This window comes from Chiloscyllium punctatum, chromosome 11 (genome assembly GCF_047496795.1).
Source record: "Chiloscyllium punctatum isolate Juve2018m chromosome 11, sChiPun1.3, whole genome shotgun sequence".
In the NCBI taxonomy this organism is placed as follows: Eukaryota; Metazoa; Chordata; class Chondrichthyes; order Orectolobiformes; family Hemiscylliidae; genus Chiloscyllium; species Chiloscyllium punctatum.
This window is the reverse complement of record NC_092749.1, coordinates 73,072,988-73,361,345: the sequence shown is the minus strand read 5'-3', so window position 1 is coordinate 73,361,345 and position 288,358 is coordinate 73,072,988. Positions and strand designations below refer to the sequence as shown.

The following is a 288,358-nucleotide window of genomic DNA, read 5'->3' as shown; positions in this document are numbered from 1 at the left end:
TTCAACAAGATCTTGGTTAACCTGACTGCTCCACATTTATGAGTATATGCTATATGTATATGTTAGTCAAAAGTATAATTACCTCAACCTTCGAAGTATTGAACAAAGCTACCTCTGCCATGCTCTGCGGAACAGTGCTCCAGACACGTACAATGTTCTCAGAGGATTCTTTTTCTGTCTTCAGTGAAGAAGCACAATTTTTCAATCATCTCCTTGCATTCTAAACTCTCCCACAAGGCAAAACATCCTTTTTGTACCCACCTTATCAAGTTCTCTCAGGATCTTGCACTGTTCATTAAGATCACCTGCTATTCTTCTAATTTCTGATGGATATAGGCCCCGACGACTTAATCTTTCATCATAAAATAACCTCAACTTTCCAGGTGTCAGCTGAGTGAACCTTCTTTGAATTGGAAAATAGAATCACCACAGAACCCCTACAGTGTGGGAAGTCCACACTGACCCTATGAAGAGTACCCCACCCGACCCATTCTCCTACCCTATTACTCTACATTTACCCCTGACTAACCCATACATCCCTGAACACAATGAGCAATTAAGCATGGCCAATTCACCTAACCTGCACATCTTTCAACTGTGGGAGGAAATTGAAGCACCCAGAGGTAACCCACGTAGACACGGGGAGAACTGGGAAACTCCACACCGATAGTCGCCAGAGGCTGGAATCAAACCTGAATCCCTGGCACTGTGAGGCAGCAGCACTAATCACTGAGCCACCATGCCATGATAGTGCATTTACATTTACTCCTAAACAAGCAAGCCAAAACTATAGATCATCCAGATATGCCCTCACAAGTACTCTATATAATTACAATTAAACTGCCTACACGTGTATTCAATTCCACTTGCAATAAGCAGTATTCCATTCGACTTCTTAATCACTTGCTGTACCTGCATGCCAACTTTTAGTGGTGCGTACATCTGGATACCCTAATCCCCCTGCACCTCAGAGCTCTGCAATTAGCCCACATTTAAATAATATTCTTTCTATTCTTCCTTTCAAAGTGATCAAACATACATTTACTTTCATTATATTCCTTTTGCCAATTTTCTGTCCACTCACTTAACCATCCCTTTGCAGATTTCGTATGACTTCTTCTCAACTTACCTTCTGACCTATTAATGCATCTTCAGCAATTTTGCAATCATATGTACAAATAATTCTTTTATCCAAATCATTAACGTAGAATGTAAATAGTTAAGACCCAGCATAGATCTCAGTGGTACTCAAATGTGTCAATCTGAAAATTATTCATTTATGCCAACTTTGTTTTCCTGTCAACTAACTAAATTTCTAGGCGAAAGTGAGGACTGCAGATGCTGGAGATCAGAGTTAAGATTAGAGTGGTGCTGGAAAAGCAGAGAGGTCAGGCAGCATCCTGCTCCTCCTTTTCCAGCACCACTCTAATCTTAAAATGTCTATCCATGTCTATCCATTTGGACGGCACGGTGGCACAGTGGTTAGCACTGCTGCCTCACAGCGCCAGAGACTCTGGTTCAATTCCCGCCTCAGGCGACTGACTGTGTGGAGTTTGCACGTTCTCCCAGTGTCTGCGTGGGTTTCCTCCGGGTGCTCCGGTTTCCTCCCACAGTCCAAAGATGTGCAGGTCAGGTGAATTGGCCATGCTAAGTTGCCCATAGTGTTAGGTAAGGGGTAGATGTAGGGGTATGGGTGGGTTGCGCTTCGGCGGGGCGGTGTGGACTTGTTGGGCCGAAGGGCCTGTTTCCACACTGTAAGTAATCTAATCTAATCTAACCTAATCAATGTAATTATGTTATCTCTTACACCATGAGCTCTAATTTTCTTTCCTGTGGTTTCTTATCAAATGCTTTCTAGAAATGCAGCTCATCCAGATTCTCTTTACCAACATTGCCTGTCAGAAGACAGAAAATTATAGGGCGGTCAGCCAGACCATGGCCATTGATAAGATTTTGACAGTCCATTATTAAGGATGAGATTGTGTAGTGCTTGGAAATGCATGGTAAAATAGGGCTGAGTCAGCAAGGATTTGTCAATGGGAGATCATGCCTGACAAACCGGTTAAAATTCTTCGAGGAGGTAATGAGCAAGTTAGACAAAGGAGAACCAGTGAACGCACTCATTTTGGATTTCCACAAGGCCTTTGACAATGCGTCACACAGGAGGCTGCTAAATAAGATCAAAGCCAAGGTAGGGGCCAAGGTAGTAGTATGGATAGAAGATTGGCTGACTGGTAGAAGGCACAAAATGTAATAAAAGGGTCTTTTTCAGGACCGCAGCCAGTGAAAAGCAGAGTTCCATTGGGTTAGTGTTGGACCACAACTATTCACATTATACATTAATGATCTGGATGAAGGAACCAAAGGCATTGTTGCTAAGTTACAGATGTCAGAAAGATAGGAGGAGAGACTGGTAGCGTTAAGGAGGTAGGAAGGGCTGCACAAAGAATTGGGGCAGGCTAAGAAAGTTGGCAAAGTGGCAGATAGAATACAACATGGGGGAGTGAGAGGTTGTGCATTTTGGTAGGGAGAATAAAAGCACAGTATATTTTCTTAATGGGAAAAGGCTTCGATAACCTGAACCACAAAGGGACTTAGCAGCCTAGTTCAAATTTCTCTTAAGGTTAACATGTAGGTTTAGTTGACAGTTATGAAGGCAAATGAAATGTTAGCATTGAGTTAAAGAGGGCTAGAATACAAGAGCAGAGATTTACTGATGAGGCTTTATAAGACTCTGGACTGTTTGCATTTGGAACATTGTAAGCAGTTTTAGGGCCCCACATCTAAGGAAGGATGTGCTGTGGTTGGAGGGGCGCCAGAGGAGGTTTGCAATGATCCTGCTAATGAAGAGTTGAGGTCTTTGGGTCTTGATGAGAGGTGGTAATCACTGAAATTTACAGAATACTGAGAGGCCTGGATAGAGTGGATGTGGAGATGATGTTTGCTAGGAAGAGAGTGTAGGATTCGAGGGCAGAGCCACAGAGTGAAGGTATGACCCTTTAGAACTGAGATGAGGAGGAAATTGTCTCGCTAGATAGTGATTAATTTGTGGAATTCATTGCCACAGGAGGCTATGGAGGCCAAGTCACTAAGTGTATTTAAGACAGTGATAGGTAAGATCTTGATTAGTCAGGGGATCAAGTGTTATGAGGAGAAGGCAGAAGAATTGGGTTGAGAAACATAACAGCCATGATCAAATGGTGGAGTAGGCACAAAGGGCTGAATGGTCTAATTCTGCTCCTCTATCTTATCATCTTATGAATATAAGCCACATGCCTAGTCATTTCCCAACTTTCTACTTTGGATGCGATCTCAAAATAAGTCCAGTTGGTGAAAAGTGCCACCCACACAGCCACAGTGTTGCTGCAGGCTGAAATGGATTGCTTAAACTATCATTCAAATTTGCGAGAATCATTTACTAACAAACGTGCTGCCTTCAGACTAAAATGGCATTCTCCCAATCAAAAAAAAATCAACATTATGCATTAATTTCACTTGCAGGGTAATACTAAGCAAAATGGACTGAATAGCCTCCAATGCACTGTAATGCTTCTGGATTCTTATACTTTATGTCCTATCAATTTATCGCACCAAACAGCATGCTCCTTCAGTACTTTGTAACAGGCAGACTACAGACATATGCAAACAGTTTACAACAAAACATCCACAATTCAATTTGATTTGGTGAGTGTGCGAATAGCCACACTAACAACCAATTTAAAATAATCAGTCAAACTCAACTTGGCTTATTCAAATGCAGGAAAATATTAAAGCCTAGCAACTTCTATGAGATACCTCGAGTTTGGGAAGACTATAGTTCCCTACTGCTTTTCTATGGCAATGCTGTGATACACAGTCGACTCACCAAACAATTGACACACTTTTCATATGTAGTGTACACTGAAATTTGGGCATTCTTGCATTTGTCCTGATAAAAGTGTGAGAAACAACTTGGAAAATATTTCTATTTTCAGCAATACTTAAGTTCTGTATTAAAGAATTATTAATTGCTACATAAAACAAGCTATAAGTTCAGAGTTTAATTTCTGAGGAAATTGCCAACCAGAAATGTGGGTCCATTTCTAGCTCCCCATCAACACTGACATCAACTGTTCTGTTATGCCATTCCTGATTTGATCACTGGCCGTAACATTTACAACAAAAATTGATGGAGTTTTTCAAGTCATATTTTTCTCAAGAACATTCAAAGTGCTCAAAAACAAAAACAATGGAAACAGTTATGTTCTTAACAATTTTACCATGAAAAAGAACTTTTCAAAAATTCTACAGTCTACCAGCATAGTCCAGCACAAATATTAATCAGAATGGTCATATGTTTAGCCTCAAGCAAAGTAACAACGGAACAGTCATTGTTGGGGCATACATTTTATCTAAGTAACAGGCAGATTGATACAAGGAAGATCATGGGACAAAGTAGATCTAATCCAAAGATTCTCAGTGTTCACTTAAAGTTGAAATATTAATACATGATTAAGGCTGTGGTTCCAGTGTTTTCACTGTGAACTATGTTTTCATAACATCTGTCCTGCATGACTACTTTATCAAACGATAAATTGTATAGGATTGATCGTCCACATAATATACATTTTATTCAATCCCAAAATTATTTCTGTACTACTTCTGAATGATATATATGTTATTTTAAGCTAAAGTTACTAGATGGCTACCTGGTGTGTTGCTGCTCACAGTTGCTGCAGTAGTACTAGCAACAGCAGGGGTGACAGATGGTGGCGGAATCCCAGTTGCTAGGTCCAGAAGTGGTTGTATGATCTCACTTTTGAACACTCCATTCTTCTGCCACAAGTTCAGTACCCGCACTACTTTACTCTGTAAAACACACATATCAACCTAATATTAGAGCTACTAATAATCACCAGATATTTAGCCAATACACAAAATTATACCAAAACTTCATAAAGAATGAACTGAAATCCCTAAAACAAAAACCTGTTTACCTCTACTCATTATAAACATCAGTGCTTACCTGTAATTAAGATGTGCTTCTCAAAGTAAACTCTCTCTTTTCCATATGAGAAAGTTAATATTTTTCAGTAGTATACAAACCATTTTTGACATATCATTTCAAAAGCTTTTGTACGGTGACTCAAGAAGCAAATCCTTTAACTCATTGAGTGAGGTTTTTCATTTGAAATGAAAACAGATAGGGCTGATAATGGTAGTGTGTTTGATTTTGTCTCTGTGGACTTCTAAAAGGCATGTTATCAAGTGCTAATTAATAGACTTGCAAGCTAAGTTGAAGCACATGCAATAACAAGGACAGTGGTAACATTGGCTGAATGACAGGAAACAGTAGGTGTGGACAGTTGTTTTTTAGAGAAAGAGACAGTGGGCTGCACCAGATTTTTACTCCCTTTTCCTGGACTTTTTTTGTTCATTCATAAGAGACAAGCATTACTGGTGAGGCCATTATTAAATGCACATCGTTAATTTCATTTGAAAAGATGGTGGTGTGCTATCTGCTTAAACTGCAGTATTCTATGCGATGTGCAGTGCTGTTATGGAGGAAGTTCCAGTATTTTGACCCAACAACGAGGAAAACACTTCAACATAGTTCCAAGTCACGGTGTGACTTGGGAGGGGAACTTTTAGATAGTGCTGTTCCTATGCATCTGCAGCCCTTGCCTGTTGCAGGTCATGGATTTAGAAGGTGCTGTTTATAAATGCTTGGTGATATGTTGCAGTGCAGCTTGCAGATAGTACACACGGCTATCACTGTGCATCAGTGGTGGAACAAGTTCCTGTCTAAATTGGTGGATAAGGTGTATATTGTAGAGATTGCTTTATCCAAAATTGCGTTGAGCCTTGTGAGTGTTGTTGCATCCGTGGCCATCCTTAAAACTAAAAAAGGATATGGATAATGAAGAACATTCCACTGCATTTTTGACATTCTTTTTGTAAATAGTTGACAGGTTTTGAGGAGTTGGGAAGCAAATTGCTCACCACAAAATTCTGTGCCTCTGACTGCTCTTGCAGCCACTGCTTTTCTTGATATAGATCAATAACCCAGACATGGTGTCAAAGACAGAATTTGCAGATGACAGAAAATTTGGAAGTATTGTAAACAACGAGGAGGAAAGCAACAGTGTTGACAACATTATGCGCAAGAGACAAAATGTAACACAAAGTATGAAATGTAGAATTGGGTTGGAAGAAAGTAATTACAGAATATAAACATATAAAATGGGGTACAGAGACTAGACAAACCATGCATAAATTGCTGAAGGTGGCAGGATAGCTTGAACAACTCGTTGAAAGGATATATGAAATTATGGGCTTTATAAAGAGATGATGAACAACATCTGAATAACACTGGATCAACCTGAACTGGAATCAAATTCCAGGCATTGCACATTAGAACTGTTATGAAGGCTTTAGAGATCACACAGAAAAGATTTGTGAGAATAGCTCCAAAGATGAGAACTTCAGTGAGGTAGAGAGATTAGAGAAACTGGAATTTCTTTTAAAAGATTGGGAGGAAAATTGATAAGAGGTCCCTTTGAGGGTCTAGGTAGGACAGAACTGCTCCCTTTGGTTGAAAACTCAAGAACTAGAGCATATCAATTTAAGTTGAGTGACAAAAAAATGGTAGCATAAATAATTTTTATTTTCTAAACAAGTGGTTCGGATCTAAAATGCATTTCTGTAGTGTGAGATGGAGCAAGATTTATGTAGCTTTCAAAGCAGAAAGAAACCAGAATAAAAATAATTATACCAAAGGGAAAGGGTAGGGAATTGAACTCGTTAATTATGCAGAGATCCAACATAGACATAATGACTTAATGGACACCTTCCACGCTGTAACAATTACATAATTCTCCACTTATGTATGGACTATATGGTCAGGACCATTCAATGCATTGCAGCCACTCTAGGTAGGTATCTCAATCTCAAACAGCACCTTTGAAAGTACTGCTGCAGAAGTATGCCCCTACGTTACTCCAGTACATGAGGCAGTGAGATCCAGGAGGGCTGTGTACAGGCTGTAGCAGCACTATGGTACTGCTTTAACCCCTCCTGTTCCACTACACTCCCAGGAGGAGGAACAGTTTGCCATTTTCCAATGTATCTTCAGTGACCTCCAGCCATCCTTTCAGGAACATCTTTACAACTGGAAAAGACCAACTGAAGTTTTGTGCTTCAACATAATGTTGAAGCACAAAAATCACAAGGTTTTCCTCGCATTTCAATTCATCATGAAATTACTTAAATGCAGATTTCACACAGTTGGCAAGAATGCATATGCACAATAAAACCTACATATTTTGACAATTAGGATTTCACAAACCATAAATATCTTCCATACACTGCATCTATCGTACAGTAAAAATGAGCCGGCACACTAAGTTTTAACCCAAAATGACCAGATAATTCCAGATTTGGTCTATGCTAAATTGATGGACTAAGTCCATCAAGTGAATGGAGTTGGACACCCATTTCTTAAGCTCCAGGTCCCTCACCACCCCAAAATTTATCAATCAAGTACTTATGCAGATTTTCCACATATCAAAGACATGTTTGTATTAAGTGGGAGGGAAGTCAAAAGGCAGAACATTGCTTTGAAGAATCTCTTCCCAATGCTTTTAGGTATCCTGTTCTTGCACATATGGTTATGACCTGCAATTGGAATCTTAAAGATGCACACACCAGCTTGATCAGGGTTAATTTATGTGGTTTGTTTACCGCATGCATGTTTGCTAGTGAAGTTCTTTGGCACAGTTGTAGTGTACCATCTATGAACGAGGAGGCCTGTGTTCTCAAGTGCTTCAAATGTGTGCAATAGCATCTCTGAACAGATTTATGGAAAAAAAATTCACATTTTTGCTAGCGTTTCTCACCTTGGGTATGGCTCAGTCTCTTATCAGATCATGAAGAGACAAGTTATTTGGAAACCTCAAGACCTTGAGGGATCATATTCAAAAAGCCATTATTGGTTGGAGATGCAAAATGCAGCTGTTAACAGAGGCAATAGACTGCAATCATAGTGACCTACAAGAAACACACTACAATCTTCCACTCAACCATCATCATTCCTCATTTACAGCTTAAAATACTAACTTGTCACAGACGTACTATCCAGGAACAGAAGGACATACTTTGCAGAAACAGAGGAGGGAACTGAAAAGCTTAAAGGAAGGGTGCAATAACAAATTCAAAAATTATGAAAAGCCTAAAAAAAAGTGAATTATTTGTTTACATTTGTTTAAAAAGCAGATATGGTTAAACTGTGCCCAATCGTCAAAGGATCCAGTATCATAGCACATAGATTTATAGTCATTTGCAAACTTGACGAGAGATAAAATGCTTTCACACAATGGGTGAGTAGTTTGGGTCTGGATGAACATTCCTGAAAAAGTGCACAGGAGGCAGTCTGTGGAGGCATTTCAGAGAACATTGAATGATTATTTGAATAAAAACAATAAGCAACAATGTGGCAAAAGAATGGCGCTGGAAAAGCAGAGCAGGTCAGGAAGCACCAGAGGAGCAGGAGAGTTGGGCATAAGCCCTTCATCAAGAATGCCCAAATTGTTGACTCTCCTGCTCCTCGGATGATGCCCGACCTGCTCTGCTTTTCCAATGTCATCCTTTTCGATTCAGACTTCTCCAGCATCTGTAGTCCTCACTTTCTCCTAATAAATTGGGAAAAATCAGGCAAATCACTAAGTCATAATGCTCATTTGAAGAATCAGAGTAAACACAATGGGCTAAATAGCCTCCTTTCTGCAGTAACAATTCTGAGAATCAGGAACAACAGGTCCGGTGGTTCCCAAACGTTTTCTTATTATGATCCCACTTTGGTATAACTGCAATGCCTCCAGATCACAGAATGTTGCAGGATTTTCCAGGAGGTGGAGAAAACTCCTAGAAACCTTACAATGTGCAAGTAGGCCATCTGACCCATCAGTCCACACTGAACCTCTGAAAAGAATCCCACCTAGATTCATCTCCTTACTCTGTCCCTGTAACCCTGCATTTCTCATGGATAATACACCAAGTCTGCACATCCCTGGACACTACGGGCAATTTAGCATGGCAAATCTACCTAACCTACACATCTTTGGACTGTGGCAGGAAACCAGAGCATCTGGGAAGAAACCCACGCAGACATGGGAACAATGTGTAAACTCCATTTACAGTTGCCTGACTGTAGAAGCAAACTCGACTCCCTGGCGCTATGAGGCTAAGTGCTAATCACTGAGTCACTGTGTCACCCTTTGCCAGAGAAAGTTGCTCCAGAGTTTGGGATAGGAAGTGACAAACCTCTCACAATATGGTTGAAATGCAGATCCCTGACAGGAGTGGCGGTAGTTCGGGAGGTAAGGAGGGGATGAGAGACCTGACAGGTAGGAGAAGCTGTTTAATCCATAGAGGTTTAAGTAAAAAGCATCCACTTTGCTACTGAGATAGAGTTCATACTTCAAGGATCAAAGAACTGCTACTTAGGCCATAGTCACAATTTAATGAGCTTTAAAGAGCTTTAAGCTGGTTGCAATTGGTCAGAGCTCCACCAACGATTGTTGCCTTTTATCGCACAACCCCAAATTGTTAGATAGCAACTCCACTAGGTGTTGCAAACATCAGTTTGGGAAATCCTGGCAAAGATTCAGAATACAACAAGAAGAATACAACGAGTTAGTAAAACCATACTCATCAAGAGGATTATCAGAACGTGGAACTTCACCTGAAGTGATTATAAGGTCATTTAAAAGAGAACAGGAATGAGAGTACATAGACAGCAAATGAACAGAAAGATGGAGAGTTAGTATTTCAGAGTAAAGTGTTTTCACCATATCTCAACAGAGGTGATGACACGTCATCAATGTTTTGCTCGGCTTGCACAGTGTTTCCAACACTTGCTAACTTCTGTATTATTTTGCTTTCCTTTTGATTAGAATAATGACAGAAGCCTGAAAGAAAATTTTGTTTCTTAGTAATTCAACTGTGTAAACTGTTTCCAGATAAAACCAAAAGTGATTTTGGGAAACTGACTGGATTTAAAATTTATCCAATGGTTAGATGGATCAAATGCAGTAATAAGTCAAAGATTAAAAGAACTCAGGTTTGATTATGAAAAAGAATAAAGGTTGTTAGATTTATCTTGCATATAAAAACACTGCTTTCATTAAATGCCAAGCATAATTCTTGCATGTTTACACATGTTAGGGAATCATCTTGGCAGTATGTGCATCCAGTTATAAAAATGTCAAGATGCAATTTGATGCTTGTACTCCCTACATTCATGAGTATTGCAGAGTGCCAGCTGTTAAAACTCTCTCAAAGAAAGACTGTTACTGCAAGCATCTGCGTCTTCTGGTTTGTTGATTCTTTTCCCCACTAAGTCTGATGGAAGGCTCATGTTCCCATTTTCACTTTTCTGATAATGTATCTTCTTTACTGCATGAAGATCCCCATGGGTGGTCACTGATTCACATTTCTCTTTCTACTTGAATTTCCTCCTTTAGTTTTTGTCCCCATCAGTCTACCATTCAAGGCCTCAGATCAGCCAGGACACCAAACCTGCTCTTAGTTTTATCACCACCAAGCTTGCTGATATCAAAATCTTTCCCACATCTGACTGACTGTTCTGTGTCCTCAGCGTGATCTATGCCATTACCAAATGGTCGTCATCGAATGTCTGTTGCACTATGTACTCTAACATTATTTAACAGTGCTTAATGGATATTTGATTGGAGTTCTGCTGGCATTCAAAGCTCATCTGGTTTTGTAGATGTTAAAGAGTAATCTTGAGATCGTGGAACAAACCGTACAAAGTGATCTCCATTATTTGTGCATCTTTCATTTCCACAGCGGCCTAGAAATTCTGAAATTCAGTCCTGTCTGCACCGATTTGTGCATTCATGTTGCCCATGAATACGATGATGTCAACTTGTGGAATCTAGTTTAACTAATTGAAACTCTTCATAATACCCTTTTCCCACAGTAACTTGCGCAAATGATTTGCAAATTTCGCTGCCATAAGTAATTTCACTCACTGGAGTCCACTTTATGTATGGCAGTTGCACTTCTATCAAGAAAAACTGCTATTCCACTTGTGGATGCTGTCAGATTATCCAGGAACTAATTCAGTATTTCCACTACAGTTAAACTTGTCTAAATCAGCCCAGTATTTTATACAGTGATTTAGGACATTAATTATATAACTGCTTATCTCTGAACACTTGTGTGAGACAGCACACAGGATTGCAACAGCTTATCAACTCAGTAATCAAGGTGAAAGAGTGGGACTAAGTATAAACATCAAGAAAACAAAAAAAATTGTAACAGAAGACCACTAATAACCAACAGATACTCATGCCAATCAAAGCGACATCAGAGGACATTGCTTATCTGGACAGTTTAATTAATGTCCAGGAAGCAACAGACAATGTGAAAGTAGGGGACCACAACTAATTTTCAACCAACTGAAAATGATTTGGACTTTACAAAGGGAACAGGCTCTTTACTTACCTATATGTTTGTCAAACTTGGAATTTGAAAATTGCCAAAAAAAAGTAAATTGGATGCCTACAATAAGAATTTCTGAGATTTTATACTCAATACTGAAATTAAGAAAATACTCAGAATAGCCTGCCATTTCATCTGTCATCTTTTCTTAAAGAAAAGCTCAACTGGCTTTGCTGCTTCACCAAACTCCTATTATTACAGCATACCCAGAGGATTTTGCAATAGACTCCTAGTAGGCTTAGGAGAGGGACCCAAAATGAACTGGCATTTGACTACTGGTAGAGATCTCCAGCTGGTCGTCAGACAGTAGAGAGATGCAAAAATGTTGGCTGTGGCCAGGAACCAACAGCTTTGCCTGACCCATTTATACCTAGACATAGGTGTGACTAAATCAAAGTAAGGTGAAAATCATGAGTTATAATGGCACTGGACGAGGGTTTACACCAAGATGGTGATTTTCTTTTAAAAGTTAAAAATCACACATCACCAGGTTATAGCCTAGCAGGTCTATTTGGAAGCGCAATCTTTCGCTGCTCCGATAACTTATTCTTCCAAATAAACCTGCTGGACTATAACCTGGTGTTGAGATTTTTAATTTTGTCCACCCCAGTCCAACACCGGCATCTCCACACCATTTTCTTTTAAAACTACAGTGGTACACAAGACAAGCAAATGAAAAAAAAAATGCCTTTATTAAAATTATAAATCACATACAAAGCTTATTCTTTGGACAGATGGGTTGGTAGGTGGGGGACTGTAATTGGCAAAAACCTCACACTCTGAAGTACAGTTGTTTTAGTGTACTACATTTCTTGAATTAACATGGGCAACCATTAGTCTCCTTCCTAATGAAATAAGTTCTATTTTATCTCAGTTACTATGTATACAATGACGCAAATTTTAGTCCACATAATCTGCTGAAAAATTTTTAATAGGCTTTTCAGATTTCTCTCATATTATTACTGCACCATTTTAAAATAATGAGAAAGGACTAAAGCATTATTCATTTAACTTTGAGTTTATTTTCTCAAAGTTGCTACTTTGTAAAATTTAAGGCATGGGTTGTGGGCTTTGCTGGCTGGCAAGCATTTATTGCCTGATCTGAGTTGCTTTCGAGAAGGTGATCGTGAGCTGGCTTCTTAAACCGTTGCAGTCCACATGCTGTAGGGTTGACTAAAATATCCTTAGGGGGAGAATTTCAGATTCAAGAATCTGATTTTTTTTTAAAAATTGAAGTAGTTTCCAGTTGTCTTCTGCCATCATTCTCACTTTTATAAATATATTGTAATCTGTCTACAGATGTAAGCACCAATGTCAGAACCATAATTTCCTCATCTGGTCAGAAATCCAGCATTTGTTACTGCTCGTTCTCCACTTCTTCGAATTCACTTCCAAAAGTTAGTGCTCCAATCAGAAATTCATCTCAAACCTAGCAAACTTCAAATTGTGCTAAACTAACTTTATGCTCAATCAAAGCTTAAGATTCAAATTCTAAATTATCCAGACTTCATCCAGACTATACTTGATAAATAAGTGAATTAGCTGGTTTGGTTCAAAATGTAGCATCAGCCAAGCTGGATTCATTAAATTAAAAAAAACACTGAAGAATTCATATCATTAGTTTAGTTTTATTGCATTAAATTTAGTGCATATACTATACAGACTATGAAAACCACATACCTTGTCATCAGCAGGACATTTGTACAAGTTTTGGAAAGTTGTATTGATGTTCTTGCAAAATCTGGGCGCAAACACATCCTTTTCTGGACCAAACTGATGACGAGACTGACGCACAATTGAGTCGATAACATACAGCCCTGGGACTTTGTATTCTGGTTTACACTGTGGATATATATTTAAATACAAATAAAGCACTTCAATAAGATAATATCCAATTTACTTTGGAATATTATAGCTATATACAAAACCAATCTATATACTGGGAAAATATCAGGAATGGCATGTTGTGGGTTTTAAGTCCAAGACTCTCCACATAGCGTGTTGTGAATTTTGTTTGTGCCATTCAAGTTAGCTGCTAACTGAATTTGAGTACGTTCCTAGATACAGTAAAAATCAAAAGCAATTTCAACACAGATTTCTATAAGCATCCTAAATGTAGAAAACTCTTCTCTTGGCTAGAGAATTTTTAAAAAGCGGGGAAAAAACTCATTAAACCTAAGAATATTAACATTTCAAAGCAAATGTATAGAAAAACTAGATTAAATTGAAGAGTTTTTTAAAAAAAAAAGTCTTTCTAGTTTTCAGCATAGAAGGCCAAACATATCCCTCAGTGCTGCTGCTGATCATTTCATTTTGTTCTCACATAGGAAATATTTCCAAATATTAAGATTATACCGTAGCAACTAGGTGTCATTTCTTTGTTACAATATTTTGTTTTCAGCATCTGCAACGTTTCTACACTATTAAGTGCTACACTCCCATCTCAAAATTTTACAGTTTCGTGATCAGAAGCTCATTGAAATGACAATATTTCAATAATAGTGATTGGCAGCACAGAGACTAATAATCCAGTAATAATAGGTTGCAGCATAACAGAAAAACTAGAAAAGGAAGACAGTGTTTATCTTAGGGAACTAAGCGTGTATTTTGGGGGGTACTCAATGAACAAAAATAATGTTAATTTTGGACAACTAAATGAAGGAAAACAATTTTGATAAACTTTATCAAGTTTAAAAAGTCTATATAAAAACATGTTTACGTTTGAAGAATAATAAAGTAATAGAACATTAGTATTTTAAAATAAATCATTCAATGAATAATTGTAGATATTTCATGGCATTCTCCAGGGTTTATCACAGAGCGTTTCTGAATATACAGCATGCATATAATTAGTTTTGATGCTCACCATTTACAAATTTATTTTCTTGTGTGTTCTTTCACCCCTTTCTTCTCTTTTTAGTGGACTTATTTCATTGTCCTAACTATTTAGGTTCATACTCATGCCTTGCACTTACATTTTATACAATAAACCATTCACCAAGCAGTGATCTTTCTGCACTGCAACAATTTTGTGATTCAGTGAATTGTAAATGGACTGAAAAAAAATCTTTTGAAAAAGAATTAACTTAAAAAGGACTTGGAGCAACAGGGAGGCCAAATTGCAACGTAATATTTATGTTGCAGTTTTAACATAAAAAATACTAAGCTGCGTCTTAGAAGCATTATATTATAAAGAATGGCATATCAAGCTACAGAAGATGATATTAGTTAAAGAAGTAAGTTTTAAGCAGCATCTCAAAGACAAGAACTAAAGTACAGTGGCAAATAGATGTAGGGAGACTAGTTCAGAGTTTATGGCTGAGGCAACCAAAAGTACAGCCACCAATGATAGAGTGACTAAAATCAGGGCTGCTCAAGAAGTTTGATAAAGAAGAGAAACAAAATCAAGATGTTGTTTGACTGGGGCCAATGTACATCAGCAGGGGGCGATGGTGAACAGGACTTGTTGCAAGTTAAGAAATGGGCAATTTTGGATTATCTCAGGTTTACAGACTTGTGGGATACCAACAAGGAGTACTTTGGAATTCAAGCTAGCAATACAAAGACATGAATGAGGATTCCAGTGGAAGATGAATTGAGACTAAGTGAAAAAACAGAAGAAATGAAATCAAAAGTTAAGACTGCTTAAGTGCCACAGCTGCACATAGATGCTGAACAAAACGTAACTAGAGGACAGGAAAATAAAGTTGCAAGCTTCACATGAATGAATTTCTCATGCCTTCAAGACCAAAAAGCTCCAGGCAGCAAATGCTTTAAAGAACTTGCAATATTATTCTTTTATTATATTATTATAACTCCATCTTTCATTAGCTGTAAAATAATGGAGAAGTCCTGAGGTAGTGACATACTTTTCAAGTATAGCCTTTATTGTAATACAGGAAATGTAGCAGCCAATTTGAGAAAAGAGAGGGATTTTGCAAAAACATATTGACTCAGGAGAATTTTTCTCTTGTTCAAAATATTAGATTACTTACTTACAGTGTGGAAAGAAGCCCTTCGGCCCAATAAGTCCACACCGACCCTCCAAAGAGCAACCCACCCAAACCTATTCCCCTACACTTACCCCCCTCACCCAACATATTACGGGCAATTTAGCATGGCCAATTCACTTAACCTGCACATTTTTGGACTGTGGGAGGAAACCGAAGCACCCAGGAGGAAACCCACGCAGACACGGGGAGAATGTGCAAACACCACACAGACAGTTGCCTGAGGCGGGAATTGAACCCGGGTGCTGTGAGGCAGCAGTGCTAACCACTGTGCCACCGTGGCGCTCAAAATATTTTGAGATTTTTTTCATAAATACAAATAAGTTATTTATGGGGGCATACTTATCAATCCAGTCAGAGATACAAGCGATGATGTTGGTCAAAACTGAACTTTCCAAACTAGTCACTTACAAGATTTTTCCTGATCATTATTTTAACAGATAGCTACAACTACTTTGTATATTTGTGCCTGAATAATGTGACGTTTAACATATTTCTGCCTGTGACAGTGAAACTAAAAGAGTGAGACCTATATTTTGAGCCATAAGTCAAACATTGAAACAGATAAAGATGCTATACTTTGCTAATTCAGATTTCTTCAACCTGATACAATGTATAGTGGTTCTGCTCAATTTGTTGCAAAATATATGGCTGCAAAGGGACAAAATGCACGTCAACATTAAAAAGGATCTGTCCAGAGAGAAAGCAAATTTCTTGATTGCTTTCTAAATGATATACATATTTGCTTTTCACCTCTAGCTGAGTATGTCTGTACCAGTATTATATAAATGCATACAGATCACTGGTAGAGAGGAACTCATTTCCTACTGAGCAAAGCACAAGAAATATGTTTTTTTTAACATTTATTTCCTTTCTTAAATAAAGTTGCAATGGTACCCAGAAGAACGTTGCAAATTCATCAATATGATTCCAAATTTCAAAGTTTACAAACCTTTCACAAGTTACCACTGGCTAAGTTCAGAATCAAAATTACTATCATTCATATAAACAGAACAAAAAGATGTAATTCTGTAACAATTTAAAGTCCATAATGGTACATTCATAATCATACGTCTGCACCAAGTGTGTCTGCAATTGTACTCTTTTCCGGAATTTTAAAATGGATTTTATGACTTTGAAATCAAGTTTAATCTGCAGTCCAATGATTCATTGGTCTCTCACCAAATAATCTCAGGTCTCCAATCTTCCCATGTGGTGCACTATGGGAGATCCATAAATAAGACCTAAACCATAAGATACCAGATCTCCATTTTTTCTGTAACTGTATTTGCCCATTGTGTGTTCACCATGTTAACGAGCTAGGACATTGTACAGGTTTCACAAACATTTCATAAGAAAAAGTTCTCTTGTACTGTTTTGATAAATAATTTCATCCTACCAACGTCAGAGAATTTCTGTTCTCTACAATATTTATTGAAACTGGGCAGGCGATGCAATAATGAGATACTCAGAACTTGTTATGAATTACTAAAATATCTAGAACTCTAAATTATGTGACAGGCAGTGCTACAGTCTAAAGACTTTGAGACTGGAGACTTCAACAAGGGCATTTTTACAACTATTTCTAACACACTCCCACAACTCAAAGATATGCAGGTTAGGTGAACTGGCCATGCTAAATTGCGCGTAGTGTTCAGGGATGTGTGCATTAGAGTTATATGGGAATGGGTCTGGGTGGGTTACTCTTCAGAGGGTCAGTGTGAACTTGTTGGGCTGTAGGAATCCTAATTCTAATACATCTTTATTCAATAGAAAAAGATAATAATTTTTTATAACCTATGATGATTATAAACTAATTCCAATTAGTTGTGACATTCCATATTGGTGCCCTAAAGACTTTTATTTTGGGAGGGGAAGGGTGATTGGATGGATTTTTTTTTGGTTATTGCTTGCTGTCAATTAAATTCAAAGTCCAAGCAATTCAATAATCACACATTTATCTTATAAAACCTTCACATTTTAAATTCTTCACAGGAGCATTGTGAAGCAAAATATTGGGAGAAGATAGTCAAAAGCTTGGCCAAAATAGTAGATTTTACTGAGCTCTCGGAGGAAGAAACATGTTTAGAAACAGTGAGATTTACAGAGCGAACTCTGCAGTTTCGGGCTTAGGCAGTTGTCAGTGTGGCCATCTTAGGCGCAGCAATAATAAGAAGGGATGGTCTAGAGATGCGAATTAGATGACAGCATATATTTTAGACAGTTGTGGGGTTCGACGAGGTTTAATAGATAGGGAGAGGGGAGACTATACAGGAGTTTGATTACAAGGACGAGAAATTTTCAATTGAGGCATTGTTATATTAGCACCATGATGATAAGTGAATAGGACTTAGTGTAAGAAAAAATTCAGAACCGCAAAGTTTTGGATGACTTCAGGTCTACGGAGGGTGGAATGTGGGACATCAACCAGGAATGCATGAAAACGTCAAGCTTAGAAGCCATAAAGGCATAAACGAAAATCTCAGCAAAGATAAACTGAAGGACAGACAGATTTGAATGACATTATGGATGCAAAAAGGCAGTCTTAGTGATGATGTGAATGTGTGTTAGAACCTCATTGTAAGATCAAATATGATGTTAGGACTGAAAACAGCCTGAGCATTGATGGGGCAATAAATTTCAAAATCAGTCAGTGTTTGACTGATGATTCAAGTTAGGAACAGGTTATTAAATAAAGAGAAGTCAAGACTATAGAGCAGATTGGTAATTTTGCGACAAAGACAAGTAGAATGAGATGAGAAGGAATAGAGAATACTTCACTGAAATCAGGGAATGTTGTTGTTTATCTGGACTTTCAGAAGGCCTTTGAAAAAATGCTGCACAGAGGCTGCTGAACAAAGATAAAGATATTACAGGCAACGTACTAGCATGGATAAAAGACTGGCTATCTGGAAGAAGGCAGAGAGTGGGGAAAAAAGGGTCCTAAACGTGGGACTGAAGCAGGTGACTAATGCTGTTCCACAAGGGTCAGTGTTGGGACTACAACTTTTCACTTTATACATTAATGACCCGGATGAAGGAACTGAGGGCATTCTGGCTAGGTTTGCAGACGATATAAAGATGGGTGGAGAGGCAGGTAGTATTGAGGCAGCAGGGAGACTGCAGGAAGATTGAGACAGGTTAGGAGAGTGGGAAAAGAAGTGGCAGATGGAGTACAACATGGAATGTGTGAGGTCATGCACTTTGGTAGGAAGAATAGAGGCAAGGACGATTTTCTAAATGGGGAGGAAATTCAGAAATCTGAAGTGCAAAGGAGTTCTCGTCCAGGTTTCTCAAGGTAAACTTGTAGGTTGAGCCAGTAATTAGGAAAGCAAATACAATGTTGTCATTCATCTCAAGGGGACTAGAATATAAAAGCATGGATGTATATCTGGAGCTTTATAAGGCTCTGGTTGGACCATATTTAGAGTACTGAGAGCAATTTTGAGCCCCACACCTCAGGAAGGATGTATTGGCCCTGGAATGGGTCCTGAGGAGGTTCACAACAATGATCCCAGGAATGAAAGACGTAACATACGAGGAATGTTTGCGGACTCTGGGACTACACTCGCTCAAGTTTAAAATGGTGGAGGGATCGGATTGAAATACTGAATGACCCGGACAGAGTCGATGTTGGGAAGATGTTTCCACTGGCAGGAGAGAAAAGGACCTGAGGGTACAGCTTAGAGTAAAGGAAAGACCTTTTAGAATGGAAATAAGGAGAAAAGTCTTTAGCCAGAGAGTGGTGAATCTATGGAACTCATTGTCACAAAAGGTTGTGGAGGTCAGGTCACTGAGTACGTTTAAAACAGAGATAGATAGTTTCTTGATTGCCAAGGGGATCAAAAGTTACAGGGAGAAAGTAGGAAAATGGGGTTGAGAAATGAATCAAGCATGATTGAATGGCAGAGCAGACTTAATGGGCCAAATAGCCTAATTTCTGCTCCTATGTCTTATGATCTAAAAGCAAAATATTAAAATAAGTCATTTCAACTGAATGAGCAAATCATTTGCAACAAAATACAGAGATTGAGTTTAAGAGCCGTGAGGTTATGCTGCAGCTCTACAGTGGCCAGGTTAGGCCACACTTATAATACTGTATTTAGTTCTGGTTGCATCATTATAGGAAAAATGTGGAAGTTTTAGAGAGGGTGCAGAGGAGATTTACCAGGATGCTGCCTGGATTGGAGGGAATGTCTTATGAAGAAAGGTTGAGGGAGCTAGGGCTTTTCTCATTGGAGTGAAGAAGGATGAGAGGTGACTTGATAGAGGTATACAAGCTGTTATACTGGATTAGTGGTGCTGGAAGAGCACAGCAGTTCAGGCAGCATCCAACGAGCAGCGAAATCAACGTTTCGGGCAAAAGCCCTTCATCAGGAATAAAGGCAGTGAGCCTGAAGCATGGAGAGATAAGCTAGAAGAGGGTGGGGGTGGGGAGAGAGTAGCATAGAGTACAATGGGTGAGTGGGGGAGGAGATAAAGGTGATAGGTCAAGGAGGAGAGGGTGGAGTGGATAGGTGGAAAAGAAGATAGGCAGGTCGGACAAGTCAAGGAGACAGTTACTGAGCTGGAAGTTTGAAACTAGGATGAGGTGGGGGAAGGGGAAATGAGGAAGCTGTTGAAGTCCACATTGATGCCCTGGGGTTGAAGTGTTCCGAGGCGGAAGATGAGGCGTTCTTCCTCCAGGCGTCTGGTGGTGAGGGAGCGGCGGTGAAGGAGGCCCAGGACCTCCATGTCCTCGGCAGAGTGGGAGGGGGAGTTGAAATGTTGGGCCACGGGGCTGTTTGGTTGATTGGTGTGGGTGTCTCGGAGATGTTCCCTAAAGCGCTCTGCTAGGAGGCGCCCAGTCTCCCCAATGTAGAGGAGACCACATCGAGAGCAACGGATACAATAAATGATATTGGTGGATGTGCAGGTGAAACTTTGATGGATGTGGAAGGCTCCTTTAGGGCCTTGGATAGAGGTGAGGGAGGAGGTGTGGGCACAGGTTTTACAGTTCCTGCGGTGGCAGGGGAAAGTGCCAGAATGGGAGGGTGGGTCGTAGGGGGGTGTGGACCTGACCAGGTAGTCACGGAGGGAACGGTCTTTGCGGAAGGCGGAAAGGGGTGGGGAGGGAAATATATCCCTGGTGGTGGGGTCTTTTTGGAGGTGACGGAAATGTCGGTGGATGATTTGGTTGATGCGAAGGTTTGTAGGGTGGAAGGTGAGCACCAGGGGCGTTCTGTCCTTATTACGGTTAGAAGGGTGGGGTCTGAGGGCGGAGGTGCGGGATGTGGACGAGATGCGTTGGAGGGCATCTTTAACCACGTGGGAAGGGAAATTGCGGTCTCTAAAGAAGGAGGCCATCTGGTGTGTCCTATGGTGGAACTGGTCCTCCTGGGAGCAGATACGGCGGAGGCGGAGAAATTGGGAATACGGGATGGCATTTTTGCAAGAGGTAGGGTGGGAAGAGGTGTAATCCAGGTAGCTGTGGGAGTCGGTGGGTTTGTAAAAAATGTCAGTGTCAAGTCGGTCGTCACTAATGGAGATGGAGAGGTCCAGGAAGGGGAGCGAGGTGTCAGAGATAGTCCAGGTAAATTTAAGGTCAGGGTGGAATGTGTTGGTGAAGTTGATGAATTGCTCAACCTCCTCGCGGGAGCATGAGATGGCGCCAATGCAGTCATCAATGTAGCGGAGGAAGAGGTGGGGAGTGGTGCCGGTGTAATTACGGAAGATCAACTGTTCTACATAGCCAACAAAGAGACAGGCATAGCTGGGGCCCATACGTGTGCCCATGGCTACGCCTTTGGTCTGGAGGAAGTGGGAGGATTCAAAGGAGAAATTGTTAAGGGTGAGGACCAGTTCGGCCAAACAAATGAGTGTGTCAGTGGAAGGGTACTGTTGGGGACGTCTGGAGAGGAAAAAACGGAGGGCCTTGATACAAGATGTTGACAGGCATAGATAGAGTGGATAGCCAGAGTCATTTTCCCAATGGTGGAAATGTCTATCATGAGGGGGCATAATTTTAAGGTAATTGAAGGAAGGTTTAGGGGAGATGTTAGAGATAGTTCTTTACACAGAGTGGTGGGTGCGTGAAATGCACTGCTGGCAGTCTTAGTAGCCAGATACATTATTAGGGACATTTAAGTGACTCTTGGATAAGCACATGGAAGATGTTAAAATAAAAGGCAGGAGGACATTAAGAGGTCGGGTGGAGGGAAGAGGTCGGGGGGAGGGAAGAAGTCAGGTGAAGGGGGGAGGGAAGAGGTCGGGTGGAGGGAAGAGGGAAGAGGTCAGAGGTTGGAAAGTGGTGGGGTGGGATGGGAATTTCTTTTGCTACAATTCTTAGTATTTTGCTTGATCCTTCCTCACAACTTTTCTTGGATTTTGTCTGCAACTCTTGTTATTGTGTTCATTTCTTGGTTCTTCATAATTCTGCAATCATTAGGCTTATTTGCATTCATGAAAGAGCCCTTTTTTTGAACTTTACACGATGCATGCCATCACCCAAAGGGTATGCTTAAAAGAACTCAACGACGTAACCACACTATTACCAGCCACTCCTCAAATCTCTCCTCTTATGGTATCTTGACCCATCACTTCTGTTTGTCCCTTCTTGTAAAACTGATTTGCATCTATCATCTGACCTCACAATCCGAAACGTTGATTTCGCTGCTCGTTGGATGCTGCCTGAACTGCTGTGCTCTTCCAGCACCACTAATCCAGTATATGACCTCACAATAGCTGGATTTCATTCTTGTTTGCTGATTTTATCCATTTCCTATTATGCTGGTGAGTTGTTGCTAATTTAGAAATAAGATTGATGTAGTGATGGGCAAACAGATTCACAAAATTTTTATTTACTGTACATTTAATGCTGCTTCACCAAGAGACAGTTATATAATCACAGGCAATCAAGTAACCATGACAAACCTTCTTAATGTATTAAATAGTATCTTATATTCATTAAAATAAAAGGAAAGCATTCTTAACTCTTACCATGCAAAGGGCTTGTGCCATCATTTTTAGATTGTTATTCTAAAATAACATAGATACTTCAAAGTACATTGAAATAATAGACACATTACAGATAAGAATGCATAGAACACTGTGCCAAGGACTTAAGATACACAAACACAAGCCACACTTGTGTGCCAGTGCAATAAGCTTGCACACATTTATATTTAATCACATGCATGTTTAAAGTTAATAAGTTATGTATAAAGTGGGGGCAAATCAAGACTGAGCTGAAAGTCTTCGGAGCCCCAGGGAGGCTGAGAGGCAGAGATGCCACGCATATTTAAGGCGAGATAGGCAGGTTTTGATCAGTAGGAGAATAAAGGGTTCAGGGAAAAATGCAAGGCGTGAAGGTCAGCCATGATCCTACGAAATGATGGAACAGGCTCAAGGGGCCGAACTGCCTACTCCTGTTCCTATTACTTATGGTGTCACACAAACACACACACACACACACACACACACACACACACACACACACACACACACACACACACACACACACAGAGCTACACCAACAGAGAAAATGATTTAATGGGCAGGTTGATTTAAGTGCAAGCCAACAATGGTGTGGCAATCTCCTTGCTACATGCCATAGGTTTTATTGAGGCATTTTGCCTTTTTTCTCCAAAGTAGCACATGTGAGAAAAGGCATGGAATTTTAAAAACTACGCCCAGAACAAGTGTCTGAAACAATATGCCTCAGAACTAAAATGGGACAGGTCATTAAGGAGGTATGGTGCAGTGTAAAACTAAAATAAATGCATACGAAAATGCAAAAATCCAAAAGCACAAGTTATACAATTGGGGCAGTTACCAACAGCATCAAAAGACGAAAGTAAAAGTTTCAATCAGGGATAAAAAAAATAAATATTTTGTGATATGATCAGGTCAGAGGCTGAGAGCATTGTGGCAAGTAACACACTTCTTCAGTTCCCAAAATCTCTTCCACCAGCTACAAAATACAAATCAGAAATGTAATGGAATATGCTCCATTTGTCAGGATAAATGCAGTTCCAGCAATACCCAAGTACCACAACATCTCGAACAACGCAGCTCACTTGACTGTACCCATCCACCATCACACATAGCTAAGTAGTGTGCACCATCTACAAGATGCATTGTAGCAACTCACCAAGTGTTTAAGGTTTTAGTGAAGATCTGTAGCTCAGGTTGTTGAAGTTGTTAGTACTCTATCATCAGTATGTTGTCACTATGATCTGCCCAGAATGTTTATGGTTCAGCCTGTTCTATCAATACAAAACTAGCAATGGAAACACTGGCAACACTTCTAAACAAACAGACAACAAAACTATCAGCAAAGATAATATTCTGAAACTACTGGACCTATGCCTGACCATACATTTTGTTTTTAACAATCAGGTACACAAACAAATCAATGGGACACCCAAGGGCTCACCCATGTCTGGGTTCATTGCTGAAGCAGTAATGCAATAACCATAGCCCTCTCCCAGATCCAGCCCAAACTATGGATCAGATACGTGGACAATAACTTTGTTATCATTAAATGGCCAAGTTGAAAAGCAGACACCAACTCCACCAATAGCAAGTTCACCAGAGAAGAAGAGAACAACAATCAACTTGCGTTCTTAGGCATACTGGTTGAATGAATGAACCATGGTGAATTCCTTACTAGGGTGTGCAGAAAGGCTACACATACAGACCAGGTCCTCAGTTACAACAGTAACCAATGCAGCATCCACAAACGGAGCTATGTCAAGACCCTGTTTAAACAAGCCATAACATACTGCAATAACACAGAACTCTGCAAAAAAGAAGAGGAACACCTATACAGAGTCTTTACCAATAATGGGTACCCTATCAGCTTAATTTGTCGATGCCTGACATACAAACAGCACAAAAAGACACTGTTCCCCCAACACACTGACCACCCTGCCCTACAATACAAATGTCTCAGAACTAACAACAAGACTTCTACGTCCTCTGGGAATACTGACAGCATACAAACCAACAGCCACACTACTATCCAGGAGAAAAGACCCCATACCCACAACATGCAAGACAAATATGATATATAAAATACCTTGCAGCAACTGCGAGAAACATTACATAGAACAAACAAGCTGGAAACATGAGCAAGAGCTTGCAAACAAAATGACATAACCAGTCCTCTCTCATATCAATACACACTGACAAAGAAGAACACTAATTCAACTGGAATAGCATTACATTACTGGGACAGGCTAAACAAAGACAAGCTCAGGAATTTCTGAAGGCTCGGTATTCATCCATGGTTCCATAAACAAACATGCTAAATAGACACTATCTACAGATCACTACAGTACAAAACAGGAATTAGAACGATCCACCACAACAGACAGATCCATATAAGTTCAGGGCAGATCACAACGACAGCACTTCATCCAGAAGTTATACAGCACTGAAGACGTCACTTAGGACAGAGATGAAACGTTTCCAATAAAATCCATCAGCACAGCAAACCGAACAACTTCAACATGTTTTTGACAATATCTTCTAAGCTTCTAACCTCCAGCATTTAAACAGATAACAGCAATGTGAACGCCACCTCCTGCAGGTTCCCTCTAAGCCATACACCATCTGAACATGAAATTACAATTGTCATTCCTGCACCAGCGCAGGATGAAAATACTGGAATCCCTAATATGACTATGGGTGAACCCACACCACATGACTGGAGCAATTCAAAAAACATAAAGCTGCAGATGTAGATTAACTGAAGGGCAAAATTGCAAGAACTGGTTTTAAGGGTAGGCATACTAAAGGCGAGAAACACTCCGGATCGAAAAAGTCTAGGAATGCATAAATCATTAAAACAACAAACAGGTTGAAACAATAGAAAGGTTAATGAAATGCTATGCCTTACAAACCACACCTAAACGACTATCAGCAATTCTGGACAACACACGTTGAGGAGGATATACTGATTTTGGTGACAGTACTGTGCAGATTCACCTAAATAACACCTGAACTTAATCTCTCTTGTAAGGAGAGATTACACAAACTAGGTGTAAACTCTGTGGTATTTAGAAATTTTTTGTTAGCAAATGATATCAAAAGATATGAGGCAAGGCAAAAGTCCACCCTCATTTGCAGCCAAAACACACTAAGTTTATATTAGTAGTCAGTCTCAGTTTTCTTAACCATGTATATGCATATTTTACTTACTAGCATACTATAACTAAGGGCAAGGGATCAAGCAGGTGATACAGGTTTCTTCTTAATGTTTTTCACATGGACGTGGCTAGATCTGTCAGTATTTGCTGCGCTGTGAAAGTGACAGTGGGCTTCAGACTTGAAATTTTTACAGTCTATGTGGTGTAGTTACATCCACAGTGCTGTTAAGGAAGGGAATTCCAGGGTTTAGATCAACAACAAAAACAATATTGTTCCAAGTCATGATGGCATTTGATTTGCACGGGACTTTATAGATGGTGGCCTATGTTTGTTGCCCATGTCCCATTAAGTGGTAGAAGTCAGCAGTTGCTGTTGAGGAATGTTGGTAAGTTGCTAGAGAATTTTATGGAAAGCACAAACTGCATTGGTATAGAGGAAGTGAATATTGAATATGCTGGACTGTTTGATGATTTAGCGCTGTTTTGACCTGTATGGCGTCAAACTTCTCAAGTGCTGTTGGAGCTGTACTCATACAGATAGTTATGTATGGAGTAGCTCAGTATACTCCTCTCATGTCTTGCAGATGGTAAACAGGCATTACAAAGTCACCAGGTGAGATATACCAAATGCTGGTGCGGCCACACTTGGAATATAGTGTACAGTTCTGGTCCCCATATTTCGGGAAGGATGTGGAAGCATTGGAAAAGGTGCAGAGGAGATTTACCAGGATGTTGCCTGGTCTGGAGGGAAGGTCTTATGAGGAAAGGTTGAGAGACTTGAACCTGTTCTCATTGGCAAGAAGGCGGCTTAGAGAGGATTTGATAGAGACATACAAGATGATCAGAGGATTAGATAGGGTAGACAGTGAAAGTCTTTTTCAGAGGATGATGATGTCAGCGTGTACGAGGGGCATAACTACAAACTGAGGGGTGGTAGATTTAAGACAGATGTCAGAGGCAGGTTCTTTACACAGAGAGTGGCAAGGATGTGGAATGCCCTACCTGCTAATGTAGTCAACTCAGCCACATTAGGGAGATTTAAACAATCCTTAGATAAGCACATGGATGATTTTGGGATAGTGTAGGGGGTCGAACTGAGAATAGTTCACAGGTCTGTGCAACATCGAGGGCCGAAGGGCCTGTTCTGCGCTGTATTGCTCTATGTTCTACACACCGCAGAATTCCCAGATTGTGACCTGCTCTTGTAGTCACACTATTTACAGCACGTGACTGGTCCAGTTCTATTTCTTGTCAATGTTAACAAATAGAATGTTGATAGTGTGGGATTTAGTAATGGTTATAGCATTGAAAGTAGACAGTAGGTAGTTTTCTGTTGTAAGAGATGGTCATTGCTTGGCACTTTTGTGAAAATTACATTTCTGTCACATATCAGCCCAACCATGGACACTGTCCAGTTTTTGCTTCAGTTTAAGTCTTTGTGAATGGTGCTAAACATTGTTCATCCTCAGCAAAGATCCATATTTCTGATCTTTTGTGGCCTGAAGTTGGTTAAGTCTATTCTGGATTAGTGGTGCTGGAAAAGCGCAGCAGTTCAGGTAGCATCCGAGGAGCAGTAAAATCGATGTTTCGGGCAAAAGCCCTTCATCAGTAATACAGGCACAGTGCCTGAAGGGTAGAGGGATAAATCATAGGAGGGTGGGGGTGGGGAGAAAGTAGCATAGAGTACAATAGGTGAGTGGGGGAGGGGATGAAGGTGATAGGTCAGGGAGGAGAAGGTGGAGTGGATAGGTGGAAAAAAAGAGAGGCGGAAAAAAAGATAGGCAGGTAGGACAAGTCATGGGGACAGTGCTGAGCTCGAAGTTTGGAACTGGGGTGAGGTGGGGGAAGGGGAAATGAGGAAGCTGGTGAAGTCCACATTGATGCCTTGGGGTTGAAGTGTTCCAAGATGGAAGATGAGGCGTTCTTCTTCCAAGCGTTGGGTGATGAGGGAGCAGTGGTGAAGAAGGCCCAGGACCTCCATGTCCTCGGCAGAGTGGGAGGGGGAGGGGGAGGGGGAGGGGGAGGTGAAATGTTGGGCCACGCGGCGGTGTGGTTGATTGGTGCGGGTGTCCCAGAGATGTTCCCTAAAGTGCTCTGCTAGGAGGCGCCCAGTCTCCCCAATGTAGAGGAGACCGCATCGGGAGCAACGGATACAATAAATGATATTGGTGGATGTGCAGGTAAAACTTTGATGGATGTGGAAGGCTCCTTTAGGGCCTTGGATGGAAGTGAGGGAGGAGGTATGGACGCAGGTTTTACAATTCCTGCGGTGGCAGGGGAAGGTGCCAGGATGGGAGGATGGGTTGTAGGGGGGCATGGACCTGACCAGGTAGTCACGGAGGGAATGGTCTTTGCGGAAGGCGGAAAGGGGTGGGGAGGGAAATATATCCGTGGTGGTGGGGTCTTTTTGGAGGTGGTGGAAATGTTGGCGGATGATTTGGTTGATGCGAAGGTTGGTAGGGTGGAAGGTGAGCACCAGAGGCATTCTGTCCTTGTTACGGTTGGAGGGGTGGGGTCTGAGGGCGGAGATGCGGGATGTGGACGAGATGCGTTGGAGGGCATCTTTAACCACGTGGGAAGGGAAATTGCGGTCTAAAGAAGGAGGCCATCTGGTGTGTTCTGTGGTGGAACTGGTCCGCCTGGGAGCAGATACGGCGGAGGCGGAGGAATTGGGAATACAGGATGGCATTTTTGCAGGAGGTAGTGTGGGAAGACGTGTAATTCAGGTAGCTGTGGGAGTCGGTGGTTTTGTAAAAAATGTCAGTGTCAAGTCGGTCATCATTAATGGAGATGGAGGGGTGCAGGAAAGGGAGGGAGGTGTCAGAGATGGTCCAGGTAAATTTAAGGTCAGGGTGGAATGTGTTGGTGAAGTTGATGAACTGCTTAACCTCCTTGTTGGTGAAGTTGTCTAGATCATTACGTGGAGAAAATACTGCAGTGATACCCTGGGACTGACATAACTGACCTTCAACAACTTATGTGCTTTATATAACACCAACCAGTTAAGAGTCAGCTCCTCTAAACTCACCTATGCCCTCCTCCCAATTCCGATTAGCTACAGTTTCATTAGGATACTTAATGCCATTATTAGGGCAAATACAACTTAAAACAGTCATTCTCACCTCACCTATGGAGTTCAGTTCTTTTATACAAGTTTAGACCAAGTTGTAACGAGGTTAGGCCCTGAGTGGTCCTAAGGGAACCTAAAGTGAACATCAGGGAGCAGGTTACTTCTGAGATGTAGTTTGGAAGCACTACTGATAACCCCTTTCATTAATTTGTTGACTATCAAGAGCAGACTGATAAGTCAATAATTGCCTGGGTTAAAGTTTTGAGGACTGAACATATCTGCGTAACTTTCCACATTGTCGGGTTGATGCCAGTGTTGTAATCGAATTAGAACAGCTAGACTAGGAGAGAAGCCTCTTCCAGAGTTCAAATTTGTATTACTATTGTCAGAACATTGTCAGACACTATAGCCTTTGCAGCATTCAATGTCTCCTGCTGTTTTGTGATATCCTAGAGAACTGAATTGGCTGAAGACTGCTATCTGAAATACTGGGGACTTCAGAAGGAGGTGAAAATGCCTCAGAGTTTAAGACATGCCTATTACTGCACTGGATGACCCCAGCTACCTGATGGAAGGAACAGTGTGCCGAAAGCTAGTGCTTCCAAATAAACCTGTTGGATTATAACCTGGTATTATGAGATTTTTAACTGGATGACTGACATTGATTCTTTAAAATAACAGACACCTGTGCCAGTACTTCACTTCGACACTCAGTATAGAATTAAACAGTTTTTGGGAGTGTTTTTCAAGGTTTCAGAAGTCAACTTATACATAGTAACATTTACAGTATCAATGGCTGAGAATTTCTGATATTTTGTCATGCTAAGTCAGTGAGGACATATGCTGGAGATCAGAGTTGAGAGTATGATGTTGGAAAAACACAGTAGGTCCTCGGATGCTGCCTGACCTGCTGTGCTTTTCTAGCACCACACTCTAGATTCTAAGTCAGCGGTCAAGATCAGGGGAGAACCTTGAATGTATGCCAAGTAGACTTTTTTTATATCAATCTTAAAAAGATGTTTTAAAACTGCATTAAAAAGATGAATCTTACTTAAGCAAACTGCTTGAGCATATAGCTACTGCAAAGTCTAATATCATTAGAATAAGTTTTATTCCAACACCTTCAGTAATTATTTGAATTTTTTGCCTAAAACTAATGTTATTGTTCAAGAGTTATTAATGATCAGATCTTCATAACATAATTTCTGTATATTTTCATAAAGATCATAGTTTCTTTGGTGTATTCCTCACTCTGAGAAAATATAATACACATGCAATGATGACATAAATATAGTATCCTTTCTGATCAAATACAGTACCGTCAAAGTAGACTACATTTTGGAAGTGGAGCATACCTCAAATTTAAAAAAAAAAGCATTTAATTGCCATTCTTCATTATATGTATCTTGAAGTTTACGCTCTCTATCAAATCATCATCAATAGCAATGACAAAACTGACAGTATATTGATATAATGCAAATCCACACAGACCAGGGCAAACCTCACCATAATAGGTGGAGAATTTGTTAGTTTAATCAATAAAACCTGGAACAAAAAGCTAGCATCAGTATTGGTGCACAAGACATTACAAAATGTCATAGAAGAAGGAAGTGAGGACTGCCGATGCTAGGGATCAGAGTCAAGAGTGTGGTGCTGGAAAAGGACAGCAGGTCAGGTAGCATCCAAGGAACTTGAGAATCGACGTTTTGGGCATAAGCCCTTCATCGACCTTTCCATATCCTTTATGGAAGGAATTCAACTGACCAAGTCTGTATGCAATCATATACCTACAGCAATAGGCTGATGCGTAAGTGCTCTCTGAAATGGCCAATAAGGCACTCATTTACATCAAATTGCTATATTTGGAGGGTTTCACTGGATCACAAAGCTTCATTTCAGCCTCAAGCAAAATACAAACAAAAAGTATCAAATCCCAGTGTTCAGGTGAGAGTGACTGCCCTTGATATCATGATTGCATTTGACCAAATGTGATATCAAAGAACCCTCATCAAATTGAAGTTAACAGGAATCTGAAAAACTCTTCACTGGTGAAAGTCATACATACTTAATACAAAAGAAGATGGTTGTCTGCATTGGAGGCCAATCATTTGAGCGTCAGGTAATGACGGCAGGGGTTTCTCACAGTAATGTTCAAGGCCCAACCATCTTCCATTGCTCCATTAATGACCCTCCTTCCAACACAATCTCAGAAATTAGGATGTCTTCTGATATGCTTGCTAACAATTCCACACTGTTCAGAAATATTTGTAACCAAAGCAATTGTGTCTGGTATGTAGAAGTAACACATCTAACACAACAATACCTGAAAAACAACTATTTCCAAAATTTCTGCACAATATTTAATGACACAGGAGTTCCAAGCATCATCTTCCAGAGCATTTCAGATCAACCACATAAATAGTGCAGCTGCAAAGGTAGGTAAAAGGCTGGTACTCTGTAGTGACTGACAGATCTCCAGACTTTCAACCACCCATACAAGGCACCAGACGGTAACATGATGGAATACATTCCACTTATTTGCACAAGTGCAATTACAAAAACACATAGGGAATTTAACATTGTTTAGGTCAAAAACAGCCATTGGACCCACATCCTACATGACATGAACTGCAGCAGTACACAGCAGAGATTCAACATCCCCCGAAGGTCAATGAATTCTACTCAATACCTACATCACATGAATGTGTGAAAGAGAACACTACGTAGTGTCTTTAAAAGCAACCAAGAGTGTCACAGAGAGATTTTTAAAATTAATTCTAACTTCCAGGTACATTCTCCATGACAATGCTTTCATCAGAGGTGACTTGCCAACCAGTCAGCACTCTTTTCTCATACAGTATAAACTGTTGCTCCCTTTGAATTCTGGCATTCTTGCGTCTGCCGTGATGACTGCTAGCCAAAAAGCCCCAACAGCAGGTCTTTGTTTAAAGAGAATGAGAGGGCTGTTAAATAATTCTGATTATTCTAATGAATTCTGATAATGGGGTAAAAATAAAAGCTTGGAAAGTTTTGTACTATATCAAGTGTGAAGGTGGTACTTGTGCAAAAGCGTCCCACAATTATTCGACAGTATACATAAACATCAAGAAATAAAAACAGAGGCGTCACTAAGTAGCTGTAGAGCATTCTAACAAGGTAGGGTATAAGTTGGAGGATATGATACACATTGGTACCACAATATAGGTAGAGTGAGGACCCAAAATTGAGAAACCAGCAGAGCAAAAGTTTCATTACAAATGGCTTGGTACTAATAGCTGGTCAACAAAATTCAATAGTAAGTCAATGAGTGAGCAGAAAAAAAATGGCAAAGTGCATTACTATAATAGAAGTAGGCTCAAATGTTCCTCATTAAAAAACTGCAGACAGGCTGTCACATCCACTTTGTGAAATCACTGCAAATTTTACACATACACACACACATACACAACACAGATATAGTGTCTCATACTATTTACTGTACCATTACTGAGAAGTGGTGTGGAGAGTTGGTTAGGGATCATAGCTCTCTTATGACTTCAGACTTAATTTTATACGATATGTTGACAATGAATATTTTGCACATATCTCTGTGTCTACATAAAGTTTTGGGATATATCAACAGAACCATTCAATACACAAAAAAGGATGATTTGTTATTAAACAGGTCGCAGATGTGATTGCACCTGAAACACTGTGTCCAATATTTAGTCACCCACAGGGCAGGTAATGTAGTAGTTTCGCAAAAGGTCCAAGGGAGAACTGCTTAAAGGATTCCTACATTAAGTAAATTCAGCTACTTAAGTGGGGTAAATGACCTTGCTCTTAATTTCACAGCAGCAAGTCTTAAAGCTTCCCTGATAAAGGATTATAACATAATTAAAGCATTGGATAATAAGTCCATTGAAATTTTATTCCAGATTAATAGGTAGGGGAAGATCAGTTTAAACACTTGTATTCTATCTAAAAGGAGGAAGAAACATTATTATTCTTTTAGCAGATAATAGCTCTAAAACACAGCGATGAATAGTGTACATGGTAGATTCAAGAACAAGTTAACCTGGTTATTCACTGCACTGGAGATTGGATTACTCACCCACGAACTGTATAAATCACCAACATATTCCACCCCGACCTTAAACTCGCCTGGACCATCTCCGACACCTCCATCCCCTTCCTGGGCCTCTCTATCTCCATCAACGATGACCGACTCAACAATGACATTTTCTACAAACCCAATGACTCCCACAGCTACCTGAACTACACCTTCTCCCACCCTACTTCCTGTAAAAACACCATCCCTCATTCCCAAATCCTCCGCCGCATCTGTTCCCAAAAGGACCAATTCCACCACAGAACACACCCGATCGCCTCCTTTTTTAAAAGGCCGCAATTTCCCCTCCCACGTGGTTGATGATGCCCTCCAGCACATCTCATCCACTTCCTGCACCTCCACCCTTGAACCCCATCCCTCCATGCGCTACAAGGGCACAACCCCCTGGTCCTCACCTTCCACCCAACCAACTTCCATATACATTGCATCATCGTCCACCATTTCCGCCACTACAAACAGACCCGAAGACCAGAGATATAGTTCCCTCTCCACGCCATCCGCTTTCTGTAAAGATCGTTCCCTCTGCGACTATCTCATCAAGTCCACATCCCCCAACAACCCACCTTCCCCTGCCACCACAGGAATTGCAAAACCTGCACCCACACCTCCCCCATCCAAGGCCTCATAGGAGCATTCCATATCCATCAAAGTTTCACTTGCCCTGTCCACACATCATTTACAGTATCCATTGCTCCTCATGCGGTCTCCTCTATATTGGGGAGACAGGACACCTACTCGCAGAACGCTCCAGAGAATATCTCCGGGACACCCTCACCAACCAACCAACCCCACCGCCCCGTGGTCAAATACTTCAACTCCCCCTCCCACTCTGCCGAGGACATGCAGGTCCTGGGCCTTGTCCATTGCCACTTCCTTACAACCCGATGCCTGGAGAAAGAACACCTCATCTTCCACCTCGGGACACTCCAACCCCATGGCATCAATGTGGATTTCACCAGTTTCCTCACTCCACCTCGTCCCACTTTATCCCCAGTTTCAACCTTCCAGCTCAGCACTGCCCTCATGACCTGTTCTAGCTGCACATCTTCCTTCCCACCTATTCGCTCCACCCTCCCCCCCGGCCTATCACCATCACCCCCACCTCCATCCACCTTTTGAACTCTCAGCTACCTTCCCCCCCCCCCCAAGCCCATTAGCCTCCTATTTGACTCTCCACCAGAGGCTCCCAGCCTTATTCCTGATGAAGGTCTTTTGCCCGAAACATCGATTTTCCTGCTTCTCGGAAGCTGCCTAACCTGCTGTGCTTTTCCAGCACTACACTCTCGACTCTAATCCCCAGCATCTGCAGCCCTCACTTGCGTCTGTACATCATCCTTAGGCATGGGATCACAAAATGTTTAAGTCTAGAGTGTGATTACTCAGTGTTCTTATCTAAGGTGCAAGAGTTCTTATCCACCTGTTGTGCAGCTGAGATCCAATCATCTGTAAAGTTTAAAAGCATAAACATTTGGACCACATATAAGGAATTAACATGAGTAGTAAAATAGAAATCTAGTGATAAGCACAATCCTGGGAATGAAGCTGAAGGACAAATGAACCATTTGATGAGAATTCAAAGTCAGAAATGAACAAGGGATGTGGTGTTGCTGGCTTGACCAGCATTTACTGCGCATCCCTAGTTGCCCTGGAGAAGTTGGTGATGAGCTGCCTTCTTAATCCAATAAAGACCTGGTAGGAAATAAACTGCACTAAAATAATAGAATAAATTCAAATGTTAAGTAATCACAGGTAACCACTTTATCATTTTGTAGCACTTATCAAAGCAGCATTTTTTAAATCAAATTTTTAACTTGTAACTAAACACCTATTGTTAAGCAAATAGTGTACCTAGTCCACCATAACTGGGCATTTTATATATAGGAAATGGCTATAACATTTTGACAACTGCCTGATTTAAATGTGAACATCTCAAGTAATGTAATACAACCACTGTGTATACACACACCCATCACAGCATACAAAGGTCAGTTTTTCTGGAGTAAGACTGCTCCAGAACAAATGGAATTTGTTTCAACCACAAAACTTTTACGCAGACTACTCCAGCTCCATCATGCTGATGCAGTTAGCATGGAAGACAGGAAGATTATAATAAACGGTATGATGTCCAAAATAAAGCATGCTCAGCAATTTGAAGTAATAAAGATCAGAAATGTGAAAATGATCCAACGCAATGAAAGACTTGTAATATCAATAGATGATGATATTAAAAAGAAACATTAGAAGACCAATCAATGGCCAAAAAAAAACACAAAAATGTTAACAGTTCAACACTCAAAGTTACCTCAAAAAATGGAAATATTATAGAACCGAAGGTGTTCCAATTGTAAAAGGAGATACTAATGCATAAATATACAAACATCCAATTCAATATTGAGTTCTATACAATCATAAACTCTTACCCTTTGAATAAACTTTTCCACGCTCTGAACCACATGTTTGTAGAACTGTTAAGTAAAAGAAAATAAAATTACACTTTTAAAGATAACAAGACAACTCAATAAAATAGTTAACAAGGGATACATGATCCTGGTACTTATGAAGACTGAGTTCAAAGATCAGCCTGGAAATGCTCTGAAGTCTGGCACCCTCTATGGTGAAAGAAAGTAAGTGTTAATACTTCAGATTAATAAATTTCACCAGACCAAGGAAAAATATTAGACATTTAACTGATTTTGGAGGGGAAAAAACAAAAAGGAAAGATCTGCAGTGGCACGAGAGGGGCTAAATGACAAAAAGAGATGAGGGGTTACTTGGAATGCCAAATTGCTAAGGAAAAAAATAGACATGCTCAGTGATGACATCTTGGCTGTGGAAATGGCAGAGGATAGTCCGTTGAATACAGGAGATTGAGGGGTTAGTGGTGAGGACAAGGGGAACCCAATTGTGGTTACAGAAGGTTGAAAAGGGGCAAGAGTGACAGTATCTGGGATTGGAGTGCCTGCAATTGACAACTTTGTTAGCCATGGTTGAAAGTCCACAGAAGAAAAGGAAAGACATATCAAAGCAATTGGTATAAAAGGTTCTGGTATTGGCAGAATAGAGATAAGGCACTGGCTAAACTGAATAGAACTCTTACAGAAACCAAGGTGGAAGGAAGTGTAACAATGGTCACCGTGCAAGTCAATAATATTAGTTATTAGAGGACATTAGTTAATAGCCTTACCAAAGAAATGAAGACAAAAGACAAGGAAGAATTGCAATAGTTGGAGATAAACAATATGCAGGTGAAGGGAGAGTGGAAATCAGGGGAAAACATTTTCAGTTTGGAGGAATAGTAGGTGAGAACATTAAAGTTAGCGTATTTATACAGGATCTAAATAGAGCTGAAACGTAGAACTCTGGAAACAGATTCAATAATAATTAAGAAAGAAGAATTTACTAAGTACTTAAATAAGAATAAAAATTGCAAAAATATATAAGAAAGACCCAGGGAGAGGGATTAATACGATTGCTTATTACAAGAGCTGGGCAGACTTGATGGGTTAAATAGTCCCTTTCTGCACCGTGGTATTCTATAAGAAGAAAGAAATAGACCAACAATGAGACAAATTTGAAGAAATAGAAAGCTGCAGCCTCTGGGGCAGCTGCTGAGGTGTTCCCATGGGAATCAGCTGCCTGAGCTGAATTTGAAACTAAAGCAACTGAATAACTGAGCCTACAACACTACAGTATTTCATCAAATCTGCATCTGCTTTAACATTAGCTAAACACTTTCATTTGGCTAAATTCATTAAAGTGAATAGTTACCATGTATTTTATTTCCATATTGCAGATTAGCAGTAATTATAAATCAGACTTGCCCCCAAATTAACTGAATTACAAGTTTTCCCCTTAAATACTGATGCAAACGATTAATCGATAATACATTCACTTCTCATTCTTAATGCCAGAAATACATTACAGATTTCTTGTTTTCGGAGGAATTTCAACAATGTATATTTGTAAACTGCCTTTTACTTATAAAACATCCCAAGATACTTGGAGAAAGTGAGGACGGCAGATGCTGGAGATCAAAGTCGACAGTATGGTGCTGGAAAAGCACAGGTCAGGCAGCATACGAGGATCAGGAGAATTGACGCTTTGGGCATAAGCTGATGAAGGTCCGATGATTCCTGGTGAAGGGCTTATGTCCAAAATGTCAATTCTCCTGCTCCTCGGATGTTGCCTGACCTGCTGTGCTTTTCCAATAAACTACTCTATACTACTCCCACTTTCCAGCACTTGATCCATAGTCTTGAGTGTTATGACATTTCAGGTGCTCATCCACTTTTTAAGGGCTTATGCCCGAAACGTCGATTCTCCTGCTCCTCGGATGCTGCCTGACCTGCTGTGCTTTTCGAGCAACACATTTTTTAACTCTGATCTCCAGCATCTGCAGTCCTCACTTTCTCCTAGAATAGTTTATTGTCAATACAGACTCATTGGGCTAAAGGACTTATACTGCACTGTGATTCTACAACAGATGGGTTAGCAAAAGAGTACATTCCAGTTCTTGGGGCTTAATTTAAATTATGATAGTGTGACTTTGCGGTGCACAAGACCCAACTTCCCACAACGTGCAAACTTTGATTAAAGCCCAGTGATTAGAATCAAATTATTGCATATCATAAAAGGTTCAGATAATGGAGCTTTTGCCAAAACAAAACTGAATATACTGTTAGGATAGTTCCTTTTATTGAACTCAGCAGAAATTATGATTGGCCTGACAATATGTTGCCTTCATTAAAGCAGCATAGGAGCAAATCGGGTGGTATTACATGTAAATCTTTAAAAAAATTAAGAAGGACAGAAGTCTCTTTTCCAGCCAAACAGGTGTCGTTTCCAAACACAAAGCAGTGTTGCATGCTGTCACACAACCAGACATTGGGCATTAAAGGCAAAGACCTGAACGTAAGTGCATGAAACCTGTCAACAGATGCGACTACAGATATTGAATTTGAAATAATACGGTACATGAATCCAAAATTTGTGAACAATATTATTATAATAGTAGAAAGAACAGGAGTTATGTTGTAACAGTGATGTAATCAACATTCTAAACAACTGTAATTTCACAAAAGCTAGTGTTAGCTAGCTCAATATATTATTTTGTTAGAACAGAAGCTTAAACAAACAGACTGTCAAATTGTTTCCTGACAGACTCCATATCTGGTCAGGCAGCATCCGAGGAGCAGGAGAATCAACGTTTCGGGCAAGAGCCCTTCATCAGGAATAGCTCTGATGAAGGGCTCTTGCCTGAAACTTATATTCTCTTGCTCCTTGGCTGCTGCCTGACCTGCTGTGCTCTTCCAGCACCACACTCTCGACTTTGATCTCCAGCATCTGCAGTCCTCACTTTCCTCGAGACCTCTTCATTTGCCAAATTTTAATCACAACTACTGTCTGAAATACATCCACTGTTAAATTAATTTACACCAGGTATCTTTATTTTCTGCATATTTAAAACCTGAGCATTCAGTATCAATTACTAGTGAAGCAGTAATACCCAACTGGGACAGCACCACGCCAGTAGAAAATGCAACCACATAGGTTAGTTGTTATGGACAGTACACATCAAGACTCCAAATCAGATGTCATGCACAATGATTGTAGCGAACAGAGGCTGAGGCTGGATTGTTTAAAACACTAGATGCAACATGGAGTAATAATAAGATTTTCAGTAGCAAGCAGCACTGAAGAATAATTGAGAATGGCATTTTTCGTAAATGAGATAAAAAGGTAACTCAAACAAATATTAACTAAATAAATATCAAATAGGTTTGCCACAGAAGTTTGAAAAATTTTGAATAAGCTTCAAAAACAGTAATGACACAAAAATTTGAAGTTATACGTTAAATGTTGTAACTATCAGAATTATGTATATTTAAATAAACCAAAAAAACTATGAAAGTGGAAAGTTTTCTTACGAATTTGCAAAACCAAGAACATTTTAAAAAGAAACATTTCCCTACTATCTAATGTTCCAATGCCTTCTTCATAGTTTTGTAGTTTTCAACATTTCTTTCATGATAGTGTGGGCATTGCTGGGAGCCAAATTTTATTACTCACCACTAACTGCCCTTCAAATGAGTGATTAATTATGCAATTTCAGAAAAAGTTTAAGAGTCAACCAAATTACTTTGGAGCTGGAGCTGCATATGGGTCAGGTAAGGCAAGGATGGTAAGGAAAGGTAAAGGACAGGAGTGAACCAAATAAACTTTTACAACCATCAATTATGGTTTCACTATCATCATTACTGAGGCTAGCTCTAAATTGCAGACTAATCAAGCTAGTGGATCTATGCCTTACCAGACACTTCACCTTCAACACAAAACCTACAGACAAACCAACAGAACACCCATGGGATCTCTGATATCAGGGTTCTTAGCAGAGGCAGTAATGCAGAGACTTGACAAACAGCTCTGCCAACCATCCAACCCAAACTTTGGGTCTGCTACGTGGATGACACCTTTGTCATCACTAAACAAAACAAGTTAGAGGAAACCTTCAAGACCATCAATAATACCCTTACTGGCATAAAATTCACCAAAGAGGAGGAAAACAACAACAAACTGCCATTCCTAGATGTCACGGTAGAGCGAACAGCCAATGGGGAACTTCAAACCAGCGTCTAAAGGAAAACAGTACATATAGACCAAATATTGAACTACAAAAGCAATCATTCCAACACCCACAAACGAAGCTGCATCAGAACATTATTTCAACGAGCCAACTCACACTGTAGCACAGAGGAACTATGCAGAGCAGAGGAAAATCACCTATACTGCGTATTAAAAAATGGGCACCCAATGAACACAGTCCGCCAATTTTTCAGCAACAAACCCAAACAAGCAGAAACCCTAGCCACTCTCCCCTACATCAAAGACATCTTGGAAATGACTGCCAGACTACTCAGATACCTTAGCATCATGGTAGCCCACAAACCCACAACACATTAAAACAGCAGCTAATGAACCTGAAAGACCGTACACAGACAACAAGCAAAACTAATGTCATTTACAAAATACTGTGCAAGGACTGTAACAAACACTACATTGGACAAACAGGCAGAAAACTAGCCACCAGGATAAATGAACACCAACTAGCCACAAAAAGACATGTCCCTCTCTCAATAGTATCCTCACATACAGATAAGGAAGGACACGACTTTGACTGGGACAACACATCCATCCTAGGACAAGCCAAACAAAGACACGCACAAGAATTCCTAGAAGCGTGGCATTCTAACCTGAACTCTATCAACAAACACATCAAGTTAGACCCCATATACCACCCCCTGAGAAAAAAGGATGATGGCTAATGAACACTTCAGGATCATGCCACTTTTAAAAATTGATGTTATGTTATATTGACTCAGTAAATTGACTCAGTTTTTAACTTTTCAAAATGATTCTTCATTTTGTTTCTTTATTGGGTCATTGTGCAATATGTTGTAAGCAAACCAATCTTGGCGTTAAATCAATTTGCCAAAGGTGGCTTGATTAACTCTCTTAAAAAAATGAACACGATTTGCTGAGGAATCTTTTTGCATGCCCTCTGTCTTATTTCATTTTTCTTTATTCATTCATGAGTGTTGGCTAGGCCAAGATTTATTGTCTATTCCTAGTTGTACTTGAGTAGGTAGTAGTGAGCTGCTTTCTCAAAGTACTACAGTCCAATATGTAATGAAAAAACTGCTAGCTTTCTGCACATATGATAAATTAATTGCATCCTCAGCAACATAAAGAATTACTGTGTGTAGAAATGCATCAGTTTTTTAAATAAAATTTTGATTTAAGCTTATTTCCCTTGTGCCAACTGAAATACAGTGATGCCAAGGAAATTAGTATTCCATACGTGGTGTGGCTTTAAGTTTAACGGACGGGTGACAATTATTGAGGACACAGATGAATTCTTCTAATTCAGTTTCTTCAAAAGTCCAAATCCCCCAAGTGTCATCTAAATATTTGAATCAGTTTTAGAAGATTGTGACTATAAGAATAGGTCAGTATCTGGGAATTCTGCAGTGAGTATAATTAAGACTGGACACTAGTGTTAGCTGTGATACACTTGCAAGGACCTGACAGAGCCACAATGGCTATAAATTCTGTCTTACAATCTTATACTCCACAACCACCTGATGAAGGAGCAACGCTCCAAATGCTATTGCTTCCAAATAAACCTGTTGGGACTATAACCGGGTCCAACACCCACACCTCCAAATAATAGCCAAATGTCTGCTTTCAGTTCTGCACTCAATCCATAATTCTACATATGGGTCATCTCCTGATTTTGCAAAGCCTGCCCACTACTTAGAAACAAGTCAGGAGTGTGATTAAATACTCCCCAATTACTTAAATAAGTACAATTTAATAATATTCAACATGCTCATTGCCAACCAGAACAAAGCAGCTCACTGGAGTGGAAGGTGGTAGTGTTTTGATAATGTCACACGACTTGTAACCCTTAATCCCAAGGTAAGGCTCTGGGGGCAAGGACTCAAATCTCACTATGGCAAATTAAAAACTCACAATTCAATAAAATGTTAGCCTACCATGTGACCACTGCTGACTGTTATAAAAACCGATCTAGTTCACTAATATACTTTAGGGAAGGAGAACCATCAATCTTATTTTTATTAACCTATTTTCCTAATCAACCTGTTCGCCAATGTTATTACACACCTCTGGATCAGGTGGGACTTGAACTCAGGTCTCCCTGGTTCAGGGCAGGGATACTACCACTGTGCCTAGAGGTAATTTTTAATTTGTTTGGTCTACATGTTACACCTGATGGTGAAAAATGTGTTGCTGGAAAAGCGCAGCAGGTCAGGCAGCATCCAAGGGGCAGGAGAATCGACATTTCGGGCATAAACCCTTCTTCACCTGATCCACAATAATGTGGTTGATTCTTAATTGAGTAATTAGGGACGGTTAATAATTGGTACCATAGCCAGTGATGCCAAGATCCCACAAATGAATCAGAAATACCAACACCTTAAACATTTGCTCCCTCCACTACCAATGCACAACTATGCAAGACGAATCACAGCAACTCACCCAGGCTCTTTCAACAGCACTTTCCAGACCTGCAATCTCTACCACCTAATGTACAAGGACTGCAGATTCATGGGAACACCAAGACGTGCAAGATCCCCTCCAGGTTAGACAAAGTCTTAGAACAATACTAGACTTCCTTTACTGTTTGTAGGTGAAAATCCTGCAACAATTCTGCACCACGTGGAATACAGCAGCACAAAACAACAGCTCACTACCAACTTTACAAAAGCAATAAAATGGGAAGTAACTGTTGTTTCAGTTAGCACACCACCCACAATACGGCCTCTCAACTCCTAGATTCAAATGCACTGACCAATGAAGGCAAGCATACAAAAAACCTTCTTCATTATCTTACCTACCTGCAATTCCACTTTCAAGGAACTATGAACTTGCAGTCCAAGGTCTCTTTGTTCAGCAACACTCCCCAGGACATTACCATTAAGTGTATAAGTCCTGCCCTGATTTGCTTTATCAAAATACAGCATCTCGCATTTATCTAAATTAAACTCCATCTGCCACTTCTCAGCCCATTGGCCCATCTGATCAAGATGCCGTTGTAATCTGAGATAACTTTCCTCACTGTTCACTACACCTCCAATTTTGGCATCATCTGCAAACTTAGTAAACAAAACTCCTATGTTCACATCCAAATCATTTATATAAATGACGAAAAGCAGTGGACCCAGCAGCAATCCTTGAAGCACACCACTGGTCACAGGCCTCCAGTCTGAAAAGCAGCCCTCCCCCACCACCACCAAGATCTTCTACCTTCGAGCCAGTTCTATATTCAAACAGCTTGTATTCTCCTTGTATTCCATCTGATCCAACCTTGCTAACCTTGCTATTTAGCCAGAGACTTTTCCCCAGGGCAGGACTGATTGGCATGAGGCTTCATAGTTTTAAGATGTTAGGAGAAAGGTATAGAATGTACATCAGAGGAAGGTTCTTTATGCAGAGAGTTGTGAATACATGGAATGCGTTGCCAGTGGTAGTGGTGGAAGCAGAGTCATTAGGGACATTTAAGCGGCTGCTGAACGTGCACATGGATAGCAGTGAATTGAGGGATGCGGAGGTTATTTATATTTTACATTAGGATTACTCCTTGGCACATCATGGGCCAAAGGGCCTGTTCTGTGCTGTACTTTTCTATGTTCTAACCAGTCTTTTTTCTACATTAATGGCGTCGGTGCCCTCTTTGTCACAGTAGCTATCTGAAAAGCATAACTTTACAATACAAAGCTATTGACATTCATTATCTGTTTCTTCAAATATTTTGAATGCATCTTCCAAGGAAGAAAATCAGCCGTAATATGTGACTATACATGTGACTGCATAGTAATGTGTTGGACATTTAATCGCCCTCAGGAAAGGCCTAGCAAGCCCCTCAGTTCAATGGCAATTAGTGACGGCAAACAAATTAGAGTCAGAGAGTTGTGCAGCACAAGTACAAACCCTTCAGTGCAACTCGTCCATGCCGACCAGATATCGTAAATTAAACTAATCCCATTTGATAGCACTTGGCCCAAATCCCTCTAAACTCTTCCTATTCATATACCCATCGAGATGCCTTTTCAACATTTTAATTCTACCAGCCTCTATCACTTCCACTGGCAGCTCACAGCTCATTCCATACATGCACCACCATTTGCATGAAGAAGTTGCCCCTAAGTCCCTTTTAAATCTTTTCCCTGTCACCCCAAACCTATGCCCTCTAGTTCTGGCCTCCCCCACTTTAGGGAAAAGACCTTGCCTATTTTCCCTATCCATGCCACTCAAGATTTTATAAATCTCTATAAGGTCACCCCTCAGCCTCTGATACTCCAGGGAAAACAGCACTAGACAATTCAGCATTTGCTTATAGCTCAAACCCTCCAACTTGGCAACATCCTTCTATAGCCTTGCCAACAATACCCACATCAAGAAAGCCTTTTTTTTAAAAAGGATAAGCGCAGAGAAATTATTCAAAGAAAAATATTCCAAACGATCAGACAATAATACTGATATGACTTGGGAAATTGGATTAGGGATTTCAAATAAAAAAACTTCAGTGAAACTGAAAGACAACTTAATAACTCAAACACAAAACATGCAATTACTTAGGCTTATTTTGCTTGATGGCATATTTTGGAATAGACAAATGAAAAAAGGCAGGAAAATATTTTTTGGTGACCTGTGAGGAACGAAAAAGCATATTCATTGCATGGCGAAGAAAGTAAATACAAGCATGAATCACTGACCCTTTATTGTTACTAGGTAATAGGCCATCAGACAGTGCCTGGGCTCCCATCAATGTCCACGGCTGTTCTCCGCAACATTTCAGTAAGCAGAGTTCATTTTTAATCATTGCAAACAAAAGGCGCGATCAGTGTTGGAAACACCTCTTTGCTGTAAAGTTTCTATCGGGACCTCGAGATTTCCTTCGGATAATCGAATCTCCTCTGTATACCTCCTATGTTTATATAAATGACATTTTTTTTAAATCTGAAGGATAAGTTGAAAAATGTGCTTAGACTGTGCTTTATTCCAACACTAAGGTCAGTAATCTAACCAACAACCCCAACACTAATTAGAACATAGAACATAGAACAATACAGCGCAGTACAGGCCCTTCGGCCCTCGATGTTGCGCCGATCAAAGCCCACCTAACCTACACTAACCCACTATCCTCCATATACCTATCCAATGCCCGCTTAAATACCCATAAAGAGGGAGAGTCCACTACTGCTACTGGCAGGGCATTCCATGATCTTACGACTCGCTGAGTGAAGAACCTACCCCTAACATCAGTCCTATATCTACCCCCCCTTAATTTAAAGCTATGCCCCCTTGTAATAGCTGACTCCATACGCGGAAAAAGGTTCTCACTGTCAACCCTATCTAACCCCCTAATCATCTTGTACACCTCTATCAAATCACCCCTAAACCTTCTTTTCTCCAAAGAAAACAACCCCAAGTGCCTCAGCCTTTCCTCATAGGATCTTCCTACCATACCAGGCAACATCCTGGTAAACTTCCTCTGCACCCGTTCCAGTGCCTCCACGTCCTTCCTATAGTATGGCGACCAAAACTGCACACAATATTCCAGAAGCGGCCGCACCAGAGTCTTATACAACTGCAGCATGACCTCAGGACTCCGGAACTCAATTCCTCTACCAATAAAAGCCAGTACGCCATATGCCTTCTTCACTGCACTATTTACCTGGGTGGCAACTTTCAGAGATCTGTGTACATGGACACCAAGATCCCTCTGCTCTTCCACACTACCAAGTAGTCTACCATTAGCCCAGTAATCCATCTTTTTATTACTCTTACCAAAGTGAATCACTTCACACTTAGCTACATTGAACTCCATTTGCCACCTTTCTGCCCAGCTCTGCAGCTTCTCTATATCCCGCTGTAACCTGCCATATCCTTCCTCACTATCTACAACTCCTCCGACTTTCGTATCATCCGCAAACTTGCTCACCCAACCTTCTAACCCTTCCTCCAGGTCATTTATAAAAATGACAAACAGCAATGGTCCCAAAACAGATCCTTGCGGAACACCACTAGTGACGGCACTCCAAGATGAATCTTTGCCATCAACTACTACCCTCTGTCTTCTTCCAGAGAGCCAATTCCTAATCCAAACCTCCAACTCACCCTCAATGCCATATCTCTGTATTTTCTGCAGTAGCCTACCATGGGGGACCTTATCAAACGCCTTACTAAAATCCATATATACTACATCTACCGCTTTCCCCTCATCTACCTCCTTCGTCACCTTCTCAAAGAATTCAATAAGGTTTGTGAGGCACGACCTGCCCTTCACAAAACCATGCTGACTATCCTTGATCACATCATTCTTATCCAGATGTGCATAAATCCTATCCCTTATAATTCTCTCTAAGACTTTGCCCACAACAGAATTACGTGCTTTGTACCAATGCACATACCTTACAGAAGGGACGCCACTACAAATTCTTTGTATCTTCATTGTGTATAACAGACAAGTTCACTTTAATTCAAACTGCTTCAAAAAATGTTGTTGATTGTGAAATTATATATAGGGTATAAGCAAGTGGTTCAGCAGAGCATGACTCAGATCAGCTAAGAACTTAGTTAACAATAGGGTGCTGATTAGATTAGTTTCCCTGTTGTGTAGAAACAAGCCCTTCAGCCCAACCAGTCCACACCAACCCTCCGAATAGCAACCCACCGAGACCCATTCCCCATATTTACCCCTGACTGATGCACCTAACGGTATGGGCAATTTAGCATGGCCAATTCATTTAATCTACACATCTTTGGACGGTAGGAGGAAACCAGAGCATTTGGAAGAAACCCACGCAGACACGGGGAGAATGTGCAAACTCTACACAGTCGCCAGAGGCTGGAATCGAACCCAGGTCCCTGGAGGCAGCAGTGCTAACCACTGAGCAACTGTGCCACCCTCTGGAGGCAAGGTTAATGGATTAACAAGGTGGAAACGCATTCATAATGTAGAGCCATTTAACAAGATGAGATGGCATTCAATATGTAACGTCCGTTAACAAGGTGATAAGTGTCCATTGTATGAATCCAGTTAACAAGGTTATAAACATTAATTGTATAACTGTAAAGGGCTGGGTCTCTGCTATTGATACTCAGATTGTAACGGTCACCCAATTAATATGTATGTTGCCTTATCTAAATACTCCTCCCTGTAAAATGACTATATAGTTCAATGACAAACTGCTGTTCCAGAGAAGACTGAGAACTCATGTATCTGTGCACATTGGCGATCATTCTCTCTCCCTCCACGGCCCGGAATACAGATGAAGGAGGTAAAGCCATGCCTCTGCCTCTGAGCGTTTTGCTTCAAATGACAGAGGAAAGAGGACAACAATTGCAATAAGATTTCTTTAGAAGATCCAGTGTATAACAACTCGGATGTGCAGAAATTAATGCAAAGATGTTTGTAGCATCAAAGAACTCAGAAGTGTGAACTTAAATGATTACTTTGCAGCAATCAAAAATCATCAACTTCCAATTGCCCTTTCATTGTAGAATTGAGACATTTAATTGTAGTTTATCAACTTGCAGCTTTTCACCATAGAGCTTTTGGTAAATAAAGCTACTTGCTAGCAGCAGAGGGATCCATCAGTTTTAGTTTTCAGTAGACAATTTAGCAAGTTGCAAATAAACAAACATAGCAGCAATTTGCATTCACTCTAGGTTGTCCTTTCTTTTAAAAAAAATCTGTTTACACATGAATATGGTTTGTATTAATATTTTCAGAGATAATGTTTAGTATTGGGAAAATTATTGCCACAATGGCAAGGTCATGAAAATGCTGGACTACAGTGATTGCCAAAGCAAGTCACCCACATTTATTAGAGTCAAAGTTAGAGATGTAAAATAGTTAACTGGAGAAAGCATAAACATAGGACAATGAGTTTAAAGATTAATTTCAGGATAAACCCAGAGAATCTATGTCAGCTTAGATATGGGTAGTGCTTTGGAAGGCTCTCAGGTTTCAATTTCTGGACATTTGCTGGGAGAGGTTTAAACTACAGTTTTGGACTCCCTATGTTTTGCAGCTCACCAAGAGGATGTTTGCTAAAACAAACAACTAGCAGACCTTCAATGTAAGCAGAATTACACACTTGCATCACCACTGACAGCATGAAAAGTGGGGAGCTTTCATCACAGATTCAGTCTTGTGAGAAACAGAGGTGGAAGATTACCTGGAATGAAGCTTGTAGGAGAACTTAGTGGACCATACATCATATTGCAAACGAAAGCAAAGTTGCTTCAAGATATTGGAAAAGGAATCAGAATTGGGGGTGGGGTGTGTGTGTGTGTGTGTGTGTGTGTGTGTGTGTGTGTGGATGGACTCAAGAAGATTGACAGCTGGAACTCAAGAAGATTGTCCTGAAGACTGTAACTGACCCATGGATGGACCTTACAGAAATACATGACTTTAAGATTAATGCACCTCATTAGAGGATTCTTGAAGGAAATATAAGCAAACTTGGTGCATAATGTCTACAATTATGAACCATACTTTAAGTTAATAGCACTCGGTTAAGACGTTTACATACAAATAAGTTTGTCTTGTCAAAGAAAAGATGAAACCATGTGGCATCACTGTATTAGCTAAAACTAGTATTCAGGCATCTTTTTCAATATTAACAGTCCTTAGTGGGATCACAACACAACAAAAGAAAATTTCAAACTGGCAGTAAAGGAGGAAAGACTCTTGTCTTCCATCAATGTTTTTGTTAAAACAATCCCAAATACCACTCTTATCTTGTCTCACGGTCTTCATGTATTTCTGCCTCATTCTCTTCTCATTGGAGCCTAGAAAGCACTGGGGACCTTGGTGTTATGTACATCAGTCCCTTAAGGTAGTGGGACAGGTGGATAAAATGGGTAAGGTTGCATATGGGATACTAGCCTTTATTAGCCAAAGGATAGAATTTAAGAGCAGGGAAATCTATTAGAACTGTATAAATTATTGGTTAGGCCACAGCAAGAATAATGTGCACTGTTCTGGAATCCACATTATAGAAGTGGTGAGATTGTATTGGACAGGAATAAGAGATTTACCGGGATGTTGTCTGGGCTGGAGAGTTTTAGTCATAGAGTCACAGAGATGTACAGTATGGAAACAGACCCTTCGGTCCAACCCGTCCGTGCCAACCAGATATCCCAACCCAATCTAGTCCCACCTGCCAACACCTGGCCCATATCCCTCCAAACCCTTCCCATTCATATACCCATCCAAATGCCTTTTAAATGTTGTAATTGTACCAGCCTCCCCATCCAGACAGATTTGGATAGAGTGGGGTTGTTTGCCTTGGAGGAGAGGAGACTGAGAAAGAACACAATTGAAATGAGGTGCAAAGACAGGGTAGATGAAAAGAAATCTTACTTCTTTAAGGATGGATTAATGACCAGCGGACACAGATATCAAATAAGGGGCAGGAGGTTGTGAGGAAAAGAATTTTCACCCAGAGAGTGATGGGAATCTGGAACTTTCTGCTTGTATGGGTGGCAGAGGTAGAAACTCTCTTGACAAGTATTTTAAATATGCTTTTATGATGCCAAGGCATACAAGATTATGGGTCAAGTGCTGGAAATGGGATTACAATAGCTAGGTAGCTGATTTTGACTGGTACAGACTTGATGGGCTGAAGGGCTTTTTTCTATGGTATAGACCTCTATACCTCTTTAACTTTGAGATATGGTCAGTTACCTGACTATACCCCAAGTGCAATACTGATCACAGAGAACTCAAACAAATACTGCGTACAAATATCTAAATGCCATGATTATTTGCTTACTCTATTCCCTCTTGCCAAAATTCTTGTTTCTTTTTAAAAATGTTTTGCTATCAACAATACTTTCGGATTACAGCCAATAGTTTCATATCATATAATAACTGAATTTATAAAAACAATAACCGTACTGGATTACAGAGCTGCTGCTTTTCCATTACTTTTTATTTTTACACATGGATTTAAATATATGTTTTTCCAGGTTTCAGAATATTAGAAACAATTAGTCAAACAGAAAAAGTATAGTTAATGTTAAATATATTGAAATTCAGTTCAGACCCAGTTCTAATGAAATTATTGTCCGAAGTTAAACCAGGGCCTCAAATAATTTTTGTTTTATAGTTTGCATTCTTCCAGCAGCTTTTTTTTTTAAAAAGTTCGAATTAACGTGAAACGCTAAACATAAAAAAAAATTTTGCCAGATGGGATAAGGTTTCATTCTAAACTCTCTCGTGTCACACATACACCAAAACCTGGTTACAGCAGTAGTTCTCTACAGTTTCTGGTCAACTGTTGTAAACCCCTTCACAGAGTTGCTGATGCAAAGCAGTTATAGCCAGAGATCCAAAATTAGGAATTCCTTACTATCAGCTGATGGGTAACCTGACATAACACTGATGTTAGTACATGTAGAAGGAAGGGATGCTGGCCTCCAGACAGAGCCCAGCCAGGAAAATTACCTAAAGCTCCTATTAATGTTGCAAGTTCAACATCTTATTGCCCACAAACTTCACTAACAAAACTTCTTTAACACCCAAGCTGTATACTCAACCTCTCCAAATTTAAATGAAAAAATTGCATTAATAAATCAATTAACAGAGAACTTGTTCTTGGAGAAAGTGATGACTGCAGATCCTGGAGATCAGAGCTGAAAAATGTGTTGCTGGAAAAACGCAGCAGGTCAGGCAGCATTCAAGGAGCAGGAGAATCGACGTGTCAGGCATAAGCCCTCCTTCAGGAATGAGGAAGGTGTGCCATGCAGGCTAAGATAAAAGGTAGGGATGAGGGACTTGGGGGAGGGGGCGTTGGGAATGCGATAGGTGGAAGGAGATTTAGGTGAGGGTGATAGGCCGGAGAGGGGGTGTGGGCGGAGAGGTCGGGAAGATGATTGCAGGTCAAGAAGGCGGTGCTGAATCTGAGGGTTGGGACTGAGATAAGGTAGGGGGAGGGGAAATGAGGAAGCTGGAGAAATCTGCATTCATCCCTTATGATTGGAGGGTTCCTAGGCGGAAGATGAGACGCACTTCCTCCAGGCGTCATGTTGCCATGGTCTGGCTATGGAGGTGGTCAAGGACCTGCATGTCCTTGGCGGAGTGGGAGGGGGAGTTAAAGTGTTCAGCCACGGGGCGGTTGGGTTGGTTGCTGCGGGTGTCCCAGAGGTGTTCTCTGAAACGTTCCGCAAGTAGGCGGCACCTCTCCCCAATGTAGAGGAGGCCACATCGGGTGTAGCGGATGCAGTAAGTGATGTGTGTTGAGGTGCAGGTGAATTTGTGACGTACATGGAAGGATCCCTTGGGGCCTTGGAGGGAATTGAGGGGGGAGGTGTGGCGCAGGTTTTGCATTTCTAGCGGTTGCAGGGGAAGGTGTCGGGAGTGGAGGTTGGGTTGGTGGGGGGCATGGACCTGACGAGGGAGTTGCGGAGGGGGTGGTCTTTCCGGAACGCGGATAGGGGAGAGGAAGGAAATATATCCTTGGTGGTGGGGTCTGTTTGGAGGTGGCAGAAATGACGAAGGATGATATAAAGTATCTGGAAGTTGGTGGGGTGGTAGGTGAGGACCAGTGGGGTTCTGTCCTGATAGTGATTGGAGGGGCAAGGTTCAAGGGCGGAGGAGCGGGAAATGGAGGAGATGCGGTGGAGAGCATCGTCAACCACGTCTGAGGGGAAATTGCAGTCTTTGAAAAAGGATAAGGGTTGTTCGGTATTGGAATTGGTCCTCCTGGAAGCAGATTCGACGGAGGCGAAGGGATTAGGAATATAGGATGGCGTTTTTACAGGTGGCAGGGTGGGAGAAGGTGTAATCTAGGTAGCTGTGGGAATCGGTCGGTTTGTAGTAAATGTCCGTGTTGAGTCGGTCGCCCGAGATAGAAATGGGAAGGTCTAGGAAGGGGAGGGAGGAGTCTGAGACGGTCCAGGAAAATTTGAGGTTGGTGTGGAAGGTGTTAGTGGATGAACTGTTCAACCTCCTCATGGGAGCACAAGTGTAGCTGCGGAAGATGGACTGTTCCACATATCCGACGAAGAGGCAGGCAATATTGGGGCCCATGCAGGTGCCAAAGGATACTCCTTTGGTTTGGAGGAAGTGGGAGGATTGGAAAGAGAAGTGAGGACCAGTTCAGTCAGTCGAAGGAGGGTGTCACTGGAAGGGTACTGGCTGGTTCGGTGGGAAAGGAAGAAGCGGAGGGCTTTGAGGCCTTCGTGATGGTGGATGGAGGTGTATAGGGACTGGATGTCCATGGTGAAGATAAGGCGTGGGGACCGGGGAAGCGAAAATCATGGAGGAGGTGGAGGGCGTGGGTGGTGTCAGCAATGCCATGCAGCCTCCGCAATCGCTGCCCAAACAACCGCCTCCACGATCGCCACGAAGACCATCGCCGAGTCCGCTGGGTCCACAGCCACTGGGATCAACACCGTGTTAGTGCCGTCGCCACAGCCACTTCCGCCCTCGGAGTTGCAGTTGCCGCATCTACTTCCGCCCCCCAGTGACGTCACTCACTTGCACAACGACCACGCCACATGCATCTTCGCCTCCACACCGATCTCCGCCCCCACACCCAACCCTGCCCTCACTCCCAGCTCCAACCCCACACTAGGTCCTAGCTCCCAGCCCTGCCGTGTTTTCACCATCCCTCCGGACCACCCCCTCTCTGAGGATGAAAGATCAGTCCTCAGCAGAGGCCTCACCTTCATTCCCCTACGCTCTCGGATTAACAAGTTCAACACGCAGCGCGACATCGAACAATTCTTCCGCCGCCTTCGCCTCCGCGACTACTTCTTCAACTAGGATTCTCGCCCACCCTCTGACGACCCCTTCTCCCGCCTCCAACACACCCCATCCAACTGGCACTCCGTGCTGGCCTCTTACCCGCCCTCGATCTATTCATAGCCAACTGCTGCCGCGACATTAACTGCCTCAACCTGTCCATCCCTATTACCCACTCCAACTTCTCACCCTCGCAATGTGCAGCCCTCCACTCCCTCCGCTCCAACTCCAACCTAACTATCAAACCAGCAGACAAGGGAGGAGCGGTGGTAGTTTGGCGCACCGATCTTTACATTACTGAGGCTAAACGCCAGCTCGCGGACACCTCCTCCTACTACCCCCTTGATCATGACCCCATCTCCCACCACCAAACTATCATCTCCCAGACCATCCATAACCTCATCACCTCAGGGGATCTCCCATCCACCGCCTCCAACCTCAGTCCCATAACCCCGCACCGCCCGTTTCTACCTCCTGTCCAAAATCCACAAACCTGACTGCCCCGGCTGACCCATTGTCTCAGCCTGCTCCTGCCCCACCAAACTCATCTCTGCATACCTCGACACGGTCCTGTCCCCCTTAGTCCAAGAACTCCCCAGCTACATTCGGGACACCACCCATGCCCTCCACCTCCTCCATGATTTTCGCTTCCCTGGCCGCCAACGCCTTATCTTCACCATGGACATCCAGTCCCTATACACCTCCATCCACCATCACGAAGGCCTCAAAGCCCTCCGCTTTTTCCTTTCCCACCGAACCAACCAGTACCCTTCCAGTGACACTGAACTGGTCCTCACTCTGAACAACTTCTCTTTCCAATCCTCCCACTTCCTCCAAACCAAAGAAGTAGCCATTGGCACTCGCATGAGCCCCAGCTATCTTCGTTGGATACGTGGAACAGTCCACCTTCCGCAGCTACACTGGCACCATCCCCCACCTTCTCCTCCGCTACATCGATGACTGTATCGGCGCCACCTCGTGCGCCCATGAGGAGACTGAACAGTTCATCCACTTTACCAACACAATCCACCCCGACCTCAAATTTATCTGGACCGTCTCAGACTCCTCCCTCCCCTTCCAAGACCTCTCCACTTCTATCTCAGGCGACCGACTCAATACGGACATTTACTATAAACTGACTGACACCCACAGCTACCTCGATTACACCTCCTCCCATCCTGCCCCCTGTAAAAACGCCATCCCATATTCCCAATTCCTTTGCCTCTGCCGCATCTGCTCCCAGGAGGACCAATTCCAATACCGAACAACCCTTCTTCAAAGACAGCAATTTCCCCTCAGACGTGGTTGACGATGCTCTTCACCGCATCTCCTCCACTTCCCGCTCCTCTGCGCTTGAACCCTGCCCTTCCAGTCGCCACCAGGACAGAACCCCACTGGTCTTCACCTACCACCCCACCAACCTCCATATACATCATACCATCCTTCGTCATTTCCGCCACCTCCAAACAGACCCCACCACCAAGGATATATTTCCCTCCCCTCCCCTATCAGCGTTCCGGAAAGACCACTCCCTCCGCAACTCCCTCGTCAGGTCCACACCCCCCACCAACCCAACCTCCACTCCCGGCACTTTCCCCTGCAACCACAAGAAATGCAAAGCTTGCGCCCACACCTCCCCCCCCTCACTTCCCTCCAAGGCCCCAAGGGATCCTTCCATACCCATCACAAATTCACTTGCACCTCCACACATCATTTACTGCATCCGCTGCACCCGATGTGGCCTCCTCTACATTGGGGAGAGGGGCCGCCTACTTGCGGAACGTTTCAGAGAACACCTCTGCGACACCCGCACCAACCAACCCAACCACCCCGTGGCTGAACACTTTAACTCCCACCCCACCAAGGACATGCAGGTCTTGACCTCCTCCATCGCCAGACCATGGCAACACGATGCCTGGAGGAAGAGCACCTCATCTTCCGCCTAGGAACCCTCCAATCACAAGGGATGAATGCAGATTTATCCAGCTTCCTCATTTCCCCCCACCTTATCTCAGTCCCAACCCTCGGACTCAGCACCGCCTTCTTGACCTGCAATCTTCTTCCTGACCTCTCCGCCCACACCCCCTCTCCGCTGTCTTACACTGAACTGGCTCAAAGGTAGTAGACAGAGGGTGGTGGCGGAGGGTTGCCTTTCAGACTAGGAACCAAAACTAATGATCATTCAAAAAGATGAAATACTCAAGCTAAATTTGTTTAATATTACATTCAATGAGTTCCTGTTAGTTTTAAAAATAGTGAGAGAAAAGGATGGACTGGATATAAAAGTGAAAGTTCCAAATTGGAGGAAGGCCAATTTGGATAGTATTAGGCAAGAACTTTCAAAAGTTGATTGGGGGCAGATATTCGCAGGTAAAAGGGATGGCTGGAAAATGGGAAGCCTCAAAGATGAGATAATGAGAGTCCGGAGACTGTGTATTCCTGTCAGGGTGAAAGGGAAGGCTGGTAGGTAGAGGGAATGCTGGATGACTAAAGAAGTTGAGGGTTTGGTTAAGAAAAAGAAGGAAGCATATGTCAGGTATAGACAGCAGAGATCGAGTGAATTCTTAGAAGAATATAAAAGCAGTATAAGTTTACTTAAGAGGGAAATTAAAGGTAAAAGGTGGACATGAGAAACCATTGGCAAACAGGGTAAAGGAGAATCTGAATGGATTCTATAAATATGTTAAGGACAAAAAGGTAGCTCGGGAGAGAATAGGACCCCTCAAAGATCAGCAAGGCAGCATGGAACCGCAGGATGTGGGGGAGATACTAAGCGAGTATTTTACAACTGTGTTTACTGTGGGAAATAGACGGTGCAATCTTGAAAAATGTCCATATTGCAGAGATGATGGTGCTGTACGTCTCTAAACACAAAGTGGATAAATCCCCAGGACCTTAAGCATGTGTAACCTAGAACTCTGAAGTTGGGAAGTGATTGTGGGGTTCCTTACAGAGATATTTATATCATCGATAGTCACAGGTGAGGTGCTGGAAGACTGCAGGTTGGCTAATGTGGTGCCACTATTTAAGAAAGGTAGTAAAGAAATGCCAGGGAAATGCAGACCTGTAAGCCTGACATCGGTAGTGGGGAAGTTGTTGGAGGGAATACCAAGTGAAGGCAAGGACTGATTAGGGATAGTCAGTACGGCTGTGTGTGTGGGAAATCATGTCTCACTAACTTGAGTGATTTTTATGAATAAGTAACAAAGTCGAGCGATGGGGATTAAGTGGTGGACGTGTTCTATGTGGTAAGGCGTTTGACAAGATTCCTCATGGTAGGCTGGTTAGCAAGGTTAGATCTCATGGAATATAGGGAGAACTAGCTATTTGGACACAGAACTGGCTCAAAGGTAGTAGACAGATGATGATGGTGGAGGGTTGTCTTTCAGGCTGGAGGCCTGTGACCAGCAGAGTGCCACAAGGATCGATGCTGGGTCCACAGCTTTTCTTCATTTATATAAATGATTTGGATGTGAACATTGGAAGTATAGTTAGTAAGTTTGCAGATGACGCCAAAATTGGAGGTGTAGTGGACAGTAAAGAAAACTACCTCGTAGCACAACAGTATCTTGATCAGATGGGGCACTGGGCTGAGAATAGCAGATGGAATTTAACTTAGATAAATGTGTGGTGCTGCATTTTGGAAAGGCAAATCAGAGCAGGAGTTATACACTTAATGGTAAGGTCCTGGGGAGTGTTGGTGAACAAAGAGACCTTGGAGTGCAGGTTCATAGTTCATTGATAATGCAGTTGCAGTTAGATAGAATAATGAAGGCGGCGTTTGGTATGCTTTCCTTTATTGTTCAGATATTGAGTATAGGAGTTGGGAGGTCATGTTGCCGCTGTACAGAACATTGGTTTGGCCACTTTTGGTATAGTGTGTGCAATTCAGGTCTCCCTCCCATAGGAAGGATGTTGTGAAACTTGAAAGGGTTCAGAAAAGGTTTACAAGGATATTGTCAGGGTTGAAGGGTTTGAACTATACGGAGAGGCTGAATAGGCTAGGGCCGTTTTCCCTGGAGTGTCGGAGGCTGATGGGTAACCTTATCGAGGTTTATAAAATCATGAGGGGCATAAATAGGGTAAATAGACAAGGTCTTTTCCCTGGGGTGGGGGAGTCCATAACTCAGTTCAAAGCCTGTGAGTTACATACAAAGTTTAAATTATGATTTCTGTTGATTTGCACAGCTCACAGCCATGAATACTAATGGATGAATCTTATAACCCAAGGGTCAAGAATGATCCTTTCCAAATAGTCAAGCCAAAGAGAACTACAGCTCTTTTCAAGCCTCAAGGTCAAAAAAAAAATAAGAAGGGCAAAACAGCAATGAAAAGTTAAAGTCTAAATATTGCTACGGAAGTGTCTCATGGTGCAGTGGTAGATTCCTTACCTCTGAGCCATGAGGCCTGGCTTCAAGGTCCACCTGCTCCAGTGGTGTGTAATACCATCTCTCAACAGGTTAATTACAAAATATCAAATTAAACTGTTTTAGACTTTAAAAGCCCAACTCATTGAACTGAGAATTCATAGATGTCACCAAAATAATGCTGAACATCACTGGTCTAAAGAAATTCAAGTCTTGATAAAACAAACTTAGATATTGGAAGTAACATATGATGGGAATGCAACTTAGTACTGGTGACTTTCTGAAGTCAGAAAATAAGCAAAATTAAAAACATAACTGCACATTTACGACAGTTAAAGTATGACTGCAGTTAATTACTAACTAAACAGAAGCTGTGAACATCAGATTATGCTGCAATCTATACCGGTATTTCAGAAACATTTCATTCAAAGTTTGCTTTAAAACTGATGCAGTGCAATGGACAAATTCATTTTAAAATGTACCTTAATAGACTTGATAGCCGCCTTTGTCACCTGGTTCATTTTGGCCCTGGAGATGGGTGGTTTGTACTCATTCAATGAGTACAACTAAAAGAAAAAGAGACAAGATATAAGAATCAAGAAACAAAAAAAACTTCAACATAAAATTTAAGTAGCTCATTATTCCTGGTGTGTGCGCATGTGCCCATGACTGCCTGTCTGTCAATTGAAGTGTAACCAGTGAATCAATGATAATAGCTTCTTTTCCTACTCTTGCATTACCTTTAGTGTCCTTTGCCGCCTCCTAGTTCGCATCTATATGCCGCTCATCAGCGAGATCATCTAAATGCCTAGCATTATTTTTCACATGTATAGTGACATCACTTAACGCTACTCATCAATACCGATCATAATACCTCTACTGTTTTGAAATTAACAGACTTCCTCCATGATAATGAGGATTAATTTCCTCCAATATAAATATCAAGACAAATTAAGTCAACATTTGCAGTTCCTAGACAACAGATTCCATCCCTCTTCCTGGCAAGTCTACAATTAAGCCAGTCCATTTGCCGCCTTAATATCACATCTGATCCCATGATGAGATTCCAAACTTCTATTCAGGATTTCATTTAGACTGCCTACTTTCACTTCTGAAACATCACTTTTCATCCTGCTGAAACCTCAAATCATACTTAAGTAATCCCTAGACTGGACCACACCAATGCACTTTTTGCTAATGTCTTCCATTTTACTTTCCATAAAATTATCGTCCAAAACTCCACCAACCATGCCCTAACTTGCAGCAAGTCCAAGTACCCTACTACACATCTATACCCTGTTCACGCAAACACATGGATTTTAAAACAAAAACAAATTGCTGAGATGTTGCTTGTTGTAATCTTGTCCAGCCCTACAGCATTCTAAGGTATCTGTGCCCCTGTAATTCTGGCCTTGTGTGCCCTCAATTTTTATTACTTTACCACTGCTGGCCATGGTTTCAGTTTCTGATCATTTCATCCAACACCTCCTGTGTAATATATTGTTTTATAATGCTCCTTGGAAGCACCTCAGCAAGTTCATTACATTAAGGGCACTTGACAAAATTTCTGGATAAGGAACAGTAAGAATAAACAAACCTAGTAATTTACAATGAATGAGGATAATTATTTTGTGGGTCAGTGCCCCATAGCAAGTTCCATGATCAGCAGGTTGGAGGTGTGGGAAGGTGGTGTAAGGGATCAAGGGAAGTGTTGTTTTGTTATGAGATAAGCTGGACAACAGTTTAATGGTTACACTAATTTAAGATAATTATTAGATAACTACTAATATTGCAGAAGTGAAACCATACAAATTCTCTGTCTATAATGGATTCTTTGAGAGTTCCAGATGGAGGGAAATTATCCACTAGAATCTTAATTTCCCAGACAATTGTCACTGAGTCAGTATCTGGAATTCCAGAGTGTCGACACAACCCCAGCCTGTGCTGCTCCAACGATTACCTGACGGGACAGAGTATCTGGGTCAATACCTTTTCCAAATGATTAACATTTTTTTTTCCAAAACTGAAGACTAACAGTCAATTTTTATAACTAAACTAAACACCTTAAAGTGTTAACTTTTCTAAAACTATTCAGAGCATTACTTAGGTGTTAGAATGTTGTGCCTCCAACTTGTAGGTACAGCACTCTTCACTCTCACTGGTGAGATAGCTTGATGCCCAGATGATTTTGCACATACTGCTTCTGATATTCCGGGATCTTACTTGACATCACCTGTTGCGTCATTTGCTGGTTATGTTGTTTTGTTGGTTAGTGGTGTTGCTGCTGTCAATAATCTTTTCTTGATCAGGTGGAGGTCACATCTGGACACTCTGACTTCTCATTTGCTTACTAGTTCTGGTCACAATGATGCACAATCTTGAATATTTAGCTGTCAACAATTTTTAGTGAGATTCCTGATTTTCTTGACTAATTGCTGCAGTGTATAAAATGACCTTTCAATAGCTTAGGCAAACATTTAGCATTCCTTTTGACCTGCACATCAGCGACCCATGGTCTTACTTTCGCTTGGTCACTTGGAGGAAGCACCTTATTTAGCAGAGTTATCTTATGCATTCCAACATTTAAGTTTGGTAGGTGATTTCATATCAACCTTGAGAGATGTGGATCAAATTGATGAAAATATGATGGTTGTGGTTCTCTAATGGTGACAGCAAGATGATACTCTATGTTAAGGTAGCAAGCTTCTATTCAGGTTTATGGTTCAAAGCTTATTTGTCACCCTGGTGGATTTACTTTTCTCTGGGAACTGCCACATCCAGACATGCCATGCATTTTTTATGGTTCCAATGCCTGTTGTGACAAACACATTTATCATCTTCTCAGGTTTTAATTGAATGCTTTCACTTTCCACTCACATTTTTACTGTTTCTGAAAACTCTGACTATCTCCTTTCCTTGTTCTGTTTTTTTTTTGGCAGTGACTCAACTTATCATAAGCTCTCCACGTGGTGCATTTTCTTCAGCCCTATAAAGCATGTGGGCACCTACACCTCTTGCACATCTTTCTCTCAGTCTTTCGTTGTTATTTCAGTATATTAACTCATTCTTTTTTCCTGATTTAAGTAAAAGGTAGTCAACTGAGTAGTCAGAATTTCATTCATTTACTCACGTCTTTATGTACTCCAGCAGATTCTACTGACTGTAATATTGAACAAATTCACAATTCCTGTACTTCACGTTATTCAAACTATCAAATGGACTGATCTAGCAATATTTCCATGTATGTCTTTAAATTTAGAGTTTACGACTACATTTTTTAGTCTGATTATGAAATTGTCAAACAGGCAAACCTAATTCCTGCCTCAGGGCCTTGAAGGTCCTATCGACAGATCTGATGATTTTACTTTGACTGGAGATATGAATCAAGCTATCAAAAATTATGCCTGGATTTCTCTTCACTCAGATTTCAGCTGTTGAGCTGATATAACCTGCTCTATCCTGCCCACAAAATAATATAAAAGATATTTTCGTCTTCACCAGTGCCTTTTAGAAAGCTATCGATTTTCAGTCTGCACTTCTATTTAATCTTCTCAAATGCTTCTATAGACACTCTTAACGGAGATTCAAATCTCCCGTATGGGAAAGGGCACAGGTGTTGGCGTGCCTTCACGCTCAAGTAGTGACCCTGTACCTTTATGTTGAATGTCTTCCAAAGTGATGCACCCTGATGACATATTTCTTCCACTTGATGAGCAGCTTCAATTATAAACATGCAGTTCCTGTTCATGAAGTAGTCCTTCCTTCAGGAATTGTCTTTTACTTGGATTTGATCAAAGTCTGAGACATGGTCAGGTCATACCAGAGTACTCTCCCTGCAGGAGTGGTGGCTATTGTAAGGGAACTGTTGCTCAGGAACAGATTCCTCCGTCAGCAATGGTTCTGCAGCCTGACAGAGGTGAGAGCTCAGGACAGTGGGCTGACCAGACCTGGATGGCCAAAGAGCAGGTTGGATGTTACCGGCACAGCTGGGCAAGAGGGCATCAGTCAACATCACATTCTTGACTCAAGCCATCAAGAGCCCGATGGACGATATACTCAAACCTGATGCGAAATATGCAAAAGTCAGTTCACCAGGTGCCGGGCATTTTATTGAAAAGGAATTCTTTTTACCTAATCAATGAGAGAAAACATTGGAAAGGTACAACTGCACAGCAGCAAATGCGAACACGATATGGAAAAAGCACAATCAAGGATACATATTTTTAAATCAACCTATTCAAAGATGCTATGACACACTTGTGGAGCACATTGAACTTGAGCCCAGGTCTTCTGGTTCTAAGGCAGAGAAACTAACGCTGTTTCACAACAGCCCTTATAAATCAAGTATACTTGTTTCAGCCAGTGCGCAATTACTAAATAGAGAAATCAAAATATACCTGAAACCAAATATTTAGCACTTGGACCATATGGATTGAGTACTGAATGCAAAACGTAGCAGCACCAGGAAGTCTCTGACTAGAAACTATTAATGTGGTCTTTGATGATGTTATTCTTTTGATTTAAATCAAAAATAGAATCTGAACCCAATAAGAGAACAATATTACAATTTGATTAGTCAATTAAAGCATATCACAAATTATGAATGATTCCAGAAGGAATATAAGAAATAGGAGCAGTAGTACATACTACATGCCAAGCCTGTTCTGCCATTTACTATGATTGTGACCGATCTTGAACTTCAATTCAAAAGATCAAAATTTTTTTTAAGGATCCTTTTGAGATTTTTTCAATGGTTACTTCTTGGCTTTCAGGGGCTCCTTTCTCATTCCCACTCTCCTTTATTAGTGACATAGTCATGTAATAACATACATAATAACATGACCATATGCACTTGTGTTGATATATCAGTAACTTGGATACAAAAAGCATTAAAAAAAGCAAAAAGAATAAATTCATCAATTTCCTTAATAATCAGTTATATTAAACTTAAAGGACAGCATTAATTTCCTAGATATCACAGTAGTCAAATTAGTACAGAACAGGCATAACTTAGTAATAAATGTGTATTTAAAAAATACTAACACATTTAAAAACAAAAAACTAATACTCTAAACATGCTTTCCCTAGATTGCTGAAGTCGCAACTAAATGGTTGCATGTTTGTTTCTAACATAGTCAATGCACCTCCAATATGAGCTGTACATGAGCTGCTTTGAGATGAAACAAATCATCATCTGTAGTAATGAATACTTTTGTTTCAAGACTGAACTGGAAGTGTTCACTAGAATCATACCCATTAAGTTTTCTTTCGCCTCTCTTAGCTTATCATTACCTCAATGAACCATGATTTGGAGATGCTGGTGTTGGACTGGGGTGTACAAAGTTAAAAATCACACAACACCAGGTTGTGACAATCATCTGATGAAGGAGCATCACTCCGAAAGCTAGTGTGCTTCCAATTAAACCTGTTGGACTATAACCTGGTGTTGTGTGATTTTTAACTCAATGATCCAAGTTTTCCTGGTTCTAAGCTAGCCGAGTATGCCATTGCTGAAAGGATTAAAAACTACTCTCTCATTTGCAGTCCCTTTCCTCCATCAATACATCCCTACCAAAGACCTGCAGCTTCATTCTCCTGACCCTCGGCACACCAGTCTCACTTCCAGCAAACACTGTAGCCTGCATGACCCAGTCCCTTGTTGTCTTGACAGCTTTACTTACTCCATTTGGTCATCTGTGTAATTGAATTTTGCTGAGCGTTTTGGAGAAAAATTGATCAACTGCCCATGTCGCTCGCTCGCCCGAAGAGAGCAATAAATGATGGGGACAGTTCATATGCAGAAAAATGTGACACAATATCAACCACCAAAAGGAAAACAAACCAAAATTGTCAAGGGTTTTGGTGCACAGTCCCAAGAAAACTTAAAGTTTTATAGAAAAAAAGTGACATCTCAGCTCAGACAATGCATTAAAGATGTGCAGTTAGAGTCTGTCCGCATTCCTCATACACGCCCACGCACATACACACTTAAGTCCATGGGTGAATTTGCATTTGCAGATATATTATATTTTGTTCAAAAAGCACACAATCTGTAGGTACTCAGTCCATGTGACATTTTATAAGTTCCTACTTTGGAAATAAAACCAGTCTGACTTATTTAAGGGCGGCACGGTGGCACAGTGGTTAGCACTGCTGCCTCACAGCGCCTGAGACCCGGGTTCAATTCCCGCCTCAGGCGACTGACTGTGTGGAGTTTGCACATTCTCCCCGTGTCTGCGTGGGTTTCCTCCGGGTGCTCCGGTTTCCTCCCATACTCCAAAGATGTGCAGGCCAGGTGAATTGGCCATGCTAAATTGCCCATAGTGTTAGGTAAGGGGTAAATGTAGATGTAGGGGTATGGGTGGGTTACGCTTCGGCGGGGCGGTGTGGACTTGTTGGGCCGAAGGGCCTGTTTCCACACTGTAAGCAATCTAATCTAATCTAATCTAATCTAATCTAATCGTTAGGATGCAAACTCTAACCTCACACCATAATGCATTGTCCGAGCTGAGATGCCACTTTTTTTCCCCAAAATAAAACCTTACGTTATCTTGGGATTGTGATTTGAAAGAAGTTCTGGGATTTACATATTTATCACTCAAAACCTGCATCCCCATTCTAAGTGATTAAAGACTTAACAGCAACCTAGGTTTGTTCAATACTTTGACCTTTTACTTTAAATTCCATGTCATATGATCCTGCCCCACAAGCTACCTGACAAAGAAGCAGCGCTCCAAAAGCTTACACTTCCAAATAAACCTGTTGGACTGTAACCTGGCATTGTGTGATTTTTAACATTGCCCACCCCAGTCCAACACTAGCACCTCCACATCATGACCCTTCATACTAACTCCCCCAATATCGACAATGGGCAAAACTCAAATTATGCTCAATGAAATAATATCATTCTAATTATAATCTATTAATATTTCAATACATAAATAAAAACTGATAAAACTCCATTCACTTAATCACTAAGAAAACAAACATTGCATTCATAATTTCATATGAAAGGCAGCTAATCCCTTAAGATCTTGGAGATGTCAGTGATTTGTGAATTTACAACCACTCAACTATGATGATAGGATTGTAGAAGCTGTCAAACAGTAATAAACAAACAAACAAACAAACAAACAAACAATGTCCCTCAGGCTTATGTCAACAAATAACCACAAAACTTTAAGGTACATCTTTCCCCCCCAACTCCCAGACATGGCCTGCAGGAGCTTTAAATAACTTCACAGTTCCACACATTTTGTCCACCTTTCATTCTCCTGTGTTTTAACTATTGATGTGAATAAGTCACTCACTGCAAGAAACAGACCTTGTTCCAACAAAAACTGTTTAAATGCAACACTGTGTTCAAACGCTCAGCTGTCCTATGCGATCATGCCCACACACAAAAAAAAGGGGTATTTCAGGAATGGGAGTAGGGCTTCCAGATCCAGGCCAATGAACTCACTACAACAAGCAGTAGATGAAGTAAATAAATTTTTAACATGTATTCAAAGATAAGCTAGATCGGTGCATGTGGGAGAAAAGAACAGAAAGGTATATTGATGGTGTTACATCAAGCTGAGCTCGGGGAGAATCTGATGGCACATAAATACCCATGTTGACCTACTGAACTAAACACCCTATTTCTGTGCAGTATATATTTTGAAATACTATGCAATATTAAAGCAGACCTGCTGGATATTTTAAGTAATCTATTTTTTACTTAAATTGCTCATTGCCTTAAATATCTACATCACTATTTTGTTGACTCAAACAGTTAACTATCATTTGATGAACAATTTGTGAAGCAAGCTTATGTGGGCAAAAGAAGCTGCTGACTATATTTCCAGAGTACAAGTTAAATAACATTTTGCAGTTTAAAATAAAAATCACAACCACAAAGCAATTTTCAGATGTCTATCCAAAGGCCACATGGGTTATTATTTCATAAAACTTTGAAACAATCAATTTTGTCTTTTAACTGGTGTATTTACATTTCAACTTACAGACAAAAAAATCTTAGCTCACTTAACGACTGAACATTTTAAAGGAAAGTAAAACAAAATCAATTCCAATTAGTTTGAAATTACATTTCAATGATTTCACACATCTTAGTTGAAACTTCGAAGCATATAGTTTGGCACCTTTGTTGTATACTCAGAATATTATAAATTAAGGGGTATTATTATTCTGCTCTGCACCACAAAGTATACAACACTGGTTGTGTTCATTGCTCAATGAATTTGTACTACATTAAGTGCCACCCACTATTCCCCCCCAAAAAATCTCAACGCCAATTCAATCTACAGCATTATTAAAAATTTGTTTTTCAAAAATTTGCTTATGCAATGCTGGCATTGCTGCCTCAGATGTATGGCCGCATGGATAGCATTTATTCCACTTTCCTAAGTGTTCTAGAGAAAATGGCGGTGAGCTGCCTTCTAGAATTGCTGCAAATCTTGGGGTTTATGGATGCCCACAATACTATTATGTAAGGAGTCTCCGACGCAATGACAGTGACAGAATAACAATATAGTACCAATTCAGGATGTTGAGACGGTGTGGGGGGAGGGGACTTGTCGGTGGTGATTTTCCTACGTTGAAGAGTTTGAAGAGGTCATTATCTTGTAAATCCTGAACACTATCATTACAGACTGTCGGCAGCATAGGAAAGAAATGTTCAAGGTGGTGGATGGGGTGCCAATCTCACAAATTGCTCCTGTCCTGAATGGTGTCAAGCTTGAGTATTGTTAAAGTTGCACTCAGCCAAACAAGTAGAGTAGGTCAAAGGTTAGGAATTCTGTGGTAAGTTGCTCACCGCATGAATCTCCAGTGCTTGTCCATCATCTAGAAGGCACAAATTAGAAGATATAATTGCATGAGATGTAAAGGATTAACATGTTGACTGGCACTTCTAACTCGTGCCTTGTAGATGACTGCCTGAATTTACAGTGCTAGGCTGTCAGCTACTTAGAACAGAATTCTTCGCCTCTGACCTACCCTTGTTGCTACAGTATTTTACAGTTGATCCAGTTCAGTTTCTTGTCCATGGTATTGATACTGATGCTTTCAGCCATGGTAATGATATTGAACATAAATGGACGACAGTCAAATACTCTTACGGTGCGAATGTTACTTGCTATTTGTTAGCCATTATATGGATGCTGACCGTGTCTTTGAGCACATTGACACGGGCTGCTTATTTGACAGTCTCAAATGATCTTGAACATTGCTCAACAAGTGAACTTCTGCACTTATAACCTTATGAAGGAGGGAAGGTCACTGCTGAAGTAATTCAAATCAGTGAGCCTAGGACATTAACCCAAGGAGTGTCTGAAATCAGTGGAGAACTTTCAATAACTGCAGGTTTGCGAGGGCACTTGGTGGCACATACCTGCTGCCTTGATGTCAAAGGCAGTTATGCTGGCCTTGTGAACTCAACTCTTTTGTTCACATTTGAACCAAGGATGTAGTGAGGTCAGAAGCTGGCAGAATTCAACTCAGTGCCAGTCAATATGTTAATCCTTTACGCGATTACATCTTTAACATTCCCTTCCATCACTGAGCTAATGATCAATTGAAGATTGATGCACTGGTAACTGGCCAGTATGGATACTTGCCTTATTTCTTGTGCGCAGGACATATTTAGATAACTTTCCAGATTGTCAGATAGACGTCAGTGTTCTGATTATATTGAAACAGCTTGATCAAGGCCATGGCTAGCCTTGTAGCATAAATCTTCGGTCCTACAATCAGAATCATGTCAGAGTTCTTAGCCTTTGCAGTCTACAGGGTCTTCAGCCATTTGTTGATAACTGGTGGAGTGAACTGAATTGGTTAAAGGCTAGAAACTCTGATGTTGGGGACCTCAGGCTGAAGACAGAAAACTATAGGCCAGTTAGCCTGACCTCTATCGTTACTAAGATTTTAGAGTCCATTATTAAGCCTGAGATTGCAGAGTACTTGGAAATGCATGGTAAAACAGGGCTGTCATCTCAGCTTCATCAAGGGGAGGTCATGCCTGACAAATCTTTTAAAATTATCTGAGGAGGTAACAAGCAAATTAGACAAAAGAGAGCCAGTGGTCATGATCTGTTTGGATTTCCAGAAGGCCTTCAACAAGTTGTCACACAGAAGTTTGCTAAATAACATAAGAGCCCATGCTATTGGGGGCAAGGTACTAACATGGATAGAGGATTAGAAGGCAGAGAGTAGGGATAAAGGTGTATTTTTCAGGATGGCAGTTGGTGACTAGTGGAGTTCCACTGGGTCGGTGTTGGGTCCATAACTATTCACGTTATACATTAATAATATGGATGAAAAAAACAGAGGGCATCGTTAGGAAGTTTGCAGATGACAAAGATATGTGGAGTAGGTTGTGTTGTTAGTTTTGCCATGAGCATCACTTGCTGTAGTCCCTATTTAAACAGGCTCTTTGCTACAAAGTCACACTTGTCTCAACTCATTGATGAGATAGTGGTGCCAGTCCTCACTTTGATTAGGTAGCAATCAAATGAAGATTGATTGGATTTTTGAGCAATGAGCAAGTAAGAAGGCTCCAGAAGGACTTGAAATGGCTTAGTGCGTGGGCAAAGTGGCAGATGGAATATAATGTGGGAAAGTTTAAGGTTATGCACTTTGGTAGGAAAAAGAGGAAGAAACAGGAAAGATTTCAGAAATCTGAACTTCAAAGGGATTTTGGAACCCTTGTTCAGGATTTTCTTAAGCTTAACATGCAGGTTTGGCTGGCAGTTAGGAAGGCAAATGCAGTGTTAGGATTCATTTCAAGAAAGCTAAGAATACAAGAGCAGGGATGCACTGCTGAGGCTGTATAAGGCTTTGGTCAGATTACATTTGGAATATTGTGAACAATTTTGGGCCCTTTATCTAAGAAAGGATCTGATGGCCTTGTACGGAATCCAGAGAAGGCTATCAAGAATGATCCCTGGGATGAGGAGCATGTCATATGAGGAACTGCTGAGGTCTTTGGATCTGATTACAGATAGTCCGCATGGCTTTGTGCCTCACTAACATGACTGGAGTTTCTTGCAGAGATGAAAAGAAAACTTGATGAAGGCAGGGCAGCAGACATTGTCTATATGTTGTGGAACTTCAGCAGAGTGTTCCACAAAATTCTGCATGGTAGACTGGTTAGTAAAGTTGGATCACAAGGGATCCGGAGGAACTGGTCAAATGGATATAAAATTGGTTTGAAGGCAAGAGACAAGGGGTGGTGGTGCAGGTTCTTGAATTCTGGCCCTCTTGAAATTAATGCTAACACTGCATTTGTCTTTCAGAATGGAGGCCTGTGATGTGGCATGCTGCAAGGATCACTGCTGTTCATCAGTTATATAAATGATTAGGAGATATGGTTAATAAGTTTGCAGATGACACTAGAATTAGCGGGTAATGGTCAGTGCAGATTATCTCAGAATACAACGGGATCTTGATCTGATGGACCAATGGGTCAAGGAGTGGCAGATGGAGTTTAATTTAGATACATAAGAAGTGTTGTATTTTGGTAAGGCAAACAAAGGCAAGATTTACATAGTTCATGACAACGCACCGGAGAGTGGTGCTGAACAGAGACCGAGGGATGCCTTGAAAGTGGAGTCGCAGGAAGACAGGGTAAATAAGGTTGGCATGCTTGCCTTCGTTGGTCAGTTAATTGAGCATAGGAGTTGGGATGTCATGTATGGCTGTACAGGACATTAGTGAGGCCACTTTTAGAATACTGAATATAATTCTGATCACCCTTCTATAGGAGGCATGTAGTTAAACTTGACAGAGTGCAGACAAGATTTAAGGATGTGGCTGGGACTGGGAGGTTTGAGCTATAGGGAGAGGTCGATTAAGATATGGTCTTTCTTTCTCTGGAGCTTCAGAGACTGAGGGGTGACCTTATAGAGGTTTATAAAATCATGAGAGGTAGGGATAGGTAGAATAGCCTAATTATTTTCTTTCTAGTTTGGGAGTCCAAAACTGAAGGTCATAGGTTTAAGGTGAGGGGGCAAAGTTTAAAAGGGACCTAAGGGGCAACCTTTTCACGCGGAGGGTGGTGCATATATGGAATAAGCTGCCAGAGGAAATGATGGAGGTGGGTACAAATACAACATTTTAAAGGATAGGTACGTAAATAGGAAGGGTTTAGAGTGATATAAGCCAAATGCCAGCAAATGGGACTAGGTCAGATTGGGATGCCTGGTTGGTGCAGATGAGTTGGAGCAAAGTGTCAGTTTCTGTGCTTTCTGACTTGTGGATGATGGGGGATCGGATTGAAACATTTAAAATACTGAGACACCATGATAGACTGCAAGTGGAGAAGATGTTTCCTTTGTAGGAAAGATTAGGACCTGAGGGTACAGCCTCAGAGTGAAGGAACAATCTTTTAGAACCGAGATGAGGAAGAATTTCTTCAGCCAGAGGGTGGTTAATCTGTGGAACTCATTGATGCAGCAGGCAGTGGAAGCTAATTCATCAAGTGTGCTTAAGACATAAACAGATAGGTTCTTGATCGGTAAAGGGATGAAGGGTTACAGGTTGAAGGCAGGAGAATGGGTTGAGAAACATATCAGCCATGATTGAATGGCAGAGCAGGCTCAATTGGCCAAATAGTCTAATCGTGCCCTTCTCAAGGACAACTAGGGACAGACAATAAAAGAAGGTCCTGCCAGAGGCGCCCTCATCTCATGAGCGAATTAAAAAATCCATTCCCTTTGTCTGACACCACATAATACCTCACTATTTCATCCTCATCTCTCCCAAACCTGTGTCAACCACACTTTTCCTTTGTAATTCTTAGAGGGTTAGAGGGAGTACAGGATAAAGATCTAGTAAAGAGATCTAAAACAACATTAAGGCTTTAAGAAAGACAACATTCTTCAAATTACAAAATCAAAAAGTTGAAAAAACGTTACATTTGTAGAAAATATTGGTTAGAGCACCATTGGAGCAGTGTGCAGTTTGGTTCTCTAAATTATAGACAGGGTATGAAGACTCTGCAGAGGATACAAAAAAAAATCATGTCAGAACTAAGAGGTTAAATCTATAGTGAGAAGACACATCATAACTAATTCAGGGAGCTCAAAGCAATAAAGCAAAAAGGTTTGAGGACAAACACAAGTGAGGCATTTAAGATTACAAAAGGATTCGATAAGGTAGGTATAACACTTGTGGGAGACCAAAATAAGAGGTTCATAAATGTCAGGAATAAATGCAATATGGAATTCAGGATAAAGTTATTTTCCAGAAACTTGTTGGAATATGTAAGTTACAACCACCCATAGTTTAAGTAGATATCATAAATGCATTTAAAGGGAAGCTAGATAATCAAATGATACAGTGCAAAAAAGGAACAGAAGATTCTGCTAATAGAGTTGGAAAAGGAGGATGAAAGGAGGTTCATGCAGAGCACAAATACCTGCGGCTATCAGTTGGGCCAAATGATCTATTGTTATGGTGTACATTCTATATACAGCTATGTAAATAAATATGAAATACTAATTTAACAATGCACAGCCAGATAAAAGCGTTTTAATTGTCATCAGTGTTAAGCAGCTGGCCTCAGAAGATGCAGCTGCTGCAATTTCAATATCACTGTTAAGGAAAGGATAAATCATCAGAATTCCTGAATACAGTATTGTCACAATTCCGTAATCCAGATTACGATCTGCACATGTGGATGCTGCGCAAAGTGAAGACAGTGATGACTTCTCAAACTAAATAGATTGCCCAACATCTACACTGTAGTCAGAAGTAAAATACAAGGTGCCTCTGGCAGAAAAAATGAAACATTCTTCAAGAATGAGAAGTTATAAAATATATGCACACCGTTCACAATTGTTGTACCATTCAGTTTATTTAGTTGCAGAAATAATGAAGCTTCAAACTGACTTAGTTCTGGACGATACTTTCTATCGCACAATGGCAAAGCACTTTTATTGAAAATACGCTGGCTGACTCCGCAAAAGTCCATGGACCAGAATATCAAAAATTCAATATTGTAGATGCGAAATTAAACAATGAACTAACCACAGTCTGAAATTCTAGACTCAATGTAACTTGACTATAGAACTGCTCAATTGTTTTCAGTGAATTAAAAAAAACACATCTGATGGAAAACTGGACTAAAATAAATTTGAATGATTGTACATCAATGCATCTGCTTATTTTAAGAACACAATAGAAAAATTGCCAAAGTTGGGTATCGTACATCATGTGGTATTTAAAACATTATCTTTCAGCTAAAAAATCTGCCCTGTAATGCATTTGCACAAGATCTTACTGAACATCAGGAACAATGCATCTTTGTAAACAATAATATTTAAGGGTTGAGAACGAATCAAGAACAAGGAAGAAAAATGAATTAAAGTGAAACCAAGTATAGAAAGAGAAAGAGACAGGGAAAACAAGAGTGGTTTTAATGAGAGAAAAAGACAGGCTTACAATGTTGTCAAGTACAACAGCAAGACTGAGGTTTGCAAAGTTTTAAAAACTATGAAATCACAAGAAAAAGTCTACAAAAAAAGTAAAAGACACAGTAAACTCACCAGAAATCATAACCAATTATATTAACTGAAGTAACATACCAAAGAAGTAAAGCAATGGGTTTAAAATCAATGAGGAACTTAAAGAAAACAAAATCAGCACATAAAAAGTATCAGAGAGAAATTAAGGGCGCGAAAGCCAACAAATTGTCAGAGTCTGACGCTTATATTCTAGAGTTCTAAATGAGGCAGCTGCAGCGATGGTGGATAGATATTTTCTAATCAACCTATTCAGAGATTTTATTACACAACTCTAGAACAGGTGGGGTCAGAACAATCAGTAGGGACACTACCACTGAACCACTAGAGACCTTCAAATCTTATAGAGATACTGGTTAATATTCTCCAAAATTCCTTAAAAGCTCAGGTGTTTCCATGTGATTGAAATTTACTGAATCTAATTCTACTATTCACAGATAAGGCAGAAAACAGGGAACTACAGACCACTTAGCCTGATAACAGCATTGGAAAAATGCTGTAATTGATGAAATCTTACAAAAGCACTTTGGAAGTTGTAGTATGATCAGATAATGCTAACATGCTTTTATGAAAGAGAGTATTGTGGTTCGAAAGTTATTGGAGCTCATTAAGGATGCATAAAGGGAAACCAGTGCATGTCCTACACTTTATCTAATTACTTAAAGTACCATGCAAAAGGTTAATATGCAAGATGAGGATTCAGAGAGGTGAGGATAACTCTTCAACATTGATAGAGGATTGACCAACAGGCAGGAAAAACAACAGGGATGAACAGGACATTTTCAAGTTGGCAGCCTAACCTGTGATCATTGCAAGAATCATTGCTAAGACTACAGCTACTTACAAAATAATGCACATTAATAACTACAAAGAAGAGACCAAGAGTAAGTTGTTCATGATGCAAAGCTAGGTAGGGAGATATGTTGTGACGAAAACCCAAAAAAGCTGAAAAGAGATTCAGTCAATTTAAGGGGCAATGAGATAGCAGATGGAGAAATGTGAAGTAAGCAGACATTTGAATTTAAAACACATAAAGCTTTAAAATGTTGCAGTTCAGACACCCTTGGATACATTCGTACAATTAACAGAAAATTAGCATGCATGTATATCAATCAATTAGGAAGGGAAACATCAGCCTTTACTGCAAAAAGACTGGAATAAAAGAATGAACAACTCTTATGGCAATTGCAAGGGCCTTTGATGAGACTACACTTGGAGTGTTTTATGTGGAGTTAATATTTGCCTTGGAGGCAGTGTAAAAGTTCAGTAGCTTGGTTTCAGGGAAGAAAGGGTTATCCCCTAATGAAAGGTCGAACAAAAGCCATACGTATTCTCTGGAGGAGAGACTATCTTAACATATTGGCTTCTGAATGCTTTGGATTGCTAGATATTGAGATTATTTAGCCCTAGCTGTATGAGGTTTCTCATCAGGCACAACCCAAACAATGCTACCCTCAACAAGTTCACAGAGGAACTCAAAAAGTTTGGTGTTATCACATTGGTTCAACTTTGTGAAGCCACCTATGACAAGGCTCCTGTTGAAAAAGACGGCATTCAGGTTTTGTTAAGTAGCTATAAACTACAACAGGTTTTGGACATATTCTGATGACATGCGGTGCCTTCATATTGTAGAATTTGGATTTTGTCCCAGAGAGTTGAATTTCCACTGGAACAATCTGAAAACGTAATTGAACATAGAAAAAAACTATGCCTGTGAAAAGGTAATTTAATCCATCCAGCTCAACTTTATGATTTCTGTATAGCTGGAGAGGATCAGCTGATCGTTACCATGAGCGCAGGAGTCCTCCATTTCTGTTTTTCAGCAGCAGCAGGATCTCGAAGGGCGGAAGCTCGCACCAGGGGCCTGCCGGGAGCAGTGAGTCACTGATTTGAGATTTTAAATTTGAAGTCAGAGAGCAGAGGTTTCTGGGAAAGGAGGGACTTCTTATTTTTATTTCCGTCCAGCTATATAAGTTAATGTTTGCAAATATCTTCCTCCCCACCCTACACAGGTAAGCCACTGCAACACCACGGACATGATGTGAACATAGGACCTGTGCCTTGTTTGCTTGGTCCTCGTTCTTCTGTCGGTCACTCATTCTCTCAGCACCTACACATTTTTAAATTAGAAGACAATCACCACCACAAAATTCCATCCACAATGTTCATTCTGTAATCTACCATATTCTCCTCACTATCAACCACAAACCTAATTTTAGTATCACCTGAAAACTTCTTAGTCATGCCCCCATGCAGTTAAATCTAATTCATTAGTATATATCACATGAACCTATTTTCTGTTCAGCCTGGGACCTTGTCAATAATTTTGATATCTCAAACAAGTTACCTTTGTCAAACCTTCCTGTTACTTGCAAAAAACTCAATCAAGTAAGACAACTGCAAATCTATAAATGTTTTCTTTAATTAATCTGTCCAAAATGCATCTCAAAATGTTTTCCTGTAAGTTGCCCACAGTTGAGCAGAATGGCATATAATTACACAGGTTATCCTTTCCATCCCTTTTTAAACAACGATACAAACATTAGCAGATTTTCAGCACCACATCTGTAAGCAAAAAGGATAGAAAACAAAAGTCACAGCTTCTGTTATTTCTTTCCTTAACAGGTGGAATAATTTACTTCTGAAGCTAACAAATTATTCATTTAAAGCACCTTAATATTTCCTATCACTATGCTTATCCACCTAATGTTTTAGTCTCAATTACAATATCTGCTCTATGTCCCTACTGTTAAAATAAGAGCAATATATTCATTTAGAACACAGCCCAGTTCCCCGTTAATTTTTCATGCCTTCATTTTGTTTTCCTTATTTCCTTGTTAATTTTCCGTCAATATTTTTGTTTAGGTTTTACTACCAGACTTAGGCTCACCTTTTTTGCCATACATCACTCTACATGTATTTTTAAGAATCTCTGCCCTGGATGTAGTTTTGCTCACTAAGCTGGAAGGTTCATGTTCAGATGTTTTGTCATCATATTAGGTAACATCTTCGGTGAGCCTCCAGACTAAGTGCTGCTAGTGTTTCCTGCTTTGTATTGTTTTTGGGTTTCCTTGGGTTGGCGATGTCTTTTCCTGCGGTGACATCATTCCCTGGTCTTTTTCTCGGGGTGGTAAATGGGATCCAAGTCAATGTGTTTGTTGATAGAGTTCCGGTTGGAATGCCATGCTTCTAGGAATTATCGTACGTGTCTCTTTTTGGCTTTACCTAGAATGGATGTGTTGCCCTTCCTTATCTGTATGTAAGGATACTAGTGAGACAGTCTAGCAGAAAGCAGGAAACACCAGCAGCGCTTTGTCCAGAGGCTCACTGAAGATGTTTCCTAGTATGATGACAAAATATCTGAACATGAGCCTTCCAGCTCAGCAAGCAAACCTACATCCAGAACCTCAATCTGAGCTACAAATCTTCTCAGAATTCGCTCATCTCTGCCCTCTATAGCCTTTAGTCTGAATTTATCCCTGTTAATACAGAGGTATTTAAAACCCCAAACTATTACAGCCCTTTTATTTCTGTACTCCTCAGTGATTTGCCTTCCAGTTTGTCCTACTAACTGTGCGCTGCTGGAAATGCACACTGATTAGGCAGCATCTGAGCAGGAGAGTCAACGTCTTGAACATAAGCTCTTCATCAAGGATGAAGAAGAGCTAATGCTTGAAATGTCGACTCTTCTGCTCCTCAGCATCACACTTTTTGACTCTGATCTCCAGTATCTACAGGCCTCACTCACCCTGTCCTATTAACTTCCTCTCACTGTTTAGAGTTTATAGTATACTTTAATCATGTGATTGCCCTATTTCTATTCAACCTATATATCTTCATTTGATGCTCTTTCAAGGATATTACCCCTCTTCACAGGTGAGACTGTTTCACGAACCAATTGCAGCTTTCACTCCTTTTTAATCCCCTTCCCAGCCCTGCAGAAAGCTCTAAGTAAGAATGCTTAACTGCTATCCCTGCTCTTCAAATTTCATTCCAGTAGTAGCCAGGATATAATACTTCCAAATATATACCTGTGCTCTCAGCTCTTTTGCACTGAAGAAACAGAAGAAGTAGGCCATTTGGTCCATCACACGCACTTCGCTATTCAACATGATCTTTGTGATCCTCTAGCTCAACATTATTTTGGACCGAAAAGGATAGATTCAGGCCTTTTCTGGATATGAAGTTCAATATACAGTGGGAGTCCATAGAGACTTGGGAATTCAGGTGTACAGATCTTTAAGGTGGCACAAACAGGTGCAGGAAATAATCAAGAAAGCTAACGGAATGCTGGCCTTTACATCAAGCAGACTGCAATATAACTAAGCAGAGGTTATGCTGCAATTATATAAAACCCCCATTACTCTTCATTTGGAATACTGAGAGCAGATTTGGGCACTACATCTTGGGAAGGATTTATGGCCTTGGAGGGAATACAGTGTAGGCTTATAAGAATGATACCTGGACTTCAGAGGTTAAGTTGTGTAGAAAAATTATCCAAATTCAGTTAGTTTTCTCTCAAATTTAGAATGTTTAAGGGGTGATCTGATCAAAGTCTTCAAAATATTAACAGGTAAATACATAGTAGATAAACGATTTTCACTGCCTGGAGATTCTAGAACTGGGGGCTATAATCTGTGAATTATGGCCAGGCTATTCAGATGATGTTAGCATGCATTTCTACACACAAAAGAGTAATAGATGTTTGGAACTCTCTTCCATATATGGATCGATTATTAATTTTAAATCTAAGGTACATGCATTTTTGTTAATTAATTAATGGCATTTAGGGATTATGGGCCAAAGTTGAGAGTGTGTTGATGGAAAAGCATAGCAGGTCAGGCAGCATCCAAGGAGGAGGAGGAAAATCGATGTTTTGGGCTGGAGCCCTTCATCAGGTATGCAAGGCAGGTATATGGAGTTAGGCCACAGATGACCAGGAGTTAGGCCACAGATGACCAATGATCTCCATGAATGGTGGAAAAGCTTCAAAGGGCTGAATAGCTGGCTCTTATTCGTACAGACCATACTCTTGCTCACTCCCATACCCCATGATGCCTTTAGTCTGTAGAAATCAATTTCTTTCTTAAACACACTCAGTGGCTTGGCCTCCACAATCTTTTGTGATAAAGAATTCTATTGATTCACCAGCCTGAGAGAAGACATTTCTCATCTTAGTCCAAAAGTGGCCTATCTCATATCCTGAGACTTGTACCCCTACCTCTGGATTCCTCCTCCATCCCCTGCACCCTTCAAAAGCAAATGAAACAGCATCTCTTCATCCAGTCTGTTCAACCTGCCACAAACTTTATAGTCTTTATGAGATTCCCTCTCATTCTTCTAAACTTCAATGAATTAGTCCTAGTTTAACCAATCTCTCCTCATAGCATTGCAGGAATCAGTCTGGTGAACCTTCCCTGCACATACTCAATGTCAAGCACATGCTTTCTAAAGCAAGGAGACTAACATACCAGGTACATAACATACCAGGTATGGTCTCAAGGCACTGTACAGTTGCAGAAAGACATGTGTGCTCCTATATTCAAATCCTCTTGTGATTGTTATGGACCAGACTAATCTCCCTCAAAGTATATCAAGGAGATAGCCTAGACTTTTGACATTTTACTTTATTTAAAGACAAGTATAAAGTGCTGTGTTCCAGAAGTGATTCAATTGGTCCAATAATAGACATGAAGCAAAATTCACTTTAGTTAAAATACAAAGACAAAAATTGGTATAGCTTATTTAGTTACTAATCATGAACTGTTCTAATATAGCGGCATCCCATAAACGCATCCTTGGCAAAGGCAAATACAATAAAACAAATTTTCCTGATAAGCTACCTCCTTTCCAGTGCAAGAGAAAGGAATACTGAAAGGAAAATCCAAGTATCAGAGACAGAAGTCAAGCTTTTTGCTGCAGCAGAGAGCGAGAGTTGTATCTATCAGCTTCAACTGCCAACTCCGAACCCCAACAGAAAACACAACTAAAACCCTTGGTCTGTATGAGTGTGACTCCATCCACTTATTCTTCTTTTGTCCAATTTAAAAGAAAAACTCTCAGTGAGCTCAAAGCTATTTACCCACCATTTCTAAAGCAGATATTCTGGATCCACTGTGGCAACATCTCTCTGCAACAGAAACTGCACAGAACAAATCTCTCTTAAAGGTACAGTACAACTGCATGACAAATGCCAACATACCATTGCCTTCCTAACCATTTGCTGCAATTACACAGTTGCTCTTAATGATTAGTATATAAAAACACCTAAATCCTTTCATACATCAACATTTCCAAATCTATCACCATTTAAACAATACACAGTCTTCGTGTTTTTCCCACTCAAGTGCATCTCTTCACATTTATCCATGATATTTGACCACTTACTGAACTTGCCAAAATTTTCCCCTGAAGTCACTCTATTCCTCACCACACACAATTCCAACTGTGTTGGAAAACAGAACTGTGGATTTTGGAAATCAGAAACAAAAACAGAAATTTCTGGAGAAACTCAGCAGATCTAGCAGCACCTGTGGAGAGAAAGCAGAATGAATGTTTCAATCTAGTGACCCTTCTTTAGTTCTGAGTTCTCACTTTTTCAGTTAGCTTGATTCTCACCACCCTCTGGGCAATAACAATGTTCCTCACGTTCCCTCTAAACTTCCTGCAACTTATCTTAAGTCTATGCCTGTTGATCGCTCCTTGTCTTCCTGTTCAGTCTATCTACGCCGCTCTCCCATTATAATTTATATATCTCAATTGTGTGCTCCCTCAGCAACCCTGCTCCAAGGAAAGCAACTCCAGCCTATTCAATCTTTCTTCATAACCAAAGCTCGCCGGCCTAGGCAATGTCCTGGAAAATCTCCTCTGGACCCTTGACAGTGCAATCACATTAATCCTGTAACGTGGATTCCAGAACTGCACAAAGTACTCTAAGATACTCCAATCTGCAAGTTTGTTACTTTATCCAACAATTTTATATTACCCTTTTGATTCAACAATTCCTCAATTTCCTTTGTTAGCCACATTTATAGGCCACTTTTTGTGCTAAGTTCTTTTGCATAACTGTTGTAATCAATTATTTGTTCCTTAAATATTAGCCACTACCTATTCACTACAAGCCAGTAACTCCGTGCTTAGCATTGCTGCCTCACATCCTTGGGTGACTCTCTGTGTGGATCTGCCCATGTCAGTGTGGTTTTCTCCCAGGTATTCTGATTTCCTCCCACAGTCTGAAGATATGCAGTTTATGTAGATTGACCATGCTAAATTGCCCCGTAGTGTCCAGGTACTGTAAGGATGTGCAGGTTAGGTGGATTAGCCATAGTGGGAATAGGGTGGGGCAGGGGGTCAGGGTAGGATGCAATTCAGACAGTTAGCGCAGAATCGATGGGTTAAATGGCCTCCTTCTGCACCAAAGGGATTCTATGGTCTATAGTTTGTTGAAGCCTATAAACAACCACACCTAGTCCTGTTTAGAGTTAGGACCCTTGTTTCAGATTGGGATACTTCACTTCAACTTTTCATCAAAATTGTACCATTTTCATGATCATTTTTTTTCCAAAAGGACTTCTCATAACAAAATTAATTAACCCCCTCTCATTGGTCACCAATCATATCATACCATTCACATCTATTTGCGCTGTTAACTCGTGTACCTTATTGTGAATTTCCATGCGTAAAGATACAGTATACAGAGGAACCTCAATTATCCAAATACCAATTATCTGAAAAATCAGATTATCCGAAGATCTCAAGGTGCCGACAGAAACATTACATCAAAGACATGTGCCCAACACCAGTTGCGTCTTTTGTTTACAGTGATTAAAAGTGCTGCCGAGAACAGTCCTGGACTGATGGGAGCACAGGCACTGTCTCTAAATGATTGATCTCCCACCTCCCCTTCTCTCTTCCCACACTTTCCCTGGAGTTCTACACAGCCATGTGCCCTAAACCTCCCATCCCCAATAATCTCTCTAATATTGTCCTGTACAGGGCAAAGGTGGAACCTGCCAAAACGTTGCAATAAAAAGTTGTGTGTGTGTGTGTGCGCGCGTGTACACGCACGCGCGTGCTATTTGGAGACTCACTCCCCAAAACGCAGCAGCAGCAGTGTTGACTCACCACCAGACGCCTGGAGGAAGAACGCCTCATCTTCCACCTCGGAACACTTCAACCCCAGGGCATCAATGTGGACTTCAACAGCTTCCTCATTTCCCCTTCCCCACCTCATCCTAGTTTCAAACTTCCAGTTCAGCCCTGTCCCCTTGACTTGTCTGGACTTGTCCGACCTACCTAGCTCCTTTTCCACCTATTCACTCCACCCTCCCGTCCCTGACCTATCACCTTCATCTCCTCCCCCAGTCACCCATTGTACTCTATGCTACTCTCTCCCCACCCTCACCCTCCTCTAGCTTATCTCTCCACGCTTCAGGCTCACTGCCTGATGAAGGGCTCTTGCCCGAAACGTCGATTTCGCTGCTCGTTGGATGCTGCCTGAACTGCTGTGCTCTTCCAGCACCACTAATCCAGAATTTGGTTTCCAGCATCTGCAGTTATTGTTTTTACCGCAGTGTTGTTGGTGTCCAGTCTGGCTGCCCCAGAGAGGGAACAGGAGTGTAAGGGGCTGGGGGTGGGGGCAGACTGGGGGTGGTGTTGGATGGGGTTTGGGGGTGCAGGGATAGACAGAGGCGCAGTGTTTGACGGGGTTTGGAAGGGGCGAGCGGAAGTGCAGTGTTGGGTGGGGTTTGGGGGGGTGGGCAATGTTGGACAAGGTTTGGGGGCGGAGTGGGGACAGTGTTGGACGGGGTTTGGGGGAGGTGTTGGGGTAGGCAAGGGCTCGCACACGCTGTGCTGAGTGGGGAGTAGACTTAATAGAAAACTCTGAACCCAAGAGAAAAGGCATTCAATTGATTAACCGAATAATCAATTATCTGAACGAAATAGTGCCCACCCACCTCGTTCGGATAATCGAAGTTCCTCTGCATTTGGACTTTTTTTAAAACAGAAGACGCTTTGTACTGTCAGTATTCCAGTTTGGTCAATTAGAGATGATCGGATCTTGATCAGATAAGCCAATGGGCAGAAGAATGGCAGATGGAGTTTAATTTATCTAAATGTGAGGTGCTGCATTTTGGGAAAACAAATCTTAGCAGGACTTATACACTTAATGGTAAGGCCCTAGGGAGTGTTGCTGAACAAAGAGACCTTAGAGTGCAGGTTCATAGCTCCTCGAAAGTAGAGTCGCAGGTAGATAAGATAATGAAGAAGGTATTTGGTATGCTTTCCTTTATTGGTCAGAGTATTGAGTACAGGGGTTGGGAGGTCATGTTGTGGCTGTACAGGACATTCGTTCGGCCACTTTTGGAATATTGTGTGCAATTTTGGTCTCCTTCCTATCAGAAAGATGTTGTGAAACTTGAAAATGATTCAGAAAAGATTTACAAGGATGTTGCCAGGGTTAGAGGATTTGAGCTTTAGGGAGAGGTTGAATAAGCTAGGGCTGTTTTCCCTGGAGCATCAGAGGCTGAGGGTTGACCTTATAGAGGTTTATAAAATCATGACAGGCATGGATACGAGAAATAGACAAGGTTTTTTTTCCTGGGGTGGGGGAGTGCAGAACAAGGGCATAAGTTTAGGGTGAGAGGGGAAAGATATAAAAGAGAGCTAAGGGGCAACTCTTCACACAGAGGGTGGTGCATGTGTGGAATGGGCTGCCAGAGGAAATGGTAGAGGCTACTACAATTGCAACATTTAAAAGGCATTTGGATAGGTATATGAATAGGAAGGGTTTGGAGGGATATGGGCTGGGTGCTGGCAGGTGAGACTAGAATGGGTTGGGATATCTGGTCGGCATGAACAAGTTGGACAGAAGGGTCTGTTTCTATTGTACATCTCTATGACTCTGAACTTTTTTTTCAAATAATTAACCAAATACAAGTGTGCTAAAACAAAACCTAATTGTCCAAACAATTTGTTATAATGCTATAACATTCTATGATTCAATATTCTCAATGAAAGTTAGAACTGAAAGTCACAGGATAGGAAATATCTAGTGAGTGGTTATCACAAACTGTTACAGCACAGGAGACTACTCAGCTTGTCATATGTGTGCCAGTTCCAAATAAGCATTATATGTCATGCCACTTCTCTATCTCCATCTGATGTATATTCCTGTTTTCCTCTACATGGCACCTGTGTCAACTTTAAACAACTTATACGTAACTTACAATAATACAAAAGTTGCAAAGTGGTACAAATCACTCTCTTGGGATTAGTTTATTTAAAATGCCATTCAGTTTCAGTTCATGTTGTAAGTGAAATTAAGCAGTGAAAAGAAGACCAACTTAACTAACAAATTTCCTTTCCTGAAGAAATAAACTCAAGTTTCATATCAACCTTTTCGACTATGTGTCAGCCTAGTTCAGTTAACGATACTCTCACCTCTAGAACGCTGTGGATTCCATGAGTTGTAATGTCAAAGGAACAGATGTGACATGTTGCTCCAAACTTTGTATCCCAAAATAAATTTCCAAAACTAGCCATGTCATTATGTTACACTATAGACTCATGGTTAAATTCACACATACACAAGTTATTGCTTCAGCACACAAAGCTCAACTGCACCTGTAAAGACTTCTATTTAAGTCAGATGCCTGACATAAGCAGAAGTCAGTGTCCACTTTTAAGACCAAACCATACTATTGAGAAATCCATATATGCAACATTTTAGATTGTCTGGTGCAGTTAATGTCTTTAAATGTCCGTTTGATGTCCTTAAAAGGACAAATGAGACAACTAAACCAAGAGTTTGAGGTAGTTTTGCAAAACAAAGGTTTCAGGACCTCTACATATGCAGAGGTACTGCCTCCTCGGAAGGCAGTAGAAATCCCCATTCCACATTGAGGTCGAGTGATGTTAGGGATTAAATAGCTGACCCCTAGCCAACCATCAACAGTACCTTGACCACCTCAACTCCCCCTCCCACTCCACCAAGGGTTTGCAAGTTCTGAGCCTCTTCCACTGCCAAATCCAAGCTACCCAATGCCTGAAGGAAGAACGCCTCATCTTCAGCCTTGGGACGCCCCCAAACCATCAATGTTGATTTCACTAGTATCCTCATCTCTCCTTCCCCCATCTCATCCCAGATCCAACCCTCCAACTCGCACTGCTCTCTTGACCTGTCCTACCTGTCCATCTTCCTTCCCACCTATCTGCTCCACCCTCCCCTCTGACCTACCAACATTACCACTACTTCCATCTACCTTTCATCTTCCCAGCTACCTTTCTCCCAGCCCCACCTCCACCACCCTATTTATCTGTCAGACCCCTTCCCCACCCACATTCCTGATGAAGGGCTTATGCCTGAAACATTGATTCTCCTGCTCCTCAGATGCTTCCTGACCTGCAGTGCTTTTCCAGCGCCATACTGAGTATAGCAGATCAGCTTGGTTGAGATGTTAAATAATTAAAGCTGTCAGAGGTTCCATTATCATGTTTTAAAATATATATATTATATTTTTGAGCCACTTTGTTCTAAAGTGAATGGTTATTAGCTTTCTTAGACAAATGACAGGTATGTTTTTCACTGGGTAGTTAGTAAATAGCTGAAGCTTTATAATATCATTTTGAACAACACTTAGCCATGGAACACAAATGCATCACCACCCTTTGCCCAGACAAATGGAAACACATTTTACCCTAATAAACAGAAGTCCCATCAGTCAGAAGTTGATTCCTATTCTTCAAAATTAGCATGTGCAGCATGTAGTTCTGGATGCATCAGCCCATATCCTCAGATCGCCAGGCAACACCTTCCAATATGTGTTGCCCCAACTCTCAAGATTATGAACTTCTGCTTTCACCATAGGCAACCTGTCAGTTATTTTGGTAGTCCTAACATTAGGTTCAGTGTAACACAACACATCTTAGCAGTAAATAAAGCAGAACATCATGAGGTGCAGACTAAAACACATCTACAAGGTGCTCCAAAGATTTCTAAATTATGAAGGAGGGATATCTGAACAACTGGCATATTTCACAGGCTAAACCTGAATTTCCAAGATACAAAAAGGATGAGAAAAGCAAAAATTGCTCAGTGCTGATCCTCTGATCAAGCTAAATTTGGCATCCATCAGGGTCCCAGTGCCAAAATTAATCAACAATTGAAAGATGCATTCCCAAAATAAATGCTTAAAATAGCACAAAAAAAAAATCAGGTGGTGCTATTGCTGCTCACACAAGGACATGCAGCAGTTGAGGGAGCATTGTCAGAGATTCCAGTTTTTGGATGAAACATTAAACTGAGGCCCTACCTGCCTGCTCAGTGGATGCAAGAGTTCATTGGCATTATTTCAAACAAGACTGGAGAGGTTATCCTCATGCCCTGATGAATATTAATCCTTCAAACAACATCATAAAAAGTTAAACTCGCCCTGGGAGGGTTTAAACTAACTCTGCAGGGGCATGGGAACCTGGACTGTAGCTTTAGGGTACAGGACCTTGAGTGTAGGGAGGTTAGGAACATGGCATCGATCTCGAAGGAGGGTGCCTGTAAACAGGAAGGTGGCTTGAAGTGTGTATACTTCAATGCCAGAAGTATAAGAAATAAGGTAGGTGAGCTTGCAGCATGGGTTGGTACCAGGGACTTCGATGTTGTGGCCATTACAGAGACGTGGGTAGAACAGGGACAGGAATGGCTGTTGCAGGTTCCAGGGTTTAAATGTTTTAGTAGGGTCAGAGATGGGGGTAAAAGAGGGGGAGGTGTGGCATTGCTTGTCAAGGATAGTATTACAGCAGTAGAAAGGGTGATGGAGGAAGACTTGCCATCTGAGGTAATGTGGGCAGAGGTTAGAAATAGGAAAGGTGAGGTCACCCTGTTAGGAGTTTTCTACAGGCCTCCTAATAGTCCGAGAGAAGTAGAGGAAAGTATTGCGAGGATGATTCAGGAGAAGAGTGAAAGTAGCAGGGTGGTTGTTATGGGGGACTTTAACTTCCCAGATATTGACTGGGAAAGCTATAGCTCGAGTTCGTTAGATGGGTCGGTGTTTGTACAATGTGTGCAGGAGGGTTTCCTGGCACAATATGTAGACAGGCCAACAAGAGGTGAGGCCATACTGGATTTGGTTCCAGGTAATGAACCAGGCCAGGTGTTAGACTTAGAGGTAGGTGAGCACTTCGGGGGCAGTGACCACAACTCGGTGACTTTTACTCTAGTGATGGAGAGGGATAAGTGTTCACTGCAGGGCAACAGTTATAGCTGGGGGCAGGGAAATTATGATGCGGTGAGGCATGACTTAGGATGCATGGATTGGAAAAATAGGCTTCAAGGGAAGAACACAAATGATATGTGGAGATTGTTCAAGGAACAGCTAATGGGTGTCCTGGATAAGTATGTACCAGTCAGGCAGGGAGTAAAGGGTCTTGCGAGGGAGCCGTGGTTTAATAAGGAATTGGAATCCCTTGTGAAAGGGAAGAGGGCGGCCTATGTAAAGATGAGGCGTGAAGGTTCAGTTGGGGCAATTGAGAGTTATAAGGTAGCCAGGAAGGATCTAAAGAGAGAGCTAAGAGCAGCGAGAAGGGGACATGAAAAGTCCTTAGTTGGTAGGATTAAGGAAAACCCAAAGGCTTTCTATAGGTATGTCAGGAATAAAAGGATGACTAGGGTAGGTATCGGTCCAGTCAAGGATAGTAGTGGGAAGTTGTATGTGGAGGCGGAGGAGATTGGTGAGACACAAAATCAATACTTTTCGTCAGTATTCACTCAGGAACAGGACACTGTTGCTGATGTGAATATTGAGTCACAAGTGATTAGAATGGATGGCCTTGAGGTACGTAGGGAAGAGGTCTGGGGAATACTGGAAAGGATAAAAATAGATAAGTCCCCTGGCCCTGATGGCATTTATCCTAGGATCCTCTGGGAAGCTAGGGAGGAGATAGCAGAGCCATTGGCCTTGATTTTTATGTCGTCGCTGTCTACGGGAATAGTGCCAGAAGACTGGAGGATAGCGAATGTGGTCCCCTTGTTCAAGAAGGGGAGCAGGGATAGCCCGAGTAACTATAGGCCAGTGAGTCTCACTTCTGTTGTGGGCAAAGTCTTAGAGAGAATTGTAAGGGATAGGATTTATGAACATCTGGATAGGAATAATGTGATCAAGGATAGTCAGCATGGTTTTGTGAAGGGCAGGTCGTGCCTCACAAACCTTATTGAATTCTTTGAGAAGGTGACCAAGGAAGTAGACGAGGGTAAAGCAGTAGATGTGGTGTATATGGATTTTAGCAAGGCGTTCGATAAGGTACCCCATGGCAGGCTAATGCAAAAACTACGGAGGTATGGCATTGAAGGTGCATTAGAGGTTTGGATTAGGAATTGGCTGGCTGGAAGGAGACAGAGGGTAGTAGTTGATGGTATAGGCTCATCTTGGAGCGCAGTTACTAGCGGTGTTCCACAAGGATCTGCTTTGGGACCATTGCTGTTTGTAATTTTTATAAATGACCTGGAGGAGGGGCTTGAAGGCTGGGTGAGCAAGTTTGCGGATGACACGAAAGTCGGTGGAGTTGTGGACAGCGAAGAAGGATGTGGCAGGTTACAGCGCGATATAGATAAATTGCAGAGCTGGACAGTAAGATGGCAAATGGAATTCAATGTAGCTAAGTGTGAAGTCATTCACTTTGGTAGGAGTAACAAGAAGATGGATTACTGGGCTAATGGTAGACTACTTGGTAGTGTGGATGAGCAGAGGGATCTTGGTGTCCATGTACACAGATCTTTGAAAGTTGCCACCCAGGTAAATAGTGCTGTGAAGGCGGCACATGGTGTACTGGGCTTTATTGGTAGAGGTATTGAGTTCCGGAGTCCTGAGGTCATGTTGCAGTTGTATAAGACTCTGGTGCGGCCTCATCTGGAGTACTGTGTGCAGTTTTGGTCGCCATACTATAGAAAGGATGTGGTGGCATTGGAACGAGTGCAGAGAAGGTTTACCAGGATGTTGCCTGGCATGGTAGGAAGATCGTATGAGGAAAGGCTGAGGCACTTGGGACTTTTCTCATTGAAGAAAAGAAGGTTTAGGGGAGATTTGATAGAGGTGTACAAGATGATTAGGGGTTTAGATAGGGTTGACAGTGAGAACCTTTTTCCGCATATGGAGTCAGCTGTTACTCGGGGACACAGCTTTAAATTAAGGAGTGGTAGGTATAGGACAGATGTTAGGGGTAGACTTTTTACTCAGCGGGTTGAGTGTTTATGGAATGCCCTGCCAGTAGCAGTGATGGACTCTCCCTCTTTATGGTCATTTAAGCGGGCATTGGACAAGCATATGGAGGTTATTGGGCTAGTGCAGGTTAGGTAGGCTTCGGTCGGCGCAACATCGAGGGCCGAAGGGCCTGTACTGCGCTGTATTTTTCTATGTTCTAGATACAATGCTCAGTTTTTTGCTGATTAATGTCAGTGGATGCAAACTCAAAGCCAAGCACCCACAATTTTATCGTACGTATCTAGGGCCTCGAAGTTCCAACTTTTAATGACTTGATTACACACTCTGCTGAAGACACAGAATGAATGACTCTGGTTTGAGTGTGATGGATGTAAGATGCTATCAATGTTTATGTATCCCTTCAATGATCTTTGCAGCTCATCAATATTTCACAGCTAAAATCCATAGTTTTCACTTTCTGGAAATACAGCAGTAAGCACTAGGCCCAAAGCCTTACAAAAAGGCTCAAGAACATTGCCATACTTTATAATCTAGAATCCTGAAAAAAAATTCTTACACAAGAACTCAGTTTGTTCCTTCCTAATTATCTGCAAACTCCAGCTTAAGAGCCACCAACAGTGAGATTTTTCAAACTTTGTTCACTAAAATCTCCTTTGCTATGTAGAAACCACAAATGAGGATATACAAATAGAATAATTTGTACAAGAAACAGAATCCTATTCATCAACCTCCAAACGACAACTGCAAGTCAATTCACTAGTTCTTGGCAGAGGTCAGCAAAATCTGCATAAGCTTCCCATCCTCGCCTCAAATAACTTTGAGCAAATAATTGTACCTAACTACATTCATGCCTATTTGTCTTCCATGAGGTAGGCAGCCACACAAAATTCACTTCCTCCCTTCAAAGTGGCTTATTACAGGTGTCTATTTGTATAGCACAACCCACTAGTTTTTCTTTCTTGCAACCTCCAATATAGCAACTCAGTGTCCTTCCAGATCATGAAGGTGCCCATTTGGGCAAGTTGGACTTAGTGGAGGAACCTTGTTGATCATAATTGACATGGCTTGGATGTCAAGCAATTTCCTTGACTTAGGGAGGAAAAATGTTTAATAAGATTAGATTTCCTGTTATGAAACTTTGAAATATCAATATAGCAGTTATCTATCCCTAAAATAATACATGTCCATGCTTAAACATTGATTGAAAGTGCATGTAGAATATCTCCAAACACTATCATAGGTACTTTACTAAATTTTACTGACCCTTTGGCAATTAATGTACAGCATATCACTGCATAATTTACCTTTTATTGTAAATTTCAACATTAACTGAACCGAGAACGTAAGTAACTTTTTTTTATTTTCAGTTTGTGAAACTCATCAAGAGGCAAAATTGGCGGAGAAAGTCTAATATTTCGGTATATTCGAAAAAAATGGGCTTAATTTGTTTTAAGTACGGTCTCAAGAAAGTGAATAAACATGGCAAATAAATGAAAAGAGCGCTCTGAAGGCAAGTAAAAAAAACCTCGGCCTCACGGCTCCCTGCAGCATGAGTGTCGTGTTAACCGTGGGCCGCAGGAAACGAGTTCCCCCAGCAAGCCCCATCTCCCTTGGTTGAACAGGCGACAAATTAGAGAGCGGGGCTCGAAGGCCGTACTCAACAAAAATGCGCAGAAATACCACCCCCCCCCCCCCCCCCCCCCGGAAAAAGGCATCATTCCTCAGCCTCTCAGAGATCACTCAGAGTCCAGACCCAGTGTTCAGCAATAACCCCAAACCAGGCCTGGCGGAGGTTAATTTGTTGATCAGGCCTCGAGTTCCGTTGCTGGGGGGACGGAGAGGTGTGACAGGAATGAGAAAGGCTCTAATCCTCTCCCTTCCTCCCTACCCTTCATCCCAACATTGAGATACCTTGGATCCCCGCTCCCCGCCATTCCGGCCAAACTGACCAGGCCCCAGTTCTACAGTTGTCCGTTTGATTTTAATTTTATCGCAATGAGACGCTCGAGAGGCCTGTTCCTCTCGGAGGTCCCGCTTCTAGCGCCCGTTATTCACCCGCTGTCCCCCCCACCCCCCCGCTACCAACCGCCTGCGCCGCTGAAAAACATCCCCACCCCCCCCCCCCCCCCCAAAACAGCCTGAGTTCACACAGACCTCGTTATTAAAGGCTTTGACGGCCTCCATGGCTCAACACCTTCGCTCCTTTCTGTCGGATGTCGAGGATGAGAAGGGCCGTCGGCACTCTCAGGAGTCAAACTGGAGGAGCTGAAGCTCGGCGATGAGTCAGGAGTGGTGGCAACGGCCGCGCTTCACCCCCATCTTACCGCGGAGCAAGAGGAAGGCAATATGGCGGCGGGCGCAGTGAGTGGCTCTGGAGCGGACAATCGCAGCGGCTCTGCAGAGGGAAGGGAGAAAAGGGAGCTCACACAGCCAGAGACACCTAGGGGTCAGACACTGCAACAACACACAGCCGACTCAGCCGAGGTATGACCCTCCCGCTGTAGGGTAGACAGCCTCACCGCACTGAACACACTTCCTTCAACTGTGGCATATACCGTCACACCACCTTGAGCTGTACCATGCACAGCCTTACCTGACGACATACCCTCACCACACAGAACATATTTACTTGAACTGTACCATACACAACCTCACCTGACAACACACCTCCCTAACTGTACCATACGCAACCTCACTACGTAGAACACACTTCCGTTGACTCTACATAGAAAATGTTGGAGAAACTTAGCATGTCTGGCAGCATCTGTGGACAGGGAGACACAGTTCATGATGCAAGTCCCCCGTGACTTCTTCAGAACTGAAAGGTGTCAGAAAATATTTGTTTTTGTTTTCAGGATTTGGAGATGCTGGTGTTGGACTGGGGTGTACAAAGTTAAAAATCACATAACACCAGGTTATAGACCAACAGGTTTATTTGGAAGCACTAGCTTTCTGAGTGCTGCTCCTTCACCAGGTGACAACCTCTCTGAGAGCTCGTGCTTCCAAATAAATCTATTGGACTATAACCTAGTATTGTGCGCTTTTAAACGTTTTTTCAGATACTGTTGCCAGAGGCAAAGGAAGGATAAAGGAAGCAGGTAGTCTAGGTGCTCAGTGCAAAAGATTGAGTGGTGGTGAAAGCGAAAAAGAAATATAAAATGGACGTAAATTAAGGTATAAAAGGGAGAAAATGAGTCCTCCATAACTGAAAACATACAGTAAGAGAGCTTTTACAGCATGCAAAGAGGCCTTCAGCCCACAGTGTTTTTGCCCCTCATCAAACACTCATCTAACCTAATCCCATTTTCCAGCACTTGACCACATCCTTATATGCTGTGGTGTTTCAAGTGCTCATATAAGTGGGGAAGTTGAAGACCTAGTGGTATTAACACTGGACTATTAATCCAGAGACTCAGATAATGTTCTGGGTCCTGAGTTCAAATCCTACCATGGCAGGTGATGGAATTTGAATTCAATAAAAATTTGGAATTAAGAATCTAACGATGACTATGAATCCATTATCAATCTTGTTCAATAATATCCTTTAGGAAAACTACCACTTTTACCTGGTCTGGCCAACACGTGATTCTGGACTCACGACAATGTGGTTGACTCTTAACTTCCTTCGAGGATAGGTAATAAATGCTGACCTAGCCAGTGATGCCATCATCCCGTGAATTAATTTTTTTAAAAAGTAAACAAGACACAAACAAAACAAGGCTGAGCTGCAGGGGTTGGAGAGAATGTAAGAAAAATGGAGAATGACATCATGTTGTCAGGTGTGGAATTTAATATTGAATCCGGGAGGCTGTAGATCATTAGCAGAAAATTAGGTAGTGTCTCTTAAGCTTGCATTGGAATATAACAGCAGAAATGTTAGCATGAAAATAAGTGGCTTATTGAAATGGCAAGCAACTTAATGGTTCCAATGGAGAGAGCAAAAGCAGTCACCCAGTCTGCATTTTATCTCATCAATGTAAACAAGATGGTATTTTAAGCAATAAATACTATAGACTAGATTGAAAGAAGTACAATAAAATGCAACAATATTTGGACAGTAAGAAGGGAAGAGGTGAATGTTACACCTTTTCAATCGCAAAGGAAGGTGCCATGGGAATGAGGAAGTGTTAGGAATGATGGAGGGGAATGGACCAGTGTGTCATGGAGGAAACAGTCCCTGCAGGCTGCTGACAATGTATAGTAGTGAACCCTGCTGGAGGTGGCAGCAATGGCAGAGGATGATCGTTTGAATCTGGTGACTAGGGGGACGGCAATTGAGGACAAGGGGAACCCTATTGCTCTTCTGGATGAAGTGAAAGCTGCAAGGATGAAGATATGGGAAATGGACACATTTTGAGGACCCTGTCAACCACAGTGGGAGGATTCCTCAGTTGAGGAAAGAGGAGGTCATGTCTGAGGAATCTTTGTGGAAGGTGGTATCATTAGAAAGATGCAACAGAAATAGAGAAACTAGGAAAATTGAATCCTCGCAGAAAGTGGTGCGTGAGGAAGTTTAGTTGAGGTAACTATGCAAGTCAGTGGATTTGCAATGGATAATGGTGGAACAGCCTGTCCTCAGAAACGGAAACAGTGAAGTGAAGGAAGAGAAATGAAGAGTTAGAGATGGAACGGTGGCTCACTGGTTAGTACTGCTGCCTCACAGCACCAGGGATTAGGTTTGATTCCACCCTTGGGGAACTGTTTGCACCTTCTCCCTGTGTCTGCGTGGATTTTCTTCGTGTGCTCAGATTTCCTCCCACAATCCATAGTTGTGCAGGTTAGGTGGATTGGCCATGCTAAATTGCCCGTAGTGTCCAAGGATGTGCAGGCTAGGTGGATTAGCCTTGGGAAAGGCAGGGTTACAGGGATGAGGTAGAGGGATAGGGCTGGGTGGGATGCTCTTTGGAGGATCGGTGTGGATTCGTTGGGCCAAATGGCCTGCTTCTACACAATTCTATGGATTCTATGACCTGGTGAATGTAAGAAAAGGATGGAAATTAGAAGCAAAACTAATGATTTTTTTTCAATTCGAGATGAGAGTGAGAAGGAGCACCGAAGAAAACATCAATTATTGGAGAAAGAGTTGTGGATGGCAGTAACCAATAACACTGGAAACAGGAATGTTCTACATATCCCGCAAGCATAGCCGGTACCTATGTGGATATTCATAGTGTAATCTTTGACTTGGAAAATATGAAACAAGTTAAAGAAACAGTGTTTCAAAGTGTCAATGGAATTCCTTGAAGCAAGGTGTGCACAGACCCCATTCACCAGCACACTCCTTCACCTGGCTGAGTATACCCAACACACCTCTCTGCACTCTACCATACATAGCCTTATCACAGAGAATCCACCATTTATTCCACACAAGACAATCCATAGCCCCAACACATCGAACAATCTATACTGCACTTTACAATCTATGATGGAGGGGTGATTGACTAGTAATATTCATAGTAGTCAAGAATGTGGTGCTGGAAAAGCATAGCAGGTCAGGCAGCATCTGAGGAGCAAGACAATTGATGTTTTGGGGCAAGAGCCCTTCAGCAGCAATGAGGCTTGTGAGCCAAGCAGCGGAGTGAGGCTGGGGGGAAGGTAGCTGAGAGTGCAATAGGTAGATGGAGGTAGGGGTAATGGTGATAGGTCGGAGACGAGGGTGGAGCAGATAGGTGGGAAGGAAGATGGACAGATAGGACAGGTCATGAGGACGGTGCTGAGTTGGAAGGTTGGACCTGGGATAAGGTGGGGGATGGGATATGAGGAAACTGGTGAAGTCCACATTGATGCCATATGGTTGGAGGGTTCCAGGGCGGAAGATGAGGCATTCTTCCTCTAAGCGTCGGGTGGTTAGGGTGTGGTGATGGAGGAGGCCCAAAACCTCCAAATCCTTGGTGGAGTGGGAGGGGGAATTGAAGTGTTCGGCCATGGGGCGGTGGAGTTGATTGGTGCGAGTGTCCCAGAGATGTTCTCTGAAGCACTCCTGTAGGTAGGCGTCCTGTCTCTCCAATGTAGAGAAGACTGCATCGGGAACAACTGAAACAGGAAGGACATGTGTGGAAGTGCAGCTAAAACTCTGATGGATGTGGAAGGCTCCTTTGGGCCTTTGGACAGAAGTGAGGGGGGAGGTGTCGGTGCAGGTTTCACAATTTCTGTGGTGGCAGGGGAAGGTGCCGGAAGGGGAGGGTGGATTGGTGGCGGACGTGGACCTGACGTGCAGGGAATGCTCTTTACGGAAAGCAGATATGGGTGGGGAGAGAAATATATGCCTGGTGGTCAGGTCCTTTTGTAGGTGGTGAAAATGGCGGAGGATGATGTGATGTATACGGAGGCTCACAGCCTCATTCCTGATGAAGGGCTTTTGCCAGAATCATCAATTCTCCTGCTCCTCAGATGTTGCCTGACCTGCTGTGCTTTTCTAGCACCACACTCTTGACTGAATACAGAGATTGGTGTGGTGGAAGGTGAGGACCAGGGAGTTCTCTTCTTGTTGTGTTCGAAGGGGTGGGGTCGAGGGCAAAGGTGCAGGAAGTGGATGTGATGTGCTGGAGTGCATCATCAACCATGTGGGAGGAGAAATTGTGGTCTTTGAAGAAGGAGGCCATCTGGTGTGTTCTGTGGTGGAACTGGTCCTCCTGGGAACAGATGCGGTGGAGAAATTGGGAATAAGGGATAGCATTTTTACAGGAGGAAGGGTGGGAGGTTTGGTCCGTGTAGCTGTGTGAGTCGGTGGGTTTGTAGAAGATGTCCATGTTGAGTTGGTCACCATTGATGGAGATGGAGAGGTCCAGGAAGGGGAGAAAGGTGTCTGAAATGGTCCAGGTGAATTTCAGGTCGGGGTGGAATGTGTTGGTGAAGTTGATGAACTGTTCAACGTCCTCATGGGAGCACAAGGTGGTGCTGAAACAGTCATCAATGTAGCGGAGGAAAAGGTGGGGAATGGTGCTGGTGTAACTGTGGAAGATGGACTGTTCCACATAACTGACAAAGAGACAGGCATAATTGGAGCCCATGCGGGTGCCCATACCCGCACTAACCAACCCCACCGCCCTGTGGCTAAACATTTCAACTCCTCCTCCAACTCTGCCAAGGTCTTGCAGGTCCTGGGCCTTCTCCATCGCCACACCCTAACCACCTGACACATAGAGGAAGAATGCCTCATTGTCCACCTTGACACCCACCAACCACATGGCATCAGTGTGGACTTCACCAGTTTTCTCATTTCCCCTCCTCCCCACTCCTTATCCCAGTTCCAACCTTGCAATTCAGCACCGCCCTCATGTCCTGTCCTTCTTGTCTATCTTCCTTCCCACATATCCGCTCCACCCTCTTCACTGACCTATCACCATTACCTCCATCTACCTATCACAATCTCAGCTACCTTTCCCCCAGCCCCACCCCCTCCCATTTATCTCTCCACTCCCTTGGCTCACAAGCCTCATTCCTTGCCTGAAGCGTCAATTCTCCTCCTCCTCCTCAGATGCTGCCTGACTTGCTGTGCTTTTCCAGCACCACACTCCCGACTGATCTCCAGCACCCGTGATCCTCACTTTCTTCTACATTCATACTTGACCTATTAATCCAGAAACTCGGAATAATGTTCTGAGGACCTGAGTTTGAATGTTACCATGCAGATGGTAGAATTTGAATTTAATAAACATTTGGAATTAGGAATCTAGCGATGATCATGAAATCATAATCAATTGTCAGGAAGAACTTATGTTGTTTCCTAATGTCCTTCAAGGAAGGAAGTCTGCCATTCATGTCTGGTCTGACCTACAAGTGACTCCAGACTCATTGCAGGATGAACACTTGAAGTGTCATAACATTCAAGGTTATTGGTCTGGTGCAGGAAAGTGGGACTAGGATAGGTAATAGTCCATTTTGAAAGTACAGACTTGATGGGTCAAAAGGCTTATTTTGTTCTACATGATTCTATAAATGTGCATAGTAGTTAACTACCTGCTGAAATGGCCTAGCAAGCCATTCAATTGTAACAATTGCTACAAAATCTCACAAAATAAATGAAACTAGACAACTCAAGTGCCATTGATCTAGGCACTGGAAACAAAAACAGCAAAATTGCTTGTGGTTCTACTTACAGCTCATAGACTGGCACTGTGTCTGCACTAAACTGACTGTTAGAATGGTTAGTGTTTAGGCTCTGGCTGATCTCCAACCTGCTAAAAGATATGGTCCTGCAAGGTAATCTAAGGCAAGCACAGGGTGTGTATATGCAGGTAGTGGTAAGTGAAAGACTACCAAGAGAGCAGGTATGCAGCCCTGTTACACAGCCTGGTCCAAACAGTGAGCTGGGTGGTTGTCCCTGGACAAAAAGCATCCTTGCAGCAACATTTCAATACTAGTTGCCAGTCAACCCTGAAATACAGGCTGACAGTTGACAGATGCCAGTGACCCTGGACATGAGATGTTGTACAGTCAATGCCCTGGAGCACGTTGTGAAATATCAGTACTGGCTGCCTGAGATGGAGAACCACAGGAGAAAGCAGCAAGCTTGTGTTTCCAGGTACCCACTCTGACTTTCCTATTAGGAATTCTCAAAAACTAATTTTTTCACAGCAGGCAATGGGATAGGAAGCTGCACATTAATGAGGTGAGATGTGCAGCTAATGAGTGTGATAATAAGCTCTTATTGCCATAATAGGTATCTCACTGCTGCCTAGCAAGAATCTCATCTTGGCACTTGGAACTCTTTTGAAAACTGATTGCTTCTGATGTTGAGAATGGCCTCACTAGATTTCTCATGTGATTCTCTCAGATTTGACTCTATAGCCCTCATTGTTCAGGTCCCTAGCATATTCCAGTATTTTAGTACTGCAGTAAGGAGCTTGGGTAAATGTAACTGCTAAAGGCTAGGCTAAGACAGGAGACAAAAATAGTAAAATGGAAAATTTAGGTCAGAGAAAAAAAATCCCTAAGAATACAGCAGGGGTGAAGACTAAATGTTAGAAAAATAATGAAAAACAAGATACTTAGTATCTGAATATATAGCGTTTGTGTAAAGTAAATGAATATTTACGTGATTAAATCTGATCAAATAAAGATGTGGTTGCATTATGGCAAGAATTGTGTCTGAAAATTGAGGTGTATATGACACTGAAGAAGAATAGGAAAAATGGTCAGCACTTCTATTAAAAGATGGTATTTGTTCAGTGATTAGAGATGACCCTGATCCAGGAGATCAGGGTGTAGAATTGTTTTGGGTGGAGATGAGGAATAATAGGATGAAGGTCACTACTTGGAGTGATCTCTCGGCCTCTTATCATCAAGTATGATGTAGGAAGAAGTGTACAAGAAGGGCATGTGGTAAAGGGACAATAATAATCATGGATGATTTTAATTCATAAATAAACTGAGCAAGCTTACAATAACTTTGACAGAAAGTGGCTTCTTAAAGCAACATGTTCTGAAACCAATGAAAAAACAGGCTGTATTTGACTTGATATTGTGCAATATGATACAGTCAGTTAAAGATCTCTGTGTAAAGGTACCGCTAGGTAGCAGTTGTCATAGTGTGAGAGAGTAGCTGACCAATGTGCTTTCTAAGCTACCCTTGGAGCTTCCGCGCACACTGTCAACACATTGGTAACACATCTGGAACCAATTGCAGTGCAGAAATGTTGAAGGTCCATGAAACAGAAAAACGATAATCAGAGAAAACTTGCAGTAGATTCATGGCAAGTTCCTCTCCAAGCCACTTACGATCTTGATTTGGAAATATAGTGGTTTTTTTCAGCATTTTTGGATTCAAAATCCTGGAAAATCTTCCCAAACAATATATTTACACTAAATGGATTGCAGTGGTTCAGATGGCAGCTCACCACCACCTTCTCAAGGACAACTCAAAATGGGCAATTAATGCTGGCCTTGCCAGAAAAACCCTCATCCCTCAGAAAAAAATCCAAAGGGAGGACACATCATCCATAGCCAACTAAAGAACTAAATGAAAGTGTCAAGCTTCAGGAAAAAATATAATTGTACAAAGCTGAATGGCAGGTTAGATGACTGGTTAGAGTACAAAGAATGGCAGAGAGTAACTAGATGATTAATAAGGACAAATACATCAGAGCATAAGACTGGGTCTATTCCTGTGGTGGCAGGGAGGCGGGAGTGGCCAGGAATGCCATAAGCAATATTGTACTCTGCTCTGTTCAAAGAATACAAGGGAAAACATATTGTTCTACATAAGCTATCATGCATCTTCACCAACTAATTCTTTCTCTACTCTTCTGCAGCCACGAACAGCACCCACCACAACAGGCCACAGCCTGAACCCTCTGCACCAGCAGCACCCCTACCAAGGCACTCACCTGCACTCTCCACCAATACACTCAGCCACCTCAGTGGGTACATTAGTAAGAGTAGAGAAGGGGAATAATTATTAAACACATCTATTGACAGCTGGTAGAGAAAGAAACACCAAAGTCTTCACTACTTGGAGGATTGCTGGAGACAAGACATCTTCTGATGCCCAGGCAGAAGGCATGCTTCTGTCCTCGGTCATAAGTGACATGGTTAATTTGCAGAGGCAGGCACAAGAATGCCAGACAGCGATGCTAAGCACCCTCACTAGGCTGAAGCAAAAGATGAAGGAATCCATCTATCTTCTGTCTACTACATTGGCTCTGACAAGTAAGAAGAAATGATAGCATTGCCTTGCGGTTCCAGTGCTCAATGGCTGCTCAATATGTACAGTACTCCAATCTGCACTCTATTGTTCTATTCATGGGTGGTAAGGTAAAAAAAGTCAAGGCATCTCAATCTCAGTACAGTTGCCCCTTCTTAAGGAAACACATTATGCCAGTTGGTACTCATAGGGAGAGGCATTATTACTTCAGCAGCTCAGGCTGAGGACGGCGCACCTGCACTTGTAGATCCTTGGGTTCCTCTAGATCCTATGTTCCCAAAGTTTTCAAAGTCACAAAGGCATATCAGCTAGCTAACTCCTTATAACCTAGTTGCAAATATTGGGGCAGCACTATACGTAGTGGGAGGGAGGTAGTTAAGCGTGTGACCGGGTAATTCCAAATAGTGTGAGGGGAGCGTCAACAGGCTGAATAACAAATCTTTGAAGGGGATCAAAAGCGTCTAATGGTGTGAGTAAAGCGTCTATAGTTGAATGGCAAGTGAAGGGATGACCTACGATCTGATTAATAATTACAAAAAATCAAAAATAGGACGGTGCTAGAGACAGAGCAAATGGCTGGAATGAAAGAGTCACATGACTAGGGTCTAAACAAAGCAACAAATAATCCAAAATTGGACAAACTGATTAAGCTGGAGAGATAACGAGTTAGCAAAGTGATGGTGTCAAAACAGAACAGTAAGGAAGTACTGATGTCAACTTGTCTGACTATACCCTTCAGCCAGATGAAGTTCAAGTTCTCAGCCGAAGGCTGAATGTCTGCTCCACTACTCACAATGAATCCCACTGGTCTTACAGCAGACACTGAGGAATTCATCAGGCAAATGAGGCTCTGGGAATTCTTCCACAAACCCCAAGATGTCAACAGCGAGCCCAGTGAGACAACCAATGAACCAGAACAGTCAACAGAGAGATCCGTAGTGGACCAACCAAAGAAAGAAAAGTTGAATTGGACCGTTCTGGAAGGCTGCTGCCCTTGGCTCGACATGTACACTGAAGCTGTCAGGGGATGCGTCAACACTAAATTCATCAGCCAAGTTCACAAGATAGCCCAAAATGCCATCCAAGCACAACAGAACATCATCCAAGCTCCCATGCAACACCATCATCAAACCAACAGACAAAGAAGGAGCTATTATCATACAGGATAGAACAGACTACTGCAAAGAAGTGTACCAGCAACTGAACAACCAGGAACACTACAGGCAATTACCTGCTGCCCCAACCAAAGAACTTAACAGTCAGATCGACATTTTTGATCTAGGCCTTCAGGGTATTCTATGCACTCTCAACCTGCGTACCCCTCACTTAGATGACTTCTACTGCCTTCTGAAGATAAACAAAGCCAACTCTCCTTGACGTCCTAACATAACAGGCAACAGGACCCAGTGTGAGAACCTTTTTGACTATGTTGAGGGCATCTTGAAACCCATAGTACAAGGAACCCCAGCTTCTGTTGTGGCACTACAGACTTCTTACAGAAACTCAGCACCCACGGACCTGTCAAATCAGAAACGTACCACGTCACATTGGACATTTCGGCACTCTACACCAGCATCCCCCACGCTGATGGCTTCGCTGTAATAGCCTCAGTACTGACAAGTGGTGTCCCACAGGGTTCAGTTTTGGGGCCACAGCTGTTCACTATATATTATATATTAATGATCTGGATGAAGGGACCGGGGGCATTCTAGCGAAGTTTGCCAATGATACGAAGATAGGTGGACAGGCAGGTAGTACTGAGGAGGTGGGGAGGCTGCAGAAGGATCTAGACAGTTTGGGAGAGTGGTCCAGGAAATGGCTGATGAAGTTCAATGTGAGCAAATGTGAGGTCTTGCACTTCGGAAAAAAGAATGCAAGCATGGACTACTTTCTAAATGGTGAGAAAATTCATAAAGCCAAAGTACAAAGGGATCTGGGAGTGCTAGTCGAGGATTCTCTAAAGATAAACATGCAGGTTGAATCCGTGATTAAGAAAGCAAATGCAATGTTGTCATTTATCTCAAGAGGGTTGGACTATAAAAGCAGTGATGTGCTACTGAGACTTTATAAAGCTCTGGTTAGGCCCCATTTGGAGTACTGTGTCCAGTTTTGGGCCCCATACCTCAGGAGGAACATATTGGCACTGGAGCGTGTCCAGCGGAGATTCACATAGATGATCCCTGGAATGGTAGGTCTAAAATACGAGGAACGGCTGAGGATCCTGGGATTGTACTCATTGGAGTTTAGAAGGTTAAGGGGAGATCTAATAGAAACTTACAAGATAATACATGGCTTGGAAAGGGTGGATGCTAAGAAATTGTTTCCATTAGGCGAGGAGACTAGGACCCGTGGACACAGCCTTAGAATTAGAGGGGGTCACTTCAGAACAGAAATGCGGAGACATTTCTTCAGCCAGAGAGTGGTGGGCCTGTGGAATTCATTGCCACAGAGTGCAGTGGAGGCCGGGACGCTAAATGTCTTCAAGGCAGAGATTGATAAATTCTTGATGTCACAAGGAATTAAGGGCTACGGGGAGAATGCGGGTAAGTGGAGTTGAAATGCCCATCAGCCATGATTAAATGGACTTGATGGGCCGAATGGCCTTACTTCCACTCTTATGTCTTCTGGTCTTATGGTCACATTGGACATTTCGGCACTCTACACCAGCATCCCCCACGATGATGGCTTCACTGTAACAGCCTCAGTACTCAACACAGACAACTGCCAATTCCCAACGCCATCCAACAACTCAGCTGCTTCATCCTCGACCACAACATCTTCACCTTCAAAATCCAATTCTTTATCTAGATATACGGAATAGCCATGGGGACTACGTTTACACCCCAATACACCAACATTTTCAAGCATAAGTTCGAGCAAGACATCTTCACTGTCAGGACCTCCAACCAACAATACATCAGATACATCAATAACATTTTCTTCCTTTGGACTCATGGTGAGGTATCACTAAAACTATGACATAACAATATCAACAAGTTTCATCTCACCATCAGACTTCACATGGACTACTCTTTAGAATCAGTGTCATTCTTGGTAACACTCATCTTAATCTAGAGTGGACATTTCCACCAAAATAACCTCATGATGCTGCACTTCTCTAGCTTCCACCCCAAACATGTTAAAAAGCCACCCCCTATGGACAAGTGTTGCATGTACACAGGATCTGTTCAGACGAAGAGGAACATGACGGACACCTACAGACGCTGAAAGATGCCCTTATAAGAATGGAAATGATGCTTAACTCGTCGATCACCGGTTCCAACGTGCCATCGTGCTGTACTGCAATGACCTCCTCAGAAAACAGACATGGGGCACAATCGATAGAGTACCCTCAGTTGTCCAGTATTTCCCTGGGGCGGAGAAACAGTGACATATTCTTTGCAGCCTTCAACATGTTATCAATAACAACAAACATCTCGCCAAGGCCATCCCTGCACCTCCATTTCTCGCCTTCAAACAGTCGCTTAACGTCAAATAGCGGTTCACAGCAAACTGCCCAGCCTTCAGGAGAACAGCGACCACAACACTGCACAATCCTGCCACAGCAACCTCTGCAAGACATGTCAGATCATGGATACTACCATCACACGTGGGAATGCCACCCACCTCGTACATGGTGTGTACTCACATGACTCGACCATTGTTGACCATCTCATACTCTTCAGGATGCCCTGAGATATGGTATATTGGCGAGACTGTGCAGACACTGACGATGGACAAACAGACACCATGCAAAAATTGCCAGGCAGGCGTGTTCCCTCCCAGTTGGGGAACACTTCAGCAGTCAAGGACGTTCAGCCTCTGATCTTCAGGTAAACATCCTGCAAGGCGGCCTTCCAGATACACAACAATGTAGAATCATCGAGCAAAACTGATAACCAAGTTCTGTACCCATGAGGACAGCCTCAACTGTGATCTTGGAATCATGGCGCACTACGTGTAACCTTACCATACTGTTCTGTATAAAATCTTCCTTACTATTCTGTTTTGACGCCATCACCTTATTATGTCTTTACATAAATTAGTTATACAGTTTTGGATTACTTGTTACTTTGGTTAGACCCTCGTCATGCAACTCTAATCCCTATCAGGCTATTCCAGCCATTTTGATTGTCTCGAGCACCATTTTACTTTTGACTTTTTATGATTATTAATCAAGTAATATGTCCTCATTTCACTTGCTGTTCAGCTGTTGACACTTTACTCATACTGTTTGACACTTTTAATCACCTTCAAAGACATATAATTCAGCCTGCTGACACTCCACTCACACTATTTATATTCATCTCTTGACACTCTTAATTACCTGGAATAATCTTGCCATTATATCTCTGCATATAAACTCTGTGCCTGTGCACTTCCCTCCACTTCACCTGATGAAGAAGCAGTGCTCCGAAAACTTGTGATTTCAAATAAAACTATTGGACTATAACCTGGGGTTGTGACTTCTGACTTCACCTGTCAGGAAACCACACATCAGTTGGGAACTGTAGTCATGAAGGTCCGGATTATTTTTGGGGAGAAATCTGGAGGAACCAGCTATCAGCAGCTTTTGTTAATGCAGAGGGTCCTTGGCATTTGGAATACGTTTATGGGCCATGGATGCAATGTGAATTCTAACTTATTGTATTTAGCTTATTAAGACCTCTACCCTATGTCGACTGTAATTTTCTGGTCAATAGGCAGGATCCCTGTCGTGTCACAGAGCTGGTAAGTGGAACAGCCTCCAGGCAGGAGTCCTGGGGCCCCCTGCCACAGTCAACAGACTGTAATGGTGGCAATCCAGCTGCAGGAGGAAGAGGCTATGCCCTGTGGGAAGAGTTCCCTCCATCTTGAAACAGCCTGGTAGCTGTGACTTCTTCTTAACTCTTACAGTTTTAAAATATGAAGTTCAGCAAGCACCTCAAGATAGACAGAAGGTTTGCTAAATGTAATTTCTGAAAGGCCTCCTATTGATCCTATACCCTGAGCAGCTGCTGACTATCTTTAGTTGGCCTAACACAGAGCAATTATGATGGATGTCTCCTTTCAAATGGTACATAATTTGGACACAGAAATTCTTCTGATACCAGGTTTCTGACCTGATAAGCAAAGCTTAGACCCATCTTTGGAAGGGAACTAATCGATTTCTTAGTAAAGATTGATATTGTGTACAACAAGTGAATGGTATGTTAAACAATATGCAACAGTATTTGATTGTGGTCTCAGGTAGATTGTCTGGGTTTTGATACAAGCTCAGACGACACTTCTTCCTGACTGTTAAGTTCTATTTATCGTTGCACTAATAATGGTAAGACTATGGAGCATAGGACTCCAGATTGTACAGGGTCCCTCTGCTGAACAACCTTGTCACCTGCAATGATACTTTACACCACAATGGCACCACTTAAAAATAATTATTCTCACGTTGGCAGTTTATTATTGGGCGAGGCAACCATCTTTGGATCTAACTCACGAGGGGTTGAACAGAGCCTTAGCCTTGCATGAAACTGTGCTCTGGCATTGCACTTTGTGCCTAACCTGTCTTGTACTCTATCTTGCCTGTTCAAAGTTCAGTCCTTGCACTGACTCCAATAAATCAGGCTTTATATAACTTCGAGAGTTGGAAAATAAAACTCTCAACAGTGCATCTTCACATCACTTAGCAGTTCTACATAAATGTGGTGCTGGAAAAGCACAACCAATCAGGCAGCATCTGAAGGGCAAGAGAGTTGATGTTTCTAGCATAAGTTCTTCATCATTCCTCAAAATGTTAACTCTCCTGCTCCTCGGATGCTGCCTGACTAACTGTTCTTTTCCAGCACCACACTTTTTGACTCCGATCTCCAGCATCTGCAGTCCTCACTTTCTCCTAGCACTACATAAATCCCTGATGGAAGCTATCGAGATTATTGGCTTCTTAGACCCTTTGCCAGACTAAATGCACTCACTGACCAAATTCTTTGGATTGAAATATGTATCCAAGGCTGCTCGGACTGACTAAGAATCTACTGAAGTTTCACAAACACCTTGCTTTGGAAAGATCTCTGGCAACAGGATGCATATCATGTAAGAAAGTACTAAGCTGGAGCTGTTTCTGCTTCAAACAATAACCTGAGGCAATTCTGAGTGGTTCTGCCACACCTCCCCTCCAAGTGCTCACATGGGGCACTCAACCACAACAAAGGGCATCAGAAAGGACATGGACTGCAGAATTGGTGCTGACATATCACTTCTGAGTATGCCTCACTCTACATCACTTCAGATATGCTTTAAACTGTTTACTTCACTTTCTGTATATTATGGAGCCACCAACTTTAGGAAATCACTTCAGAATCGTCTGGCCTTCTTTCAACATTTCCTCAGAGGTCTTTACAATTTTTTTCTAAGAAACAATACCATATCTCTTGAAGAGATGCATTCATTGCTGTCACTAGGTTTGATTGAGTTTCTCCTATTAGTTTTTTGGATAGTGATACAAGCTAAGGTCAAATCTTGTAGAATTGAGAGCCAATCTCAGTAACAGTTATCATGAAATTACTGTTGATTGGCTTAAAACCCCATCTGGTTCAAAAATATCCTTTAGAAGGAATTCTGTTGCCCTTATCTGGTCTGGCCTACATATGACTCCAGACCCACAGCAAGCTACTCAGTTCATGGGTGACTGGGGATGGCAACAAATGCTGGAGTAATGAACATATATCACATCATTAAAAGGGCACAAGTAGAAATGGACTATAGTCAATTTTCTTTACCAAGTTTAGTTCAAATATACAATATAAAGACAGCAGCTTCACGCCATTCAAAAGTGACCAAGACAGCAAGATTTCATCAACACAAAGTTAATACCAGAACAGCACTATATGAATGGTAAATTATGGAACTTTGAATTTAGCTGCTGTAACAAACTGAAACAGACCTAGAAACTAGCAAGGTAAAAACAATGACTGCAGATGCTGGAAACCAGATTCTGGATTAGTGGTGCTGGAAGAGCACAGCAGTTCAGGCAGCATCCAAAAGCTCCTTGGATGCTGCCTGAACTGCTGTGCTCTTCCAGCTCCACTAATCTGGAATCTAGAAACTAGCAGTCAACTAAACCAGGTAAAGATCTTTGATCGTACAAAAGCAAAATCTCTAGGTGCTGGAATATTTTGAAGTAAAACGAGGAATTGTTGGAAAGACTCAACATTTCTGACTGTTTATAAATACTAGGGAGATTATCAGTGAGAGTTTTCACAGACGCGTTTCTGATGTATCAGATATTCCTGATTCAGGTTTGAATCTGTTCTGCTTTGCTGCCATTGTGACCCTCAGTCATGACAAACATCTGATATTCCTCTCTCCAGAGCAGAAAATGCTGAGATGTTCACCGCTATTCGGACTGGAGTATGCCTCAGATGCTTATTCAATTCAAACTTATGAACTCTTAATGTTACTCTCCCTCCTTATCTAATTTTAACGTTAGGAGAAAGTGAGGACTGCAGATGTTGGAAATCAGAGTCAAAATGTGTGGTGCTGGAAAAGCACAGCAGTTCAGGCAACATTCAAGAAGCAGGAAATAAGCTCTTCATCAGGAATTTTAACTTTATTTTACTGGATCTGATTAGTTAGACATTCATAGATTCATAGAGCTGTACAGCATGGAAACAGACCTTTCAGTCCAACTCATCCATGCTGACCAGATATCCTAAATTAATCTCGTCCCATTTGCCAGCATTTGGCCCATACCCCTCTGAACCCTTCCTGTTCATACACTCATCTAGTTGCCTTTTAAAGATGGAGGATGGGAAAAAAATTTGACTGTAAGAGCTGGTCCTTTTTTGACGTGTTTTAGCTGTTGGAGGTGATTTCCTTGAATTTCAAGAACAGTTATTACTGTTTTATAAGCTGTTGCATTGTTTTAAAACCTTGGGGGAGAAAGATCACAAGAACAGCATTTTAAAAAGGAAGAAGAGAGACAAAGGCAAGGACCACATGGTCAGTGAGAGAGGGAGAAAGAAACCTACACTGCCGTCTGACACAGCAATGAATCTGCACAGCTACTGCCTTTGCTGTTTGAGTTCAAGTATCTCTGGACATCAGAGTGCATCTGAGTAAAATTAACAAACAGCAAGATTCACAGGTGACCTTGAAGGAACCTGTGTGGGAGAGCTCACAGCACTGGAGCAGCCTAGTAGATAGTTTTTAAGTGTAACCTTGATTTTTTAAAATATAAATCTACAATAGTGAATAGAGTTGGTTCTTTTTTGATTATATGTTTTATTGTGATCTATCACTTGATTAAATTTAAAAAATATAAACGCAAGTATTGAGTTAGCCTGGAGCAGTGTTTTTTAGAACTGTAAGACTCTGCTATTTTCTGGGACTGTAGATTGATAAGGTGCAAAGATGGCCTTTAGTAGAGTGATGTGCTCTTCCTGTCGAATGTGGGCGATTATGGAAAGTTTCCATGTTACTGGTGATTATGTCTGCAGCAAATGTGTTTGGTTGTGACTCCTATCATGTTGCATGGATCGCTTGGAGTGGCAGTTAGAGGCAATGAAGAATTTACAGGAGCTAGAGTGTGTGATGAATGGCAGTTACAGGAAGGGAGAAAAAAATACAGATACAGTCAGGTAGATGGGTTACCTCCAGAAAAGGTAGGAGAGGGAGGCAGGTAGTGCAGGAGTCTCCTGTAGCTATCCCCATTGCAAACAAAAATGCTGTTTTGGAAAGCATAGTGGATGATGGACTGTCAGGGGAATGTAGCACTGACAGCCAGGTTTTTGGTACCAAGACTGGCTCTAATGTAATGAGGTGCCAGGATCCAGGATATCTTGGAGAGAGTGCAGAATATTCTCAAAGAGGAGAGGACCTAGCAGGATAGTGAGAAATAAGATCAGTCTGACACTGGTATACAGTAGTTGGGAAAATGCGCAAGTCAAACAGTCAGGACAGGCAGGAACAAAGCAGAGAATGAGACAGAACTGATAAATTAAACTGCATTTATTTCAATGCAAGAGGCCTAACAGGGAAGGCAGATGAACTCAGGAACTCAGGTTAGGAACATGGGATTGGGATATCATAGCATTTACGGAGGCATGGCTCAAGGTTGGACAGGACTGGCAGCTTAATGTTCCAGGATACCAATGTTAAGGGAAGAATAGAAAGGGGGGCAAGAGAGGAGGAGGAGAGGTGATTTTGATAAGGACTAGCATTATGGCTGTACTGAGTGGGGATTTCCTGGGACTACATTCAGAGAAGTTATTTGGGTTGAACTGAGGAATAAGAAAGGGATGATCATCATATTGGAATTGTACTATAGATCTCACAGTAATCAGAGAGAAATTGAGAAACAAATTTGTGAGGAGATCTCAGTTATCTGGAAGAATAATAAGGTGGTTATGGTCAGGGATTTTAACTTTCCAAACATTGACTGGGACTGCCATAGTGTTAAGGGTTTAAATGGAGAGGAATTTGTTAAGTGCGTACAAGAAAATGTTCTGATTCAGTATGTGGATATACTTACTCGAAAAGGTGCAAAACCTTAGGACATAAGACAGGGCAAGTGACTGAGGTGTCAGTGGGGAGCACTTTGGGACCAGTAACCATATATTAGTTTTAAAATGCTGATGGAAAAGGATAGACAGGATCTAATAGTTAAAGTTATAAGTTGGACAAAGACCAAGACCTTTAGGCAAGAACTTTCAGAAGTAGATTGGGGGCAGGTGCTCACAGGTAAAGGGATGGCTAGAAAATGGGAAGCCTTCAAAACTGAGATAATGAGTGTCTGGAGACCGCATGTTCCTGTCAGAGTGAAAGGAATTGCTGACGGTTTAGGGAACACTGGATGACTAGAGAAATTGAGGTTTTGGTCAAGAAAAAGAAGGGAGCATATGTCAGGTTTAGACAGTAGAGACTGAGTGAATACTTAGAAGATTATAAAGGCGGTAGGAGTATACTTAAGAAGGAAATCAAGAGGGCAAAAAGGGTACTTGAGGTAGCTTTGGCAAATTGGGTTAAGGAAAATCCTTAATGTATTATAAATACATTAAGGACAAAAGGGTAACTAGAGAGAGAATAGGACCCCTCAAAGATCAGCAAGGCAACCTATGCGTGGAACCACAGGAGATGGGGGAGATACTAAATGAGTATTTTGCATCAGCATTTACTGTGCAGAAGGACACAGAAGATAGAGAATGTGGGGAAATAGATGGTGACTTCTTGTAAAATGTCCACATTTCAGAGGATGAGGTGCTGGATATCTTAAAACGCATAAAGGTGGCTAAATCCCCAGGACCTGATCAGGTGTACCCTCAAACTCTGTGGGAAGCTAGGGAAGTGATTGCTGGGCCCCTTGCTGAGATATTTTTATCATTGCTAGTCACAGGTGAGGTGCCGGGAGCCTGGAGATTTGCTGACGTGGTACCACTGTTTCAGAAAGGTGATAAGGAAAAGCAATGAGCTGCCAGAGGAAGTGTTGGAGGCTGGTACAATTAAAACATTTAAAAGGCATCTGAATGGGTATATGAATAGGAAGGGTTTAGTGGGATATGGGTCAAGTGCTGGCAAATAGGATTAGATTAATTTAGGTTATCTGATCAATATGGACGAGTTGGACCAAAGGGGCTGTTTCCGTGATGTACATCTCTATGACTCTATGCCTCTAAATGCTGCAATTGTACCAGCCTCCACCACATCCTCTGGCAGCTCATTCAATACATGCACCACCCTCTGTGTGAAAAGGTTGCCCCTTCAGTGCCTTTTAAAGCTTCATCATAATTCTTTGATATATTACACAATTTACAACTTTAATAATCTAAATTAAATTTTAGTTTTTCTCTATTCACACATGGAATGTAAGTGTCACAGGCTGGATCAATGCTCAATGCCCATCTCTTCTTGTTCTTGAGGAGGTGGGTTTAAGCTGCCTTCTTGAATTGCCGAAGACCATTTGGTGTAGGAATACCCAAAATGCTTTCAGGGAAGGAATTTCCCAACTTTCGTCCAATAACAGTGAAGAAATGATGATATATTTCCAGGTCATGATGATGACTGACTTGGAGGGTAATTTGCAGGTGATGATGTTCCCATATATCTGCTGCCCCTATCCTTTTTGATGGTAGTGTTTGTGGGTTGGAAAGGTGCTGTCTAAGGAGCATTGGTGAATTTCTGCAGTGCATCTTCTGGTCGGTACAAAGATTGCATCAAACTGGTTTGTTCTCATTCATTCATCTGGAGTAAATGATTACTATAGAATTACCTCCACACCCCACCACCAACCCTGGTCGAGCAGCTTTCTCCTACTCTGAAATCATCATGGGGTGGCACAGTGGCTCAGTGGTTAGCTCTGCTGCCTCACAGCACCAGGGACCAGAGTTCGATTTCATCCTCGGGTGACTGTGGAGTTTGCATTTTGTCCCGGTGTCTGCGTGGGTTTCTTTCCACACCCCAAAGATGTGCAAGTCATTTGAATTGGCCATGCTAAGTTGTCAAGTCAGGGATAAATATAGGGTAGAGAAATGAGTCTGGGTGGGTAACTCTTTGGAGGGTCAGCGTGGATTTGTTGTGCCAAAGGGCCTGTTTCCATACTGTCTAATCTAATCTAACTGTGATTATTCTTCCTCCAAGCCTTTTACAGACTCACCAACAGAGAGGGAGAAAGTGAGAGACAACCATTACACTCCAGTCTCCCAGTTTAAGCTGCACTGCCCACTCCCCATCTTGCTTCTTATCATATAACTGAGGTTGCTGGGGCTAAGTGTGGGTGGAACTAACAGAGATTCTTCCTACAATCTTTAAATCCTCACTGACTATGCAAGGTAGTCGGCTATTTGTACATTATACCTCTGTTCAAGGGTTAAATTCATTCACGATTGGCTATATTGCCTTGTGAAGAAAGCTAGAAACCATAATCTGGGATAAAAATAATTGTCACTTGGAAAAACATAGATTACTGAATGACACTCAGCATGAACAGATTAAGGAAGGGTACTGTTGGGGACATCGGGAGAGGAAAAAATGGAAAGCTTGGAGGCCCTGGTCATGGCAGATGGAGATGTAGAGGGATTGGATATCCATGGTGAAGATGAGGTGTTGGGGGCCGGAGAAACGGAAGTCTTGGAGGAGGTGGAGGGCGTGGGTGGTGTCTCGAACGTATGTGGGGAGTTCCTGGACTAGGGGGGATAGGACAGTGTCGAGGTAGGTAGAGATGAGTTCAGTGGGGCAGGAGCATGCTGAGACAATGGGTCGGCCAGGGTGGTCAGGCTTGTGGATCTTGGGAAGGAGGTAGAACCGGGCAGTGCGGGGTTCCCAGACTATGAGGTTGGAAGCTGTGGGTGGGAGATCTCCTGAGGTGATGAGGTTCTGTATGATCTGGGAGATGATGGTTTGGTGATGGGCGGGGTGGGGCCATGGTCAAGAGGGCGGTAGGAAAAGGTGTCCTCGAGTTTGCGTTTAGCTTCAGCGGTGTAGAGGTCAGTGCACCAGATTACCACTGCACCCCGTTTATCTGCTGGCTTGGTGGTGAGGTCAGGATTGGAGCAGAGGGATTGAAGGGCTGTGCTTTGTGAGGGTGAGAGGTCGGAGTGGGGGAGGGGGGTAGACAGGTTGAGGCGGTTAATGTCCCGGCGGCAGTTGGAAATGAAGAGATCAAGGGCGGGTAATAGGCCAGCGCGGGGTGTCTACGTGGATGCAGTGTGTTGGAGGTGGGCAAAGGGGTCCTTGGAAGGTGGGCAGGAGTCCTGATTGTGAAAGTAAGCTCGGAGGCGGAGGCAGCAGAAGTGTTCGACGTCATGGCGTGTATTAAATTCATTGATGCGTGGACGGAGGGGGATGAAGGTGAGTCCTTTGCTGAAGACTGATCATTTGTCCTCAGTGAGGGGAAGGTCTGGAGGGATGGTGGAAACTCGGCAGGGCTGGGAGCTGGGATCTGGTGGGGGTGTGGAGCTGGGAGTGGGGGCGGAGCCAGTAACTGGAGTGGGTGTGATGGTGGGGGGAATGGGGATGACGTCATGAGCAGGGGTGGTGCTCCCCTCAGGGTTCTGGGGGCTGGGAATGGTGACAGTGGGATCTGTGGGGGGGTGTGTCAGCAGAATGCAGGTGAGTGGCGTTGGTGGGGGCGGAAGTGGTGGCAGACACGGCAGTAGGGGTGGCGGAAGTCACTGAGCGTGTGACATCAGTGATGATGTGAGGGGCGAAAGTGATGTCACGTGTGATGTATGAGGAATTGTGAGGGGTGGAAGTGGTTGTGGGAGTGGCCATGATGGGAGTGGAAGTGGAAGTGACATCATCAATCAGCGTGGGGGTGGAAGCTGCACGGCTAATGGAGTCCAAGCAGTTCCAGAGGAATCTTCTGGAATGTTTGAGGAGCGCTGGTTATAGAGGTGGGTAGATAAAAGTTTGTTGTACTTACAGTTTTTGATGTTTGAGATGGTGTTGAAATACTGTTTGTTGAGAGTATGAATTATCCTGAGGATGTAGTACAGAGTGGGTCCTTTGCAATTCTGAGAGAGTGTGGCCCTCAGCTGGGGCAGGGCTGACTGTAGAGAGGTTAGGTGCCGGCGTATTGCTGCAAGCGTGGAGCGGACGATCTTGAAGGAGAACTGTTGCTGGTGTTTTTGAATCTGTAATCTGTACTGTTTGTCCTGTTCGGGTCCAAACTCTGCTGGTTTCAAGGTGGTCCGGAGTCCGTGTGGGATGAGTTGGTTACGGAGGCAGGCACTGAGGAAGCAAATGTGGCTGTGGTAGCGAGTTTGTTTCAGAAAATGGTTGAAGAGCTTCAGGGCAGAGGAAATGACCTGGGAGTTGCAGTGGGAGAGGGACTCCCCGCGATTCTTGTAGAGAGAGGAGGAAAGCTTCTTCAAGACAGGCATCCTTGCAAGAGGATTTGCAGTAGGGTTAAAATCAACTAGGTAAAAACAATGACTGCAGATGCTGTCATTGATTTTAACCCTAGTTGATTTTAACCCTACTGCGAATCCTCTTGCAAGGATGCCTGCCTTGAAGCAGCATGAACAGATTAAAGGCAAATTGTACTTACAAACATGATTCATTTCATCCATTGATTAATGGAGGAGATTATGAATATTGAGGACATTAACCTTATGGAGGTATTTGATAAAATGCTACTTAAGAGAATTGTTAGGAAATTTGAACAGCAATTCTTATTATGCAGACATGTGTACAGAGACTGGAGCAGCGGCCCTGGAAATACATCCATGATCATGCAGGTTTCCCAGTCACAATTGAACTTCCCTCCATGAGCTTTGAGTCTCAGTCCATCACCCTTGACTTTCCCTCAGATAGGGTTCCTATGAGCTATGAACCCCTAGCAGGGAGCTTTGCCTTACCTCCACCCACCCCCTCTGAGTTTAAATGCCCAATTCCCTGCCCCAAATTCCCAGAGTCTTCAACTTGTCATCAGTCATCATCAGTGTTAAATCAAATATCCTTGAGATTCAAATAGTACCTTCCTGTCTCAGGATCTCTGGTCTAACCTTCCCAGTTTGGCCGTTACTCTCCCCATAACCATCCTTCATCTGTAATTTTCACTGAAGTTCAGCAAAGGCTGTCAATTCCCACTCTTTCTCAGTTAACAGGAATTATCCTTCAGCACAATATCTCCTCCTTCTTTCAATCCCTCTTGGATGTCAGTTGACTAAAAGCAATGGGCCAGGCAGCAATGCATTGCATTCAGAGGGTGGCCACAGAGTAGGAACTTGCCTGATAAATACATAGTCTAGACCTCAGTTCGATTATTGTGTCCCCCAATTCTAGCATCAACTTTAGGACAAATGACATGAATTTTAAAGGGTTATGGAGGAGATTAACTAGAAAAGTGCCAAAGATGAGGAGTGAGATGATTAGGCCATTGCATAAAGTGACTGGAGAAGCTTAGATTTTCTTGGTAATTATGAGAGTATTTAAAAGTGTGAGTGGTTTTGATGAAGTAAATTTAGAAAAATTGTTTCCATTAGCTTCAAGGTCAGTAAATGCAGGATTAAGATCTAAGATAATAGATTTTAAAAATTCCATGATGAAATGAGAAGGTTTTATTTATGTGGCAAGAGGTTAACGGCAGATGCTGAGAAGCTTGTACATACAGTAGAATCTCATTAAACACAACTCACTGGAATTAACTTTGCTTTCCTAAATCAACTTCAATCAGATAAAGAAGCTCAGCACTTCAGAAATCCAAAGTAAACGTTAGATGTGTACCTGGCAAATTGGATTTCTTCCTCCATCTCAAAATAAATATTTTGAGGAATTAATATGTGTTACAACACGGGGAAACCCTTCTGCTCATTGAACCAAACACACAGAAAACCTCACCTCACCTCATAATCTGTTAAAGAATGAGTGTCAGAGAACTACCTAAATTCCACTATTTAAAGAAAAAAATTAACAATTTATCCTTTAACTCCAAAAGAGAACATTAAACAACAACTTTGTTTTCACAATGTATCCATCTCCCACTCTGTAACAATATACTGATCCAATAAAGCCTCTATCAAATTTACAGCAAATCAATTTTCAAAACCAGTTAGTGTGTCGATCCTCCTCTATCTTCCTTGGTTACCTTCAGTCTTCTGCTGCAAAGATGTTTCATATGATTGAGGTATCTTTCAGAGAGAATGTGTTTAAATAGCAGCCGTTTGACAGCAGAATGTGCTCTTTCTCCAGCTAACTGTCCAAAATACCTGCTTTTATACTCCAAAACATTGGATCATCTCATTGGTTTGATGTTGTCAAAACAGTAAAATTCAAATTCGATTGGGCTTTAATAACTTGGGGCATTTTTAACCTGAGTGGTTGAATTCAAATTGTTGTGTAAACAACTCAGTACCTGAGCTACATCTCAAATGTTAAATCTTCAAATTATCTAGCACTCTCTGTGCCTACAGTCAGTCACATGACAGGCTTGCCAACTTTTTAACTTTCACTCTTTCTCAAAGGTAGAGTACATGCCTTCAACTCCACAACACCTCCCCACTAAAAAAAAAACCAAAATAATGAAAAGATGGCTTTTTTTGCTATTTCTTAACTACATTAACATTACATACATAGGACATTAATCTAAGTTCATATTAATTTCTGCCTGTGTGTGTGTGTGTGTGTATATAAATATATATATAGTATATATAAAACATTGGTATCTATTCAACCTCATCTACACTTTAACAGTTAAGTCTGCAATAATGCACCTGCGATTACATTCTTACAATCTGTAATATGTACGATTTGTAAAGTAAAGGTCTGTAACATAAGACTCCAATGAAATAGTCTCAAATTCTTGTCTTTAAATCATTCCAAGAATGTGAGAGAATTGTGATCTGTGTAGACAAACATCTCCAACATATTGTTAGTGACATAAATATTAAAGGCCAGTACCAAATTCAATAATATTTTTCAATCATAGAGTATTTTGTGCGGTGTTTGTGCAGTGTGTCCAGGAAGCTTTTCTAACGCAGTATGTAGAGTGTCCAACCAGAGGGGAGGCCATACTGGATTTGGTACTCGGTAATGAACCGGGACAAGTGGTGGGCTTGTTAGTGGGTGAACATTTTGGTGATGGTGACCACAATTCTGTGACTTTCACCTTGGTTATGGAGAGAGATAGGTGCGCACAACAAGGAAGATTTTACAATTGGGGGAAGGGAAATTACGATGCTGTAAGACAGGATTTGAGGAGCATACGTTGGGAGCATAGGCTGTCAGGGAAGGATGTGGTGGAAATGTGGAACTTTTTCAAGGAGCAGATACGACGTGTCCTTGATATGTATGTACCGATCAGGCAGGAAAGAAATGGTCGTGTGAGGGAGCCTTGGTTGACGAGGGAGGTTGAATGTCTAGTAAAGAGGAAGAAGGAGGCTTACATAAGGTTGAGGAAACAGGGTTCAGACAGAGCAGTGGAGGGATACAGGATAGCCAGAAGGGACCTGAAGAAAGGGATTAGGAGAGCTAAGAGAGGGCATGAAAAATCCTTGGCGGATAGGATCAAGGATAACCCCAAGGCATTCTATGCGTATGTGAGAAACCTGAGAATGACGAGAACGAGGGTAGGTCCGATCAAGGACAGTAGTGGGAGACTGTGTATTGAGTCGGAAGAGATAGGAGAGGTCTTGAACAAGTACTTCTCTTCAGTATTTACGAACGAGAGGGACCGTATTGTTGAAGAGGAGAGTGTGAAATGGACTGATAAGGTAGAAGAGATACCTGTTAGGAAGGAAGATGTGTTGGACATTTTGAACAACTTGAGGATAGACAAGTCCCCCGGGCCTGACGGGATATATCCTAGGATTATGTGGGAAGCAAGAGAGGAAATTGCAGTACCGTTGGCAATGATCTTCTCGTCTTCACTGGCAACGGGGGTGGTACCAGGGGACTGGAGAGTAGCGAATGTTGTGCCCCTGTTCAAAAAAGGGAATAGGGATAACCCCGGGAATTACAGGCCAGTTAGTCTTACTTCTGTGGTAGGCAAAGTAATGGAAAGGGTACTGAGGGATAAGATTTACGAGTATCTGGAAAGACACTGCTTGATTAGGGACAGCCAGCACGGATTTGTGAAGGGTAGGTCTTGCCTTACAAGTCTTATTGAATTCTTCGAGGAGGTGACCAAGCTTGTGGATGAGGGTAGAGCAGTGGATGTAGTGTACATGGATTTTAGTAAGGCATTTGATAAGGTTCCCCATGGTAGGCTTATGCGGAAAGTCAGGAGGCATGGGATAGAGGGAAATTTGGCCAATTGGATAGAAAACTGGCTAACCGGTCGAAGGCAGAGAGTGGTGGTAGATGGTAAATATTCAGCCTGGAGCCCAGTTACAAGTGGAGTTCCGCAGGGATCAGTTCTGGGTCCTCTGCTGTTTGTAATTTTTATTAATGACTTAGATGAGGGAGTCGAAGGGTGGGTCAGTAAATTTGCAGATGATACGAAGATAGGTGGAGTTGTGGACAGTGAGGAGGGCTGTTGTCGGCTGCAGAGGGACTTAGATATGATGCAGAGCTGGGCTGAGGAGTGGCAGATGGAGTTCAACCCTGTCAAGTGAGAGGTTGTCCATTTTGGAAGAACAAATAAGAATGCGGAATACAGGGTTAATGGTAGGGTTCTTAGTCAGGTGGAGGAACAGAGGGATCTTGGGGTCTATGTACATAGATCTTTGAAGGTTGCCACTCAGGTGGATAGAGTTTGTAAGAAGGCCTATGGAGTATTATCGTTCATTAGCAGAGGGATTGAATTCAAGAGTCGTGAAGTGATGTTGCAGCTGTACAGGACTTTGGTTAGGCCACAGTTGGAGTACTGTGTGCAGTTCTGGTCGCCTCACTTTAGGAAAGATGTGGAAGCTTTGGAGAGGGTGCAGAGAAGATTTACCAGGATGTTGCCTGGAATGGAGAGTACGTCGTACGAGGATAGGTTGAGAGTTCTCGGCCTTTTCTCGTTGGAACGGCGAAGGATGAGGGGTGACTTGATAGAGGTTTATAAGATGATCAGAGGAATAGATAGAGTAGACAGTCAGAAACTTTTTCCCCGGGTACAACAGAGTGTTACAAGGGGACATAAATTTAAGGTGAAGGGTGGAAGATACAGGGGAGATGTCAGGGGTGGGTTCTTTACCCAGAGAGTGGTGGGGGCATGGAATGCGCTGCCCGTGGGAGTGGTAGAGTCAGAATCATTGGCGACCTTTAAGCGGCATTTGGATAGGTACATGAATGGGTGCTTAATCTAGGTTAGAAGTTCGGCACAACATCGTGGGCCGAAGGGCCTGTTCTGTGCTGTATTGTTCTATGTTCTATGTTCTATTTTCCCTGGTGGGTGTTGAGTTTCTTTGAAAAGTAACCAACTGACATTTCAATTCCGTCATCACCTTCCTATTACAGTACAGATCCAACTCCAACGTCACGAGCATCGATTGCAACTTTTAAGTGTTTTCAAAAAATTTAATGTAGCTAAAACTGGTGCGGTGGTTAAAACTGCTTTTAAATTGTCAAATGCCTCTTGGCATTGTACTGACCATCGAAATTTTGTGTTCTTCTTCAGCAAACCTGTTAATGGTGCCACTAGACTGCTGAAGTTTGGAATAAACTTCCAGTAGAATCCGCTTTGTCTCAAAAATTGAAGCACCTCTTTACTCGAGGTTGATCATGGAAATTCTTCATCTCTGCGTTCCTTGGAGTCAACCTTGAATAATGTCATGTTGCAAGAATGTCACCTCTACTTTTGCAAATTCTGTTTTCTGTAAATTTATTGCCAGTTTTGCTTCTCTTAATCATTCAAAGAACTCTGCTAACTGTACTGTGTGACCTTTCCAGGAGTCACTAAAGATCACTACATCATCCAAATAGATGGCATAGTTTGCTAACTCAGCCACAACTCTGTTCATGAGTCTTTGGAATGTGGTGGGTGTGTTCTTCATTCCAAAGGGCATCAATTTGAATTGATTTAGCCCATTTGGGGTTACAAACACAGAAATTTCTTTTGCTTTCTCTGATAAAGCTACCTGCTAATAACCATGCATTAAGTCAAACTTTGTGATTTGTCCAACTTTCTCTTTTCAGTCCTCCAATCTCAGTATGAGTCCGGTTTTTTTATGGCATTGACCTTCTGATAATCCACACAAAATCATCACGTCCATCAGCTTTGGGAACTAACATGAACAGTGAACTCCATTTGCTCTAACTTGGTTCAATGATATCTTTGTTGAGCATCACTTCCACTTCCTTCTAAACCTGTCTGGCTTTGATAGGATTAAGCTTGTAGGGGTGTTGTTTTATCAGAATAGCATTCCCTACTTCTACCTCATATACAATAGCATTAATCCTCCCCATCCTATTCCTGCATATGTCCTCATGCTGTTGTAACAAAACTTTCAACTGGGTTCTTTGCTCCTGAGACAGAAAGTTTACAACCTATCCCACTCCTCAAGTACTTCCTCATTGTTAAACATATTTTGAGGCACATCAAGCTCCATAACATCTGGATTTGATTCCTCACTCTGCAGGGCTGTACCTGCACCTGTTTCTCCAGTTCCTTCTCCCTATTATAATAAGATTTCAACATATTCACATAACAAACCCGGTACAATGTTTTCCTATCTGGTATCTTTACCAGGCAGTTCACCTGACTCAACTTTTTCTCAATTTGTAAGGGAGCACTAAACCTGGCTTTGAACGGATCTCCTATCACTGGTAACAATACTAATACATCATCTCCATGGAAAAATGTCCACATTTTAGAGTTATTATCAGCCACCTGCTTCATTCTATGCTGTGCCCTCTTCAGGTGCTGTTTAGCTAACTCATCTACCCAATTTAATCTCTCCCTCACCTCCAATACATAATCCTAGTGTGAGATCTCCAACTTTTATCCAGTCAATTTCTCTATACTTAATTTCAAAGGACCTCTCACTTCATGTCCAAATATTAACTCAAAGGGACTAAACTGAGTAGATTCATTTGAGGCATCTCTAATGGCAAGCAATACGAATGGGATACCTTTATCCCAATCATTTGGGTAATCCTGACAATATGCTCTCAACATGGTCTTCAGGGTCTGATGCCAACTTTCCATTCAGGATGATGCACATTTGATTTAAGGTGCTGTATACCTAAGCTATCCATGACTTCCTTAAAACAGCGTGGCAGTAAAATTAGACCCATGGTCTGACTGAATCTCTCTGGGTAGCTTATACCATGTGACAAAAGCTACTAACTCTTCTCCCACCCTTTTTGCCTTAGTACTCCATAATGGAGTATTAAGATTTCTACCAGATTTCTACCAGAAATCTGGTAGACACATCCATTATGATTAACAAGTATTGGTTCCCACTTCCAGTTCTCAGGAGGGGACCTACACAATCAACCCATAACCCGTGTAAAAGGGTTCTTCGAACGTGGCAATTGGCAACAAAGATGCTGGTTCTGTTACCGCCTGTGGCTTACCTACCATTTGACATGTATAACATGTACGGCAAAAGTTAACCACATTCTTGTGCATTCCAGGCTATAAGAAATGCTTTTGTACCTTCGCCTGAGTCTCCTGTACACGTAGGTGACCTCCTACAGATAGTTCATGTGCTACGCACAAAACTTCCTGTCTGTATACTGCTGGCAACACAATCTGTGCACTTCTGCCCATTTGTCCTCTGCACTAATCTGCTGTCATCTGCATTTTCATTTTAGGATTCTATTTTTGAGGTAATAACCCTCAGGAATATTCTCTGCCTCCTTTTTGGAATACTCAGCAACACATATAACTTTTATTGTCTCTTCTTTCTTTTGCATGTCCATTAGTTTTCAAGACTAAACACTTCTGTCTGACCCTCTGCCTGTTCAGGTTTTTCCTGTACATTACGTCAAACAAGGTGTCTGCTAACTGAACCTCAACTCCTTCATCTTTCTCTTTAGTTTTTCCTTCTTGCTGTGACTTGAAAAATTCCAGGGTATTTGTCTTTTAACTCCTCAGTTCCCTGGTTTTCCTTTGGCTTCTCCACTACAAGGGCAACTTTTTCATGCAGAGGATAATGCGTGTACGGAATAAGCTGCTAGAGGAAGTTGTGGAGGCTGGTATAATTATCATATTTGAAAGTCATCTGGATGAGTATATGAATACGAAGGGTTTCGAGGCATATGGGCCAAGTGCTGGGAAATAGGACTAGATTAATTTACAATATGTGGTCAGCATGGACAATTTGGATCGAAGGGTTTGTTTTTGTGCTGTACATCTCTAAGACACTCTAGTCAGAGCTGCTCTCTTCATCAGTTCCTTTTTCTTTTTCTTTCATTTTTTCCCTCTTTGCAGCAGTTTTTTCTTCCCCTGCCCCGAACTTTCTAAACTACCCAACACTATCTGGAGAATGGAGGCAAGACAAAGGGAGACAAGTCATGTTCAGAACCCCAGGGGGAGCAGAGCTTACGGATCGAGTCCCGGAGCGGGGAGCAGAGCGAGTCATGGCCAGAGACTGGAGCAGGAGCAGAGTGAGTCGTGGTCAGATTGTGGAGCAGCAGCAGAGTGAGTGCTAGATGGAAACCAGCACTTGGACACAGCATGGCCTCATGTTCTGAAGCCCAGTGGGCACGGACTCGTGTTGTGAAAAGGTTACAAGACCAATAACTCGAGTATTTTATAAGCACTTTTTATGCTCATTCTGGACTTTTAAACTCTCTTTTCCCGTGCTAATCTATTTTGTTATTATTTCAATTCTGTGACAACACTTAAAGTACCTGTACCTAGGTACCCTGTAGCTAAGATGGCGCCAAGAGGTGACATTATAAACTTTTCATTCAAGTGCACATGACAATTAAGGCTATTCTATTCTAGTCTATTATCATGGCTAGAGGCTGGCCTAACTAGTAGATGACAGAGAATTGAGATAAGGAATTTATTTTCATTCTGGCACCTACAACTAGTGAAGTGCCACAGTGATCAGTGTGGGGCCACAATTATTTACAATGTACGTTAATGACTTGGATGAGGTAAGTGAATCTATTGTAGATAAGTTTGTAAATAACATGGCAATAGGAGTGAAGGCAAGTGGTAGGGTTAACAAAACAAAAGTGACCATAGAGGGATATAAACAGGCTAACGGAGTTGGCAAAAACTTACCAGATGGAATATGAAGTGTGAAATGTGCAATTTGGCAGGTAGAATAGAGGAGCTGAATCTTATCTAAATAGAGAAAGACTGCAGAAAGCTACAGAACAGAGGGATTTTGGAGTCCTTGTCCATGAATCGCAAAAAGCTAACATCCAAGATCAGTGGTTAATAGGGGAAGGCAAAAGAAATGTTGGCCTTTTGGAGGAAATGGAGTATAAAAATAGGCTTGAAGTATACAAGGCACTAGTCAAACCATAGCTGGACAACTGTGAACAGGTTTGGATTCCATATGCTGCATAATGATTGAAATTTCAAAGAATGTGAGGTAACCTTATTGAAACATGCAAGATTCATAAGCAACATGACAGTGTAGATGCAAAAAGTTTGTTTTTCCAGTGGGAGAGTCTAGCACCAGAATAAATGCACTTAAGACAGAGATTAGGAGGAATTTCTCCTCTAAGAGTATAGAGAATCTGTGGAATTCACCACTGTAGGAGGGTATTGAGGTTGGGCTATTAAGTATATTCAAGACTGAGATTGCCAGATTTTTAATCAATAAGTGAATCAGGGACATTGGGGAAAGGGCAGAAAAATTGAGTTGAAGATTACCAGATCAGTCATGATCTCATTGAATGATGGAACAGACTTGATGGGCTGAATGCTCCAGTGTTGCTTTACATCTCATGGTCTTGATGTCCTCAGTATTTGCTGCTTTGGTTTAAAGCAATATGGCTTTAAATGATACTGTTATAAAGTTGAAGGTACAAACTGTATTTTTTAAAAAGAGAGAGATTATAAACATCAGTGTATATGACCAGATGACAGTTCCAGAGCATACCATAAAATTGAATATATGTAACATTTGGTTGTGAAATGGATACCTTGAGTTTTGGTTGCTGTTTTGACAGCAATTCACACTTAACCAATTGGTTTGAATTATGCCCCAGGATATCAAAACCCACTTGAGTTTGAATTTATTGTTTTCCTAACATTGAATCAATGAGATGATCCAATGTTGGGGTATAAGAATGTGGACATTTTGAAAATTGGTCAGAGAGCAACTGCCATGGAGAGAGAAAGTACTGGAGAACTAATTGACCATCTAACATCATAGTCTCAAAGAAATTAGAAAACACTCTCTATCAAAGGTACCTTTTCATATGATACATACTTGCAGTAAAAAGGAAGAAGGAGATCAGCAGCAAGAAAGACTTCCGTGATTTTGAAATTAAGCTAATATAATTTTAATAAGTGTCTTATTGGAATAGCATATTGTTAAAGATTTGGAGTCAGAGAGTAAGCAGTTAAGAGAAAGGGGGAAGGGGGGCTTAGATTTGTGAATAGTTTTTTGTGTTTAATGTTCACTTTTAGAGTAAGAAAATAAATTGATGTTGTTTTATTTAAATAGTGGAATTTAGGAATTCTCTGTCACTCGTATTTTAACAGATTACAAGGCCAGGCAAGCTTTTCTGGGGGTTTGGTTTAATTAACAGAAAAGGTTTGCCTTTGATCCCAGGTTTTGGGGTCTCGGGTCTGAGATTTGGATAGATTTGGACAGGTTTAGACAAATCCAGTCTGAGATTTGGACAGATTCGAACTGATTTTGGGTACGAAAGATCCCAGCAGATTTAAACACTTGGCGATTAGTGTCCTAGATCTTTAAATAAATCTGAGGTGAGAAAATTTGTTTAATTTTGGTTACTTGTAGTTGGTGAAATTAAAAGTGAGGGAAATGGCTCTTAAGATTGCTAAAGAGGTTCTGGGCTTTGAAGATGCTTCCCAAATTTGCCAAGAAAGTTGAGGAAGACAGAGGAAGGATATACTTTTAGAATTAGCAAATAGGTTATAATCAGATTTAACCAGGGACAGAGGAAAGCTGAAAATGCAATGGAGTTGATCAAGCACTTAGGTGTATCAGAGAAACAGACAAGTGCAGTTGGGTTAGAAAAATTTAAATTGCAATTGAGGCAAATGGAGTTAGAAAGTAAAGAAAGGGAAAGAAGAGCCATATGAGGGGAAAAAGAAAGAGAGAGGAAAGAGAAAGGGAGAGAAGGTTCTTAGTTGAGCTAAGAGAGAGAGAGAGGAAAGAGAAAGGGAGAGAGAAATTGAACTTCAGACGTTGCGAATTAGTTAGGAAAGTCAAGTTAACAGGATGGAGATGTAGGGAGAATGTAGTGATGTATGCAAATATGTTAAAACATTGTCATTTGATGAGAAAGATGTCGAAGTCTTCTTTATTTCACATGAAATATTAGCTAGGCAGATAGAGTGGCTAGAGAACTTGTGGGTAATGCTAGTTCAGACTAAGCTGGTAGGCAAGACTAGTGAGGTATTTGCAGAGTTGTCAGATGAGGGGTCCAGAGATTATGCAAATATCAAACAGGCTATTTTGAGTGTGTATAAATTGGTACCAGAAGCATATAGACAGCGGTTCAGAAACATAAAGAAAGGACTAGGTCAGACTTGTGTTTAATTCGAATGAATTAGACATAGTAATTTTGATATGACATATGAAGCTCTAAGAGAGATTATTCTGCTGGAGGAGTTTAAAAACTCACTTCCAGAGATGGTACGAATTCATGTGGATGAATAGAAAGTTCAAAAATTGACAAGAGTGGCAGAGATGGTGGATGAATATATATTGGTGCATAAGGTGATATCTAGCTTCCGACAGGAATTTCATCCTGTGAGGGATAAACGTTGGAAGAAGGGGAGAACCTTCACTACAAAACAAACAGTAGATCACACTGGGAATAGTTTACCACAAGTGATAGATGAGGCCCAAGGAAGTGAAGACGAGTGAAAGGCCTCAAGTATTTCTGCTGTGGTAAGATGGGACATACTAAGTCACAGTGCTGGTCATTGAAGAAAGGTACTGTGGGAAATGATGAAGAGGCTGAAATAGTGAAGGAAACCCCAAGAAAAGTCAAGGAGCTGCAGGAGAGTGCACAGCCTAGGCAGGGGCTGGGTATTGAGTTAATATCTGATCTGTATAAAGACTTCACTTCTGTGGGCAAAGTTTACTCAGGAAGAACAAGGGAGAAGGGCAAGGAGTTACAATTTTGAGAAATACGGGATCTAATTAGACTTTAATAGTAAGAGATGAATGTATTTGCATTCTCTGACATATTACCCAAGAGAGTGGTAATTTGTGGAATAAATGGGCAGAAATTTAGTGTTTCCCTGTGTACGATCAGGTTAGAGAGCCAAATCAAGACTGGGGAAGTAACAGTGAGAGTGATTGACAGGGTACCAGTTCCAGGAATACAGTTTGTTCTTGGGAACAATCTGGCAGGATCCAAAGTGGGAGTGATGCCCCTTGTGGTGGAGAAGCCAAAGGAGAACCAGGGAACTGAGGAGTTAAAAGACAAATACCCTAGAAGTTTTCCAGACTCTGTTGTAACAAGTTCCTACTGTCGTAAGTCACCCCAATAAGGGAAAATCTAAAGAGAAAGATGAAGAAGTTGAGTTTCAGTTAGTGGATACCCTGTTTGATGTAATGGTGCAGGAAAAACCTGAACAGAGGGTCAGTGTTTAGTCCTGAAAGGCTAATGGACTTATAACAGCAAGATGAGACAATATGAGATATATTTATTGATGCATTCTCAGAAAAGGAATCAGAATGGATTCCCGAAGGTTATTATCTTAAAAATCGAATCCTAAGATGAAAATGGAGACCACAGCAGGTTAGTGCAGTGGAGAAATGGGCGGAAGTGCACCAGATTGTGTTGCCGGTGGCATACAGACAGGAAATATTACAGGTAGCATATGAATTACCAGTTGGAGGTCGTCTAGGTGTGAGGAATACTCAGGCTAAGGTACAAAAGCACTTCTATTAGCCTAGACCACACAAGAATGTGGTTAAACTTTTGCCATACATGTTATACATGCCAAGGCAGAGGAGTTTGGAATAAGTGATAGCATTTTTGCAGGAGGCAGGGTGGGAGGAGGTGTAGTTCAGGCAGCTGTAGGGGGGGCGGGAGGGTGGTCAATGGATTTGTAAACGTCCATGTTAAGTAGGTCACCGTTGATGGAGATGAAGAGATCCACCAGGGCCAACAAATCCCTATACACCTCCATCCACCATGACCAGGGCCTCCAAGCCTTCCGTTTCTTCCTCTCTGGACGTCCCCATCAGTACCCTTCCACTAACACTCTCATTCATTTGGATGAACTGGTCCTCACCCTCAACAATTTCTACTTTGAATCCTCTAGGCGAAAGGGGTAGCCATTGGCATCCGCGTGGGGCCCAGCTATGCCTGTCTCTTTGTCAGTTATGTGGAACAGTCCACCTTCCGCAGTTACACTAGCACCATTCCCCAGCTTTTCCATTGATGACTGTATCAGCACCACCTTGTGCTTCCTTGAGGAGGTTGAACAGTTCATCAACTTCAACAACAAATTCCACCCTGACCTTTAATTCATCTGGATCATCTCCGACATTTCCCTCCCCTTCCTGGACCTCTCCATCTCCATCAATGGTGACAACTGTCATCTTCTACAAAACCATCAACCCCCACAGCTATCTGGATTATACCTCCTCCCACCCTGCCTCCTGTAAAAATGCTATCTCTTATTCCCAATTTCTTCGCCTCCGCTGCACCTGCTCTCAGGAGGACCAGTTCCACCACAGAACACACCAGATGGCCTCCTTCTTTAAAGGCTGCAATTTCCAGTCCCTCGTAGTTGATGATGCCCTCCAACGCATCTCATCCACTTCCCACACCTCCTCCCTTGAATCCCACCCTTCCAAACACAACAAGGACAGAAGCCTCCCCCCTCCCCTCCCCCCATCCCCCAGTCCTCACCTTCTACCCCATCAACTTGCACTTCCACACATGTCATTTACTGTATCCGTTGCTCTCAATGTGGTGTCCTCTACATTGGGGAGACAGGACGCTTGCTCACAGAGCACCTCAGAGAACATTTCCAGGACACCCTCACCAACCAACCCCACTGCCCTGTGGCTGGATGCTTCAACTCCCCCTCCCACTCTGCCAAGGACACGCAGGTTCTGGGTCTCCTCCATTGCCACTCCCTAACCACCTGACACCTCGACAAAGAATGTCTCATCTTCCGCCTCGGAACCCTCTAACCCCATTGCATCAATGTGGATTTCACCAGTTTCCTCATTTCCCTTCCCCGCCTTAGCCCAGTTCCAGCCTTCCAGGTGAGCACTATCCTCTTGATCCATCCTTCCTGTCCATCTTCCTTCCCACCTATCTGCTCCACTGACCTAACACCATTACCCGCATCTCCATCTACCTATCACACTCTCAGCAATCTTCCCCCAGCACCACCCCATTCATCTCTCTACCCCTCGGCTCACAGCCTCATTCCTGGTGCAGGGCTTTTGCCTTGCTCCTTGGATGCTGCCTGACCGGCAGCTTTTCAAGCACCACACTTTCGACCTGCATTTATTAGCTCTCCTGGGATGGTTATTCAGTGACAAGGTCTATTCTGTCAGATTCTGACTCACGACAATGGTCAGAAATCCACAGACTGACGCTGAGGAGAGCTACAAATCTGCACAGCATTCCTTTACAAAGTCCATTGTGGAATAAACCATAGGGCCTCTGAAGGTGAAGATCATAGCTCCAAACCAGTCAGGCAGTGCAATACAGTTCACCCAAGACAGAGTGTCCCATTTCATAATGATCTGGTACACTCTCCATAGCCTAACTTGACAAAAAGGGGCATGTTCTGGGATAGGATGAGATGGAAGCTTCCTCTGAGGAGAAAGGAGCTAAAGGTGAGGATCCTGAGGTGGCCCAGAAGGGCCCACACTAGATGCCATGACAACAGACCTATTGTCTAAGCAGTCAGAGAGACAAATGAAGATCTCACAACTGCCACTTCCTGGGACTGAGCTACAAGGACATGTGTCTGGCTGTTATGCATCTTCTTTCTGTGGGAGAGCTTATTTTGCAATGAGAGAGTGATTAGGTTTGAGTGTGATGAATGATGTGTATAGTAATGGTTCTGAAATGGTTAATATTGAAGATTGATTTATGTTCCACCAAATCTGATGATATTTCATTGACTTGAGTGGAGAATGAGGAGCTCAGCACTAGATTCTAATGGAGCCAGACATGTCACTTCTATGTACTTAAGCCTAACAAAGCCATGTAACTTGCACTTATTGGAGTCATGAAATATGCTACATAATGTTATTAAGACATCTGCCTTTTCTTGCTAAGACTAAGTGGTTTCATCCTCTACCACTGTTATCTGAACAGGCCCTTAGATCCAATTCTAAATGGAGATTGGTGGCAGCATGGTACACCAACTATACACTGCCTGTGAGTAGTTCCACAGATCTACTACAGTAGAATTGTGTGCATGAACACTTGATGGGATTGTTATAGCCATTAAATAGTAAATTTTGTCCAGTAGGTGAGTAGGGAGTGTAGTACCAGGGAAGTGTTTGAACATTGGCTAATAAAAATGTGAGTAAGCCCTTTGCGTGCACATCACGCATGTGATTCTGTGGTTGGCAGGTCCATCAGTGTGAGTTTGCAGTGAGAACTTATCAATATGGAATGCAGGAGATCGTTCATCCTCCTTCCCCACTGGGGCTAGGTCCTTTCAAAGTGTCTACAGAGGTGGAGGGGAGGAATGTTGGTGGTAGTGACAACCATAGACTCCAGAGATGCTCCTGGCTTGCGGTGATTGAGGCCTTGCCAGCCTTTAAGTACAACACCAGAACCTTTGACCCAGAAAGGACTCAGCAGAGGCAAGGCCCTCTGCCTAATAGTCACATACAATTCATCTTTTAACACTCACTCTAACTCACATGCAAAACCTAAGCTAGAAAGTGCTTCACCTAACCATACACCAGGGTGAAAATGATGCACTCAAAATTACTCACTATCATACATAACTCCAAATGGCCAGTTCCCATGTATATTTCTATGTTCAACTGCAATGCCTTCCTGACATCAGATTCACAACTGCATAAAATTGTATGCAGTAGGCAAAGTGGTAAAGCTAGAGTCATAGAGATGTATAGCACAGAAACAGATCCTTCGGTTCAACTCGTCCGTGCTGACTAGATATCCTAAGTTAATCTAGTCCCATTTGCCAGCACTTGGCCTTTGTCCCTCTAAACTCTTCATATTCATAAACTCATCCTTTTAAATGTTGTAATTGTACCAGCCTCCAACACTTCCTCTGGCAGCTCATTCCATATATGCACTATCCTCTGCATGAAAAAGTTGCCCCTTAGGTCCCTTTTAAGTCTTTCCCCTTTCATCCTAAACCTCCCTCACCACAGGGAAGAGACCTTGCCTATTTACCCTATCTATGCCCCCATGATTTTATTAACCTCTGTAAGGTCACCTCTCCGATGCTCCAGGGAAAACAGCCCCAGCCTGTTCAGCCTCTCCCTGTAGCTCAAATCCTCCAACCCTGGCAACATCTTTGTAAATCTTTTCTGAACCCTTTCAGGTTTCACAACATCTTTCCGATAGGAAGGAGACCAGAATTGCATGCAATATTCCAAAAGTGGCCTAACCAATGTCCTATACAGCCACAACATGACATCCCAACTAGAGTGCCACTCCCACAAGCCAGGGGAAAAAAAACCTTGCCTATCCACCCTATCCATGTCCCTCATGATTTTATAAACCCCTATAAGTCACCCTCAGCCTCCGATGCTCCAGGGAAAATAGCCCCAACCTAGTCAGCCTCTCCCTATAGCTCAAATCCTCCAACCCTGGCAACATCCTTGTAAAGCTTTTCTGAACCCTTTCAAGTTTCACAAAATCTTTCCTATAGGAGGGAGACGAGAATAGCACATAATATTCCAAAAGTGGCCTAACCCAATGTCCTATACAGGCATAACATTCCTATACTCAGTGCTCTGACCAATAAAAGAAAGCATACCAAACAGCTCCTTCACTATCCAATCTACTTGATACTCCACTTTCAAGGAGCTATGAGCCTGCACTCCAAAGTGTCTTTGTTCAGCAACACTCCCCAGGACCTTACCATTATGTGTCCAAGTCCTGCCCTGATTTTCCTTTCCAAAATGTAGCACCTCACGTTTATCTGAATTAAGCTCCATCTGCCACTCATCGGCTGCTGTTCGTTCCTCCATGGGAAATGTTGTTCAATGACTGGAGGAGGTGATTGAGATCAGACTACAGCAACCATCAGAAATGAGACATGGCTGACAGAGGGATATAGGGAGGGAGGGAAGCGGATCATGTTGCAGCACCTGAAGGAAGAAGAGGAGGTGGTCTTGCTCTTGGGCCATTTTGAGCAGTGATTACAGAAGGGAATCATTCTAAAGAGCAGGATTTGTTCTGTCAATGATGGGGTCCTTGGGTATGATGGTATGAAGGTGGAGGGAAGAGTCATTATTGGAGGTGGAATGGAATGGTTGGTAAAGGGCAGACTCAAGGTTGCAGTCAGGTATTGGAAGGTCTCATGGATGGTCAAGGAAGTGAGCAAAAGAAGTGACTTGGACAATGGGCTTAAAGATGCTTTTAGCATGGAGGGGAGATATAGCAGAATGGTTCCATAGATGAGGGATTTCAGATACATGTCAGATTGGGGAAGTTGAAAGTTTTTTCCATTGGTGCAAAGGAAGTTGAATTAGGCATTTGATAGAAACATAAAAGGTTATGTTAAGGATAGGTGAGGCAGAAAATAATTGTTCCCATTAGTTGATTGTAAAATAACTAGGGGACACAGATTTAAGATTTTGGGAAAGTGAGAAAATTTTTAATGATATTGACTTAGAACTCTGTTTACGAGAATGGCAAAAATGGATCACTGATTTCAAAAGGAAATTGAATGGGTACCTGAGGGAAATAAATATGTTGGTCTGTGGGAATAGAGCGTGGAAATCGATTGTATTGGATTGTTCTGCGAGTTTTAATGGGTTGAATGAATAGTTTGTGCCATAATGACTAATCATAATATGATGCTCAGAGCACAAAATATTTAAGTAGTTAATTTATATTGTTTGCATGCAATTTGGAATTCTTTACCAGACCTCCAAATTAAAAAACTTGTTGGGCAGTATAGTGGCTCAATGGTTCGCGCTGCTGCCTCACAGCGTCAGTGACCCGGGTTTGATTCCTTCACTGGGTGACTGTCTGTGTGGAGTTTGCACATTCTCCTCATGTCTGTATGGGTTTCCTCCCACAGTCCAAAGATGTGCAGGTTAGGTGGTTTGATCATGCTCAATTGCCCATAGTGTCCAAGGATGTGTAGGTAAGGTGGATTAGCCATGGGAAATGCAAGACTTTGGGACACGGTAGGGGGTTTGGGTTAGGGTTGGTGTAGAGTCAGTGGGCCAAATAGCCTGCTTCCACACTGTAGGGATTTAATGATTGTATGGAGAGGGTGAACAATGATTCAGAATGTTTCCATGCTCATGAAGCATTTTTCCAATTTGTAAAATATTTATTTAAAATTCATCATAAGTTCAACTGATGTCTACAACTGCCTGTAAGGCATGAAGTGGACGTGCTGCTGTTGGACTGGGGTGGACAAGATCAGAAGTCACATGACACCCGATTATAGTCCAACGGGTTTATTTGAAATCACAATCTTTCGGAGTGCTGCTCCTCCCTCAGGTGAATTTCACCTGACAAAGCAGCAGTGCTCCAAATGCTTGTGATTCCAAATAAACCTATTGGACTATAATTTGGTGTCGTGTGACTTCTAACCTGTTATGTAACTTGTGATGCCAAGGCATGCAAGGCTGTGTGCTGAGTGCTGGAAAATGGAATTAGGATAGTTAGGTTCTTGTTTTTGATTGGTGCAGACTTGATGGGCTGAAGGATATTTTTGTGTACTCTATATATCTATGTCTATAACTGTATGATTCACAGGCTTAAAGTTGATACAAAGAACATAGAACAGTAAAGCACAGTAAAGATACTTTGGCCCACAATATTGTGCCAAGCATTTATCTTAGTCTAAGATCAACCTAACCTACACATCCCTCAATTTACTGCCATCATGTGCTTGTTCAGCAGTCACTTAGATTAGATTAGATTAGATTCCCTACAGTGTGGAAACAGGCCCTTTGGCCCAACTAGTCCACACCGACCCTCTGAAGAGTAACTCACCCAGATCCATTCCCCCTGACTGATGCACCTAATTCTACCGGCAATTTAGCATGGCCAATTCACCTAACCTGCACATATTGGACTGTGGGAGGAAACTGGAGCACCCAGAGGAAACCCATGCAGACACGGGGAGAACGCGCAAACTCCATACAAACAGTCGCCCGAGGCTGGAATCGAACGCGGGTCCCTGCCGCTGTGAGGCAGCAGTGCTAACCACTGAGCCACCGTGCGTAAAGAATCTACTCTGATATCTCCCCTATACCTTCCTCCAATCACCTTAAAATTATGACCCCGCTTGATAGCCATTTCTGCCCTGGGGAATAGTCTCTGGCTCTCTACTCTACCTATGCCTCTCATTGCCTTGTAAACCTCTATCAAGTCACCTCTCTTCCTCCTTCTCTCCAGTGTGAAAAGCTGTAGCTCACTCAACCTCTCTTCATAAGGCATGCCCTCCAATCCAGGTAGGATCTACCATCCTGGTAAATCTCCTCTGCACCCTCTCAAAAGCATCCTCATTCGACCAGAACAGGATACAATATTCCAAGTATGGTCTAACCAGGGTTTTCTAGAGCTACAGCAAAACCTCATGGCTATTAAACTCAATCCCACCATTTATGAAAGCCAAAACACCAAATGCCTTCTTAACAACTCTATCAAATTGGGTGGCAACTTTAGGGATCTATGTACATGGGCCCCAAGATCCCACTGTTCCTCCACATTGCCAAGAATCCTGTCTTTAGTCCTGTATTTAGCATTCAAATTTGACCTTCCAAAATGAATCACTTCATATTTATCCAGGTTGAACTCCATATTGGAACAATCAGAAATGTGGGAATGTAGGGGAGAGATGGCTTGTGGCAGTTATTGTTTACAGTTCCAGGGTAACAGGAAGTTTCAAAGGTAACCAAGGGGGTAGGAATGGTTATGTTGGGTGGCTCAAGAGTGATGAGGGTGGATGGGAGGAGTGTGTGAGTGATGGCGGTAGAGGTATGTGTGGGTGACGGGGGAGATAGAAGGTAGACAAGAGGGCCTGAAATGTAACACACACCACTTTTAGAATTTTCTTTGCATTTGCAGCTTCACTGAATGCACAGTGGTTCAAAATGGGAGGGGGTGGTCTGGTGTGGGTAGAGTTCATATTGTACACAATTAGCCAACTAAAGATATTCCTACTATTGAGTTAATCAGATGAAAGTCACAGGCAAATATATTCTCATCATTTTTATCACAGCATAATTGCACAGTGCACACAGCTTAGCACAATCTATACCTGTTGGGAAAGGGTTCTGAATACACACAATCAATAAGTCTATGTCTACTGGGGAAGGGGATGAGTACACACAGCCTTATGTTGGTTTGTATGGAGATAGAACATACAGAACATGGAAACTAGCCAAAAAAAAAATTTTACAGTTTATTCTGTTTTATGACACAGCTTTGATTAGTACAATTAAAATATAATGTAAATGTAAGCTTTGTTCACATCTGTACAAATTACAAAGTTTGCTTTGAATGAATTGAATGCACCAATTGGTCTATAGTTGAGAAATTATCAATATTTTCACATTTCCTTTAATGAAATTTCACACATATCAAATATTATGCTGTGTGAAAATGAGTTTCAATAGCTGTGACCGTTTGAAGCCCAACACTGAATGCAGAATAAATAAAATCTCACAAAAATAGAATATGTGAATGCACAATTGTATTTCACCTGGAGAACGTCCTCAACCACACACCCGTGAATCTTTTATACTTACAAATAAAACAGTAACTCACACCTATCAGTGCAATAGTGCATAAGTTAAATAATCATTTGTAAGTCCTTTACTGTAGACAAAAAGGACTTTACATGTTTATTTCTAAACACACCAGTTACTATTAATCTTTTGATGGCCTTCATTGTGCTCGAAGTATCAGCAGATTGGAAGTCCAATGCCTCTTAGTGCTTCATGAAGATGTAAAGCTTGACTAAGGCAATTAAGTACCATAATTTGGTGAAGTTATTCTCAACTCTTAAATGTCTGTTTCTATATAGGATGTTGGCTGATCCTCCAAAGCAATATTTTTATTATCAGGATAGATTTTAGGTTGGTATGTTTTGCAGATATCCTGCATCAACAACGAGTAATCTTCCTTCCACTGTCTGAAGTTCTCTGAGGTTAAGTGCGAACTTTCCAAGAGTTGGTTTATGACGGCCAAGTCTGCTTCTTTGGCCTAGTTAATGCAGAGGAAAGAAAGAAAAATCAACCATAACTACCATGATCCAGACAACCATGTTTAGCCACTGTAAAAATAATTTACACTATTATACCAGATCCTGTAAGTGCATTTCTCTTTAAGGCAAGCATATTTGACACATGGATTTTCTTACATTTGAATAAAATTTAATTCCCAAAGAGGGCAGGGCTGTCCTTTCAAAACAGTTTGCTAAGTAATAAAAGAGCTCCATTCCTGATGAAGGGCTTTTGCCTGAAACGTCGATTTTCCTGCTCCTTGGATGCTGCCTGACCTGCTGTGCTTTTCCAGCACCACTCTAATCTAAACTCTGGTTTCCAGCATCTGCAGTCCTCACTTTTGCCCAATAAGAGTGCAAGGGTAAACCTGCTGAATACATCTCAGATTTTACCTGGCTATCGAAGTTCTCATTAGATCCATAAAAGAATTCAGTTTGGAAGGATGCAAGTCCTTGCTTATGGGATAGTAGCAGTAGAAAGGTACATCCTACATACAAAACCTCCCTTTGCAAATGGACAATTTGTTTAGAAAACCCATCTACTAGATCAGCACATATTATGGAGTTTAATATCAAAAAAGTAGAAAAAAGGTGTTGGAGAAATTGATGGGATTGAAGGCTGACAATCTACAGGACCTGATAATCTACATCGCAGAGTACTTGAGTAAGTGGCCCTAGAAATAATGGATGCATTGATGTCCATCTTCAAAGATTCTTTAGACTCTAGATCAGTTCCTGCAAATTGGAGGGTAGTTCATTAAAAAATTTGGAAAGGCAGTTGGAGAGAAAACAGAGATTTATAGACCCGTGAGTCCATAATTAGTAGTAGAAGATACTAGAATCTGTCATCAAGGATTTTATAGCAGAACTCTTGGAAAACAGTGGTAGCATTATTGAGTAGATCCCAGCCCCTCCTGGTATATGTGAATAATTTAGATGAGGGAACTAAATGTAATATCTCAACATTTACAGATAACACAAAGCTTTGTGGAAGGGTGAGCTGTGAGGAGGATGCCAAGATATTGCAATGTGATTTGGACAGGTTAAGTGAATGTGAAAATGCATGGGAGAAGCAGTATAAATTAGGTTTTCCACAAACTTAGGCAGGCAGATTATCATTTGAATGGCTGTAAATTGGGAGAGAGGAATAGTTAGCAAGACTGGGGTGGCCTCATGCACTAGATGCTGAAAGTATGTGCACAGATGCAGCAGGCAATATTGAAGGCATGTTGGCCTTCACTGCATGAGGATTTGAGCACAGGATCAAGGAGATCTTGCTGCAACTATACAGGACATTGGTGAGACCACACCTGAAAAAATACTGTGTGTTGTTTGGTCTCCTTATCTGTTCTTGCTAAAGAGGAGTGAAGCGAAGGTTTAGCAAATTATTTCTGGAATGACAGGACTGATGCATGAGGAGAGATTGAATTGGTCAGGATTGTATTCACTGGAGTTTAGAAAAATAAAGTGGATCTCATAGAGACCTATAAAGTTCTAATAGGTCTAGTCAGCTTAGGTACAGGAAAGATGTTCCCAATGGTGTGGGAGTCCAGAACCAGGGTGGGGGTGGATGGCTGTGTGCACAGTTTAATGACAAGGGGTAAACCTTTTAGGATTGAGATGAGGAGAAATTTCTTCATTTGGAGAGTGATCAGCTTGTGGAATTCACAGTAAGTGGTTGAGGCCAAAACATTGTGTTTTCAAGGAGGAGGTTAAAATAGCTTTTGTGGCTGAAGAATTAAGGGACATAGAGAAAGGGTAGAATTAGTTTATTGGACTCCATGATCAGTCACGAGCAAGCTTGAGGGGTTGATTGGTCTACTCTGGGGTTCCTTCCTTTCTGATTTTGTGTTTCTATGAAGACAATTGACATCACGTGCTAAGTGGGCGGCACGGTGGCACAGTGGTTAGCACTGCTGCCTCACAGCGACAGAGACCCGGGTTCAATTCCTGCCTCAGGCGACTAACTGTGTGGAGTTTGCACGTTCTCCCCGTGTCTGCGTGGGTTTCCTCCGGGTGCTCCGGTTTCCTCCCACAGTCCACAGATGTGCAGGTCAGGTGAATTGGCCATGCTAAAATTGCCCGTAGTGTTAGGTAAGGGGTAGATGTAGGGGTATGGGTGGGTTGCGCTTCGGCGGGGCGGTGTGGACTTGTTGGGCCGAAGGGCCTGTTTCCACACTGTAAGTAATCTAATCTAATCTAATCTAATCTAAAAGTCTTCCTCTTCTTTTGGCTAGATCAGAGTACTGGTGAGATTTCTGGAAGAGTTTTTGTTGTGAAGCCTCATGAAATTTCTCACCTTAACTTATCAAACTCTTCTCATGAATTACCTACCAGCTCCTATGATGTATCTCATGTCATCAGTTGATACTGGATCAAAACACCAGCATTCCTTGCACCCACATCATGTTTAAAAGCCCATTGTACACCTGGTTGTGCCTTGGCATTCCGGAGCTGCCCTGCTCCTTGACAGAATCTAAAAATATTGGTGAAGGGGAAGATAGCACCATGATTTTCCAACAGTGACCTGGAGGGTGGTACAGAGGAGTCTTTTTCCTGGATGGCTGACAGAGGAGTCTGCACCACCAAACCCCGCCAGCCTTGACTGAGGTCGCCACTCAGGTGAGAGTCCCATTTATAGGGTGTGGAGGAATGGCCAACAATGCAGAAAGAAAGTCAATGATCTTCTCTTCTCCACTCTTGTGTCTGCTGTCTCACACTCAATCTATCTTGGTTACTGCACCCATCTTCCACCAAGGCTTATGCTCTGCAGTGTTATTACATGCACATGGTCCCTCACTCCACCTCATTTTCCTGCACTTCCTTCCCCACAAACCTCATGCCACTGACCCTGCAGACCCATTGTGCCACCTCAGACTTTAGGTGCATCTTACTATCTTTCTCCCATATGCACCAGCATTAACAGCTTTGCCACTCATGGTCATCTCACTAATTGGCCCCATTGTTCTCATTGCAGGAGAAGACAGACCATAACGGCAGAGAGAGTCCATATAGGTGGAGGAATGCTCAAAATCTCTGTCTTCATCCTCTACGAGGAAAGAATCCTGGCCCTCACAGAGGAAGACTAGGACTGCTGCAGTGGGTATGCAGAAATGTCTTCAGGGTCACCCCATCAAACTTATCAGGGTCAAAAGGCGCGACAAGAGAGCAGGCTACCTTCACTTGAGCTGTGGAATCAGGGAGTTGGATGGAGAAGAAGAAGAAAACCTATTGAGGACACTATGGCACAGGTGAAAAAGGCTAGTTTGTCACTCTCAGTTTCTTTATAAATATTCCTGATGTTAATCTCACGTGGTTGTTAGTCTCTTTGTATAAGCACTAAACAGATCATTACATCCAGTATCACCTCATGGCCACAGTTGCGGCTGCACGGATGAAAGTCTGTGCTGATAGTCTACTGCACCAGCTGGAAGTAGGAGGCACAATGCAAACACATGGCATTAGATCATGATGACATCTTTGTCCATGTTCAATCAATATCTCTAATGTTTGGCTCCCTCTGTGTGCAGCTATCAAAGAGTAGTGACAGAAATAAAGTCAGGCAGTGTTAAGGAGGTGTAAACATGTAGTCTTAATGATAGCATGAAAATATGGTCAGAAGCTCATCTCGGATTCAAGGTAGTGAACAGACTGGCTAAATCTCAGCTTGTTGTTTGGGAAACAATGGAGCCAGTAGCTAGGGAATGGAGTTTGGGTTGTCAACTGAAAACAATAACTTCTCAATATTTAATTGGTCGGAACTTGTGCTTCTGCAGAATTGGGATGTTGGATAAGCAGTGTCATTTCGCAATGGGGAGGAGTTCAGACAAGCGTGGTTGATCTTCCCAACTGCTAGTGTTAAACACTTGCACTCCAAAATTCATCATGCCTCTCGTCTGGCTATTCCAGTACAGCTATAATATTGGCATTTACTTAGCAATATTGAAAATTGTCTAGGCATTTTCTGTCCATAAAAAGCAGCACAAATCCAACTAGACCAATTACAGCTCCATTGTTCTCCTCTCAGTCGTCATCATAGCGATGGGAAGGGGTTGTTGACAGTGCTATGAAGTGACACTTGTCAACAATTACCTGCTCACTGATGCTCCATTTAAGGACCACCAGGGATATTCAGCTCTTGATCTCATTACAGCTTTGGTTAAAACATGTCAAAAAAGCTGAACTCAAATGGTGAGATGACTTCCTGGAAATTAAGGCAGCATTTGATCAATATTGGCATTAAGGATCCCAAGCAAAATCAAAGGCAATGGGAAACAGGGAAAAACACTCCACTGGTTGGAATCATATTTCTGGAAAATGGTTGTGGTGGTTGAAGAATAATCATCCAATCCTAGGACGTCACTACAGAACTTCTTCAGGTAGTCTTTGTTGATACTTACAAACACTTCAACACTGTTCACAATTCCTCAAACTCTGAAGTAAATACTGAGAAAGGCCCAGCAGAGTAGACAAAGTGTAACCAGTAGAAGTTATATACTTAAGATTTTCAAAAGGCTTTTTATAAAGTCCCACACAAGAGGTTAGTAAATAAAATTAGAGCACATGAGGTTAGGTAGAATACAATGGCATGGATTGAAAATTGGTCAAAGTACATAAAATGTTGAGGAGGAATAAATCAAGTTGGCAGGTTGTGACTAGTGGTGTGCCAGGTGGGCCCTGGCTATTTACAATCTATATCAATGATTTAAATGTAGAATTAAATATAACTGTTTCAAATTTTCAAGTGGCACAAAACTAGGTGGGTGAGTGGTGAGAATACAAACATGCTTCAAGGGGATTTGGAGAGGATAAGTGAGTGGGCAAACATTTATCACGTAGATTGCAATAGGGAGAAATGTGAGATTATCCACATTGGTAGGAAAACAAAAATACAGAGTATTTCTAAAGTGGTGACAGCTGGGGAAATGTTCAACTTCAAAGGATTTCCTTGTTCATGAGCCACTGAAAGTGAACATGCAGGTACAGGAAACAATTATGAAGGCAAATAGCATGTTGGTGTTCATTAGTGTAGGATTTGAGTATAGGAGCAATTGTATAAAGCTTTGATGAGACCACACTTGGAGCATTGTATCTCCTCATCCAAGGAGTGATGTACTTGAAATACAAGGAAGGTTTACTAAACTAATCCCTGGGATGGACAAATTGTACTATGAGCAAAGATTAAATAAACTGGATCTATATTCTCTGGGATTTAGAAGAATGAGAGGAGATTTCATTCAAACATACATTTTTTTTACAAGGAATTACAGGGTAGATGCAAGAGGATGTTTCCCTTGTCAGGGTGGTCTAGAACAAGGGGGTGTGATGTCTGAATAAGGGGCAGACCCATTTATGATTGAAATGAGAAGGACTTTCTTCATTTAGAGTGTGGTGGATATTTGGAATTCTCTGTCCTGGAAGGCTCTAAATGTTCAGTCATTCATTATGTTCAAGACTGAGATCAATAGATTTCTACTTGGTACATGTATAGTACAGGAAATTGTGTAGTGGTGAAAGATCAGCCATGAAGGGCGGCACGGTGGTTCAATGGTTAGCACTGCTGCCTCACAGCGCCAGGGACCCGGGGTTCAATTCCAGCCTTGGGTGACTGTTTGTGTGAAGTTTGCACGTTCTCCCGTGTCTGTGTGGGTTTTCTCCGGGTGCTCCGGTTTTCTCCCAGTCCAAAGATGTGCAGATTAAGTGAATTGGTCATGCTAAATTGCCCATAGAGTTAGGTGCATTAGTTAGGGGGAATGGGTCTGGGTGGGTTACTCTTCAGAGGGTTGGTGTAGACTAGTTGGGCCGAAGGGCCTGATTCCACACTGTAGGGAATCTAATCTCATTGAATGGTGCATTGGGCTCAAAAGGTTTACTCCTGGTCCTATTTTGTATGTTGTTATGCTTCAAGGAGGAGCAAGTGCTAAAGAACTAAGCACCTAACCCAATACTGTAATGATCTTGACAAGGCAAATGCTGGAAGATGTAGCCAGATGGGGAGGAATCATTCAGAGGGGAGATGTTGGTACTGGTTTCCAGGTTCACTTTAAAAACAACTGGATGATACCTGCTTTGTGCTGCAATGGAAAACCAGCAAGTATAAGCTTGTTAGTACATGATGATAGAAGTGACAAATCTGTTATCAAAAATTAAGACCAACCTATTTTCTATTTAATTGCATATGCTATAAGGAAAACAAAATATTGAGATAAGAACTCAGCAACAGACAATAAACTTGGAAACATTGTTCAAAGTTATTCTGAGGATGTCCATGCTTCGGTATTTTTAATGAGGGAGAGGATGGTCTAAAATTGGCAGGTCAGTCTCTCCCTGCTGTTGGTAGGAAACAATATTGACCAGTTGAATACACTTAATAGACCTCATCTAACACTAAATGTAAAATTGCTCCTTCTTATGATTTCCTATTTTTGATGTCAGGCATTTATTTTAGTATGTACAAATTGAATATGATGTCCTGTTAAAAATAAGCTTAAAGAGTTGACCTCATGCTTGGTTTGAGAGGGGCTCACTAGTAATTTACTACTTGTAACCAAAGCATGTCATAAATATTCAATATGTACCCACAATAGAGTTCATGATGAAATTCTTCAATAGAGAGCCAGCATATCTGGAGCTAGACCTTAACAACAAGAAAACTGTACAGATACAAAACATAGTTTGTTGGATTCAACAAATAAATTCATTTTAGATTTCATATTAATTGATGTTGCTTGATTCCTTTCCTATTATGTTGGTCATGGTCTGTTAAAATGCAAAGATCTGCTACACTTCATTGAAATTTTGAATTCTGCATGATGGATCATCATTTGGTTATGAAACTTTTATTTACATTTTATGATTATGTCTGGATGTTCCATTTTTTGAAATTCCATGATTACCTAATTATGTAGTGGCTGTTTTTTCATCATTATTTTTTATGGGATGTGGGTATTATGGGCAAGACAGCAATTGTTAACCATCCTTAATTGTCCTCAAACTGAATTCAGAAGACAATTAAGTTCAACCATACTGCTATGGGTGTCGAGATGAGGCAGGCCAGACCAATGATGGTCACTATCACTGAGACCAATTTATATTAATTCATAAATAATGATAGGATTAAATGAATTTTAATTTCCACAGTACTATGTTTGGCTTTGACCCTCAAAGGTTAGCCTGGGCTTATGTCATTCTGGATTAGTGGTGCTGGAAGTGCACAGCAGTTCAGGCAGCATCCAAGTAGCTTCAAAATCGACGTTTCGGGAAGAGGCCTTCATCAGGAATAAAGGCAGTGAGCCTGAAGCGTGGAGAGATAAGCTAGAGGAGGGTGGGGGTGGGGAGAAAGTAGCATAGAGTATAATGGGTGAGTGGGGGAGGGGATGAAGGTGATAGGTCAGGGAGGAGAGGGTGGAGTGGGTAGGAGGAAAAGGAGATAGGCACGTAGGACAAGTCCGGACAAGTCATGGGGACAGTGCTGAGCTGGAAGTTTAGAACTAGGGTGAGGTGGAGGAAGGGGAAATGAGGAAACTGTTGAAGTCCACATTGATGCCCTGGGGTTGAAGTGTTCCGAGGCAGAAGATGAGGTGTTCTTCCTCCAGGCGTCTGGTGGTGAGGGAGTGGCTGTGAAGGAGGCCCAGGACCTCCATGTCCTCGGCAGAGTGGGAGGGGGAGTTGAAATGTTGGGCCACGGGGCGGTGTGGTTGATTGGTCCGGTGTCCCGGAGATGTTCCCTAAAGCGTTCTGCTAGGAGGCGCCCAGTCTCCCCAATGTAGAGGAGACCGCATCAGGAGCACCGGATACAATAAATGATATTAGTGGATGTGCAAGTAAAACTTTGATGGATGTGAAAGGCTCCTTTAGGGCCTTGGGTAGAGGTGAGGGAGGAGGTGTGGGCGCAGGTTTTACAGTTCCTGCGGTGGCAGGGGAAAGTGCCAGGATTGGAGGGTTGGTTGTAGGGGGGTGTGGACCTGACCAGGTAGTCACGGAGGGAACGGTCTTTGCGGAAGGCGGAAAGGGGTGGGGAGGGAAATATATCCCTGGTGGTGGGGTCTGTTTGGAGGTGACGGAAATGTCGGCAGATGATTTGGTTTATGCGAAGGTTGGTAGGGTGGAAGGTCTCACCCTCACAACACGCATCCCTCCAATCCCTCTGCTCCAATCCCAACCTCACCATCAAGCCAGCGGATAAAGGGGGCGCAGTGGTAGTCTGGCGCACTGACCACTACACCGCTGAAGCCAAACATCAACTCGGACACCTCTTCCTACTGCCCCCTTGACCATGACCCCACCCCCCATCACCAAACCATCATCTCCCAGACCATACAGAACCTCATCACTTCAGGAGATCTCCCACCCACAGCTTCCAACCTGATAGTTCGGGAACCCCACACTGCCCGGTTCTACCTCCTTCCCAAGATCCACAAGCCTGACCACCCTGGCCGACCCATTGTCTCAGCATGCTCCTGCCCCACTGAACTCATCTCTACCTACCTCGACACTGTCCTATCCCTCCTAGTCCAGGAACTCCCCACATACGTTCGAGACACCACCCACACCCTCCACCTCCTCCAAGACTTCCGTTTCCCTGGCCCCCAATGCCTCATCTTCACCATGGATATCCAATCCCTCTACACCTCCATCCGCCATGACCAGGGCCTCCAAGCCCTCTTTTATTTCCTCTCCAGACGTCCCCAACAGTACCCTTCCACCGACACTCTCATTCGTTTGGCCGAACTAGTCCTCACCCTTAACAATTTCTCCTTTGAATCCTCCCACTTCCTCCAGACCAAAGGGGTAGCCATGGGCATGCATATGGGCCCCAGCTATGCCTGTCTCTTTGTTGGCTATGTAGAGCAGTTGATCTTCCATAATTATACCGGCACCACTCCCCACCTCTTCCTCCGCTACATTGTTGACTGCATTGGCGCCACCTCGTGCTCCCGCGAGGAGGTTGAGCAATTCATCAACTTCACCAACACATTCTACCCTGACCTTAAATTTACCTGGACCATCTCTGACACCTCCCTCCCCTTCCTGGACCTCTCCATCTCCATTAGTGACGACCGACTTGACACTGACATTTTTTACAAACCCACCGACTGCCACAGCTACCTGGATTACACCTCTTCCCACCCCACCTCTTGCAAAAATGCCATCCCGTATTCCGAATTCCTCCACCTCCGCCGTATCTGCTCCCAGGAGGACCAGTTCCACCACAGAACACACCAGATGGCCTCCTTCTTTAGAGACCGCAATTTCCCTTCCCACGTGGTTAAAGATGCCCTCCAATGCATCTCGTCTACATCCCGCACCTCCGCCCTCAGACCCCACCCCTCCAACCGTAACAAGGACAGAACGCCCCTGGTGCTCACCTTCACCCTACCAACCTTCACATAAACCAAATCATCCGCCGACATTTTCGCCACCTCCAAACAGACCCCACCACTAGGAATATATTTCCCTCCCCACCCCTTTCCGCCTTCCGCAAAGACCGTTCCCTCCGTGACTACCTGGTCAGGTCCACGCCCCCCTACAACCCACCCTCCAATCCCGGCACTTTCCCCTGCCACCGCAGGAACTGTAAAACCTGCGCCCACATCTCCTCCCTCACCTCTATCCAAAGCCCTAAAGGAGCCTTCCACATCCATCAAAGTTTTACTTGCACATCCACTAATAACATTTATTGTATCTGTTGCTCCCGATGCAGTCTCCTCTACATTGGGGAGACTGGGCGCCTCCTAGCAGAACGCTTTAGGGAACATCTCCAGGACACCGCACCAATCAACCACACCGCCCCATGGCCCAACATTTCAACTCCCCCTCCCACTCTGCCGAGGACATGGAGGTCCTGGGCCTCCTTCACAGCCGCTCCCTCACCACCAGACGCCTGGAGGAAGAACGCCTCATCTTCTGCCTCGGAACACTTCAACCCCAGGGCATCAATGTGGACTTCAACAGTTTCCTCATTTCCCCTTTTTTAGATTAGATTAGATTACTTTACAGTGTGGAAACAGGCCCTTCGGCCCAACAAGTCCACACCGACCCGCCGAAGCGCAAACCACCCATACCCCTACATTTACCCCTTACCTAACACTACGGACAATTTAGCATGGCCAATTCACCTGACGTGCACATCTTTGGACTGTGGGAGGAAACCGGAGCACCCGGAGGAAACCCACGCAGACACGGGGAGAACGTGCAAACTCCACACAGTCAGTCTCCTGAGGCGGGAATTGAACCCAGGTCTCTGGTGCTGTGAGGCAGCAGTGCTAACCACTGTGCCACCGTGCCGCCCTTCCTCCACCTCACCCTAGTTCTAAACTTCCAGCTCAGCACTGTCCCCATGACTTGTCCAGACTTGTCCTTTGTGTCTATCTCCTTTTCCTCCTATCTACTCCACCCTCTCCTCCCTGACCTTTCACCTTCATCTCCTCCCCCACTCACCCATTGTACTCTATACTACTTTCTCCCCAGCCCCACCCTCCTCTAGCTTATCTCTCCACGCTTCAGGCTCACTGCCTTTATTCCCGATGAAGGGCTTTTTCCCGAAACGTCGATTTTGAAGCTACTTGGATGCTGCCTGAACTGCTGTGCTCTTCCAGCACCACTAATCCAGAATCTGGTTTCCAGCATCTGCAGTCATTGTTTTTACCTGGGCTTATGTCATGTTAACACTACACCAACACCTACCCCATAAGCAATTATGTTTTCTCAAAAGATACAAACAGAAACTGATATACTTATACCTTCAAAGTACTGTTCAAAGTCCTGAATTTGTGCAATCTTTCATTCACAATAGGATTATTGCTACGTTTTATAAAGGATCTCCTGTAGTCCTTTCTTGATGAAAGCCGACGTTTTCCAATAGGTGAAAGACTGGCTTGCTCTAAGGATTTGTATAACTGTTCCATTTCATCAGAATTTTGTGGTTGTTCTGAAAGACAGGCAAAGAAAATGTTAAATGGCATTCTCATCTTCGTGAACTTTTGCATTAATGCACATTTAAATAAATAGAATGTTCATTAGAATAGTTCCTGAATTACATTACTGATCACTGTAATAAAGCAAATTAATTGCATACTCTTGAATGTTGTACTGGATGCTACGATATACCAGGAAGAATATTTACTGATGTTCTACATCCTTGCTTTGCAGTCTGTCCAATAATAGGAGTGAATGGTGTCTCTTTTATCTCAGAAGGCTGTTAAAGTTCTTGTGTGAAATCAGAGACTTACAAGGTGGCCATTTAAACTATTATGCTTGTACCAGCTCTTTGCAAGATCTATTCAATTCAACCTACTTGCTAACTATTTTTCCAATAAACCTTCAAATATTTAATTTCAACTGTTTATCCAGTTTTCTTTTGAAACTTCTGATTGAACCTTATCCACCATTCTTCTCGACAGTACATTCCATATCATGTTAAAAATCACACACCAGGTTATAGTCCAACAGGTTTAATTGGAAGCACACTAGCTTTCGGAGCAATGCTCCTTCAGCGTCGCTCCAAATGCTAGTGTGCTTACAATTAAACCTGTTGGACTATAGCCTGGTGTTGTGTGATTTTTAACTTTGTACACTCCAGTCCAACACCGGCACTTCCAAATCATTCCATATCATGATTGCATTCCCACCTATACTTCCAATGAATGTGAGTTCACCTTAAAAACATTCCACTGATTTTCCTTCAAAAAGCAATTGACTATATTATACATGAAATGGAATTATGCTGGGACAAGTGGATATTTTTCCTAAAGTTTACAATTAATGGACATAGTTGGAGCAATGTAAAAGCGGTTCTGAAACATATCTAGCCAGTCATATATGTGCATGAAAAATACTAAACACACTAAATGGAATATGCTGAAACTGTCTCCAGAAATAAAGGACTGTGGTTTATCAGTAGTGTTGAAAGTGCATCCTTACCAAGATTCAGGATTCATAATATTTATATTTTTCTTGTTTAAAACTGTTAAGTGCAATAATCATAAAGCTTCAAGTTGAAGAGTCCGGAGGCAATAACGTATGTAAATGATGGGCGCGTATAATATTAATTATAAGACATCAATTTAAAAAATGACCCTGCTGGGATGAATTGAATTAGCTTTATTGTTACATGTACTCAAATAATTTTTATTCCTGATGAAGGGCTTTCGCCCGAAACGTCGATTTTGAAGCTACCTGAATGCTGCCTGAACTGCTGTGCTCTTCCAGCACCACTAATCCAGAATCTGGTTTCCAGCATCTGCAGTCATTGTTTTTACCTCTGTACTCAAATAAGTCTAGTGAAAAGCTTACAGGTTGACACCTTTGGCGCCATCTTAGATACAAAGTACCTAGATACAGATTATTCAGTACAAGTACTTAGGAAAAGAAATCGAAATATAAAGAAATAAAAGTCAGACATATAGATCATAGGGATAAATTAGAAACCAGAGAAATAAAAATTTCAATCCTTTCAACCCAGTGCATTCTGGTACATAGCCTCCATTTCACACCAGGCTTTGACTCCAGACTATACCAGGCTTCACCTCAAGGCTGTCGAAGCTGGGAGACCATTCTGGAATCACCTCCAGGCTGGAGGTCCACACCAAGGCCATGCTCAGCTGAAAGATTGCTATAGACTGCTCACAGACCAGCAGGCTGAACCACTGAGATATCGCCACACTGGGCCACCACGCCAGGACAAGACAGCCACACAGGCCAAGAGACCACCAAGCTAGGCGAGGAAGCCCCCACACTGAGTTGGCACTAGGCCAGGAGTTCAGAATGTCACCAAGAAAGAAGAAAGAGAAAAAAACACAAAAGAGGAAAAAAAGAAAAAAAGAACAAATGGAGTGGATGAGCTCCAGCTGAAGTGTCCTAGGCCACTGCCATCTTGGAAAAGTGGGGAGGATTCTACACTATGGGAAAGACAGAGGAATTAGGGAGGGTATAAAGCAGGTTCCCTGGGATATGAGGAAATGCAAATAATGGCCTGGATTTTCTCTAATTAATTGGGACATTTCTAGGCTCCACAAACCTGAACTGGGAAAAAGTGGCCAGGAAGGTCAGATTTTTCCACTGGGGAGGTGGAGTTCCCTGGGAGGCAAGCTGTGTTGCAATTCTTTCCTCTGGAATGTGTGCAGAGGCTGCCAGTGCAGAGTTGGGCTGTACAGAAGGCTACCCAACTCCATGGCACCTCATACTCCAAATGTCACTCTAGGCTCTCTATCCAACACCTTTAATCCCTTATATCCCTTCACCAACTATGGCCATCTATCAACCCAAGGTTCTTAATAGTCCCCATGCCAACATATTGCCAATCCATGTCCCCATCCAACACCCTGTGCCCTTACCCTTTAATGCCAACTGACTTAGTACCCATAGTGGGCAGAACTGTGTTGACATGAAATAAAGTTGTCTATTTGTCTTTACTATTTAAAAGAAAGACTTATTGATGAAAAAGTCAACACATTATCTTCCAACAAATCACTTATTAAAAATGTATTTCATTTAATTAATTAATGACTTATGTTATGAGTATGTATATTACACTTAAATAATTAATCATTTGTGAAAACAAATATTTCTATTCTACAATCAGCTGGAGCTGTAAAACAGTTCACTTAATAGTGGCAGTTTATTCAAAATTGAAAAATAAAGATAAATCCATAAAACACTTCTTACAAACTTCACTGTTCTCTTATCTCCATTCCTATTTGTGCCTCTGTACCAACCTAGTGTCAACTCATGCTATACAATGCCACTAAACAACCTTTTCCATTGCACTTACGATACCAACCCACCGAATATGTAGAATGGACAGACCTCAGCCCACGTATAGATGGAAAGATGTTCTCTTAAATAAGTTTTGCAAACATCACTACATTGTGTAAAACATGCAATATTAAACATCTATTTAATGCATTCAAATTTCTTCAGTATGTTAATAGACAATAGACAATAGACAATAGACAATAGATGCAGGAGTAGGCCATTCTGCCCTTCGAGCCTGCACCGCCATTCAATATGATCATGGCTGATCATTCCTAATCAGTATCCTGTTCCAGCCTTATCTCCATACCCCTTGACTCCACTATCTTTAAGAGCTCTATCCAATTCTTTCTTAAAAGAATCCAGAGACTGGGCCTCCACTGCCCTCTGGGGCAGAGCATTCCACACAGCCACCACTCTCTGGGTGAAGTAGTTTCTCCTCATCTCTGTCCTAAATGGTCTACCCCGTATTTTTAAGTTGTGTCCTCTGGTTCGGCACTCCCCCATCAACGGAAATATGTTCCCTCCTGCCAGAGTGTCCAGTCCTTTCATAAGCCTATATGTTTCAATCAGATCCCCTCTCAGTCTTCTAAACTCAAGGGTATACAAGCCCAGTCGCTTCAGTCTTTCCGTGTAAGGCAATCCTGCCATTCCAGGAATTGACCTCGTGAACCTACGCTGCACTCCCTCAATAGCCAGAATGTCTTTCCTCAAATTTGGAGACCAGAACTGTACACAGTACTCCAGGTGTGGTCTCACCAGGGCCCTGTACAGCTGCAGAAGCACCTCTTTGCTTCTATACTCAATCCCTCTTGTTATGAAGGCCAGCATGCTATTAGCCTTCTTCACGACCTGCTGTACCTGCATGCTTGCCTTCATTGACTGGTGGACAAGAACACCCAGATCTCTCTGAACAGCCCCTTTACCTAATTTGATACCATTGAGGTAGTAATCTGCCTTCCTGTTCTTGCCACCAAAGTGGATAACCAGACATTTATCCACATTAAACTGCATCTGCCATGCATCTGCCCACTCACCTAACTTGTCCAGGTCACCCTGTAATCCCCTAACATCCTCATCACATTTCACCCTACCACCTAGCTTTGTGTCATCAGCAAATTTGCTAATGTTATTGCTGATACCATCTTCTATATCATTTACATATATTGTAAAAAGCTGCGGTCCCAGCACGGATCCCTGCGGTACCCCACTGGTCACTGCCTGCCATTTCGAAATGGAGCCGTTAATCACTACCCTTTGTTTCCTATTAGCCAACCAATTCTCTATCCAATCTAGTACTTTGCCCCCAATCCCGTGCGCCCTAATTTTACTCACTAACCTCTTGTGTGGGACTTTATCAAAAGCTTTCTGAAAGTCCAGGTACACTACATCCACTGGATCTCCCTCGTCCATCTTCCGAGTTACATCCTCAAAAAATTCAAGAAGATTAGTCAAGCATGATTTCCCCTTCATAAATCCATGCTGACTCTGTCCTATCCTGTTACTATTATCCAGATGTGCCGTAATTTCATCCTTTATAATAGACTCCAGCATCTTTCCCACCACTGAGGTCAGACTAACTGGTCTATAATTTCCTGCTTTCTCCCGCCCACCCTTCTTAAAAAGTGGCACAACATTAGCCGCCCTCCAATCCTCAGGAACCAACCCCGATTCTATTGAACTCTGGAAAATAATCACCAGAGCATCCACGATTTCCCGAGCCACCTCCTTCAGTACCCTGGGATGCAGGCCATCAGGTCCCGGAGACTTATCAACCTTCAGACCTAACAGTCTCTCCAACACCAAATCCTGGCAAATAGAAATTCCCTTAAGTTCAGGTCCTTCAGCCACTGTTACCTCAGGGAGATTGCTTGTGTCTTCCCCAGTGAACACAGATCTGAAGTACCCATTTAATTCCTCTGCCATTTCTTCGTTCCCAGTAATATATTCCCCTGCTTCTGTCTTCAAGGGCCCAATTTTTGTCCTAACCATTTTTTTGCCTTGGACATACCTAAAAAAGCTTTTACTATCCTCCTTTATATTCTTGGCCAGTTTACCTTCGTACCTCATTTTTTCTCTGCGTATTTCCTTCTTACTAATCCTCTGTTGTTCTTTAAAAGCTTCCCAGTCCTCCGTTTTCCCGCTTATCTTCGCTAAGTTATACTTTTTCTCTTTTAACCTTATATGTTTCTTTACTTCCCTTGTCAGCCACGGCCGCCCATGTCTCCTCCTGGGATCTTTCTTCCTTTTCGGAATGAACTGATCCTGCGTCTTCTGCATTATACACAGAAATAGAGTGAAATGGAAATGTATATTTTGTAAACTCTAGACCTTTGATAAAGATCGATGGATTTGGAATTCTAAATGCCTTGATAGCATTGAAAGGGCCTTTTGACAGGTTAGAAAGGTTTATTTAACATTCTAGCTTGCATAGTTCTTTGACAGGTTTGCTATTTCCAATGAGTTTATTGAATTGAACTGAATTGATTTGAATTGAATTAGCTTTATCATCACATGTACTCAAATGAGTACAGTGAAAAGTTTATAAGTCACCATTTACAGCTGCATCTTAGGTACAAAGGTACCTAGGTACAGCTTCTTCAGATACAAGATTAGTTACAATGTAGCAATGTCAACAACACGCAGTGCCACCTTTGGTACAGAGTACCTAGATACAATCCTTAGTTACAGAATAGAAACATGAAGAAACAAAAGGGTTACATTACAGTTATACATAGTATAACCATAGGTCAGAAAAACATGAAATAAAAAAAAAACAAACATCACAGCTTATAGATTGTTTACTCACAAACATGTCTAATTCTTACAATGCAAAGAGAACTTTAAAGCCACTAACCAGCACATTACCAGCCCCAAAGATATCCTGGGATCAGATCCAAAAATTAACTCACCACTCCTGCAATTTCTACCTCAGATTTCAGGCAGTTACTTCACCAAAATCACCAAGGACCTGAAGCAACTATGACTTAAATAACCACCTATATCCATAAACTGCAATTGAACGAATCCTGAGCTAATTCCATTCCTATCCCTGCAAAATGATAGGTGCCACTCTTAGGGGTGGGATGCAATTTCAAACCACTTCTGACAACCTTTGCCATGATGGAGAGGTTCTCTAGTCTGGCAAATATTTAGACCTAGAGAATTGAGGGGCTGTGGAATGTACTTCAAGTGCTAGTGGTTGAGACAGAAGCTATGGCTGAAATATACATTACCTCTGTTGACACGCAGGAGAGGGAATGTGGGTCGGGGCAGGGATAAGCCATCAAATACTCAAATTCTGTCCCAAACCCTAACCTGGTGGGAAACATTATTACTATACTTAAATCAGACTTCCACAGTGCAACTTTGAGCTTGATTTAAAATGAAATTTCATAGTATGGATTTCTTGGAAACAGAAAACCAGCAGCAAAGAAAAGATGGGAGCTTTGGTCTCCATAAATATGTACCATTTTCAGCACTGCTTATTAGCCTGGACATGCAGGATCACTTTCATTCAGACCCCTTGAAGAATGCTTCGGTCTCCCATGGGTGGATTGCAGCCCTTCTCTTTTCCTTCTCGCCACGTTGCATTTCTGATGTTCTATCGTCCTCTCCATCCCAGGACTCCATTAATCTACCTTGACCCTTCCAATTGTTGAGACCATCTTCAAAGATCCTGCACTATGACCTCCTGGGTTCTTCCTCCTGGCTGCTAGACTGGCTTCCATCTGACCACTTCCCAGACCTTACTGATTTCTTTGACCCTTTATACTTCCATGTAAGGTTGAGCACCTGAGTAAACTGTCAAGATTCAATTAGATCAGTGAATAAACAAAGATAAATGAAGGGGCATGACAACAAAATACACCAAAATTGACTGGTTGGGCCAAATGGCAGCTTTCTGTGTTGTAACTTCTACGTATTTTTATGTACCTAGAGCACAGACTTGAAGGAGTTGGGTTTCCATTTAAGTGCTGTTTCCTTGTGATCTGTAATCATGTATTGAACATATCCCTCATTCCCTTTTAAATCTAATGTCACTAATGTATGCCACGTGGAGAATTTCAGGCTGCTTATAGTGCTTTGATGAATTGTTCTACATATCGTTTCTTCCTGGTCCAAATTTAATATTCTTATTTTTTGATCTGAAAGGAGGAACTTTCACGATCAGTCTGCATCTTTGTTCATCCACAGCAGTAACACATGAAACAAGGAAACAAGTGACTGTAGATTGTGGGAAGAAGGTCTCAGTAGAGGGCAGTATAAGACAGCAAACTGGGACTAAGGAACTCTTTATTGCTACACAATTCAAACAGCAGAGCCTTTCTCTAAATGATTGTATTTTCATGTGATGTATATGATCAATCAGCATTGTAAGGTTTGAGATTTATTAATATCATTTATCTTTAAGTTTGAAATTTGAACAAATCATATGTTGATTTTGGTCTTTAATGATTAACTTGTCAGTATTTCTACAGTTTTGTTTATTTTAAAACCTGCATTAGAGAGAGAGTCTGCAGGTAATAGAAGAATCACAAATGTTGTTTTTGCTCAAGAAAAAATCCATTGCTTGGAAAGCTTTTGCTGTTCAGGTTGCAGAAATCCTGCTTGAAGATAAATATATCAATCGGTTTCTCCTTGAGAAAAGGGGTTAATTTAGAATTGTTAGGTAATAGATATCCTCACTGTAAGGATTTTTATTCAGAAGTTTCAAATGAGAAGTGTTTAGTTAGAACCCTGAAGTAGTTATGCAAAGCTAAGAAAGTCTAGCCTTAGTTGTGTGACTAATTGAGGAAGAGGATACCAACTCTCAAGACCAGAAATGAAAATAAACTAAAGGCGTATAAAGATGCAAACTCTCTATAATGTTTGTATAATGTAGCGTGTTGTTGCTGGTATTGATGAGATTGCATTTTTAATATGTAAAAGATTTCAAAATCTTTCAAACTATATTATATGTAAGTGGTTTTGTTTGTATCTTCTTTTGTATAATAAATATAATAACTTGGGGAGCCCGACTGGAAAGGAACATCATTTATCAAAATAGAGCCAATACTTGTGACATATATAGGCCAGTCCCAGCCCAGGACAGAAGGTTTTGCACACCCAACCCTAGGTTTACTTTATTTTATTCAAATCCAGAAGTGCTATCACACAGAACTTTAACCCAGATCTCATGACAGAAGACGACCTCTGCACCACAATACCATGTGGGTTTGCTTTAAAGATACTTTCCTAATTAACTTTCTCAGGGATGTTATTTCACACCTCTATAACATGGGAGACTTGAACCCAAGGGACACAATTACCGTACCACAAGAAACTCAGAAGTAGGAACACCACCTCAGTGCTAGCTATATGTTTTTATTTAATTTATCCAGAATGACTAATTTATCCAGAACACACAACCAAATGACTTTCCCATCACCAAACTACTATAGCTTTTTTTGTGTTTTTAACTTATTAACCACTAACAGTAATTATTAATGCAGCCGATTAGAAACACTGGACAAGGAGGCTTTAGAAATACCCCCATCCTCAATGAAGGAAGAGTCCAGGATGTCAGTGCAAAAGATAAGGCTGAAGTATTTGCAACAATCTTCAGTCAGAAGTGCCGAGTGGATGACCATCTCACCTCTTCCAGCGTTTCCTAGCACCACACGTGTCAATCTTTAGCCAATTCAGTTTATGCCACATGATAAAGAGAAACAGATACAGCCACTGGATCATGCAAACATATGAACCCTGGCAGTGTTCTGGCAATAGTGCTGAAGACTTGTTTTCCAGAACTTGCCACTCCCCTAGCTGATCTGTTTCAGTACAGCTACAACACTGGCATCTATCCAACATTGCCCAGGTGTGTCCTGTATGTGAAAATCTAGACAAATTCAACTTGGCCAATTACTGCTCCATCAGTATACTCTTGATCACAATTAAAGTGATGGAACGTATCATCGACAGTGTTATCAATATCCATTTTTATTCACTCTCTAATAGCTCACTTCCTCAATTGATAGTTTGGGATCTGCCAGGGCCACTCAACTCCTGACCTTGTAACAGCATTGGTTCAAAAATGGGCAAACAGCTGAATTCCAGAGGTGAGGTGAATGTGACAGCCCTTGACATCAAGGTTGCATTCAAATGACAGTGGTATTAAGGAGTCCTAGCAAAAGTGTTATCAATAGGAATAAGGGGTAAAATCTCGGTTGGTCTCATACCAGTGGTTGTTGCGTGGAATGCACTGCCAGTGGTGGTAGTAGAGTCAGAGACAATAGGGACATTTAAGCAACTGCTGGACAAACACATGGACGGCAGTAAATTGAGGAGTGTCTTCGATTAAGATTAAGATAAATACTTGGCACAATATTGTTCTATGTTCTATGTTCTGTAACTGACACATCAGAAGATGGTTGTGTATGTTGAAGGTCAATCATCATAGTCCAGGAGTTCTTCAGGGTAATATTGACAGCTGAAATCATCTTCAGCCACTTCATCATTGACCTTCCCTCCATTTTAAGGTCAGAAATGGGGGTGTTTGCCAATGATTGTACTAATGCTCAACACCATTCACAACTCCTCAGTTACTGAAGTAGTCCATTTTCAAATGCAACAAGATCTGGACAATATCAAGGCTTGGACTTACAAGTGGCAAGTAACAATCATGTCACACAAATGCTACCAAGAGACAATCTATCAATGCCCCTTAACATTCAGTGAATCACTGAATTCCCCAGTGTCAACATTCTGAAAGTTACCATTGACCAGAAATTCAACTGGACACACCACATAAACAAATGGTTTATGAAGGGCTTTTGTCTGAAACATCAATTCTCCTGCTCCTTGAATGCTGCCTGAACCGCTGTGCTTTTCCAGCACCACATTCTCAACAAGAAACTATAGGCCAGTTAGCCTGACCTTGGTCTTTGGTACGATTTTAGAGTCCATTATTAAGGAGGAGATTGAGGAGTACTTGGAAGTGCCTAGTGAAATGGGGCTGAGTCAGCAATGCTTCATCAAGACTCCCACAGTTACCTCAACTATACATCTTCACACCCTGTTCCCTGTAAAGACTCAGTTCCATTCTTCTTGTTTCTCTGTCTCTGTTACATATGTTCCAATGATGGCAACTTCTTTAAGGTGGTCTCCAAAATGTCCACCTTCTTTCTTAATCAAGGATTCACCACCATTGCAGTTGACAGGGCTCTCAGTTGTATCTGACCCATCTCCAGCACTTTGGCCGTCATCCTCTTTTTCCCTTCCCACAACAGCAATAGGGATCCCCCTGTTCCTCACTTACTACCGTAACTGCGTCCACATCCAACAGATCGTTAGCTACCATTTTCACCATCTCCAGCAGAAATCCACCACCAGACGCATATTCGCGTGCCCTCCCTTGTCAGCCTTCCACAAGGACCATTCCCTCCAGGTCTTCTCCTCCTCCACTTCCAACACTTCCCCACACCCCCAATGCACTTTCCCATTCACCAGAAGGTGTAACAACTGCCCATTTACTTCCTCCTCCTCACTATCCTAGCTCCCAGCAGCAGTTTACCTGCACTTTACTCAATCTAAGGGACTGTATTCATTGCTCATGATGTGGTCTGCTGTATACTAGGGAGACAACATGCAGAATAGGCAACCTGCTAAAAGTGACCCTGAGCTTCCTGTTGCCTGCCACTTCAACACACCACTGTTCCCTGCCCAACACCTCTGACTTGGGCTTGCTATAGTGCTCCAGCAAAGCTCGATGCAAACTGGAAGAACAGCATCTCATTTTCCACTTAAGGAACTTGCAGCCTTCAGGATTCAATAAATTAAGACTTGAATACATTCTCCCAGGTCCTTACCCTAACCCCCATACACATGGGCTGCCACCACAAACAACCCATTGTCAGTAAAGGTCCCCATTAGCGGCTATTCATTTTCCCAGGCTGAAATTGTTGTCTCTCTCTGGGCACCATGTCCATCTCGCGATTACTCCTCTCACCTCCGCTCACCCCATCTTCAGCATATGTATTGACGTTTTTCTTGATAAAATTAGTTCTGAAGAAAGGTCGCTGGACCCAAAACGTTAACTCTGCTTTCTCTCCACAGTTGCTGGCTGACCTGCTGAATTTTTCCAGCAATTTCTGTTTGTGTTTCTGATTTCCAGCACCCACACTTCTGTTGTTTTTTGCATAAGGCTATTGTCGGACTATATTTGGAATATTGTGAGCAGTTCTGGATCCCATATCTATGTAAGGATATGCTGGCCTTGGAGGAGTCCTGAGGAGGTTGACAAGAATGTTCCCAGGTATGAAGGGCTTGTCATATGTGAAGCTGAGAGGACTCTGGGTCTGTATTCAATGGAGTTTAGAAGAATGAGGAGGGATTACATTGAAACTTATAGAATACTGATAGACCTCAATAGAGTGGATGTAGAGAAGCTATTTCCATGAGTAGGAGACACAAGGATCTGAGGGTACAATGTCAGGGTGAAGGGATCACCTTTAGAACTAAGATGACGAGGAATTGCTTCAGCCAGAGGGTGGTTAATCTGTAAAACTCATTGCCTCAGAAGGCTGTGGAGGCCAATCATTGAGTGTATTTAAGACATGGATAGATAAGGGTTGGTAGGGGATCAAGGGTTACAGGGAAGAAGGCAGGAAAATAGGGTTGAAAAACGTATCATGAAAAGCATGAGTGAATGATGGAGTCGACTCACTGAGGTGAATGACTTAATCCTGCTCTTACATTTTATGGTCTTAAAACATGGAACTTATTTCCAAAAGGAGTAGTTGAAGAAAAGAGTGTAAATGCATTTACAGGAAAATGGATAGTCAGAGAAATGAATCGGTGGCTACAATAGGAGATTTTTGAGAAATGATAAAGTTCAAGTGGAGCATAAACAGGAGCATAATCTGATTGGGCCAAGTGGCTTCTTTCTGTGCCATTTATCTATCCTATGTACTATAAAACATCTTGTCCAATGATTTATGAAGTTAGTGAATAGAACAGAACACAATAATCCATGAATGATGCATGCCAATGGATCACTGGGGGAACAAAAATTCATAAGGAATGCTGGTAGGTCAATATTTTGAAATCTAGTCTGGTGTTTTTTGCACTGTGAACACTCTCCTGCAGCCACATTAGTGAGACATGGTTGCAGCTTTACATGCTGCTACAAACATTTCCCCAAAGAGACAAAAATGTCCTTTAATGTAATCAATAAACTTTAATGGGAAATGACATTCAAATGAGAATTTAAATGGTTAAATCAATATAGAAGCAACATTCATTACTCATCATATGTGAAAGCACATTATAACCTAAATAATAGCAAAATATCCTCTCCTGGAAGGTAGCTTCCTGGCAAATTTGTTTTGCAATGCATTTCTATGCTATTTTATTAAATCAAACTGAATTATAATGAGGCAAGTGGCTATTTAAAATTATCCATCTCCAAATATCTCCAATTTTCTAATGAAACAGCATCATTTTTTTGCTCCATCAGTTGGATGACATTTACTTGGCTATTAAACCAAAGAAATGAAATCAATATCTCTTCTCAATGTTGATTAGGATAATCATTAGAATGTCATGGCATGGTGTTTTCTGATTACACTAAATGTTAACTCTTGCAGAGGAAGCAATTCTACAGTACCTCATCACAGACTCACCAAATGCTTGTTTAAACCTGACTGTTATTGTGCAAAATGGTTTTTAAACAGGGGTAATAAATTACAGTGGATTCACCACAATCCCGTCTCTAGCACTATCCACAAATGTACTTCCAGGTACATTGTAATGCTATTGCTGGCATTCTGGCTAAGATCAGCTCATCAACATAAGCCTGTGGATTGAATCAGAAACCTGCTTGGCTCAGCAATATACTGGAGAAACATACTGGCCCTTAAGAGTGTTTAGGAGTCCTGTTAACTTAATTTTCAAATCCATCTTTAGTAATGTTTCACAGAGGTATGGCAGGGTGGTTGGTTAGAACAGTTGGCTGGACTACTGTTGGCAATGCAAAGTTATGCCAACAGGGCAAGTCCAATTCTCATACCAGCTGAGGTTCCCATGAAGATCTCACCTTCTCAACCGCACTTCTAGCATGAAGCATGGTGATCGTTACCTTTTACAGGTATCTATGTCAGAACAATATTAGCAGGTTCATATTAAAGTAAAATATTAGAGTTAGTAGGTAAGTATTTGCATGGTAAACTATATTCTCCTTCCACAACCTTCATAACTTGGGCAGACTGTTCTGGCCTTTCCTCCATCCATACATGATCTCTGTCACTTCTGCCAGTTGTTCAATTGCTTGCCTATGTGTCACCATCAGCTCACTAATGGCTGAATCCAGAGGCTCACCGTCTGCACTGGACTCAGCAGTAGCCTGTTCTCCAGTAGTGCTCTGAGTGTCAGAGTCCTTGGCTTTTTTTTGTCATTCAGTTATGGGTCAACATCAGGTCTGTGCTCACAATAATGTGATTCTGAGCCTACTCTAGACAGATCACTGAAGGATGAAATAAAATAATGTAAAATAAAAGACAAGAACAGGTCATCATGATAAGACATAACAGGGAGTTATGTAAAGAGTTAAAAGTAAAATAGCCCACAGTGAAGCACACTACATAAGGACAGATGTCCACATGCAGGAGATGGAATACATAAAGAATAAACTTATCATATTTGACAAACCACGGAGGTCTGTCCACAGTCAGGGGACGAACTAGTAATGAAGAAAAATTAGACCTTGGGTCTGTAGTTTGTTTTGAGAAGGTGCAATTAAACACATGGACTCCCAAAGACAACATGAGTCTGCAGACATTTGCAATTTATAACACACCTATTGGTACTAGCCAATAAACCTTTTCTGGAAGACCAGGACACTAGCAAGGGTAACTCTTAAGTCAAACCCCTGAAGTCAATGGTCAGGCGTATAGTTTCTGACTAATCAGAATGTTACATGCTGTTTAGTGGTAGTTAATTAGAAAGTGAAGCATTTAAGCTACAATGTAATACTATGAGGATAATATGTTAACTTTGTTTTCAGGGATCATACATTTCACTTCGAATAAGTATATCCCACTTAACTGTAGAAGGATTGTACTTCTAAAGCACTTTGGGCTTCTGAAAACTAGATTTAAACATTTAGTTAACAGTTAAAACATTTGACATGTACCATGGTTAGTAATTGGTTGATTGTCTGCTGGGATGGGGCGTGTTACTATATTTTGTGTTTAAACGTCATGACTGTTTGAGGCTTGATGGAAAGTTTTTAAATGTTACTTTTTGTACGCATGTGAATAAATCACTTCTGCCTTGGAGTTGGACTGCTCAGTGTTGACTCTCTTAGTACTGTCCAGTCAGCCTTTCAATTGCCCATTCAAGCAGGCTAATGGGTTAAGAGCTCTTATTATGAGTGGAAGTGGACATGAAAGTAATGACATTATGCTTCAATTATATAGGGCATTGGTGAAACCATGTGTTGAATACTGTGTGCAGCTTTGGCCTTGTTATTATAGGAAAGAATGTAAATGCTTTAAAAGTAGTTGAGAGGAAGTTTACAAGATCAATACACAGAATAAGCTTGTTATCTTTTGAGGATAAATTGGATGAGCCAGGAGTATCCACTGGAGTTTGGAAGAGTGAGGGGACTGCATTATTTAAGAGGCTGAATGGTCTTGACAGGGTGAACATGGAAAGGATGTTTCTTCTTGTGGGTCAGTCATAATCAGGGTATGCTGCTTTAAAATTATGGATTGCCGTTTAGGACTAAGAAGGGGAGAATGTTTGATTCTTAGGGGATTGTGAATATTTTCTCTTGCAGAAGGATCAAGCATTAAGAAACATTTTAAGCAAAAGGTCTGCATTGATCAGTAGAAAAGTCAATCCCCAAAACTATGATTGTTTGTGTGCTTTATATGTAATAAGATTGTGGTATTGGAGAAGCTAATGAAAGATGATTCACTATTATCAAAGAGTTGTAGTTGATTAATAACAACAAGGGATTTTACATTATTGTTGACAAGATATCTGTGAGGAAGTTACTACAAAGCCATCTTCTGTGAATGTGTCCTTGTCCCGTACAAGCCTTTGATAAAAAGCTATGAGATATGTATGTTCTACTGGTTGTAATAAAAGGTCAGTAAGATGATGCTGCATGAGCATGAGTGTTGTAGCTACTTTTTATTTTTGAAGTGTGAACCCTGGCAGATGTTTAAGAGGCAGTGTGGTGCTAAGTAGTGAAACATTGGTAGCTGCAATAAAGTGACTGACATTGATTGCAGGTGTGGCATCTGATGGAGATGTCTGGCATTCAGTCTTCTAAGTGATAGTCCTCTTGCAGTAACAATGTTATGATGTTAACTCACACATATTGGAGCATGACGTATTGAGTAGAAAATGATATATAGCCTGATAGAGTGCAGCAAATCATTCATCGTTTTGCTTCATTTGAGCTACCGATAAGCACCTCTGTAGTCACTTTGTCTAGAATGCTTATGCTAGTCAGGATGACTTGTGTTGGGAAAATAAACAATCCTTTTTTTTCCTGGAAAGCTTTTGAGAAAGCCTGAGGGAAGGCATCACTAAAGTATAGAGCTGCACTTTGTCTGGTTTTTGATGTCTCCATTACCCTTTGTTTCCTACAGTAAAGCCAATTTTGTATCTAATTGGCAAGCTCTCCCTGAATCCCAAATAATCCAACTTTACTAATTAGTCTACCATGTGGAACCTTATCAAAGGGTTTACTAAAGTCCCAGTTAACATTGTCTGTTGCTCTGCCCTCATCAATATTTCTGGTTACTTCCTCAAAAATCTCAATCAAGTTTGTGAGACACAATTTCCCTCACATAAAACCATTTTGACTATCCCTAATCATTTCCTGCCTCTCCAAAAGCATGAAAATCCTGTTTTTTAGAATCATTCCCAACAACTTACCCACCACCAATGTTAGACTCGCAGGTCTATAGTTCCCAGGTTTCTCCTTGCAGCCTTTCTTAAATAAAGCCATCCTCCAGTTCTCTGACTCCTCACCCATGGTTATAGATGATACAAATATTTCACTAGGGGGCCCATAATTTCCTCCCTAACAAGCTGAGAGTTATAGACCAGTTTGGCTAACATCTGTCATGAGGGATTTCGTAGAATCTATAATTAAGATTGGAATGACTTAAAAATTTTCAGTTGATCAGGGAAAGCCTGCATGGATTTGTAAAAACTTGATCATGCATGACAAACCTGATAATGTCTTTGAAGAAGTAATTAAAATAGTGAAGAGGGAAATATTAAGGATAGAGTAATAAGGACTTCCAGGAGGCTTCAATGTAGGTCGAACAGGTTACTTGCTAGAAACAGTGGATGTCCAAATAGACTTGGGTTTCAAGTACATAAACCAACTCGCTAAGACAATGTTGATAGTACATCTCAAACCTGCAACAACCACCAAATGCAAATTCAGTTCAAAGTCATCAATCATCTGGACTTGGAATTTATCACCATTTGTGCATTACAACAATCTCACTTCAAAAGTATTTCATTGGTTTCAAAGTGCTTTGAGAAGACTGGTGGGAAAGTCAAGACAGGGTCACAATCAGATCAGCCATAATGCTATTGAAGAGTAGAGCAAGCTTGATGGGCTAAATGGTCTACTTCAATTTTTTTATGATCTTATAATCATGGAAAGCATTATATCAAGGGAAGTCTTTCTTTTTGTTTTATTGTCACTGGATAAAGATTCTGATACTTCATACATTGCAATGCTGTTGGAATACCTTCACCATATAGCAATAGTGATTCAAAGGAATAGCTTATTACCATCTCTGAAGGTCAGTTAGGGATTGGCAGTAAATATCAGCCTTAAGAGCAATGCCTACATAAAAGATTCATGAGATTCAGCAGGCAATATAGGAAAAGTTGCAGAGATGTGCAACAGTTTTAGACACACTTACACGGAGTAGACCCCAAATGCTGAAGGATAAAGATGGCAACCATCTACATCCACATGTGGGATTCATTTTTATTCTCAATACTAAATTCTTTTTAGGGGATAGTTCAACGGCTAACTTCAATGGAAACGTTTATGGTAATTCCCACATTGTTCCAGACATAGTTGTTACACCAATCATAAAAGTAGGCTTAACAGTTATTCAAACTTACAAAGATTAGCAGAAGACACATATTACAAATGTCTTTAAAATCTCTTTTGAATTCTTAAGAACAACATGCTTTCAATTTGTTTATTAGCGTCAATCACTTTCAAAAAGTTACTCAAATTTCTTAATAATCATGATAACAATATTTTCTAAGCTCAAAATACAACAAAACCATGGCGTAGATTATCTGATAGGAATATTGTCTTTGCAGCAGCACAGACTGGAGATTCATTGAAACATATGCAAGTCCCAACATCCCTGACTGACTGGGACTTAACAGCAAGTTCAATCTCAAACATCCAACAAATTTATCAGCTCTGATTTAGGGACAATCAGAAGTCCTGGTTCCATACCTCTCTTTATTTGTAACATAATGAATCTAATTCTAATCCAAATACACTATAACTGTTTTGCTAAACTCTAAACACAGGGAAGCTCTACTCTTCCTCACTGAAAGAACTCTGTTGATTGTTTTCCATAAATCCCAATGAATTCCTTCCTACATTGGTATTCAGAAGAAGAGCGGAGCTCTTACTTGTCATTACATGTGAATAGTTAACAAAAGTTCATCCGACATTCTCCTCAACCTTCTGTTTTCCTTTGCTTATTCTGAATCAGCTAATGTCTCCCTCAATGCTTAACTTTGCATTGTCTAAAATGATAAATGTATCTTAATATGCTGTCACCAATCCATTTCTACTTTTCCCAACTTTCTGCTGAACCATGATAATTCTACATTCTTTTTCTTCTTGATTTACAACTTTTGACATTTGGCAATATGGATTTCCTTCATGGAATGGATTTGGAAGTGTGTTGCGTTGAAGTGCTGTTCTTTAAAACATTGGAGGAGGAGAATTCACAAATTTCCCAATCCTCGATAATGACAGAACCCAGCTTGTTAGTGCAAAAGACAAGGATGAAGCATTTGCAACCATTTTCAGTCAGAAGAATCTAATCGATGATCCATCCCAGTCCATCCTTAAATACCCAGCAATACAGTTTTTTTGCTAATTTAGTTAATTTTACATGATTTCAAGAAATGGTGGAAGGCATTGTATGCAGCAATGGATCTGGGCACTGACAATGTCCTGTTAGTAATAAAGATTTATTGCTATAGGTCTACTGCCAAGACGCTTCGGTATATTTACAATGAAAATGTAGGAAATTTCTAATGTTTTATTCACTTAGAAAGATGGAATAATCCATTCCAATGAATTACTGCTCCATCACTCTACTCAATGCAAAGGAAGGGACTATCTACAATGCTATCAATCGACACCTACGCAATAACCTACTCATGATTGCTCAGTTTGAGTTTCGTCAGGTCCATTTGACACCAGACTTCGTAATGGCCTTGGGTTCAAACATGGAAAAAAGAACAAAACTCAAGGAGTGAGATAAGAGCAACTACCCTTGACATGAGGCAGTATTTGATCAAAAACATAAATTTCTGGAGAAAATCAGGGGATCCAGCTGCATCTGTGAAAAAAAAATGTTAAAATTTTGAGTCCAGTGACTCTTGATCATGTTTGGTATCAAGGAGTCCTCAAAAAATTGAAATCAATGGGGATGAGGGACTACTCTCCTAGGAATAATACCTAGAGCAAAGGAAGATGGTTACAGTTATTGGAGACTCAAACTAAATGAGATATGTTAGAAGCATGATTAGTTACCTTAAATCAGTTGATCATGTAGCTATTAGCTGTGACTATGCAGTGACTAAGTGTGTGGTATTTTCCACTAACAGGAAGCTACTGTCAGTCCAAGAAAACTTTCTATCTATCACATGATCAAGGAACATTCTGCATGAATTTTATTGTCACAAAAGGATGCTGGGTAATCCAAGATGGAGGATGGGAAAAATGTTGTGGCTGGAAGAGCTGCTCCTTTTCTGAGATATTATCAGTACTGGAGCTGATTTCCTCGAATTCTAGGAGTGGTCAATACTGTTTTATAATCTGTTACATTGTTTTGGAACTTTGGGAAAAAAAAATAGATCAAAACAATGGTACTTTGAAAAGGAAGAAGTAAGACAAAGGCAGTGACTACTTGGGAAATAAATCAATCAGGCAAATAAACCTGCACAGTTACCTAATTCAGCAGTGAATCTACACAGTTGATTGTTCTGCTGTTTGATTTCAAGTATCTCTGGACATTGGAGTCATCTAAGAAAAATTAACAAAATTCACAGCTGACCCTAGAGAAACCTGTGTGGGAGAGCTCGCAGCAGGGAGCAGCTAAGTGGCTTTTTAAAGTGTAATACTATTTATTTTGTAAATCTACAATAGTGAATTGAGTGGGTTCCTTTTTGATTATATGTTCTATTTAAATCTGTCTCTTTATTGAGTTTTAAAAACATAGGTACTAAGTTAGTCTTGAGCAGTGTTTCATAGAGCAGTAAGGCTGTGCTATTTCCTGGGTCTATAGACTGTTAAGGTGCAAAGATAGCCTTTAGTAGAGTGATGTGCTCTCCCTGTCAGATGTGGGAGAGTAGGGAGAGTTTCCATGTTAATGATGATTATGTCTGCAGTAAGTGTGTTTGGTTACAAATCCTATTGGACCATATTGATAGGTTGGAATGGCAGTTAGAGGCAATGAGGAATTTACAGGAGCTAGTGGGTGTGATGGGTGGCAGTTCTAGGAAGGGACATAAACCAAAGATACAGTCAGGTAAATGGGTTACCATCAGGAAAGGTAGAAGAGGGAGGCAGGTCATACACATGTCTCCTGTAGCTATCCCCATCTCAAACAAGAATGCTGTTTTGGAAAATATAGGGGATGATGGGCTCTCAGGGGAATGTAGCACAAACAGCCAGGATTCTGGTACCGAGACTGGCTCTATTGTAATGAGGGGTATGTCAAGTTCCAAGCGATTTGATTGTGATAGCAGACTCTCTTGTCACAAACACAAACAGCCAGGTTTCTGGTATCAAGGCTGGCTCTAATGTAATGAGCGGTTTGTCTAGTTCCAAGTGATCGACTGTTATAGGGGACTCTCTAGTCACAAACACAAACAGCCAGGTTTCTGGTATTGAGACTGACTCTAATGTAATGAGGGGTATTTCTAGTTCCAAGCAATCGATTGTGATGGGGACTCTCTAGTCAGGGGCACAAACAGACATTTCTGTGGCTGACAGCAAGAAATCAGAATGATGTGTTGCCTCCCTGGTGCCAGGTTAAAGGATATCTCGGAGAGTGTGCAGAATATTCTCAAAGGGGAGTAGGACCAGCAGGAGATCATTGGATTTATTGGAACTAACGACATAGGAAGGAAAAAGGATGAGATTCTGAATGGAGAATATAGGAAGTTAGGCAGGAATTTAAAAAGGAGGTCCTTGAGGATAGTAGTATCTGGATTACTCCCAGTGCTATGAGCTAGTGAAGGTAGGAATAGGAGGATTGTGCAGATGAATTGTGGCTGAGGAGCTGGTGCAGGGGAAAAGGGTTCACACTTTTGGATCATTGGAATCTCTTCTGTGGTAGAATGACTTGTATAAGAAGGACAGATTGCACCTGAATTGGAAGGGGACTAATATACTGGCAGGGAGATTTGCTGGAGCTGCTCGGGAGGATTTAAACTAGCAAGGTTGGGGGGGATGGGTGATACCCAGGGAGATAGTGAGGAAAGAGATCAGACCGAGACTACTACAGGTGGGAAAATGAGCATGTTAAACAGTCAGGGTAGGCAGGAGCAAAGTAGAGAATGAGGTAGGACTGATAAATTAAACTGCATTTATTTCAATACAAGAGGCCTAACAGGGAAGGCAGATGAACTCAGGGCTTAGTTAGGAACATGAGACTGGGATAGCACAGCAATTACAGAAACATGGCTCAGGGATGGACAGGACTGGCAGCTTAATATTCTGGGAGTGTGATAGGAAGTACAGGGGTGGGGGGTAAGAGAGTAGGGGGAATGGCATTTTTGATTAGATATAACATCACGGCTGTACTTAGGGAGGATATTCCTGGGACTATGTCAAGGGAGGTTACTTGGATGAAACTGAGGCATAAGAAAAAGATAATCACCTTATTGACTGTAGACACCCCCCCCCCCCCCCGCCACCCCCCCAATAGTCAGCAGAAAATTGAGAAACAAATTTATTAGGAGATCTCAGTTTTCTGTAAGAATAATAGGGTTGCTATGCTGGGGGATTTTAACTTTCCAAACATAGACTGTGACTGCCATATTTTTAAGGGTTTGTTTGGAGAGGAATTTGTTAAGTGTGTACAAGAACATTTTCTGATTAGTATGTAGATACAGAGGAATCTCGATTTTCCGAAGAATATGGGAGGGGAGTATTTCGATTGGTTAATCGAATTCCGGATAATCGAATGCTGGATAACATAGTTAAGTCAAGCATCAGGACCTTGCGGTCTTGCTAGATAGTCCAATATTCAGTTAATTGGATACTGGATAATCGAGGTTCCTCTGTATATCTACTAGACAAGGTGCAAAATGTGACTTACTCCTGGGAAATAAGGCAGGGCAGGTAACTGAGGTGTCAGTGGGGAAGTACTTTGGGGCCAGTGACCACAATTCTATTAGTTTTAAAATAGTGATGGAAATGGATAGACCAGATCTAAAAGTTAAAGTTCTAAATTGGAGGAATGCCAATTTTGATGGTATTTGGCAAAAAAATTTCAAAAGTTGTTGGAGGCAGAGGACGACTGGAAAATGGAAAGCCTTCAAAACTGAGATAACAAGAGTCCAGAGACAGTATGTTCCTGTTAAGGTAAAGGACAAGGCTGATATGTGTAAGGAATGCTGGATGATTAGAGAAATTGAGGTTTTGATCAAGAAAAAGAAGGAAGCATATGTCAGATATAGACAGCAGGAATTGAGTGAATCCCAAGGAGTATAAAGGCAGTAACAGTATACTAAAGAAGGAAATCAGGACAGCAAAAAGGGGACATGAGATAACTTTAGCAAATAGGATTAAAGAGAACCCAAATGGATTCAACAAATACATTAAGGACAATAGAGGACAATATGGAGAGAATAGGGCCCTTAAGGATCAGCAAGGTAGCCTATGTGTGGAACCGCAGCAGTTGGGGGAGATACTAAATGAGTATTTTGCATCAGTGTTTACCGTGGAGATATGGCAGATACAGAATGTGGGGAAATAAATAGCAACATCTTGGAAAATATCCATATTATGAAGGAGGACATGCTGTATGTTTTAACATGCATAAAAGTGGATTAATCCCCCAGGATCTGATCAGGTGTACCCTAGAACTCTGTGGGAGCCTAAGGAAGTGATTGCTGGGCCCCTTGTTCAGATATTAGGATCATTGATAGTCACAGGTGAGGTACCAAAACACTGGAGGTTGGCTAACGTGGTGCCACTATTTAAGGAAGGTGGTAAGAAAAAGCCAGGGAACTATAGACGAGGGAGCTTGACATCACTGATGGGCAAATTTTGGGGGAGGGATTCCTGAAGGACAGGATTTACATGTATTTTGGAAAGGCAAGGAACTGATTAGGGATAGTCAACATAGCATTGTATGTGGGAAATCATGTCTCACTAACTTAATTGAGTTTTTGAAGAAGTAACGAAAAAGATTGATGAGGGCAGAGCGGTGGATGTGATCTATACAGGCTTTAGTAAGATGTTCGACAAGGTTCCTCATGGTAGGCTGGTTATTAAGGTTCAATCACACAGAATACAGGGACAACTAGCCATAGAAGACAGAGGGTAGTGGTGGAGCTTTGCTTTTCAGACTGGAGGTCCGTGACCAGCGATGTGCCACAGGGGGGTTGGAGCTGGGTCCACAGCTTTTCATCATTTACATAAATGATTTGGATGTGAACATGGGAGGTACAGTTAGTAAGTTTGCGGATGACACCAAAGGGAGGTGTAGTGGGACAGCAAAGAAGGTTAACTTAGAGTACAATGGCATTTTGATCGAATGGATCAATGGGCTGAGGAGTGGCAGAAGGAGGTTAATTTAGATAAATGTGAGGTGCTGCATTTTGGAAAGGCAAATCAGGGGAGGACTTATACGCTGAATGGCAAGGTCGTGGGGACTGTTGCTGAACAAACAGACCTTGGACAGGTTCATAGATCTTTGAAAGTAGAAATTCAGGTAAATAGGATAGTAAAGAAAACATTTAGTATGCTTGTCTTTATTGGTCAGTACATTAAGTGTAGGAGTTGGGAGATCATGTTGCGACTGTACAGGGCATTTGTTTGGCTACTTTTGGAATACTGCATTCAGTTCTGCCATATCCCTGCCATGGGAAGGATATTGTGAAATTTGAATGGGTTCAGAAAAAAATTACCAGGATGTTGCCAGGGTTGAAGGGTTTGAGCTATAGTGAGAGGCTGAATAGTCTGGGCTTTTTTCCCTGGACCATCAGAGGCTGAGGGGTGACCTTATAGAGGTTTATAAAATCATGAGGAACATGGATAGGGTAAATAGACAAGGTCTCTTCCCCAGGGTGGGGGAGACCACAACTAGAGGGGATAGGTTTAAAGTGAGAAGGGAAATATTTAAAAGGGACCTAATGGGGAACTTTTTTATGCAGAGGGTGGTGTGTGTATGGGATGAGTTGCCAGAGATCGTGGTGGAGGCTGGAACAATTAACAACATTTAAAAGTCTTCTGGATAGGTATATGAACAGGAACAGTCTCGAGGGATATGGGCCAATTGCTGGCAAATGGGACTAGATTAATTTAGTATATCTGGTTGGCATGGATGAGTTGGACTAAAGGGTCTGTTTCCATCCTGAATGTCTCTATGACTCTATGACCTGTGTATGCTGTATATTCCAGTGATTTGTTGACCAAATTAAACAATACGCTTTTTCAGTTGTTCATAAAAGAAGAATGCAGATTGTTCCCAACCACCCCACACTTGCAAAATTGATCAAAACCTCCACTCTAAGATGTGATTATATAATTTGGAACCCCAACTGAACAATTTTCAGTATGCTTATTGCTCATTTATGCTTGCACAAAGTGACATAAGTTTATATGCAAAGACCCATTCTCTGTACACAAAGTATTGTGTTCAAACCTTGTACCATTTTTCAAGTACCAAGGAGCTTGTGCAGCCTGTTGCTTTTTTCTGGAAATTCTGAGGAACAGTCATAACAAATGCAAAGCATTACTTTGTTCCTTTCTCCACAGATGCTGCCAGAAACCCTACTGAGTTTCTCCAGCACTTTCAGCTTTATGGTAACTCCCACATGTTGTGCTCCCAATTGCAGTTGTGCTGCTATCATTTGAAATGATGTTGGTGATATGAATTGAGCACATCATTGAAAGATGGATAAGTGTCCAAAGTGGACTTAAATGATATACACCAAGGAAACCGGAAAGTTTCAAGGCAATTCTATCTCTTTGTTTGTTTAACTGATCTTAGTCATGGGAGTGTTACAATCATCCTTCCCAGACAGCTTGAAAGGCTGATGAATTAAAAATCTATCAATGGATTAATTGGAAGCACACTAGCTTTCGGGGCAACACTCCTTCATCAGGTACTTACCACCTGATGAAGGAGCGTCACTCTGAAAGTTAGTGTGCTTCCAATTAAACCTGTTGGACTATAACCTGGTGTAGTGTGATTTTTAACTTTGTACACCCCAGTCCAACACCAGCATCTCCAAATCCTGACTATCGATAGAAGCAGTGATTGCTCAATCATTGTCACCCTTTCAACACTCATATTCTAGATTCACTCAGTCAAGCTATCTTGGTGCATCGGATGCCAAGAGATTCTTCGTCTCTACAAAAAGGAAGAAACGTCTTTTGAAAATACATTGTTTTAAATGCACATGCTTACCTCTCACAGATGTGGTTAGAGCTGTCAAGTGTTCTGCTGTCCTGGTATTTTCTCCAGTAGGAGTGAACTGTGGGGTTTCTGCAGTCAAGTTCTCATGCGATCCAGCGGTAATCCTTTTTTGGTCAGATTGTGCAGGTTCACCTATTTCTTGCTGTGAAGAACCCACACAGGACTGCAAAGCAGATGTAAAGTACTGAACCCCAAAATCAGAACTGAAGGAATTAATAGAGGCAAGCCCCTGATCAGAATATTGTGATGATGAAGCTTCAGATGCAATTGATCTCCTGGAGCTTTCTGGTGAAGAGTAAGCACTTGATGTTTCACCAGACACAATTAGTGATGGAATAGAGGGTGCCTGCAGGATTAGAAAAGCAAAAGTTTTATTTATTCTCTATCACACTCAATGTAAGATTTTGAGAATATATGCCAGTTTCCATGTATGAAATATATGAAAACTACCATATATGAATAACTACCATAGTTAACTGCATATTTTTCAAAGATATCTCTAAGTTTTCACACACACAAACATTATTAAATGAAATGTAGCACCTAACAAAAGGTTGTTTGATGAATGACTAATTAATCTGGCTGAAGGAGGAACATTGATCAAGAGAAATAAGTTCCTTCTCTTTTTTAAATCGTGCAGTGGTATCTTTCATATCCATCTCAACTACAGAAATAATGTCCCTTCTGAAAGACAGCACCTCCAACATAGCAGAAAGCGAGGACTGTAGATGCTGGAGATCAGAGTCAAAAAGTGTGCCACTGGAAAAGCACAGCAAATCAGGTAGCATCTGAGGAGCAGGAGAGTTGACATTTCGGGCATAAGCTGATGAAGGGATTATCTCCTGCTTCTCAGACGCTGCCTGTCCTGCTGGGCTTTTCTAGTGCCACATGTTTTGACTCAGCACCTTCAACATTTCTCATCATATTTAGTGCAATGAATACCAAATGCTAGAATAGAACAGTGAAAGTTCAATAAAGCTTGCAGTGATTCATGTCATGTAGATTTCTAACTTGTTCAGATCAGTTGGAGCAGAAGATGTAATACTTAAAACTGTTACTCAGTGCACACTTTGGCTACATGGTGCGTCTCATGCTCCTGGGGAATAGGAACATCCAGTGTTGTCTGCCTCACCTCTGTCCAATGCAAATAACAATCCCAATGCTACCTCACACAGATTGAATGTCTTTGATCACACACAAGAATAAATTTATTAGCAGAGTGATGATACCTAAATCACAATACTATCCAGTCTAACAATAACAGTGTCAAAGTATGGAGTGCACCTCCTTTTAGGTGTTTGGAAATGTCAACATAAATACTGAATTAATACACCTCTGGTGGGAAAACACAACTAATACTTTTCATACATGTAGAACTAGCAATATCACAAGATCTTGGTAAAATAACCTCTGCCTGTGCTTGATTCTCTGTGAGTTCATGAATTACTATACTATAGCCCATATCACAGTAGAGAAGGTGTTGGATGTATTACAGTTTATGAAGGTGGATAAATCTTCTGGTCCTGACCAGACTTATACAAGAAAGTTAGAGGAGAAATTGTGGGTGCCCTGGCTGATATTTTTGCATCATCATTAGACATGGTGAGGTCTGGAAGACTGGAGGCTAGCGAATGTTGTACCTTTATTTAAGCAAGGGTACAAAGAAAAACCTGGCAACTATAGAACAGTAAGCCTAACATCTGCGGTAGGTAAGTTAGTTGAGAAGATTCTGAGAGATAAGTTACACATGCATTTGGAAAGACAGGGTTTGATTAAGAATAGTCAGCATGGCTTTGTGCATGGGAGATCATGCCTCACAAATTTGTTCGAGTTCTCTGATAAAGTGACCAGGAAGATTAATGAAGGCAAGGTGGTAGATGTCTATAAGAATTTTAGTAAGACCTTTGATAAGGTTCCACATGGTAGGTTAAATTGCATGGAGTCCAGGGAACTGACAAATTGGATACACAATTGCCTGGATGGTAGGAAGCAGAGAGTAATAGTGGAACTATGTTGTTGGACTGGAGGCCTATGACAAGTGGAGTGCCTCAGGGGTCGGTGCTGGGCCTATTGTTGTTTGTATTCTATATCAACGATTTGGATGAGAATGTGCAAGACATGGTTAGTAAGTCTGCAGATGACACTAAAATAGAAGGGATTGTGGATAGTGAGTAAAGTTATCAGAAATTGCAGCAGGTCCTTGATCAGCTGGGGAAGTGGGCAGAAAAATGACAAACGGAGTTTAATATAGATATGTGAGAGGTCATGCATTTTGGAAAGTCGAATCAAGGTGGGGGTTTTATGGTGAATGGTAGGGCTTTAGGAGTGTAGTGGAACAGAAGGAATGTGGAATTCAGGTGCACACTTCTCTGAAAGTGGAGTCCCAGATAGACAGGGCAGTGAAGAAGGCTTTTGGCACACTGGCCTTCATAAGTCAGGGTATTGAGTCTAGAGGTTAGGAAGTATGTTGGAGTTGTTGAGTATTGTGTTCAGTTTTCGTCACCTTGCTATAGGAAGGATGTTATTAAATTGGAAAGAGTGCAAAAAACATTTACAAGGATGTTGCCAGGACTCAAGGGTCTGAGTTGTAGGAAGAAATTGGACAAGCTAGGACATTTTTCTTTAGTGCGTAGACGACCAACGGGGATATTATTGAAGAGAATATGATCAAGAGAAGCATGGATAGGGTGAATGCACTCAGTATTTTACTTAGGGTTGGGAAATCAAGGACTAGAGGGCATCAGTTTAAGGTTAGAGGGGAAAGAATAAAAGGGAACCTGAGCAGCAACCTTTTTACACAGAGTGGTACACATATGGAATGAGCTGCCAGCGGAAATGTTTGAGGCGGGTACATTAACAACATTTAAAAACCATTTGGACAAATACATGGACAGGAAAGGTTTAGAATGATATGACCAAGTGCAGGGAAATGGCGTCAGGGTCGATGGACAGGCCAAAGGGCCTGTCTCCATGCTGTAGGACTCTTTGACTCAATAACTTTATGACCATCATGTATACAACCATGTTGTATTGTTTTTGGTAGCATAGCATTTAAACCATCACAACCACAGATCAATATTACAGGATATTTCACATGCTCTTTTCCAGCAGATGAGCATTAAAAGATTCCAGATAAACTCAATAGCTTGGAAGATATTATAACAAGGCACTAATGGATTTGCTTTACTAAATTTGTAGCTGACATAGTTCCTTGGCTGTGGAGTCCCAGTTAGACAGGATAGTGACAAAGTCATTTGGTATGTTGCCTTTATTGATCAGTACATTGAGTATAGGAGTTGGGAAGTCATGTAGCAACTGTATAAGACATTAATTCGGCTGCTTTTGGAATACTGCATTCAATTCTGGTCTTCCTGCTATAGAAAAGATTGTGTAAGGCTTGAAAGGGTTCAAAGAAGATTTACAAAGATGTTACCAGGGTTGGAGAGTTTGACTTATAGGAAGAGGTTCAACAAGTTGGGGCTATTTTCGTGGAGCTTTGGAGGCTGAGGGGTGACTTTATACAGGTTTATAAATCATGAGAGGCATGGATAGGGCAAATAGCATGCATTAATTTCAAATACAAAAAGACAATAAAAATAATTAACATTTGTTTTCAGGCAAATTGATAGTGTCTTACCAAAAATTGGACAAATGCCAAGAAATGTAACTTAAAAAAAGACAATGGCAAAGCTTTAAAGCAATTATAGCAGTAAGGTTTCTACAACTTCCACAAAATGAAAATCCAACTGATTGCCAACTGAAGGTGATTTCCTTGAATTCTAGGAGCAGCAATTACTGTTTTATATGCTGTTGCATTGTTTTGGAACTTTGGAGAAAAAAAAAGTCAAACCAACAGCACTTTTAAATGGGAGAGGACCAAACTAAAGCAGCACATGGAGAGATCAGTGCAGGGGGGAAAGAGAGAGAGAGAGAGAGCGAGAGAAAGAAACTCACACTGCTAACTGACAGAGCAGTGAACCTGCGCAGTTACTGCCTTTGCTGTTGAATTAATATATCGCTGGATATCGGATTAACAAACAGTGAAATTCGCTACTGATCTTGGAGGAACCTGTTTGGGAGAGGTCACAGCACAGACACAGATAAGTGAATAGTTTGAAGTGTGGCCTTGGGAAATCTGCAGTAGTGAATAGATTGGGTTCTTTCTTGATAATATGTTTTATTGAGATATATCTTTTGATTAAACCTAAAATATAAGCCATAGCTATTATGTTAGCCTGGAGCAGTGTTTTGTAGAGGAATAAGATGGGGCTATTTTCTGGATCTGCAGATTGGAAGAAGCAAAAATGTCCCTTAGTTGAGTGATATAATCTTGTCAGATGTGAGAGTTTAGGGAGAGTTTATATATTACTGAGGATTATATCTGCAATACATGCCATTGGTTGCGAATCCTATCAGATCGAATGGAATTGTTGGAGCGACAGTCAGAGGCAATGAGGAATTTACAAGAGCAAGGGAGTGTGATAGCTGGCAGTTTTAGGAAGGGAGAAAAGTTGTTGATACAGTCGCATGGATGGGTTAACTCCAGGAAAGGAAAGAGAGGTTGGCAGATAGTGTAGGAGTCTTCTGTGGCTATCTCCATTTCAAACAAGTTCGTTGTTTTGGAAAATGTGGCGGGTGATGGATTCTCAGGGGATTCATTCTCAGCATGAATAGCCATGTTTCTTGTATTGAGACTGGCTCTAATGTAATGAGGGATACGTTGGGTTCCAAGAGATCGATTGTGTTAGGGGGGCTCTCTAGTCCGAGGCACAGACAGACGTTTCTGTAGCCAGCAGCGAAAAATCAGAATGGTGGGTTGCTTCCCTGGTGCCAGGATCAAGGATGTCTCAGAGAGGTTGCAGAATTCTCAAGGGGGCGAGGGACCAGCAGGAGGTTATTGTAAGCATTGGAACCAATGAAATAGGAAGAAAAAAGGTTGAGATTCTGAAGGGAGAAGACAGAAAGAGTTAGGCAGGAATTTAAAAAGGAGGTCCTCGAGAGTAGTAATATCTGGATTACTCCTGGTGCTACATGCTAGTGAGGATAGGAATAGGAGCATAGAGCAGATGAATGCATGGCTTAAGGAGCTGGTGTATGGGAGAAGGATTCACATTTTTGGATCATTGGAATCTCTTCTGCAATAGAAATGACATGTACAAGAAGGACGGATTGCACCAAATTGGAAGGGGACTAATATACTGGAAGGGAGATTTGCTAGAGCTGCTCGGCAGGATTTAAACTAGTAAGGTGGGGGACGGGGGGTGGGACCCAGGAAGTTAATGAGGAAAGAGATCAGTCGGAGGCTGGTACAGTTGAGAAAAGAAGCGAGCCAAACAGTCAGGGCAGGGAGGGACAACGCAGAGAACAAGTTAGGACTGATCAATTAAACTGCAGTTATTTCAATGCAAAGGGCCTAACAGGGATGGCAGATGAACTCAGGGCATGGCTAGGAACATGGGACTGGGATATTATAGCAATTACAGAAACATGGCTCAGGGATGGACACGACTGGCAGCTTAATGTTCCAGGATACAAATGCTACAGGAAGGACAGCAAGGGAGGCAAGAGAGTAGGGGGAGTCAGACTTTTAATAAGGGATAGCATTACAGCTGTAATGAGGGAGGATATTCTCAGAAATACATCCAGGGAAGTTATTTGGGTGGAACTGAGAAATAAGAAAGGGATGATCACCTTATTGGGATTGTATTACAGACCCCCTAACAGTCAGAGGGAAATTGAGAAACAAATTTGTCAGGAGATCTCAATTATTTGTAAAAATAATAGATGGTAGGGGATTTTAACTTTCCAAACATAGGCTGGGACTGCCGTAGTGTTATGGGTTTAGATGGAGAGGAATTTGTTAAGCATATGCAAGAAAAGTTTCTAATTCAGTATGTGGATGTACCTACTAGAGAAGGTGCAAAACATGACCTACTCTTGGGGAATAAGGCAGGGCAGGTGACTGAGGTGGATTTTGGATTAGTGGTGCTGGAAGAGCACAGCAGTTCAGGCAGCATCCGAGGAGCAGCAAAATCGACGCTTCAAGCAAAAGCCCTTCATCACGAATAAAGGCAGAGAGCCTGAAGTGTGGAGAGATAAGCTAGAGGAGGGTGGGGGTGGGGAGAAAGTAGCATGGAGTACAATAGGTGAGTGGGGGAGGGGATGAAGGTGATAGGTCAGGGAGGAGAGGGTGGAGTGGATAGGTGGAAAAGAAGATAGGCAGGTAGGACAAATCATGGGGACAATGCTGAGTTGGAAGTTTGGAGCTAGGGTGAGGTGGGAGGAGGGGAAATGAGGAAACTGTTGAAGTCCACCTTGATGCCCTGGGGTTGAAGTGTTCCGAGGCGGAAGATGAGGCATTCTTCTTCCAGGCATCTGGTGGTGAGGGAGCAGTGGTGAAGGAGGCCCAGGACCTCCATGTCCTCGGCAGAGTGGAAGGGGGAGTTGAAATGTTGGGCCACAGGGCGGTGTGGTTGATTGGTGCGGGTGTCCTGGTGATGTTCCCTAAAGCGCTCTGCTAGGAGGCGCCCAGTCTCCCCAATGTAGAGGAGACCACATCGGGAGCAACGGATGCAATAAATAATATTAGTGAATGTGCAAGTAAAACTTTGATGGATGTGGAAGGCTCCTTTAGGGCCTTGGATGGAGGTGAGGGAGGAGGTGTGGGTGCAGGTTTTGCAGTTCCTACAGTGGCAGGGGAAGGTGCCAGGATGGGAGGGTGGGTTATAGGGGGGCATGGACCTGACCAGGTAGTCACGGAGGGAACGGTCTTTGCGGAAGGCAGAAAGGGGTGGGGAGGGAAGTATATCCTATTTTGGTGGGGTCTTTTTGGAGGTGGCAGAAATGTCGGCGGATGATTTGGTTTATGCGAAGGTTGGTAGGGTGGAAGGTGAGCACCAGACTGGAGGCCTGTGACCAGTGAAGTGCCAGAATGTTCAGTGCTGGGTCCACTACTTTTTGTCATTTATATAAATGATTTGGGTGTGACCTTAAGAGATATTGTTAGTAAGTTTACAAATGACACTAAAATTGGAGGTGTAGTGGACAGCGAAGAAGGTTACCTCAGATTACAATGGGATCTTGACCAGATGAACCCATGGGCTGAGGAGCGGAGGATGGAGTTTAATTTCGATAAATGCGAGGTGCTGCATTTTGGGAAAGCAAGTCTTAGCAGGACTTATACACTTAATGGTAAGGTCCTAGGGAAGACCTTGGAATGCAGGTTTATAGCTCCTTGAAAGTGGAGTCGCAGGTAGATAGGATAGTGACGAAGACGTTTGGTATGCTTTCCTTTATTGATCAGAGTATTGAGTACAGGAGTTGGGAGGTCATGTTGTGGCAGTACAGGACATTGGTTAGGCTACTGTTGGAATATTGCATGCAATTGTGGTCTCCTTCCTATTGGAAGGACGTTGTGAAACTTGAAGGGGTTCAGAAAAGAGTTACAAGGCTGTTGCCAGGGTTGGAGGATTTGAGTTACAGGGATAGGGTAAATAGGCTAGGGTTGTTTTCCCTGGAGCATTGGAGGCTGAGGGGTGACCTTATAGAGGTTTATAATATCATGAGGAGCATGGATAGGGTAAATAGACAAGGTCTTTTCCCTGGGGTTGGGGAGTCCAGAACTAGAGGGCATAGGTTTAGGGTGAGAGAGGGAAGATATAAAAGAGACCTAAGGGACAACATTTTCGTGCAGAGGGTGGTACGTGTGGAATGGACTGCCGGAGGAAATGGTGGAGGCTGGTACAATTACAACATTTAAAAGGCATCTGGATGGGTATGTGATTAGGAAGGGGTTGGAGGGATAAGGGCCAGGTGTTGGCAGGTGGAACTAGATTGGGTTGGGATATCTCGTCAGCATGGACGGGTTAGACTGAAGGGTCTGTTTTCGTGCTTAACATCTCTATGACTCTATATCTTAGTATATAAATTATCCACAAAATCTGTACACCGATTCTTCACATGTTTATGTTGTACTACACATTTACCTGCTTTTCTTCTAGTTGGGATGTATTTGATAACGATGAGTCCTCTGGTGGAATGTCCACATCTTCTTGTTCACTCTCACTCCAACAGTCTGCAGGGAGAAGGAATTCACCAGAAGATGTGGTTTGTTGAAAATCTTTGACAGACAAGCTGAACATTTCAGAGAATGTTCTCAACTCATGTCAACAAATGCACATACCTCCATTTTTTGGATCCGAAGCTGGAAGAACATATTCAATAGCAGCTAACCCCATTTTATTGATCCACCTAAAAGATTAATGATGGTTATAGTTTGCTGTAATGCATCTTGAATTCTGTACATTTTTGCTAATGACAATGAAACTACCAATTTATCTTCCAAATTTATTCATTATGAAATGCAAGTATCACTCTCCCTATCCAGTCTTTAACAATTCTTTTAGAATGTGTAGCCAATACTGTTTTCAGATTCCAGCTACAGAAATATCCTTATCTGTATATGGTCGGGTAATATATTTGGAGTTGCGTCATTAGGTCACAGTGTCAGTATAACCCATCTGCACAAGGGAGGTAGCACCTTCATTCTAGTGTGAATAAAGCTTTCGAGCCTATTTGACACAGAAAGATCCTTGCTGCTTTTCAGGAATGGAAGCAATTTAGCTTGAAGTCTTAATTTCTGGACATTGGTCTGTGATCCCTGCCAGAAAATGAATTCATGCAGCCATTGGGTAAAGGTAAGATTGGTGTTCTCTTGAAAGGGGATGACTTAAACTATTAACACTTTCTTTCTCCATAGATACTGTCTGTCCTCTAGCATTTTCATTATCAACTGCAGTTATGTTCCCTGTGCTGGCAATCACTTGCTAACAAGGCTGGAATAAAAACAATGGCTCAGTTATTCTGATGGCATTCCAGCAGTGTGGACTGGAATTACATGTTGGAATCACAGCAAATCCCTGACAAAATTGACTCTGAAGAAATTGCTTGAAAAATTGAAAATTATGGTCGGCAATTTCCCTGCATCTTGAACCTTCATGAAAAACCTCTTAATGTCAGAAACTTCAGACTCATTTAAGCTTAAAAATTACTGAGGAAAACTTTGAGAGATTAAAATATTCTCTAACTGCTAGCTGACTATTCAATTGAACCCAAATTCACTACTGATCCTGTGCCCAGCTACACTCTCCCCCCAACCTCTGAGAACCCTCGAGACATGTCACTTACCACCCTCTGACCCAACTCAATTGCCACAAAATAAGCCTCACTTCCTAAACATCCAATACCACATCTCTGACCTGACCCCACTGGGCCCAACACCTCTGGCTCAACCTCAAATGACCAGAACCTATCCACCAACTGCCCCCCTGCCCCCACCCCATCGGCTTGATACACCCTTTGAACTGACACAACTGCCCTTCTGAGCTGAACCCCACCCACTAACTGACGCCCTGACTTAGCCTGAGCACTCATTCACTTCTCTGAAATCTTACCCACCTTACTCTACTCCCTCACCTTACCTGACACCCTAAAGCCTTATCTATGTGGCACCTTACATCCCTTGTTCACCTGGCATTTTTTTTGCCCTCACATACCTGGCCTTTCACCCATTCAATACTCTACATGCCTTGTAACCCTGGCACCTAATTCACCTTACCCACATAGCATCTTTACCACTCTCATCTACTTGCATGCTATACTCTTGTTTATCTTATATACGTAACCCTTCACAGTAGATTTTAAAGTTTTAGAAGACATTGAAACTGTACAAGTACTGTCCGGTGGCTCTCAAAGGGGACATAGATTCTGTGATGACATGCTACACTGGGGATTCCTTGACAAATTTATAACAGGAGGACCCTGTCCAGGAATCTCCAACACAGAAGTCTCTAAAAGTGTTTTTTAAATCTGATCATAATATTTGGGCCAATAACTTTTTAATGTGAGTTACAGAAGACTGTTAGCTATATTTCATGAAGATGAGGTATCAACTTTCGGTGATGAAGAACAGAAGTTCATTATCCTATTTAGGTCTCTTTAAAATCTGGCACCCTGAAGTGTACTGAAGTATTTATTCGTTAGTCGTTTAATTCAGATTTCTTTTTCAAATCATTGAAACATGGCAACACAGGATACAGGATTGCCAGGTATAACAAATGTAGGAAATAAAAGAAACATAATAATGACAATAGAGAAAAGGATGTAACTAATAATATGACCAATACATTTTCACTCATGTAGAAATCAAGTTTCACTTCTCTTCCCTACTCAAACTCATTCTTTCCTAGTACCTTCTTGCCAGTCTGCTTTGTATTTCCTACTTCACTCTCCTAGTCTTCAAACACTCAAGTTAGAATTACAGAATTACTTCTTCCTTTTTCCCCTGTTATGTCAGGTTTGTTGATGTCCTAAAATATGGGTCTTGGTCCTTCAGTTTGTTCTCTCGATTATAAACAACATTGAAACTGGAAAATAGATTTCAACCATCCATATATAATAGTTCAACATCACTGCAAAGGAAACACAAAACAGCTGCACCACCAAGTACTTACTTGTTCATTTCAACAGCATTCTCCGCAGCAAAATAGAACTTCTTGGATTGTGGATGGCTTGCCTTTATTGCACTTGATTAAGGGAATAGAAAACAAATAATAAATACAAATTTCCATTGTAAAGGTCAAACTGCTGATTTTTCTTGACGTTTTGCTCACAGTTACCATTGGATTCAGAAATGTTTGCATTTATTTTAAAGAGTAGTGAAAACAGTCGTGTAAAATGTCAGTGATTCAATTGGAATAGAGATTTTGATAACTTCTGATCATTGTAGTTCAAATACCTGCATGAGTATTGACAATTTTTTTAACAGCTCCTTATGTTATTAAATTATTTGTCCAAAAAGCTGATCTAAAGTGAGAATTTGACTTTGCCTGTATGTTATTAGCTTAATCATGTAATTGTATTGCCAATGTGCATGTTATTTATTTCATTCTTCCTAGTCATTCACAGTAGCAGAACCAGCTGTTTAATGAATTGAATCAATGGTCAGCGTTCCATTCAGCAATCCAATCAGTTCCATTCCCTTAGTCTATCCCTGTCATCCATCATCAAGTTAGTTCTTTCAGATGCTCATTCAATTTTCTTTTGAAATCATTTGTTATCTCTGCTTTCATCAACCTTGGGGGCAGTACATTCTAGGTCATCACTATTCAAGATATAATGAAGTTCTATCTTGTATTCTCCCCTACATCTCTTGCTCAAAACATCAATTATCTGCTCTCCAGTTCTTGCACCATTAGCTAATGGGAAGCTTTTCCTTATCTGGCTTATCCAAACCTGCTGTGATCCTATACTTTAACTATAACTCCTTCAATTTCCTTGCTTAAAGGAAAACAACTGTGTAGCTAAAGTCCTTCATGCCTGCTGCCATTCTGGTAAAGCTCCCCTGCACCATTTCAAGGAACCCCACATCTTTCCTAAACTGCAGTGAACAAAACTGGACAGAATATTCTAGTTGTGACCTAACCAGAGCTTTATAAAGATTCATCTTAAAATGTTGTGTTAGGACTTAATGCCTCTATTTATGAATCTCAAGATTCCTTACACTTTGCTAATTACTCTCTCAATACGTCTTGCCACCTTCAAAGGTCTATGTACATGAATCCCGAATGCATGTCTGTCCTTGCACACAATTTAAAACTTTGCAATTGAACGGAATATTCCGCTCTTAGCTTTTAGAAGAGCAGGCAGGGGGAACATAACTGGGCAGAAGACAAAAAAATCAGTTACATGACAACTGGTCAAAGCTTTGGTATTAAGTTCGCAAAGCTCTTCAGGTGGGTAGGCGTTCCTGACCATAATGGTCAGCAAACTGTTTTACATTCATCAGCATGTTGTTAACATCTCACTGGAATTATGCTCACTTGTGCAATAAAACAGAAAACACATAAATTCATAAACACAACCATATTTCGGGTGTACCTGATGGGGCAGACTGCTTGATCCAAGCTCTGATGAGTACAAATGTCTTGAGTAACTCAGCTGCTTCCCAATTAAGATGCTTCTTTTGCGCAAGCGCTTTGCAGAGTAAAGGCTGAAGCCTGATTGGGTCAACCAGCTCATAAGAAGGCTCAGTCAGATGTGATCTTGGCTTGTAACCCTTAACCCTTACATCCACACCCCCCCCCCCCCACCCCCAACAGCACTGTATCTTGACTGGGTCAACAAGTCTGCCCAAGTGTGATAGCCACACGGGTTGCACTGACCACAGGTCAACTCAAAAGGTTCAGGTAAAGGTGGGTGAGACTGAAAAGAAAGGAATTTAAATGGTGTGTCTGTTCAGGTCAATGGAAGGATTCTGGGAAATAAGGGTAAGAAACTCTGATGAGGAGGAAGTGAGCAAATAGGAGGAGACAAAGCCCACAGAGATGGGAGAGAAAAGGGATCGGCAGATAAAGGGATTGTTGATAGTAGATAAGTGATAACGTGGGTCACAAAGTTCATTGAAAATGCGGTGGCTGTGCTGAATGCAGCCTATTTCATGATAAGACCTGTGGTCTGTGGGTAGATAATAAAGAAGGAAGAAGGTGTTCATGCTCTTAAATTGTTGAACTTGATGAAAGTGAGGACTACGGATGCTGGAGATTAGAGTCGAGACTGTGGTGCTGCAAAAGCACAACAGGTCAGGCAGCATCCGAGGAGCAGGAGAATCGACATTTCGGGCAAAAGCCCTTCATCAGGAATGACTCTTCATCAGGGTGAACTTGATGTTGAGTCTTGAAGATTGTCATGTTTTCGAGGGAGAAACTCTAGAATGCATGGCCAATGAGCCCAGTTTGAACCCCTCAGATCGATTCTGGGCAGTACAGCCCATGCATCCACTGGGACGAGCATTGAATAGATGATTGGAGTTTTGAAGATGTGCTTCCACTCCTGGACTGCTGAGCAGGAGCACTCCAGTACTGGACAGAGTCACAACAATAGTGATTGTTTGTTGCACCCTGCATAACCTAGCTCAAAGATAGGGTGTCATGGAAGGCAACACTGGTGATGAGGATGCTGAGGAAGCCAGGGTGCTACTGAAGTGAGGCAAATAACAGAAACAGGTAGCAGCTAGATTTGAAGACAAATGACTGCATATGGTCAAGTGAACAATCAGATCTACAAGCTTATGAAGGTGCTGAGACATTCTTACGCTCAAGGGAATACTTGGTTTATAAGTTTCAAGAAGTAAACTACATCGTTTAGCATAAATTGTAAGTTAATTCATTCCACTTGTACCAATAGCTTCCTGCTCCATTTCCTGGAGATTTTTTTTAGGATTATATGAATGAACCCTCACTTTGCAAGGGGTGTTCACCTTTTCCAGAGAGTAGAGGAGAAAAATAATTCTAATTGACTCCAAATGTCAAACATCTTGTTTAAGTTCTGGCTTTTCAGATGTTTGTTCCTCAAATGGCAGCAAAGAACAACACCCTCAGTATTCTCTGCACCACTCCACATGATGCTCACGGGGAGCTTGTGTCTTGATGCCACCTTGGGGAACTGTAGTTGACTTAAATGAAAGATGCTGCAGCTTTGTGGACCAGCTAACCTTGATAGGCATCCTCGCATTGGCTGAGGCCTCGATGTATCTGGCTTACTGAGGGTCCAGGGTTGTATGTGCACCCTTCTCCACCTGTGTTTGGCTCCCTGGAAAATGGAGGTGGTGTTCCAAGGCATCTCAGGAGTGTCCTGGGAGGGCATTCCCTTTGGTACCACAACTTATGATGCAGTCCCTTCTCCCTGCAGAATTGTCTACATTCTTTTACACTGGCACCAGGGAGATAACATTTCATATTGGATTCATGATGACGGATATCAAAATGCATGTCTGTCCATGACTATCCTGATTCTGGAATTTCCTATAATGATGTTATTAAACTGGAAAGGATACAGGAAAGTTTTACAACAATGTTACTGAGACTGGACGGGTTGAGTTATAAGGAGAGGCTGGATAGGATGGAATTTCTTTCCCTAGAGCATAGGAGGCTGAAGGGTGAGCTTATAGAGATTGATAAAATCATAACAGGCATAAATAAGGTGAATAGTCAATATTCTTTCCTCAGGGTAGGTGAATCAAAAAACTAGAGGGAATAGGTTTAAGGTGAGAGGGGAAAGATTTAAAAGGAACCTGAGGGGTTACATGGAACGAGCTGCCAGAGGAAGTGGTGGAGGTGGATACAATTACAACATTTAAAAGACATTTGGACATGTATGTAAATAGGAAAGGTTTAGAGGGACTTGGGCCAAAAGCTGGCAAATGGGACTAGTTCAGTTTAGGAAACCTAGTTGGTATGGACAAGTTAGACCAAAGGGTCTGTTTCTGTGCTGTATGACTCTGTGACTCTATGGCAGCATTTCTACCTTTGCTTTTATCGCTAGTGCAGTCTCTTTCCATTGATGTCATGGTCGAGACTGTATTAACTCAAAGAGTCTTCACTCCCAACAGTCTCCAATTCCAAGTACATTTTGACAGCACCATGTAGCCTGCCTGAAGAATCTTGTATTTCCTGCCTCATCCTAACCTTCCTCAACTCTTACTATCTACAAGATGCCATTTTTGGAATGTACAATCCTGGAAACACTTAGCTTCCCAGAAGTGGCAGATTGTACTCATTGTATTTAAATGTTATGATGAATTTTACAAATATAATGTATTCTTGGCTTTAGGTGACTTGCTATTTATTTTTTCTCTCCATTTGTTTTGCAGTCCAGATCTAGATCAGTCGAAACCAACCTGTTGGATTTGCCTAAGTATACCACATCTGGTTTCTCACTGGGGAGCCACTTGCCACTATACAACATCTGCACCGATGCCTAATTGAGATCAAGAGCTGGGAAGCTTATTGAAATGCAGCCTGAGCATTGCTATTCAATAGTGTCATAGAGTCATAGAGCCATACAGCATGGAAACAGACCCTTCCATCCAACCAGTCGATGCCAACCAGATATCCCAAACTAATCTAGTCCCACCTGCCAGCACCCGGCCCATATTCCTCAAAACCCTTCCTATTCATATATCCATCCAAATGCCTTTTAAATGTTGCAATTGTACCAGCCTCCACCACTCCTCTGGCAGCTCATTCCATACATGTACCACCCTCCACATGAAAAAGTTGCCCCTTAGGTCTCTTTTATATCTTTCCTCTCTCGCCCTAAACCTATGCCTTCTAGTTCTGGACTCCCTGACCCTAGGGAAAAGACTTTGTCTGTTTATCCTATCCATGCCGCTCATAATTTTGTAAACCTCTATAAGGTCACCCCTCAGCCTCCGACCCTCCAGGGAAAATAGCCCAGCCTGTTCAGCCTCTCCCTATGGCTCAAATTCCCCGACACTGGCAACATCCTTGTAAATGTTTTCTGAACCCTTTCAACTTTCACAACATCTTTCCAATAGGAAGGAGACCAGAATTGCCCGCAATATTCCAACAGTGACCTAACCAATGTCCTGTACAGCCACAACATGACCTCCCAACTCTTGTACTCAATACTCTGACCAATAAAAGAAAGCATACCAAACGCCTTCTTCACTATCCTATCTACCTGCGACTCCACTTTCAAGGAGCTATGAACCTGCACTCCAAGGTCTCTTTGTTCAGCAACACTGCCTAGGACCTTACCATGAAGTGTACCTGCTAAGACTTGCTTTCCCAAAATGCAGTACCTCGCATTTATCTGAATTAAACTCCATCTGTCACTTTTCAGCCCATTGGCCCATCTGATCAAGATCCTATTGTAATTTGAGATAACCCTCTTCGCTGTCCACTACACCTCCAATTTTGGTGTCATCTGTAAACTTACTAACTATACCTCTTCCAAACTGCATCCAAATCATTTATGCAATTGCAGTAACTCATTACTCTTATTCTCTAACCCCCTTGAAATAAGAGCCAACATTCCACTAGCCTTCTTTTCTTATAACATTATTTCCTAAACATATTTAAATGGATAGAGTTTACAAAAGGATTGTTTCAATAGGTCCTGTTGAAGGAATCAGCTTGATGAATAATGACGAACATATTGCTTTCGGTCTCTGAACATGATTAATTACTAATCCCGTAAGGTGAGTATGCACTTGCTGATGAAGGGCCAAACATTTCCTACAGAGATCAAATCAACGCCTGCAATCTTTGTTAACCTCCTAGAATCTTCTATCTAAGTGCTTGCTCTAAATCTGTGAATTTTCACACATCACACAGCAAATGTGAGAAAAAAATTCTCTTCATTATTCAAAATAAATTTGGCTGCATTTCACATTTACCAAATGTAACATGACAGGCTGTTGAATTGAATGACTATGATCACAAAGTAACATGATATTTTGTTTCATTTTGAGATTTATCTTTCTTCATGTAGCTAAGGCAACATAATTACTGGGCAAGAAAATGTAACAATATAACTTCAACCTAAAAAGGTGACTGTTAGTTTCATTAAAAGACACTGAACTTAAGAAAAATCTCATTAGAATAATTAAACATGAACAACATAAGCAGAAGGATTGCAACACAATGGGAACAGTTGCTAGTGTAAATGATTGAGCAGAAATATTAATTCACTGCCTTTTGAATAATTACTGAAATTTACACTTAACTTATGTTTTAGTTACAAGAATTATATTTTTAGAATTTGGAATCATTTTGAGTTCAATTTCCTTGACAGAAATTCATTGATTTACATAGGATATACCACACAGTGCATTCCTTTGGGTGAAATATTAAATCCAAGAGTGCACTTTCAAGTGATTTGATAAGATCCATAGTGTTGTAAAAGGTAATAGCTCTAAATGGGTTAATGATCCTCTTAGTTTGGCTCCACCCACTCTACTGATGTCACACACATTCTGTGGGTGGAGATTAGGACTTAACTCTAGCTTTCAAATAGAACAGATGTACCTGGATTTACTTCATAAAGTCTTTGTAATTATGCCTGATCAAATATAGTTGTGCTTATATTTTTCACATCATAAATCTTCTTGCTTTCTAAAAACAGTGTCCCCTCTTTAGATACTCTATGGTAGTCTACCCTTGCTACTAACCATTAGATAAGCCTAAGACAAAGCAAAGACAAAGGAATATTGGTGGCAGCAAACTAATTCCAAAAATCCTAACCCAGTACCAAATATTGGCTGAGGTGGAAAATCCCACAAAGTACCAGGAGTGGTCATCTCAGAAAATATCACATGTAGCTCTATTGAAAGGTGCTCTGGCCAACACTTCTATTTCAAATTATACCACCAAAAACAACTGGTCATCCATCCCCTTTGTTGTTTTCAGAACCTTGATTTGAGCAAATTGGCTGTGATATTTACTAACAGTGATTGCCCTTCAAAAATTCCTTAAAAATAGTACAAGTTCTTTGAGAATCTGATGGGCAGCTATATAAAACACAAGTTCTTCCTTCTGTCTTGATCAGCAATTAACTATTTTCAGCGTGTTCATTGCACTCAGTATATTTTCTCTGAGTCTTTTATTCTCACTCATATGAACTTCTAGCATGTTCAATCATTCATCCGCATTACCTTCCTGGACTGTTTACATGGACCTTAGTGGCAAACTGTAAATATTGAGTCAGGTCATGTTAACCTCCCCACGAACATCATTCTAGATCCCAGGACTATTGCTGTCCATTAGCACCTTGTGGATTAGCCAGAACATTCTCCTTACGTTCGTACAATGTTTTTCACTTTGATTGACTCATGCTCAATCTCAACTTCCTGTTTGCTCTTGAAGATAATTCCAAATGCTCACATCAGTTCCATCACCAAAGCATCTTACTTCTGAAAAAAATGTTCCTGGCTGATGATCTTTCTCACTCATTCTACTATAAGCCTGTGTCATTAATTCGTGCTGCATCTTCCTTTTATCTTTCAAACCATCAACAGATCCAAAACTTGGATTTATATCTTCATTTTCTCTAGACTTAATTTATTCAAAGCACTAATCCCTCTCTCAAATGCTACCTTTGATAAACCTCAATTTCAGAAATGCCCTAAACTCTGCTTCAAAATTGCATTTCTGCTCTCACCAAACTGTGATCATGCAATGCTTTGAGCACTACAAATTCGAAATATGAGCACTACAAATTCATTGCATTTGATAACATTTGTAATCTTCTTCAACCTTAAGACTGTTTCTGTTGTTCCAACAGTCATCAAAATCTCTTTTTCATGGGTGGGAGATCCTCAATAGACCAGAAACCTTCAGAGATTGATCTTTTCATTCAGAACCTGGCTATGTTATCATCTCTTTCTTAATCAAAGATTTTCTCAAAAACTTCAATTTTGAAATGTCTCCTGTTATCTTCCCTCACCTCTTTCCCTGCTCCCTAATCTCTTCTATGGAATGCTTCATCATATGAAAAGCATTATAAATGTGCAAGAATGTGTTGAACAGATAGTAAAATTTTGATGTGATTATTGATTGTTCATTTAATTACTGCATTACTTACTGTTTCTTTTTGCACTCTGTTCCTTGATCAATCTTGAACTTTGGTAAACTAAGGAAACCTTCAGCTTTCTCTGCCTGTGGAAGAAGCAGAATTGGTTCAAGTTCTGATTAATTATCAAGTTTATTGTCTTCTCTTTTTTAATTCCTACTTTAAACTTTTACTCCAAAATGGACCAAACAAGATCAAACATTCATGTACAAATAATTGAGAGTATTTGAAAACAAATTATACTAAACTTTTATAATCATTATAATTTCTGCTGATCAAAGTGCAGCAATTTTGTTTCCACCCTTTAAATTACAAAATGTAGTCTGGACAGTAGAATGTTAGAGATTATGTATTTATTACATGATTGACCAATTCTCATTATAAATATAGGGGAGCAATGCAACAGATGATATCCTTTCGCCATACCTCCTTGCACAGTAGCCCCCCCCGTTACATTGTTCCTGTGAGCAATGTAAACCCAACACCACCCTCTGATTTGGAACCAAATCCATAGCACTCCTTTGTCTTAGGTCTGTTTAATTCTAAATTTGCAATCAAATACTTATGAAGTGATATTCTGAATATCTTTTCATTCATTTTATATATTTTGATAGCCAAGAAAATATTTGTGTGAGGGATTAGAATTGCACTGTGTGCTCATACTGCTTGAAAATGGTGTCAATGGGGCAATATCAGGTAATTTAAAGGCTGGAAACAAAATTGCTGCACTTTGATCAGCAAAGATTATAATGATTAAACAAGTTTAGTATAATTTGTTTTCAAATACTCCCAATTATTTGTACAAGAATGTTTGATCTTGTTTAGTCCATTTTGGAGTAAAAGTTTAAAGTAGGAATTAATAAAGATCTTACATCTGCTGGAAATATGGAGAGAAAACAGATCTGACATGACATCAGTCATGCCATTTTGGTGCTCAACTTTCTGAGTCTTGCTCAGCTACATACCTATTCTGCAGCAGGATGCATTATTTAATGGGATCATCAATTTCTTACAGGTTACTTTCTGAATGATTTATTTTAGTTGTTGCCATATTTCTACAAGACTTTGTTACTTCTCTTAGTTCTTTCAAATTGCTGATAATTTTTCTGATTTCAAGGCATATGCACAAACCAGTTGCTAACAGTAATGAATGTACTGGTGTTTTATTTTCTATATTCAAAATATTCTTTAATTCAAATTCAACAAACGACATAGTGTGACAGAGTCATAGAAATGTGCAGCAGAGAAACAGACACTTTAATCCAACACATCCATGCCTCCTAGATATCCTAAATAAATCTAGTTCCATTTGCCATCACTTGGCCTATATCTCTCTAAACTGTTGCTATTCATATACTCATTCAGATGCCCTTTAAATGTTGCAAATGTACCAGCATTCACCACTTCCTCTGACAGCTCATTCCATATTCGCACCACCTTCTGCAAGAAAAAGTTGTCTCTTCGGCCCCTTTGAAATCTTTCCCCTCTCATCTGAAACCTATCCCCTTTATTAGATTCCCCACAGTGTGGAAACAGGCCATTTAGCCCAACAAGTCCACACCTCCAGAGAGTAACTCACCTAGACCCATTCCCCTACATTTACCCCTCACTAATGCACCTAACACTATGGGCAATTTAGCATGACCAATTCACCTGATCTGCACATCTTTGGACTTTGGGAGGAAACAGAGTACCCAGAGAAAACCCATGCAGACCCCGGAAGAATGTGCAAACTCCACACAGACAGTGGCCTGAGGCGGGAATTGAAGCCAGGTCTCTCGTGCTGTGAGGTAGCAGTGCTAACCACTGAGCTACTGTGCCACTTCTAGTTCTGCACTCCCACAACCCAGGGAAAAGACCTTGCCTATTCACCCTATGATTTTATAAACACCTATAAGTCACCCTCAGCCTCTGAAGCTCCAGGGAAAATAGCCCCAACCTAGTCAGCTTCTCCCTATAGCTCAAATCCTCCAAGCCTGTAAATCTTTTCTGAACCCTTGCAAGTTTCACAACATCCTTCTTATAGCAGGAAAACCAGAATTGCATACAATATTTCGAAAGTGGCCTAACCAATGTCCTGTAGAGCCACAACATGACCTCCCAATTCTTGTATTCAATGCTCTGGCCACTATCCTATCTACCTGTGACTCCACTTTCAAGGAACTATGAACCTGCACTCCAAGGTCTCTTTGTTCAACAACACTCCCCAGGACCTTATCATTAAGTGTAGAAGTCCTGCCCTGCTTTGTCTTTCCAAAGTACATAACAAAGACTAGATGTTAATTTACAGTATTCTTTTTAAAATTAGGATAGCGAAATAATCACAACTAGTTTGGATAGTTTTTGATTGCATGTTCCTTTGGTTAGAACCTCATCATGTGACTCTGATACCTACTCATCTTATTCCAGCCAGTTGGTTTGTCTCTAGAACCTTCTTATTTTTGATTACGTTTAATTATCTCTCCACCTTAACTAATCAGTTCATAGGTCAACCCTTCACTTGTTATTCAGCCTGTCAACACTCTACTCATGCTATTTGTACTTATCTCTTGACACTCTTAATTACCTCGAATTATCTTGCCACAATCTCTCCACCTATATATTCTGTGCCTGTGCAATTCCCTCCACTCCACCAAATGAAGGAGCAGAGTTCTGAAAGTTTGTGATTTTAAATAAGCCTGGTGAATTATAAACCCGGTGTTTTGTGACTTTTGACAATGTAAAGTATGTGATTTACATGAATTAACATCACTTATTTTAGAGTTTGGATTTTGAACTATGGCATGTGTGTTTTGGTATATGTGTATTGAAGATGTTTAATCAATAATTTGTCAATCTTTCCAGAACTATGTTTTCAAATTAATATTTTTGAGAGGGCTATTCCTGGATCGATAATTGGAGTTTGTTTACAGTGAGAGTTTTTTGTTTATTCTCTTCAATCAATGGGAAGCATTAGTTTGCCTCCAGTGAGAAGAATCAGGAATTGGTTTTCTTTTTCATTTGCTTAGGGGAAATCCACAGATTGGAAAGCTTTTGGTTGTAGTTCCTAGGGTGAAGGGAGGTGATTGCCTAATGATATAATCACTGAACTGTTAATCTAGCGACCCAGATAATTTTCTGGAGCCCCAAGTTTGAATCCCATCATGACAGATAGTGGAATTTGAATTCAATAAAACAAAACATGGAATTAATCATCTGATGATGACCATGAATCCATTGTTGATTGTTAGAAAAAACTCATCTGGTTCACTAATACCCTTTTGAGAAGGAAACTGCTATCCTTACTTGTTCTGGCTTACATGTGACTCCAGATCCACAGCAATTTGGTTGACTCTTAACTGTCTTCTGGGCAATTAGGGATGGGCAATAAATGCTGCTGAGCCAGTTGGACCCCAACCCCCAACCATTCCATAAATGAATAAAGAAAACAAAAGAGCTAGGTACGATTACATGTCGGGACAGTTTCTCCTGGAGAAGAGAGTTAGTTCTGAACAGTTAGGAAATAGGTTAATTCTGTGTAAAGTTTTAGTTTACAAAGTCCAGACCAGAATTGTTTGGTTAGATCTTTGGCAGGGTTATTTGAAGCTAAAAGTATTTAAGCTTGGTTGTGAGAAATTAAACTGACAAGACTGGAAAGAAACAGTTAATTCAGATCTGAAGGTAATAGGGTGGCGATAGTGGGGGATTTTGACTTAACCAGCATTAACTGGGATAGTCGTAGTGTGAAAGGCATAGAAGGAGCAGAATTCTTAAACTGCATCCTGAATAGATCAGTAGTAGAAAGAGAGGGGATGGTCCTGAACTGAATTTTAAGTAACAAAGCTGGGCAAGCGGTTAAAGTATCAGTGGGGGAGCATTTTGTAAACAATAATCGTAACTCCATTAGATTAAAGATTATTATGGAAATGGACAAAGATGGTCCTGATATCAAAGTTCTAAACTGGTTGGAAGGCTGACTTTTTAAAAAAAATAAGATACGATTTGGGTAGAGTGGACTGGGAACAGAGGCTTTCAGTAAATCTGTCTCAGAACAGTAGGATGCATTCAAGAAGGAAATATGGAGAGTACAGGGTCAGCATCATCCAAAAAAGAAAATGGTGGGACCATCAAATCCTGTGAGCCCTGAATGTTTGGAGCTTTACAGCATTGGATTCAGAAAGAGAGGCTTATGGCAAATAATGAGGATTCAAAACAACAGAAGCCTTAGAGTATAAAATGTGCAAGGGGGAACTTAAAAAACAAGTTGGGAAAGCTAAAAGGGGACATGAAAAGATACTGCAGGTAAAATAAAGGAAAAGCTCAATTGTTTTATGGGTCCATTAACGCTAAAGGTATAATAAGGGGAACAGTGTCTATTGAGGACCACAACAATATTTATATATGGAGCCAGAGAATGTAGGTATATCAGTGTTCACTAGTGAGAAGGATGATATGGATACAAAAATCAGGGGGAATGTCTGTGATATAATTAAAGACATTAGCATAGACAGAGAGGAAGTTCTGAGTGGTCTGGTAGACTTAAAAGTTGATAAATCTCCAGGGCCAGATGAAATGTATCTCAGATTGTTGAGTGAAGCAGGGGACAAAACAACAGAAACACTTGCAAAAATGTTCAATTCCTCTGTGGCCACAGAGACATGGCAGATGACTGGAGGACAGCAAAATGGTACTGTTATTCAAGAAGACAGCAAGGGATAAATTAGGAAACTAGAGGCCTGTCAGTCTATCCTCAGTGGTGGTGAATTATTGGAAATAATTCTGAGAGACAGAATGAATCTGCATTTGGAGGGGCGGGGATTAATCAAGAATAGTCAACATGGTTTTGTTAAAGGGAGATCATGTCTGCCCAATTTGGTTGAATTTTTTTGAAGAAGTGACCAGGTATATAGATGAGGACAATGTTTTTGATGTGGTTTATTTGAACTGCAGCATGGCTTTTGATAAGGTGCCTTTTGGAAGACTGATAGCAAAGATAACAATCCATGGGCTCCAAGGAAATTTGGCAAATTAGACTCACAATTGGCTGGATGACAGGAAGTGGAGGGTGATTGTTGAAATATGTTTTTCCAGTTGGAAGCCTGTGTCCAATGGGGTCACTCAGGGGTCAGTATTGAGGCTGTTGTTGTTCATGATTTATATAAATGAATTAGATTTGTATGTAAGAGGGTTGTTCAGTAAGTTCACAAACAATACAAGAATTGGTGGAGAGGTAGATAATGTGGAGGATAGCCTTAGATTTCAGGAGGATATAAGTGAGCTAGTCAGTTGGTTTGAACAGTGGCAAATGGATAGGTGTGAGATGGTGTACTCGGGTCAGACAAATAAGGCAAGGCATTACATGATGAATGGTAGAAGCCTGGGAAGCACCGAAGATCAGAGGGACCTTTGTGTGCATGTCCAATGGTCTCTTAAAGTATCAGGACCGATGGATAAAGTGGTTAAGAAGTCTTATGATAAACTTGCCTTTATTAGCTGAGGCAGAGAGTTTAAGAGCAGGGAGGTTATGTGGGAACTATATAAAACATTAGTTAGACCATTAGCGTGAGTATTGTCTACAGTTCTGGAATCCAGATTGTAGGAGACTTGTGATAACACTAAAGAGGGTGTAATGGAAATTTTCCAGGATATTTTCAGGGCTAGAAAGTTTCAGTTATGCAGTGAGATTGGACAAAACTGGGGTTTTCCTTCAAGCAGAGGAGACTGAGGAGATCATGTTTGAGATGTATAAAATTGAGGGGCATGGATAGGGTGGACAGGAAGAAACAGTTCTCCTTGATGGAGGGATCAATGACTAGGAGGCATATATTTCAGGTAAGGGCAGGAGGTTTAGAGGAGATGTGTGGAAAAATGTTTTGACCCAAAAGGTGGTGAGAATCTAGAAATCACTTTCTATAAGAATGATAGAGGTAGCAGCCCTCATAACATTGAAATAGCATTCAGATATACATTTGTGATGCCAAGGTATACAAAACTAAAGTCCAAGATTTGGAAAATAGCAATAGGGTAGTTAGGTCGGTATTTTTAACTGACACAGATGCAATGAACCAAAGAGACTATTCTTCTGTGTTGTAGATCTCTTTGACTCTCATTCTATGACCTATTGGTGTGATAGACAAGGGGACCCATTCTGATATTTCAGTACTGTAAACCATTTAAATATAAATGTGTGGCCACAATATGACCCGTAAAACAATTGAGCTTTTCCTTTATTTTACCTGCAGTATCTTTTCATGTCCCCTTTTAGCTTTCCCAACTTTGAGCTGTCTGCAAATTTGGAGATATTGCATTTAATTCTCTCATCTAAATCATTAATATTTATTGTGAATAGCTGTAGTCCAACAACTGAATCCAGCAGTACCCCATTAGTCACTGCCTGCTCTCAGAAAAAGACACATTCTTTGTTTCCTGTCTAGCGATTATCTACGTCAATACATGAATCTCAAGCCCATCCACTTTAATCTATTATGTGGTACTTTGTCAACAACCTCCTGAAGGTCCAAGTAAACAACATGCTCAAAAAACATTCTGGTACATTTGTCAAGCATGATTTCCCTTTCATAAATCCATGCTAACTCTACTCAATCCTGTCACTGTTTTAAAAGTGCTCTGCAATTAAATCTTTTATAATTGATTCTAGTATTTTCCCTATTGTCAATGTCAGGCTAACCGGCCTATAATTTCCCTCTTTTCTCTCTACCTCCTTTTTAAATAGAGGGGTTACTTTGGCTACCCTCCAATTCATAGGAACTGTTATAAAGTCTAAAGAATCTTGATAGATGACCACCAATGCCTTTGTTATTTCTAAGGCAACATCCTTAAGTGGTCTGTGATGCAGATACTTGAGCCCTGGGGATTTATCAGCTTTTAATTCCATCAATTTCCCCAATACCATTTCCTACTAATACTGATTTTCTTCGGTTCCTCTCTTTCATTCGACTCTGTGCTCTCTGACATACTTTAGGGCATTATTTGTGTCATCCTTTGTGAAGACAGAACCCCAAAATATGTTTTTAATTGGTCTGCTATCTCTGTGACCCCATTGTAACTTTCCCTGTTTCTGACTGTGTGGGACTCAAGTTTACTTCACTCAATGTTTTCTCTTCACATACCCATAGAAGCTTTTATAATCAGTTTGCATGTTGTTCCCTGCAAGCTTAGTCTTATACTGTACTTTCTCTTCTTAACTAATCCATTATCTGCCTTTGCTAAAATCTAAACTATTTCCAATTCGAAGTCTGCTGCTTCTTTTGGCCAATTGGAATTTTTTGAAGAGGTAACAAGTAGGTTAGACCAGGGGAACCCAGTGGATGTGGTCTATCTGGACTTTCAAAAGGCCTTTGATAAGGTGCCACACGGGAGGCTGCTGAGCAAGGTGAGGGCCCATAGTGTTCGAGGTGAGCTGCTGGGATGGATTGAGGATTGGCTATCTAACAGAAGGCAGAGAGTTGGGATAAAAGGTTCTTTTTCAGAATGGCAGCCGGTGACGAGCGGTGTCCCGCAGGGTTCGGTGCTGGGGCCACAGCTGTTCGCATTATATATTAATGATTTGGATGAGGGAACCGGGGGCATTCTAGCGAAGTTTGCCGATGATACGAAGTTAGGTGGACAGGCAGGTAGTACTGAGGAAGTGGGGAGGCTACAGAAGGATCTAGACAGGTTGGGAGAGTGGTCCAGGAAATGGCTGATGGAATTTAACGTGAGCAAGTGCGAGGTCTTGCACTTTGGCAAAAAGAATAAAAGCATGGACTACTTTCTAAATGGTGAGAAACTTAATAAAGCCAAAGCACAAAGGGATCTGGGAGTGCTAGTCGAGGATTCTCTAAAGGTAAACATGCAGGTTGAGTCTGTGATTAAGAAAGCGAATGCAATGTTGTCTCTTATCTCAAGAGGGTTGGAATATAAAAGCAGAGATGTACTACTAAGACTTTATAAAGCTCTGGTTAGGCCCCATTTGGAGTACTGTGTCCAGTTTTGGTCCCCACACCTCAGGAAGGACATACTGGCACTGGAACGTGTCCAGTGGAGATTCACACGGATGATCCCTGGAATGACAGGTCTAGCATATGAGGAACGGCTGAGGATACTGGGATTGTATTCGTTGGAGTTTAGAAGATTAAGGGGAGATCTAATAGAGACGTACAAAATAATACATGGCTTTGAAAAGGTGGATGCTAGAAAATTGTTTCTGTTAGGCGAGGAGACTAGGACCCGTGGAGACAGCCTTAGAATTAGAGGGGGTCATTTCAGAACGGAAATGCAGAGACATTTCTTCAGCCAGAGAGTGGTGGGCCTGTGGAATTCATTGCCACGGAGTGCAGTGGAAGCCGGGACGCTAAATGTCTTCAAGGCCGAGATTGATAGGTTCTTGTTGTCTAGAGGAATTAAGGGCTACGGGGAGAACGCTGGCAAGTGGAGCTGAAATGCGCATCAGCCATGATTGAATGGCGGAGTGGACTCGATGGGCCGAATGGCCTTACTTCCACTCCTATGTCTTATGGTCTTATGGTCTTATAATTTCTAATTCCCTTCCTTGTATCTAACACCATCCATAATTTCCTTGTTAGTTAGGCTCAGGCCACCTTTCTCATTTTATTTGATGGGATTGAATGACTATTGCAGTTCTGTAATTGTGCTCTTTAAATGTTTGACATTGTCTACCCCCATCATCCTTTTAACGAATGTTTTCCAATTTATCAAAGCCAGCTCTTGCCTCCTATCATCATAATTTCTGTTCTTTAGATTCTAAACCTTAGTCACAGAATCAATTGTGTCGCTCCCCATCTTCATGAAGAATTCTATCATATTGTGGCCACACATTTATATTTAAATGGTTTGTTTCTTCTATTTTAGCTTCCTTACTTTAGTGTAATAAATTTCTGTTTTATTGTTAAAATCAAATCTGCAGCATTACCTGTGTGTTTTAGTTTAAAAAAACCACTTTGTTAAGTAAGAAGATATGATCTATCAAGCCTGATTTTAGTCTGGCATTTGACTTGTTAAATTGGGGACAGTTGGAATCATAATAATGATATAAAGTTGCAACTAATATTTAAGTATTTTTTTCAAAACACAATGAATTCTAAATGCTCATTGTGCCTAATGCATAAGTTGAACTTTCGGCAAGGGCAAAATCAATTTATGAACCTAGTAATTCCTGCTAATTTTCAGAACAGCCTATTTCAGAACTTGACAATTACAAATTTAGCCACACTGCCCTAAATTGGGGGTAATTATTTTAATGTTGTCTCTGCTGACACATTGCAAAGGAAATATTCACATTGCAAATGTAATGATTCTGGCAAGTAATTTTTGTTCTTGTCAAAATGCTACACCTAAATGCAGCATGAACACATTGTCAAAGCATTTTCTAATGAAGGAAATCTCATTTAGCTTCACTTTGATGCGAGACTGATCTTTTCCAGTCAATTTGAACTTTAGATTTATAGGTGGTGTAAAATGTATTCTGCAAATTTAACAGACAAATTTGAACCAATCATGCAGTTGCAGAATATCAATACATCTTAGGGAATTACGTTCCATTATATAGTTTTCACCAAATTCTAGATTCAATATGTTGTGTCAGATTTTATTTGTTTATGCTAATAATGATGATTTTCTGTTAATTATCAATTGTTGGAACAAAGAACAGCACAGCCCAGTAACAGGTCTTATTAATATGTTAAGTATGCTAATATTTCTCTGCCCATCAGGGAGAATTGGCTAGCTGCGAGCAAATTGCTTTATCTTTGGAAATTAGGGAAGGATAAATGCTGACTACTGGATATTGTTTTAGTTGTGCAGTCATGACAAATTAAGGTTCCAGCAATATATTTTATTGTTTATTTATCGCACAAGTATATGGCAACTATCCAACATGAAGGACAAGGGTGCAAGCATTCAAAGCAACTTTCTTTACTTTTCCATGATGCAATAGATTCCTGTTCTTGAGCAACAGTCCTTATCATTTACAGTGAGTTGCAAAACATCTTATTAAATTAACAAAAGCCCGCACCATTTTATTTCTTACAGCCAAAAGCCCTTTGCATGTTTGTCTCTCACAATGACCTCTCCTCTCCTCAGCCTGTTTGGGTCCTTGAGGTAGTGCACTGACAGTGAACTTTATTGTTTATCACCTCTTTCCAGCTTTGCTGTCAATGCGCTGCTTGCAAATATTTTTAAACAGGAGCCTAGTTCTAGCCCAGTGATGTGGAAGTAGCTGTGGGTTTTCTGTGTAAGAAATCCTTGGCCTGCTGGTCATTTTCTGCATGTCAAGTTTAATAATGTAACATTTGGCGAATGTTTGTCAGCTCAATATTAGGTCACATCACCATGATTTTATGATTACATCATATATCATATTTGCTCAGCTAATGTGAAAGTACTTCATGAATACTTCTCTGTGCTCACACATTTGAGAAATGTGCACAACCCTATTTGGTCCCTGCATACCTACAGAGGCCCTACTCTGTACTTTACTGCCCCAAACTATCTGGCTAAAGCTGAGATGTTGATCAGCTAATCTATTCCCAGGTCCCTCAACCAAAGCTGCTCTGGACTGGTCACCAGAATTTTGCAAAATGGTCCCAAGAATTTTCCTTTCTCCCATCATGAATGTTATGTATTTATGTTCAATGCATCTGCATCAGACTTCTCCATATTTCAGTAAGTGCCCTCCAAAAATATGATTGATTTACTCCTTAAAATGAAATGAAAATGATAGGCTATTCTCATGTTATTAAAATATTAGACTACAATTCTCCAAGTCAAACTTAATTCCAGTCACAGAAATATTAGGTCAAATTGAATTAGGTATACTCACTAATTGATTTGTATACCAATAAAGGCAGGTTCCTTTCAGAACAAACCAATACTTTTTCCATTTGCTGCTAATTAATCCCTTGCTGGTTCTCTTATACAGCCATCCCTGGAAGTCTGCCTGGCCGAGGTCCTTGCAGGAAATCCTTCGTCTGCTCATTGTTGAGTTTCCTACGAACAACAAGTTCAATTGAGTACTTTAACCTCCATCTGCTTGGACTTTCAAACCAGTTTCATATTTTAATTCAGCACACAATGTATTGACATGTTACTTTTAAATACAAAATTAAAAAATCATTTAGATCTCTAAACCAGTATCATTTCAACAGCAGCTAGACAGCTCTATTCAACAACCCACTGATCCTCCCTATGATCTCACAAATTATGCTGAGAGAACAATGAAAATAAATTACCTCGAATCTTCTTTCTCGTTGGACGCAAAGCAACCTATGAAGATAAGAAAAATAGGCTGCAGTATTTGGCTTCATAGATCACAGATGTTGAGAGCATTTGATATGCATGCAGTCAGCTCAAATCTTTCACTAATATCTGACTGCGACTGACGCACAGCATAAAACAAATCAATTACCAGGATTTCAGTGAACATCCTGTTGCTTGTAACCGGGTCTTCACACTGTTACCATGTTACAAACAACTAAAATACACCAACCTGAGTAGGTTGCAGTTGTTAAAACATATTCCAAATTGTAACTGGTGACTTACAGTTGTGTTTCCATTTGCTGCTCCAGTGGCTGAGACTGAAGACTGGGTGGGCTAAAATGAATAAGAAAAACAAGTTTTAAAACAATTTAGAAACCCATACATTCAATCAAAAATTGCTATTTGAACTAAGTCAAGACTTGCAAACAGGAAGTGACACAAGTGAAGTGTGAATCTGTGGGTTTTGTGTGGTTGTTACACTTTAAAATTTACATTTTCTTATATGCCATCAAATTTCTTTTAACAATCTGCTGCTGTAATAGAAGTTCCAGATCATTATGTGTTAGGGCCTTCAACATATAAATGTTGTTGATTTGACAAGATGATTTTTGTTGATGCTCAATCCAATACCTTGTCTAATCTTGTTTCAATGGTTCTACTAAAGTTTCATTTAGAGTCATAGATAGAGTCATAGAGATGTACAGCATGGAAACAGATCCTTCGGTCCAACCCGTCTATGCTGACCAGATATCCCAACCCAATCTAGTCCCACCTGCCAGCGCCCGGCCCATATTCCTCCAAACCCTTCCTATTCATATACCCATCCAAATGGCTCTTAAATGTTGTAATTGTACCAGCCTCCACCACATCCTCTGGCAGCTCATTCCATACACGAACCACCCTCTGCGTGAAAAAGTTGCCCCTTTGGTCTCTTTTATATCTTTCCCCTCTCACCCTAAACCTATGCCCTCTAGTTCTGGACTCCATGACCCCAAGGAAAAGACTTTGTCTATTTACCCTATCCATGCCCCTCATAATTTTGTAAACCTCTGTAAGGTCACCCCTCAGCCTCCGACGCTCCAGGGAAAACAGCCCCAGCCTGTTCAGCCTCTCCCGGTAGCTCAGATCCTCCAACCCTGGCAACATCCTTGTAAATCTTTTCTGAACCCTTTCAACTTTCACAACCTCTTTCCAAGAGGAAGGAGACCAGAATTGCACGCAATATTCCAACAGTGGCCTAGCCAATGTCCTGTACAGCCGCAACATGACTTCCCAACTCCTGTACTCAGTACTCTGACCAATAAAGGAAAGCATACCAAATGCCGCTGCACTTTCAAGGAGCTATGAACCTGCACTCCAAGGTCTCTTTGTTCAGCAACACTCCCTAGGACCTAACCATTAAGTGCATGGTCTAAGTTACATAAGAATTTTCCTATGGATTCACTTTATCCTACTGTTTAGTAATCCTCCCCACTCCCTTCAAAGAATTAAAGGTTCTAGTCTTTTGAAGGAATTCTGATTATTTACCCATGGAATTAATATAATTTTGAGGATCCATTCACACCATCAGCTGATAACAATTTCCAGTCAGTGATGTGCCTTTGTAAGTCCATTCAAATAGGTTTTAGTTATAAGCAAAACAAAGTTTCAGCTAAAGAATAACCTCTATTAAAGTGACTAACTTAGATCTTTCAGTATGTAAAATATAAACGTGCATCTCGACAAATGGTTTCTCCCAATGTTTCATCTAGTTAAGCTGAGTTCTATAAAAAATGGACCCAACTTCAATAGTTGGTCCTTGTCAAATTCACTTTGCACAGCTGGAACGGTGCAAGACATAACGTCTCCAAATTAGAGAAACGAACAAAAACAGAAATTGTTGCAAAATAAACTCAACAGGCCTGGCAGCATCTATGGAGGGAAAGCAGAGTTAATATTTTGGGTCCAGTAAGTCCTCTTCAGAATTGCTTGTAGCTAGGAAAATGTTCGGGTATATATGTTAAAGATATGCTGGATGAGCGTGGAGGAGTAATTGACAGGTGGAAGTGGAGGTGGAGCTGAGAAAGAGAAAATCAATTGGACAAAGAAATGGGTAAAGGTTAGCCTGAGGGAATAAATAACAGCGAATGGGGACCATTAGTGGCTAGCAATGGTTTGCTTGTTGTAGTAGCTGTGTGATGGCAAGTGTCGAGAGTGTGGTGCTGGAAAAGCACAGCATCTAGGAAGCAGGAGAATCGATGTTTTGGGCAAAAGCCCTTCATCAGGAATGATGGCAAGGCCTAGTGTGTTAGGATTGGGGTAAAGCCATGGGAGAAGGTGCTCAAGCCTGAAAATTGTTGAGCTTGATAGTGAGTCCAGAGGGCTGCAGAATCCACAAGTGGAAACTGAGATGATGCTTTTCCAGTTTGTACTTGAAGTAACTTCACAGAGGCTGGTATCCCATCACCAAGTGACCCTTTATTTGCATGTGCATAATCCTTGACACTGGTCTAGAATCCTCAGAGCCAGCTCTCAGTGACCAGAATCTCTGACACTCTTGTTTATATTTGTTAGCCAGGACTCCCTGATTGGGGCTGTTAGCCTATGAGACCCATCTGGTTGACCTCATTACAATCCTACAGTGCTCAGTTTCGCTGGAACATGCAGCAAGCCTGAGAGACAGATGTTGGCAATCAGAAGCTCAAGGTCATTTTTACGGATAGAATATAGTTGTTCTGCAAAGTGATCACCCAGTCTGCACTTTGTCTCCCTAGTGTACAGGAGACCACACTGTGAGCAGTAAATGCAGTAGATCGAATGAAGTGCAGGTAAAGTGCTGCTTCACTTGGAAGGTGTGCCTGAGGCCTTGGATAGTGAGAAGGGAGGAAATAAATGGGCAGGTATTACATCTTCTGTGACTTCATGGGAAGGTGTCATGGGCCTATTGGGGGTTGTTAGGAATGGACAAGAAGAGGACCAAGTTGCTCTGGAGGGAGCAGTCCCCGCAGAAGGCTGACAGGAGAGGAGGTGAATGTGTCTGAAGGTGGCATCCTACCATCAGGGAACAAAAAATGGTAGCTAATAGTCTTTTGGAAGTCGATGCTGGTGGGATGGTAGTTGAGGACGAGGGGGACCCTATCACTGTTGTGGGAGGGAACAGAGGGAGTAAGGACTGAAATGTGGGAGATGGTTCAAACACGACTGAGGGACCTGTCAGCCATGATCATTGTGAATCTTCAGCTGGGGAAAATATGAACATTTGGAGTCCCCCCTTGTCCTATATTTTGAATTTTTCCTAGCTACTATTAACACTGAAGAAGGATCACCGCATCCAAAGCTTTAACTCTGCTTTCTCTCCATAGATGCTTCCAGACCTGCTGAGGTTTTCCAGCAATTTCTAAGTTTTTTTCTGATTTCCAACATCTGCAGTTCTTCAGTTTTTGTTTTGATTAGAGAAATGAACAGCCCAGTGTTTCTACTCCTGACTGCTATGGACCATTGCCTGTTCAAGGCATCCATGTAGACAGTGTAGATGTAAACATCAGGTCAGTTGTAATGACTTCAACAATTATAAAGCATACCAACTTTCACCATTTATTTAGGAACATATGAACAGAAGGACATCATTCAGCTTATTTTTGTCCCTCCTGGGTTTTGCTACTCATGACTCCAGACTCTCATAATATGGTTGACTTTTAATTACCTTCTGCAATGGCTTAACATGTGAACTATTAAACTTCAAACAAACATTCGAAGTATAACACTCAACAAACTATATGCCATTAACCAAAGCACCAGACATGACAAGTTGCTCTGGTTGCAAACACCTCCATTATTACCATTTGGGAACAAGTACCAGAATTGAAAGAATTGTCTCATAGACAACACAAGTAACAGCCTAATATAATCATACTCTCCAACTAATACCTATTGATGCTTGCATTAGTCAAGTTGGCACATCAGTGCTATGTAGGATGGGAGAATGTTACAGAGCTTTGCATCCAGACCCAAAATGTCTGATGAGATCAGGTCAAAAAATGTTCACGGAAATACCCTGCAGATTATTACCTACAGCTTTCCATTAGCGGTATGCCTTCACTTTGAATGCCATTTAGCAGAAACGCTGAGGGTATAAAAAGAACAAAATGCTCCATGGTTGGTGAAGTCAATGTCCTTTATCAAGAGTGGTTTCATATCCTCATTAATGAGTGAGCTGGCTGAAACCTAAAGGACATGTCCACCAGTCTAGGCTTGCGGGAAGAAATGGATACCTACATGGTCTCATCCTCAGCAATCTAGCTATCACAGATATTATTAACCATAACAGTATTGGTAGCAGTGATCACCATAGTGGAATTTCCACCAATCATGAATATTTCAATATTCCAGTGGTTTGTGCGTAAAGTGAACCCAAAATCCTTACCTACCTTAGACTATGCAAATGAAACTTGAACCGAACCATTGAAACAAGATCAGACGACAAATTAGATTGAACATCAACAACAATCATCTCACCAAATCAATGACATTTACATTGTTGGAGGCCCTATCTCATAATTATCCTGAACTTCTATTACAGTAGCAGAGACAGCCTCTACAGGAGGACCCTTAATTTAGATTCAGACTGATGGGATGAGAAGACCTGTCTGGAACATTTCAAGGGCTCTCATTAAAACTGAACAATGAAATTGTATAATAGAGAAAGAAGCATTTGCAACATCTTGGGCGTTTAAGAAATTTTCTGAATGCTTTTTAACTAAGATTGAAATTGACTACTAACTGTGGTAAATTTATTGAATTAAAAAAAACACAAAGTTGTAATCCAAACTTCAGAGAGTTTAATTGCAACTGATGTGGCGTAACACTATTAGAAGTCTGATGTTCGTACTCAAAGGTACTAACTGCCCAGAAAACAAAGTGAAAATTTTTTCCAGTAAGTCAAAACAATCACAGTCTTAATAGTCTTTAACTTCTGGTCACCAACTACATAGGAGAGTAAAACAGCATCATCATCAGTTGAGCCCATAAAAACAAGCTCGAGTGAAAACCGAAATTCAGTAGCTGATATGGAGAGATGATGGCCTTGTGGTATTATGGCTGGATTGTTAATTCAGAGACCCAGATAACATTCTGGGGACCCAGGTTTGAATCCCATCACAGCAACCAGTACAGAGTTTGCCCCCGATACCCACTGATTCCAGTTTTGCTAAGTGTCCTTGATGCCACACTCAGTCAAATGCAGCCTTGATGCCAAGGGCAGTCACTCTCACCTCACCTCTGGAATTCAGCTCTGTTGTTCATGGTTGAACCAAAGCTGTAATGAGGTCAGAAAGTGATTGGCTGAATCCAAACTGGGCGTCACTGAGCAGATTATTGTTAAGCATGTGCTACTTGAGAGCACTTTTAATGACACCTTCCATCATTTTACTGATGATTGAGAGTAGACTGATGGGTTTGTATTGGCTGGATTGGATTTGTCCCATACTTTAGGAACAGGACATATCTGGGCAATTTTCCACATTGTTAGATAGATGCCAGTGTTGTACTAGAAGAGCTTTGCTAGGGGAGCAGCAGGTTCTGGAGCACAATCCTTCAGTGCTATTGTTGGAATGTTGTCAGGGCCCATAGCCTTTGCAGTCTCCACTGTCTCCAATTGTTTCTTGATATTATGTGGAGTGTATCAAATTGGCTGAAGACTGGTATCTGTGATGCTGGGGACCCCTGGAGGAAACTGAGATGGATCATCCACTCATCACTTCTAGCTGAAGGTTGCTGCAAAAGCTTCAACCTTATCTTTTGCACTGATATACTGGCCGCTTCCATCATCGAAGATGGAGGTATTTGTGGAGCTTCCTCCATCAGTGAGTTGTTTACTTGTGACAGGACTGCAGAGCTTAGATTTGATCTGTTAGTTGTGGCATTGCTTAGCTCTGTCAATCATTTGCTGCTTATGCTGTTTGGCACGTAGGCTTGGTGGCTTCTTCAGATTGAGACCTCATTTTCAGGTTTACATGGTGATGCTCCTGGCATGCTCTCCTGCACTCTCCATTGAACCAGGATTGATCCCCTGGCTTGATGATAATGGTTGTGTGGATGATATGCCACGCCATGAGGTTACAGATTGTTCTGGAGTACAATTCTGCTGCTGTTGACAGCCCACGGCACCTTATGGATGTCCACTGTTGGGTTGCTAGATCTCTCTGTCCCATTTAGCATGGTAACAGTATCACACAACATGATGGAGGTTATTATCATTGTGAAGGTGGGACTTTATCTCCACAAGGACTGTCCGGTGGTCACTCTTGCTGATACTATCACAGACAGATGCTTCTGCAACTGGCAAATTAGTAAAGATGAGATTGTACATTTTTCTCTCTTGCTGGTCCCCTTGCCACCTGCCACAGATCCAGTCTAGCAGCTATGTCCTTTAGGACCCAATTAGCTCAATCAGTAGTACTGCTGCTGAGCCACTCTTAGTGGTGGTCATTGAATTCCCCTACTCAGAGTACATTTTGTGCTCTTGCCATCCTCACTGCTTCCTTTGAGTGTTGTTCGACACAGAGAAGTCCCAATTCATCGGCCAAGGGAGGATGGTGTGGTATTCAGCAGGATGTTTCCTTGCCTATGTTCAACTTGAAGCCATGAGACTTCATGCAATCTGAAGTCAATGACGAGGACTTCCAGGGCAAGTTCCTTCCCATCGTATACCACTATGGCGCCACCTCTGCAGGATCTTACCTGTCAGTGGGACAGGGCATATCCAGGCATGGCGATGGTGGTGTCTGGGACATTGTCAAGAAAGTATGACTCTGTGCACATGACTATGTTGTGAGACAGCTCTCCCAATTTTGGCACTAGCCCCAGATGTTAGCAAGGAGGACTTTGCAGAGTCGGCAGCTCTATTTTTGCCATTGTCCTTTCTGGTGTCTAGTTCGATGCCAGGTGATCCATTCGGTTTCATTTTTTTTGAGACTTTACAGCAATTGGTACAACTGAATGGCATGCTAGGCCTTCTGAGGGCAATTGAGAGTAAACCATATTGCTGTAGATCTGGAGTCTTAGGTCAGGCCAGATCAGGTAAGGATTTCCTTCCCAAAAGGACATTAGTGAACTACACAAGGAATCTGTGATATTGTCATCACTGACGATGGGTCACAACTTGTTGAATGTTTTCAATCCTTTGCAATCTAGTATAGATTTGTCCATGTTGAACGTTTACCCAGGTACCCTCAAGAAATTTGGGCGGCACGGTGGCACAGTGGTTAGCACTGCTGCCTCACAGTGCCAGAGACCCGGGTTCAATTCCCGCCTCAGGCGACTGACTGTGTAGAGTTTGCATGTTCTCCCCGTGTCTGCGTGGGTTTCCTCCGGGTGCTCCGGTTTCCTCCCACAGTCCAAAGGTGTGCAGGTCAGGTGAATTGGCCATGCTAAATTGCCCGTAGTGTTAGGTAAAGGGGTAAATGTAGGAGTATGGGTGGGTTGCGCTTCGGCGGGGCGGTGTGGACTTGTTGGGCCGAAGGGTCTGTTTCCACACTGTAAGTAATCTAATCTAATCAAATGGTCTAGCTGAGCAAGTAGCATTCACAATATCTTGAGAAAGAATGAAAACTTTTGATTAGCCCTACTCAAATCCCGCATTGTACAATCGTAGAATGGCTTTGCCTGATGCCAACTTTTGATGGGATGCAGGCTATGTATTCAACTTTTCTCAAAACTAGCACCAAACATCATGGTCTATGACCACAAATAAGCACAACAGAAAGAAGAATTCAATCAAATAGGCAAAGCCTACACCTTCAACAGAGTTCATGATCTTCCCACATTGGAAGGGGGAGAGAGGTTCTGACTCAGGGACTGACAATGCGAGGACTTGTGCATGTGAAGCTGCAATCATCAAAATCATATATTAATTCAATCAGGAGATAGGATCATCTGAAGAGAAGAGAGTTCCTTGACTTCACTAAAAAAAGCTATTAGTCAGATACATTACATAACCTGATCTTTAGGATGAAACAATAACTTCATGACCATTAATGATTGAGACAAGGGATGTGGACCCTTAGTGAACAATTATGTAATGTACAGGAATTCTGCAACCTCAAAATAAATCTGCATATGCATTCAGGGAGATTGGTCAAACCATTCCAAATATTACTCCATAAAGAAATATATTTTGAGGAGAGGCGTAGGAAGATGTATAAGTAACAATGGGGATAAAGATTTGGGGGCACGAAGAGAATGGGATCATGACATCAGATCAGGCACTGAAACATAATGGAAGAAGGCTTTGGGAGAACACTGCTCCACCAACAAATGCTTACAGTTAAGAAACATTAATAGTTTGCACCAACGTTATTAGGTTAGATTCCCTTCGGCCCAACAAATCCACACTGACCCTCCGAAGAGCAACCCACCCAGACCCATTTCGAGTAATGCACCTAACATTGGGCAATTTAGGATGGCCAATTCACCTGGCCTGCACATCTTTGAACTGTGAGGGGAAACCAGAGCACCTGGTGGAAATCCACACAGACACAGGGAGGATGTGCAATCTCCACACAGACAGTCATCCAAGGCTGGAATTGAACCTGGGACCCTGCTGCTGTGAGCCAGCAGTGCTAACCACTGAGCCACTGTGCCACCCCTAGTTACGTTCAGTCTTCATATGTCTTAAGCTCTTAGAATGTCCTAATGATATTCCTACAATTTTCAGCCCTACGTCCCTTAGCAACCTGGATTTCAAGCCATTCACAATAGGCAACTAATCATCTCCAGGAAGAGCCGTCTTTCTCGTAAATCCTACCTAACAATTTATATATGGAGAAAGTGAGGACTGCAGATGCTGGAGATCAGAGCTGAAAATGTGTTGCTGGAAAAGCGCAGCAGGTCAGGCAGCATCCAAGGAGCAGGAGAATCGACGTTTCGGGCATCAGCCCTTCTTCAGGAATGAGGAAAGTGTGTCTAGCAGGCTAAGACTGCTGGACACACTTTCCTCATTCTTGAAGAAGGGCTGATGCCCGAAACATCGATTCTCCTGTTCCTTGGATGCTACCTGACCTGCTGCGCTTTTCCAGCAACACATTTTCAGCTAACAATTTATATATCACCTGTTTCCTACACCACCACTGCTTTGTCCAATTTTTTCACTTTTTTAGTAGCTACTGTATTCATTAAATATTTTAGCCTTGTCTTGTATTCTTTGTTCCAGAAACTGACATTTCACCACAATTTGTAACTTGATGGCCCAGCAACCCAGTAAACTCCACTATAAGTTGGCATCAAACCAGAGGACTGATGCTGGTTCAGTGAGGAATATAGGAAAGCATAGCAGGATTAGCAATAGTCAAAACTGAAGATGTCCCTCCTCCTCCTCCTCGTTCTCCACACCACCCCCCTCCCCCCTCCCCCCTCCCCCCGCCCCGTGAAGGTAAATACGTCTTACATAATGAAAGCAGCATTCCCACAAACAGAGCTAAGTTATTCCATGATAATAATGGATCAGACCGTATCTCTGAAATTTTGTCATATCCAGTTGTGAATTGTGGTGAATAATAAGAACATAAGAAATAAGAGCAAGAGTAGGCCATCTGGCCCTTCAAGCCTGCTCCACCATTCAATAAGATAGACTCACCTTCACTTAGCCATCCGCTTACCATAACTGATAATTCCTTTACTGATCAAAATATATTTATCTTTGCTGTACAAATGGTCAATGAGGAGACTTCAATTGCTTCACTGGGCAGGAAATTTGACAGATTTACAACCCTTTGGGAGAAAAAGCTCCTCCTCAACTCAGTTCTGAATCTGCTTCCCCTTATTTTGAGCTACACCCCCTAGTTCTAGTTTCCACCAATGGAAATCACCTTCCTGCTTCTATCTCATGTATTCCCTTCATAATTTTGTATGTTTGTATAAGATCACCCCACATTCTTCTAAATTCCAATGACTATAGTCCCAGTCTACTCATTCTCTTCCTGGAAGCCAATCCTCTTCACTACAGCTCAATCTAGTGAACCTCCTCTGCACCACCTCCAATGCCAGTACATCCTTTCTCAAGTAAGGAGACAAAAACTGCACACAGCATTCCAGATGTGGCCTCAGCAGATCTCTACACAGCTGTAGCACAACCTCCCTGTTTTTAAACTCCATGCCTCTAGCAATGAAAAACACTATTCCATTTGCCTTCTTAATTACCTGTTGCAGTTGCAAACCCACTTTTTGTGATTCATGCACTGGTCCCTCTGCACAGCAGCACGCTGCAATTTTTCACCATTTTAGTAATAGAGCATTTTGCTGTTATTCCTACCAAAATGGATGACCTCACTTTTATCAACATTGTACTCCATCTGCCACACTCTTGCTCACTCACTTAATCTAACTACAATACAACCTTGGTTATCCGAACATCGAATATCTAAATTTCAGATTATCCTAACAAGATCTCAAGGTGCCGATGCTGTGGTAAACTGATTATCCAAACAAATCCTGTGTCATTCGGATAATTGAGGTTGCCCTGTACATTCCTCTGCACACTTTGCTTTACACTTGATCCCCACCTCCAAATCATCTATGTAGATTGTAAACAATTGCAGTCCCAACTCTGTTCCCTGACACACACCACTAGTCACTGTTAACCAACCAGAAAAACACCCATTTATCCCTATTCTTTGCTTTCTGATAACTCATAACCAATCTATGCTAATACATTACCCATAATGCTGTGTACTTTCACCTTATGCAGCAGCCTTTTGTGCGGCACCTTGTTGAATGCCTTTTGTAAATCCAAATTTGCCACAACCGCCAGTTCTCTGTTGCCCACCGCACTTTTAATGTCCTCAAATAATTCCAGTAAATTAGTTAAACATGACCTGACTTTTATGAACCCATGTTGCATCTGCCCAATTGGACAATTTCTATGCAAATATCTTGTCATTTCTTCCTTAATGATAGATTCAAGCATTTCTCCACTACAGAAATTAAGCTAAGTGACCTATAATTGCCACCTTATGGCTCCCTCCTTTTTAAAACTTTGGTGGCACATTTGCTGTTTTCCAATCTGCTGGAACCGGACCAGAGTCCAGCCAATTTTGATAAATTACCACGAGCATATTGGCTATTTCTCCCACCATTGCTTTTAGTTCACTGCAATGCATTCCATCAGGGCCACAAGGTTTGTCTAACATTAGCCCCATTAGCTTACCCAACACTACCTCTTCAGTGATAATGATTGTTTCTGGGTCCTCACCTGCCATAGCTTCCTTGTCATCAGTTACTGGCATGTTATTTGTGTCTTCCACAAAAAGACTGATACAAAAAACTTATTCAACGCCTCGGCCATTTCCTATTATTAAATCCCCCCTCTCATTCTCTAAAGGATCAATGTTTACATTAGCCACTCTTTTTCATTTTGTATTTGTGAACAGTTTGCTATCTACTTTTATATTCTGAGCCAGTTTATTCTCATAATCTAACTTATCTTTCTTTATACCTTTTTTGTGGCTTTCTGTTTGCCTTTAAAGATTTCCCAGTCCTCTAGTTTCCCACTAATCTTTGCCACTTTGTATGCATTAGTTTTCAATTTGATTTCCTCCTTTACTCCCTTAGTTATCGATGGCTGAGTATCCCTGTTACTTCAGTTCTTCCTTTTCGTTGGTGAGTACTGTGAGAACTCACTTTGAAAGTCCTGCACTGTTCCTCAATTGTCCCACCACATCGTATTTGTTCCCAGTCTACCTTAGCCAACTCCTCCCTAATCCCATTGTAGTCTCCTTTATTTAAGCACAAGACACTGGTATTAGACTTTATCTTCTCACACTGCATTTATATTTTAAATTCAACCATACGTGATCGCTTATTCTGAGAAGATCCCTATCTATGAGGTCATCAATTATTCTTGTCTCACTACACAAGACTAGATCTAGAATAGCTTGCACCCTCATGGGTTTCATTATATACTGTTTGAGGAACTATTGTGGATACATTTTATGAACTGCTCCTCAAGGCTGCTTTGACCAACTTGGTTTGATCAATCAATAGTTATGTTAAAATCCCCTTTGACAATTGCTGTACCATTTTTACATACATCAGTTATTTCTTTGTTTGTTGCCTGCCCCACTGTTACGTTATTATTGGTTGGCCTACAGACCACACCTGTCAGCGATTTTTTTTTTCTCCTTCCTATTTCTAATTTCCAACTACATCGATTCAATCTTTTTCTCCATAAAATCTATATCATCTCTCACTACCATCCTGATATCATCCTTAAATATGGGAGCTACACCACATCCCTTTCCTTCTTGTCTGTCCTTCCAAATAGTCTCATAACCCTTGGATATTTAACTCCCAAACATGACCACCTTGCAACCTTGTCTCTATAATGGCCACTAAATCATAACCATTTGTGATGATTTGTGCTGTCAACTCAATTAGCTTGTTTCAAATGCTACTGGCATTCAGGCAAATTGGCCCATATGCTAATTTTTGTACCTTCTTTTAGAATCTTCCAAAATAACCTTTGTTTTTAAGTACTTTCTCTTTTTCTGTCTCTATCTGGTTTCCACTCATCTTAGTGCTGCACTGCTCAGCTGCTTCTTACTTTCCATTTACTATCTTGATTCTCTTTTTCCTTAAGCCTTCACCCACTCTCGCCAGCTCAGAGCCTCCCCTTACATTCTCATCCCCCTGTCAAACTAGTTTAAAGTTCATTCAACAGTGCTAGCAAAACCATCTACATCAATATTGTATCAGGAACAAGATGAGGAGTGTGCATAACCAACCACTTCTTCATTGGCGGCAGAGGATATGATGGTAGTGCAAAACCAAAGCTGAAGCAATATTTTTCAAGTATTGTTGCTAAGTTGCTAATCCCTCACAGCTTTCTGAGATAAAAAGGGCAAACGAAAGCCTTTAGGCACTGTCAACATCCCAGCTACAGTGTAGCAAACATGACCTCCAGAATTAGCCATGCCTATAGCTTGACTGTTCCAATATAGCACAACTTTGGATTCTACCTAAAAAAGTGGACATTTTCCCAGCTTTGCCCACTACACATAAAGCATGATAAATCAATTCCAATTTAGTGCCACATCAGTCCAATCATCAACAAGGTGCCATGGACCGTACTACCAAATGGTATTCACTCATTTAGTAGCTGTTCAACAATTCTCAGAAGTCACCCAACACCAGGTTATAGTTAAACAGGTTTATTTGAAATCACAAGCTTTCCAAGCGCTGCTCCTTCAAGTGACAAAGGAGCAGTACTCCAAAAGCTTGTGACTTCAAATAAACCTGTTGGCCTATAACCTGCTGTCATGTGACTTCTGACTTTGTTCTCCACAGTCCAACATTGGCATCTCCACATCGTGACAACAATTCTCAGTTTGGGTTCCATTAAGGCCATTTAGCTTCAGACTGCAACGCCTCTTCATTTTCTATACTAAATGGAATGTAGGGCTAGTCTACACAGTCTGTGGTCATGAGTAAACCCCTTAAGCCCAGGTATCATTCGAATGAATATGTGTTACACTCTCTCCAAGGCTGATATCTTGAGTATCATTGTCCAGAACCACATGCAATGCTCCAGTGAGATTTAACCAGTGTCTTACTACAATCATAATTTTAATTCCTTTGCCTTCCAGCCACCTTAAGATATTCTTAAGATAATAACCTTGAAAATTATTTTTCACATTATCCATTAGGTTTTAAGATTTCTGCTTTGAACTGTTAAACCTATGGGCAGGGGCTTGCGCACGATGTGCTGCAGCCTAGTCTCTTGGACAGGGAGCAGATGTAACAGAAAACTCCAAACCCCAGAGGAAAGGCATTGAATCAATTCACCGAATAATCAGTTATCCAATCGAAATAGTGCCCACCTATCTCGTTAGGATAATCAAGGTTCCTCTGGATTGGGAATTCAGCAGTTAAAACTCCCTTTATAGTGGCTTCCTATAATGGTTGACTGTGTACCTGTCCTTTAGTAGGCTGAAACTGGAAATCACAGTTGGTGTCTCGCATCTCAGAATTGTAGGATTTGTCTAGAGCCATACATGTGTTTTACTCCCAGCCCTCAGGCAAAGCTAATTGTTTCCTTGGATAAGACTGTTTGAACGAAGAGACTTTGGAGTGCAGGTTCATAGCTCCTTGAAAGTGGAGTCACGGGTAGATAGGATAATGAAGAAGGTATTTAGTAAGATACCCTTTATTGGTCAGAGTAGTGAGTACAGGAGTTGGGAGGTCATGTTGTGACTGTACAGGACATTGGTTAGGCCACTGTTGGAATATTGCGTGCAATTCTGGTCTCCTTCCTATCGGAAAGATATTGAGAAACTTGAACGGGTTCAGAAAAAATCTACAAGGATGTTGCCAGGGTTGGAGGATTTGAGGTATAGGGAGAGGCTGAACAGGCTGGGGCTGTTTTCTCTGGAGCGTTGGAGGCTGAGTGACCTTATAGAGGTTTACAGAATTATGAGGGGCCTGGATAAGGTAAATAGGCAAAGTTTTTTCCCTGGGGTCAGGGAGTCCAGAACCAGAGGGCATAGGTTTAGGGTTAGAGGGGCAACTTTTTCATGCAGAGGGTGGTACGTGTATGGAATGAGCTGTCAGTGGTGGAGGCTGGTACAATTGCAACATTTAAGAGGCATTTGGATGGGTATATGAATAGGAAGCGTTTGGAGGGATATGGGCCGGGTGCTGGCAGGTGGGACTAGATTGGGTTGGGATATCTGGTTGGCATGGACGGGTTGGATTGAAGGGTCTGTTTCCATGCTGTACATCTCTATGACTCTATGACTCTATAACTATAGACCTTATTGACTGCCTCCTTTCGAATCAACATGCTTCCTTACCTGTTAAAAAAGAATATGTGAATACCAACAATGACAACAATTCAGAATCCTATTAGTTACTTCCTTACCAATTAACACAAGATTATGTGATTAATACAATAACAGGCTCATGTGAACAATTCAGTATTTGTAACAAGAAGTTAGCAATCTCTAGTCATTGTAAAGTTGAGAAATTTCTGTTTTAATAATGTAATAGCAATTAACCATGCGATATTAAGAAATTTATATCTGTCACACCCAAATGAGATATAAAGTTTACTGCTTGCATGTAATGCTCAGAGATTCATCGAGGGGTGCCACTACAAGATGGCTATGAGACTCCTTTGGTGTCACTCAGAATCTCTTGCCGGCTATCCAGAAATGAAGGTTTGTTTCTCTTTAAACTGAAATTTGTGTTGTCCAGAATTAAGAGTCCACAATTGCAGGTCAATTATCTCAGTCCCAGGGCATCTCTACAGGAATTCCCTAGGGTAGTGTCCTTTACACAATGTTGAGTATCATTTGCAAATCCCTAGATACTTAAGCAGTGCATGTACAATGTAGGAAATATTCAGGCTAGGGCTGATAAGTGGCAAGTAACAGTCATGACACACAATTGCAAGAAAATAACCATTTCCAACAAGAGAAGGTCTAGACATCGCACTTGACCTTCAACAGCACTGCCATCATTGAATCCTCCATCATCAATATCCTGGAGGTTACTACTGACCAGAAATTGTAATTCCAGCACCACTAATCCAAAAACTGTACCAGACCATTCAGATTTAATAACCTTGGATACAAAAGTCAGTTGGACTGGGAATTCTCTGACATGTAATTCACCTCCAGACTCTTGAAACTGTGCACCATCTATAAATCAGGACTGTGATGGAACACTCGCCACTTACCTGGTTTGATGCAACTCTAACAACAGTCAAATAACTCAACACCATGCAAGACAAAGCAGTCCACTTGATTGACATTCCAATGAGCAGTTTTAACTTTCACTCCTCCCACATTTATGCAATCTGGAAATACACTACAGCAACTCAACAAGGTTCCATTCACAGAACTTTCTGAACCAGTGATCTCTACCACTTCGGGCAAGGGGAGTTGATAAAAGGGACCACAATCATTGAAATTTCCCTTCAAGTTACATTTTATTCTGACGTGCAATTAAACTAATATTCCTTTGTTGTGGATGGATCAGAATGCTGGTCCACCCTTCCATACAGGACTCAGGACTCTGGTTGTACTGACACCACATAGGCTGCAGTGATTCAAGAAAGTGGCTCACCATCACCTTTTCAAAGCAATTAGGGTTGAGCAATAACTACTAGCCTAATCAGCAATGCTCAAATCCCTTAAATGAATAAAAAAAGATATTCCTAGCTAACCTTATAACTTTTGGTCCCTTTGTTAGTTAGAAATCCATTTATTGCCACCTTAAAATATTCAATGACCATGCTTCTATCACTCTTTGGGGATGAGAATTCTGCAGACTTATGCTCTGACACAAAACATTTTTCCTTATCTCTGTCTTAAATGGGAGACATCTACATCCCTTAACCCTAGTCTCTCCTATGGGGAGAAACATTCTTTCAGTGTTCATTCTATTAAGCCTCCTCAGAATCTTATATGTTTCACTAAGATCACTACTAATTCTGCTAACCTTGAAAAGATAAAACCTAACCATGTCCAAACTTTCCTCATACAATATCCCCCTCTTAGTTGAGTAAACTATCTCTGGACAGCCTCTAATGCAGTTGTGTCCTTTGTGAAATTAACACACCAAAACTCTCAATGTGGTCTTATCAATGTCCAGCACAACTTAGCAAAACATTCATTAATTAAGGAGATAAATCAGAGTTAACGTTTCAGGTCAAGAGACCGTTCTTCAGATTTCTGTTTTTGTTTCTGATTCACAGCATCCAGAGCTTTTTCAGTTTTTGATCCCATTAATTAAGTTCTACTCCCCTTAAAGTAGACAACATCCTATTTTCCTTCCTAATCATGTGTTGTATTTTCACATACCAGGATACTCAGATTCCATTATACCTCAGAGTTTTGTAATCTCTCTGCAGTTTTACAACATGCTGCATTTCTATTCTTTCTGCCAAAGTGACACATTCACATTTTCCCACATTAAATTTCAATCTGCCATTTTTTTGTCCACTCATGTAACTATTTATATTATTTTGCAAACTTTTTCTATCCATCTCACCTTTGTACCTATCTCTGTGACTTCAGAAAACTTAGCAACCCTACACTCAGCCACTCCATCTAGGTCATTTATATAAATTCTAAGCTGTTCATTCCACCTGGTCGACCTGAAAATGTGTAATTTATTCTATTGGTTTCCTGTTGGCTAACCAATTGTTTACCCAAGCACAAAATGTTACGCACGACATCATGACCTCTTATCTTAGCAACTTTTGATGTGGCACGTTATCAAATGCCTTTGCAAATCTAAGAACATCACATACACAACTTCCCCTTTATCTATGTTGCTTGTTACTTTCTCAAAGAGCTCTAATAAGCTCATCAAGCATGATTTCCCATTCACTAAACCATGTCCATCATATCTGATTGCAATGACATTTTCAAAGAGCACCACGGCAACCACTAAGACCATAAGACTATAAAATACTGGAGCAGAATTAGGCCATTCAACCCATCGAATACTCCGCACCATTAGATCATGTCTGATATGTTTCTTAACCCTATTCTTCCGCCTTCTCCCCATAACCTTTGATTCCCTTACTAATCAAGAATCCATCTATCTTTATCAGACACTTAATGACTTTACCTCCACAACATTCTACCATCTTTCAGGCCTCTCAGTATTTTATAAATTACAAAGAGATCCCCCTCATCTTTTTAAACTCCATCAAGTACGGACCCAGACTTCTCAACTGCTCCTTAAATGACAAGCCCTTCATTCCTGGGATCATTCTTATGCAATTCCTTTGGACTCCCTCCAATGACAGCACATCCTTCCTTAGACATGGGGCCCAAAAGCTGCTCACAATATTCCAAATGCCTTAAAGCCTTAAACAGCCTCAGCAGTATATCCCCTCTCTTGTATTGTAGTGCTCTTGAAATGAATTTTAACATTGTATTTGCCTTTCTAACTGCCAACTGGACCTGCACATTAAACTTAAGAGAATTCCAAACAAGGATCCTTAAGTCCCTTTGTGCTTCAGATTTCCAAAATTTCTCCCTATTTTAGAAAATAATCTTTGCCTCTATTCTTCCTGCTGAAGTGCATAATCTTACACTTTCCCATATTGTTTTTCATTTGCCATTTCTTTGCTCACTCCGAGGCTGTCCAAGTCCTTCTGGAACTTTCCTGCTTTCTCAACACTACCTGCCCCGCTGTGTCATCTGCAAACCTAGCAATAATGCCCTCAGTTCCTTCATCCAGATCGTTAACATAAAGTGTGAATTATTGTAGTCCCAACACTATCCCCTGCGGACCTCCATGAGTTACCAGCTGCCATTGTGGAAAAAGTTCCCTTTATCCTCACTCTGCCAGTTGGCCAATTCTCTATCCATGTCAGTACCTTGCCATGAACAGCAAGGGCTCTTATCTTATTTCTTACCTCCTGGACGGTATCTTGTCAAAGGCCTACTGGATGTCCGAATAGATCACATCCACTGGCTCTCCTTTGTCTAACTTGCTCATTGCCTCCCAAAGAATTCTAACAGTTTTGCCAGGCATGTCCTCCACTTGATAAAGACATGCTGCTTCAACCCTATTTCACCAAGCACTTCCAAGTACTCCTCAGTCTCATCCTTAAAAATGGCCTTGAAAATCCTACCAACAACCAAAGTCAAACTAACCATCCTATAGTTTCCTGTCTTCTGCCTTCCTCGCTTCTTAAACATTAGTGTTACATCAGCCTCCCTGATTCCAGTGATTCCTGAAAGATCACCATCAAACCCCCACAATTTCCTCAACAATCTCATTCAGAATTCTGGGGTGTTATCCATTTGGGCTGCATGATTTATTCACCTTCAGACCTTTCAGCTGTCCCAGGACCTTCTCCTTAGTATTAGCCACTATACTCGCCTCTGCACCTGAATTGTTTGAAGTTCTGGTATGCTGCCAGTGTCTTCCACTGTGAAAACTGATGTGAAGTACCTATTCAGTTCCTCTGCCCGTTCTTTGTTCCTCATTACTATTTCTCCAGCCTCATTTTCCTGCAGTCCAATTTCCACTCTTGCCTCTATTTACCTTTTAGATATCTAAAAACATACCTATAAGTTCAGGATTGAACTCAAGGTGTTTTGTTATGATTTTGGGGATAATGGTAAAGTGTAAAGGAAGAACTTGAATGTCCAATTGGTTGGCACCATACACACACCTTATGAGAGAAATCTGTTATACATTTTAGACAGAAGAAGGGAAAGATCTGTCCCCTGTCTGGGATTCTCAAACTGTTTCAACACAATTAATAGTCAAATCAGGTCAATTTACCATATGTGTGGAGCCAAGTGGAGGGAAGAGATCTGTACATCACAACCCATAGTGCTAGTTGTGTCATCAGTAAGGGTGGGTAGGAATTGTGAGGATACAGTGAAGGTTCATTACATTCTCCAGCTTTGCACGGATATTGAAGTTGTGAGGTGCATTGGAAGCAGTCTTACGATGTGGAACAACATGGAAGTATACACTGTCCTGCCTCACTGGGGTAGTGCACTGAAAATCAAGATCTACTATTTGCAAAGTCTTCATAACAACATATGATTTCCTTCCCATGTCACTAACTATTCTGACTTCAAATTTAATTGTTCCTCTTTCACTGTTGCTGTGTCAAAACCTGGAACTCCCTTCCGAAAAGCATTTTAGCATGCTTGCACCAGATGGATTCCGGTAATTTAAGATAGTTCACATCCACTTTCTCAAGGGCAATTTGGGGTGGGGAACAAAATGTTGGTTATATCTGTGATATCTATATCCTATGATCAAAGGAAAAAATGATGTTGAATATTGCATTTAACATGGATTTATCCTGGATTCCTACAGATTATTCAGTGGACTTCAACTGATCTTGATATCGGTGAACTTGTTGAAACATTTAGACAGCAAGAGCCAACAGGTTCAGATATTAGATATTACACTGCAATCTCACTATTGGAAACAACAGCTCCACACTCCCATTGCAGGTTTAATGATGGGTTGGAAACATAGCAAGAGCTACAGAACTGGATGCATACCTTGGGTTTCTGACCACGTTCAGAAAACTCCAAACTCAAAATCTCATTACTATGACATTTGCTGATTGCAAGTGATTCATGCACAGCACCCAACTTTGTCAACTACCATTAAAAATAGCTGCAAGATTGAGTTTGCCTCTATGGTACAGGCCTAAGGAAATAGAATATGCAAAAGATCTCTACCCAAATTCCCTGCATTTTTCAATCAGGAATGACTTTTTTCCTGGAAGCAAACCATAGGAAACTTAGTCCTGGTATTGCAGAGGGCACTCATTCAGAGGCAATGACCCCATCTTGAAATTTGAGTCCCAAGAAGACAGAATAGTGAAGAAAGCATTTGGTATGCTTGACTTCATTGGTCAGCTCATTAAGTACAGGAGTTGGGAGACCATATTGCGGCTGTACAGGACATTGGTTAGGTTACTTTTGGAATACTGAGTGCAGTTCTGTAGCTCCCTTCTATAGGAAGGATTTTGTGAAACATGAAAGAGTTCAGAAAAGATTGACAAGAAATCAAACTTTAGGGAGAGGCTGAATAGGCTGGAGCTATTTTCTGTGGATCATCGGAGGCTGAGAGGTGACCTTATAGAGGATTATAAAATCCTGAGGGGCACAAATAGGTCCTTTCTCTGGGTTGGGGGGAGTCCAAAACTAAAGGGTATAGGCTGAAGTTGAGAGGGGAAAGGTTTAAAAGGGACCTAAGGGGCGATATTTTCGTGCAGAGGGTGGTGAGTTATGGAATGAGCTGTCAGAGGAAGTAGTGGAGGCTGCTATAATTACAACATTTAAAAGACATCAAGATGGGTATATGAATAGGAAAGGTTTGGAGAGATATGGGCCAAATGTTGGCAAATGGGACTAGATTATTTTTATGATATGTGGTCAGCAGGGATGAGTTGGACCGAAGGGTCTGTTCCTTGCTGTACAGCTTTATGACCAGTGCAAGGCTTAAAGATCAGTAGAGAAGAAAGACCTTAACCTAGACTGTTTCTGATTCAGTGGCTTCCCCCAGTTCAGCTTCCTGAGGACTACGCTCTTCAGGACAACACTCCTATTACTAATGACCCGAAAACATACAGAAGTCATGATGGTGAAAAATAAAAGGACATTAAAATGACAGAATGCATGGAAAATGTGTTTTTTTAAATGAAAGGGTGCCAATCACTTGAATTCCACCAGATCAAGTGTAGTGATTGTCATGAGGTCATCCAGGTAAACCTCTTAGAACTTGAGTTCCCTGATTGTGGCTGTTAATCTGGTCCAATCAGAGAGCCTTGGCTAACAGATAGGCATAGTAGTGTCAGACATCCCTATTCATTCTGAGAGCTGGCTCTGGGGAGCTGGATCAGTGTCAAAGACTCTCCATTTGTGTTAGGGCACTGAGTCTGAGATGGCTGACCACACAGCCAGTGTGTACTGTTGCTGTTGGTTTCTTTTTTTTGGGGGGGGAGACCTGATTCCTGAACTGGCTGATCTGCACAGCCAGTGAATAAACTGATATTCTTTTTTTATTGAGTACTGATTTCTAAAATGCCTGATCTACGCAGTCAGGTGTACTTCAGTTCTCATTAGGGAACTGTTGTTTCACTGGCTGGTTACAGCCTGTGTATTACTCTTTTCTCTCTTACTTTGAGAAGAGGACTATGTGGATTTTGTAACAGGGCTGAGCTCTTGCACTTTGGTCTCTTTCTTTTTTGCATGTGTTTTCGCTTTACTTTTACTGTTTAGACTGAGCCTCTGTGAAATAATGCACCTTTCCAGCTGAACTGTTCCTCTGTAGGCCAAGCATCTGTAAAAACTGAACATCTGTGTGTGTGCTGGCAGGTGAGCATTTGCTGCCTGTTGGAGTGGACCATCTCCTGTGAGTTAACTGCACTTTTTACAATGAATTGTATTCCTATGAATGGGCCTGGTTCTCTGTGGACAGACCAGGCCTCTATGGAGACTGATCATCTGTGTGTGCACTGTGTCGTGTACATTTGCTGCCTTCAGGAGTGGACTCTGCATCTCAGAGTGGACTCTGCCTTTGGTTGTGGAGTCTATCTATGACAATGCGTTCTGCATACTGGAGTGGTCTTATTCCTGAGAATGGACTCTACATTTTGAAGAGAACTGTTTATTATAGTGGACTCTGTGTATTAGAAGGGACTCTTTGTTGGTAATTGACTCTGTCTTGTTGTTTGTTGGGTTTATCAACTGCACTGTCTTGTGTTTCCCTGCATCGGACAGGCCTCACTGTAAGCGAGGAGGTTAATACGTCCTGAAAGCTGTCACCCTGAGGTCCCAGTGAGGGGTGGGGAGCAGGACGGGCTGAGAGGTGGCCTGAAGGTGTGTCAGGGTAGACCAAAGGCCGGAAGGGGTATAGGCGCGTGCTTTCTTTAAGTGGCCAAAAGGTGGGAGGGACAGGTGGTTTGCTGGGTTTCCAGGGGTGTCTATATGTATGTACTGTTTATTGTTTGGTTTATCGGACTGTTTGTATATAATTGCGTCTACTGTTTCCTTTTAGATATGATAATGCGGGATTTGAGGTTCATCCTCTTTTCCCCTAATTGAACAGTGGGGTTTAGGGGTCTGGCTTTGCTGCCCCTCTCCCCTGCAAATTGCTGTTTCTTGTAAATTGCTGTTCATCGTTAACTGTTTGTAATTTGTACTGGTTAATAAATAAAATTTAAAAAGTAGTGTCAGACATCTGTGTTCATTCTAAGAGGTGGCTCTGAGGGAGCTGGATCAGTGTCAAAGACCCTCCACCGCCTTCTGTGGAGTTATTTAATTAACTTTCATAAAATTCTATACTGGAACTGAGCCTCCATCAAACCTTCCTTCCATAATGACTAAACTGAGCAAGTGAACCTTTTCAAAACAGGCACTTTAGCATCTCTCCTGAATGTGGAGTTGTCAACTTTCCAAGATTTAGAGTTTTGAAGAATTATCAATTAACTTACTCAATAAAGTAAGAAATCCAGAAGGAACGTCACAAGACAAGGGGAAAATTGAAGTTTACTTTCCACTTCCATTTAGCCCTCTCCCTTCAATAACTGTAAAAGTGCTGGCAAAGGATAAATGTTGTTTCACTGTTCAGGGTTGTTGAGGCTGGGAAATCATGCAGTTAAACTGCTAGAACAGCAACCCTCTTTGAATGTGTAGTTGTGTGATTTTGGTTAGTTTATAATTATGTTTATGCTGGTTTTCACTTCAGATACTTGAGCTTAACGGTTATAAATTGGCTGCCAGCATCTAAGTGGTTAAATCTGGTTTCTCCCAGCAGCAGACGAATCGGCAGTGTGAATCTGTCACCAGGATACAGAAAACCGATCCAACAGCACAGACAGTGAGCTGGCTCCCGGACATCAGGCTCCCAGAATCAAATTCAAAGATAAAAGCAACAAGTGATTCATATTGTGGCCCATAAGAACTCCTTTTGCACATCATTTGAAAAAAATCTAACCAAACACAAACATCCATTTGGTTACAATTATTCTAAAATTGGATGCATACAATATCTAAAAATGGAATATGCCAACCACGAGTAATTGTTTTTCAGTTCATTTAAATTTGGTTTCAACAACACAGTAATATATCATGCAGTAGCTTCACGGATAGGTATAGACCAAGGCTGAGTAACAGCTATTGGTTCTTTTTGTGACTTGAAGCTTATGTGCCTGCAAAGGGAAAAAAAAGCCAAATTCCTTCAGACAAATATTTAACCACAACTGATATGAGAAATTACCTACACAGTCCCAATCGAAACAAAGGTTTAAATATCACCAAAATAAAATGAGATTTTTGCTGAGCCCTGCCAAAACCACTTCTTGATTTCCATGAGCTATAGAGAGTGACAGAAATGAAACTCCAAGAGGCCATCCTGCTTGTAGTAGCTCTTTGTTACAGTTTCTCAAATTAATCTCCTTGATTAAGGACTGTTGGAAGTGGGACTGACTCACAGACGAAAGTGAGAAGTCTGAGGGCATGTGGAATATTTGACAGGACAGAATCAACATCAAATGACAGGTTGGAGAGCAGTGAACAGTAACTGGAGAATGGTGAACTGGGTCTTTCAGAGTGTGGGAAGGAATGAGTTACCAGAAACTGAGAAAGTTAGCGCAGAAGTAATAATCTGCAGCTGCCCAGAGTTGACGGAGAGCAGGAGAGTGTTCTTTCATGTGCAGAAAGGGATGAGAGGCTTGAGGGATTAGTTCTTGGATAGGTGGGGAAGAAGTCTTGAGAGTCAAACCTTAGTGCATATATACAGACTTAGAAATGAGAAAGACATAGAGACCAGAATTTCCCACTGAGCTTGGTTCAACAGAGAAGTCTTAAATAGATTTGACACAGTGAGGTGCACCCACTAAATGGATAAATTGACAACTTAATTTGCAATTAGTGAAAGTTACTCCCAATTTATAGCAGATGGGGAACAAGAAAACATAGAATGTGGACTTTCATTGGATAACCAAGGTGGAAGAAAGAACTAGCTACTGAAGCAGGGTCATTGGACCTGAAACATTCACTACACTTTTTCTTCACAGATAATGCCAGGCCTGCTGAGTTTCTGCAACAATTTCTGTTTTGTTTTTGCTATCCAGCATCCGCGGTTCTTTGTTACAGATTCTTATGGAAAGAAAAAGAATGATTTTTGCATTGACCACTGTTAATTCACGGGATGCTTCACCAGAAGTGACCAATTAGTTGCAGAAAAGACCATCTAAACAGGATTGACTTAAATATTTAAAGAGTCCAGGAGAATGTAGGTTCAGGTTAGAGTCAATGCAGGTACAGTCGTCAGTAGGGTTGAAGTTGGAGAGGATAATAGCCCTTCTTGCACAGAAATTTGTGCCACTCAATAAAAAATGCTCCTCTGTTGTCCAGCATCCAGGGAATGGCTTGGAATTATTGTTGCTGAGCTGAGTTTGGGACAACTGCCTGTGAGTTGTGCCATCAAGAAGGACCTTACTGACCTTTGTGCAGTCACTTGATTTGGTTCCAGACATCCTGTGCTGATAAATTTTAACATGTGTGACCCAAGTATAAATTGACTGTGAGAATAATTTTCTACCTTGTGCACTGGACATTTAATCTTTCAAACTTCGTTTTTCCTGTCAATATTTTCCTAGTTTTGGGCAAGCAATGTGTCTTTTATATGTCTTAATTAATAATGACTATTTTTAAAAGAAATATAGCTTAAAATGCCTAGCAGTGGATGAGAAATGCTTTCTTTTCTCTGACTTTTGTAAGCTAAATGTGATTACACTGGAGTTATTTTCTGCTCATGACAAAACTCAGTGTAGATTTCTTTTCTTCTGAATGTCAGGCTGATAAGGAAACTGTTTGTTTTCATGATCTAATTAGGATTTTGTACATTTTAGTACAGCGTTGCTCCTTCATCCTGTAGCTGTGAAGCAGGATGATAAGACACAGAATTTATAGCAAAAGATTACAGTGCCATGCAATATGTCATTTCAGTTGCGTGGCACTGTAATCTTTTGCTATAAATTCTGTGTCTTATGTACTGCTCCACAGCTACAGGATGAAAGAGCAGTGCTCAGAAAGCTAGTGCTTCCAAATAAACCTGTTGGACTATACCCTGGTGTTGTGCAATTAAGTCATGACACATGTTGGTTCAGAACCAACATCGTTAGAGTGATTTCATTCATGTCATTTCTAAGCTGACAGTCATACAATGAGCGATAGTAGTATTAGTTTTATTAGATACTGGTGAAATGAATACCTGTCATGTTTGCTGTCCTTTGTGAATTTCTCCCTGTTCTCTGCTCACCCAAATGTCTTGCTCACAGATGATTCCTTGCTTTGGAGAAACACTCATATAATGGCTACTAACATGAACATTCAATGTATCCCATCTTTCCAATACAAATGCAACGACCTTCGTAGATGTCACTTGGTCAAATTGCTGGGAATTTCTCTAATTAGAGTTTGCAATTCTCCTTAAAAAATATAATAGCAACTAACTCAACTAATGTAGTGTTGAAGCAATGTAATACTTGCTTCAACAACATTTTATTTAGATATTTATATTCCACTTCCCCATATTCATGACAATAGTTACAAATTAATTTCATCATTAACTCCTTAGTGAAAAACAACAGTCTCAATTACTAGGTTTAAACGTTTGTTAAGGTTTGGGACCACGTCTTTCAATTTAAGGTACAAAGAAGGCAGTCATGTGACCAGTTCTGCTATCTGTCTATTAGTCGGTGTGGGTGGTTAGATTGTTAGATCAAAGAAGGGCTCAGTTTGTTTTAATGGAAAATAAAAGGTACAGGGAATTTAAACTTGGAGGCAATCATAACAGCCTCTCTTTCTCTGTGGGGATATTCATGCCTGGGTATCCTTGGAGAGGGAGCACTTAGTGTTCACCAATGCTTTTGATGCCTGTAGAGAGAGCTGGACACCACAGTCAGCAGACTGCTCTTTCTGCCCATCCAATTCCATTTTAAATTAGCCGCCACCCCTTCTCTCTCACCTTTGGTTATCTACAATGATTTTAACAGGTTTTGTATGTAAATTATTCAATTTGGAAAAAAAGGGTGATTTCCTGATTGTGGTTAATAGATTTAAAAAAAGGATGATTTGACAATGGGGAAAAAACATTAAGTTGTGTGTAAGGGTTTTTCTGGATATAAAAAGAATGGCAGCAGACTGTGTGTTAACATTGTAGAATGTAAATTTCCAAAACCTTAGAAAAGTAGTGACAATGTCAGGCTGTAAATAATTCTGCTTTTAATTGTCAATTTATTTTCATGATCAAAGAAAATTGGACTCTCAAAGATACCTAGTGAGTGTTCCTATCTAGATAAATGGCTCATGTAATTAACATTTTGGTAGGGAAGGGTGCAGAGGCAGTCATTGTAAAAATGACACTAAAGTCAGTGGAATGTCAGTTTGGATGATACTGTAGTCGGTGGAGTAGTGGACAGTTTGGAAGAATGTTACAGGTTGTAGGCAGACTTGGATAAACTGCAGAATTGGGCTGAGGGGTGGCAAATGGAGTTCAATTCAGCTAAATATTAGGTAATTCACTTTGAGAACAATAACGGGAAGGTAAAGTACTGGGTCAATGGAAAGATTCTTAGGAGTGTGGATGTGCAGGGGGATCTTGGAGTCCATGTACATAGATCCCTGAAAGTTGCCATCCAGGTGGATAGTGCTGTTAAGAAGGCATACGGTGTGTTAGGTTTCATTGGTAGAGGGATTGAGTTCTGGAGCTGCAATATCATTCTGCAACTATACAAAACACTAGTGCGGTCGCCGTTGGAATATTGTGTACAGTTCTGGTCGCCATATTTCGGGAAGGATGTTGAAGCATTGGAAAAGGTGCAGAGGAGATTTACCAGGAGTTGCCTGGTCTAGAGGGAAGCTCTTATGAGGAAAGGCTGAGAGACTTGGGTCTGTTCTCATTGGAAAGAAGAAGGCTAAGAGGGGGTTTGATAGAGACATCAGATGATTACATAGGGTCGACATTGAAAGTCTTTTTCCTAGGATGATGACATCAGCTTGTACGAGGGGGCATAACTACAAATTGAGGAGTGATAGGTTTAAGACAGATGTCAGAGGCAGGTTCTTTACTCAGAGAGTGGTAAGGGCGTGGAACACCCTACCTGCCAACATAGTTAACTCAGCCACATTAGGGAGATTTAAACAATCCTTGGATAGCACATGGATGATGATGGGATAGTGTGGGGGATGAACTGAGAATAATTCACAGGTCAGCACAACATTGAGGGCCGAAGGGCCTGTTCTGCTGTATTGTTCTATGTTCTATGTTCTAAATTGATTTCCTAGAATATCACTGAATATTGCAGACAGTGATTGTTTGTGTCCGGAAGAGAAAGAGAAGTTAGAGGCTAAGAAAGTTTCTATTGTTTGCACACAGGAATGCAGAAAGACTTGGACTCTTTATTTACTCATGAGATGTGGACATCATTGGTTCGGCCAACATTTATTGTCTATCCTTAGTTGCTGTTAAGAAGATGGTGGTGAGTTGTCTTCTTGAACTGCTGTAATCCATGTGGGTAGGCAGATCCATAATGCAGCTAGGAAGAAAGTCCTAAGAAGTGTTATCTTTCTTCAGCTCGAGAGAGAATGTTTGGGAAATTAAAACTTTACTGTGAAAAACTGTTCTAAGATCGCAAGTTGCTAAGCTGAGAAAATAATAGGAATAAATCCTTGAGAGCTAAGAATCACTTTGGTAAAAACAAAAATGCCTATTTAAAGGACTGTATTAAGTCGGAAAGATGTTGTGAAACTTGAAAGGGTTCAGAAAAGATTTACAAGGATGTTGCAGGGTTAGAGGATTTGAGCTATAGGGAGAGGCGAGACAGGCTGGAGCTGTTTTCCCTGGAACGTCGGAGGATGAGGGGTGACCTTATAGTGGTTTACAAAATCATAAGGGGCATGGATAGGATAAATAGACTAAGTCTTTTCCCTGGGGTGGGGGAGTCCAGAACTAAAGCGCATAGGTTTAGGGTGAGAGGGGAAAGATATAAAAGAGACCAAACGGGCAACACTTTCATGCAGGGAGTGGTACGTGGATGGAATGAGCTGCCTGAGGAAGTGGTAGAGGCTAGTACTACTGCAACATTTAAAAGGCATCTGGATGGTATATGAATAGGAAGGGTTTGGAGGGATATGGGCTGGGTGTTGGTAGGTAGGACTAAATTCAGTTGGGATATCTGGTCGGCATGGATGGGTCGGACCGAAGGATCTGTTTCCGTGCTGTACTTCTTTATGACTATATAACTCTATAAAAGTGTTTTTTCACCGGGACTAAGAATGAGAAAGTTGGTTTTCTGTTCTGAGGGTTGAAGTATAAGTTGCCAACAAAGATAGTGTTTAGTTAATAATGTTTTTTAGTCACTTGATGCAGCAACTCTTAAAATATGACATCTTGACCTGTTGTTCTTTCAGCTATTAACTGGAAGCTGTTATTTCTTTTTAAAACTTGTCTCTACAGAAATCAAAGCACAATTTATTCAAACCCTTATCTGTGGAAGACCTTTTGAAAACAGCAAAATGTTCAAACCGACTTCTGAAAATTACTAAACATCCAAAGGAAAATGAGGCTGTCATAGAAGAAAACTCGTTTTTTGTTGCTATAAGGCATCAGAAATAATTGAGTGGCAAATAAAAAGTGAAAGATTGAGAAACGAGCTCTGTTGGTTGACAGAATCCAGAATGTGCTGCATGGCCCCTTTCTCGATATCCTCAAGGCCAATGGCCTCAGCAAAGAACCTCTGCTGTAACCTTCCTCGCACGTGTTACTATGTTTATGACTTCTTAGTAATATCTGGTTAAGCTCCCTGCTTTGGTGAGGTTAGCAAGTACTGGCACAAAGAATCATGGATGTGAAGCCCCCAATAGAGTCGGTTTTGACTCAACACATGGAGTCCAGCCACATCACAATACCACTCAATTCCAATATAACCATCACAAAATCATCGATAGTTAAAAGAGAAATGAAATAGATATTTATAGGGGCATGATTAGGAGATGCCGGTGTTGGACTGGGATGTTTAAAGTTAAAAATCACACAACAGGTTATAGTACAACAGGCTTATTTGGAAGCACTAGCTTTTGGATTGCTGCTCCTTCATCAGGTGGTTGTGAAGTATAAGATTGTAAGACACGATTTGGAGATTCCGGTGTTGGACTGGGGTGTACAAAGTTAAATATCACACGACACCAGGTTATAGTCCAACACGTTTAATTGGAAACACACTAGCTTTTGGAGCGATGCTCCTTCATCAGGAGATAATGGAGGGCTCAATCCTAACACAGAATTTATAGCAAAAATTTACAGTGTGATGTAACTGAAATTATACATTGAAAAATTGGTTGTCTGTTAAGCCTTTCATCTGTTAGAATACAGAGATAGTTTCACTTCTTTCAGGTGTAAATCACAAAACCTTTTTTTTAAAAAGTTGCATTCTCAGGTTAGCTGTTAGCAATGGTGATAGCTAGACAATATGTTGAAGGTATTGGCCCCCCCTGTGTTCTCTGTCTATGCCACGATGTTTAGATTGATTCTAATCTAAAAAGTGAGATAACGGAGTTTTACATATATTCATGCAATTTTTGAGCTCAGAGTTCGACATGAATGCATACAGTTTTTGAGCAAAATACAATGTAACCGTACAAGTACAAATTCACCCCACAAAATATATGTGTGCATGTGGGTCTTTGTCTGTCTGTGTGTGTGTCTGTCTGGGTTGGGAGTTGTGAGTGTGAGAAAGTGTGTGTGTGTGTAGTGAGTGCAGAGTGTCTTAAGTCTGTGAGGAGGTGCATGTGTGAGTGTGGGAGTGTGCGTGTCTGTAAGGGTGTGTGGGTGTCTGTGTGCGCGTCTGTGTGTATGTGTGTCCATGTGTATGTGTGTATAGGAATACCTGTGTGTGTGTGAGAGTGTGTGTGTGTGGGTAGGAGTATCCGTGAGTGTGTATAGTGCAATGGTGGTCACCTGTAATGTGACATGAACCCCAGGTCCCAGTTGAGGCCCTCCCTATGTGTACCGAACTTGGCTATCAGCCTCTGCTCGGCCACTTTTCACTGCTGCCTGTCCCGAAGTCCACCTTGGAGGATGGTCACCCGAAGATCCGAGGCTGAATGTCCTGGACCACTGAAGTGTTCCCCAACTGGGAGGGAACCCTCCTGTCTGTTGATTGTTGTGCGGTGCCCGTTCATCCGTTGTCGTAGCCTTTGCTCGGTTTCCCCAATGTACCATGCCTCGGGGCATCCTTACCTGCGACGTATAAGATAGACAACGTTGGCTGAGTCACATGAGTACCTGCCATGTACGAGGTGGGAGGTGTTCCCACGCGTAATGGTGGTATCCATGTCCACACTCTGACACATCTTGCACCGCCTACCATGACAGGGTTGTATGGAGTTGTCCTGAGAGCCGGTCAGTTTGCTACGAATAACGATCTGTTTGAGGTTTGGTGGTTGTTTAAAGGCAAGTAGTGGAGGTGTGGGGAAGGTCTTGGTGAGGTGCTCATCCTCATTGATAATGTGTTGCAAGTCTCGAAGAAATGGTGTAATGTTTCAGCTCCTGGGAAATATTGAACAACGAAGGGTACCCTGTCAGTTGCAGCACGTGTCTGTCTCCTGAGGAGGTCATTACAGTTCCTTGCTGTGGCACATCGGAACTGGCAGTCGATGAGTTGAGCATCGTACCCCTTTCTTGTGAGGGCATCCTTGAGTACTTCCAGGTGTCCGTCACGTTCCTCCTCATCTGAGCAGATCTGGTGTATGCGTAGGGCTTGTCCATATGGAATGCTGTTTTAATATGTTTTGGGTGGAAGCTGGAGAAGTGTAGCATTGTGAGGTTGTCTGTGGGTTTGCGGTAGAGTGTGGTGCTGAGGTGTCCATCCTTGATGGAGGCGTATGTGTCCAAGAATGAGACAGATAGTCGAGAGTAGTTCATGGTGAGTTTGATGGTGGGATGAAACTTGTTGATGTTACTGTGTAGTTTTATCAGTGACTCATCGCCATGGGTCCAGAGGAAGAAAATGTCGTCAATGTACCTGTTGTACAATGTTGGTTGGAGATCCTGCATAGAGAAGAAGTCTTGTTCGAAGGGCACCGCACAACAATCAACAGATAGGAGGGTTCCCTCCCAGTTGGGGAACACTTCAGTGGTCCAGGACATTCAGCCTCGGATCTTCGGGTGACCATCCTCCAAGGTGGACTTTGGGACAGGCAGCAGAGAAAAGTGGCCAAGCAGAGGCTGATAGCTAAGTTCGGTACCCATAGGGAGGGCCTCAACCGGGACCTTGGGTTCATGTCACATTACAGGTGACCACCATTGCACTATACACACTCAGAGATACTCCTACACACACACACACACACACACACACACACTTTCACACACACACAGGTATTCCTATACACACATACACATGGACACACATATACACAGACGCGCACATAGACACCCACACACCCTTACAGACACACACGCTCCCACACTCACACATGCACCCCTCACAGACTTAAGACACTCTGCACTCACTACACACACACATACACTTTCTCACACTCACAACCCACAACCCAGACTGATACACACACACAGACAAAGACCCACATGCACACATATATTTTGTGGGGTGAATTTGTACTTGCAGGGTTACATTGTACTTTGCTCAAAAACTGTATGCATTCATGTAGAACTCTGAGCTCAAAAACTGCATGAATTATAGAAAACTCCGTTATCTCACTTTTTAGATTAGAATCAATCTAAACATCGTGGCATAGACAGAGAACACAGGGGGCCAATACCTTCAACATATTGTCTAGCTATCACTATTGTTAACAGCTAACCCGAGAATGCAACTTTTTAAAAAAAAGGTTTTGTGATTTACACCTGAAAGAAGTGAAACTATCACTGTATTCTCACAGATGAAAGGCTTAACAGACAATCAATTTTTCAATTATAATTTCAGTTACATCACACTGTAAATTCTTGCTATAAGTTCTGTGTTAGGATTGAGCCCTCCATTATCACCTGATGAAGGAGCATCGCTCCGAAAGCTAGTGTGTTTCCAATTAAACATGTTGGACTATAACCTGTTGTTGTGTGATTTTTAACATTGTAAGACACAGAATTTATAGCAAAAGTTTACAGTGTGATGTAACTGAAATTATATATTGAAAAAGACCTGGATTGTTTGTTAAGTCTCTTCTTTTAGGATGAAGATGTTGGTTTCAGTTCTTTCATATTTAAATTGCAGATCATTTAAAAGTTACATTCTCAAGTGAACTTTAACAAATGGTGTCATGTGGGCCCAGAGAATGCATTGAAGGTGTGAGCTACCCTGTGAGAGACTGTCTGTGCCACAATGGTCAGACTGATTCTAATCTAAAAAACCGATTTACAAAATTGTACATGCATCATCTCACAGATTTATACCCCTTTACACTCACATTCATAAACATACACACACTCTCTCACAGACACTCATAACCCCTGCCTCCCCTCCAACCACACAAACACACCCACAAGCGCACATCACATATAGGTTTGTGGGGTGAATTTGTACTCACAGAATTACATTTTACTTTGCTCAAAAACTGCATGAATCCATATGAGATTCTGTAAATCCATTTTTTAGGTTCAAATCAGTCTGACCATTTGTGACACAGACAGTCTTACAAAAGGCAGCTCACACCTTCAATGCATTTTCTGGGCTGACATGACAACAGTTGTTAAAGTTCATTTGAGAATATAATTTTTAAATGTTCCGCGATTTAAATATGAAAGAACCGAAACCAACATGTTCATTCTAAAAGACGAGAGACTTAACAAACAATCCCGGTCTTTTTCAATATATAATTTCAGTTACATCACACTGTAAACTTTTGCTATAAATTCTGTGTCTTACGATTTTATACTCCACAATCCACCTGTTGAAAGAACAGTGCTGTTGGACTATAATCTGGTGTTGTGTGATTTTTAACTTGGCAGGGCATAATATTAAACAATTAAAAAGAGAATTTATTTTACATAAAGTCATGAATTAAAGTATTTACATTTTTCTAACAGTTTCTAAACACAGTTATTAACTGTCAATTCACCCAGATGTAAATTTAACTTTTCTTTAGTGCAAAACATTATGATCCATTGCTTAGAGATCTGTACAAAAATAATTTCTTTGAAGTTTCTGAGAAAACAGCCTTTATTAGACAATTCTCTTTTATACCGAGGAGCAACGAAATGTATTGACACAAAACAGTCTTCTCAAATATTTGTAATTAAGTGCAACAAACACACGCAAATTGAAAAAAAAGCATGCAAGGTAAGAATAGAAATTACATACCAAGGCACCCAGCTACTGGCACTCTCTGTACTGCATTGGTTAATGGCAGCATGTCAGAAAACACAGGAAGTTTGACTCAAACTGGTCAGTGCTACAAATAACTCAAGCGGAAGGGAGCATGCAATATCATCACCTCACAGACTGTGGCTGAAAGACTTTTCAAAAGCTGCTGCTCATATTCTCTACTGTATACCCTTTAAATCACTCAGAACAACCTGATCTGCAATGATGTCATTTCAGATAAACAGATTAGGTGTGGAAGATGTGCATGTTTATGCAGTCCTCTTACAACCTACAGATGTTGCAAAGTTGTTCAGGTAACGAATCATATCTTTAACATAAACTGAGTAAGTGTGATTAAGCACAGAAGGAAATTCTAACAACCACCTAGTTCAACAAGTTCACATCAGTGTGGCGTTCAGGTCTGGTGTGAACTAAACCGGAGTTTGACAGCCACATGTTGCAGAGTTTGGCAACCTAAATAACAAGAGTAGCCACATGGCAAAAATACTATATCTTCAAAACTCAATGCTGTTACTTAAACACTAATAGTAATAAAAAAAGGACAAACACATTTTGACAATATTTTAACAGTTTTGTTGTTTGACCAATACTATCTCACTAGTATGATGTTAATAAAACTTTAAAACATTTCAAACAAATTATTGACTTATCAAAATGGCATTGATTGATCAAGTTCTGTAATTACATAAGTCACTAATGTGAGTCTTATGCAGCTTCAGGGGGACAGGTTGCAGATCCCTGACATAGTGAATCAAGATGTGGCGGTGCCAGTGTTGGACTGGGGTGGACGACACTGGATTATAGTCCAAAAGGTTTATTTGAAAGCACAAGCTTTCAGAGACCTGCTCCTTCCTCAGGCAACTAGTGTGAGGGAATACATCATGCTCAGAATTTATAAATAAAAGATCAAAGGGTCTATGCGACTTATGTAAATGTAGTGAACAAACCTAGACAGCTGTTAAGTCTTTAATCGATTGGAATGGAGGTGTAGGTTTGGATTGATTGATATGTAAATCCCAGAATTTCTTTCAGCTTGGAGTCAGACTGGTTTTATTTCCAAAGTAGGAATTAACAAAATGTCACATTGATTGACTGTCTACAGTCAGTCACTTCAGTGGTCAAGGACATTCAGCCTCGCATCTTCAGGTAAATGTCCTCCAAGGTGAAATTTGGGACATGCAACAATGCCGATAGGTTCGGTACGCATGAGGACGGCCTCAACCGGGAATTGGGTTCATGTCACACTACAGGTAACCTCACCACACTATACATTCTCACACACGCACTCAAACACACGGACACATACGCACACACTCTCACACAAACACACACACACACTCATTTCTCTCACAGGCAAAAATTCCCTCACACTTGCGTACCCTCTCTCTCAAGTGCACATACGTTCGCACACACTCACACGCAAGTTTTCACACAGATATACTCCCTCATGCTGACACACTCTCTCAAGCACACATGCACACTCTCTCTCAAGAGTACGTACACACCCACACTCTCTCCCTCTCTCTCTCTCTCTCTCTCTCACACACACGCTCACTCTCTCTTTCTCTCTCTCTCTTTCTCTCACTCTGTCCCTCCCACCCTCATACATTCTATTTTGTTCAAAAAGCATATGATCTGTAGACAGTCAGTCAATGTGGCATTTTATAAATTCCTACTTTGGAAATAAAACCAATCTGACTCCAGGATGAGATACAAACAGATTTGAAACAAGGCCTCACACCTAAAATGCATTCTTTGACCTGAGGTGTCACCTTTATACTGAAAAGCCTGAAATTAGCTTGAGACAATGACTTGAAATAAATTCTGGGATTTACATATTAATCACTCGAAACTTGCACCTCCATTCTTACTGATCAGACTTAATAGCTATCTAGGTTTTTTATCAATATATTTGCATAAGTTGTTTGACCCTTTGATCTTTTACTTATAAATTCTGTGTCTGATGTATTTTCTCTCACTAGCTGCCTGAGGAAACAGTGAGGGCTCCGGAAGCTTATGCTTTCAAATAAACCCATTGGACAATAGCCCACCATAGTGAACTAAGATTTGGAGATGCTGGTGTTGGACTGGGGTGTACGAAGTTAAAAATCACACACCAGGTTATAGTCCAACAGATTTAATTGGAAGCACTAGCTTTCGGAGTGTTGCTTCTTCATCAGGTGGTTGTGGAGTAAAAGATTGTAAGGCACAAAATTTTTAGCAAAGGCTTTAAATTCTGTGCCTTATGATGTTATACTCCACAACTAGCTCCGAAAGCTAGTGCTTCTGAATAAACCTGTTGGACTATAACCTGGTGTTGTGTGATTTTTAACATAGTGAATCAAGTCAGCTCTCAGTATGATCTTAGCAAGCTGGAAGAACATAGCAAGCCAGGCAGTATCAGGAGGTGGAGAAGTCAATGTTCGGTTGTAACCAAGTGGCACTGCAGATAAAGGGGGGTGGTTGGGAGAGGGTTTTTGGTGGGGAGGGGAGGAGTGGTGAAGTGAGGATAGGTGAACATAGGTAGAGGATATGGCCTGGTTGGTTGATGACAGGGATGGAAACTGAAAGGAAAGGTGAGTCAGAGGAGTGGAAGGGAGGAGATGGGGCTGGAAAGGGAATCAGGGGTGGGAAGGGAGGCTATTAGAAATTGGCGAACTCAATGTTGAGTCCTCCAGGCTGTAGGCTGCCCAGGCGGAAGATAAGGTGTTGCTCTTTCAATTTGTCGTCTGGTTCAATGTGGCAATAGAAGAGCTGAGGATGGACGTGTCTGAGAGGCAGTGGGAAGGAGAATTAAAATGGGTGTGACTGGGAGGTCAAGTCAGTTCTTGTGAGCTTGGCTGAGATGCTTGTTGAAGTGTGCCCTTAGTTTATGTTTTGTTTCACTGATGTAGAGAAGATCACATCAGGAGCGTCGGATATAGTAGACTCGGTTGGAGGAGAGGCAGGTGAGCCTCTATCTCACCTGGAAGGACTGTTTGCAGCCCTGGATGGAGGTGAGAGGGGTGGTATGCCGGCAGGTTTTGCATCTTTTATGGTGCACGGAAGTTACCGGGAGGTTCAGGGGGTTGGTGGGGAGGATGGTGCAAACCAAGGATTGGCAAAGGGAACAGTCCTGCGGAAGGCAGAGAGGGGTGGGTAGGGGGAGATGTTCTTGGTGTTGGGGTCTTGTTGGAGTTGGTTGAAGTGTTTATGGACGATATATTGGATTCAGAGACAGATGGGCTGGAAGTTGAGGTCAAGAGGGACCCTGTCTTTATTGTGTTTGGAGCGGGGAATGGAGGAGTGCAGTGGAGGTCTGTCTAGATGACAGAGGGGGGAAAGGCACCTTGTTCAAAATAGGTGACCATCTGGGATGCTTGGGAATGGAATGTCTCTTCATCTGAGCAAATGCAACAGGGACAGAGGAATTGGGAAATAGGGATGCTTCTTGCAAAACCCCTACCCACTCGAACCAAACTGGTCCCCAACCCAACCTGACTACACTCGCTTACTTACTTGCCACCCAACAGCCTCACCTATCTGGCATCCCTTCCCTTCAAACTCACATTCCTGGCACCTCACCCACTCATGCACTTACCATCCTATCCCATACCTGCTTTGCCACCCTATTTCCTCAACCACCTATCACCTGGCACACTACCTACTTACTTTCCAATGGTTGAATAAAGAGGGCAAGTTGAACAAGTTATTTTACCTCTTACATAAAACTGATACCAGCCATCTCTCATGGATGAATGAAATGCTAGCATTTATTGTTTATGGTTTCCAGGAATTAGATTAATTTCCTGGACACTGCTGCAAGTAACGCAGGAGAAAAAGCACTTAAACAGGTGAATGACAAATGCTTGTCTATCATCAGAGCATAAAGCAGATGGCAGGAAGTGGACAAGGAGTGACTGTGCAGAAAATCAAGGAAACATATTCTTCAAATTTACATACATATTTTTCAACAAGATCTGGGTGTAATCTGTTCAAACATTCAATTCAGAGAGTTTACTTTCTACATATGTAAATAGCTTTAAATGTCAATGTTTCACAGCTCTCGACTCGAGCTGCTTTAGATGACATCCCAATATCAAATAGTACCCTATCCATTTCCTTTTGCAATTGCTTCCACAAACTGAGAACATATCACAATAATAGCAAGTTTTGAGAAGATTTGTAGCTCAGGTTGAGGTTTTGGATGTAGGTTTTGCTCGCTGAGCTGAAAGGTTAATTTCCAGACGTTTCGTTACCTTACTAGGTAACATCTTCAGTGGACCTCTGGCGAAGCAATGCTGAAAATTCCTGCTTTCTGTTTATATGTTTGGGTTTCTTTGGGTTGGTGATGTCATTTCCGATGGTGATGTTATTTTCTGTGGTGAAATCACTTCCTGTTCCTTTTCTCAGGGGATAGTAGATGGGGTCTGACTGGATGTGTTTGTTGGTAGAATTCCGGTTGGAATGCCATGCTTCTAGGAATTCTCGTGCGTGTCTTTGTTTGACTTGTCTTAGGGTGGATGTGTTGTCCCAGTCGAAGTGATGTCCTTCGTCATCCATATGTGAGGATACTAGTGAGAGAGGGTCATGTCTTTTTGTGGCTAGTTGGTGTTCATATGAGGATACATGAACACCAACTAGCCACAAAAAGACATGACCCTCTCTCACTAGTATCTTCACATATGGATGAGGAAGGACATCACTTCGACTGGGACAACACATCCATCCTAGGACAAGCCAAACAAAGACATGCACGAGAATTCCTAGAAGCATGGCATACCAACCGGAACTCTATCAACAAACACATCGGGTTAGACCCCATCTACCACCCACTGAGAAAAGGAACAGGAAGTGATTTCACCACAGGAAATAACATCACCATCGGAAATGACATCACCAACCCAAAGAAACCCAAACATATAAACAGAAAGCAGGAATTTTCAGCATTGCTTTGCATGAGGTCCACTGGAGATGTTACCTAGTAAGGTAACAAAACATCTGGAAATGAACCTTTCAGCTCAGCCTATATCCAATGTCACAATGATAAAACTAAAGATGAGCTGATCTCTACCTGTGTATCATTTAAAAAAACTGTGAATTATTTTGGTGATGTAAAGGTTTGAGCAAAACAGAAATATCTTTAAATTAGTGGGACAAACAGCAGTGATAAATATCAGGGCACAAATATCACATCATGATTCAATTTGTGCTTGATTAGACAGGTTTGATAAATGCTTGTATGTTATTCATTTGGTCATTCCAGATTTGGAACTGCTCGTCTCTTTCACAAATACTATTATCAAAGATAATTGGTACATTTTTCTGTCCATTATCTGATGAATGGTTGCTATCACTGTTGTTGTCTCAGCCACAAACATCAACAAATTTTAAAGGAGAATCAAACTGTGGATTTGTGTTGTACTGGAAATGAAGAATGGTAATCTATCCAAAGTTTTGTGTTTTGTACAGGAATAGAAACATCAAAAATAGGAGCAGAAGTAGGATAATTTGCCTTTTGAACCTGGTCTGCTGTTCAATATGATCATGGCTGATCATCCAACTCAGTACCCTGTTCCTGCTTTCTCCCCATACCCTTGATCACTTTCACCCTAAGAACTATATCTAACTCCTTCTCAAAAACATTCCATGTTGTGGTCTCAATTCCATGGCAGATTGTGATGTTTAACTTCAATAAAATCTGGACTAATAGCATTCATGTGACCAGTGTCAATTTTAGTGTCTGAGTCACTAATGTCTTTTAAATGAAGTAACATGTCCTCCTTGTCAGATCTGGTCTACGTGACCTTGTACTGCCCTCTAGGCAATTAGGTATGTGCAATAAATGCCTGCCTAGCCAGAAATATTAATTAATAAACACAGAACACATGAACGAATAAAATAAAACACTCAATGCCCAAGCCTGGTTGTATTGAGGTAACCTCCAGAAATAGGCAGCCAGACGTTTTACCAATCACAACTTTAAGATACAGTGAATAGTATAAAGCCTTATTTTTTATTGTTGTACAATGCAAAGCTTTTAAAGTCGCCTACACAATATTTTTGCCATGGCAATATCCATTTGGTGATCTTATCTAAACAGTTTATTATATTTCACATTTATGCTTCAGTTTTAATTTATTTACTACTCTGCTTTCCTCTCAAGATGCAATTGATAGATTTTTATACATTAAAAACATTAAGGGACAGCAGGAAAATAGCGTTAAAGTTGAAGATTAGTCATAATCTTATTGAATTAAAAGCATGGGCATAAATTGGCCTGCTCTTATTTCATATATTTTTATGTTAGATTAGATTCCCTACTGTGTTGAAACAGGCTCTTCAGCCCAATAAGTCAACACCAACCTTCTGAAGAGAAACCCACATCCCCTCTGACTAAAGCACCTAACACTATGGGCAATTTAGAATGGCCAATTCACCTGACCTGCACATCTTTGGACTGTGGGAGGAAACTGGAGCAAAGCCACACAGACAGAGGGAGAATGTGCAAACTCCACACAGTCAACCAAGCCTGGAATTGAACCTGGGTCCCTGGTGCTGTGAGCTAGCAGTGCTAACCATTGAGCCACCATACTACAGAAATGCTATAGCAACTATACTGGATATAAGGGTATTTAATTTCCTCAAAGTCTGCTCTGGAGCATCATCTGGAAACTACATGTCTCTGGTTAATGGATCCAGACAACCTAAAAATATTGACTGAGTTTAATGGCTAATTAAGCTATTAATGTTTTACCAGTAAGGTATTGTGAAGATAATTTATGAATATATTTTCATACTAATATCAGTAAGGGAAAAATTGGCTTCATCCCAGAACAAATCATCATTTATCTCAATTATTTGTCTCTTGACACTTTCCTAAGCTTCTCTTAAAATAACGAAAGTAACTGCATAAATGAAAATTCATGTTTTTAAGTATACCAAAATGCTCTACAGCTATATTGTTCCTTTTGAAATTTGTTTATGACTATATAGGCAACTGGAATATTTTAAATGCAGGTGAAGCCCTGATGTAAAATTGCATTTAGGAGGAAGTGTGTCAGACAGTGTACCATCTGTCTCTCATTACTGTAATGCCATCACTTTTGTTGATGTGCATTAGTCTGTAGTGGAAGCACTACATTAGGTGAAATTCTACAAGAATGAAAAATAACGTCCTCAATTGTTAGCTGCAAACCACCATGAGTGGATTTAACTATCTGCAGGAAATTTCTAACTTCAGTTAATTAATTTCCCATTTGCCTGTAAAATATGATGTGGAGGAGCCAGTGTTGGGCTGGGTGGACAGATTTAAAAATCCCACAACACCAGATTATAGTCCAACAGGTTTATTTGGAAGCATTAGCTTTCAGGGCACAGCTCCTTTATCAGGTGGATGTGGAGGAGGACCATAAGACACAGAATTTATAACAAAAGATTACAGTGTCATGCAATTGAAATGATATACAGGGGAACCTCGATTATCCGAATGAGATGGGCAGGCACTATTTCGTCCGAACAATCGACTATTCGGTTAATCGATTAAATGTCTTTCCTCTGGGGCTGCTCGGAGTTTTTAAAATCTGCTCCCTTTTCAGGAGACTACAGCAGCACAGCGCATGTGAGACCCCGTCCCCAACACCGCGCCCCCGCCCCCATCCAACACAGCCCCCTGCCCTTGCCCAACACCGCCCCGCCCCCACCCCCCAACACAACCCCCCACCCCGTCCAACACCGCCCCACCCCCTGCCTCTGCCCAACACCACCCCTGCCCCTGCCCAACACCATCCCCTTCCCCTGCCTAACACCGTCCCCGCCCCACGCAACAGCACCCGCCCCTGCCCAATACTACCCCGCCCCTGCCCCATCAAACACCGGTCCCTCGCCCCCACCCAACACTACCCCGTTCCTGCCCAACACCGCCCTGCCCCCCACCTCCATCAAACACCGCCCCACCCCATCCAACACTGCACCCCCACCCCACCCAAAACTGCCCCGTCCCCACCCAACACCGCTCTGCCCCTGCCCCGTTCAACACCACCCCGTCCCTTAGCAACACCGCCCCGCTCCCCGCCCCTGCCTAACATCGCCCCCGCCCCTGTGCAACTCTGCCCCATCCCTGCCCAACACCACCCCCCACCCCTGCGCAACACCGCCCCGCCCCACCCCGTCCAACACCGCCCCCCACCCCTGCGGAACACCGCCCCCTGCCCCTGCGGAACACTGCCCCGCCCCTGCCTAACATCGCCCCCGCCCCTGTGCAACTCTGCCCCATCCCTGCCCCGTCCAACACCGCCCCCCACCCCTGCGGAACACCACCCCGCTCCTGCCCAACATCACCCCCGCCCTGGCGCAACACCACCCCACCCCCGTCCCTGTGCAACACTGCCCTGCCCCCCACCCCTGCGCAACTCCGCACCACACCCCACCCCATCCAACACTGCCCCAACCCGTCCAACACCGCGCTTCCACCACGCCTACGTCCAACACCACCCCGCCCTGCCCCACTCGCCACCCTCATCCAACAACGCCCTCTGCTCCTGCCCAACACTACCCTGCCCCCACCCCCTGCTCCCATCCAACACTGCTCCCTGCTCCTGCCCAATACTACCCCAGCCCCCACCCCCATCCAACACTGCCCTCTGTTCCTGCCCAACACTACCCCAACCCCGCCCCCATCCAACACCGCTCCCTGCTCCTGCCCAACACTACCCCACACCCCGCCCCCATCCAACACCGCCCCCTGCTCCTGCCCAATACTACCCCAGCCCCCACCCCCATCCAACACTGCCCTCTGTTCCTGCCCAACACTACCCCACACCCCGCCCCCATCCAACACCACCCCCTGCTCCTGCCCAACACTAACCCACACCCCGTCCCCATTGAATACAGCTCCCACTCCTGTCCAACACTACCCTGCCTCCAGCCCCTGCCCTAACACTACCACGCACTCCATCCAACACCGCCCCTGCCCCCCCAACACTACCCCACCCCCAGCCCCCATCCAACACTGCCCCTGCTCCTGCCCAACACTACTCCGCCCCCAGCCCCATCCAACACCGTCCCCGCTCCTGCCCAACACTACCCTGCCCCCCGCCCCTAACCAACACTGCTCTCTCGCCCTCACTCAACTCTACCCCGTCCCCGCCCCATACAACACTGCTCTCCCACCCCCGCCCAACATTATCCCATCCCCTGCCCCTGCCCAACGCTACCCTGCCTCCTGCCCCCAACCAACACAGCTCCCCGCCCCCGCTCAACACTACCCCGCCCCCGCCCCATCGAACACTGCTCCCCCGCCCCCGCCCAACACTACCCTGCCCAACACTACCCCGCCCCACACCAACCAACACTGCCCCCTGCTCCTGCCCAATACTGCCCTGCCCCCCAACCCCATCCAACACCACACCCCTGCCCCGCTCAATACCACCCCTCCCCCATCCAACACCGCTCCCCGCCCCACCCCGTCCAACACCGCCCCGCCAACCACCCCCGCCCAACACAGCAACCCCGCCCCTGTCCAACACCGCCCCACCCCATCCAACACCGTGCCCCCACCCCCGCCCAACACAGCAACCCCGCCCCTGTCCAACACTGCCCCACCCCATCCAACACCGTGCCCCCACCCCTGCCCAACACCGCCCCGCCCCTGCCCCATCCAACACCACTGCCCCGCCCCGTCTAACACCACCCCACACCCCTGTCCCCATCCAAAACCACCCGCCCAACCCCATCCAAAACCGCTCCCTGCCCCAGTTCAACACCATCCCACACCCCTGTCCCCATCCATCACCGCCCCCTCAACCCCATCCAACACCGCAGCGCCCCTGCCCCATCCAGCTCCGCACCCCCCGCCCCCGTCCAAAACCGCCTCCGTCCCTGTTCAACACTACCCCACTCCCCTGTCCTCATCCAACACCGCCCCCCAACCCCGTCCAACCCCGTGCGCTTACCCCCATCACCCCTGGCCAGCCCTGCCCCCTCTCTGGGGCAGCTGGACTGTACACCAACAGTTAGACTGCTGCTGCTGCCTTTGTGGGGTTTGTCTCCAAATAACGAACACACACACACACACACACACACACGTGCACAGCCACACAGACACACACGTGCACAGCCACACAGACACACACACACACACACACGCGCACAGCCACACACACACACACACACACACACGCACACACGCACAGCCACACAGACACATGCACAGCCACACACACACAGACACACACACACAGACACAGACACAGACATACAAACACACACACGCAGCCACACACACACAGACACACACACACACACACACACACACCTCTCACACCCATGCATACATTCTCTCACAGGCTTATATCCCATCACACTCAATCAATACTTTACCAAGCTTGCACACATGCAAACACAAACTTTCTCACGTGCACTCACACTCACATGCGCACATCACATACGCACACACTGTCTCTCTAATGCATGTCCACACATATGTAAGCCTATGGGATGAATTTGTATTTGCAGAATTGTATTTGCAGATACAAACTATTTTGTTCAATGCAGTCAATGCAGGCACTCAATCCATGTGATATTTTGTAAATTCCACTTTGGAAATAGAACCAGTCTGACTCAAGGTTGGGATACAGACAGACTCTAGCCTCACACCTTTAATGCATTGTCTGAGCTGAGATGTCAACTTTTTAAAAATAAAACCTCGAGAATGTGACTAGGATTTACATACTAATGAACTAAAATCTGCAACACATTCTAAAAGATGAAAGACTTAACAACATTCTAGGTTTGTTCAATTTATCATTTCAGTTGCATGACCTCTTTTGCTATAAATTCTGTATCTTTTCGTCCTGCTCCACAGCTACCTGATGAAGGAGCAGCAGTCTGAAAGCTAGTGCTTTCAAATAAACCTGTTATTCTATAACCTGGTGTTGTGTGATTTTTAACCCTGTAAAATTTGAGGCCACATTAATTTAGACGCTTCTGATGATACAGTGAATTTTTTCTATTGCCTCCAACATTCATACTTAAGGCAGTTATTATACAAACCAATTACCACATAGTGCTCATTAGCTGGCCTTATCTAAACATCCTATTGTATTTAATACCTGTGCTTCGATTAACTTTTGGTATCATTTCTCCCCTCCTTTGCTACTTACCATAATTTGAGTCACCCTTCTTAGTGAGTCCCACTCCCTAGGATTTTGTGTATCTTGTTTGACCTGTCATCTTAATTAGCTCAATCTTCAGTAACTCATTTATCCATTATTTTCAAGCTAATGGAATAGTTAGTGGAAGCTATCACATCAACATTGCTCTAATTTTAAACTATTAAAGAAACAATAAGTGAATCTGTAACCCATGTACAGTCATCTCTGCCCTCGATGGGAACACAATAAAGGGTTGTGAAACTAACTTCTAACCTCTTCCTCGTTAAACTTTGATATTCACCACTCCACTTCTTCTCATTTCCTTTAGAAGTTGAAAGTCATCTATATCTGCCTGTCAAATTATATTTGTTTGTTAATTCAACTATGTTGAACACTGTTTTCTACTCATTTCCTTCAAAGCTCAAAACATATCATCAAGAAGCATTAGAAAGTAAGATCTCTCAAGAGGTAATGAGCTGCCTAATCTTATTTACTACTGGATCAACCAAATATTTATATGTTTTTGAAAATAATTTGTTAAACACTTTCTCAAGCCTGTTACCAAGGAAACTAGTTTCACAACACAGATAATGCAATAGGTCTGATGATGCAGGTGTCTCTTTCAATTCTCACCCATTGCATGTTATTCAAATTGACGGCTATCTGACTAAAATGGAATTGAACTAATTCATATTGGCCACAGCTCGATTCACATCAGTCTCAAACATTCTGCTATTTTCGTGACAGCTTTTCATTTGCCCATAACCTATTTCAATTGGCCACTCAAAAGACTTTCAGACAAGCTGGAACTATTTACTGTGTGACTGACAAGTTCTAGAGTCTGTAGGTTGGAAAAATTGCAGTGTGTTGTGCTGGGATACAATTGGATTATGCCAGAAAACCATTGCAGCTAAACCCATCTTCTCCACAGTTTTCAGCTGGTGAGGGAGGAGTGCTTTCTTAAGAAGAATCATGATTTTATTGATACCTCGCACGTGGCATACTTTTTGTGTTGGTTTTTCTGAAGAAATTCTAATAGTTCCTGTATCCAGACCTGATAGCAGTCAAACTAGCTCTATAGTAAGAGAAGAGAGAATATTTGTGTTGGTTTCCTTAGTTATCTTTTCCAGCAACAGTCTATAGTTGTCTCGGAGGACAGAAATGTTAGCAACCAGATCCACGTATGCTGAGATGGTTTACCCTCTGTAGTATGCAAAGAGTTAAAAACCATGTCCACTTAACGTTGTTATCAGGCAGTATTCTGGAAAGCACAGAAAAAGTACCGGCAAAAGCACAAAAGGATTTACCAATACGTTACTAGATTGTAAGGTTATACCTGTCAGGAAAGATTGAACAGGTTGGGGCTGTTTTTTCTAAAAGAATGGGACCTGATGGAATTCTTTAAGAATTTCAAAGTATTTGATAGGTAGGTGTATGGCCATTGTTTCCACTTATGGGAAGGAAAAGAAAAACAAATTCTTGGGGCCATAAATGTAATATAGCAAATGAAATTTCAGAGAGTAATTAGATTATGAAACTCACAACTATAAAAAGCAGTTGAGGTAGTTATGGGGAGGTTAGATAAGCATGAGGTAGAAAGGAATAGGAGGACAAACTGATGGGAGGGGATCCGATTGAAGCATGAACACTGCCGTGAATCAATAGGGCTGAATAATATATGAATTCCACCGAACACAGATTCCAAACGATACAATGCAAAGATGATTTATTAATACATTAAGAACAGGAGGCTAATTAAGGAAAATGTAAATCCTATTACAGACCAAAAGTATAACCTGTTTGTGGACACAAAAGATGTGGAACATGATACTTTGCATCTGTGTTTGCAAAAAGAGGGGTTGATATAAGCATTTTTACTCTGGAGGAATGTGAAATATGAGGGAGGAAAGGTTAAGAAGGTTCAGAATCTTAGCAAGTCGATTAAATATCTGGTTTCGGGGTTAAGAGAAACAAGGACAAATAGTGAAGACCCTGCCACCATTTTACCGTGCCAGTGATCTGATAGGATAGAAGTTTTGGTGTTCCACCAGTGTTTAAAAAGGATAGGCTGACTAACTACAGACCAGTTTGCTTAATCTCAATCAAAACTGAATCATTAGAAAATGCTCTGCAGGACTATATTTATTACTATTTAGGAAGATCTAGATTTATCAAGGCTGTCAGTTGGATATGTTGAAGGAAGTTAATTGGCCTGAATTTTTGTTTTGAAGCGAAAACAAGGAGAGTCGATGATAATAGCATGGTTTGTATGATATTCAGGTATTTTAGAAAGGTTTTGACAAGTTTCTACCAGTCAGATTGATAAGAAAACTAAAAGTCCATGATTATTCTATGAGTTAGAGGGGACATAAATTTGAAGTAATAGGAGGAAGGACTTGAAAAGAGCTCAAAAAGATGGTTTCCTTCAGGGCATGGTGAGGGTTTGAAAATTACTCCCTGGAAAGGGGATAGAGGCAAAAACCCTCATTGCTTTTAAGAAGGTTAGAGGCCACATGACACCAGGTTATAGTCCAACAGATTTGTTTGAGATCACAAGGTTTTGGAACACTGCTCCATTGTCAGGTGACATGGAGGGAAGCATGAACGGAGAATCTTTAGGCGGGGAGATCAAAAGATAGTACAAATGTGTGAGTGCAGTGCTGACAACCTTAATAACAAGTCTTTGCAGGAGATCCAAAGTGTCAGATGGTGTGAGTAAAGTGTTAACACTTGAATAGCAAGTGAAGGGATGACCTATGATCCAATTAATTGAGGCAGAGAGATAATTACAAAAGATTATAAATAAGGTGGTGCTCGAGACAACCAAATGGCTGGAATTGCCTGATAGGTATCAGAGTTGTACAACGAGGGTCTAACTAAAGTAACAAGTAATCCAAAACTATACAAACTGATTAAGGTAGAGAGATAATGACAAGTTATCAAGGTGATGGTGTCAAAACAGAATAGCAAGGAAGATTTTATATAGAACAGTATGGTAGGGTTACATGTAATGTGACATAAACCCAAGTTCATAATTGATGCCACCTTCATGGATACAGAACTTGGTTATCAGTTTCTGTTCAGTGATTCTGCATTGTTGTGTATCTCAAAGGCTGCCTTGGAGGATGCTTAACTGAAGATCAGAGGCTGAATGTCCTTGACCAGTGAAGTGTTCCCCACTGGCAGGGGAACTGTCTGGTGATTGTTGTGTGGTGTCTCAGGGTATCCTTTCCTGCAGCATATGAGGTAGACAACACTGGCCAAGTTGCATGAGTACTTGCCACATGTATGTTGGGTGGCATTCCCACGTGTGATGGTAGTATCCATGTGAAAGATCTGTAATGTCTTGCAGAGGTTGCTGTGGCAGGGTTGTGTAGTGTTGTCACTGTTCTCCTGAAAGCTGGGCAGTTTGCTGCGAATGATGGTCTGTTTAAGGTTTGGTGGTTATTTGAAGGAGAGAAGTGGAGGTGTAGAGATGACCTTGGGGAGATGTTTGTCATCATCGATGACATATTGAAGGCTGTGAAGAACATGGCATAGTCTCTCTGCTCCAGGGAAATACTAGGTGACAAGAGTACTCTCTTGGTTGTGTGCCCTGTCTGCCTTCTGAGGAGGTAGTTGCAGTTCTTCACTGGGTTACATTGGAACTGGTGTTCAATGAGTTGAGCATCATATCCTGTTCTTATGAAGATGCCCCATGAAGATGATTTGAACATAGATGAATGTTTGGACAATTTATTAACTTGAATGGAGAAACTTTATCCAAAAAATGACTTACTAGATGCTTATGTTCAGATTTTGACTAATTCAGAACTAGCAAAGATTGGTTCATTGAAGTGCACATAACAGAATGGGAGTCAATTAACCCAGTTGACAAAGGGTCAGTTAGACTTGAAACGTCAGCTCTTTTCTCTCCTTACAGATGCTGCCAGACCTGCTGAGATTTTCCAGCATTTTCTCTTTTGGTTTCAGATTCCAGCATCTGCAGTAATTTGCTTTTAACCCAGTTGGCTGGATTGCTGGTTTGCAGAGCAGAGCTGACACCACACTGATTGACATTACTGCAAGTGACTCTCCTTTTCAACCTCCCTTTGCCTGAGGTGCAGTGACCCTCAGGACAAATCACCACCAGTCATCTTTCTCTCTCTCTCTCTCTCTAATGAGAAAGCAGCACTCTGTTGACTTTACCTTTACAAAACAGAATTCAGTGGCTCATATGCAAGACTGCAGGAAATCGCAAATATTTGCTGGCATTTTCGATTCCTGCAACTTACTGACAGCTGTAGTTTTGGTAGGAGTTAAATTAGCAGAGAAACACGCATTGCTAGAACAAATGGTGGGAGCACCAAAAAAATTACTCAGAATTCCTGTCCAGAATTCCTGTCCAGCATTCCTGTCTAGCACCATTCATTATGCAAATGGTACAATGGGCCATGTGATAGAAAATGAAAGATAAATCTTCTATATACAAGTTGCAGGTGACAAGAAAGGTTTTAACGAAGAGAAATTAGGTTGGAGATGCTTTTTGTCAATTTTGTGAAGCAGGGAAATTTTGGACTTACAATAGAAATGCCCAGTATATAGTCAATTGATGTTTCAGGTATGATTCTAAGTGATATTACTCAATGGACTGTCCGAAATGGTATAGTAGAGTATCCTGGCTCGTTCCCCAGTACCAGGTCCAATATGGCCCCTTCCTTCGTCGAGCTATTGACATACTGCTCTAGAAAACTCTCCTGGACGCTTCTTACAAATTCTACCCCATCCAGACCTCTGATGCTAAGTGTATCCCAGTCAATGTTGGGAAAATTAAAATCTCCCATCACCACTACCTTATTGCCTCTACATTTATTCATAATCTGTTTACCTATTTGTTCTTCTACTTCACTCTCACTGTTGGGAGGTCTGTAATACAGCCCCAAAAATGTAACTGCACCCTTCTTATTTCTCAGCTCCACCCATAATGCCTCACTACCCAAGACCGCCATCGTGTCCTCCTTTAGCATAGCCGTGGTATCATCCCTGACCAGCAATGCAACTCCACCCCCCCCCTTTTACTTCCCTCCCTGTCCTGTTTGAAGCGTCTATATCCTGGAACACTTAGTTGCCAATCATCATGCAACTCCTTCAACCAAGTCTCTGTGATGGCAATAATGTCATACTCCCAGGCACCAATCCAAGCCCTAAGTTCATCTGCCTTACACACTATACTCCTTGCATTAAAGTAGATGCATTTCAGGACACCAGTTCTTTTGCGCTCACCTGCTCTCTGCCTATTCTTCCCTTTACTAATGTTATCTTCATAATTCTGACAGTCTCCAGTCTCCACCTTGTTTTCTCTTCTGGTTCCCAGTCTCCTGCTACATTAGTTTAAAACCTCCCCAATATCAGTAGCAAAAACTCCCCCAAGGACATTGGTTCAGGTCTGGAAGCTCTTTCTATCTATGTGTCTTGGTCTATTGTGGTAGGTGATATCACAAAGGACTTTTTCTGAGAAGTTGGTAAATGGGGGTCCAAATCGATGTTTTTGTTGATGGAGTTCCAGTTTGAATGCTAGGCCTCTGGAAATTCTTGTGAATATCTTTGTTTAGCCTGTCCCAGGATGGATATATTGTCCCAGTTGAACTGGTGTCCCTCTTCATCTGTATTTTGATAGTTGGTCATGTCTTTTGGTGGCTAGTTGATGCTCGTGTATCCTCTTGGTTAGTTTCTTGCCTGTTTGTCCAATGTAATGTTTGTTGCAGTCCTTGCAGGGTATTTTGCTTATGACAGTTCATTCTGCTGGTTGTTGGTACAGGGTCCTTTAGATTCACCAGGATACACAAACATCAGCTAGCCACCAAATGGCATGACCAACAATCACTAGTATCCTTACACATAGAAGATGAGGAACACTAGTTAGACTGGAACAATACATCCATCCTGGGACAAGCTAAACAAAGACAAGCACGGGAATTCTGAGAGGCCTGGCATTCAAACCAGAAATCCATTCACAAACATATTGATTTGGACCCCATTTACCAACTTCTCAGAAAAAGAACCGGGAGTGATATCACCCACCACAACACCAGCAGAGGCTCAACAGAGGCTCACTGATTATATAACCTAGCATGGTGATGAAATGTCCGAGAACAAATATTCCAGCTCAGAGAGCAAACTTACAACCTGAACTACAAATCTTCACAAAAATCAATTGTGCTGGGTTTGCTGGAGCTCCACATTGAATTATGAGTTGTATTGGACCAGTATATGTCAACTACAAGATTATTTGACTTTTCTTTCTAGAATTCTACACTGCCATATCTGCAGTGTCTTGTGTTGTGTCAGTGAATGTGTCTTGAGGCACCTCAACCTAGATACGTTAGATCTGGCCTGTGAGTTATAGGCACTCCAATGCAAAGGAAAAGAAATGTTTGGATAGCTTTCCCAGAGTACAATCACAACTCAGGAAAGCACAGTGCATGAGGGAGAATGAGTGACTATTAATCAGTAGAGTAATGGGAGCTTAAGGAGACATAGATAAGGTCTGCTCCAATAGATACAACATACTTGATCTTATGAGGAAAAGACTGAAGTCTAACCATGGCTTAATGAAGCAAGAAATGAGGGTGGGGCTGGGAAAGAGAAGAAATCAAACTAGAAGGCTTGTGATTAAAAGTGATTTGTGAATTATAGGGAGTCACAGAGTATCCTCAGTAGCTGTGACCTATTGTTACCTGCCTGGTGCTAAGGTCAAGAATATTTTACGAAATCTGGAGAGGAACTTGAAAAGTTATCATGGTCATATTGTGACCATTGGCATGGAGAACAAAAGAAGAGATCCTGCTGCGGGATTATCAGGAGAAGGAACCATGTTCTCGTGCAAAAGTGGATCTCATGGCTGGTAATTATAGCATTATTATATGAGCCAGGTATTAAATAGCAGAGCATTTGACAGATTAGGAAGTTGAAACATGTGGTTGTAAGGGAGGTTGTGAAGGAAGGTCTCCACTTCATGAGCTGCAGCAAAAAAAGCACAAATACAGATTGCAATGTGAATGGAGTGCATTGTAAACACTTCCGAATCTGAGCATTTGGTGAGAATAGAAATTTAGTACAGAGGGCAAAAGAAGTTCTCCTTTTTTCCTTTAGCACTCATAACAGTTCTGAAAGCTGGAGACAGATATTAAGTTAACACTAGAAATCTATGATATACTTTATTCAGTTATGAGTTTAATTAACAATTAGCAATGTTAATTAAGCACATTGAACTTTCAAACATGATTAGATAAAGATGGCAGTAAAGGAGGGTATGCTGCATATGTAGAACATGGGTGTCTGTGCGAGGACCATAATCGCAATTGTTGTAAATATCTGTAGTTTGAGGAACTCTGGCTCAGAGTAGTTGAACTAGCATCTGAGGTGTAGTCATTGCAATGTACTGTGAAGGTGGATAGTTACTTCAACAGTTAAAAACAGGGAAGCAATCTCTTTGGGGATCTGATGGTTATTAATTTTGGTTTATTGGTAAATTTGGGTCATTCAGTCCATTGAATCTACACTGACCTTCCAAAGGGCAATCTACCTAGACACATCCCCTCCCTTTTCCATGTAACCCCACATTTCCCATGGCTAATCCACCTAGCCTGCACATCCCTGGACGCTGTGGAGCAAATTAGCATGGCCAATCTACCTAAGCTGTACATCTTTGGGTCAGGAGGGAGTAACAAATTAATCAAGGAAGAGGAGTGCTGATGTTGTGGTGGAGAAGCTTCAGCCTTTGGCATTGTCTACAGACCCTTTAGCCTGTCAAGATGGTTAACTGTCCCAATAACAATTGCCAATAAGTGACCTAAAGGGTACAGGAAATGGAGTTCTTACATGATGAGTGCAAGACACACTTCTTACTTAATATGTATACCTGTGAGGAGGAGTGTTTCTAGGTATACATTTCCCAGAGGGAAAGGAACAAGAACAAACAAAATCAGTAAACACAGGAAATATTTAGGCAGCACTGATCACAACAAGTAAGATTTAAGTTAAGCATCAACAAGATACATAAGCTAAAAAAAAATTAGTAACTAAATGTGACAAGATTTAAGAACTAACTTAGAGGTAGAAAATATGAGAATATTATAAATTATAAAATGCTGATCAAGACAGGCCAAGAGAAATATATCCCACTAAAAGTCTAGCCAACAAGACACACTATGGTTGAATTAAGAATAAAATTGCAATTAAAAATGGCATAGACTAAGTGTGTAGACAACAAGTAAAACATAACAAAAAGTGATATGAAAAGGTTAGGAAATGATATGAAAAACAATCAAGATGTGGAGGTGCCAATCTTGGACTGGGTTGGGCCATGTCAAAAATCACACCAGGTTATAGTCCAACAGGTTTATTTGAAATCACAAGCTTTCAGAGCCTTGCTCCTGCTTCACATGCTAATGAGAGAGGGAGACCTTAGACACAGAATTTATAAGTAAAAAATCAACGATTCATACAACTGACGCAAACGAATTGAACACACCTAAGATGGCTGTTAAATATTTAATCTGTTAGAATGGAGATGCAGTTTTCGATTAGTTAACATGTAAGTCCCAAAATTTCTTGCAGTCACTAACCTGAGATAAGGTTTTACCAGTAAAAACAAAATGACATCACAGGTCAGAGCAGCAACATGACCTCCCAATTCCTGTGCTCAATACTCTGACCAATAAAGGAAAGCATACCAAACATCCAAACATCTTCTTCACTATCCTATCTACCTGTGACTCCACTTTCAAGGAGCTATGAACCTGCACTCCAAGGTTTGTTTATTCACCAACACTCCCTATGACCTTACCATTAAGTGTATAAGTCCTGCTAAAATTTGCTTTCCCAAAATGCAGCACCTTGAATTTATCTGAGTTAAACTCCATCTACCACTTCGCAGCCTATTGGCCCATCTGATCAAGATCCCATTGTAACCTGAGATAACTTTCTTCGCTATCCACTACACCTCCAATTTTAGTGTCGTCTGCAAACTTACTAACTATACCTCTTATGCTCACATCCAAATCCAAAATATAAATGACAAAAAGTAGTGGACCCAGCACCGATACTTGTGGCACTCCATGGGTCACAGGTCTCCAGTCTGAAAAACAACCCTCCACCACCACCCTCTGTCTTCTATCTTTGAGCCAGTTCTGTATCCAATGGCTAGTTCTCCATGTATTCCATGAGATCTAACCTTGCTAGCCAGTCTCCCATAGGGAACCTTGTCGAATGTCTTACTGAAGTCCACTACATATAAATTATTTGGATGTGAGCATAAGAGGTATAGTTAGTAAGTTTGCAGATGACACTAAAACTGGAGGTGCAATGGACAGCGAAGAAGGTTACCTTAGATTACAACAGGATCTTGATAAGATGGGTCAATGGGCTGAGAAGTGGCAGATGGAGTTTAACTCAGATAAATGCAAGGTGCTGCAGTTTGGTAAAGCAAATCTTAGCAGGATTTATACACTTCATGGTAAGGTCCTTGGCAGTGTTGCCGAACAAAGAGACCTTGGAGTACAGATTCATAGCTCCTTGAAAGTGGAGTCGCAGGTAGATAGGATAGTGAAGAAGGTGTTTGGTATACTTTCCTTTATTGGTCAGAGTATTGAGTACAGGAGTTGGGAGGTCATGTTGCAGCTGTACAAGTCATTGATTAGGGCACTTTTGGAATATTGCATGCAAATCTGGTCACCTTCCTATTGGAAGGATGTTGTGAAACTTGAAAGGGTTCAGAAAAGATTTACAAGAATGTTGCCAGGGTTGGAGGATTTGAGCTACAGGGAGAGGCTGAACAGGCTGGCGCTGTTTTTTCTGGAGTGTTGGAGGCTGAGGGGTGACCTTATAGAGGTTTACAAAATTATGAGGAGCATGGATAGGGTAAATAGACAAAGTCTTTTCCCTGGGGTCGGGGAGTCCAGAACTAGAGGGCATAGGTTTAGGGTGACAGGGAAAAGATGTAAAAGACACCTAAGGGGCAACTTTTTCACGCAGAGGGTGGTACATGTATATAATGAGCTGCCAGAGGATGTGGTGGAGGCTGGTACAATTGCAACATTTAAAAGGCATTTGGACGGCTATATGAATAGGAAGGGCTTAGAGGGATATGGGCCAGATGCTGGCAGGTGGGACTAGATTGGGTTGGGATATCTGGTCGGCACGGATGGGTTGGACCAAAAGGTCTGTTTCCATGCAGTACACCTCTATGACTCTATGAGGTAATGCATTTTAGGCATAAAGTCTGACTATGTCTTAACCTCGAGTCAGACTAGTTTTATTTCCAAAGTGGGAATTTATAATATGCCACATTGACTGCCTGTCTACAACTTATATGCTTTCTGAACAAAATATAATGTATCTGCAAGTGTGTGTGTTCGTGTGCATGCGCTTGAGAAAGGAATGCAGAGGGAAATTATGAAATTAAGTTATTATGGAATATGAAACAAAATGTTGAAGATATTCTAGAGACACAAATAAACAAAATTTAGGATAGGGACAGAATATCCAAGTACTTCAAATGATAAATTTGTAGGCACTGATGCCAAACTAGCAGAAATTTTAAACAATTACTTATCTTGGTATTTCCTGCTGTGTACAACATTGGACAAAGGGCAGCAGAAAGGACTATGGAACAAAATGTTAAGATCTTGCAATATTCTATGCTTTCACCCATTTAATAAAACAAAATGATATTTGCACACAGGTTCTTAGAAAATGGATAGATTTTCCAAGGAGTACCAATCATTCACAGATTGCCACTTGCTCCGTATTTGTTTTACACAATGAAAGCTTTGCATTTCTGACAGAGGATTCCAATCAGGAATGTGAAGCTGTATTTCCATTGTGACAGGCACCATGTACAGCTGGGCAAAGGCAAACCATGTCTCTTTTAACACTGCAATCAGTTGCTGCATCTTATGCTTTAAAGCTCTAGCATTATAGACAGCTACTGAAACAGCTACTGTAACCCACAAGAACATAAGGTAAGCATGAGATTTGGGTGCCGGGACAGTAGAGTGCTAGATGGTTGGGGTGCTGGTTGAGTAGGTTGTCAGATACGTAGGATACAAGTGCACAAGGTGGCAAAAGAACCAGATAAGTATAGGAGTATTGTGGGTAGATTGAGGTGGGTGGGAGATAAAGATATTGATATAGTGTCAGGCAATGATCGATTGGGTCCAATGTCCCATGGTGGGTCAGGTCCAGTGGCAGGTAGGTGAGGGGCAGGACCAACAGCAAGGTTCAGGTTCAAAGCTGGGGATGAGGATGGGGATGTCGAATCCAAAGAGGGGAAAGGAGGTGAGGGGGAATCAAGTCCTGAGCGAGAAAAGGGATCAGACCTGGTCGTGGGAGTTGTCAGGTTCAGAGTCAGGAGAAGGTTTATGAGGTTCAATGACTGTAGGATGCAGTCATTGGGTCTTGCAGTTGATCCAGCACTGGGGCTGGGGCAGTAAAGGTCAAGTTTCATGCATATAGAGGGGGTTGCCAGACCTTGGTGGTTTGGGGATAGCGTGTCAGGTTCCAGAGAAGAGGGGGGAGATGTTGGATGTCTATAGGAAGTGTATTTGGGAGTCTAAAAGGTAAGTTAAATTTCAGTTAATAGTTATTCAGGAGCTAAACTTGGTTTATAACTCTTCTTAAGTAACTACTTACTTAATGGAACACTCCAATTCTCCAATTTAAATGGACACTTTCAGAGGGTGTAAGTATAGGGAAATTGTTCAAGCAATTGTCAATTTCCCAGATAATTGCTTCAGAGTCTGTTACCATGGGGATTCCACAATCCCCATCTATACTTATGAAATGACTATTCAGCAATTGCAAATCTCAGCCAACATCAACGATACCTTAAAATTTAAGATTTAGCTGCTTACTTGTTTTCACTGAATCAGAACAAAGGGATATTTAATTGACACCATCAGAGTACCAATTGCATTTAGTTTGGGCTGTGGCCTTGATTAATGAATTTTAATCAAAGAACCCTGACTCATTTTGCTTTACCAGTGGAGTCTGCAATGCCAACGCACTTTGCTTATTTTTGGCTTTCACTTTGGTTGCAGAAGGAATTTGGACTGAAAGAAGTTTTGTGTGTTCTTCCTTAGTCAGGTTTTCTTTCAAGCAGATAATCTACCTGATACTGACGAGTATCTGTCCAAGCTTCACTATATTTGTAAATGCTTCAAGTCTGTTTACAACAGGTACAGGAAACCACTGCGGTTTCTCATCATGACATTCTAACCAGTAATAAACTCTGGAAGTGTCATGCCTAGTTATGAATCATTATCATGTTGTCTTGTTTTCCTTTTACTTTGCTGTTGACATCAAGTTTAAGCCAGCTAAACCTAGTCCAAAGAGTAGTTTCAAACACTGACGTGTAAGGTTAGCATCCTGTTGTGGCAGTGCGATTATTCTACAAAACAACAGAAAATTGTCTCTAAAACATGGAAATGACTGCCCAGCTTGTCACCCAGCAAATATTTCTTCAAGACCTCTTCACAATCCGTGCATTTCTTTCTGTATCATTTGATATGACGTGAAATGTGTTTCAAACTTATCTGATATTAATTGTGGATCACCATCTGGCACTTCGAGCAACCATAAATTGCAAATCAACTGCTTAAAACTTTAATAGTTTGGCACTCGTGGTATTGACATAGACTCAATATTTTTCAGCCTGCCATTGTCCCAAAACATTCCCTTCCAGTTCAAAGAAATTGACATGCACTCATTCACACAATTTTCTTCTGTTTACACATTGACTTTAAGGAAGCTTGTTTACATTATCTTTCAGTCAGAGACACATTTCACAATATTTCACTAGCTCTTCAATATCTCCATCTACCTTTGGTTATAATAGATTCCTGCTTTGCCTTTTATGCAGTCTAACCATCCATGCTATTGATGATGTTCCATTCACAATCTCTGTCTATACTTTGGTGGAATAATGACTCTTAAATCCCAGAGAATACAACCTTAATTTGCACTCACTTCATTTCTATGTGAATCACTCCTTGAAATATCTTGTCATTATTCTAGTTAGGCCAGCTATTCATGATATTCCTGAACAATTCACTGAGAGCTTCATCCTTGAGAGTTCCTTCATCAATTTCTCTGGTAGACATTGGCATGCCCTTTGTGTATATAAAGTAATTTACAAGTAATTCACTCACTAGAAATGAACATGTCTTCATAAGAAATTTCAAATGAACACACATATTTGCACGATCTGCTGCTTTACAACATTTAACATCGCACCGATGGCCACAAAAATCACTACCCACCTCTGAAGCCATGCTGTCGCTCAGGATGGCACTTTAAGCTAAATATGATTGAAAGAGCTTGGTGGTCAGTTATCAAAAGTAAACTTTCTACAACTATTTGTCCAAGTTAGTAACAGGATATATGATTGCCAATGTCACATTTCCAACTTGAGAAATTTCATTAAGGCACTTGCTTCAAATCTCTTTACGCTATCTTTTGTTTTGTGAGATAACACCAGGTTTAACCTTCATGGTGAGGCATCACACACCAAGTTGTTACTTGGGATCATGGTGTCTCAAATCAGCATTGCTAGTCTGTACTTCCTTCAATTTTTCAAATGTTTTCTGACTCTCCACTGACCACACCCACTCAATTCCATTTTCAAACAGTTGATACAATGGTGTGAATTAATTTGTTTAGTTGGAGATTAATTTTAAAATTAGCTAATAATTTCTGTGAATGCTTTAAGTTCTTCTTTGTTTTCTGACCTTTTTGCTTCCAAGATCTCCTCAACGTTATCCTGCATTAGATGGATATTCTTCACCAAACAATTCAGAAGATGTTACAGATGGAAAGGAATCGAGACAAAGAAAGCACTGGAAGTAGCAGTTTTGATGGAACTATCAGCCTCGGAAGCTCAACAGCTAAACTTGAGCATGACAGTTCACACAAAGATGGCTGAAGATAAGCACCACCATAAGCTCAAACTGCCATTGGTATGGAAAACAGGTCACACAGCAGTGAATTACTTGTATAAAGAAGCTGTATGCAGAAACAGTGGCAAAACAGAACACACTAAATGGGCATGTTTGAGGGAGAAACATGAATAACTTACAGCAAAACTACAGAAATCAAACAGTAGGAAGAAAATCTACATGGTACAAAAAAGGCATGAGGAAAGTCAAGGGCCAGTCTGAAGAAGAGCTGTTATTAAACATACTAGCTAAAACTGGCGACACCAACTGATACTGCATCATTTCCTGACTGAATTGCAAACTGATAACTATAGAGGTGGACACTGGAGTGGAGATTTCATTGATACCTGAAAGTATGTATCAGAAGTAGCTGAGTCACAACACACTGCAACCCTCAAAATTATACAAGGATCATTCACAGGTGAAGTGGTACCTTTAGGGTGTTTTATCAATGTGACTGTTCAGTTAGGCTGTTCAGTCTGAAGACTTTTCATTACACATTTTCAAAGGGAATTTTCCAGCTTTATTGTAAAAAACATGGTTGGAAAATATTAATCTTCATGGCATGGTGGCTTAGTGATTAGTACTGCTGCCTCCCAGCACCGGGGACCTAGGTTCGAGTCCAGCCTTGGGTGACTGTCTGGGTGGAGTTTACACATTCTCCCTGTATCTGCATGTGTTTCCTCTGGATGCTTCAGATTCCTCCTACAGTCCAAAGATGTGCAATTTAGATGGATTGCCCATAGTGTCCAGGGATGTGCAGGATAGGTGGATTAGTCACAGGAAATGCAAGATTACAGGGATAGGGAAGCAGGGGCTGGGTCTAGATGAGATACTGTTCGGAATGTCAACTTGGACTTGATGGGTCAAATGCCATGCATTCACATTGTATGGATTCTAAGTATCTAACTGGGCTGAAGTAAATCGCCTGTCAGATTCTGAGACTGAACGATCATAAATTCCATTGTTTTAAATGGGGATCTAGCAAACATTGTAAAGATCTCTGTAAAATTGAAAATTAAGGATCAGAATCAAATAAAATGTTGCAAGCTAGATGGGGGATGATGTAATCACACCAAAGGTCAAGGCAAAGTTGGAGAGGCTGATCAAGGTGGGAATCTTCAAACCATCAAATGTGAGTGACTGGGCCATGCCTATCAAACCAGTGATATTGAAAGATGGATCAGTACACGTAGAGTCATAGAGTCAGAGAGATGTATTGCATGGAAACAGACCCTTCATTTCAACTCGTCCATGCCAACCTGCTATCTTAAGTTAATTGATTCCCATTCATCAGCACTTCTCTCATATCCCTGTAAATCCTTCCTATTCATGTACCATCCAGATGACTTTTAAATGTTGTAATTGTACCAGCCTCCACCACTTCCTCGGGCAGCTCATTCCACACTTGCACCACCCTCTGCATGAAAACGTTGTCCCTTAGGTCCCTTTTATATCTTTCCTCTCTCACCCCAAATCTATGCCCTCTCGTTCTGGACTCCCCCACCCCAAGGAAAAGACCTTGTTTATTTACCCTATCCGTGCCCCTCATGATTTTATAAACCTCTATAAGGTCACCCCTCAGCCTTCGACACTCCAAGGAAAACAGTCCCAGCCTCTCGCAATAGCTCAAACCCTCCAGCCTTGGCAACATCCTTGTAAGAATTTTTCTGAACCCTTTCAAGTTTCACAACATTCTTCCTAAAGGAGGGGGACCAGAATTGCACACAATCTTCCAAAACTGACCTAACCAATGTCCTGTACAGCTGCAATTTGACCTCCCAACTCCTTTATCCAATGCTCTGACCAATAAAGGAAAGTATATCAAATGCCTTCTTCATTATTCTATCTACCTGAGACTCCACTTTCAAGGAGCTATGAACCTGCACTCCCAGGTCTCTTTGTTCAACAACATTCCCTAGGACATTACCATTAAGTGTATAAGTCCTGCTAAGATTTGCTTTCCCAAAATGCAGCACCTTGCATTTATCTAAATTAAACTCCATCTACCGCTCCTTGGCCCTTTGGCCCATCTGATCAAGAGTCTGCAGCGATTTTAAGGTCACATTTAATCTGATACAATGCTGAGCAGTATTATTTGCCTTTAATCGATTACATATTTGTTGGACTAGCTGGAAGTCAACGTTTCAATAAAATTGACCTAAGTTAAGACTATCTCCAAATATATGTGGATCCTGAGTCACAGAAATACTTGTTGATTATAACACATAAAGGAGAATTGAAGTACAAGAGACTTTCATTTGGAATCACACCTGTACTTGTATTATTCCAATATGCCATGGATCAGATTTTAAATGGATTTTAGTGGATGCCTACACAGAATTTTAATCATGATTTCAAACGAAAAAGAGCATCTCCAAACTTTAGACACCACTGTGCAGACACTTAAAAATTATGGCCTAAGGGTGAGGAAAGAAAAACTTGCTTGCTTTTTAAATCTTTCACTGAATATCTAGGCCATGTCATTGATGTTAAGAGATGAGGCAAGTCACTTGAAGAATAAAAGCCATAATTAGCCATAAAAAATGTAAACCAACTACGATCACTTTTGGGCTTGCTAAATTACTATGGTAGATTTGTTCCAAATCCTGCAACCATTCTCAAGCTGGTTCACAATTTATTATGCCAAAACAAAATCGGAAATGGGAAGATCAATGTAATAGAACTTTTATATAAGCCAAAGAATCTTTATTAAAGTCAGAAGTCCTGACACCATTTCACTCAAGGTTACCATTGCAAGAAGCAGTAATTTCTCCCATATTTCCAATGAAGAGAAGCCAGTAGCTGTTGCAATAAGATTGTTAAACAAAACAACAACGAACTGTGCACAGATAGAGAAAGAAGATCTCGGAATCATTTTTGGCATTCGATAATTCTACCAATACCTGTAGGGCTGGGAGTTTACCCTACCAACAGACCACAGGCTATTGACCACAATATTTGGGCCTCATCCAAGGATACCTTGTCTAGCTGCAAGCCATATGCAGGGATTCATGTTGTTCTATCAGCTCATACTTACACAATTGATTTTAGGCATTCCAACTTATATGGGAATGCTGTGAGCTTGACAGATTACGTTTGCAAAGGAGTCAACTACAAATATCCTCATGTAGACATTTTCTACTTCAAACAAGTAGAGAACACTTGGTAATGGCATGTCAAGTTAAGAAGTACACTGGAAATGATCCACTATCAAAAGTGGTGGACATGGTACTTCATGGAAAGATCACAGGAACAATTCCAAAATTGAAAATGTTCACCACAAAGAAGCCAGAACTAGCCATACAAGCAGGAAGTCTCCTGGAATGAGGGTCATCATTCCAGCAAAAGTAGGGAAACCAGAGTTTAATCAATTACATGAAGGACACCATGGCATTGTTAGAATGAAACCAGAAGCTATATTTGGTGGCCTGGGCTTGAAAGTTCTCTGGCATTTCTCGTGGTAAAGTGATGTGGAGGTGGCAGTGTTGGACTGGGGTGGAAGCTGAAAATGTGTTGCTGGAAAAGCGCAGCAGGAATCCTGAAGAAGGGCTCATGCCTGAAACATCGATTCTCCTGTTCCTTGGATGCTGCCTGACCTGCTGCACTTTTCTAGCAACACATTTTTCAGCTCTGATCTCCAGCATCTGCAGTCCTCACTTTCTCCTATTGGACTGGGGTGGACAAAGTTAAAAATCATACAACACCAGGTTATAGACAAACAGGTTTATTTGGAAGCACTAAGTTTCGGAGCACTGCTCCTTTGTCAGTTAGCTTCATCGGGTACCCTTCGTCAGGGTGCAAGAGAAGGGGGAGTAGCATTGTTAATTAGAGAGTCATCACAACTGCAGAAAAGGAGGTTGTTGAGGAGGGTTTGTCTACTGAGTCAGTATGGGTGGACATCAGTAACAGAAAAGGAGCAGTCACTGTACTGGGTATTTCCTATGGACCCCCCAATAGCAGCAGAGAGATGGAAGAACAGATTAGACAGCAGATCTTGGAAAGGTGCAGATGTAGCAGAGTTGTTGTTATGGGTGATTTCAACTTCCCCAATATTGATTGGAACCTCCTTAGTGCAGATGGTCTAGATGGAGCCCATTTTGTCAAGTGTGTCCCGGAAGGATTCCTTGCTCAATATGAAGTTAGACCAACTAGGGGGGAGGCCATATTGGATTTGGTGCTAGGCAACGAGCCAAGCCAGGTGTCAGATCTCTCGATGGGATAGCATTTTGGTGACAGTGACCATATTGGCCTCACCTTTGCCAGAGCCATGGATAGGGATAGAAACAGACAATATGGAAAGGTATTTAATTGGGGGAGGGGAAATTATACTGCTATTAGACAGGAGTTGTGGAATATAAATTGGGAACAATTGTTCTATGGGAAATGAGCAACAGAAATGTGGAGGCTGTTTAGGGAGCGAGTGTTGGATAAGTTTATCCCACTGAGACAGGTAAGAAATGGTAAGGTGAATGAGCCTTGGATGACAAGAGAAGAGGAGCTTCTCATCCAGAGGAAGAAGGAAGCTTACTTACAGTTGCGGAAGCAAGGATCTGGCACAGCTTTAGAAGATTACAGTGTAGCTAGGAAAGAACTCAAAAATGGACTGAAGAGAGCTAGGAGGGGGCATGAAAAAGCCTTGGCGGGAAGGATCGGAGAAAACTCAAAGGCGTTCTACACTTACGTGAGGTATAAAGGAATGATCAGAGCGAGGATAAGACTGAGCAGGGATAATGGAGGGAACTTGTGCCTGGAGTCTGAAGATGTAGAGGAGGCCCTCAATGAGTTTTTTTCTTCAGTATTCACCTTGTTGATAGTGAGAACACTGTGGACCAGGTTAATAGGTTTGAACAGATTGATATTAAGAAAGTGGATGTGCTGGAAATTCTGGGAAGCATCAAGTTGGATTAGTCCCCAAGGCCAGACCAGATATATCCAAGGTTACTACAGGAAGTGAGGAATGGGATTGCTGCACCTCTGGCAATGATTTTTGCATCCTCACTCTCCACAGGAGTACTACCAGATGATTGGAATGAGGCAAATGTTTTTCCTCTGTTCAAGAAAAAAAATAGCGAAATCCCTGGGAGTTACAGACCATTCAGTCTTATGTCTATGGTAAGCAAAGTACTGGAAAGGTCTCTGAGAGATAGGATTTATGATTATTTGGAAAAACATAGTTTGATTAAAGATAGTCAGCATGGCTTTGTGAGGGGAAGGTCGTGCCTCACAAGCCTTATTGAATTCTTTGAGGATGTGTCGAGACAAGTTGACAAAGGTCGAGCAATGCATGTGGTGTAATTGGATTTTGGTAAGGCATTTGATAAGGTTCCCCATGGTAGGCTCATTCAGAAAACTAGGACGTATGGGATACAGAGAAGTTTGGCTGTCTGGATGCAGAATTGGCCGGCTATAAGAAGAATGTGAGCGGTAGTGGATGGAAAGTATTCTGCCTGGAGGTTGGTAATCAGTGGTGCCCCACAAGGATTTGTCCTTGGGCCTCTGCCCTTTGTAGTTTTTATAAATGATTGGATGAAGAAGTGGAAGGGTGGGTTACTAAGTTTGCTGATGACACAAAGGCCAGTGGTGTGTAAATAGTCATGGAAACAATCAGTTGGTTTCTCACCAAATTAGTGCAAGGGAAGGTAACTTTACAATTTCTTATACTCTCATTCAATAAAAGTAAGTTGTAAATCTCTGACTTACATCTTGAAAATGAAAATAATCCTCAGCACTACAGGGTAAATGTTGAGAGTGGCGTGCCATTCCCAGCAGTGTAACTGAAAGTGTGTGGACCACTTCTCTCTCTTGCTTTTTCCTGTTTCCCAAATAATCACAATTAAAATTTAAAGCACTGGTTGTGTGCGCAGGAGACAAGTCTGATTCATGTCGGTTTCTGAAAATATGGTGAAACTTGCTATCAGGTGAGAACACAACAGTTATAAGGGGGCCATAAAAAAGCATCCTGGTCAACCAGAAGGGGCCTGCATTGTGGCAAAAAGTATTCCTGTGAATTACATTGCAATTATCAAAGGATTTGAGAGCACAAAGATGTCTTTCAGAATTTAATTTCACTGATTTCACATCTAGTTAAATATATTGGTACTGTAGTGTTCTGGTTTGCAATCAGTCATTTTCTGATTTTAGTTGGTCCGAATCATCACCAGATCCCTGGTTCTAGACTCTGGACTTTGAAATGAAGGAGGTGGTAGACAGGTATTTCAGGGGCAAAAAACATCTGTGTTTATTTAAATACAAAAAATAGGGAAATATAATACATGAAATATAAATAAATGCAATAGACAAGGAAATGGACAATCAACTATACAGAAGTCATTAATACTATTAAATACATTACCAGCGAGATTAAATACTACTAGAACTTAAAATCAACAGTTTTAATCACAGAAACTCTAACCAGGCTTCCTACCCTTAGGGTCCTAATGCACTGTCGCACCTGCCTTCCCCACCCTGTTAGCTAGATCAGGAACATTTGGATCTCGGGAGTTTCAGTTCACCACTGAGGGAAACACAATTTTGAAGTACAGCAGGCTGTTCCCACTTGTCGTACCCGGAGCCTGGATGAAGACTTTGGACTGCGGAGGATTTTTGGTTTGGATCGAGACAACTGATGCAGTCATGTGTGTAGCAGATCTATTAAGTAAGTACTTGGTTTTTCTTACTTTCTACTGGTTTTGCTGGTCTGGTTTCCACCTCAGAATGTGTCTGAGGCCTGATGGCGTCAGTTGGGTTGGTGGTTTTCGGAGTTTGTTGGTTCTTGGATCTGCTGGTTGTGGTTGGTTGCTGTTGGTTCCCCTGGTTCAGAACAGGCCTGTGTTGGTAGCTCTTGGAATTGCTGTTGGCATCCCCCGTCTGGAGATAGTGCTTGGAAATAGTCGCCAGAATAAGCTGTTGGAATTCGTCTTCTGGAGATAGCTCTTCGTAAAAAATGTGAGAAGCTGTACCTCTTACTTTATCTTGAAAGGACAAAATATTTTTAAGAAGTTTCATGTTCATTCATTGCATGCAAAGGTATTACATGGAGAATCCCACTACATGCCAATGTGAAGCACAACATACTGTAAACTTGCCCTCTGCATAGTAACGTGCAGGAAATTCAAATTTCACATCCCATCTAATTAAGTCAAAAGAACCTAAGAAATAGGACCTGAAGTAGGCCTTTTGGCCTATTGAGCCTGCTCTGCCATTCAATAAGAGCATGGTTGATGTCTTTGTGGACTTAGCTCCACTAACCCACCCACCCACTCACCACAACCCCTTATCTGCACCATTACTCTCATCTTCCATGTCCTGTTTACCTACTCGATAACTTCAAAACTTCTGTTTCCATGTCTACCATATTTGCATCTGAGCATTTCCAGTCTCCTGAACTAGCTCAAGATCACAAGAGCTTGGCTGTAACTTGGAGCTTCATTACAACCTGGAGCATTACATGTAACCTGCGTGCTGACTAGAATCAACAAAATTTCCCAAGACATGACATTTTGACGGGGAATACAAGCACTTAATTAGTTGATGCCCACCATGGCAGCTGCCTTGCAATTTGCAGTTATTTCCTCTTGCCATTTTCATGGCTGCTGCCTCATCATAAGCCACTTTCCATGAGACTCCATTTCCTTTGCTTAGAAGCTTGGGTTTAATTATTCTGCCAGCCTCCTATGAAAACGTCTCTAAAGTTGATATTTAAGTAACTGCCTCAGCCAACAGTGACCACGACTTATCTTTAAATTGAGAACATAACCTGCAAAAAGCTGCTTTTGGAATGGATTCCTGTGACAGAAAATAATTCCCAGTACAATTTCATCCTTAATCATGCTTTAACATGTGCACAAAACATCATTAATTTCAGCATATTCTATCAAACTGTGTTCTTTCAGATCCCATTTGTTAAGATCTACATCAAAAGCATTTGGCCTCATCATGGTCAGAAAAAAATATTCTGCATCTTCAACTCCTATTTTATTCACTTTCAGCCAATGTAAAACTTTTAATTTTATAATTTTATAATTAAATTTATAAGGCTTTTTAAGGTTAAATCCTCCTTCAGGAGGGTTTAAATGTACCTTCAGTGCCATTATTTTTCAATTATATTCTGTGCTAATACATTGTGCACTTAAACATGATGTGCACACAAAGCGAAATCAAAGCAAAAAATGTGGCTCAAATTCAATGTATTAGAAAATTTCAACCTATCCTCATCACCGTATTTCTGCTGTGTTCTGCACTGAATAAGATGAATATTTTGCCTTGTGATTTATGCTTACATGTAAGATTTGAGCTCAAAACAGACTAGTCAAGAAAGAGGAGAAAGTGAGGACTGCAGATGCTGGAGATCAAAGCTGAAAATGTGTTGCTGGAAAAGCGCAGCAGGTCAGGCAGCATCCAAGGAACAGGAGAATCGACGTTTCGGGCATAAGCCCTTCTTCAGGAATTCCTGAAGAAGGGCTTATGCCCGAAACGTCGATTCTCCTGTTCCTTGGATGCTGCCTGACCTGCTGTGCTTTTCCAGCAACACATTTTCAGCTCTGGTCAAGAAGGAGACAAGGTCAAGACCTGCCTCAGGCTTGGGCTTCTTTAGAGCTCTGTTAATTGTATATTAATACTGAAGACATTTACACAAAGTAATCTCCGAAAAAATAAGATTTTCAGCCCAGAGGGTTCAGAGAATAGTCCCTTAATGATGTAACAGTAAGATTAGTACCAGGTATATCTCATAGAATCTTAGAAATTGTACAGTAGAGAAAAGGACTTTTGACCCATCAAGCCTGTACAGCCAAAAAAACACTATATTTGCAGCAGTCCCACTGTTCAGCAATACAGGGTAGTTCTGCTGTAACACATTTCGTTAACGCAAATTCGTTGTAATGTGATTTACGAATCCAGTACACTATTTCTAAAGTGTGATATTTCTGTAATGCAAGGTTGCACAAGAACACAAACATTGCATTATAGGAGAACTACCTGTAGGTCCATAACCTTGAATACTACGATACTTCAAGTGTTTATCCAAGTACTTCTTAAAGGTTGTGAAGTTACCCACCAATCTCCCAGGCAGTGCATTCCAGACCTCCACCACCTTCTGGCTGAAAATTATTTTCCTCCAAACCCTCTAAACCTCCTGCCTTTCACCTCAAATTGTTATTATCTCTTCAATTGAAGGCAACAGCAGCTTTCTATCCACCCTCTCTGTGCCTCTCATAATCTTATACACTTCTAACCTGTTCCCCATCAACCTTTTCTACTCCAAAGAGGAAACACGTGCTTATCCAGCCTCTCTGCATGGTTAAAGTGCTCCATTCCAAGCAAAATCCTGGTGAATCTCCTCTGTATCCCTCCAGTGCAGTCACATCCTTCCTACTGTGTGGTGACCAATACTGCATGAAGTACTCTAACTGTGGGCAAACCAAACACCTATAAAGCTCTGATATAACATTTAATCTGTGCCAAGGTTGCTAAATTCAAATGTCCCACATGCTTTCTTACTATTTTATTAACCTGCCCTTTTTTTTAATATTCATTCATGGGATATGAGCGTCACTGGCTAGATCAGCATTTACTGCCCATCCTAATTGCCCAGAGTGAAGAGTCAACCACCTTGCTGTAGTTCAGCAGTCATGTGTAGGTCAGAACAGGTAAAGATGGCAGTTTCCTTCCCTAAAGGACATTGGTGAACCAGATGGGTTTTTCCAACAAATCGACAATGAACTCATGGTCATCATTAGACTCCCAATTCCACCATCTGCCATGACATGATTCAAACACAGGTCCCTAGAACTTTTCCTGAGTCCCAGGATTAACAGATCAGTGACAACACCACTAGGCCATGACCTCCACAAATCCCTGAAGGCGTCAGGAGTTACCTGGCATCCATGTCCCACAAAATGAGTATGCACTGCTCTTCATTCCACTGCAACCCTCACAGTAACCTGATGGGTAGCCATTGCTGACTGCTTCTCACCACTTGCTATGATGTCATCTCTCTCTATTCTCTGAAAGTCATTGAGTTATAGAGACGTACAACACGGAAACAGATTCTTCAGTCCAACTCATCCATGTCGACTAGATATTCTAACCTAATCTAGTCCCATTTCGAGCACTTGGCCCATATCCCTCTAAACCCTTCCTATTCATAAAACCATCCAGATGCCTTTTAAATGCTGCAATTATACCAGCTTCCACCACTTCCTCTGGCCGCTCATTCCATACATGCATCACCCTCTGTGTGAAAGTATTGCCCCTTAGGTCCCTTTTATATGTTTCCCCTCTCACCCTAAACCTATGCCCTCTAGTTCTGGATTCCCCCACATCATGGAAAAGACCTTGTCTATTTACCTTATTTATGCCCCTCAAGATTTTATAAGTCTCTATAAGGTCACCCCTCAGCCTCCGATGTTCCAGGGAAAAGAGACCCAGCCTATTTAGTCTGTCCCTATCGCTCAAATCTTCCAACCCTGGCAACATCCTTGTAAATCTTTTCTGAACCCTTTCAAGTTTCACAGTATCCTTCTGATAGGAAGGAGACCAGAATTGCACGCATTATGCCTAAAGTCCAATGTCCTGTACAGCCGCAACATGATCTCCCAATTCCTATACTCAATACTCTGACCAATAAAGGAAACATACCCCTTGCAGGTACCACCAGTATGTCTACCATGTCTGCTGTAAAAAAGAGCTGACTCCTCCAGAAGTCTTGATCCCTGAGGCAAGAGTACTGAGGTAATAGAAAAAGTATTGGCCGGTTCCCTCCTGCAACCCTCACTAACCTAGATACTGACACCACAATGGGAACTTTGGGTTTCGAAGGTGTGAGAGTACATTGTGGTGAGCACCTCACAGTGACAGCTCTACTGCTGGCTGAGGAAGAAATTCCTAGGCTCTGGCACTCAAAGGACTGCTGGAGACCATGCACCTGATCAGCTTCAGGCAGGAGAGGACCCTCTGCTATCAGGGACTTCATCTGAATATCGAAGGAAGAGCAAGAATAACTGATAGGGATGTGGGACACACTGCCTTTTATTGCCCAGAGGTTTCAGCAGTGTAGTGAATCATGTTGTCATGTGTCTACCTCCATGGACTGGTTGGCAGCTGTTATGGAGAGCCAGGTTCAGCACTCTCAGAATCTACTAGAGAGGGCCACACACCTGAATTCCATCGCCCAAGCCACTGGTCCTCAGGACCAAATGCACAGCGCCCTTGGAACTATCCTTACAAGGAGTCAGGATGGTGCCAAGAGGCACACATATGGAGGAGGAACCGCTTGGAGGTCTCTGCTCAGAATACACTACAAAGGGTGAGATCCTCCACCTTCACCCTGCTGATGCCCTTCAACCCTTGAAAGATCACACTAAAAAAGATCCAAATTCCCCCGGAAAGAAAGCCCCCAACATGTCAGACCGTCCAAATACAAATGCCCCAGGAGTCACCCAACCAAACCTTCAGATTGCACAGCTGAGCAGTCTCACTGCACTCCTGCTGTGGAACCAAGGTGCCCACTAAGACATAATGGAAGGGAGATGAAGAAGAAAACTTATTGAGGACAGCTGGTGGCACAGGTGACAAAGTACTGGGTATTATTTGGTACATTTCTACAAATTGCACTGTTTGACCTTACATTTGGTTGTTTGTCTCTCTGTGTAACTCTGAATGTAACTTTGTCAGCATGATGCCTAACCTTATTGTCATACAGGATGTACCATGGATTAATATCTGTTCTGAGATCCTGCTACAGCCTATGGAAGCAGGTCCAATTGACACCATTGTCATTCATCCTCCAACATCCGTATCCTTTCCCTGACCTCTGTGTTGAAATGTATTAGTGTAATGAGTAAGTCAGCAATGTCTAGGGTTGTGTGCAAAGATGGGGGAAATGAGCTAGGCCAGTCAAGGATTAGGATTCTTGCAGCTTTGTGTCCTGAACACTGCATGGGGTTGTGTGCAACATTTCCCTTTAAGGGTCCACTCATCTGTGGGTCCTGCAGCCCCCTACCTCACACTTGGAGTGACCCTGAAGGAATGGCAGTATAATTCCAAGTCAGGACGCTGAGCGGTTTGGAGGGGAACTTGCAGATTCTAAGCTTGACATTCTGGATGATAGTAGTGTGGATTTGGAAGGTGCAATTGAAAGAGTGTTGGTTAAAAGAAAAGGAAAGAAGATAGTGCTGAGTATCAGTAGTTGCTAATGTTATTTCTATATTTATTAAAGGGCAATGGAATAAATAAAGAATTATAGACCAGAGGTTCAGTGGCAGAGGAAAATTTGAAATCATTATTCAAAGATGTGAAGGAAGAACATTGCATTTCTGAAAAATAATAACAGTCATCAAGTTTTCTTAAGATCAGGATTCTTTTTTAGTACTAGAAAGGGTGGCCAAGGCAATTAGTACCTGTAACATATTTTGATTTACAAAGAGCCTTTACAAAGTTACCATACAGCAAAATTAGGAGCAAGAATAGGTCATGTGGCTCTGTTCAGACTACATTCCAGATGTGGGTTTTGCCTCCTGCAGGGAATCCTTACCTGGTGTAACAGTGCCTGGATCACATGGTGTTGAAGGAATCCAGCAAACATTTAATGCAACTGCATATGACATACCAACATCGCATTCCTCAGGCTGGGTCAAGGCTAGTTTATCGGTTACAACAGAGCCACTTTCAATAGTGTGACATGCTTCAAATGATTCCCAAGTAAGATTCCATATTAGACCTTTATGTCCTATGAGCAGTCATGGTATCTTAACTATGTCTCAGAAAGGTACATTGATCATAAGACAGAACACAACATGTTCAGTTCAAGATCACCTACTCCTTTGATCCTAAAAACTCTTAGTTTACATTATTTTGAAAAGTCGATCTTGATCTTGAAGGCAAAGAGTATCTGAACTCTCTAGAATAGAGAATTCTGAAGATATTCAGTGAAGAAATATCTTCTTAACTCAATCTTAAGTTATCTCACCTCCTAGTTCTAGATCTGCCAGTCAGATTTATGGATGCTATCAGAATATGTGGAGTTGTGCAGCAGCAGAATTGGTAATAAACCAGCTACAATACTTATTTACTACCACTGTGTTTCCTGATTGTCAAATAGTAAACAGTTAGGATTGGTGTTGGAACCATTGTTGCTCTCTATTTACAAAAATGATTTGGACTCAGGAATTAGCATACAATTGTAAAATTTGTAGATAAAGTCAAATTGTTGGCCATAGTTAACACAGGAGGACAAAAGATATCAATTAATTTGCGGAATGGCAAATAATCAGCAAATCAGCTTCAATAAATAGATACAGATAAATATGAGGTGATGTAAAACATTCTGTTACAAGAATAATGAGTACATTTGTGAATTTGTATTTAAATATGTTATAAGCACTGAGGGATCAGAGGTACAGATATGGACTAATGAAGTTGGAAAAAGCAATCAAAACACTGGTATTCCTTCTAAAGGGATAACACTTAATAGTCAAGTTACGATACACGTTTAAAACTTTGTTAGACTATATTTAGAAGTCAGTGAACTATTCTGATCTCCATATTTTGAAAATGATATAGCAGCCCTGGAGAAAATCCAGAAAGATCTAATAAACTGAGACAGAACCATTGTTATATCCAGCAGGAGGAATGATCAGGCTAGAGATTTTCTTCAGAAAAGGGAAGACTGAAAGGTGACCTGATAGATTATGATATAAATAGAATAATGGCCAGTAGCAACATAGATGTAAAATTGGCTGAGTGGCAGGAAATAATAATGATTAATGGATGTTTTTCAGACTGAAATAGGTTTATAATGGGGTTTCCCAGGGGTCTTTGTTCTTTCTGATACATATTAATGACTTAAACCTTAGCATACAGGGCACAATTTCCACGTTTCCAGATAGCATTAAAGTTAAAAGCATTCTGAACTGAGAGAAGGATGGTGTACAGCTGCAAAGAAAAAGTTGATGGAATGGACAGATGAAATTTAATGCAAAAAGTGTGAAACGCTTTATTTTGGTAGGGAGAGAAAAAAATAAAAGATGCAACTCTAAAGGGGGTGAAGGAGCAGAGGGGCTTGGGTGCATGTGTGTGTAAATAATTGAAAGTGGCAAGATAGATTGGTAGAGCAGTTAATAAAGAATATAGTTTAAGGTTTTATGAATAGAGACAGTGTACATGGGAAAAGGTATTATATTCAATTTGTATAATGCACTAGTTCAGCTTTAACTAGAATGTTATGTCCAGTTATGGGCTCTGCATTTTAGAAATGATGTGAAGTACGAGAGAGAGTGTTTCCAAGGATGAGGAATTTCAACTACAAAGAGAAATTAGGATTGTTCATCTTGGGGAAGAGAAGGTCAAGGGGAGATTTGATTGAGATATTTAAAATCATGAAGGCTTTGCATATTGTAGATGGGAGAAAAGCTGTCCCCACTGGTATAAGGCTCGAAAATGCCAAGGCACAAATGTAAAGTAAGTGGCCAAAAAAGCAGCAGAAACATGAGGTGAAACTTTTTCATCCATGATAGTTAAGATTTGGACTGCATTGTCTGAAAATGTGGTGAACTCTTCATTCCTGATGAAGGATTTTTGACTGAACCGTCGATTTTCCTGCTCCTCGGATGCTGCCTGGCCGGCTGTGCTTTTCCAGCACCACTCTAATCTAGACTCTGAGTTCCAGCATCCGCAGTCCTCACTTTTGTCTGAAAATGTGGTGAAGGCAGGTTCATACAAGGCATTCAGTAAGAATTGGATTATTATTTGACATGGAAGAATTTGCAGAAAGATGGCGTGGGATTGACACCGGTGCATTGCTCATTCAAAAAACCAGGGCAGACAAGACAGGCTAAATAGCCTCCTTCTCTGCTGTAACCATTTTAGGAAAAGGTTTGTTCAAACAGGGAAAAGATTATGTTTTCACTTGAAACCACAAACATGGGGCTATCAACAAAAGAGAATCAATAATAAATCCTGTAGTGAATCCACAACAATCACCTTTAGCCAGACAGAATTAGAAAGTGGAACTCACTTTCAGAAGTAGTTGATGTGAACAGTAAAGATACAGTTTAGGACAAAGTACATAAACACTATGCACACAACTCTCTTTCCCATTCTTCCTTCTCAATGAAAAGTATGTTAGAATGATATCTTAATGTGGATAGGAGAAGCATATGGAGCATAACCTCCAGTACAGATAGTTTGGGAGGAATGGTGTGTTGCTATTTTGTAAATACTTTGTAATGTCTAGCACTGCCTATCCAGGCATCTGTACCCAGCACTGATTTATATATGTGATAAATCTATGTACTCACTCAATCTATCAATCCTTTAGAGTTCATCAACTATGTTATACTGTTATGGTATGTGGAAAATGGAGAATGGAGAAATATGCACATAGTTTATCAGAATTTCAGAGCTAGGAGTCCAATATGTTGTTCCCTCACCTGCTCAAAGAAAATGCGAAGAGCGTCTTTTCTGGTTTTATGTAATAAATGATTTGGTGAGGTTGGTGATCTAAAGATGCTAACTTGCGTGAATGAAAGGGCTTGTAGGAGGAGCATGCAAGGAGGTTGTTGCGAAGGAGCAGTTGCCAAGTTAAGTTGCCACAGTCTTACCAGACCATAGGGCTGCTGTTTTATTGGAGCGAGACAACTGGTGGAAATATACCCCGAGGGCCACCATACCTTAAGTGATGGAGAGAGGTTGAAAAGGCAAGTGCTTCATGTTAACCTTAGCCAGGGTGGGAATTGAACCCACACTGCTTCGCAAACCAACCATCCAGCAAACTGAGCTAAACTGACCCCCAAAGAAGCAGTTGTATGATGGTCAGTACAAGTATTCAATGAGCAATAGTTGCAAGGAATCCATTCTGATTTACTTGTCAGGAAGTTCTAGCATCCCCGGGAACATCTTGATGAGCTTCTTCTGTATCCCCTCTGGTGCTATCACATCCGTTCTATAGTGAGGTGACCATAACTGCACACAGAACTCCAGTTGGGGCCTGACCAACACTCTGTACAACTTTAACATTATCTCTCTGTTCTTGTACTCTATGCCACAACTGATGAAACCAAATATCCCCTATGCCATCTTAACTATCCTATTCAAGTGCTCTGCTGACTTCAGGGACTTGTGTATAATTACCCTAAGATCCCTCTGTTCCTCTAAGCTACCAAGTGTCCTGTTTTCATTAAATACTCCCTCATCTTGTTTCTTCCAAAGTGCATCACTTTGCACTTATCAGGATTAAATACCATCTGCCAATCCGATCAACCCATCTATACCTTCCTGAAATTTACGACCATCTTCTTCTCTATTAATCACTCTGCCAACCTTCATGTCATCTGCAAATTTGCTTAATGTTGCCCCCTTTCCCCCCCCCACACACATTTCCATTTATATAATTTATATTTATAATAAACAATTAAGGTCCTAATACTGACCCCTGTGGTACACTGCTAGACACTGACCTCCATATACTCAAACAGCCTTCTACCACGACCCATTGTGTCCTGTTACTGAGCCAGTTTCTGATCCATCTTGTTAAGTTTCCCTCAATTCCATGTGCTGTAACCTTCTCAATCAGTCTCCCATGTAGGACCCACTCAAAAGTTTTGCTAAAATCTATATAAACTGCATCAACTGAACTTCCCTCAACCACACTCTTGATCATATTTTCAAATAAATTCTAAAACTTTGTAAGGCATGACATCCCTCGGCCAAAGCCATGCAGACTAACCCTAATTAAGCCATGCATTCCCAAATGGGTATTAATTTGCTCCTTCAGAATTTTCTCCAGTAGTTGCCCTATCACTGATGCGAGATTCACTGGTCCGAAATTTCCTGGTTTATCTCTGTCATCTTTCTTTAAAACATGGAGCCAAATTAGCTGTCCTCCAGTCCTCTGGCAGTTTCCCTGTTGCCAGAGAGGAAGTAAACATCTGTGGCAGAGCCCCTGCAAATCCTTGCATCGCCTCCCCACAGCAGCCTGGGATGTGACTCATCCAGGCCAGGAGATTTGTCTGTTTATAAGCCTGCAAAAGCCTCCAATTATTCTCCATTTTCTATGTCAAACTGTACAAGTTCTTCAGTCCTTTTTCCTGAATTCCATATCTATCTTCTCCTTTTCCATTGTGAGGACAAAAGAGAAGTAATCATTCAACACCCTTCTAATACCCTGCCGCTTCCCCCTTGGTCCCAATGGACCCTATTCTTTCCTTGGTTAACATCTTTCCCTTTTATATACTTACAAAATATCTTAGGATTCTCCCAAATCCTGTTTGTAAGTCCTTTTCCATGTCCCCTTTTTTGCTCTTCTAAATGATTTCTTAAGTTCCCTCCTGCACTTCCTATAGGGCCACAGCTGAATTGCTCCCTTTTACTTGAAAAAGCCCTACTCTTCTTCCTCATCCAGGGCTCTCTAAACTTATTGCTCCTACATTTCCCTCGACAGGATATGTGTACTCTTGAACCTGAACTCTCCCAGGTCCTTTATGAATACTCCCATTGCTCCAATTATAGACAAGGAGCTGTTCCCAGTCTACTTTGGCGAGCTGCTGCTTTATTTTAATAAAATCTGCTTTCCCTCAGTGCCACGCCCTCTTTTGCAGACCATCTTTTTCGTTGTCCAGAACAAATTTGAACCGGACCGTGTTGCGGTCACAATTACCAAAACACTCCACCACTGTCACATTGGACACTTGTCTAGCTTCTGTTGATACAATCTGTCTGATATGATCTGTTGATACTGTGCAGACATCAGAGAAATTAACATTTTTACAAATGACAATTCTTGAAGAATAAAATGGTGAAACAGGTGAAAGCTCTGAGTAGCGCAGGCTTCACAACCTATTTGATATCATTATGTTGACACTATGGTTCAAAGTTGTATAGTCTCTCTTAAAACAAATTACCAGTGGATGTGAGGCCAAAATGTGTTCTTCTTGCGATACAATCATAGATAATAAAGCTGTGTTTGCTGTATTTATAATATTGTAGCCTAAACTGTGAAGTAGAGGTTAGAAATTCTTTAACAAAACTTCCACTGTGTCTCAGTTAGCTAGTTGGTTGGATAGCTAGTTTGCAATGCAAAATGATGCCAATAGTGTGGGTTCAATTCCCATTCAAGCTCAGGTTCCCACGAAGGACTCTGATTCTCAACCCCTCCCCTTGCGTAAGCTGCAGTGACACTCAGGTTAAATCACTACCAGTCGTCTCCCCTCATGGAGAGAGCAGCCTTATCATCTGATTGGACCATGCAGATTTTCTTGTGGTATATGGGGCAGCATGGTAACTCAGTTGGTAGAATGGCATGGTGGCTCTGTAGTTAACACTGTGCCAGGGACCTGGGTTCAATTCTAGTCTCAGGCGACTGTGTGAAGTTTGCACATTCTCCTCGTGTCTGCTTGGGTTTCCTCTGGGTGCTCTGGCTTCCTCCCACAATCCAAAGATGTGCAGATTAGGTGAATTAGCTGTGCTAAATTTCACATAATGTTCAGGGATATGTAGGTTAGGTGCATTAATCGAGAATAAATGTCAAGTAATAGGGTAGGAAAATGAGTCTGGGTGGGATACTCTTCGGAGGGTCTGTGTGGGTTTGTTGGGTGAAATAACCTGTTTCCACACTGTAGGGATTCTATGTTTGTAACATGTACTTCTCCTTAAATAAATTTGTTAGAAAATTCACACTCTCCATATGGTCATCGCTTAGCAGGCCTCTCTCCTCAAAGCAAATCTGGATGCACCATTTAGTTGCTTTCTTTGGTGTTTGGTGGTTTTGTCACTAAAAGTGAATTGGTTTCCCTCCTAGTTTGTGGTGTCTACTTTGACCAGAAAAACTTTTGGATACAGACCTATCAAAATCGGGCGGCTGATCAGCATCCAAGTCTAGATATAGAGCTCTAGTGACTGCTTCATTTGTGGGTATGATGTTCTTAGCACATGGAACTTCTTTCGGCTACTTGCTTTTTCCTTTTGATGTGTAGGATTGTAGCTTCCAAACGTCTTATGTGAGAGTCTATAGTCCCTTTCTTCTGCAGATTTCTTTGGTACTGTAGCTTTAGTTTTCCCGCCCAACTCTGGAGAGACAGCTGCTGTGCTCGCTCTCATTCTTTCAGGGGCTTGAGCCTCCCTCTGTCTGCTGAGCCACTGACTGACCCAACCTTCCTCTGATTGGAAAAGCATTGCTAAAACCCATAGGTACTCCTTTTCATGTTTCTTTTGTGATCTTTCTTCCAGAAAACGTTTAAAAAAATACAAATTAGAAACATTTTCTCCAACATTTTGATTAAATCCCTCACAACCTTGTATTTAAGGCAGCAAATCTTTGCAATGTAGAATAAAGGATGATGCATGCACAAATGGGATCTCATTCTGGACACATTTACAAAACAAAATATTCAAAAGACATGATGGAAGATACTTTGTCATATACCAGTACTGTAGAAGCCATCTCAAAGAGTAACAAATGTTCTAATGAAAGGTCATCAGCCTAAAATAACTTGTTTCACTTTATATGTACACTGTTAGACCAGAGAAGTTTCAGCATTTTCCACTTTTACTTCAGAGTTCCAATATCAGCTGTATCTTGCCTTTGTGAAAGAGTTACTACATTTCAGTTTACAAACTATCACGTAATTCCAAAAAGCAACAGAAGATTCTTTTAGTTTAGTTCGAGATCTGATGTCACATCAGAGGACTGGGTAGATGCATCATCAAATCACTATGTACATCATACAGAAAAGCTATTAAATTTAAAAGTGCACTACCTACTGAGAGTGGTGATAATGGTCACTTTAAGAGTATGCACTATCCTGCAATAGATAGTGTTGATTATAGTCTCCTCACTGTGAGTTTAACACGCTGTACACATTAAGCTGTTCATCTTACTATACCTTTTTTATTTCTGATGCTATATCAAATATTGTGTCAGGCTTGGGCCATTGCTATGTAGACTGACAAAAATTTGATTCCAGCATGTTATTACAGGTACACAATTCTTCATCTGAAATCTGGAAAGCTCCAAAGTTTATTTCGGAAAGTTTTTTTTTCTGTAAAACAAGGTTGTTTGGCATGCGAAAAGTTGATCCAACTCCACACCCATTCAACCCACATCACTCAGATGTGACGTGACAGCATGGCCCAGCACTGGCAGGCGTCAGTTGTGCCTCACCACTTGCACTAGTCACACGTGGGTCTGCTTTCGATAAGATTTTTCTTATTTTACTGTGAAAATGTCATCTATTCTGAAATCTGAAAAGTTCCAAAATCCAAAAAACAACTGGCCCCAAGGATTTCGATTAAAGGATTGTGTACCTGTTATAACTGATGATTAAGAAAGTAAATCCTTTCAGACCTTGGGATCTCTCCTATTAACATTTGTTGCTTCTTCCAATTAAACCCCTACTGTGGTTGGTGCTCAACCAGAAAATGTTGCAACATTGCATCACCAGCAACAGAATATCAAAAACACAACTTTGAATATTTGGTTCATAATTTATATGCTTTAGAATTGTTTTTTTAAATTTTAGGATCCAGTGTTGAAACAATGAAGAGAAATAAGAAATTCATGAAGTTAGTAAAATACCTTTTTGAGCTGATCAGTAGTGAATGAACTGTAAAGATTTTCTAAGATGAGGAAACGGTTGGAGGGAAATAAAAAGTACAGCAGGGTTTTTCGCAGTCTTTATGAACCATGGTTAATTATGGTTACCTTATTTAATTTTTTTTAACATGGAAGTTTGGTTTGGTCTAATTCTTTCAGTTAATTGCTGGTTGTTCAGTTTTCTTATTTAGTTGTTGAATCCCTAACAGGAGAAGACTTGAATATCTTTTTATTGTTGATGTATTGGATGCACAAGAAGTTTGGCATTCATGAATCGATAAACTTTTTTCAAATTTCTTTGTCACTAACATTAATGTTAATTAACATAATTAGAAAACACTGACATCAAAATTGATGCCTAATTGACTTTAAATAATTTTAAAAGCATAGCATACTACTTAAAATAACTTCATATTATTTTAAAATAGTAAGTTAAACATCTCAATTCAAAAAGTCTTTACACCATCTTAGAACATCCTGAAGATTTTTTTTTAACCACTTAGTACTTTTGAAGTGTAGTCAGTGGTGAAATCAAGGGGAATGCACTGGAAGAAACAAGACTAAAAGAACAAGTAGACATAAGTATCTTATTGAATGGTTCTGAGGAAAGATGAACCATTTTGACTTCCCTGGAGCAATATACTCCAATTCAATTCCTTAAGTTCAAGTTAATTAATAACCAGCCAACTGTTCATCATGGATCCACATGGAGTAGTGTACAATTACAGCTATCTAACTGCACTATAATTCAGGAAGCTTAATTAGGTGAATGAATAGCCATATAGACAACAGAATCTTAATGTTGGTTTTTCATTTGCTCTGCTAATAGAATGGTTAAATTGAATAGTTGAAATTGGCCTAATTTCCTTAGGATTATAGGGAAAAGAAAATGTTTTGGATTCCTGATGCTAACCAATATGTGATGACGTCTGCTGGAAGTTGCTGAGTTGGCAAGACAGGAAGATGATATCAAGCTTAACTAAGATACTTCCCATCCAGTAAAGATTGTCGCTTATGGTTAAACGTATTCATATTGGGTTGTCCATTTGGCTGCTGATCAATTCACTAGTGATCATGTGATATTTGACTGCACTTTTAATCATGTGACATTCGGGATGTTGAATGAGGAGCTCAGTAATACTTCCCTCTCACCTTTGTTTGTCTATTCTGAGTCAGTATTGTTTAGGAGGATGAGACTGTGCAACCCCTGATCTATTCACTGCTGACTTCACCATCAGTTCTAATTACCTGACATTTGATCGTGTGAATTTGATGTGGAGAATGAGCAGCATGAGAAGTCTTTGGAATAATGTAGTACAGTAACCCTTTGTGCCTGTGGTACAGTTAGTCCCATTCCATCTCTTGCCTTGTAGACCAACAATTACTTTTCCCTTCAAGTACTTATCCAACTTGCTTGAGCAATTATTTTAAATCTGACCCTTTTTTTTAACACCAGTTCTGACAGCTCATTTATCTATTGTTAGGAAGATACTTCCTCCTTAAGTATATCTGTGAGCAGTGTTCACTTAAAAAGGCTAAAGAGATGCATGAATACTTTGTTTAAAGGGGATCATAAAAGGACATTGTGACTTTGTTAAAGACATTTCTTGGAAGTCATATGGCTTAAGCTAAGTGATTGAATTTATTTATTGGAAATCACATAATTGGGATAGTGACTTTGTTTTGGATATTATTTGGAGGTCAGTTGGGATAGCCTGTCTACGTGTGCCAGGATCAAAAAGTGTGATGCTGCAAAATCACAATTGGTCAGGCAGCATCCGAGGAGCAGGAGAATCGACGTTTTGAGCATGAGCTCTTCATCAGGAATATGGGAGGGGCGGGGCCAAGGGGGTTGATAGATAAATGGGAGAGGGTGGGGCTGAGAGGAAGGTAGCTGGGAATGTCATAGGTAGATGAATGTGGGGGGGTGATGATGACAGGTTGGAGTGAAGGGTGGAGTGGAACTGGTGGGAAGGAAGATGGATAGGTAGGGCAGTGCAAGAGGGTGGTGCCGAGTTGGAGGGTTGGAGCTGGGATAATGTGAGGGGAGATGAGGAAACTGGTGAAATCGACATTGATTTCATGAGGTTGGAGGCTCCCAAAGTGGAAGATGAGATGTTCTTCCTTCAGTCATTGGGTGGTTAGGATCTGGTGGTGGAAACAGCCCAGGACTTGCATGGCCTTGGCAGAGTGGGAGGAGAAGTTGCGAAATGTTTCAGAGAACATCTCTCTGGGACACACGCACCAAACAACCCCACCACCCTGTGGCCTAACACTTCAACACCCCCTCCCACTCCACCAAGGACAAGCAAGTCCTAGGCAGCCTCCACCAACAAATCCTAGCCACCCAGCGCCTGGAGGAAGAACACCTCATCTTCCACCTTGTGACCCTCCAATCACATGGAATAAATGTTGATTTTACCAGTTTCCTCATTTCCCCAACCCCCACATTATCCCAGATCCAACGCTCCAATTGGGCACCGCCCTCTTGAACTGTCCTACCTGTCCATCTTCCTTCCCACCTATCTGCTCCACCCTCCTTTCCTAACTATCATCATCACCTCCTCCCCCACCTTCAGCTATCTATCACATTCATAGCTACCAATCCCCCGCCCCGCACCCCCTCCCATTTATCTCTCAGCCCCCTTGGGCACTCACACCCCTCACATTCCTGATGAAAAGCTTATGCTAGAAACGTCGACTCTCCTGCTCCTTGGATGCTGCCTGACCGGCTGTGCTTTTTCAGCACCACACTTTTTGACTCTGATCTCCAGCATCTGCAGTCCTCACTTTCTCCTACATGTGTCAGGATGCAGAATGACAGCCATTTTGAACATTTTGTAGCTTATCCTTTCTCTGTTCAAGAATGAACAATTATTGGCCAATGTTGTTCTTCAAATTAATCTCAGCAGTGAATGTTTTTCTTTCTTTTAATTGGTATGTGTTCATTTTGTAAAAGTAAAGAGTAAAAGTTCATACTTTTCTATTTCAAACTGCGTTAATCAGCTTTACATTTTTACCAAGTAAGTCCTGTTTTCACAATACATCAATAATTTTGTTCTTTATCAAAGAAATCAGGTAGATTTTTTAAAAAGTCTAAACCTAATTTGGATAAATTTATATAACTGATGATAAGTTACACATTTAAATTTATGTCATAACCTGAATCATATTAGGACTACAGAGTGACAGTGCACTCTCCCACTTTTGTTTTACACTATCAAAGTCATTTATGATTCTGGATATCTGTGAAACCTCCCTGAACCTTTGCTGCTCTATGAAAAACAGAAGAATTCTAGAAGTATAATTTCACTCTCCTCCACTTTCCTCATCATTCTGCAAATTCTCATCTTCAGCTGCTTATCCAATTCCCTTTTGAAAGCCACAATTGAATCACAAACTCCTTAGGCAGTACAAACCACCTGATGAAGGAGCGACACTCCAAAAGCTAGTGTGCTTCCAATTAAACCTGTTGGACTATAACCTGGTGTTGTGTGATTTTTAACTTTGAATACCCCCGTCCAACACCGGCATCTCTAAATCCTCAGGCAGTGCATTCCAATTTCTCATCATCCTCTGCATAAAAAATATTTTCCTTTTGTGGCATCTTTGAAACTTTTGTTAATCACTTTAAATCAGTGTCCTCTGGATTTTCAACCCATCTGCGAAGGGAAATAGTTTCTGTCTTTTGCCTCTCTCTAATTTTCTCATCATTTTGAGTATCTGTATCAAATGTCCTCTCAACCATGTCTTTCAGGAGAACAATGCAATCTTCTCCAACGTACCCTTGTGACTGAGGTCCCTCATCCCTGAAATCATTTTGGTAAATATTTTCTGAACCTTCTCCAAACCTTTTTCCACTTTCTTTGAAGTGCATTGACTGGAAATGACACAAGACTCCAGTTGAGACAACACTATTTCTGATCATTTTCATCTTAACTTGCTTGCTTATCCACTGGATTACCCTAATTATTTTGCTCAGAAAACCAAATGTCTTCTAAATGCTTTCTCAATTGGCTCGCATATCTTCAGTGATTAATGCTGATATACCTCTGCGCCTCTCTGTTCCGACGACTCTGAGAATTGGACTCTTTCTTTAGTTTCAATTGTCTCTCCCCATTTTTTGTGATCAAAGTGTATCACCTTATAATCTTTGCATTTAAATTTTATGTGACCACTCATGAACTAATCTTAACCAACCTATGTTCTCTTAAAATTTACCACAATCCACAATATAGCCAAGCTTTGAGACACCTGCCATTTTGACACAATGCCCTGGACATTCAAATCTATATCATTCATTTAGTACCAATTGCTGGGGAATATCATTGCAAATCTTCTTCAGCAAGGAGGATAATTGCCCAGATATGTCTTGTGCACAAAAAGCAGGACAAATCCAAACAGAAAATGACTTCCCTATCGGGCTACTTGTGATCATCAGCAAAGTGGTGGAAAGGGTAGTTGACAGTACTATCAAGCAGTACTTACTCAGCAACAACCTGCTCACCAGTCAATGAAGGTAAGCATGCAGGTACAGCAGGAAGTGAAGAAGGCTAATAGCATGCTGGCCTTCATAACAAGAGGGATTGAGTATAGAAGCAAAGAGGTTCTTCTGCAGCTGTACAGGGCCCTGGTGAGACCACACCTGGAGTACTGTGTGCAGTTCTGGTCTCCAAACTTGAGGAAAGACATTCTGGCTATTGAGGGAGTGCAGCATAGGTTCACGAGGTCAATTCCTGGAATGACGGGACTACCTTACGCTGAAAGACTGGTGCGACTGGGCTTGTATACCCTTGAGTTTAGAAGACTGAGAGGGGATCTGATTGAGACATATAAGATTATTAAAGGATTGGACACTCTGGAGGCAGAAAACATCTTTCCGCTGATGGGTGAGTGCCGAACCAGAGGACACAGCTCAAAAATACCATTTAGGACAGAGATGAGGAGAATCCTCTTCACCCAGAGAGTGGTGGCTGTGTGGAATGCTCTGCCCCAGCGGGCAGTGGAGGCCCAGTCTCTGGATTCATTTAAGAAAAAGTTGGATAGAGCTCTCAAGGATAGTGGAATCAAGGGTAATGGAGATAAGGCAGGAACCAGGATACTGATTAAGGATGATCAGCCATGATCATATTGAATGGTCGTGCAGGCTCGATGGGCAGAATGGCCTACTCCTGTACCTATTGTCTATTGTCTATTGTCTATTTCTCAATAACTCTACTTGGGTTCTGCCTGGGCCATCAGCTACTGAACTTATTACAGCCTTTTTCTAAATGCCGATGAAAAAGCTTCACATTCATACCGCCACTGTCCTTATTATTATTGTTATCCCATAATTCCTTCAACTTTCTATATTCTGTTCAAATTTGTTCTTCTATATCTTATCAGCCAGTAACTTAGAGAATACACTGAGTAAAAGCACCTCTATTGTGTGTTAAATGCAACCAAAGAGCTATTGACCTTGACAACTGCAGGATATTCTCTTTCCAAAAGTAATATTCCCCTTTCTATTGCCACACCTCCTTGCATTCTTTCCATATCTTTACTGAACAACTTACATATTTGTACCTGTAGCTCACCAAACCCACATTTTGGTATTTACATACCTGAATTAGTTCTAATTTCCTCCTGGTCTGATCTTATTTAATACATTATTATTTCTTACCAGAGTGCTATTTGTCTGAAAGGGGGAGTTGGAGGATGGGTAGCAATATTATCTTCTGGAAAGTGATCAGGATATGAAGTGATTCCATTATGCCTCAACATCTGGACCAAGCCAAGAAAGCATAATTTTGTATTTGCATGTCAAAAAGTCTAGTTGTTGATCTCAAGACTTCCCTATCTGAGTCTGTGCTACAGCGTTGTCCTTACTGTCACACTTGAGAGGGAGTGTGGGATCCCACCACCCGTCCCACATGCCCACTCAAGTTTGGGTCACCCTGTACTACACCAGGGCTCCCAATTCCCTACTAAATTATTTAAATTGCCCCAACAGCAAGAGCAAATTACTCTATAAGGATATTAGGCCCAACTCTGGTGAGATGGCACGTGATTTGTTTTGAGCAGGTCTCACTGTCACACAGAATTGGTCCCAAAGACCTATGAATGGAAAGCTTTCCTAACAACGCTGTTCTCTCAAATTATGCAGTCATCTCAAATGTACAAATTCAATACTAATTTGGAGTTCATTACTGTTGAAATCCTGCTTTTCTCTTGCGACCTTTCCAATTTTCCTCTGGGCCTCATTGACAGTAACAGACACTGGAGCAAGAATAGGAGCATTTAAAATCAATGACAGCTGCAAAAGAAAAGTACTCTTCAGGAGCTATCCCTCCTCTGTTCTTTTGGACAGTTCGTTTTAGCTACATCTGATCTTCTCTAATGGGGTTCAGATGTAATCTAGGAGAAGGTGAGGATTGCAGATGCTGGAGATCAGAGTCATGAAGTGTGGTGCTGGAAAAGCACAGCTGGCCAGGCAGCATTCGAGGAGCAGGAGGACATTCCTGATGAAGAGCTTATGGTCTTCTGCTCCTGCAACTCAGATACCTCCTGACTGGCTGTCCTTTTCCACTGCCACATTTTTTGATTCAGATGTAATCTGCTAAATACAGTCACACAGCAGGAATGGATCCATTATAAAGGGAAAGGAATGCAAAATTAGATTTTCATGATGGGTTTCATTCTGTGTACACATGAGGGAAGAAACAATGATAATATTAAAGGTAAAAGGACTCATTAACAGCTTTCAGGGGAAGGCAATGGCATAATGATATTATTGCTGGACTGTTAATGCAGAGACTCAGGTAATGTACTGGAGACACAGGCTTGAATCCTGCCATGGCAGATGGCGTAATTTGATTTCAATAACTATCTGGAATTAAATAGCCTAATGATGACCATGAATCCATTGTCAACTGTCAGAAAGTAACATCTGGTTCACTAACATCCTTCAGGGAAGGAAACTGCCATACTTAACTGGTCTTGCTTACATGTGACTCCAGACCCACAACAATGTGGTTGACTTTTAACTGTCATCTGGGCAGTTAGGGATGGGCAATAAATGCTGGCCTAGACAGGGATGCCCTTATCCTGTAAATGGATAAATAAAAACAAAAATGTCTCTTGTTAGTACTGAAAAAATGGTTTATTCTGTTGTAATTGTAGAAATGCACTGTACCAAAATTAAACTCATGTTTCAAATTGGAGAGGGAAAATTGGCAATGGGGTAAAGAACAAAGAAAATTGCTCAATGAAACCATGTCAAAGCTGCTGTTAAATTACAGCTAATGCTTGAGCAATACACCCGGATGGCTGAGAGTCCTCGGAAGAGAAAGAGAGAAGTGTTTATCTCACAATACAACAGGAAAGTTGAATAACGTGTTTGGTTTCATTGCTTCATGATGGTGCACATAGCACAACAGATGTGACTCAACTATTTCATGTAAAACTGAGATCTATGTCTGTGGCCAGATCTTCTACCTAGGCTGTTGCATGTAGGAATATTGGAGGGTTCCTCCTCCTGTGTCAGATCTCGCAATAGTTTTGTTCCTTTTCATAAAATTGGATTTCATTAGCATAATGTTCTTTACAATTGAGATGCAGTCTCTGTACAGATAGATTGGGAGCCAATGCGGCTTCACAAACATAAGGATAAAAGCCAATTAGAATTTGCTGCAAATCAGAATACAGCAGTCAAGTCTCTGGCTGAGTGTACAGCAATACAAACACTGCAGACAGAATAAGAGCTAATTTTGGATTGCAAGGGAGAAAATGACTCAATCTTGCCAACAAAACACAAGCAGCTCATGTTCGTGGATCCAATATCCAAAACAACATGAACAATTTCTGTCTGAGTTCAAGCCATAATCCAGAGATTTGTGCATAATCCAGACTAACACTTCAGATGAGGGGAGGGCTGCAACTGTTTGAGTTGTCACCTTTTTTGTTTGAGATTTTTGACTGTTTGTCATTTCAGCTGAATAGAAAAGTCCCATGACACAGTTTTAGAAAAGCAGAGAAGTGCCCAACATGACAAACTGATCCCCTGGTCATATATAATATCCCTCACTGTGGGACCTGCTGGCTGCAGTCTGTTGATATATCACAGTGACTTCAAATGTGTTTCATTCACTGTTAAGCATTATGAGCATGCTGAGGTCATGGAAGATGCTCCATTAGTAAAAGCTCTTTCTCCTTCTTTGCTATCATTATATTGGATGAAGTCCAATCAACTTAGTACTAGCTGGTCCACGTTGAATTTCAGTCAACCAAATTTCATCCTGGTATTTAAACCTCTCCCAAACTACATGTATTTTTCTTAAAAACTCTTCATTCCTCCAACACCTCCCATTACCTGCACCACAAAAGTCTATGACCTCAACTATCTAGGCTCAAGCCCTGGAATTCCCATCTCAAATCTCTTGGCTTCACCATTTGTCTGTCTTTTTAAGACATGACTGAAAATTGAGCTCTTTGACCAAGAATTTGGACATCTGTCCTAATGTCGCCTTGTTTGATTAAGTCAATTTTTTCCTAATTACACACCTGTGGAGCTCCTTGTGATGTTTCAATCTGTCAAATGTATGAGTTGTCAGATAAACAAAATTCATTGCTCATCAATTACCATAATCAGTACAGAATAATCACGTAGGTGTGAATTCCAGAAAGTTATTTCATGCCTATGTAGTAAGCATCACTCAAAACAATGATCTATATTTCTGAGGAGAATAATTATTGCAATTACTTGGCTGTTAAGAAAGTATTTGAGGATCATTCAAAGAAGATAGCAGCTGTTCAATGGTATTGCTAAAATTTTTTATTTCTGTTTAACCATACATTTGCACTGCATTTAATGGCTTCCCTAAGATGCTATTTGCTCATAAAATCTCTTAAGTTGGTCATCATTTGTTAGTCACTTATTTAATGAACATCCTCTTCTGTTTTCGGTCTCATGTTGATTCCATTAATCTTCCTCATGTTGAAGTTAGTACACGGTTCTGTACCATCTATTTCAAACACAGTGATTACTTTTATTGCTTCCAATTCATGTAAGCTCCTCTACAATTTTTTTAATGATCTTTTGCCCTCCTTTATCATTAAGTATGCAGTACTGTATAGAGAAACTGAGGTTTCATCCCAGATTGTGTTGCAAATAAAATTTAGCCTAACTGAATTTAAATTTGAATGACCATTTCAGCCTGTATTTATTTAGGGACATGAATTCACTTTAGCAGAATAATGAATTTCATTTTGCACTCTGCCCGCTAGTCTCATGTAACTTACTATGGGCACTACATTAGGAGATCCAAAAGGATCCATTAATACCTATGTACCACTGTGCTCTGATGTCACACTCCAGAAACCGATTTTGATACAGATGTAAAATAACCTTAACAATGCTAACTGCTTTCAGTTTCAATCAGACATTGGCAAGCACTTTCTGGACAGTTATGATCAGCCACACTCATACTAAATGGTGACATTTGTCACCTAAGTACATGGGCAGAAAGTAATTCTGTTGGTTGGTGATTTTAATAACAATTGAAAGATATACGCCTGAAGCGTCAAACTGAATTAATTTAAAGTAGTTTTAATGCAAAACATTATCGGAAAATAGAATGTTATTGCAAATGGTTAATTAAGGTAATTTAGTTCAATGTAAGTGGAACCTGGATATCTTGAAGCATATAGTAATTGTGAAGCAGAAGCAGTGAAGTAGAACAGATCTGGAATGGAATTAACAGTGGAATGGTTACACTGGGCTCCTTCTGTGCTTACATTTTTATAATCGTAATTAGTATTTTTTTATTCAGCAATTCTAAATAATTTGCTGTTTGATACAGAAGCAAAACAAATAAAATGTGTTTAATTTTCTTTAGTACGTTGTTTGGCTTTCAGTGTAAAAACTGAACTTTCAAAATTCAAAATGTATTTGATATTGTAGACTATTGATTATTAAGCGTTTGTTTCTGATTTGTTCTGACTCAAATAGTGCATTTTATGCCTGTTACATTGCTGGAAATAGAAGATAATCTGTAACTCAAAACATTGTGCTTCAAAGCTTCAAAAGAACTAGTGTAGCCTGGTTTGTGTTTTTAGTTAATTTAAGAGACAATATTAAAGTTACAATTATGTTCTTTGAAGCAATAGGTTAGTATTAGATAGAGAGAGAGAACCAAAGACAGACTGAGACCCAGGCAACACAAATTTAAACAGTTAACTTTAGCACACTCTATTAACATTTTGTTAGCAATGTAAAGTATTCTTTAAATATGGACTCTAAAATATACAAGTATTCAGATCTATGTTTGCTTGGACATAACAATTCGTAATCCATTATTTGTTGTTGTCTATTTTGAGCATTGGCCTTTCTGGACAAAAGAGTTAAACAACCATGCACCAGATATGAGGCCAACCAGAGTGCCATGCACTAGATAATATGTTATATTTGTGTTTAGTGTATATATTTTATGAACAATTTATTATAATTAGGAATGAAAAATGTTTTTAAAGGAACTAAACACTTCCTTGTAATTAAAAGGGAACTGAATCTAGTATAACTGCCTGATAATAGAAAGGTAAGTTTTGTATATGCTTTGGTTTTGCTCAGTTTACTTTTATTGTCACATTTTAATCTCTATTTATGTAATTCTCTTCAGTTGCACTTTGAAAATTTAATTATTATTTTAAAACAAACATATTGCTATGATGAAATAATATCCATTATGACTGGAAATTGAAGAAGGTATTGATGCTAGCCCTCCCACCATTGTTTGTGCTGCTGGAAAAAAGATACTGGAGAATCATATTTTTGATTCTGTATGGAAGGGAAGAGTGACTCCATACATGAAGTCTCACCAGATCACGTCTCTAACCAGCAGCTTTAATACAACATGGAAAGACAGCATTACCTAGACTTCCCTAACAAGTTCACATAACATTCTCTCTGAGCTTGAGTCAGAACACACCCTTTTCATGTTCGACTAAAAGCACAAAGCAAACCAAACTATTAAAGTGGCCCTTTGATTGTTAATGTAATGTAGAAGCAGAGCGTTTCACAAAGCCAACCTTTGCAGTAAATTCTTGGTTATAAAATATAACACTTACCCCAGTCTGCTGAAGGTTTTTGGTGCTCCACATTATATATTTTCACTAGAAAATGTAGTTACAAGGCTTGATCCATAGTTGTTCCTGCTGAAAATTGAACATTTTTAACATAGTAATCCAAATGGGGTACTGGAAAATCACATCATGACCCTCACAGCAATGGGTACAAACTCTGATCCACAAACACTGAACGGCTTAGTTCCAGCTTGCATTTCTAATAACTGTTACTTCATAGTGAAGTATTCACCACAACACTTCTCTTTACTAATGCTAGGGGAATAGTGCATTGTACCATGTGGCTAATGGCAATCTGAGTGGTTATCTTCGATGAGTTGTTGCAAATCAGGAAGTACAAAAAGCTATTAAGACCATGGAGAAGCAAGGCAATTTGTAGCAAAAGAACTGACATGTCCTCAAGTATCCACTTCCCACAGTATCAGTAGTTACTGGATTCTCCTGCACCTATGTTGCACTTT

At 41.5% G+C, this 288,358-nt stretch overlaps 2 protein-coding genes across 8 annotated transcripts in view; both read right to left on the bottom strand.

Moving 5' to 3' along the window:
• The window catches only part of tiam2a (TIAM Rac1 associated GEF 2a), a 289,699-nt gene extending 201,071 nt beyond the window's left edge, over positions 1–88,628 (bottom strand). For 3 of the 4 annotated variants that reach the window (XR_011961891.1, XR_011961892.1, XM_072581039.1), the window contains exons 1-5: positions 88,430–88,627; positions 57,024–57,107; positions 35,250–35,294; positions 13,186–13,347; positions 4,689–4,848 (exon numbers count right to left, since the gene is read on the bottom strand). Coding sequence is in view for 2 of the 4 variants with exons in the window: in XM_072581039.1 (XP_072437140.1) it covers positions 4,689–4,848; positions 13,186–13,347; positions 35,250–35,294; positions 57,024–57,107; positions 88,430–88,459 (481 nt within the window). In the remaining 2 variants the exon portion in view is untranslated. Of the gene's footprint in view, positions 1–4,688; positions 4,849–13,185; positions 13,348–35,249; positions 35,295–57,023; positions 57,108–88,429 lie in introns of all 4 variants that reach the window. The other variant, XM_072581040.1, reaches the window with a different exon arrangement.
• Positions 88,629–130,978: 42,350 nt separating this feature from the next.
• On the bottom strand, positions 130,979–288,098 carry ipcef1 (interaction protein for cytohesin exchange factors 1). Of its 4 annotated transcripts, none has more exons than XM_072581044.1 (11): positions 287,883–288,098; positions 197,481–197,531; positions 197,171–197,204; positions 196,762–196,928; positions 185,955–186,028; positions 178,022–178,093; positions 175,693–175,760; positions 175,496–175,584; positions 167,502–167,856; positions 142,557–142,744; positions 130,979–131,795 (listed from the first exon to the last, which is right to left on the bottom strand). In XM_072581044.1, exons 1-11 carry the CDS (start codon positions 287,913–287,915, stop codon positions 131,595–131,597), a joined length of 1,332 nt encoding a protein of 443 aa, XP_072437145.1. In that variant the 5' UTR covers positions 287,916–288,098; the 3' UTR covers positions 130,979–131,594. The 4 variants fall into 4 exon arrangements, with proteins under 4 accessions (XP_072437145.1, XP_072437147.1, XP_072437146.1 ...); XM_072581046.1 differs by lacking the exon at positions 287,883–288,098 and adding an exon at positions 262,870–262,999; XM_072581045.1 differs by lacking the exon at positions 287,883–288,098 and adding an exon at positions 231,058–231,103.
• Positions 288,099–288,358: the final 260 nt, after the last annotated feature.

Coding starts and splice junctions, on each gene's coding strand:
- ipcef1 (XM_072581044.1), bottom strand. CDS start 287,915: ATGTGGAGCACCAAAAACCTTCAGCAGACTGGG. Junction 197,532..287,882: donor AAAACCTTCAGCAGACTGGG/GTAAGTGTTATA, acceptor TATTCATTTTAG/CCCACCCAGTCTTCAGTCTC. Junction 196,929..197,170: donor AACGAGAAAGAAGATTCGAG/GTAATTTATTTT, acceptor TGTTGTTCGTAG/GAAACTCAACAATGAGCAGA.